At 44.7% G+C, this 235,768-nt stretch overlaps 1 protein-coding gene and 2 non-coding genes across 5 annotated transcripts; 1 reads left to right on the forward strand and 2 right to left on the reverse strand.

The window, feature by feature from the left end:
• The first annotated feature begins 720 nt into the window (after positions 1-720).
• Positions 721-226,275, forward strand: Sil1 (SIL1 nucleotide exchange factor). 3 transcript variants are annotated; one of them, XM_052155281.1, is made up of 11 exons: positions 721-839; positions 52,950-53,048; positions 56,626-56,739; positions 77,439-77,577; positions 146,371-146,491; positions 153,570-153,669; positions 167,120-167,311; positions 173,116-173,237; positions 222,782-222,878; positions 223,291-223,455; positions 225,764-226,275. In XM_052155281.1, the coding sequence occupies exons 2-11, from the start codon at positions 53,022-53,024 to the stop codon at positions 226,118-226,120; spliced, it is 1,434 nt and encodes a 477-aa protein (XP_052011241.1). In that variant the 5' UTR covers positions 721-839; positions 52,950-53,021; the 3' UTR covers positions 226,121-226,275. The 3 variants fall into 3 exon arrangements, with proteins under 3 accessions (XP_052011241.1, XP_052011242.1, XP_052011243.1); XM_052155282.1 differs by lacking the exon at positions 52,950-53,048; XM_052155283.1 differs by lacking the exons at positions 721-839; positions 52,950-53,048; positions 77,439-77,577 and having other exon boundaries at positions 56,641-56,739.
• LOC127664291 (U4 spliceosomal RNA) lies at positions 157,075-157,220 on the reverse strand. Its single transcript, XR_007973142.1, has one exon. It is a non-coding gene; the product is annotated as a U4 spliceosomal RNA (small nuclear RNA).
• Positions 182,036-182,135, reverse strand: LOC127664282 (small nucleolar RNA U13). The gene has a single exon (XR_007973138.1). It is a non-coding gene; the product is annotated as a small nucleolar RNA U13 (small nucleolar RNA).
• Positions 226,276-235,768: the final 9,493 nt, after the last annotated feature.

Consider the following 235,768-nt stretch of genomic DNA (forward strand, 5'->3'; position numbering starts at 1 on the left):
TATAACCCTTTCTCTAATTGTTTTTGGTAAGTATTTTCTCATAGCAAAATTTTCACAAAGCAAACTAGAACATCCTCTTCGAACTTTGACCTGTTTGTAAGAAAAGAGGACAGCAATTCTAATTTTGTGACATCATTGTGTCTGTGTATCACCTGGCAAACACACGGTCGGTGGTGTGGCAGGGTTAGAAATGCAGCTGCCAGATTTGTCGTTAAAATGATTTTTCATTTTAAAAACATACTCAAAACACAATTATATAAAGCTAGTGACTTACAGGTGCTCTACTTTGCTTACATTTTTCAAAGTGCTATTTATTGCTTGAGATTCAATGTGTGTCACAAACTGAGTCATAACATCGTGATTTATATTTACCTCCCACCCACTCAGGTTTCTTTCTGAAGATCCTTACACTAGAGAGAAATTACGATCTTGGGAAATTAAACAAGAAACTGAAGTTCTAGGTGGGAAACAAGAGCAGGCCCACGGGTAGCTCTTTTTAGATACAGCTCCCAGCGGAGGGAAATGAGCAAATTTCAGCGTTTTTTTTTTTTGTTTGTTTGTTTTGTTTTTTTTTGTTTTTTTTTTGAGGAAGACTCTAGGGGCGTGGCTTAACAGCGGAGGAGGAAGGCGGGGCTAACAATGCCGCGAGGGGCGAGAGATGCTGGAGGCTGTTCTGGCAGGTTACCATTGGGCAAGATTGAGAGTGACGTAATAGCCACGCGCCTTCAGATTCCGGCAGCCGCTGGCACGGCGTTTGCGCACGACGAGCTGGTTGCCGCTGCAGCCGCCTGGAATTGTGGGGATTGTGTCTGCCCCTCGGCTGCGGTGGAAAGCCGAAGGTAGGGGAGGTGGGGGGGCCCCGGGCCTGGAGCGGGACGCTGGGTGGACGGCGCCGGCCCGGCCTCCTGCCGTTAGCGGCCTCCTCCCTCCCGCGCTTTCTCACAGTGTTCGGGTCCCACCACATCCACCTCAGTGCCTCGCGGGCGAGACGTCCAACAGCACCCTGGGCTGGCAGCCCTAAAACTGTGCTCTGTCAAGTCACTTTTCTCTAAGTGACGCAGTGACCCCCTCCAACGCCAGAAGAGGGGGCAGTGGCTTTGGCCTGCTCCTCTGTTTTGATTTTCCTTCTTTATTCTCCACCTTCGGCCTCGGTTTTCCCACATCTGTCCAAAGAAGGGGTGAATTAGATGATGCTCTCTGAGACACTTCCAGGGTTGACGTTTTGGTAATTGGTCGGTACCTTCCGAGTCTCCTGACTATGGTATTGTGCCCTACCCTTACGGTATTCTACCTCCCCTTTTGCGTGTTTTCCTTTGCACTGGTAGATGTAAAACTCGCCTTTGACCGTACAGGTTATAAGGTTATGGACTTTATTGTGATTTCAAGTTAATTTTTGCTTAATCTCTAGGTCTCCCCCAGGAACTTTGGATAAAGTATTATGTAGGCATCTGCTGCTCACATAGCAGGTGTTCCCATTAAGATGGCTCCTGGATCCTTTTGGTGGGAAAGGTTTCCAGAACTGGATTCCAGAAATGCACCGCCCCCCCCCCCCAAAAAAAAAAAAAGTAGTAGCAACTTCTTTCTGCACTGTTCGGTGCCTATGATGAGGGCTGGAGATGTACCTCAATGATGAAGCCCTGGACTCAATCCCTAGCGTCATATATACCAGGTGTATACACTATAGCGTATGCCTGTAATTCCAGCACTAAGGAGTATGGCAGGAGCATCAGATTTCAGTGTCATCCTTAGCTACACAGAGCTCCAATTCAGCCCAGAAGACTTGAGACCTATTTATCTAATCTCTGTGGCCCATATGTGGGATCAGTTTCTAAAATGTATTTATAATGCTTGGTTCCTGTTCAAATCCAGCTGGCCCTCCCTCCCACCCAAACAAAACAAAACTGCAAACTGCTCTGAGGGAAGGATTAGATTAACCCACGCTAGGTAGGCAGGAAGAAAATGAATCCTCCCTGTTTGCAAAGAGAAGAAACTGATGTGTTTACAAATACTAGCAGTATTTGTTTTGAGAGTGTGAAAAATTGGGTGTATGTGTTGTGTGTGTGTGTGGCCTTTTTAGTTTTACACTCAAAAGTTTTTTGTTCTGATAAAAAATATAGACATTTAGAGATTACATAAAATTGTAGTGGAAACCATAATGTAATGTTAGGATTGCTATTTGTGTGACGTGGGTCAGTGTTTTTCACTGGGACTTGGCTCTCGAATGCTTGAGATGAGCTGCCACGTCAGATTTATCATAACCTTTCTTTCAGGTAGTAAATTCAACCTGCATATTAATACTTGTGCTGTTTTAGGGAGACTGGCAAGAAAGAACACTGCATATTTTCCTGATAATGGGCAGGGGGAGTGTGTTAGTAGGCACATGACAGCTCAGAAATAAAAATCGCATGGCATTTAATGTTGTTTTCTTCCTCTTTCCTGTTGATTTTTTTGAAGGCTGTTTCGTCTCTACTGAGGCCAACGTTGAGCCCCCAGTATGTCTCATGACAGGGAAAAGGGCCAATTAAGTGAAGCTGAAAAATAACAAAATAGATTTCAAAATAGCAAACACACTAGAAGCTCCAGTCTACTCTCTCTCAGTGGTGTGTGTAGGTGTAGCTTGGGGGCTAGAGGTGGGCAGCATCTGAGTGATATGGCTACCTTCCAGAGCAGTTTGAAAATCCACACCTAGAAATTGTTTTCAGAGATCAGTCACATTAGCATCTCACACTTTTTTCTAAAAATTAAATGGCACATGGTTATAAAACCTTGACACTAGTATGTCTTTGGATAAATTTAATCTTTTCTTTTTCTTTTTTTTTTTAAACCAAGTCTCACTGTCCTGGCCTTAATGAGTAGAGCTCTGCCTACCTCTGCCTGCAGAGTGCTGGGATTAAAGGTGTTCTCCACCACCCCTGCCTCCTATCTCTACTCAGTGTCTCTCCTAAACGAAGCTGTTATGGAGGCTATCTTCTAGTCCCTTGGGAACTTGAGGCCAACTTGGGCTACATAGATGGCAACCCAGGTTACACAGGAGAGGAACCCTCGGTGGGGCAGTAGTGCCAGGTGGTGGTGATGCGGAAAGCCAATTGAAATGTTCTTTTTTTGGTGGGAGTGGGGGTGGTGGTGCCGGGGTTGAGACAGGGTTTCTCTGTGTAGCCCTGGCTGTTCTGGAACTCACTCTGTAGACTGGTCTGGCCTTGAACCCAGAGATCTGCTTGCCTCTGCCGTCTGAGTGCTGGGATCAGAGGTGTGCATCACCACCACCTGGCACTACTGCCCCACTGAGGGTTCCTCTCCTGTGTAACCTGGGTTGCCATCTATGTAGCCCAAGTTGGCCTCAAACTTGTGACTTTTCTGCTTTCTCCTTCCCAGTGGGTGAACGGACTGTTCTTTGGAGGAGGACATAGTGGGTTTTTGAGTGTGGTAAACAGGAATTTTAATTCCATCACTTATTGGCCTTGGGCAAGTTCTTCACCTCTTAGGCTCAGTTTTCCACTGCTTAAAATGGGAGGACTGAGCTGGGCGTGGTGGTGCACGCCTGTAATCCCAGCACTTGGGAGGCAGAGGCAGGTGGATTTCTGAGTTTGAGGCTAGCCTGCAGAGTGAGTTCCAAGACAGCCAGGGCTACACAGAGAAACCCTGTCTGGGGGTGGGGGGGGGGGGAGAAGGAGGACTACTTAAGAGGATGGGCAAGAGAAACAATGAGCAGGAGAGCTCTTCAGACACAGGAGTGCAATAAAGGTTCTCACTCTAGAAGCAGTGGTGGAGTTTGGTGACGTGTCTTCTTCTCAGTACTGGCAATTAAACCCAATGGACTCATCCTTGTGGTGCTAATCTTTTCTCTTTCTGAGTGAGGATGTACTTAAACTTCAAGGTTTAGTCTTGTCATCGGTGGAGAGCTTCATATTTTAATTACATGTGGTCTGAAGAGGAGCTGTTCTGCTGTTTTTTATTCCTTTATGGGTCTCAGTGTTGATAGTCTGTTATTCAGATGATGGACCCCTCCTAGTTTATATTATCAATAATAATGGTTTCTCCTTGCTCAAGTGCATGAAAAACCTCCTGGATTCTTCAAGGGCCATTTTTGATACCTGTGCGGTCTTTTTTTGTTTGTTTGTTTGTTTGTTTTGTTTTTGCTTTTGTTTTTTGAGATGGGTTTCTCAGTGTAGCCCTGGCTTTCCTGGAACTCACTCTGTAGACCAGGCTGGCCTGGAACTCAGAACTCCTGCCTCAGCCTCCCAAGTGCTGGGATTAAAGGCCACTACTGCCCAGCTCCTGTGCAGTCTTTTAACCTGGTGTTAGACATCGGTAGGGGACCCTCCATCAGGCTAGGCTTGTAGTTCCTTCCGCTTCCATCAGCAGTATTTCTGTCACTGTGATAAACTGCCCTGGCGAGAGCAACTTTAAGGGAGAAAGGGTCCTTTTAGCTCACAATTTTGAGTTACAGCTCTTCATTTTGGGAAAGTCAAAACAAGATTGAAGTCACTAGTCATACAGAGTCAAGAGCAGAGAGAAATGCATGTGTACTTCTTAGCTCAGCTCACTCTTGACTGTTAAACAGCTTGTGTCCAGACCACGAGAAGGTGCTGTCTGCGAGGCATGAAGGGCTCTGTGCCCACAGAGGAGCACTGGGGCACCTGGAATGTTAAACACGCAGGCTTGTTCCTTCAGGGGAAGCAATGCTTAACCTGTTATCTGCTCAGAAGTCGAGGAGTTGACTTGTTTAGTTGCCTGCTGATCTTTGCTTTACCTGACTGGCTGGAGAGCTTTCCCGCACCAAATCCTTTCAACTTTATTTAGCTTACTTCATTCCTTAGAGAGATTCATATATACTCTGTTTTGAATGTGGGATTAGGTTAGTTATCCACAGAATTTAAGCTTTCACCAAATTGTGCTGTTCTTAAACATGCCTAAAATAAACTACTCAAGGTCCGACTCCAGAAGTTTGAACTAACACAGACTACTGAGTCATGTTAAACCAAACTGCCTTCTTGTCTCCTGGGGATTGTCACTCTGCTGGCTGTGGAGGTCGCAAAGACCCCTGCAGTTGTCCATATTGTGCATCGTGCCACATCAGTTAACCTAATTAAGAACATTTCTTTGAACTCCCGAGATCTGCCAGCCTCTGCCTCCAGAGTGCTGAGATTATGCTGGCATTAAAGGCATGCACTACCACCACCTAGCTTATCTCATCTATCTTAAACTAACCTTGTAAGACTGACATCATACTGTTTTATTGAAGAAGAAATTGAAGTTTAGTATTTTTGATAAGGAGAAGTGAAGGGTGGAGGCATGTATTTACTTATGCCTAGTTATGCCTGCAAGGGATGCTTGCTTTGGGTTACAGACACTTGGGCAGCATAGCAAGATCCTGTCTTTTAATAAAATGCTTAATACAGTCAGCAATTAAAACATGCTTCAGATAACTGCTTCCATTGTGGAAATCTCCTAGAAAGTAAAGACATTTAAGCTTGAGACAGTTCCCAGAGGTTAAGAATTCCTGCTGCATCAGGGACCAGGTATCTAAAGCAAGGGATTTAAAGGTAAAATAGTCAGTAGGAAGTTGGGTTTGATTGTGTTTGTGATATAAAGTCTCCATCCTTAGACCCTTTTGCTTATGGTGCTTTGTGCTGGAAGAGATCACTGTGGAAGATGTTTCTCAGTTCTCCCCTCCCTCTCCTTCCTAGTCAGTGTATAGCTTTTGATAATTATTTTATTTAGACGAGTCTCATGTAGCCCAGGATGACCTATAACTTATTTAATAGTTGAAGATGACTTTGAGGTTTTTGAAACTGCTTTTCGATTCTCTTGCCTCTACCTTTAAAGTGTGTCATGGGTTGATGTGGTGCTGGGTCCAAACCCAGGCCTTTGAGTATCTAGGCAATGCTCTGCCAGCGGAGCTGCATCCCTAGGCCCACTTGTTTTCATTTGTTTGGTTTTGGGGGTCTACAGCCAGGAGATACCTCTCTAGTTTTTTAATGCATCAGTTTTGTGATTGATGAGTTCTTTTATTGATGCTAAAAGTGAGCCCTAGGGAAATTAAGTGGGCCACATACCTCTTTAAAACTACTTATATTACTGGGATTCTGGTGATAGTGAGAGCCAGGATACAAGCCCTGGGGCTAGCAGAGGGTGACCATAGAAATTATTAGGATTGTTGAAAACACTGTAGAGAGGCAAGATTCCTTTGTGATTAAAAATATTTGGTAATAGGAAAAAAGAAACCTGTGGGGAAGGAGAAAGCCCCGCCTAGTCTACTGTCTCACATCTGAGGGCTTCCTCACACATTCCTTCATTCCTTCATTCTCAGCTCACACAGAAGTGTCCTCCTCCTTCTTCCTTCCTCAGAAGAAATAAGATTTGACTCTTTCTCTGCATCAGAAATAGTACCCTGGCCAGACTGCTTTGTTTTCTATACAGAACAGGACTGTAGACACCAGTGGACTGTATCTGGTGACCTAAGTAACCCTTGAATACATCTCTAAAAGAGAAAGAAAGGGAAAAAGAAAGAGTATATGTCAGAACAGTTTAACACAGACTAATTTGGGTGTGTGGTGTTATATATTTGCTAGCTACCAGACTTAAGTTGTTTTTTGTAAGCCTTAGTATTAGGTCTATAGAAAGGGAATAACAACACCTCCTTTTGTACCTGTGTTGAGAGAATAGATATGGAAAGAACTTCTGTGGTAGAATGTAACTGCTCTGCTGTCAGTAGTCTATAGGATGGAGATTTCCTGGGCTTAGGTTGGCTGCTTCAGAGCCTGTGTGGAGGAAGTCTCTTGCTTTCTGATCTTCAGCCAGATGTGAAGCAATGATCATATAAAGGGATTCTGGACTTCAGTCAAAGCTTTCCTCTGATTTCTCTGCTCATGTCTGGCCTTTGGTACAGGGATAGGAAGGCATACCAGCTTTGTGCTGAAGTTGACTGTTTTTCTGTCTAAGCTTTATAGCTGATGGTGGTGGTACATACCTTTAATCCCAGTACTTGGGGCAGAGGCACTTGGACCTCTGCCCTTTGAGGCCAACCTGGTCTACATAAGCTAGTTCCAGGACAGCAAGGGTTGCACAGAGAGACCTTACCTCAGTCTTCTTCCCCATAAAACATATTTATAGTTGAATTGGGTGTGATGGCAGATGCTTGTAATCCCAGCACGTGGGAGGTGCAACAGGATCAGGAGTTAAGGACATCTTTATATAGTAAATTTGAAGCTAGCTTGGGCTACATGAGATACTGTTTTATCAAACCATAACAGGTTAGCTGAGTTGTTTAGTGTGTGATTCTATTAAAACCAAAACAAACTATTTTAAGTCATTATAACTGATAGAATGGGATAAAAGGCCCCGAAGCCATTTTCATCACACTAATCTCAAACCAGTGTATTTTACTTTTTTAAATTGAGCACTGTAACTATAGTGCCTATGCCATGTTTTTTGGAATGAAGCTGGGTGAAACCTCATTATTCTGTGGGAAGCCAGTCTGACTTGGTTAAAAAAAAAAAAGGAATTAGAGAATTTTCAAGAAAATGCCATTGTTTTAAACTTCTTGGCAAGCCTCTGCGGTTCTTTCTTACCTTGTCTCATTGCACTGTTTTCTATTCCTGTGCTTCTCAGTCATTCGGAAACCACCTCCCATTAATTGCTTCTGGTTTGCTGCTTGTAGATTTCCTGTGTGCAGTGTTGTACAGAACACAGAGCTGGACACCTTCCATGGCCCCCATTGGAGTAGGTTGTCCTGGTGTTCCAGCCTGTGACCATGTATCCTGTCTAACTGCTTGGACTACACTCTGAATTGTTATTCACCTGTCCCCCCTGTCCCTGATTCACCAGTCCTCTGCTGCATTAAGCATGCCGTATGCTTGCTTGTGTCCCTGCCTGCTCTTTTTCCAGAGCATTCTGAGTGCCCTGCTTTATGCCTCAGAGCTGCCTTCTTTGGTGAGCCCCATTAACTCCTTATCGGTTTCCCATAGCAACACCTTGGTAATTGAATCCAGTGCTCCTTATTCTGGTTAGTTATTTGTCTCTTATTGTGTGAGCTGCTCAAGGATGTGGGGTATACTTTTATTTTGTGTCTCCCAGCATAATGCAGAGTATATTATTTTAGACACCATGAATGTCATTGAATTAAGTTGGAAACCTGAGGACTGAGAACTGTTAAAAATCCTTCCTTGATGCCCAGTGGCAGTGAGTTTACCATGCTCTAGTCTTAAGTCCACCATGTCCAAAAGCTGCCCAATTTCTTAGACTATGTCTTATGCTTTAACTAGATTAGAACGTCCTTTAGAGAGTGCCTTCTTAGTCCTCACTGGAACTCATTCCTCAGCAGTTTCTGGCACAGAGATGGTGTTTGATAAAAGCTTGTTAATATAGATTTCTGCTGTTTGGTCAGTTTAAGTATTTGTTCAGTGAGTAATTTCTTCTGTTTCTCACTGAATATTTAAGTCATCAACTTAAATATTTTCAGGGCCAAGTCAGTATGAAGCAACAAAGAAGGGTGAGCCTGCGTCAGATTCGAGTGTTTAAGTGGTCACTGGGGAAGCTGCTTGTTAGGCATGCCTGGCTCTCATGACCTCATTGTCTCTTATGACAAGGGAAGCTAGAAACAGGTTGTTGTTTTTTGTTGTTGTTGTTTGTTTGTTTTTGGTACAGTCTCTGGGGATTACCAAAGCCCATCTGTGGTCTGTTTTTCACCTATAGGCACTTGTTTATGATCTTTGGGTAGAGACCAGAATTTACATATTTATATTATTTGTAGAAGAATAAGAGTAGAGGATGCTTTTGAGGGAGTTTTGGTGAAAGCCTGGCTCTGGTTAGAGTGCCTATTTTTTTTTTAAAGAGAGTAACTCAGGCTCTTGGGCTGGCCTTGTAGAATATCACTTGAGTTCTCTGCCCCATTCACCCATGTTTTCTGACTTTGCTGGGTTATGAAAAGCAACTTATAATATTAAACTTTGTGTGTGTGTGTGTGTGTGTCTGTCTGTCTGTGTATGGTATGTGCACATGGGGCAGGTGCCCACGGAGGCCAGAGGTATCTGATCTGTTAGAACTTGAGTTACAGGTAGTTGTAAGTTGTCTGACATGGGTGCTAGGAACTTAACTCAGGTCCTTTGCAAAAGCAGTATGTGCTCTTTAAAAAAAAATTTAAAAAAAGATTTACTTGTTTTTATTCATGTACAATGTGTTGTTTGCATCTATGTCTGTGTGAGGATGTCAGATCCCCTGGAACTGGAGTTACAGACAGTTGTGAACTGACTTGTGGGTGCTAGGAGTTGAACCTGGGTCCCCTGGAAGAGCAGCCAGTGTTCTTAACTGGCTGAGCTATCTCTCCAGCCCATTATCTTTTGAGTCAGGGTTTCCTCTGTGTAATAGCCTTGGCTGTCCTGGAACTCATTTTGTAGACCAGATTGGCCCTAACCTCAGAGATCCTTCTGTTTCTGCCTCCCAAGTCCTGGGATTAAAGGCGTGGTCACCACGCCCATTCCATATGTGCAGTAACCAACAAGCTACCTCGCCAGCCCCCAAGGCAGGTTTTGAAAGATGGTGTCTCTGAGATGTCTGTAAATTTTGTCTTTTCGCCCAGTCTCTGCTGAGGTGCATTTGACAGTTCTTGGACTGTAGTGTTCAGGCTAGTGTAGCACAAGGTCCCAGGAACAGTCTGTGAAGAGTCCTGGGTGAGCAAACACATGAAGGAAGTGTATGAAGTGATGGCCTAAGTGTGGCCAAAGGTCAAAGCAGTGTGGTCCCCAGGGAGCTGGTACAGTGTGGAAGCTTTTGCAAGGCAAATCCTCCCTGCTGGCTCTCACTTTTCTGACAGTCCCTGTAAGTGCTTACTTGGCTTTACCTTCTAGGAAGAGGAGTGTCAACCAAGGCAGAAACTAGCCAATTGGGATATCTCGGGAACATACGAGAAACTGAAAACAAATGATGTCTCTGATGAGGAGGGATCTGGATGACTGAGAATGGGGAGGAGAAAAGACTTGGCTTTTCCTCATACACCTTTGTGTGTATTTTCAAAGTTGTAATTTTTTTTAAAGATTTATTTATTAATTATATGTAAGTACACTGTAGCAGTCTTCAGACATACCAGAAGAGGGCGTCAGATCTCATTACGGATGGTTGTGAGCCACCATGTCGTTGCTAGGGATTGAACTCAGGACCTCTGGAAGAGCAGCTAGTGCTTTTAACCACTGAGCCATCTCTCCAGCCCTCAAGTTTGTGTTACTGATACTAGGAATTGGGCCTAAGACATGCACTCTCCCTTGAGCTATATCCCTCCATGTTATTAATAATTTGTATTCATTAATTTTATTTTGTATGTGTACCAGAGTACAGTTGCATGTATGCTATGGTATACATCGGGTGGCTGGAGGGTAACTCTTTAGAGTCCATTCTCTCTTGCCATTTTGTAGGCCCTGGGGATTGAGCATAGGACGGCAGGTCTGTGTGTGAATGCCTCTACCTGCTGAGCCGTATCTCTGGCTGCTGTTGCTGTGCTGCTGCTGCTGCTGCTGCTGCTGCTGCTGCTGCTGCTGCTGCTTTTGTTGTTGTTGTTGTTGTTGTTGTTGTTGTTAGGCGCTGTTTCCTTCTGTAGCCCTGACTAGCCTAGAGAGCAGGCTGGCCATGAATTCTTGGGTAGTTCTGCCTCTGCCTTTGAAGTACTGAGCCAGCAAGCATATCCCACCATGTCTGGACTTTTTTTTTCTAAAAGGTAAGAGTCTTGTAGGCCTGGCTTCCACACTTCTGTGCAGCTGAGGACGACTTTCACCTGCTTCTGATCTTCCTGCCTCCACCTTGCAAGTGTTGGGATCACAGGTGTGCAGTGTCACATGTGATTTATGAGGTTTGGGGGATTGAACCCAGGGCTTTATGCACAATGCTGAGCAAACACTCTACAACTGATCTACGTCTCCAACCCTCATCATTGATTTTCAGAGCATACCTGCATAGACCTATATGTGAGTTTCCTTATTAGAGTTCACTCAGCTTTATTCCTGAGATGCAAATTTCTCTGCGAGTACATAGACCCAGTCACTATAGACTGTAGTTTAGAGGTGCCAGATTGGACTTGGAATTTGTTATTTAGGGGCCTTTGGGATGAGAGTCAGGCCTAAAAATATGTTCAGTATTTTCAAATTGTTTTGAAGGCCTTTCAAGCACATTATTTTAAAAATGACTTACAAATATGCTATTTTATGTGATACTTAGAGCATCTTTGTTTTATTATATTAAAAATGTGAGGCTTATAGACCTGTCAGGACCACACAGCTATAAGGAAAGTACTGTGACCGATCAGCAGCCTGACCTCGTATCTACATGCTTTGCATTTCGTTCTTGTGCACTGCTTGTCATCTTCTCTGGGTTTTCAGAGCTGTTTCAGCTGGGGCCGGAGTAAAATCCTCATGTTTCTGCTTTTGTTTTAAGCCTTCCTAACTCAGGACTCTAAATTACATTGGCATCAATAGGGGTCAGAAGTATCTTCTTTATTTAAGGGGTGAGGTGAAACTAAGGCTCTGTTGGGATAGAATCTTTTAGGGGAGTTTGACAGCCTGGTTACCTGTTCTTTGCTGAGACTTGTTGCTGCTACTGGGGAGAGGGCTTTGTTTCTAGGTTACAAATCTTTTTAGCAAAGAAGTGAGTGTGGAATAGAATTGGAAGGACTCATGTAGTCCTTGGGTATTCTGACTTGGTGCTTCACAACCCAGAGAGAGTAAACGTTGTAAGGTGTGCAGGATGGGCTTGGATTAATACCCTGACAGCATATGGCTCGGCGTGCAGGACACTCCTTGGAGACCTCCTCACTGCACAAAGCTTTCCTTTGCTGGGTGGCCTCTTCCTGTAGGTCTTTCTAGCAGCTGTTGCTTACCTTGGTCAATCATCAGCTTTCCTAAGCTTCAGAAACTCACATTTAACTGATGGAAGTCCTTCTACAGACTTCCCCTCTCAGACAGAATTTTAATCATTCTTTGTTGCCCTGGATTTGTGCAGGCTATTCACCTCCATTCGAAACACCAGTTCATCTGTATTGCTGGTCTCTTGAGCCATAACCTTATAAATCACCCTCTCTCATAACTGCCACGCCTGAGGTCAAGGGTGTGAAGGTCCCTGGAAACTCTGGGGATGCACGAGCGCAGTGGTAGGAAGGACCAAGCAGAAATCCTTGGCATGGAACCTCTGCTGTTTCTACTTGAATCAAAATTTAAAGCTTTCAAACATAACTGTGTGCATACAGCTGGGAGTTGGGGAGGTTCTTTTTCAATCTTTGAAAAAAGTGTTTGGATGTGTAGAGGTCATATTCTCTCTCTCTCTCTCTCTCTCTCTGTGTGTGTGTGTGTGTGTGTGTGTCAGTGTGTCATTCTGCCCCTGTCTTTCTATGTGTGTGTGCTTGTGTATGCTGGTGCATGTGTGTCAGGGTATGTGGCATGTGGATGCCAGCTGTCATCTGAAAGAATTCACTTTTTGTTTTGTTTTTTGGAGATGGGTTCTCTATGTAGCCTTGATTGTCCTGTATGTCCTTGCTACATAGAGCAGGCTGGCCACTCAAAGGTATGTTTGCCTCTGCCTCCCAAATGCTGGGATTAAAGCATATGGCCCCCAGCTGGGCGGTGGTGGTGCACGCCTTTAATCCCAGCACTTGGGAGGCAGAGGCAGGCAAACCCTGTCTCGAAAAACCAAAAAAAAAAAAAAAAAAAAAAAAAAAAAAAAAAGCCAACAAGAAAAAAAAAGGTATATGCCCCCTACTTCCCCACTAGCAACCTTGCTTTTTTGGGGGACAGTGTACCTCACTGGGAGCTGGGGCTTGCCAATCAAGCTGGCACTATTCTTGGCACCAACCTTTTATACCTCCTCTGGCCTCTACTAGACCTGGCTTAGTTATTTATGGCTTCTGCAGACTTAGCTGCTCACCCAGATTGTAGTTACAGGGGGCTTCCATAGACATTTGAAATTCATAAAAACTGTGAATCAATCATTCCAGTTAGCAAACTCCAGAACATGGCTACCAAGTTGATTTGGGTGAACTGGTAAGAGCATTCTCTTTATAAGAAATCAAAGCCAGCTGGCTTTGGGAGGAAATCGAGACACAGTATGGTAGAAGCTTTTTGGGTCAGTGGCTATGCTCAGGTTCAAACCAGTTACTCGCTGGGAGACTTCAAAGGCTGCTTAACCTCTTTGCTCTCCTTTCCTCATTTGCACCCCACAGAGGTTTCAAGTATACACAAGTAGGTAGGCACGTGGTCAGTGCTTTGTACCATTTGATCCCTCTTCTCTTTTACCTCTTCACTCTTCCTCAGTGTCCTTCAAGGGCCATATCTGCAATCTGACTAGAATATCTTTTCAGTCTGTTAGGACATCAGCTATGCTGATATTCACTTTTAATCTTCAGGTTCTCCTTTATTTTTTCTTTGCAAACCATGGTTCTTCTGTTACAGATTTTAGTAACAGATTCTAGTTCTTGTGAGTCACTTCCACTCAATATCCTTTACAGCTAGGGGTTAACCTATTGTTATTTGCTGAACACCCACTGTATGTCAGATTTGTTTGGCTACTGGGTGGTGTTAAAGAAGAAAGATGTGGTCTTTGTCCTCAGTAACACTTCTCTGAACTCCCTCCTTTATGGCTTACTTTTGATTAATCTTGTTCATTCTGTGTGGTTGTCTATGGAGTTCCTCCTAAGAGGGCCATCTTCTCCCTAGTCCTAGGGGATAGTGCCTCTTTGTGTTGCAGTGGCTTTGCCTACTGGCTCGCCTGCTCCCAAGGGATGAAAGCAAGTGTGCTGAAGCTAAAGGAAAAAGCCCCCAGGGCCACTACTGCCTCAGCCACACAAGTCCCACAGAGTCTGTGCTTAGCATTCCTGAATGTCCCTTTTCTCCTTGTACACAAATTATAGTGTTCACTGGTAATTTAAATTCAAATAACCTTCCACCCCCTCTCCTCCTTAAAAAACAAAATAAAGCCTGTGTATTACAGGGTAGAGGACAAAGCAGGCCAAGCCTGGTCTCCTGGTGGGATTTGTTTTTAGCTGGCTTTGCTGGGGGTGGTTTTTGCTTTAATAGGGCTGATATATAGTTCAGGTATATTGATATTCTGTAGTCCTAGAGTCATGCCTTTTCCAGACTTGTTTATCATAAATAGTGTGACAGGTAAATTCAGGGTCTTTGTCTAGCAGGTTTCCCAATTTGCCTCTTTGCTTTGGGCTCCAGACTCCATCTAGCCCCTACTGGGCTCTGCATAAAGAAGGCACTGTGGCCAGGATGCTGATTCTATGCTTCAGAATAGGAGCCTGAAGATAGCCTTCTGTTTTTCTTTCCTCTCCCTATTGCCAGTTTCACCAGCAGTTGCCAAGCAATGTGTATGGGGAAGCAGGAAGACTAGCTCTCTGGGAACCATTTATTTGCAAATGCCCAGTGGAGAAATGGATTGTCCTTTTCACCCTCTCTTGCTGTGGTGTGACATTGTGATTTGGACTGCTTGTCCCTCTGCATATGTATATGATATAGCCAGCCTTGGTGTTTTCTACAGTCAAGTGTTTTCTGGTTGGTGTTTCCCTCAGTTACTTCATCTTCCTGGGAGACTGGGCAGGTATGGGGACAATTAGGGGACCAAGCTGAGCCTCTTGTTTTTAGGGTCAAGACCTCTAAGGGCCTGGTGAGTGATCCCAGATACACCCTATTAAAATTATTGGGCTGATCATTTGCTGTATTTGGACTTAGTGTAAAAAATCAGACTAGAGGCTTGGTTGGAAAGGAGAAGGCATGACATAATTATTGCTTCTGTACCAGTTTAACCTATCAGCCAACAGATTGTCAAGTGCAGGAAAAAAGTACAATAATGTTATTAAAATGGAATAATAGTTATAATAATCTGCTGACATAGACTTTGATAAGAGGCAGATTCTGAAATAAGTACAGGGGGAGGGGCTAACCTTGAACTATAGCACAATGAGTGGGTATTATTCATTGTAGGAGATGCCTCGTAGATGACAATTGAAGTGTGAAGTTGCTGCCCTCTCTGCATAGGTGGAAGAGCTATGGAGACTTGAGATGGGGCTGTCTGTATACCCTGCAAGTGCTTTCTGAGGAAGTGAGGGAGCACAGCGGGCCTTAGTTTAAGGTGCTCTGGACTACAGGATTATCAGCTCAGCTCAACAGCAGTGGCTCCTGGGAAAGGCAGAGACTTCTTATTTGGGGGAGGGTCATTTGTTTTATTCTGGGGACATGGTGTCATTGTGTGGCCTGGCTGGCTTGAAACTTGTACATCAGGCTGGTCTTAACTCTCAGAGATCCATTTGCCTTTAATTCCTGAGGGATGTGGACCACAACAACATCTGGCTTTTAAAAAAGATTTATTTTTAAAAGTGTAAATGTGTGGGTCTGTATGTATATATGAATGCTGGTGCCTGTGGAGGCTAGAGGCATCAGATCCCTCTGGAGCCGGAGTTACAGGTAGTTGTGAGATGTCCAACATGGGTATTGGAAATTGAACTTGCTTTGAGTCATTGTAAGAGTATTGTGTATTCTAAATCACACAGTACTTTTTCTAGGACCTCATTTAGGATTTTAAGGAAATCCAGCTTGATCCAGTATTATAGAGTGGCTGCCATCTTCATTAAATCAGCTGTGCTTGATTGCGAAAGATCGTCTCAATGATCCAGTTTGTTGGTGGTTGACACTCCCTCATAACAAGAGGGAGTAGGGAGGGCCTTTGGACCCTCACTTCAGGTTTCAACCACTCCTCCCAAGGATTTGTATGTAATTCTGACTTAATTGCATGTGGGATCTTGGAAGGTGCTAGAGTATTAGGCTGGGGGATGTTAGCTGAAGGGGGCTCCATCTACATACATATGGGGAAGCTATCATGTATGCTGGGTAAAGACTCTCTAGTGTGGTTGCTTCATGGTCGTCTGTGCTTCTATAAACAGTTCCTATTGTCAGTTACTGTTGTGAACAGACACCATGACCAAGGCAAATCTTACAAAAGGACAATATTTAATTGGGCTGGGTTATGTTACAGGTTCAGTCTGTCATCATCAAGGTGGGAGCAGGGTGGCATTACAGTATTCCATAGCTTCAGATGGTGAACTATAGAAAATGCAGATGCACTGCATTTTGTCCAAGCCAAATGTGATAGTCTTGGTATAGAAGACAGGCCTTTTCTTTTGCAGAGCACTTGTCAAGAGCTGCATTCCCAGTTCTGTCTAGGAAGATGGGGGTGAAGGGGTGAGGAGACACGTGATTTATAAGGCACTGAGCTATGAAAAAGTATTTGGATGTAGGGTGATCTAGTTTGTTTTTTGGCCTTCATATTGGACTAGTTGCTTAATCTTGCAGTATATCAAAAATCCATGTATATGTTCCTGACTTGCATTAATATTCCTATATCTATAAGGAATCTTTCACTATGCCTGACACTGTGTGGTACTCAGTAAATATTTCCATCTCTCCATATCCCACTCCTGCCATCTAAATAATGGAAAAGTAGAGGAGAGGTGCTTCAGCTTCTGCAGAAGAGAATTTTGGCCTCAATTAGGGCTTTGTATGAACTTCTGAGCTGCTGCTGTTGCCTTGTGAGCCATGATCTATAGTCCTCTGAAGCTGCCTCATCAGGGGACACTTTGATAGTTAATGTTTGTACATTTATGCTTTCTGCAAGAAGTAAAAAGAGGGTTTAAAGTCCCTTTAGGGAGCAGTGTACCTGCCTTTGCAACCTTTCTTCCTTTTCCTTTTCCTTTGGGTAGGTCACTTGGGGGCACTGCCTGCCTTGGGGACCATTCATTTCTTCCAAGGGCGGCTGGTTGTTTGGCTCTGTGTCTTTACTGGGTAAAGGATTTTGTGTTTCTGCTTTGGCCTCTGCTGTGGACTTTTATTTTGGAAGACCAGATAGAGCACACAGACAAGGTGATATCTTTTTAGACTATTTTTGGCATAGGCCAGCTTGTCACTATGGCTACCGCCCTTGGAAAAATGACAGAACATAGAAAGTAACTTCTGTAAGAAATTTGGAAAAGAAGGGGGAAGGGAGAAATGATTGGGCTTAAGGTCATTTAGGGACAACAGCTTCTCTAAGTAGAATCTTTTGATTTGGAAACTTTTCATTTCCTGTCTCTGAAGTTTTGCTTTTTTAATAATAAACTTATACAGAATGTCTGTTACATTCCTCATACGTTGAGGCCCAGAGATTCATTCATGAACTTTTCAGATATAGTTCCTATTAGAGTGTATTTATGAATGTCCACATTAATCAAAACAGTGATACAGATAGAAAACTTAACAGTGTATTGAGAGAAAGGAGTGGCATGCCATCTAAATATTTGGTATTGAGCATCTGGGATGAAGACCACATCAAGGAAGGTTATCCTGAGATGATAGTTGAATAAAATTATGAAGAACAAATAACACTCTACACAGTGTGTCATGGGGTTGTGCTTTTCAGGCAAAGGTCCAGCAGAGGCCCCAGCCACTTTTTTTCTTATGACAAGTTCCTGAGAAAAATCACTTAAAGAACAATTAATTTTGACCCACAGGTTTAGGTACTGCAGTCCATAGTCTTTGGCTTCATTGAATCTGGGCCTCTGGTGAGCAGGATATGGTGATAGGACGTGTAGTTAGACGCTTCTCATCTCATGCTTGAGCAGAGTCAGACAAAGACAACAGGCGCCAGGACAAGATATGCTCCTTAGAGATTCTTCCCAGTGGCCTCCTTCCTCTACTTAGACCCCTCCTTCCAATACTTTGTTCAGATTGCTGATTTATATTTATATTTGTGGTGGGTGTATGTATTTGTATGTGTAGGTGCACGTGAGGCTAGAGGTCAGTCTTTCTGTTCAGTTCTTCAAGTACTATTCACCTGTGTTCTTGAGACAGGATCTTCATTGGCTTGGTAATCACTGATTAGCGAGGGTGGCTGGCTAGCGAACCCGAGGATCTCTGTCACTGCTTCCCCAGTTTACAAGGATGATTACCACACCTGGCCTTTGTGTGAGTTCTGGGCTCACCAGGCTTGTTTTGAGCGACAAGCACTTTTACTCACTGAGCCATCTTTTTTGTTTGTTTGTTTTTGTTTTTGTTTTTTGTTTTTTTTTTGGATTTGGTTTTTTTGAGACAGGGTTTCTCTGTATAGCCTTGGCTTTCCTGGAACTCACTCTGTAGACCAGACTGGCCTCAAACTCAGAAATCCGCCACCACTGCCCGGCTCACTGAGCCATCTTGATGGTCCTGTTTTTATTTCTGTGGTGTGTGTGTACATGCATGTCCGAGCTTGTATGTGTGCTGCAGCACTCAGGAGTTGATTATCATTCTACCTTGTGGGTTCTCGGAGTAGAACTCAGGTGATCAGGCTTGGCAGCAAGTGTCTCTAACCTGCCGAACCAACTTGTTTGTTGACTAGTTTCTGGTGCTTTGTTTTGTTTGTTTTTGTTTTGTGTTTTTTTTTTTTGTTTTTGTTTTTGTTTTTTTGAAACAAGGTCTCACTATGTAGCTCTCTCTGTCCTGGAACTCACTATGTAGACCAGGCTGGCCCCAAATTGACATAGATCTATGGGTGTATTTTTTGAACTACTTTTTTGGGTCCTTATATCTTACCACCCTTTACCCTTATTCCACCCTAATCCCTTCCAACCCCCCAACACTAGGTAGGAGAGAAAGAAGATTATAGGAGGAAGGGGGCATGGATCTCTTTAGAGTACTTTCTGCTGATTAGGGGCATTGAGTTCCTTGGATATCTATCCATTTTCTTCTCATCGCTTTGCTTTATGGTCACTTGACAAACCACAGCAACAGGGGCCAGCAGTAGGGGAGGGGGGCGGCAGAGGGGGGCAGCAGAGGGGGGCAGCAGGGGAGCGGCAGGGGAGGCAGCGGGAGGGGGGCAGCCTCCCCAGCCTCTCAGGAGTCCCTACAATCCCAAATGCAATCTATCTTCATGCCCCTCCTTGCCAAAGCATGAGACAAATCGCAGTCAGCTGCTGGACAGACAGACTGACACAGTCTCATATCCCACACCTGGGACTAAAACAAAAGCACATTCTGGTAACTTAACTGGGTTTTAAAACCAATGCTCTGGCTACAGAGATCTGCCTGCCTCTGCTGGGATTAAAAGATTGAAGGCACCACCATACCTGGCTGGTTTTTGTTCTTTTGAGTCAAGGTATTGCTGTGTAGTTGGCTAGCCTCAATTCTCCCAAATGTAAATAGCAGCGTGCTTTGCTTTTCTCCTGTGTATCATCCGATTAGTAGACAGCCCAGGTTTACCATCACAACGGGCGAGGCACTGCATGCTTACAGTACAGCATTTGGGAGAGAGGCAGGAGGATCAGGAGTTCAAGCCTCATGTTGACTACACGAAACTCTACTCCCTACACCTGAGATTATAGTTGGGATGCGGAGCTTATTGAGGAGCTGAGAGTATAGCTAGAGCGCAGAATCTGAAAGGAGGCGAGACCAGGTGATGACATAGAAGATGGTCTGCACATGGACTCTAATCCAGTGGGGCCTCTCCTCTCCTGTCTTCTCTCTTCTCTTCTCCTCTCCTTTTTTGTTTCCTTTCTTCCCTTCTCTTCCCCTTCCTCCCTCCTCCTCTTTTTTTTTTTTTTTTTTTTTTTTTTTTTTTTTGGTTTTTCAAGACAGGGTTTCTCTGTGTAGCCCTGACTGCCCTGGAACTCACTCTGTAGACCAGGCTGGCCTCGAACTCAAAAATCCGCCTGTCTTCCAAGTGCTGGGATCAAAGGCGTGCGCCACCACTGCCTGGCCCTGCCTGGCCCTGCCTCCCTCCTCCTCTCTTCTCTTCTCTTCTCTTCTCTTCTCTTCTCTTCTCTTCTCTTCTCTTCTCTTTTCTTTTCTTTTCTTTTCTTTTCTTCTTGTGTGTGTGTGTGTGTGTTTATACCACAAGTCCCTCCTACTTCCTCAATCCTCCGAGAACAACTACAGCTTATTTCTGATACTCTTCACATTGACTGCTGCCAAGAGAGAATGTGTGTACACCTAGACAGGTCAGCCTTGAAGATACCTCATCTTTAGTTGCCTGGAAGGAATGCCTTGCGAGGGCTTGTGGTTGTGGAGTGAGATGATTGGATTTGTAATACATTGGGTGGGTTTTGATGAAAAGGAGAATGAGAATCTCAACAGGAGTATTATTGGAATAGATTGCTTATTTTTCTTCAATCTGCAAATGGATTTTTGGGCTACTTGGGAGAGGGATGAAAGACCAGGTAGGGGGAGAGGTGGGAGGATGAGATGTAATGAAAGCACGATATACTCTTGTGTAAGTGTTGTAGGGAGCCGGGCAGTGGTGGCGCACACCTGTAATCCCAGCACTCTGGGAGGCAGAGGCAGGTGGATTTCTGAGTTCGAGGCCAGCCTGGTCTACAGAGTGAGTTCCAGGACAGCCAGGGCTATACAGAGAAACCCTGTCTCAAAAAAAAAAAAAAAAAAAAAATCCAAATCCAAAAAAAACCCAACCAACCAAACAAAAGTGTTATAGGGAAACCCCACTAATACTTTCAGTTAGTGGACATTAATAATTATAATAAAATAAATAGGAAAACATTTTTTCCCCTCTTGACTCAGGTTCTCTCTGTGTCATAGTGTATTGTGAGGGCTAGTTGGCTTTTCAGTAGACATAGTGGTCTAATTTGGTACCATTCCACCTGCATAGAAGACCTGGAATTTTCAGATCTGTCACTTGCTAATGTTTTACAGCTTCTGAACCATTTGTAACCTGCTATGTCACCAAATTTCTGTTAGCTGTCATTTCCGGGTAGGAGCTACTTCTTTAACCTTGAACCCCGTTAGCCATTGGCACTGGGTTTCCCTGAGATGCAGCATCAAGCTAGCACCTACAGATGGTTTATCATTTAGTTCTAGTTGGCATAAGAGTAGTGAGATTTTGGGTACTTTAAAAAAAAACCAACACAGAAATAGGAATGTGCCTTTGTTTTAATCCTAGGTGTGGGGATGTGGGGCTGCTTCAGACTGTCCACAGAAGCTGCCTATGAATTTGCCTCATGCTTTAGCAGAGGTGTGATTTTTTAATTTCCAGCTGCAGATAGTTTCTGTGATCGTGTGACATTTGAAATTCTGGGGAGTCATCAGAGGGTATATAAATGCTAGGGTCCCAAGAGGTTGGCGGGGGTTGTTGTTTGGTTGTCGGTTGCTGTCGGTTGTGGTTTGTTAAGTAGTCATGTGTAAAGAACAACAAGACAGATCACATATCCTGACAGTGAAGACCAAACTTGCCCCAAAGAACTTGATACCTCTTTATGCTACCCTTTCCCCTTTATTCCCTTTTCTCTCCTATCTAGTGTTACGGGGTTGAAAGGGTGGAAGAAAAGGGGTGGAGAATGGTGGAAAGAAAGAAGAACCCACCAAGGAGCAAAAGACCAGCTACAGGTACACACATTCTTCCTGACGACAGCTGATGTCTGGAGAGCCAGAGACAAACTGGAATTGCTCCCATCATGGCCTGGAAGATAGAGGCAGGCACAAGAGGAGCTGTAGTATAAAGTGTCCTATGCTGCCAGCAGATTATCAAGTACATGATGGGCAGTTTCAGAGCCCTGGCCTGTAGGGTCCTTCCTCAGTGATACCGTGCTTCTACCCACTGCCCTCTCACTTACATGGAAGGCTGTGCTACAACATCCTGATAAGAGTGCTCCTTGGAGTTGGGCTGACTTGAGTTAGACTTGAGACAGAAAGCTCCAACAGGGTGCAGTTTCATCCCAGGAGAGAAGCAGGCACCAGACTCTTTCTTGTGAAATCTGTGATGTGGGTTAGCCCAGCAGAGCTTTGCTGGCAGGATCACTCATCTTGGGGGCCTATTATAGCTAGAAGGCAGAAGATAGAGTCAGTGAAATTGTTCTTGAATGTTAAACTTTAATCTTTGTCCTGTTTGGGTTTGGACTATGTGATAATTGGTCTTCTTAGTTCTGGTCCAATGGTCCCACTTTTCTTAATGTATCTTTGTAGTAAGTTTTGAAATAAGGAAGGTGGCTGCTGTTCGTTTTCTTTTATTTTGCAATGGGCTCTTGTACTATATCCCAGACAGGCCTCAGCCTCAGCTTCCAGGATACTGGGCACTGATCTAACCGTATCATAGTCTGGAACACTTACTTTTGATTGACTCTGTCATCCACATCTCAGTTCTGCTCTATTTTTTCTTGATTTTTATTTTTTAATTTTTTATTCTTAATGAATTTTTGCATCATATATCCCAATCCCACGGATCTTCCTGTCATTTCCATAAAAAAACAAACCATTTTGTCACAGCAGGCGTGTCACACCTTCCCCCCCATCCCCCCAAGACCTAGGGTTTCTCTGTGTAGCCCTGGCTCTTCTGGAACTTACTCTGTAGACCAGGCTGGCCTCGAACTCAGAAATCCACCTGCCTCTGCCTCCCAAGTGCTGGGATTAAAGGCGTGTGCCACCACCACCCGGCTGTGTCACACCTTTTGTCTACACATCTTTACCTGCAAATGTTCATTGCAGTGAGTCATTGGTCTGTTTGAGGTCTCTGGCTTCTGCTGCACGATCAATACTGGGTTCTCCTGGGATTTCTTTCAGATATCATGGTGTTGCTGTGTTATGGAGATCCTGTAGCTTTGGTTCTGCAGGACCAGCTCCTTCATGTGTTCTAATAGTTCATAGTTGGGGTAGGTATTGGGGTGGGCCAAGTCAGTCCTAGATCTGAGTTGGTCAGCCTGCCAGCTCTCCGTCTTTGCCCAGGTGAGGGGTGAGACCAGTTCTTATGCACTCATGCCATGGGGGGCAGTTCTGCTCCCACAGCACCAGGGCCAGCTTGACTGTCTTGCCCAGGTGAGGTGCTGGACTACTCTCCTGAGTGCTGCAGCTGGTGAGGCCAGGGCCAGCTCTCCCATGTTCCCCAGCCGAGGGCCGGGCCAGCTCTCCTGTGGCCATACCTTCAGGAGGGAGTTTTGCTAGTATGAAATGACAAGTTAACATAATCATTTCTCTTAATCCATTTTCTATCGCTATAGCAAAATACCCCAAACTGGATAGTTTATAAAGGAAGGACAGAAGTTTATCTTAGCTTATAGTCTGAAGTCTGAGAAATCCAGAGGATGGGCCAGCATTTTCTTGACTGGTAAGGGCCTCAGGTTTCTTTACCTCATGGCAGAAGGCGTGAGGGCAAAGGGAGCTTGTGCAGGAGAAGCAAGGGGGAAAGGGAGGCAACCCACTTCATAATGACCTACTTTCTGGAGAACTAGCCAATTCCTGTAAAAGCTATATTAATTCACCATGAAGGTTGTATCCCCATGACTAATAATCTCTCACCGTTCTTCTATTTCTGAGAACTTTATTTGCTACTTTTTTTTTCTTATTTGTATGGGTATTTTGCCTACCTGTGCATCTGTGCACCGTGCACATGTGTTTGGTGCTCCTGGAGGCCAGAGAGAGTGTCAGATCTCCTGGAACTGGAGTTGCAGATGGTTGTGAGCCAGTATAAAGGTGCTGGGAATTGAACCTGGGTTCTCTGGAAAAATTGCTAGTGCTCTTAACTGCTAATCCATCTCTCTCCAGCCATAGCTACCAGATTTTAAAACGATATTTTTTTTCCCTGAAACTAGTATGTAAAACCAGAGCATCATGTGGCATTATCCTTGTCTGCTTGCTTCTCGTTGGCTGCCTGCTGCATGTGCAGTGAGCGTGCTCTGGGCCCTGTGGCTGCTGTGTGCTGTTGGAGCAGTATTGGGTATAGGGTTGATGACTGGCATTTGTTGAATGAATGGGCTTGTAAATGACAGTGTGATCCTTTGTAACACAGAACCTGGGCTTACAAGTGTTCATATTCATACTGTGTTGTTTCCTAAACAAACGAAATCAAAATGATTTTCTTTGTTGTACATTATTTATTAAGTGCTCCCACCCTTAGAGTGGGCACACTCTGAGGAGGCGCTGCTTTCTCCCCGCTTTACTGCATGTAGCTCCTCTTTTGTTTCCTGACGTTTGTTATTGGAAAGAAGAGTTTATGGTTGCAGTGCTTTGATCATTGATTTTTAGGTTTTGTGTTATAAGGAAGCAAGCTTTAATGTATTTGCTTGGAATAAAACAAACACAAAAGCACACCAGGACATGGAAAATTTATTTCACTCTTGATTTTCTATTGACACTTTCTATAACATTACTGACATTCTTAGACAAGGTCATTAGCCAAGAATTGACAGATCGACAGTGGCCAGAGAGAAGCACATTCTCAGAGTGGAGGGTGGCAGGGTGAGGCTTCTTTTCTGTGCAGTGGAATCCATGGCAGGTACTGGCTGAGAGTGAGACCCTGGGCCGGTTAACTGTTCTCTGGTGATGGTAGCCTTTGAGCTGTGGAGACTGAGGCGGCTGCGGCAGCTGCAGGAGCTGCTTAGTGATGGTGAGCCCATCCGAGAAAACCAAGCAGTGCCTTCCGTGTCTGGCTAAGGGCAGTGCAACCCTAGCCACTCTTGCAAACGTTTGAGACGTAGATGCTCTGGGCACTGAAGGACTGGTCCTTGGAGAGGCAAGCACCCACGGATGGATGAGCAGGAGAGTACCTGGGGATCAGCCAGCAGACGTTAATTTGTGAAGGTCCTGTGTGGCTTTGGGGACTTGAGCTGTGGCAGGTCTGGGTAAGTAGTCACTAAGTTCTGCTGCTGCCTGCCAAACATGCCTTCTCCTCTTCCTACTTTAAAGCACACCGTTTCCTCACCTGACTTAATTGGCTTAGTTATGTCTCAAGTGAACAACCCTCTGGTTGATTTCCTCCTCTCTTCCCTCTCCTTCCTTGAAGGCCTTGTGGCTGAGGAGGGCACTTGGCCACTGGCACCCCCACTGCAGTCAGTTTTCTCACTTAATGTTGTTACTAAACATGCTTTGTCAGGAATAACCTTTGATTTATATTTACATTTCTCCAAATGTTCATTTTTAACCATGCTTCCTCTCTTCCTTTTAATGGAAGAATGTCAACTAGAGGCCAGCAAGACAGGGTTGTGGAGGTTCTGGCGCCAGACGGTGGGTGTTAGGCAGAGAGGCTCTCACAAACAACTTTCTCCAGACTTAGAAGTCATTTTTTAGTTTCTTCTTAAGTCTTTTGCCCTCTCCTGTCTTTTCTAAGCTAAGTGGTCCCAATTCCTTTCATCCTTCCTCACTGACTCCATTTCCTGTCCTCTGTTGTTGCAGTTTTTGGTCAAAGTGTTTTTTCAGAAGTTTTCACAGTTGTCTTCTGGCAGTGTTTTAGGTAATATATTTTGTTTCATCTTTCCTACTACAGAAGTTATACTGTGTTTTATTTTGTTGTTTCTTTTAATGATTGCAGCAAGGTGCTTGGGATAGGGAGGATGCATCTCCCACCCATTTGACTAGCCAGGACTCCATGTCCTGTAAACTTGGATTAGCTGGGTCTCTAATCTGAAGGTGCTTTATACCTTTGGGGTGATGGCAGCCTAAATTTTGGTGATATCAAATCAAGCTTTCTATTTTACTCTTTTTCTGTTTTTTGTTTGTTGGTTTGTTTTTTAATTGGATCCCTGTTTTGTTGTTGTATTAGAAGGAACAGTTGTACACCTTTGTCTGGGCTGCATTGGTTCCTTGTTCTCAGATTAACTGTCAGGCGAGAACTCCACAGAGGTTGCAGCTGTGTCTTCACAAGGATTTGGTGGACAGGCTTCTGAGCTCTGCCCAGGTTCTGCACCCACAGCCCTGCTGTGTTTCCATAGCCTGCTGTGGGAACAGCTCTCAGATGTCTCATACACATGTGCTCATACATGCAGGAAAGTAACCAAGTTCTGAGGACGACCCCTGTGTAAGAGGAAGCTTATCCTCATGCAAATGCCTTCCTCTGTAGCAAAATCCAGAGGCTCTGAAAGATAGAATTAGTGACTTTTTTTTCCCCCAAGAGGCCTCAAAGCTCTTAAAATAAACCTTAAAAAAAATCTGGTACTCAGAACCTCAGCTCTGAAAGCAGACAAATTGCAAACCTGGTACAGTCAGTCTCTCCTTCTCTGATCTGCTTTTCTCTGGATGTATTTTAATATTCCCTTTCATGGTCTTAACCTTTTAGAAACTTGACTCAGGGCTTCCTTGCCAGCTGCTGGCAGGAGAAGCAGCAGGACTTCCGGTATATATATATATATATGTTTTTTTGTTTTTTTGGCCTCACATTTCTACTGTGTCCCCTTGCTTTGCTGCCCTAGTTCCTCACTGCCCAGCATCCTAGAGTTATTTTGATGGTGTAGTTCTGGTTTAGTGATCTGGGTAGAATTTAGGAGCTAGTTTAAAAAATTATTAATTTTTGAGATAAGGTCTCACTATTATAGTTAGAGTCTGCTATGGTATACCAGGCTAGCCTCAGACTCAGAGATCTTCCTGCTTCTGTTCCTGAGGGCTAAGATTAAAGGGTTGTGCTCCCACACAGTTGTTACTGAAGTGCTGCTGAATGGGGGATGGACCAACCGGTCCATCCCTGCCCGGTAGAGCAGTCTTTGTTTTTCCCCTCCTGCCTGCAGAGCGGCCTACCAGGGGAAATGGTGAATTCTTTACCTTGATTAATTTGGAGTATTAGCCTATGAAGTTACAAAATATCATTTCAGAGCAAGATGTCAGGGAGGCTCCTTGCAGTTCCCATGGAACAAGTTGACCTTTCAGTTAATTTTTTCAGCATCTTTGGGGATCCATTTGAAAAGAGCTCAAGCCATAATTAGGACTAAGCAAAGAAAATGGATGCGAAGCCAGAATGTTTAACAAGAAGCTTAGAGCCTCCTGACACACAATGAATAGAGGTGGGAACTTCATTCTCTTATTCCTGCCTTTTTAGTTTAATTTTTTTTTTTTTTTATTTTTTATTTTCTCATTTGGACTTGAGGACTATTTCCTATTTTCTTGTGGTACAACAAGAATCTGACTGGTGGGGCTGGAGAGATGGTTCAGAGGTTAAGAGCACTGACTACTCTTCTGAAGACCCTGAGTTCAAATCCCAGCAACCACATGGTATTTGTAATGAGATCTGATGCCCTCTTCTGGAGTGTATGAAGACAGTTTACTTACAAATAATAAATAAATAAATCTTTAAAAAAAAAAAAGAATTTGACTGGTAACAGTGTTCACAAAAAGAGAAATAGGTGTTGGGGAGGTATGGGGGAAGGGGGTGCCTCTGTGGGCCCATGGAGAGGCATCCCTTCCCCTTGAGGGACCACACACATGACAGTGTAGTATAGAATAGAGTTTAGGGCATGGGGAGGGGAGTTAAGAGAGTAGTAGAAGCAGAGAAAGGCAGGAGAGAGGAGAGAAGTGGAGGCTGACCATGACCACGTGGAGAGAGGGGGGGGGGGAAGGGGGAGAGAGAAGAGCCCAAGAGAGGGGGGAGAGAGAGAGAGAGAGAGAGAGAGAGAGAGAGAGAGAGAGAGAGAGAGAGAGAGAGAGAAAGAAAGAGAGAGAGAACAAGAGGCAAGAGAGAGGAGGGGCCAAACAAAGAATAGTTTGACTACATTGCAGGAGAGCAATAGGCCAGGCCGTAACTAGACCACTGCCCACCAAATCTTTGTGTTTATATTTCTGAGACAGTTTCATGTATTAGGCTGACCTCAAACTATGTATCTGAAGCTTGTTTTGAATACCTTATCCTCCTGCCTCCACATCTCAAGTGCTGGGATTATAGATGTGTGCCACCTCAGCCAAATATAGCAACCTGCCTGCCTGAGAGGTAGGGCTTATTACTCCCACATATAAAGATCTTAGAGGGACAAATCCACAGATCTTTGGTTTAAGTCTCTACAGTGTTCAAAGTCTCAGAGACTTCTAATAACTACCCAGAAAATTTCCTCCATTCTCACAAAGAATCATCTGGGAACTACTTAATCCCTGAAAACTTTGTGGGGAAACAAGTGGACCAGGCTTGGCTCCTCCCAGATGACCAGTATGCAGTCCCTAGACACAGTCTACCCCAGCATCTCCCAGCTGAGCCTCACAGGCTGTTTGTTGGTACTCTGTCTGGACTCCACCTCACAGTTACCTGGCAGTAGCCAGGTAGGTCTGGCTTACTATAAAACTTTGTCCTGACACATCGTGTTTATTAACTTGCTTGTTATTTCCAGAGTGGGTTAACTTGAGGTACCTCTGTGCCAGTCTCCTCAGTGCTGGCATTCAACCTGAAAGCTTCCAGAGAGGGGCCACCTAGTGTTCCTTAGCATCTCAAAGTGGTCAACAGCCATTGAAGGGGGCTCAAGCAAAACCCACGGTGTTTCTCATCCAAGTCATGGCACCAAATGAAGGGGCTTAAAAAGAGAGGATGGGGGTTAAGGGAGTGTGGCATGGTGGTGTGGGGGAAGGGGTGAGAGTGGGATGGAAGAGAGCAGAGAGAGCAAAGAGGGAGAGGAGGGGCAAGTAGCCCCTTTTATAGTGGGCCAGATCTATGGGGCGGGGCATACCTGGCTATTGCCAGGTAGGCGTGGGGTGGAGCTTAGACAGAATACCAACAGCCTTCTCTTTTGGGGCAGAAGGGAAGGGGGGCTGCCTGGGGCTGATCTTCCCTCCCCATCTGTGGAGAAGAACAGGCTGGGGGCTAGATGGAGTGGAAGGGCACAGCCAGGAGCTGCTGGATGTGGGTGACAGTTAAGTACCCACAGTGAGTTAGATGAGGCAGGTGCTTTCTTCTGAGGATGTTGGGTGCTCTGTATGTACCCATGAGAACATCAAGAAGTTGCCTCCATCTTTGCTAAGTGTTGACTGTGATGGTAGAAGAAAGAGGGAAGCTCCTTTGCGAGAAGAGTCAGTCCTGGCTGCTTCAGTTCTAGCAGAGACACTCACAGGTGGAGAGTCTGATTTGGGAAGCTGTTTGCAGGAAAAGAGCAACACACAGTGCCCGAGAGGGAGGCTTGGAGCCCGGCTTACTGACCACATGATCTAGATTCTGAGTCAGCTGTGACCGCCGGGATCTGGTTTCTCAGAAGAAATGGCTACTACTAGCCTGAGACCAGATGTTGTTAGGGTGTTTCCTTGGGAGCCTTGGGCCGATTCTTGTTCTCCTTTCCTCTGTCCCTGGTGGCCACCAGTGTTTCTTGGCTACTGTCCACATTGCTCTGTGTCTTCACAGGCAGCATTTTTGAATCTATTTTTGCTTTGTCTTCATTTTCACCATCTTACTAGTCTTCGTCAAGTCTTGCTCTGCTTCTTTCTTTTTCTTCTCTTTTAGAAGAAAGCAAACTTATTGTGTAAACCACAAGAGTGAAGCAGGCATGGCAGGAACGGAAGAACCACCTGCCTGAGACAGTAGGCTGGGGAGCACCCGCTAGACGGTGGAAATCCCTCACCTACTAGCGATTTCCACTATGCAAATGAGGGAAGTCCTGGCTGGCTAGTGTTTTGTTCTGGGTGGGGGTTGGGCTTGGAGAGTGGGCGGCTCTGTGATGAAGAGTGCTGTTGATTTCCTTGGCAGGGTTTCGTTAAGCTGTCCTGCTGCTTCTGGTTTGAAGGGAGCCAGGCCGCTGTTTTCTTGGTGGGTCTGCTTTTGGGAGCAGCTCATCTTGTAGGATTGTGGATAAGGACTTGTTTCTTTTCTGGACTCTCAATCATGGCTTTTAAAACATTTTTTTAAAATTTTTATTTATTTATTTATTTTTATTCAACAACATATCTTAAGCATATCGGTGTATTCCCCTCCCACTGTCTCCCTCCAGTTCTAGTTCTTAACCCAGCAATAGTCAGTTATGGCTTCTTGTCACAGATTTCTCTGACGAAGCAACAAACCCAGTCTCAGGTAGTTAATTGCAGGTTTGTTTGTTTGTTTTCAGTAGCTTTTTGAGCTGTGCAGGGATGTCGCATTAGTCCTCTCTATCACTCATTAATTTGGCCAGGACTCTGGGGTGCGATGTAAAGAAAAACATACCTGGAGTACTTTATTAGTAGGCCTGTGCTACCTGGCCAGGGGTTTTTAAGGGCATTGAGGACTTTGGGTGATAGGAGCTGAAAGTCTTTTCTGGAGATGGAACTATTGGGCTCAATCTGGTGTTTTGTGGGGCTGTGGGTCTGGCCACAGAAGAGATGAGCAAAAGAAACTGTAGATTAAGGGAGGAGCTTCTATAGGGTGTATAGATTGTGTAGCAGCTGGGAACCGTGCTTGAGCAGGCTAAGGCTGTCCCAGGCTTTCAGATCTGTGAGTAGATCCTGGTCAGAGATCCCGAGCAGCTAGGAGACGGCTTTTCCACTGCAAGGTCTGTTAAGGAGGCTGAGTCTCTCACCTCTGAGGACTGTGGGGTTGTCTTAGAGAACAGGAAAGTCTTGGATCTCACCAGAGTTGCTTCGGTCAGAAATTGCAGTTCCTAAACCACAGTGGAGTTCTCTGGGGGTCCTGAGGCAGAGATGATGCTGGGTTCCTTACCTCTCAGTATGCACAGGGACAGGGGGCCTGGACACACCCATCTCTCTCATCCCAGGCCAATGCACAATGTAGATAAGGGGGCAGTTTATGAGAATGGATTCTCTTTACCATGTGGGTTCTAGAGTGGAAATCAGGCCATCAGGCTTGACTGACAGCACCTTTACCAACTAAGCCATCTTGCTGGCCCTATTTTTTTTTCCCTGAGATCTCACTAATATAGCCTACCATACAAACTTAAATAAATACAATGAAATTAACCATATATATATTATTTATTTATTTTTATATGTATTCTACATGTATACTGCATGCCAGAAAAGGGCAACCGGTCTTATTGTAGATGATTGTGAGTTACCATGTGGTTGCTGGGAATTGAACTCAGGACCTCTGGGAGAACAACTGGTGCCCTTAACCTCTGAGCCATCTTTCAAGCCCCAAATTTACTTACATTATAAAATGAAAAATAGCTTACAAAACAATTCTGTATTACAAAACTCAAGAAAATGTATGCTAGGCTTGGTAGGACACGCCCATAATCCCTGCAATCTAGAAGATGTGCTGGTTGGTTTTGTTAGAGTGACACACTAGTTACTAGGAAGAGGGACTCTCAGCTGAGGGAATTGCCTCCATTACTTTGGTCAATAGAGCATGTTCTAGGATGAGAGAATCGGTTGAACTGTAGGCAGTATTGTCTCTAGGGAGGTGGTCTTGGGTTGTATAAGGATGCAGCCGGCACAACTAGGGAGCATACCAGGCATGTGTTCCTCTGAGGTCTCTGCTCCAGTTCCTGCATTGGCTTCTCTCCATGATAAAGCCTAGATAACATAAGCCCCTTCATCTCCCAACTTGGTTTTCATCTCCCAACTTGGTTTTGGTCATTGTTTTTCACAACAACAGAAAAGCAAACTAGGACAGAGAGTGAAGCAAGAGGATGGCTTATTTGAGATTTTGCAGCTCGCCTGGGCTGCATAGCAAACCGTTGCCTTAAGCTGGATGGTGGTGTGATCTCATCACTCAGGAGGCAGAAGCAGGTGTCAAAGTCAGGATTTCTGAGTTTGAGGCCGACCTGGTCTACAGAGTGAGTTGCAGGATAGGCAGAACTACACAGAATAACCCTGTCATGAAATACATACATACATACATACATACATACATACATACATAGAAAATATAATAAAAAATTATTGTCATTAAACTTGCTCTTGCCTTCACCTTCTGGTCACTCCCATTGCAAGCGGATGTCTCCAAGGTTACTTCTTCCCAGGCTTCCCTCTTCCCTCCTTGGAATGTGGGCTGTTCTTTCAGAGTGTGTTACAGTCTGAATATGTGTCCCTCCAAGTCATGCACTGCAAGCCTTGGCCCAGCTCTGGGTGTGTTTGCAGAAAGCACATGGCCTTGATTCCATAGGATTAGTATTCTTGTGGAGACACCAGGGAGCTTGCTTGCTTACACTCACTCTTGTTCTTGTGTTCTTTCTTTCATGTTCTCTGTGCATACATTTGGGGAAGGCCATGTTAGTGTTAGGGACTGAAAAGCCAAAACAACCCAAGCAGGCACAGGAGTCCACACACAGCAAGGTCTATATTTGAACGAGGCAGTCAGAGACAACCGCAGCACAGACTTGGGAGCTGACTGCGCCTTTGAACATACATCTAGGTAGCTATTTAAGCAGATGACAAAAATTTACTGTACATGGGCTGAAACTGATTAATCAGGGCCACAGAACACACTGGGAGCTAGACTGGGAGCTGAACTTTGACCCTGAGCCAGAATGTTAGAGCATTTCAGCTCCAAAACCACAAACATCTGTGACAAGTTATCCTACCTGTCAGGATTTAGGGATGGGGACTTCCTTAGGAGGATGCCTTTGTGGTACATTTATCTTGTTCCCATTGGTTGAGTTATTCAACTGTGACAGGTCAACTTACCCAGCATTCATGTCTTGATTTGCCAACCAGGATGTCAGTTATCCAGGAAGGTCTTGGGAAACTGAATTGTCTCTGTACTGGCTGGGTTTGTGTGTCAGCTTGACACAGGCTGGAGTTATCACAGAGAAAGGAGCTTCAGTTGGGGAAGTGCCTCCATGAGATCCAGCTGTGGGGCATTTTCTCAATTAGTGATCAAGAGGGAAGGGCCTAGCCCATTGTGAGTGGTACCATCCCTCTGGACTGGTAGTCTTGGGTTCTATAAGAGAGCAGGCTGAGCAAGTCAGGGGAAGCAAGCCAGTAAGAAACATCCCTCCATGGCCTCTGCATCAGCTTCTGCTTCCTGACCTGCTTGAGTTCCAGTCCTGACTTCCTTTGGTCATGAATAGCAGTGTGGAAGTGTAAGCTGAATAAACCCTTTCCTCCCCAACTTGCTTCTTGGTCATGATGTTTGTGCAGGAATAGAAACCCTAACTAAGACAGTCTCCAACCCATATCTTAAACTTCCAGCCTCTAGAATGTTGAGAAAATAAAATGTTATTTATAACACCAGTCATGATAGTTTCTTGTTTCAGCTGAAGCAATCTAAGATAGGAAGGTATAATCTGGCTTTTAAAAAATTATCTGCTTTTGCCTAGATATTTAAGAATAAGCAGGGATATAAAATTATTCCTAGTTATCATTCAGAATGGCTACGTGCTGCATTCCCATGGATAATCGTAACTCCATAATAAAGGAAGAATATAATTTTTTACAGTGGCATTCAGTGCCTGATAGCTATTAGCAAAAAGGTATCTGTCCCTGGTGAGTTATTGCAAACATGTTTTATCTGCTCTGTTACCTGCTGTTTCATGAATGTATCCCAAAGCATCCTATCTTGTTTTTCATACTTGTCTTCTAGTGAGAATTGTTCTGATTTGCAGCTTCAGGGGATAATTACAGTGTTCATTAATTTCTGTTCTTTTATTCCCTTCCGTTTATTTCTGGTTCCTTGAGAAATTTTTCCCTCAATCTATACTAACAGGCTGTAAGTTCCTTCATTAAGAGGGTGTTTTACAACTGGCTTCTCTCTTGGCATGGTGGTGGAAAGACTGTGTCAGCACCTCCTTATGTGAGTAAAGGTCTCTCTGGTATGGACTAAATTGATTTAAGAGGCTTGAAGCTGGAAAGGCAGGCCCTGACCTCATGCTACACTGGAGAATTTGTTGTTGTGGTATTGGAATTCCTGAACAGGAGAGGATTATTTGACTTTCTTACCATGATTCAATCATAAACATTGATCATACATGTTATGTACAGGGCATAGAGCTTGGTGTTATAGGGAATACAAGATTTGGTTCATAGAGGTTCATATTGATTAACTGAATGGGTAGCTACAGAGTAACTTTAGCATTCAGAGATCCAGGACAGGCCCAAAGGACCAATGCCTAGATGCTAGTGAATGGGTGTGTGTGTGCTAAATCTTCTGGAATGTAACAGAGCAGAGAACATCGCTTGAGGGCTATTGTTCTAGTTTTATTTCTGTTGTGTGATGGAATAGCCTGACAGAAAGCAACTGAGGAGTTTCTTTGGTTTACAGTTCCAGGTTATCTACTGTCAATCACTGAGGGGAGGTCCAGGCACGAGCTCGATGAAGCAGCTAGTCACACCATATCCATGGCCAAGAGCATACATAGAGAGATACATATACCAGTGCTGCCTGTGTCCTCCTTTAGCGTGTCCTCCTTTAGCGTGTCCTGCTTTAGCCCTCCTGCAGATGGAATGGTACGTCCACAGTGGGCTTGGTCTTATAACAGTAATCAAGACAGTCTCTCACAGACATGCTCACAGGTGAAACCGATCTAGATGATTCTTCAGTTAGAGCAATTCCCTAGTGATTCTAGGTTGCATCAAGCTGACAGTGAGAAGGAACCAAAGGAAGCAGTAGAGAGAAGGCTGTGTGGAGACTGGCTTGTTGCACTTTTAATTTTTCCTGGTATTTTTCCCCTCTCTGTGTACATTCTTTATTATAGATGGGACTGTAACTCATGTTCTGTATAAATGTAGATTTTTATTTAGAAGTCAAATCTCTCACTGAGGCTGGTCTTGAGTTGGGTATGTAGCCACTGCTAACCCTGAATTTGTAATCCTCCTTTTCCTGCTTCCTGAGTCCTGGGGTTACAGGTGTGTCACACCATACCTGATTTGTGCGCTGCTGGATATTGGACTCAGGGCTTCACACATGCTAAGCCAGCACTCTACCACCTGAGCCACATCAGCATTCTGTATAAATGCAGATTTAAAAATAAATATCAAGTGATCATCTACTAAGACTCTTGATGGGCAGGCTGGCTTAGGATAGGGAAGAAGCAGGGAGATCCTGAAGGATGCCTGAGAAAAGAGCTGAGGAGAGTAACAAGGAAGAACTAAACAGGAACCTGGGTTAATCTAGAACAAGTAGAAGCTCAGGGAAGTCATCTGGATTCAACACTGTGAGGTGTTGGGGAGACACTGGGAGGATTTCTGTCTATAAGAATGGAACAGCTTGCTTGGGGTGGACAGGAAGACTGGCTTAGTTATGGGGCACTTCTCTTGTGCCTTCTCCATCCCGTAGTCTCTCTATTATAGTCCTGCTACTATGTAGTAACTATTCTTGTAAATGTCCTTTTTGTCTTCTAAAATGCAGGAGAGGGGCCCCAGTTTCTATATTAGTTATTGAGTACTGTGTCCGTTGCTTAGCAAGTACTGAACATACTGCTGGTGGACATGTTTAAATTTAAAGTCTGGGTCTGTTGTCCATTAAAGACACTGATATGCGAGGCGTGGGTGGTGGTGGTGGTGGTGATGATGGTGGTGATGGTGATGGCAGCAGCACATACATAACTGGCTTTGGGAAGTGAATCAACACAGAATAGAGAAAGAAGGCTGGCATTTCTTTTGTGTTAATTGCCAAGGCAGTCAAGAGTGTTAGATACAGAATGAGTGTGGGTCTCCATCCTTAAGAACCTCACAGTCTACCAGGGAGAAGGCCAGTTTGAAAAAGCAGTGCACTACACTGAGGCAAAGGCAGGCGCTCTGACAGCACCAAATCTCCTCCAGAGGACAGGGTTGGAGAAGCATGGAGAAATACCTGAGCATTGAGCAGACATTTGTCAGGTGAAGGCTAGGAAGACGTGGCATTCCAAGCAGCAGAAGCAGCACATGCAAAAGCCTGGTGGTGGGAGCAGGGTGTCAGAGCATGGAGACAAGGCAGTGTAAGGGCAGGAAGACATTGCTGCAGACTTCGACTAGGGCTGGGTGGTGCTGGTGGTGACTAACATTAGAGCGTTAGTCAGCATTCTCTAGTGTAACAATTTATAGAATGAATTTCCATAATTAGAAAGGGCATTTATTAGAATGCCTTACAGGCTATAGTCCAGCTAATCTCACAATGGTTGCCTATGAATGGAAAGTCCAATAAGCCAGTAGTTGTTCCATCCATGAGGCTAGATATCTCAGTTGGTCTCCAGTATACTCCAGAATCCTGAAGAAGTAGGCTTCAATACCAGGGAAGGTGTGGCCTTGTTAGTGAGGTAAAGCAAACAGAAAAAGAACAAAATTTCCTTCTTCTAGCTGCATATATAGGTAGAAGGTGTGGCCTGGATTAGAGGCAAGTCTTCCCATTTCAAAGATCCAGATTAGAAATGAATCGTCCCACTTCAAATTAAGCAGTAAGTCACTCATTAGTTAATTCTAGATATAGTCAAATTGGCAACCAAGAATAGTCTTCACAGAATTGAACTCAGGACCTCTAGAAGAGCAGCTGTTGCTCTTAACTGTGGAACCATCTTTCCAGCCCCCATAGTCTGTATTTTGAGGGTCATAGAAAAATACAGGTTTTTAATAAGGCAAGAGATAATCAGATTTATGCAGTGGCTATTGAGTAATCAATGGAGTGTTCATTTGCTGATCTATGTACTCCAGGATCCTTTGAAAGAGTAATGAAGGCTACCTGTTTTCTCCAGATCCCCACCTGTATGTGGGAGTCTGGTTGAGGAGACTGGCCTGGCACAGGCCTGAGGGCCTGGTGTTTGATCTCAGCCTGGTCGCCCAAGGCAGTGCTGCTGAGCTGTGTCTCACGATGGAGAGCAACTGCTCAAACCTCGGCTCACTGCAGAGCGCCTGCACAGCGGCTTAATTCCTCAGCCATGCTCTCTGCAAATTGAAAAATTTTACAACACTGTCATATCAACAGAAGAAGTCTTGAAAAGTAGGACTGAGAAATAAAGACCTCTCTGCCTTTTCTCCCTTCAAGAGAGTTTGAAAAATATAGGCTTTCTAAGTTTCATGTTAAATATCCTTGGGGTTTCTTTTCCTTCTCTTTAAAAAAGTTTTTTTCTATTAACCAAAAATCCAACAGAGACGCTTGTGGGAAGATAATTCCTTTTGGCTGGAGCTTAAGCTCCACGTTGTGAGCTTTTTAATTTTCTTTCCTCAGCAGTGGGTTGAGACCCAGCTGTGCTGTCACTGGGCTCGGCACAGTCCTGTTGTTGGGCAGGTTATCGCTAGGAATCTGTTTCCTCCTTGTACCTACCTAGTGAAAGCCAAATGAAATCAGTTTTTAATCAAGGAGATGAAGGATGAGGGTTTCCTTAGAAAAAAAATCATAAGGCCCCTAAGTACTAGGTACGTTAAAAAGTGAAGGTTTTATTTGCTGTCTGCTGTTAGGCATGGTTTAATGTCAGGAAAACAGGAGGCGCTGTTAAAGAAACATCTGGAAAGCTGCCGGGCCAGGGAGACCAGCGAGAGTGCTTTTCTCTGCTCTTCTCCTCTCAGTCTGGCACACCTGCGTGCTCCCAGCACCCTGTGCAGGTTGTGTTCAGAGGCACTGGGATGCGTGAGAGGCTGTGTGGTTGGGAGCTTCGTCCTTTCCTTCCTGCTGCTCCTCCTGGTCCCTTGCCCTGCTATTCGCTCATTTTCTTCACGGATTTGTTCATTCTCCTACATTTATTCCTTCTAAGTGCTTTGAGAGTCAATTTTAAGAAATAGGGTGAAGGAAACATTTCCAGTGGGTTGAGGCTGAGAGCCTGATTGGGTCTTTCCTATATTTTGTATTTGTTTTGGAGAACTGTTCCAGCATGCTGTGGATACCATATCCTCCTGAAGATTGCCTTCTACATCTGCTTTGGCAGATGCCGCTGGTTCCACCTACTGACTCTCCTCCTGGCAGTGCGGGATGGGGATGGCGTGGGAATGGACACTCCAGCTCAGTGGCTATCCTTGTAATTTGTCTCCATGGCCAGTGAAGAGTAAATGTGTCAAGCTAAGCTTTCTTTGCTTAGGATTTGAGTTCTGTCACCATAGGACTCACTTTTAGGTTCTGGGCTCTTAAAGCAGTGACATTTCTAAAGAATCCACGCAGGCCCAGATCTTCCCTGAAGCCTCTGTTATCTGTTGCTGTTGAATGGGGCTGTGAGTGCTTTTCTTTGTGTGAAGAAAAAAGTGAATTTTATTGAGAGCTATTTAAAGAGTTCAGGAGAGTAGATGTTGATTATTCCAGCAACCCTGGGTTGAGCAAGTGAAAGCCTCGTAATTGCTGTTCGTCACTGTGGCCTGCCCGAGTCTGACCTATCAAAGCCTCCAGGAGATGCCCTCTCTTAAATCGTGAGAATGGCTTCCAGCAATTAGGGATTTGAACAGTAACATGGAGAATTGGAATGCTTGGTAAATAAACTGATAGTGATTGCTGAGTAGGGGTGGAAGAGAAGGGAATGTGGGAACACAGTGCTCATGTGTTTCTGACTTATCGGCAGCTTCAGAAGAGGGTCAGGCCTGTAGGGTGAAGGACAAGGGTTCCGTTTTGTACTTGAGTGTGAGGTGAATGGAGACTATAGTAGGATTATCCGTCAGATTGAGGCAGCATGTAGGTTATGCTGAAAATCTTGTGCTGCTTTGATGTTGAGATCACTCACTGCATTATGTCTCTGTGGATAGGTAATGCGATCCAACTCCAAATTCTGTTGGCTGAATTACAACGCTAAGGAACGAGTTGATGAGCAGAGTTCACGAACCATGCTGATCCACTTACCTACATGGGAAGCTTCATTCTCTTCCCCTTTTCTCTCTTAAGACCATTCTGAAAACAGATCCCAGAGATTTGCTAGGACAGTACAATGAGTTATGTGTTCAGAACTTAAATCTGTATGGAAAAGAAGGTCCTTGTATCTTATGACGTTCACTGCCCTTCAGCTGTTTGCAACAGTGTGCATTTGTTGAAATAAATGCATACACCTAGTTTTGGGTCTCCAAGTCTTCATGAAGCACCGTGGCCTCTGCTTGAGCTGTCCCTTCATTGCCATTTGCCTGACTTGTTTCCCACTTTAAGGCTTCCAAGCTTACCACTTCTTCCAGTAAGCCCTTTATGACCCATACAGTGTTTTCATTCTCTCCTGAAAACTATCTTTGGTAGGACTCGAACTTAGTGTGTCCTTTGTCCTTCTGGGAGCTTCGAGGGTAGAATATCTCTGTTTGTTTATATATCCTTAGCTGGGCTGGAGAGATAGCTCAGCGGGTAAGAGCACTGACTGTTCTTCCAAAGGTCCTGAGTTCAAATCCCAGCAACCACAAGGTGGCTCACAACCATCCATAATGAGATCTGACTCCCTCTTCTGGAGTTTCTGAAGACAGCTACAGTGTACTTATGTATAACAAATAAATTATACATCCTTAGCATCTGGTACATATTTAGGGTGTTGCACGCTTTAACAAATACATATGGAAGGATGTATTATCTTCCAGTTGAATGTGTTGAAGTAACACTGGATATGAATGTTCTTTTTTAACCAAATCTTTTTTTTTTTTTAAAGAGCTATTTATTTTATGCATGAGTACACTGTCACTCTTCTTCAGACACACCAGAAGAGGGCATCAGATCTCATTACAGATGGTTGTGAGCCACCATGTGGTTGCTGGGATTTGAACTCAGGACCTCTGGAAGAGCAGCCGGTGCTCTTAACCTCTGAGCCACCTCTCCAGCCCAGGATATGAATGTTCTAATTTTTAATTTTTTCATAATATATGAATTTTTATTGTTTTTGTAGTGCTATTTGGGTGGGTGAACAATTTGCAAAAATACAGTTTTAGGATTGGCCTGTTAACTTCTTACCTGGGTTGCGATAGCTTTTGTGTGGTGTAAGTCTCAGGTAGTACTCAGGCTGTCCATCTGTGCTGTGGGGGCATAGCACTTCCTTGTGGGTTGTGGATGCTTTCTACATTTCTGTGAATTACAAGCTGAACATCTGACTTCTCTGAAGCCAGGGCTTATGCCTTTATGGGTTGTTTATCGGAGTAGTTGCTTTTCATGGTGAGAGCCTGCAGTATTAACCGGGCTTCTTGAAGTTAGTATTTTCTCTAGGCATTACCAAAGGCTGCTGCTGCTGATAATTTGAGAGTCACCACAAGAAGAGTCTGAGTGGTGAGAGGCAGAATGGAATAATTGTGAAAAATTTTCTCATCTGACAAGCTCTTAGGCAAAATAGAGGAAGGCATAGGGAGAGACTGAGCAACGGGGACAAAGTAAGGTCAACCACAACTGAGTGAGTGGTTCTGTAAGGAAGCGATAATGAACTGAGGTGCTTGTTAGAATGCTGAGATGAGGAAAGGACTGGGCATTTCTCATACCCTTATTGTTCTTAAAATTATGTTATCTTGGGTCTGGAGAGATGGTTTAGTGGTTAAGAGCACTGGTTAAGACAAACTTAGTGGTTAAGAACTCTGGCAGATAAACAGGTTTGATTTCTAGCACCTACAAGGGGGGCTCAACAACCTTCTATAATTCCAGTTCTAGTGGGTCTGACTCATTTTTCCTTCCTCCACAGGCACCAAGGCACACATGTGGTACACAGCCATACATGCCATCAAAACACCTATGTACATAAAATACTAAAAAAAAAATGTCGTCTTACTTATGACCCCCTGGGGTTGGGTTATGGCACACCTAAATTATAGGCTTTAAATGATTTCTGATTTTAGCCAGATATACTCTGCCTAAAAGCCACTGGTAAAGTGGACTGCTTCTAGACTATGCCTTGAACAGCTCGGTGGCATGTTGTTCTCATTAGCTGATCTAGTTCAGGGAAAAGGCTAGCTGGTGAGCCATCCCCAAGTTTACTGTGGCAAGAGGGGCTTACAGCTCCTGCTGGCACCTCCATCACAAGCTCACTCACTGGAACCCAGAATCCCTTTGCAAATTGCTGTCTTGGATGCTGCTGTTGGCTAGCTGTACCTCTGTCAGTTGCAGGCTGATGACGCCTGGCAGGCTGGGATTTGGTTGGTGGCATCTTGCAAGGCCCCTTGACCCTACCTGCTGTCACAAACTCTTATTCACATGCATGAATGTTTCTTGATATACCATTTCTAAGAACAGATACCAGATGGGAAAAATAACTCTCTTGGGTTTATATGTGCTTTAAAAAAACTAACACTTTAAAAAAAAGTTGTATCTGCCTTTGGTTCTTTCCATGCTCAGAATGTGTTTGTTAGTCATGTTCTTTCTGTTCTGTGGAGACCAGCAAAACTGTAAAGAGAAACCACCTCATTAGGAAACTCTAGAAGAAGACCTGAGTAACTCTTGGTGCTTCCCCAGGGAAATGCATCTTTCTCCCGCTATACCTTGCCAAAGCTGGGACTTGGGAGCAGTGTGCTTCCTACTGCCATCCAATATTTAAGTAACTAACTGACCAGGGGATATTTGAAGTGAAAGTGTTACATAGTAAACAGTTATTTAACTATCAGTTTTGTTGGTGCTTTTAATACTGTTTCTTGAACTCAAGTTTGGTTCCTGTAGTTGACATAGATACTGGACACATGCAGGTTCAGTGTCATGAGGCCTGGGACATAGTTGGACATGGACTTGGAGAAATGACAATGCTCAGTATACAGCTGCTGACGTAATTCAGCTGTTTCCCACACTGATTGCGCTCCTCTGGAGTGCTGATGCAGTGAGTTGTTAATGGATAAGCTCGTGCTGTGCCAATCAGGGTTGCCATGAGGCCATTTGGAGAGTTAGAAATAAACTCTGAGACTGGGAGGACTTTAATATCATGTTCTTCTTCAGCCCGAGCATAGAACCTAAGCTTTAGGGTGTGCTTTGATTTGAGGGCTGTATTCCCATCACTTAGTAGGTAGTAGTTAAAGATCAGAAATTCAAGGTTTAAGTTCCCATTTTCAAATTGGGTTTGTCTTTCTGTTGAGTTGTATTATGTATTCTGATATTATATTCTTTTTTAAAAAATTTACTTAAAATGTTTTTAATGTATATTAGTGTTTTTCTTGCATGTATCAGTGTGAGAGTATCAAATCTTGGAGTTACAGTAATGAGCTGCCACGTGGGTGCTGGGATTTTAACTTTGGTCTAGGAAGAGCAGTCAGTTCCTCTAACTGCTGAGTTACCTCTCCAATATCCTGATATTATCTTATCAGATTCGATCTGCAAACATTTTCTCCCTAGTGCTGGGTGTCTGAGAGCCCTGGCCTTGCACATGCTAAGGAAATGCTTTACTAACTGAACCATATCCCTAAACTTGTTTTTTGTTTGTTTTATTTTTCCAATCTAGAATATTTTCTGATGCAGAAAAGTTTGTAAAGATAAAATTTAAAAGTAATTATATGTACACATATTCATCTACTTATCTTCAAAAGCTTTTCTGCATCAAAAAACATATTCTAGATTGAAATGACCTACACATATATTGTGTATATACACACACACACACACATACACACACACACAGATAAATAATATTCTTTTAAAAGTCAGTTGCGTATAGATAGTTGTATTCTGTCGTCACAGCTCATTCCCATTGGTTTATATGTTTATCCTATGTCAGGTCTTCCTTTTTTTTTTTTTTTTTAATTGACTTTGTAGTCATTTTGAAATAGGGCTTGTAAATTCTTCAACTTTGTCTCCTATTTTGTTCTTTTTTCAAGATTGTTTTGCATATCTATGCTTCTTCTACTCTATTTTGAGAAGGGTGCATAGTGACAGTTCTCACCAGGTAGCTCTAGCTGGCCTTGAATTTTCAGTGATCTTTCTACTTCTATCCCCTCAGTAATATTTTCCTTACCTGTTTTTTTTTTTTTTTTTTTTTTTTTTTTTGTTTTGTTTTGTTTTTTGGATTTGGTTTTTTGAGACAGGATTTCTCTGTGTAGCCCTGGCTGTCCTGGAACTCACTCTGTAGACCAGGCTGGCCTCGAACTCAGAAATCCACCTGCCTCTGCCTCCCAGAGTACTGGGATTACAGGCGTGCGCCACCACTGCCCGACCTCCTTACCTGTTTTTATTGATCTCAATAGATGTGTTTAGGTATTTTGCCTGCATGTATTTCTGTGTACCATGTATGTGCTGGTCCCACTGATGCCAGAAGAAAGCATCAGATCACTGTGACAGGAGTTACAGACAGTTGTGAGCTGCTATGTGGGTCTTTGGAATTGAACCCAGGTCCTCTGGAACAGTGCTCTTAACTGCTGAGCTCTCTCTCCAGTCCTCTAAACAGTCTTTTTTTTTTTTTTTTTTTTTTAGGTTTTTTGGATTTGGTTTTTTTCGAGACAGGGTTTCTCTGTATAGCCCTGGCTGTCCTGGAACTCACTCTGTAGACCAGGCTGGCCTCGAACTCAGAAATCTGCCTGCCTCTGCCTCCCAGAGTGCTGGGATTACAGGCGTGCACCTCCACTGCCCGGCTCCTCTAAACAGTCTTAAAAATGGATAATCATGGGCTGGGTGTGGTGGCGCACACCTGTAATCCCAGCACTTGGGAGGCAAGAAGCAGGTGGATTTTTGAGTTCGAGGCCAGCCTGGTCTACAGAGTGAGTTCTAGGACAGCCAGGGCTACACAGAGAAACCCTGTCTCGAAAAAAACAAATCCAACACCCCCCCCCCAAAAAAAAATTGGATAATCATTTGCTATCCCATGATTCTTTTAAATGTTTTTGCTTTTACTCAATCGACAGGGATTTTTTTGTTTGTCTTTGTTTTTGAATTCCAGACAGTGTTGGACCTTGAGGATATAAGGACTAGGTTGGACCTAGTTATTCCTAACCTTTGTGGGTTAGCTATTCAGGTGACTTTCGGCTGTGACAATCCTGTGAAGTGGAACTTGACTACTGAAGAGAGCCAAGGTTCTGGTTTCCTTTCTGTGGCCATGCTGAAACACTTTGGCTAAAAACAACTTAGGGGAGGAAAGGGTTTTTTCTTACACTTGCAGGTCACAGCCCATCATCAAGGGTAGTCAGGCCAAGAACCTTGAAAGCAAGTCTGCGTGTTAAAACACAGCATTTCCTCCAATCCAGGAACTCATCGCTGTCAAGAAAGCACAGCAGAAACGTGGAAGATGCTGCCTGATGCCCTGTTCCCTGGCTTCTTGTCTGGCTTCCTCACAGCGCCTGGGACTGCCTGCCCAGGGAGTGGGTCTGCTCATGGTGGCCTTCCCAAGTTAGCAGTCAAGACAACAACAGACAAACCAAACTGATAAAAGATGGTTAACTTAGATCTTTTCTAGGTGGTTCTAGGTTGTGCCAAGTTGACAGTGCTAACTAGGAAACCTTGGAAAGGCTTCTTTTCCTTTCCTTTGCTTTTTCTTTTTTTAAATTTATTTATTTTATTTATGTAAATACACTGTAGCTGTCTTCAGACACACCAGAAGAGGGCATCGGATCGCATTTACAGATGGTTGTGAGCTACTGTGTGGTTGTTGGGAATTGAACTCAGGACCTCTGGAAGAACAGTCAGTTCTCTTAACCACTGAGCCATCTCTCCAGCCCGCTGCTTTGCTTTTTCTTTTCTTCCCTTCTCTTCCCTTCTCCTTCCTTCCTGTCTCTCTGTGTCTCTGTCTGTGTCTCTGACTCTGTCTCTCTGTGTCTGTCTCTCTCTCTGTCTCTCTCTGTGTCTGTCTCTCTCTGTCTCTCTCTGTGTCTGTCTCTCTCTCTGTCTCTCTCTGTGTCTGTCTGTCTCTGTGCCTCTCTCTCTCTCTCTCTCTCTCTCTCTCTCTCTCTCTCTTTCAGGCCCCTGCTGTGTTTCTGAGGCTGGCCTGGAGCTTAAAGCTGACCTTCCACTTGTGTTCTCCTCTTTTTGGGATTATGAACCCCTCTCCACTTTTGTCACTTTGAATGTTTCAGACTTTACATGAGCATGTATTATACATAAATAATATTCTTAAGTCATTTTCATACATGTACATACTGTATTTTGTTCATATTCACCCCATTACCTTCCTCCCTCACCTTTTTTGGATAGTCTTGACTAGAACTCGCTATCTAGTCTGCTTTGACCTCAACCGTCCTCCTGCCCAGTCTCCTGAGTGCTATGATTACAGGCTTGTACACTGCCATCTTTGTCTTCTAAGATGCAAAGGAGACTTTGGTAGAATAGTGACAGTTCTACTGAAATGAGTATCTGAGCAAAGCCCAGGAAGGCTAGTCCTGGGGGCGTGGCAGAGGTGGTTCTGAAACAGGGCTGCCGTTTCCTAGGCAATACTCTGCTTAATATTTTTAGCATGTGGTCACGGCAGAACTAAATGTAGTTTCTGGTCCCAAATTGGTAATAAATGTAGATATATTTAGAGCCAGAAACAATGCATTTAAAATTCTCTGCTCCTTAATTGTGTGCCAAGTGCTGAGTTTAGGTTTCTTTGTTTCTTGGCTACCTACCCAGCCTCCCACCATCTTTTGGAGAAGGCGCCTGGATTTTCTCTGGGTGTTGGGTGAGATTGTGAAGCCTGTGAGTTATGGGTCTCTGAGTTATGTTAAGAGGCATCTGATTTTTTGTGTGTGTGTTTCTGCCCACGTATGTAAATGTATGTTTTAAAATTCATCTTCCTTTCAAATTTTTAAGGATGTGGTATTATAAATAGCAGTGGGTTTTCAGGCACTTAGAAATAAAATATAATGTTTCAGTTACCTGATGACATTCAAAGCCAACATGGGCAGTTGTAATTTCTATGCTTGGTGGCCTAGCCTCTCATATTGCCACAAATTGTTTTTACAGGTAAATGTTATTTTGTGTCTGTGTGTGTTCCCTGTAAGTTACGGAGCATCCTGGTTGTTACCTCTTTTCCAGTTAGAAAGTTATATTTCACGTTGGCTACAGAAGCATCTGTTTTCTCATGGTATACCCCCAGGGAACTTTATTTTAAATCATTGCACCATCTGAGCCTTAGATGTGGAAAGCCTGATTCAGAGAACCTTGTTCACAGCATCCACAGGGCAGCTAACAACTGTCTATAATTCCAGTTCCAAGTTATCTGATACCCAGTTCTGGCCTCTGAGGGTACTGTATGCAAGTGATACACTAAGCTCCTAGAATGGGGCGTGCTACCAGTCTGCACACAGCTTCACCCAATCCACCCATAAAAGTTGTTCACTTTCAACTTGCCTTTGACCATAATTGCTGGGCGCTACTATCTCCTGCCTGGAAAAGTGTGCCCTTACCAATATTCTTTTTTTTTCTTTCCCTCGATACAAGGTTTCCAGGCTGGGCTCGAGCTCAGAAATCCGCTTGCCTCTGCCTCCCAAGTGCTGGGATCAAAGGCATTCCTGCGCCACCACTGCCGGGCTCCTTATCACTATTCTTATTTCTGCACCTCCCACCTGCCCTAAACCTTCCTGGCTCAGACACATCTAATCCCTGCTAACACCACAGACCACCCGCCTATAGGAGTGGCCACAGGCCTCCCAAGACCTCACTTGGCTGCTGGTTCTTTCTCCAAAGCTTGGTGTGGGTTTCTGAGTTCGAGGCCAGCCTGGTCTACAGAGTGAGTTCCAGGACAACCAGGAGTACACAGAGAAACCCTGTCTTGAAAAACAAAAAACAAAACAATTGGGGAACAGGACAGCATCAGAACTACCCTACAGTGTACTTTAGAACATGCAGGCAAAACACCCAAACACATAAAAAATAAAGATAAAAATATAAACATTATCTGTGTGAGTATGAATACTGAGAGCTTATAACCCACACCACCACATAATAGGGGTTGGTATATTGTTTGGAACTATGAACTAAAACTTTTACCTTCCTCCAGAATCTTCTGGTCCCACTAAGAAACTCTGGTGTCCTTTGGAAGCCCAGAAGAGTCAGAAACACGGGAAAATGAATTCTGATCCCTGCTCTGTGGAGCTTGCCATGGCTGTTCCTAAAATCCCTGATACTCTGTAGAGAGCGAGCAACAGCAGGGATGTGGAGGCAGCCTGGGTCATCAGCAAGCTGGACTCTGAAGCATCTCTCTGCTTTTGATCAGCTGGTGCTGAGTCAGAGGCAGCCAGTATCACATTTCAGTGCGTGTACCCCAGGCATTGTGCATCCACATTTGTGGGTATTTTGTAGCTCAGGACTGGGCTCCAAGCAAAGGCAATTCTGGATGGTGACAGAATCTACTGCTTTGCTTTGCTCAGAATATTCTCTAATAATAGATATTTAACTACAAGCTTTTTAATTTTTATTTGTTATGAAAAGGTCACATTATGTAGTCCTAGCTGGCCTGGAACTTGCTGTGTAGGCCAGGCTGGCCTCAAACTCACAGAGATCTGCCTGGCTCTTTTTCTAGAATACTGGAATCAAGTTTTGTACCACTATGCCTGACCCGTCCAGCAGGTCCAGTTATTTCCGGGTCCTGAAGAGGCACTACCTGAGGGTCAAAAGGGGGGAGAGAAGGAAGGAGGCCAAGCCCCCTAAGAAAGACAAGTCAGTCTGGGTTGTGTCAAAGCCTCATTTAATGTCGGGGAGAAACGGGTTTTAAGGCTTACAGAGAAGGAATTGACCTTCACACAAGAGCAAAGGAGGGAAGGGCCGAGACACCCCTAGCGATGGAAGCAGGAAGCGAGGCCGTCCAAGTGGGGACACCCGGAGTTAACGCAAGCAGGAACATTCCGAGGTTAGGGCAGGAACATCTTGTGGTATTCTCGGGAATCTTCTCTGATAGCTCAAGGGGAAGGTTCTAGTTAATTGTTCTTCCTTCTCGGCAGCTGCCACCTTAGGGCTGTGAGTAAGCTTAAGTCCGAATAGCTCCAGCCGCCACCTTAGGGCTGTGAGTAAGCTTAAGTCCGAATAGCTCCTCGGAATGGTTCCCCACACTTGCCCAACTTAGCTACAAGGTTACTTGAAATTTCACTTTGTCTCAGGCACTGTTCTGCATGTTTTGTTATCTGATTTAATCTGATAACCATACAACTTAGTAGTTACTTGAAAGTCACCTTCAAAGATATTGAGACTTAACGTTTAATCATCTAGTTCAAAGTTATACAGCTAGTCAGGGAAATCTGAATCCATCCAGAGTCATCAGAGTAGATGTGAGAGGAAGCAGAGTTTCTTGTAACTTTGATTGTTACGGTCAGCACCAGCTGATCACCCTCAGGACCTCAGGCAGAGCCAAGGAACAATTATAAAGGAGAGTCTCCTTGCTCACTCTGTGCTCAGAACTTATCAAGTGGAAGGCATCGTGACCAGGCTGAGGGTCTTCCCCATAGCCTGTGTGTGTATGTGTATGTGTGTATGTGAAAGAGAGAGAGAGAGAGAGAGAGAGACAGACAGAGACAGAGACAGACTCAGTAACTTGGACACGATAGAAGCGGTCTATCCACAAGAGGGCCCCAATAGGCTCATTTAAAAATTTTCTCATGACAAAAAATTGTGAGTTTTTATTTATACCATTGCAGAACAGATAAAATGATGGACCGAGTTTCCATGGCTGATTTTACAGACCAATGGAGAGGCAGCATGACCTATGAAAAGAGCCCTGTTTCTGGGACCAAGATGACTTTCCATTCTCAATCTATTGTTCTCTGGCTGCATGAACTCTGGGTAGTTACTTAACCTCTGAATGTTGCTCCCCTCATGGGTAAAATGAGCAGGAGCTAGAACCACCTCAGAGGCTTGTAGTGGTGAGTAAGTGAGCTCAGCACATTCACAGTCTCTATAAATGTAGGTTGTAGTTATTATTTGACAGAATTGATTGTCCTCTGAGATGCTTAGATATTGCGTTGAAATATGGGGGAAGGAGTCTGGTGCAGTTCTCTTCCACACCAACTGCTACAGTTGTAGTCAGTACAACTCAACAAAGAACAAATACTTCTGCGCAGACTGGGCATGGCTAAGGGCTCAGAATCAGTAGAATTATGTCTGACTTGAGTTTCTTCTTGGAGAGTTTGCCTCCCTGCCCCATTTCTCTTATGGGATGACTGCTCTTCACTGTCCTGGGAGTGTGTGCAATGGGACATGGCTATATATTGTCATAGGAACCTGGTCCATGGCCTTGGAGAACCCCTGTGATGCTATTAGAGTATATTTTTGAACAGTGGAATGTTGAATGTTTCCAAACTCCAAAGTATACAAAGTTAAAAAGAACATGCCGCTTTGCTGTGAATGAATGGCCCCCTTGCTGCCTCATTGCCAAACTAAATGTATCAATTCCTCGTTATTCAGATTGATCTCTTGGCATTGCTGTCTATAACGTGGTTTTTCTTATAATTCTTTCTTTTAAAAATATTTATTTTTATTATTTTTAATAACGTGTAGGTGTGTGTATCTGCATGTGAGTATATGCATATCTGTTTAGGTGCTCCCAGAAGCCAGGGGACAAATGAACCCCTCAGCTGGTATTACTGGTGGTTCTGAGCTGCCTGATGTGGGCGTTAGGAACTGAACTCGTGCCCTCCGGGAGAACAAGTGTTCCTAACTGCTGAGCCGTTTTTTCTTGCTCCTTTTCTTCTCTTACTCCCTCCCTCGCCCCCCCAGACAGGGTTTCTCTGTGTAGTCCTGGCTGTCCTGGAACTCACTCTGTAGATCAGGCAGGCCTCGAACTCAGAAATCTGCCTGTCTCTGCCTCCCAAGTGCTAGGATTACAGGCATGTGCCACCATGCCTGGCTTCTTACTCTCTTTAAAAAAAAAAACATTTTTATTTATTCTTTGACAATTTTCCTAGGCACTTGGGAGGCAGAGGCAGGCAGATCTCTATGAGTTTGAGCTACAAAGTGAGTTCTAGGATACCCAGGGTTACACAGAGAAACCTGATCTCAAAAAACAGTTTTATAATGCATATAATGTATTTTGATTATACATCCCTCCTTATCCTTCATATCTTCTTTCTGTTTTCTCTGAATTCCTTTTCTTCCCAATAGGTTCTTCTCCTACTTCTCTCTCTCTCTCTCTCTCTCTCTCTCTCTCTCTCTCTCTCTCTCTCTTCTTTCTTTCATGACTCAGTTTAATTATGGTTGCTTGTGTGAGTATATAGATTTTGGGTTATTTATTAGAGCATAAGTAACTTGCCAGTGGCTATACCATTGAAGAAATATAACTCCCCCAGTAATTATTAACTGCCAGTAGCTCTTCAGCTAGGGTGGGGCCTCATGAGCCCCTCTCCCGTCCATGTTGGAGTTGATTGGCTTGGACTTATATGGATCTTATGCAGGTAACCGTACCTACTGTGAGTTCATGAGTAGAATAGCTGTATCTCATGTCCAGGGAGCACTCCTCCCCATTTTCTGGCTCTACTTCTGACCCATCTTTGGTGATATTTCCTGAGGCATAGGAGGGAGGGAGAGGGAAAGAGAAGAGAAGGAAAGAGAGGGAGGGAGGAAGGTAGGGAGAAAGAGAGGGGGAGAGAGGGAGAAGAGGGGGAAGGAAGAGAAAGGGAGGAAGAGAGGGAGAGAGACTGATTGTGATCTCAACAGTGCTCAACAGTCAGTGTTTCTTAGCACTTTGACCAGACATAAGTCTGCATTAACTGCTGCCTACTGTAGAAAGATTTTCTGATTAAGGTTGAGACCAGCACTAATCCGTGGTCATAAACATATATAAAGACTGTTTGCTAGCAAGTCCATTTTGCAGAATAACAGCAGGAGATTCTTTACTAGGGCCTATGACCTTATTGATCATGAACTTTTCAGCAGATTTACAGTACCAGTTTTGAATTTCCTCTGTGGAGTAGGCCTCAAATCTAGGCAAAAGCAGTTGATTACCTCCATATAGTCATGCCTCTATTGCTCCAGTGGTTATATCTTGCCTGGCAAGCTGGTTTTGTGCACTCAGGTTTAGCCCACTGTTGGATAAGATCATTATGATGATTCTTTCCAGTGGTATAAAAGCTAGCCAGTATGAAACCTAGCACTTCTCAGGTCAGTTCCAGCTTGATTTCCTTATGTCCTACATCTAGTAGGTGATGTCTCCAGCATGAAGGTCTTACCATTGTGCTGTGGTGTGTAGCCAAGAGCAGCGGCATTAAGCCTCTACTGTTTTGAGTAACCTGGGGCCTCCCTGACTGGGAAGGCATCCCATACTTGGCACTGAGACTTTCACTTATCACCCCTTGGCTTCTAGGAGCAGCGCTACTCTCCCCGCCCCCCTCCCCCACCGTGCAGCCTCCGCTCTCCTGCACTAATCTTACTGCTGCCCCCTGATTTCTCAGCCTGCTGCTTTTCTTTTCCTGACCTAAAGTGGTCCCTGAGGACTATTTTTGGTCTGCTCTCCTTTGCACTCTGAGGTTTCTCCATACAATAGTACTTCTGTCTCCAGTCCTCACTCCTGTTCTGGTAGCACCAAGACCCTTGTCCTACCCATTTTCCTTTCTTTTTATTCATGGATCTACTCTGTGCTCTGTGGCTGATTAAGTGGCTTGCTTGACATCTGCATTTTAGCAATACAAATGAAAACTGAGCCTTGGCTTCCAACATTCAGATTCTTTGAAGGCTGTGGCCAATCTGGAGAGGGACAGGCAAGATGTTCTTTTATTCAATCACTTTACTTGTTTCTTGGTTCTTAGTAGAGACATTATCTTTTGTCTCTGAAATTGTAATTTTCCTGTAATCTATTTAGCTACTTTCTTGAAAATGTGTACTTTATGCTCTGGAGTGGGCACAAGATAGGTCATGTCCTCCCACCTTCTGGAGGACAGAGTCAAGCCTGCATCTGCACTGCTTCCACTTCTCCGTGTTGTCTCCCTCTTCTTCCAGGGCTCAGGTTCTAGTTGGGCCATTGAGCTTTCTTGGCCTCCTGTGTTTTCTTGCAGAACCAGCATCTCTCCTGTACTGCTGTTGGAAGGGCCTCTCGCGTTGTCTCTTCAGACAGGAAACGGCTTGTGTTCACTGGAAATGTCTGTCTTCCAACAGTCTCTCTTCACTTTCATGGTGGGCTGCCTTGCATTTGAGAGAAGGCCCTACTTGCTCCATCCTAGGAATGACCTTCTCCTCGGGGCAAACCTAGTACCTGTTGTACAGATGGCCAGTTCTGAGTCAGGGTGGACTGCAGTGAGCAGGCTTGTTCCCACTGATGTTCAAACACTGTGTTCTGTTCTTTCCCGACTTCCTGCTTACTTTGTATCTTGGGGGAAAGCCGATTTGACCACTCCAAACCTAATTCTCTTGCCTTTCAAGTTGTTCTTTAACACTCCTCTTCTTTTCTTAAGCCTTAGGACATTGCTCTTCTGTGTCCGGGCTGTCCTTTCTGTCTCCTCTTCACGTTTCCTATCTGCCTGCTTAAATTAGATGGTTAGCTTCTGTTTGTGGAGAGGTGAGTGACTGTGTGTGGTTCATACAGCCCATAAATAGTAATGAATGTGTCTGTGGGAAGAACTCATCCTCTAACCGTCAGTTTGCAAAGCACGGGATGGTTCACAGCTGTTCCTGCAGCTGGCAGGTCTGTGTGCTTGGGTCTGGCTGTCTGGATGCTAGTGCGCTGAGAAAGCTCTGAGTGGATTAGGTCTGCCCTGGGATTTCGGTTCAGACCTATTCTAGTGTGGGAGTTTTGTTAACATCTATTGTCTTCACCTCCTGGGAACAGGTACTCAAAAAACCGTGGGTTAGCTAGAAGAGGTATGGGCTCTAGAATGTGATTTCCTGGTTAGTGGCCTACCCTGATTGGCTGTGGGGTCAGGGGTCCCAGTAATTACTGTAGCAGTGATGGAGGACAATTAAATGCCAGGTGCTATATAGATACTAAACACTTTTCATGCATTAATTATCTAATTCTCCTGTTCATTCTTTGACGTAGAAACTCTTACTATGCCCATTCTATAGGTGAGAAAAGTAAAGCTTAGCAAAGTTGTGTCTTTAACTTTTTATTACACTTGTTATTTTGTATGTGTGTGTGGATACATGTATGCCATAGCATGTGTGTAAAGGTTAGAGGACACCTCTGGGAATCTTTGCCTTCCACCACGTGGGTCCTTGCGCTTGAACTCTGACCATTAGGCTTGTTGGCAGGTGCCTTTACCCACTGAGCAATCCTGATGGCTTTCTAAACTTGTGTCTGAGGTCATGTAGCTAGGGGTTCCTCAACACTGATCTTCTTTCGGGCTCTAGGACTCTAGTTGTTGTGCAACACTCTCTACTCAATCTTTTCTGTCTTTATTTCCATTTTTCTCCTTATAAAATGAAATTTGAAATTCTTACCCATTCACTTCTTCTAGAAGATGGAGGAAAACAATGTTTCCATATACTGTAGGGAGGACCAAGTGTATGTATTTCCATATATTGTGCCAAGGTGGGCTGCTGATGTGACTGGCCGTGAACTGGGCATTTTCATTTCTCTCTGGTTCCTCCTGTGTACTGTTCCTGTGGCTTGGAGCAGGCACCATCTGCCTGGGTCAGCTAACCTGTCAGAAACCGCCTGGTACCTAGCAGCCTGCCCCCCCTCCCCCTTCCTGGCTTCCTTCAGTTTTCTTTCTATTCTTTTGTTTTCTCAGAAAAGACTAAAGGTACTGGAGGTTGGCGGTTGTCTTGTTTACAAAGGGCCCAGACTTCTCCACAGTCTCTGAATGGAGCAGAGGACAAAACAGCATGAGGTACCAGGGATGTGGGAACTTGGCACCCTCTCCTCATGCCTTCCCCAGTGTCTGTTCTGGGCTACAGTAAGCACCTGATCTGCCTACAGATGGCCAGTTTTGAAAGAGAAATGGACATCTCAAGTCCCTAGTATCTCCTTGTCTCAGAGCCCAAGGGTACTTAAGGAGACGGTTACTGGGGGACACTGAAACAGTTTCCCTCTTCCTGGACTGAGTGGTGCTTTAAGCTGGATGGAGGCCATGATGTAAGCTTGTAGACATGTTCTCTGAGAAGGCCAAGCATGCTGGGAGAGTTTGCTTGGCAGGCCCTGAGCTGTGAATGCAGGCTGTGGGCACAAGTGCTTTGGGAGGGCACTCTTCTCAGGCCTAGTGGGATGCTGTGACTTTGGCTTTGTGTTGAGGTGTTCTTTTGTGGTCCCAGATGCCTGGGTGCCTGCTTGTGGTTCTCAGATCATCCTAGCAAAATGCAGCTTGTGTCTGCTTCTCTGTTGCTCTTCCTCCCTCTGTCTGCTTCAGCCAAAGCTCTAGACGAGCTTTGCCTGCATTCTTTCTACCAAAACCAAATGGCATAGCTGCAGGCCAGGTCTTAAAGGACAGTCACTTAGCCCCTGCTACATGCTACAGAGTTTGCATTTGTTCTCTGGCTATTCCCCCAAAGCCTGGGAGACGTATTCCTTTGGTCTGACCCCACTTCCCCTTGGTCTCTCCTCAGTCTTCCCAATGGCCCACTCCTAACTCCACGCCTACTCTCTTTTGTGGGAAGACAAATGGAGGCAATAACTAGGGCAGCTGTGTGGTCCTCGTGGGGTTGCCCAGGGGAGAGGAGGGCTCCGTTTTCACTTGATCTCTCATCCTCTGTATTGGCAGAACATGTTGCTGCTGCATGTGTGTGTGTAGGAGCCGGAGGAGATGAGAGCCCTGTGGAGCTGCCGTTCCTCTGCCCTCTGCTACCCTTCCTACTCTAGGAGATAAGGAAGCTGTTACACGGGCATCGGCCATCCCTCGCCTACTGCTCCTCAGTCTCTTCTGGGCCTCTTGTTCATTTCTCATTTTGCCCTTGACTTCTTCCTTCTCATCTGTCTTTCTTAGTGCCAGTTCCATATTTACCCCTGGCTGTAGGAAGGGAACATGTGACTCTGTGCACATGCATGTATGCATGAGCATTGTCAAGCAAGGAAGGACATCTGTGGCTTTGGGGTTAGTGTGCTTTCTTTTTTCTTTCCTCCCCTCCCTTTTCTTTGCTGTTAAGAAAACATCTCAATCCGAGGTCCTGCAGACTGGCCTTGAGCTTGCTGTTCTCCTTCTGACTGAGCTTTCCAAGGACATAGATTGCAGAAGTGAGCCACCATGCCTAACTATTTTCTTTTGTTTAATATTCTGATAATGTTAGGTCCCTCACATTATCCTGAATCTCAAGTCAAGGTTGCAGAGATAAGAAAGATAAAAGGCATTTGGGGGATCCAGGGATGTGTCCTCTTGAGACCCAGCTCCCTGGCCTCCCTGCCTCTCTTAGTGTGGTAGCCCCTTCCCTTGATCATCCTTAGCCAGCCTGCTCCCTTTCCATCACCCTGGACATGGACAGACACCTGCTCAGAACAGTGCAGTTTCTGTGAACTCTTTCTCTGTCTCTCGGTGTGATTGGTGCCCCCAGGAAGCCAAGATGCTGGGAGGAACTTGTGTGGCACTCAGCAGTTCCATTTTGTGATTAAAAAAAAATGGAGAGGGAGACTGGCAGAAAGCAAAAGCTGTTGCTGCTGGGTGAATGTAGCAGCTATTTTTAGCCCTAAGCCTTTGCTTTTCCGTTTGGCTGTGCTTTTTTAGCACAGTGCTGGTCCAGCAGGGATGTTTTCTTTCAGGGCTGCAGATGTCCTTAGGGAAGGTTCCTGTCTGCCCCTGGGAGGACATGGGCTGGTCAAAGGGTGATAACTTCAGAGAGTGGGTCCATTTTGCTGCAGTAATGTCACAGAACCAGCAAATCAGAGCAGAGTGGAGCACGGCAGGGCAGGAGAGAAATGTAAACAGCACAGTCGCAGACACACAGAGACACTCCCCTGTAGGAGGTCCAGTCACACCGCTGCAGGAGACTGGGGGGAGTGGCCCCAGGAAGCATCTTCGAGAGTCTGGACTAACACATTCTGAATCCTTCTGAGCTTTGTGTCACTCCAACTTAGTGTTCTTTCTTTTCTGCCTCCCCTGGATTATGTGCTAGTTTGGGTAAAGTTGTCTTGATGTCCAACTTGTATTACAAATTTTATTACTACTCTACAGAGATTCTCTATTAAACATAATTCTCTGCTCTCCCTTTCCTTTACCCACTTGAAAACAGATGCACCTTCCTTTATGACTTCTAGATACTTCATGAAGGTTAAATCATATTATGTCTATTAATTTCATTCTTTTATATGACTGAATAATAGTCCATTGCATGTATGTATTGTAGATTTTAAAATTTTTGTGTGTTTCTTTTTTGACAAGATCTTACATATGCAGTCTGGTTTTGCACTCACTATATAGTTAAGCCTGGCTTTGATGTCCTGATCCTCTGATTGTACCTCCCAGCTGCTGGGGTTACAGGTATGCAGCACTGTGCCTGCTAAATCTCTTCATCTGTTGGTGAACACTTAGGTTAGCTCTGCTGTAGGTGTATTCCTGGAGTTATAGCAATTTTATCTGTAGCTGTTTGTTTTGTTTTGTTAAAGACATGGTCTCACTGTGTAGTCCAGGATGGCATTAAATTTTTGACCCTCCTACTTGACTTAAATGCAGAATTTTTGTTTATTTGTTTTGTTTTAGGTTTATTTTATTTTAACCATGTGTACTAATGTGTCAGTGTGTGTGTGTTATGTGCACAGGAGTGAAGGTGCTGCAGTGACCCAAAGATGGTGTTAGAGTCCCTGGAGGTGGAGTTAGGGGTGATTGTTAGCCACCTGATATGGGTGATGGGAGCTGCAGAAAACACTGTAGAGATTTGATAGAATTACATTGAATTTCTTTGTTGTTTTGTTTAGGATTGTCATTTAACAATATTGTCTCCAATCCATGTCTCTAATCCATATAGGACATCTTTCTGTCCATGTGTTTTAAAACTGTTAACATCTATTAATAATTATGCTATGATTTGTTTGGTCACTTAAAAAGCTGCACAGAAGATATTGTGGCTTGGAAATGTTGAGCTTTGCTACAGGATGCTGATGCTATGTGTTGTCAGCCGTGTTAATGGGTATGGTTGAAAGAGAATGCTACAGATACTGATATGGACCTGGTCCTGTATCTGTTCACATGTAGTTCAGGGGGATAATTTCCTTCTTTTCCACCATAGCCAGTTAGCACTATCTGTAAGCCCAGATACTGTCAGTGGGGAGGGAAGGTCCAGGGCTGTTGTGCACATGCATTTCTAACCAGGGCAAACCCAAGTGATGGGGGATGGCAGCTGCAGAGACTTATGTAGCAGCAGTAGAAGGCCTATTACACTTCTGTACAGGAGCTGTCTGACATTTGTGGAGTAAGTACTGTTATGGGAACCATGATGGTGGAAAGAACCAGGCCCTGACCCTCTGCTTTCTGTTTGTACCCACAGGTCCTGGTTATGACTCCCCAGCACCTGCCTTCAGCTAGGATGGCCCCTCCCGGAATGCTGCTGGGGCTGCTGTTGACTTCCTGTTTGACTCTCTGCCTCGGTTGTCAGAACTCAGTAAGTGTCTTCCTGTAGATTAACACAGGCAGGGGGAGGCCTGAGACAGCCCCCTCATTCCCAGGACCACTGTGGGATGGGCAAGGTTTAGCGTGTCTGTTTTATGGAAACATTTTCCTCATTTCCGGTTCCTTTAATCCTAGTCTAAAGGTCATGGTAGTTTGCCTTTGAAGAGACAATGGGGATAACAATGATGATAATAAAGTAATAATAAGCTCCCATGCACCAAGCACTGGACGAAATGTTTTATATGTATTCTTTTTTAAAATAATGCTTTATTTTATGTACATTGGTGTTTAGTCTGCATGTAAGTCTGGGTGAGGGTGTCCTGTCTTGGATACAGACAGCTGTGTGTGCTGGGAACTGAACCCTGGGGCTCTATCAGCTAGTACTCTCAGCTGCTGAGCCATCTCCTCTGCCCTCGTGTGTATTCTTACCAACCATTCCAGCAACCCTATAAAGTAGGCAACTACAGGGAGTCTTCATTCTGAATAGGAAGAGACTTAAGTCAGAATCACCACTGTGTGAAGAAGAGCTGGGGAGGTCAGGATTAATCCTGACAACTGGATGGCAGGTGGAGGAGAGTGCCAGCTCCCAAACAGACTACTCCTTCCTCTCCTTTGTCGGTGTGCTTTCTCTTTAGTCCAGGGATTACAGCTCCTTTTCTGGTTCTTCCCAGGCCTGTCTTGGTACACTTAGCCCTCATCGGTCAGAGCTGCAGCGATTGTCACTGGTAGATAGAGATTGCCAAAAGAAGCAGGCCTGCCTGCAGCTAGACATTAAAGGGCCCTCTCCCCTGGGTTGTCTCTGACTGCCCTGAGCAGCCACCAGTATCCCGTCCCCACAGTTTCACCTTCCATGGCCACCTTTCCCAACCCTCTAGGGCTTTTACTAAATATTAGGTAAAGCTTTGGAAGTAGAGGCCCTTGAAGTGCAAATGACAAGTGTGAGGAGTTCAATAACCACCCCAGCTCAGCTGAGGGTCCCCTCTGGCTCAAGGCAAGCTTCCACCTTCTCTGTGAAGCGATGTGTTTCTCCAACCCCACCCTCTTTGTGGAGTGGAGAATATACAGATAGAAGTCCTTTTGAGCTTTTCAAGTTCTGTCTCTAAGATCCTGTTGGTCCTGTTCTGCACCCCACCTCCTCCACACGTCCCTTTGTCTTTCCTTTCTTTCTTCCTCTTCCTCCTCTTTTTTTTCCCCTTTGGCTTTTCAAGGACAATGAGAATGGAATCCTGGGGATAGGACTAGTTACCACATGATGTCTCTGACAAAGCTTAGTAATAAAAATTACCCAGCAAGGCACCCAAGAATCTTGAGGGATCAGAAATGTGTCCGCTTCTCAGCTTGGAGCTCAGGAGGGTCCCTCTGTTCCCTGCTGAGAGCTATAGCAGACACACAGTCAACAAAGCCTGCTGATGGATTGACTTAAGGACAGTGTGTTAGCAAGGCCTTTGGATAATAGTCTAACCAAATAGAGAGCTTTCAGAACCACAATTATTATGGCCCATTTCTATTAGCTCTATTGAGTCTAGTCTCAGAAAAGTGTTAATACTGACTCTCAAGAGAAGCTGCTTTTATCCTTGTCTATTCCTAAGCTGTGTCTGTTTGTCATAATCTCTCATCGTGTGCTAAGAGCAGTAGGAGTTAAAGCATCTTTTCTCACATACCATAGAAGTGCTGCCTGCCCTGATGGCATAAGATCCAAATGTAGCCAGTCACCTTGCTGGTATTCCAAATGAAACCAGTGCCTGGAGTCCAAGCACTGTTCTTGCTGAACTGGAATTGTCCTGCTTGGAGGCATTTGTGTTGGTTGATAACTACCAATGGCAGGATATCTGTGTGTATCTGTGTGATATGGGGATGACTTCTCTACCCAGCACCTGATGCTCCCTTGTGGGAGTATTTAATATTCGAGGTCATCTTGACAGGCTTGAGGGTCGCCCAGGAAACAAACATCTGGGCCTGTCCGTGAAGGAGTTTGTAGATGGGTTAATTAGGTGAGAAGGTCCGCTCTAGCTGCTGGTGACACCATTCTGTGAGTTGAGATCATGGACTACATGGAGAGAAGGCAAGCTGGACCAGTATTCCTACCTGCCTGCTCCCTGACTGAGGATGCCAGGAAGTACTTCCCTTAAGCTCCTGCACGCCTTTCCCCACGATGGACACCCCTCCCTCTTTAATGTGCATTGGTATTTGGCCTTCATGTATATCTGTGTGAGGGTTTAGGATCCACTGGAATTTGAGTTATAGACACTTGTGAGCTGGTCCTCTGGAAGAGCAGTCACTGTGCTTAGCCACTGAGCCATCTCTCCAGCCCCTGCTGTATCCCTTTTTAAGACACTAGCCAAAATTAACCCTTCCTTCCTAAAGTGGCTTTTATCAGGCATTTTGTTACAGCAACCAGAAGTGTTAAATTGGATGCTACTTTATAAGAGGAGGATACAGGCTGAAGGGCTGTGGCTGTGAGGCTCCTGTCTGCTAAGATGCTGTGAGTTGGTGGGGGGCGACTGTGGAGCTTAGTGAGAACACAGCCCTTATGTTCTCTTTTGTGACTATGTCTGAGGTTTGTTTCCTCATCTGAGAGACTTGTTGCCATCTTCTTTTTAAATTTTTATTGAGATTAAATATGATTATATAGATAAATACCAGCACTAGTACAATATGGCAAATAAATACCAGATGTTATTTTTAGTATGGGAGTACTGATTCCAGTGGTTAATTTTTCAAAGGGGGGTTGTAATATATTACCCTAGAAGTCTCCATGTCATGGTGTTGTTGACACAAAACCCACAGCTGTCATCTTAAAGAGAACAAGAGAGAGTTTATTTGGGAGGCATTTTGAGTGATCATGACCTGGTAACACAGATTTTGCTTACCCAAAATATTCCATGTTCCAACATACCAGCAGTTTAAAGTTTTTACAAATCATAAATAAAGGCAAGTTTAAAATACATTGGTGAGTCTATCACAGATGAAGTTACATTGAGATGGGTGAAGTTTTCTTATCAGCTCAAGATGCTATCTGAGGATATTACCAAGAGTATCCTCAAATTGATAGAAGCTAGTTGTCTATTGGGTCAATAGATTCTAAAAGGTTTTTATCTATTGTCACAGGATGCTCTGATTTTGTGTGTGTGTGTGTGTGTATGTGTGTGTGTGTGTGTGTATTGTGGGGAGCATGGCTGTTCTGGAGGGGCAGAACTTAGCCCAAAGAGTAATTAGGCTCTGGACCTGTGACATTCCAGTCATTCCAGTCTCTCCACAGTACTGAAATTCTAATCAGCCAATTAGTTTCTGCAGACACAGATTCCTTCTGGGAATTTTTGTTCACAGCCAGATGCATCTTCAGGACTTTCCTTTCACAGTGTCTACACAATCTATGATTGGAATTTATTCATTCTCTTTGATCTTAAAGGTTTGATTTAGCTTTTAAAACTGTCCTACTCATCTACAGGCACCAGAAAGTGTGTATGGTGGGTTAATCCATTTGTCAGCTAACACCTCTGTTGGGAGTTCTTGCTAGTCAGATGAGAGGACATTGATATTTGGAATGATGTGATGAGGAGGAGAGAGTGTTAGTTCTGGCATAGAAAGGAGCCATGAGAAGCCAGCTGCGAGTGCTGGAACACGAGATTTGCTTTAGAGTTGACCGAGAGCAGCCCGCCCATCTCTTCTCTTAGTTTCTCTGTTAGTCAGGACAGTTTTGCTCTCCTCACCCCCTGGAGCTGTGGTTTCTCTCACCTGGCCTGTGAGCAGCTGCTGGGATGTGCACCTGGGAAGACCGGACGTGCTGGGACATGCATCAGAGTGTCTCATTGTCCCAGCTGTGCTTTCTCAGCATACCCCGACTAAGACAGTTAACTAAGAAATAGAAAAGTGAGTCTGATTTCACACATGGGCTTCAGAGTCATGCTGTCTAGACCTTAGATCCTTGCTCTTCTGAGCAGTGTGATTGTGATTGTGAATAGGCTTTATCCTTCACCTCGTCTGTACAGTGGGGATAGTCTATCTCTCACAAGTGAGGCTCTGATGAAATGAATCCTGGGAAGCAATTTAACCTGGGCATGGACTCTGGTCAAGGCCTAATAAATGGTACCTGCCATGATTATTGTAAACCCATTCTTATGATGCTGTTTCTCCACAAACTCTCTTCTGGAATTCCCTTTTGAATTTACTATCCAGTCTGGGATGTTGATGCCACTGACTTTCTGTGATTCCTGGGAAGTGTCTAGTCACTGATCTGGGGAACATAGAGAACAGAGTGAACACAAGAGCACCGATTTTATATCATTTTCCACTAAGTCTGAGGTTTCTTAAAATCTTATTCAAGGATGATACTAAGAAATGATATTTTTTAAAAAAATGTTGAGCGAAAAGGATTGTTAAAAATGTTAGGCCTTGGGGCTGGTGAGATGGCTCAGTGGTTAAGAGCACCGACTGCTCTTCTGAAGGTCCTGAGTTCAAATCCAAGCAACCACATCGTGGCTCACAACCATCCATAAATGAGATCTGACACCCTCTTCTGGTGTGTCTGAAGTATACTTACATATAATTATAAATAAATCTTTTTAAAAAAGTTAGGCCTCCTTAGGACTTAAAGGCTGTTGCTTCTTTCTGTGGATGCATTTTCTTCTTAATCAATGCAGTTCTCATACACATTCATGAGGTATAGTACATGTGTAAAATGTATAATGTCAAGGCTAAGTGATTGCCTGATTTCTAACCTTAGATGTTTATATTTCTTTAGTTCAGGAACGTTCAAACTCTTCTCTATTAGCTATTTTGAAATACCCAGTTGACTGTTGTCAAACATGGTTGTATTTCTGTTATAGGACTTCCATCTAACAGCACCTGTATTCACTAAACATCTCTCTATCCCAAGTGCCTTTCTTTGTTCCCTATTATGAAAGTAGTGTCTAGCCTCAATGTGTTTAAGAACGTGTGGTCTTTCTGTATGGTCTAGGGATGTAGTTTGGTAGTTCAGCACCTGCCTAGCCTTGGGTTTGTTTCCTGGTACCACATGAAAATAGGAAACAATCCTTCTGTGTTTGGGTAATGTCACTTAACAAAGTGCCCTCCAGCCAGTCCCATCAAGCTGTTGAAGAATGTCTATCATATAGGTGTCATTTATTTATTTATTTTCACTGCCAATCCAATCCACTGTTGGGCACCTGAGTTGATTTTCATCTTAGTGGTTGTGAATAGTGCTGTACCAAATGTAAGTGCAGTAATTTCTTTGTCATACTGATTTCAGTTCTGTGTATATGGTCAGTAGTATGACTGATAGATCCTGTGTCAGTAAACCCTTAACTGCTTTTGATAATGACTACACTAATATATATATAGCTACCAACAGTGTGTAAAAATTCTCCCTTTCTACATCCCCACCAGCATTTTTGTGTGTGTTTTCTTCATAATGGCTATTCTAACTCAGTAGAATGATAACTTGTTTTTATTTGTATTTTGCTAATGGTATTGCTGTTACCTTAGGCATCTTAGGGAAGAGTCTGTTGGGAGTTTTCACTTTCAGAGGGTTAGAGTCCATGACCATCATGGCAGGAAGTATGGCACTGTGCAGGCAGGCATGGTGCTGGAGCAGTAGCTGAAAGCTTATATCTTGATCTACAAGCATGAGAGAGAGAGAGAGAGACAGAGAGACAGAGAGAGACAGAGAGAGACACTTAGTCACTGTTTTATTGCTGTGAAGAAACACTATGACCATGGCAACTCTTATTAAAGAAATTTTTTTTTTTTTTTTTTTTTGAGACAGGGTCTCTCTGTATAGCTCCAGCTGTCCTGGAAGTCACTCTGTAGACCAGGCTGGCCTCGAACTCAGAAATCCACCTGCCTCTGCCTCCCAAGTGCTGGGATTACAGGAGTGCGCCACCACCGCCTGGCTTAAAGAAAATATTTAATTGGGGGCATACATACCGTTTCAGAGGGTCAGTCTGTTATCATCATGGTGGGCGCATGGTGGCACATAGGGTGCTGGAACAGTAGCTGAGAGCTCCTAACCAAAAGGCAGAGGGAGATAGCTGAGAGACATGGGGCTTTGAGGCTTCAAAAGTGCACTCCCAGTGGCACATTCCTCTAATAAAGCTATACCTCCTTAGCCTGATGACTGGTCATTTAAATATATGGGCCTGGGGGGGCAGGTATTCTTATTCACAACTCCTAAAGACTGGGAATGGATTGAGAAAACTTAAAGTCCAATGCCCTCAATGACATACCTCCTTCAACAAGACCACACTTCGTAATGCTTCCCAAACAGTTCCACCAACTGGGGACCAAGCATTCAAACATAAGAGTCTGTGGACTTCTATTCTTAGCGGCACAATGGTACCAAATATTTTTCATATACTTGTTAGCTATGCCCAAACTGTGTCTATCCAGGTCTTCATGCACAGCAGGTGGTGCCCCGTGAGTGCACAGTGCTGGAGAGGAACTCCAGGGTCCTCATGTGTGTTAGCTAGGCAGTCCACTATGGAGCTGCACCCAGTTCCATTATCCATTGAAGTTTTTCACGTTGGTTTGTCTTGTCTCCTTACATATTTCAGTTAGTAATCTCTTGGTGGCTAAGAATCTTGCAAATGTTTTTCTCCAGTTCTTTAATTTTTTAATTATTATTGTATTTATGATGTTGTCTGTGGGGACACATCTATAGAGAGCGTGTACACTCAGTACAACTTAGTTGATCCTTTGTATGGGTCCTAGGGGTGCTACAAGTATTTTAACAACGGGGTTATCTTTATGGCTCCATTTGTCTCCTTGAAATTGTCTGTTCTGAGGTTACGCTGTGTAGGAAATGTAGTACCAGTGTTTGAGTTTTGTGTTTGGGGATCATGTAAAATAAAAAAGTCTTTTGCTGGGTCCAATGTCATGTACTTCCCCTATGATTTTGTTTATAGTTTATTTTTTCTCTCCCTCTCCCTTCCCGCTTCTTTTCTCTTCTCTTTTCTTTTCAATGAGGTTTCTGGTACCCTGACTGTTTTACAACTCCTTATGTAGCCGAGGATGATCTTGAACTTCTGATCCTCCTGCTGGGATTGCAGATGTGTGCTACCATGTTCAGTTTATGTGGTGATGGGGACTGAGCCCAGGCCATCATGCCTTTGGCCGGGCACTGTGCCCGCAGAGGCGCACCCGGCAGCCCTCACCGCTTTCTTCTCTTTGCTCAGGATTGTGTTCACAGGGTGTTTGGACTTCCACACGATTTTGTTATTATTGTTTTGGGTTGGTTTTTGAGACCCAAGTTTCTCTGTTTAGCTCTGGTGATCCTGGAGCTTGCTTTGTAGTAGGCCAGGATGGCCTTGAACTCACAGAGATTCTGGTTGCTTCTACTTTCCAAGTACTGGGATAAAGTCATATGCCACTATGGCTGACTGAGCTCCGCCCAAAGTTTTGCAGTTAATTTCCCCCTATTTGTCTGAGTGTGCATATGTGTTGGAGACATGAGAGTTTCATGACATGTGGAAGTCAGGAAAAGTTTCAGGGGTCAGTTCTCTCTCTTCATGATGTACGACTTGGCTCTAAGCATGCTGAGCCATCTAGCCAGCACACATTTTAGCAGTTTTTTTAAAAACGAATTCTGGCAGGTGAATTTCTGAGTTTGAGGCCAGCCTGGTTTACACAGTGAGTCCCAGGACTGCCAGGGTTACACAGAGAAACCCTGTCTCAAAAAAACCAAACCAAACCAAGCCAAACCAAACCAAAAACAAAAAACAAACAAATTCGGTAAAATTACATCAGCTCTATAGATCAGTTTCGGTAGTTCATTTTGCTGTTGATAAGTCTGACCTATGAATGTAAGATGACTTTCCATTTTCCTGGGAGGGGAGATTCAGGTTATTGGTGTTTTATAATTTTCTACTGTAGAAACCCTTCAGTTCCTTGGCTAAATTCCTCCTCCCCACTCTGCATGTGCATGCAAAAGAGAGGTGGGGAGGGAGGAGAGGGAGAGGGAGAGGGAGAGAGGGAGAGAGAGAGAGAGAGAGAGAGAGAGAGAGAGAGAGAGAGAGAGAGAGAGAGAGAGAGAGAGAGAGGCTGTTAAGTTTCTTATATAGAAAATAACATCATTTGCAAACATGTAATTTGACCTTTTTCATTTTTTTTTTTTTTTTTTTTTTTTTTTTTTTTGGGTTTGATGTCCTTTATTTCTTGCTTTGTTCCAGATTTGTGAACAAACAATTCCAGCTTTCTGCTGCAGCATGCCGTTAACTGTGGATTTACTGTGTGGAAGTCTGCTCCTTCTAGGACCTAATTGTTTTAGATTTTTGATATATTATATCAGTTAATAATATTCAGCACCACTGAATACTATTAACTGTGTTTTTTTGTATCTGTTGAACCTGCTCGTGTGGTTTTTGTCCTCAGTTTCGACGATGTGATTAATTATGTTTGTGTCTGTGTGTTGAGCCATGCCTGCACCTGTGGGATAAATCTTATTTGATAACCCCCTAGGAAGTAACTTCTCTTTATCCACCATGGAATCTGAGAATCTGACTCAGATCATCTGGCTTGTGGGCAAGTACTTTTATTCACTGAACAATATCAATAGCCCTGCAGGTTTTTTTGTTTTTAATTGTTATTGTCTTTTGTTTTTGATACACTGTTGGGTTTGATTTGCCATTATTTTGTAAGAATTTTCACATTTATGCCATCATGTATATTGGTCTCTAGTTTCAATGGATTGCTGTGTTCTTATCTAGTTTTAATATTTAAAATAATGCTGACCTAATAGAATGAATTTGGGAGGATCCTGAACCAGACAATTCTTTGGAATAGTTTGGTGATTGGTTATAGTTTGTTAAAGGTTAGGAGCCTTCTGATCCTATGTGAAAATGTAACTTTTATTCTCCAGAAATAATTGTCCTCTCCAAGGCTTACTGCCTCCATCTGCAAACCTAGGCCTAGTTCTAGAAGCTTCTATCCTCCAGGCAATCAATTTTATCTAGAATGTTTTCAGCCTCTGAGACTTACTGCTGAATAAACTCACCCTTTCCTGTTCTTTCTGAACTCTAACTGGCTGGGTCAACCCAGCTGTTCTGGCTCATACTTCTCTTCCAGCCGACTGGTTCAGTCGGCTCCTCTCTGCCTCTTCTGGATTGCTCTTCTTGGCCTCAAACTACCTCTGGCAGTCTGTTCTAATCTCCTGGCTCCTTCTGTCTTCACCTGTGTCTAACTTGTCTTCATCCTGTTTCTGTAAAATTCTCCTGGTGAAACTGCTTCTTTCCTTTCCCCCTCTGTGCTGCTCTCTTAAGTAGCTTCCCTTTCTTCTCTCTTCTTGTTAGAGTTGGGCATACTCTATTCTGACAAATCTTCCTCTGACTCATCACTTTGTCTGTTATCCAAAACTAGACATCATTTTCAAACATGGCTACTTTCTTCAACATACTAATTTTACCTTCATTATTTTAGATTAAAGCTGTGTACTAAGGGTGTGTCTGTATTCCAGCCAGAGGAATTAAAGGTATGTGCTAAGGACTGAGCTACACCACAACTAGAAATGTGTTTTTGTTATTGTTGTTTTATTTTGTTTTGGTTTTTGTTTTTTAATTAAATAACAATCTGGTGGTCTGGTCTTGTTTTTCCTTACCTTCTACCACCTATGGTTTCTACTAGTTCTTGAGTTATACTATTACATTGTTTATAGTCTTTTTTTTTTAAGGTTGCTGTAAAACCCTCTCTTATTATCACAAAGGTTTTGATATATCATGGTTTGATTTTCATTTGTTTCAAGAAGTGTTGTTGTTTATGTAGTTTTTTGAGATAGGTTCTGGAGTAGCCTTGAAATCCCTGGGTAGTTGAGGAAGATCTTTTTTTTTTTTTTAAAGCTTTTTCTTAAATAATTTTTTAAAGATTTATTTATTGTTATATGTAAATATGATGTAGCTGTCTTCAGACACACCAGAAGAGGGCATCAGATCCCTTTACAGATGGTTGTGAGCCACCACGTGGTTGCTGGGATTTGAACTCAGGACCTCTGGAAGAACAGTCAGTGCTCTTAACTGCTGAGCCATCTCTCCAGCCCGAGGAAGATCTTGATGTGCGGATTCTCCTGACTCTATCATCATCTTCTTCTTCTTCTTCTTCTTCTTCTTCTTCTTCTTCTTCTTCTTCTTCTTCTTCTTCTTCTTCTTCTTCTTCTTCTTCTTTTATTTTATTTTATTTACTTTTTTTTTTTTTTTTTTTTTTTTTTTTTTTTTTGAGTCAGGGTTTCTCTGTGTAGCCCTGGCTGGCCTGGGCTCACTCTGTAGACCAGGCTGGCCTCGAACTCAGAAATCCGCCTGCCTCTGCCTCCCAAGTGCCGGGATTAAAGGCATATGCTACTAAGCCTACTCCTGACTCTAACTTCTAAGTGCTGGTTTGCAGGTGTTTATTGTTACACTTGGCTCAAGAAAATTTGATTTAAAAAATCATCATTGACCCGCTGTTCATTTAAAATAATATTAATTTCCTCCCATGAATTTGTATAAGTTCTTCTAATTTTTTTATCATATTTATTTATTGTATGTAGGTGTGTGTGTGTGTGTGTGTGCGTGCACTTACCATGGCATAAGCCTACAGTGACTTGTAGGAGTCATTTCTTTCATTCCACCATTCAAGTCCCAGGGATTGAATATAAAGTAGTTAGGCTTGGTGGCAAGTGCCTTTGCCTGCTGAGCTATCTTGGTGGCCCCTTTTATACAATTTCTAAAGTCCCTCTATAGAATTACTCAATTGTGAGCAGAAAAAATACAGGTCTTTTTAGGTTGTAGTTCTTATAATCTTTTTTTTAAAGACTTGTCATCTAACATATAATCTATGCAGAATAAAATTCCGTGTTCTGAGAAGAAAAGTGTATATACTGAAACTGTTAGATGAAGTGTCCTGTAATTATCTGTTAAATTGGCCTATAGTATAATTCAACTCCAGTGTTTTTTTCATTGGTTGCCTATTATCTTTCCTTTGATGAAAGTGGGTGTTAAGGGCCCCATGATTATGTATGAGAGCCTGCTTTGTACAATTGGATATTCTAGCATTGGGTCTATCTACATTTATAAATACTATTTCATTTTGCTGAATTGGTCCATTTATTATTATATGATGACCTTATTTGTGTTTTACAGTATTTGCTTTATTTTATCTAATACCTGTGTAGCTACTCTTGCTCCTTTTTTTCCCCTGCTTGCATGATATTTTATTTCCATCTCTTCACTTTAAGTCTATGTCCATGTTACTGGTGGAATGAGTTTCTTCTTGTGGGCAGCAGTCTCATTTTTAACTACGTTCAACCTACTGGTATATTTTAACTGAGGAATTTAATCCAACAGGATAGGTTGCTTTGGCTTTGGTTCTAGATGAGTACTTTAGAGCATGTAACTTCTTTAGCTAGAATCCATGTAGATGCTGTCTGTGGCATGCTCATAGCCTCAGCTGCAGGAGTTGTTGGATTGCACCTAAGTTCTCTTAGGTGGATTTGCTAGCAGCTCTGGGTGTAGTGCATTTGGTTGTGGTTGTGGGTGTGGGACCCCTGTAGTTTGTACAGGTCATATGGGTCATTGGCTCCTCGAGAGGGCCTGCACATGTAGAGCATGGCAGCAAAGCCATGACTCCTATCCTTGTGCAAGGGCCATACGCCTGAGCACTGCACAGGAGCTAGGTAGCACTTGTGGGACCAGAGGGGTATTTGTGGCCAAAAGTTGTATTACTGGCAGTGTTTCAAAGGAGCATCTGCTTAAGGTAGGGTCTATGTGCTTCTCAGGGCCTGCAGTAGGCAGAGATTCCGAGAATGCTCAGCCTGGCTGCTTCTTGGGGCTACAGGAAGGTGATAGGACCCCTGATCTGTTTCTGTAGGAGCTTCACTAGCTACCTTGCTCCATGCTGGTTGTCATTCTGCCCCCAGGGCTGAGTTGGCTAAATTGCTGGGGTGGCTGTCCAGCTGCTTCTCAGGATCCGAACTGGGGAAAGCCTGGGTCTTTCTTAGTGCTAACTCAGTGATAACTCCTGAGAATGGGCTCAGGACCTGTGAGAGCTGTAGGCTTTTCCAGCAATAAATGCTTCTGGTGTCAGTGGCCTGTGGGAGAACTGTTGGGGCCTCCTGCTGGCTCTTTCCCCTCCAAGTAGTTCAAGTTGATTTTAAGTAAATTGTGTATACTTTGTTCCCTTCTTGTTAAGACCATGTGTCTTGGTTAGGGTTTTAGTGCTGTGAGTAGACACCAGAACCAAGGCCGCTTTTATAAGGAAAACATTTAATTGGGGCTGGCTTACAGGTTTGGAGCTTCAGTTCATTATCAAGGTAGGAGCCTAGCAGCATCCAGGCAGGCATGGTGCAGTAGTAGCTGAGAATTCTACGTCTTTATCAGAAGGCTGCTAGGAGAAGACTGGCTTCCAGGCAGCTAGGAAGAGGGTCTTAAAGCCCATGTCCACAGTGACACACTTCCTCCAACAAGACCACACCTCCTAATAGTGCCACTCCCTGGGCCATGCATATTCAAGCTACCACACCCTGAGTGATCTTTATTCATTATGATGTCTCTACCACATCCCTAGCACACCCAAGTGCTGTGCTTCAGATACTATTGCAGAAGCTATTGTTGTCTGTGTTCTGGTCCTTTATTATGGGGAAACCATGGTCAGGACCTGCAGCAGCTGTGTTGTTAGATGAACCCAATCTGTTACCTTTGTTAATGAAATCCAGAAAAAAGTTTTTCCTATCTCCAGAGTCATCAGCATGAACACTACTAGCCCTGTCTGGATTTTGAAAAGCATTAAATGGCATGTTCTTCCAAATTACACTATTCCCTCCAAGTTGCAGCATTTGCTTGTGGAGGGGAAGGTGTGGTAGGCTGGAGGCAACAAAAGATCACACATCCAGGAAGTACAAAACCTTGGAATGTTCTTGGGGGTCTTTGCAAGTGTACAAGGGAGTAAGCACTGCAGGGATGGTGCATGTAGATAGACAAGAACCAGCCACACTGCAGGAAGACCCAGGGACTGTGGAGCTGCATCCAGGCTATGGAAAAAATGCCAGGGTTGTCAGTGTGGGCTTTCTGGTGATGCAGCTGCTTTTGAATTATCCCTGCTCCTTGTAAGTAATTTCTCCTTTATTTCTGGTAATAACCTTATTAACATTTTTATTGGGTCACCTAATTGGACTTTGGTACTGTCATTACTTTGGTCTTGTCCTGGGTTCCTTTTCTGGAACTAGTAGAACTTTGTGTTGCATCTCCCCAAGAAAAATCTGTCATACAGCAAAGGATTTGTTACTTCTCCAGGTGTGATGGTTTGTATATGCTTGGCCCAGGGAGTGGCACTATTAGGAGGTGTAGCCTTGTTGGAGTAGGTGTGTTACTGTGGGCATGGGCTTGAAGACCCTCATCTCAGCTGCCTGGAGCCCAGTCTTCTCCTAGCTGTCTTCTGATAAAGACGTAGAACTCTCAGCTCCTCCTGCACCATGCTTGCCTGGATGCAGTTAAGAGACCCCAACTCAATGTTTTTAGACCCCTAAACAACTAGCCCTGCACAGAGTAACTTGTTTTTCTGCTTTCAGCTTGAGAAAGATAGCCCACCCTGTTCTAGTTCCTATGTTTAACTATACAATGTGCCAAGGACGTTCCAGATAATCTCTAACCTTCCTTAAGGCATAAACTATTGCCTGACTTCCTCATTCTGTATTTCCCCATTCCATGCATAATTTGTCCTCCAACCCTTGCCTTGTGAATTGTGTCCTCCACCCCTTGTCCTGTGATTTTCCTCCTTTAAATACCCCTGACTTCAGTTGCACGGGGTCCCACAGCCCTCTACCCCTGTGCGGTGTATGGCTGTGGACCCCAGAGCTCTGGAATAAAAGAAATCCTCATGTTATTGCATTGAGACCATTTCTCGCAAGTGATATGGGTGTCGCCTTCCGAGGCGTGGGGCACTGGGGCGCCCTCGGTTTTTGGGGGTCTTACACAGCCATGCCCCTACCTCGATAATAATGGACTGAATCTCTGAACCTGTAAGCCAGCCCCAATTAAATGTTGTCCTTATAAGAGTTGCTTTGGTCATGGTGTCTCTTACAGCAGTAAAACCCTAAAACTAAGATAGCTGTTGGTACCAGGAACTGGGGTGCCGTGACCTTGCTTGTGTTGGGAAGAATGTGGATTTTGGGACTTCCTGATTTGGAAAGCAATGGAATGCTTTAAGTGGGGCTTAATGGGCCATCCTAGTAGGAATATGGAAGGCTTTGTTGCTGAGAGTGATTTAAATTGTGCAAGAACATTTTAAATCACCTGGCTCAGAAGAATTTCAGTATGTGGCCTAGAGACTGTTTTTGTGGTACTTAGGTGAAAACGTGGCTGCTTTTTTGCCCTTGTCCAAAGAGTCTGCCTGAGGCTAAGGTGAGGAGATTTAGATTAATTGCTTTGAAAAAGGAAGTCTCAAAACAGCCTGCTGGTTATTAAAGTTTTACTCTTATAAAGAGCATTTTAATGAAAACAAGCACAATGAGAAAGGAAAAATATAAAATATATGGTTTAAGTATTAACAGGGCAACAGGAAATAGAATGAAGCTGAACCCAGTGTTTTAGAAGTTAACAGATTAAAGGAGTGGGATTTTGGGGCAAGATTTCACCCAGCTAAATTTAGGACCAGGCATGATGGTACACATCTTTAATCCCGGGAGACAAAGCCAAGCAGATCTCTTGAGTTCAAGGTCAATCTATACAGCAAGTTCCAGCCAATTCTTCTCCATCAACTGCAACTGAGGTTGTACCTTCATCATGGCCTTCCCTTGGCCTCTCACAGTGCCGAGCCTCAGCTGCTCTCCATGACCCCTTCATACCTTTAAAACCAATACCACCTGGGTGATTCTTACACATTACCAAGTTCAGCTGCAGCATGAGCTACAGACAATGTAGGCAGTAAGGGAGTTGGAGAACAGGAAAGCTGGTGATGATGTAATAGAACAAGGGGGCTTTGTTCCAGCTCAGCAAGCAGCAGAGCTCGGCAGTGTTGGCCATGTGGCTCTGGCTTTAGAGTCAAGAACAGAAGGGACTACTGGGACAATTGATGCCTGTTAGCTGGAGCTAAGAAATTAGCAGTGATTAAGAAAAGACCAGCATCACTGAGGTGAAATCTTCTGGGAAGTGTTTTCTGAGAGCACAAAGACACTATGTTCCAGAGGTAGCCAAGGTTGTACTGGAGGAGTCATGCAAAGAACTTGAGGCTTGGCACCATGAAGTGAGCTTATGAGAGTCTATTGGTGAAGCCTAGTTGCAGCAGAAGACCCCACCCAGTGTATTGTAGATGTCAGTACCATGGGATGACCATCAAGAACAGCAGCAGTGGAGTGGAATCAACCAGAGCCTAGAATGCTACAGAGGGCAGAGCTGGAGAAATGACCCAAGCCCTTCGGAGGAGTCCAGGAGATCATGTGTGGATCCCAGACATTGGAACAAAGAGCTGTGAATCTGAAGTTGACTTGGAGACCCCAAGATATTAGAGAAGAGAGAGCCAAGGGCTATCTGCTGAGGAAAGCTAACAGGGAGTGGAACCAGCCCAGGAGAAAGAAGTTTGTTGTAGTCAACAAAGATGCAAAGGGAGCTGGAGATCTGAAAACCACTTGATATCAGACATGGAGATGCAGAGTTTGGAGTTTATCCAGCTGGTTTCCTGTCTTGCTTTGGGGATTACAGTTAAGTCATTGAATGAATCTTAGAAGAGACTTTTAACTTTAGACTTTTAACGTTGTTGAGACTGCTATAGGCTATGGGAGGACTTTGGAAGTTGGACTAAATGTATTTTGCATTATGTTATATTTAGGTATGGCCCCCATAGGATTATGAGTTTGAAAAGCATATGGGAGCCTGGGAATGGAATGTGATGGTTTGCTTATGTTTAGACCAGGGAGTGCTACTGGCACTATTAGGAGGTGTGGCCTTATCAGAGGAAGTGTGTTGCTGTGGGCATGGGGTTTAAGACCCTCATCTCAGCTGCCTGGAAGCCAGTCTTCTTCTCTCACAGCCTTTAGATGAAGATGTAGAACTCTCAGCTCCTCCTGTACCATGCCTGCCTGAATGTTGTCATGCTCCTGCCTTGATGATAATCAACTGAACATCTGAATCTGTAAGCTAGCCCCAATTAAATGCTTATAAGAGTTGCTTTGGTCATGGTATCTGTTCATAGCAGTAAAACCCTAATTAAGACACTAGGTTTTGAGACTTATTCTCCTGCTGACTGTCACACATTCTGGAATTACCTCTTGGTACACTAAAGCAAAGTTGCAATTTAAAGCTTAGGTGTTTGGTTTGGTCTTAGCAGTCTAAAACTGAGAACAGTTCACATAACCCAGATTTCTGTTTGTGTTCAAGTTGTGTAGCAGGCATGTACAGGAGAATAGCAGTTTCCTTAGCAAATTATGGGTCTCCCTGCTCTCAAGGATCAGCTGATTCGGTCCACAAGGGTAGTGGGAGACATCAAACGGGATTCAGAAGCCCTGTAAGTTCAATGATCACATGGGGGCTGCTTGTCAGTAGGCGGATCAGCTTTACTTAGGGTGATTGAAAGCGTATAAAGCTAGGGGGACTGAGGGTAGGGACTTCGAGGATAGGCAAAGGTCACTGACTGAGGTCTTAGGGTTCCTGGCATACCTTACTAGCATGGGGAAGGATTTCAGGAATCTCAGGTGCTGCTGAACAGGTTTTGACAGAAGAAAGGAAATTGATCCTATAAACCAATTCAGGCTATGTGCCATTCCTCAGGGAGAGACAAGTGTGGAAGCTTAGAAAACCCCAGACAAGGTCAGAGAAGGAGAAACTGTTAACAAGGGAGTTCCCCATTATTCCCCAGAGTCCCAGAAGGCTATCCAGACTTTGACCTTAATTAGCAGTTTTCCTACCTCAAAGGTGGGAGGGTGGGAGGGTTACGCCCACAGGCCCAGTGCTCCCTGTTGTGTGCACCCAGCCCACTTCACTCATCTTCACCTATTTCTGCCTGGCTCCTAGAGGCATTTGATCTATACAGCTCTGAGAAATGTTTATTAATATTGTTCTAATCCTGTGGTCTAGTGCTTTTGGCCAGGGGCTGGCCAGTGTGGCTTGGTCCTAGCGTGCATCATAGTTTCTGGATACTTAGTAGATAAAGTAGTCTTTATTCTTTGTGTGTGTGTGTGTGTGAAAATATTGTGTATTTCAATGTCTAATATATTTTTTATTGAATATATTCTTCATTTACATTTCAAATGTTATTCCCTTTCCCTGTTCCCCAACTCCCAGAAAACCCCCAGCCCATCCTCCCTCCCCCTGCCTACATGAGGATGCCCCTCCACTCAACCCACTCCCACCTACCCCCACCCCTTGATTTCCCCATGCTGGTGCATCTGTGGAGCCTTCATAGGACCAACGGCCTCTCTTCCCACAAATGCAGCTGGAACCATGTATACTCTTTGGTTGATGGCTTAGTCTCTGGGAGCCCAGGGGAGTCTGGTTGGCCGACATCATTGTTCTTTCCATGAGGCTACAAACTCCTTCACCTCCTCCAGTCCTCCCTCCAACTCCTCCATTGGGGGACCCCACACTCAGTCCAATGGTTGGCTGCTAGCATCTGCCTCTGTATCTGTAAGGCTCTGGCAGGGCCCCTCAGTTTCCTTCAGTCTCTGCCCCACACTTTGTCTCCATAATTACTCCTGTGAGTATTTTGTTCCCTTTCTCAGAAAAACTGAAGCACCCACACTTTGGTCTTCCTTCTTCTTGAGCTTCATGTGGTCTGTGAATTGTATCTTGTTTGCTCTCAAAAAGTTAGACTCCAGAGAGTCAAATAACCCTATTAAAAAATGGCTGTGAAACACCTAAAGAAATGTTTAACATCCTTAGTTGTCAGGATTTTGTGAATCAAAACAACCCTGAGATTCCACCTCATACCAGTCAGAATGACTAAATTCAAAAACTAAGGTGACAGCAGATGCTGGCGAGCATGTGGAGAAAGAGGAACACTTCTCCATTGCTGGTGGAATTGCAAGCTGGTACAACCATTCTGGAAATCAGTTTGGCAGTTCCTCAGAAAATTGTACATAGTACTACCTGATGACCCAGATATACCACTCCTGGGCATATACCTAGAAGATGCCCCCACATGTAATAAAGACACACGCTCCACTATGTTCATAGCAGCCTTATTTATAATAGCCAGAAGCTGGAAGGAACCCATATGTCCTTCAGCAGAGGAATGGATACAGAAAATGTGGTATATTTACACAATGGAATACTACTCGGCTATTAAAAACAATGAATTCATGAAATTCTGAGGCAAATGGATGGAACTAGAAAGTATTATCCTGAGTGAGGTAACCCAATCACAAAAGGACACACATGGTATGCACTCACTGATAAGTGGATATTAGTCTTTATTCTTAAATATGATACTGCTACCTGTCTGCAGAAGACTCGGGGATTAGGGGTTGTCTAAAGTCCCAAAGTCACACCTGCCTATGAAGTAAGATTCATTCATTTATTCACTCACTCACTCACACACTCACTCACTCACACACTCACTCACTCACACACTCACTCACTCACTCACACACTCAGCCGTTAAGAGCTAAGTCTTGGGCATACAGTTATAAAGGATGGATGGAACCCAGTACCTGCCTCAGGAGACTTGGTAGTTGGAAATCCTGGATGGTCACATCCTCCTGACAAGTTCTCTTCTGTAGTCTCACAGATACATCTGCTATTCTGTTCTTAATTCATATTCTCTCTCTCTCTCTTCTTTTGTCTCTTATTTCTCCTCTTTATTCCTCTTTCTCTCTCCTTACTATTCTTCCTTTCCCATTGGCAGGCTCTTACAGTGTAGACTGACCTTGCACTCGCTGACATAGCTAAGGCTAGACTTGAGCTCTCCTGACCCTCTTGCTGTCACTTCAGCGCTCAAGCGCTATGCTTAAAGATGTGCACTGTGGGTCACACTCATCACTCACACTGTCCATTTTCCTTTTCTTTAAAAACATTATTTTTATTAATTTTATGTACATGAATGCGTTGCCTGCATGTATTTTTATGCACAATGTGTTTGCAGTGCCCATGGAAGCCAGAAGCAGGCTCTGTGTCCCTGGAATTACAGGTGGGAGGTGCCCTGTGGGTGCTGGGGATTGAACCAGGGTCTTCTGGAAGAGTAGCCAGTGCTTTTCACCACTGAGCCATCTCTTCAGCCCCCATCCCCACCTTTTGTATTAATTTTTATGCAGACTTAAAATTGAATGGCTAAGAGGGATTTGAGCTAGGCTGAACTCCTGGGGCACAGAGTGACTTCCCCTCAACCTGTTCTGAGTGAAACTGTACTGTGTAGTTGTTACTCTTAAGTTGTCATAGCACAGACTACTCTGACCTAGAAGCTTAGACTTTTATAAGTAAGGTGGTTGTGGTGATGACAGGTGCCATGTTCTCAAAGCTAGTGGCATACTGTATATGAACTAAATACCTATCCTTCTAAAGTTAAATAACTTGCCCAGAGTCACACAGACAATGGGATTTGAACTTGTGCCATGTGACAGAGAGCCCAGTTCTTTACCACTGTGCTGTAGTCAGTGTTCTCATCAATTCTTGAAATGATTTAAGAGCGTCCCTTTGCCTAAGATATTTTCCTTTCCGGCTCTTAACAAGGTGTGAAATTCTGCCACCTAAATTTCATGCTTTTATTTCTTGTTAAATGTGAGAATTCTTGGAGAGGCTCTGTATTGTCATCAGCAACACCTTAACACCTTAACCCTTCCTCTGGCAGCTAATTAAAGATCAGGCACTAAGGGAGCCAGGCAGGCTGGAGTTCCTTTCTAGTGCTGGGATACCTCTTGAGGAAGTACTTGCAGGTAACACACCAGGCAGGGTTAGAATTGTTGAGAAATCAAAATGAGGTTTATGTAAAGTACTGAGCACAGAGGTGGCTCAAAGAAAGACTGAGATATACTACTGGGGTAGGAGCTGGGAAGCGGATGCAGAGTAATGAAGGGGAAGGGGTCTGGCTGGGGTGGCCTCCAGTGCGCCTGTGTGAGGGTGGCTCCTCCTCCTATCCCAAAGGCAACTTCCCCAGGCTCTGAATACACATAAAATGAAAACAAACATTAAACAACTGGGGGAAAAAATGAACAACACTTGGTGTTCATGTTCCCAGCCTCCTAAGCTCAGAGTGCTTCATGGGCTCCAGCCTCCTGTCTTCGACGTCCACAGTGTTGGGAGAAGCAAGTCTGGTGAGAAGTTTCCAACTGGGATATGTTCTTGCCTTAGCCCAGTTGGAATCCCACATAACTTGTAATTTTTACTCCATGGTTCGGAATGTTTCAGAACACTTATGCCCTATTGATCTCTGGGGAATTTGCCAGACTACTTGGGAATCAATTAGAACTCAGCCACCAGCCTGTTTACTTCAGGCAGTTAAGTAGAAAGTAAAAACAGTGCCAATTCTCTTCCTGGTATTTGCTTTAATTCCTTCAAGAGAATATGGAATCTTCTGGAGGTAATCCTGTACATATACAAAAATACCGTATATACCCGAAAATATGCTGTGTTCATTTAACCATTTTTACCCCACGTGCTGGTTCTGAGGCTGATCTTGTGAGAGGAACTGCAGATGTTGAAACGTGGCTGTAGATGAGGAGGGGCATACAGGGAGAGCGTATCACCTCAAGCTGGTTCCTCCTTCCTGCCTTCTTGTAGTGGTGGGTCATGCACTATTTTCTTTTCACAGAATAATTTTGCACTCACCAACCCAGAGAAGAGCATCCACAAGGAATCAGATACAAAGGAAACCAGGGGAGAGGAGGAGCTAGACACGGAGGTCCTAGAGGTGTTCCACCCAACCCAAGAGTGGCAGACTCTCCAACCAGGTACTGGACTTGCTCTGCTCCTTAGAAACTCTGAATTAAATCTACAAATGCCCTTTGCTCTTGAAGATTGGGAGCAGGCATTCTCATGGTGACCATCACAGTGGTAGCTACAGTGCCATGGGATTTAGGGACCTCCATTCTCCAGCAGAGCAGTGTGTGGTGTATGAGAGGGAGGTCTGTGGTGGGTGGCCGTGCTTTCTGAGTAAGTGATGGAGAACTTTGTGAAGCACAGGAGATTCAGTGACATGTGCCTTGCTCTGCAAATGCTATTTTGGGCTCTGCTCCTTGGCTCAATGCTGCTGAAATAGTGTTCATGGGAGAGTCCTGAGCACTGGTGCTGGGCCCAAAAGTTCTGTTCAAGGAAACTGTGCCAAGATAAAAAAGGGCTGGTCCTTGCCTGATCATAACTGAGGCATCTTTAGAGGCAACAACTTTCTAAATCACTTATGACCCTGAGTCCAAGGTTTCAAGTAGTAATGACAATGGTCTGTAGTTGTGAAATGTTTACTATATTCAAGCCCACTGCGAAGTTCCTCATGTATACCATGTTGTTCAGTTTCCACAGGAATAGAATTATTACTGTCTTTATCTTCCAGTGGAAATGCTGAGACTCAAAAGGTTAGATGACTTGTGTTATTCACCTGATGCCAAATGTCATGGGCCTCAGAGCCTTGATCCACTCGCTGTCTTCTCACTCCTCCTTCCCAGCTACAGCTGTCCTTGACTGGAGCCTGCTCTGCCAACGCCGAGACTATTCTCAGGTGCAGGCAGCTTGTGTTCTGTGTTGTGGCAAAGTGGAAGGCAAGTTCTGGCAGCAGCCACGGTACAGCTCCTCAGGTCCTTGCTGATATTCATCACCATGTCCTCACAGCCCCCGTTGCTGCGGTGCTGCCAGGGATAGCACTGCTGTGCCAGCAGCAATCGCACTCCTGCGAGGCTTGCATGTGGGTAGGCGCTGCTGCACAAGACTGAAGCCCTGAAGAAGCCAAGCGAGAGCTCGTGGCTTCAGCAGAGGGAAGTTCAAGAACAGAGATGTAACGAGGGACTGGATTCAGCAGGTCGGATTCTGCCTGTCTTCTCTCAGCTTCCCTGAGAACAGAATCGGTCTTTGAGGAATAGCTTGGAGAGACTCTTGGGAGTTTGGAGGTAGAAGTTGTGGCTATGGTCCTCTGGCTTTATGTAGGGTTGCTGGTAGTCTTGTAAACTGGCAAGCTGTGGAGTCAATGGAGGCTGAAGTTCTGGGCTCCTACTTCTACTTCTGCCCCTCTGGCTAGGTCAGTAGTTCCATCAAGCCCTTGGTCTGCACTGCAAGCAGAACAGTGCTCGTATTTTAGACCTTGAGCTGTTGTAGCCCTCTGGCAGGGGCACTGCTGCTAGTGGCTCAAGAGCCCCATGTGTATTCTTTGGAATGAAGAGCCGGAGACTAAGTGAGGAGCAGGCTCTGCAAGAGCTGGGAGCCAGAGAGAAGCACTCATCTCACATGGAACTGATGCTCCTTTGACAACACCCTCTAGCTTGTAGTTTCTCAAGAGCTCCTTGTAGACTCTTCTGTACACAATTCTCTTATAGCTGCTGTAAAATCTGTTGCCACCAAAGCACATTGTAGATTCAAAGTCCTCTACCCAGTGTATCATCACTTGGTTTAGATATTGTGGTTTTCAGAGGTAAATTCCCCACTTGTACACATCTTTAGTCCACTTGTGGAATTGGACACTATTGAAGGTGCAAGAACATGCCACCTTCTTTTCCTGGTGATCTTACCTGAGGAAGGGGACTTAGGATGTGATGGAAAGAATTCTATGGTTATCCGATGCTCTCCCTTCCTCTTTCAATAGCAGTTTTGATGAGGGAGCAGGGACGAGCACAAACAGAATGTTCAGTACAGTGTTTCCTGAGTGAGAGCCAGAGGCAGACAGGGGAACATGGTGGGCACTGTTTGGGGGTGTTGAAGACAAGGGGAAGTTGATATAGATAGTTGTTGACCCTATCTCAGCTAACCAGTTCTGCCCTTCTGTTGAAAGGACTTTTGGTCTTTGATGGGAAGGCTGTACCTCTGATTTCCTTTTGCCTCAAAGGGAAGATTACTAGGGAATATGGGCTGTTTGGGTTATGGGATAGGCTTATTGGAAGGCAGATTGCCAGACTGCCTGCTGCATCCTGGCACATGTGACTTTTTAGGTCTTCCCACTGGGCCAGGTGGGAACTTGGATTCAGCCACACATCACTGAGACCGCTACAGGTCTCACCTCTAGAGTCTGCCTGCCACTGTTACTACTGTCAGTATCGTCACTGGGAGTTGCTCGTTCCTGGAAGAGATTTTCCTGTCTCCCTTTCTTTGGTTTATTTTGGGATCTGCCTCACCTAACAGAGCCACAGCAAGCATTTGTGGGTGGCTTCAGCATCAGTGTTCATAAGCGAGCAGGGGAAGCTGTGCTGGCAGTGCCTCTTAAGAGGTTCTGGGCAGGGAACTGAGACATTTGTCCTGGAGCTGAGTACTCCTGGATTCCAGAATCTTGTGCCCATGCACTTGTTATTATGGGACACTGATTACAGCCAGACTCTCTGGCTTTATCTTCCCTGAGCATTTTCTGAGATCCTACCTTGTGCCAGAGATAAATAGCTCACATTTACTACGCATTGACTCTGCCAGGCACTCTTTGAGGGTAGTTGCTATAGCTATCCTAACTTTTACAGACAAAACTCATTTGCGGCATGAGGAGATTACTCAGACAAACAGCCAATAAGTAGTAGTGTCAAAATTCAGATACCTTAAGCCAAGCTTAAATACTGTGCCACGATGTCTTCCTAAGGAACAAACTGGACATGAACTCTTTGTGCCTTGTAGCTTATAGGTTCACAGAAAATACAGAAACAACAAAAGGCCATTGGTGTGGCAAGACCAGGCCTTCTTTTGTGCTGAGGAGTCCGTAAGGACGTTAGCTGGGGCAGTTTTATGATGCTGGACCTGACTGTGGCTCTCTTTGAGCTGTGGGCACTCAGGTTGCTTAGAATCTCAAAAAATCTCATCTGAAAATAGAAATGGAAATAAGAACGACACAGAAATGGTATTGCAAAGTGTATATGTGTGTGTGTGTGTGTGTAAGAGAGAGAGTGTGAGTGTGTGAATGTAAAGTATGAGTTTGTGTTTGTGTAAGAATGAGTGTGAATGTGCGTGTATGGATATGAGTGTGTGTATGTGTGTGTGTGTGTGTAAGCTGTTTCTTAAGGGGCCTGACATACAGAACATATTCAATATGTTGTCATTTAAAAACATGTACCACCGGGCGGTGGTGGTGCACGCCCGTAATCCCAGCACTTTGGGAGGCAGAGGCAGATGGATTTCTGAGCCTGGTCTACAAAGTGAGTTCCAGGATAGCCAGGGCTATACAGAGAAACCCTGTCTCAAAAAAACCCAAATCCAAAACACCAAAAAAAAAAAAAAAAAAAAAAAAAAAAAGCACCTTTGCTCCCTTTGGTGACTTGAAGAAGTAGAGGTGAGGACACTGGACAATGGCCACCCTGTCCTTCCTCTTTGTCAGTGATGCCCATAAGCCACTCTGGGCTCAAGAGAGCACAGTCACTCTCAATCCCAGGCTTCTTATTGACCCAATCTGACGTCAAGGCAGCTGTGAGAATCCCTGAATTATTGGCCTTTGAGCCCAGTCGATGAGGGCATGCAGGAAGTCTTCGCAAGAACACGCTCCTGCAAGGGGTGGAAAAGGAAAAAAATGTAAACCATCAACTGAGGAGAGCGGTGGAAGAGTTCCAGAGTGCCGCCATCTGGTCAGATTGTCTCAGACCTGCGCGAACAAGAACAGGATTGCATTTTAAAATCTTCATTTATAGACCAACTACTCTGGTTTCAAGTATTTAAGAGAGGAGCCTGATTTCCTGCAGGCTCTGAACGTCTGTCTCAAGAAGCTCCTGGCCCTAGTCTGGGTGACAAGGCTGTTCCTCTGGAGCTTCTGATCCTTTGCAGCTTCAGTGGGGCTTGTGTGGTTTGGTATTTCTGTGACACCACTGGTATGTCCAAGAAATCAGTTCAATTCTAATACTGTTTGCTAAGGATTGGTATCAGATCCCACAGTTAAAGCTCAGTTTCCCCTATCACTGCCCCCGTTTCAGATGCCACTTCCAAATCTTGGGCTACCGTACCTCTCACTACCCAAGATTCTCACACCCTTTTCATAGGTTTGGTAATTTTGATAATTAAATAAACTCAGAACTCAGAACACGCTACTTAGGTATATCTTTCTGGTGTCAATAATGCAGCTGAGGAGCAGCTAAGAGGAAGAGGGGCAGACCTGGAGGTCAACCTTCCCAGCTCCCTCGTCCTGCAATTCAAGTGGCATCAGGAATTGCCCTGCTGCCTTTTGTTCAGGACCCTTAATGGGTAGGCACGATTGATGCCAATGCTTGGCCACAAGTGATCAACCTCCAGTACCCCTGCACTCCGCAGAGACAGAGGATGGGTCTTAAAATCCCAACTCGGTAATCATGAAGCAGTCTTTCTGCTGCCATGCTCAGTGCTGATCCCCATGAAAATCCCCGCCAACAGTCACATATTAGCATACATTCTGGTGTGGTTGAAAGGCACGGTTGTGAATAATAAAGTCTCTGTCACTTAGGGGCATTCCATACATTTTAGAAGCACTGTGCTGAGGGGTGCAGCGCAAAGGAGGATCTTTTTTTTATGCATACCACAGGATGTGATTGAGGTGAGACTGAGGTTCGAAGCTTCTGGTACTTCTGCAACCCGAGAGGCAGAAGACCATCCTCTCCTAGGACAGGATCACCTTTTCCCTAGTCTTCAGGGTGCCCCCAAAAGCTTCAGCTTTCCTGTTGAATTTGCCCCACACCAGAACTGTGTATGCCCCAGGGCACGGGGCATTTGTGGGTGGGAGCCTAGCAGAAGCCTAAAGGCAGTCCATACCTAAATATGTGGCTTAGCAGGGTGCAGACCTGGGACTTCTTGATTGCCAGCAAGAAGTAATGGCACACGCACACAGGGTCTCAGCATGTAGCCTTGGCTGGTCCAGAACTTGCTATGTAGAACAAGCTGGCCTGTAACTCAGAGCTCTACCTGCCTCTGCCTCACAAGTGCTGGAATTAATACCTGGGAGGGAGCGAGGGAGTGAGGGAGGGAGGGAAGGGGGAAAGAGAGACGGGGGGGGGGGGGGGGAAGAAAGCAGAAGTCTGAAAACTTAAAGGAATTTTGTTTTGTTTTTGTTTTTTGGATTTGGTTTTTTCGAGACAGGGTTTCTCTGAGTAGCCCTGGATGTCCTGGAACTCACTCTGTAGACCAGACTGCCCTCGAACTCAGAAATCCACCTGCCTCTGCCTCCCAGAGTACTGGGATTACAGGTGTGCACCACCACCACCCAGCAAAGGGAATTTTTATATTTGGAGCTTTCCTCTCAGGAACAGGCAATAGGCAGGGGAGCTTAGACTGTTGATTGACAGGAGTACTTATCTGGAGCCTGTTTGACCTGTGAGAGGTGGATCTAAGTTTTAATGACTTTCTTGATTCCCAGGAGCTTACCATTACCATTGTTTGTAAGCTGTACTGAAATCCATATTGTATAAAAAGCAGCTAACAGCCATTGTAAAACAGTTGGAATAAACTCATGCCTTCAAGTCATAGCAAAAGCTATGGCTTTGGGTCAAAAAGCACGAACTTTTTCTTTTTCTTTTTCTTCCGCCCGCCCCCCCTCCTCCCCCCAGACAGGGTTTCTCTGTGTAGCCCTGGCTGTCCTGGAACTCACTCTGTAGACCAGGCTGGCCTCGAACTCAGAAATCCACCTGCCTCTGCCTCCCAGAGTGCCGGGATTACAGGCATTACCACTGCCCTTTTTCTTTTTTTCTGTCCAGAAGGCTAGGATTGTAGATTGGACAGAGGTGCTCCTAGCATGATGAAAAGCATCTTTAACTCTGTACTTAGAAAACAACTAGAGGAATTTAGCATCTTGAGCTTGTTACTCGTAATAGTAGTCAGTGCTTTATGAGCTTCTCAGGCCGTCATTGATTACTGATAACACTTAGAACTTTTGAAATCTTAGAACAATAACATACAGGGGGAAAGAAATCTGAAATATCTCTCATTTTTAAAATCATTTTTACATCTTTATAATTTGTGTTTATCTATCTTAAATTATTTTCTTAGATCTTCATAACTTTAGGCTTTTATAGATTAATACATTTATAACGTATTTTTAGACTTATAGTTTATTACATTTTAATTCTTGTATCCAGCTAGTTTTCATTAGACACATTTAAGCGCTTGGTTATTGAGAATAGTGTTTGGAGAGCAAGTTACTTTAAATAAAGGAATAGTAAAAGTTATATTGAAACCTATTTTGTGAGTTTATCTTTTGGTGTGAAGTAAACAGTGCCTGCCTTTCTCATCGGGAGACCTAGGAGCTCTGGAAAAGACAGAGCTACAGTTAGCCTTCAGTCCCATCAGAGATCTGAGAAGATAAATTATAGCAGCAAGTGTAATCCAAATGGCCTCTGTACTAATTGTGTACTAAAGTGACAGACGTACCAGCTATCTGGACAGTTACCCTAGGCTCCCGTGGTAGTCTTCATTGGGGGTGGAGGTCATAGGTCCTTGTCCTCATACAGGACAGCATTACATCTTTAACTGCTGCACAGGATGGCATTGGCCTTCGGGTGCCAGAACCAAAGTCTGAGAGACTTAACTGTGGAGGAAGGACTTGGGAAAACTGGCCCGCTCTGTGAGGGAGACTAGAGCAGTCAACCCAACAGTGCCCACAGTGTGGGCAGGCCCTGGGAGCTGGCATGCCATGTGGCAGCTTTGCCCAGTGGTCTGCTGGTGAGCTCTGTGCCCTGTCCTCCTCCTTGAAGACCTTGAGGTCATGAAGAGGAGCTGGTGTCTCTGTCCATCATTGAAAGCTTTTTCATTAAACATTTTTTGTTTGTTTTTTGTATTTTGAGACCCAGTTTTTCTGTGTAACCCTGGCTGTCCTGAAACTTAATTTGTAGACCAGACTGCCCTCAAACTCAGAAATCCTCTTGCCTCTTGTCTCCCAAGTACTAAGATTAAAGGTTTTCACAACCATCATCACCACCTGGCAATTTTATAGATTTTAGCCATACTTGATAAACTTACAAATCTCAAGGTACAGAAAATTCATATTATAATCTTGAAATCTCGAGATAAAGTTTATATACTAGCAAAAATTTAGGCAGTTAAATGAAACCAATAGTCTAATTGGTTTTAGTTGTTCTGCCTCCCCTCCCCCCCAACCAGCTGCAAAGTCAGAAACTTTACAACCCCAGAGCCAGCTTTTTAATACAAAAGAATAACATAAGATAATATTTCAACATTATCAATACCCCAAAGGACATTTGGATTCTTGTTAAACTAATTTCAGTGACCAGAAAGCTCAGAGGTAAGAAATTCTGAAACCTGGCTATCAAAGTAGCCATGATGCGTGGTGGCAGCCATGGCGCATGGTAGCAGTGGATGTGGGAGTACGCAGAGTTGCCCTGGTTTATCAGGATGTCTTGAGGAAGACAGGATGCCAGGCTCCTGGAGGCTGACAAATGACCCTACAGTAGGAGAAGAGCATGGCGGGCGGACACATATGCAGGTCGCAGAAGACTCTCTGAGGGCATTTTAGATTTCTTCATTTCAGAGAGGTATCATTTCTCTTGATGGTAAGGTTCTTCTCCAGCCTGCCTGAATGGCTATCCTGCCCCTCAGCAACCAGATAGAGCCCCACCCTGAACTGAACAGGCCGAGGCCCAGACAACAAGACTTGCTACCTCCATTGCAGGTACTGCCAAGGCCGAGGGCACTCTGTACTGCTGGCTGAGCTCTGCAGTGCCAACACAACATGTTTGTCCAGGATTTGGCTTTATTACCTAGTTAGGACAGGCTGGAGTCCAGGATGCAGTCTGTGGGCTGGAGTGTGATAGACAGCAGCTGCTGGCCAGCCTCTGTTTAACAAGTATTTGTATGCTTACTGCTAATGTCATGGCCCTTCCCATCCCCTTCCTCCGCTGTCATCCACCTGCTCTCCCCAAGGTTTAATCAAGAGTATTCATGAGAATGGCACAGCCTTAGCTTTCAAAGGTCAACTCCCAAAATGGGTGAGATGAAAACCTTAGACTGAGCAGGGACTCCCAAGAACTAGCTGTCAATACCAGAGTCAGCCTTCATGCCAAGAACTCTGCTTCAGTTCAGAAAGTCTGTGTAGCTCCTCCAACTGCCCTCTCTCTGGAGTTGGCCTCACCGTTCTGGTGAGATAGCTTGAACCATCTCCAAGGTATGCAGGGCTTAGAATAGCTCTCAGGTCTGGCCTGCAGGTAGAATGAGAGACCCTTTCCTAGAACTTCTTACATGTTTAATTTTTACAGAATACATGTAGGAACTCTGTGGAAGGAATAGCAGAGGCTTGCCTCTATGAACTTATGCTGTAGGGAGGCCTGACCCCTAGACAAGGATGCGGCTCTGTGGTAACAGTCCTTGAAGGGAAGACTTCCCAAAGGCATTGGGAATATTGATGCATATTGAAGAGAGATTTTGGTATATGTTGGGAAAGATTTAATACAGATAGATTTAAAATTCAGGCTGGGTGGCGCAGTGGTGACAACACCTTTAATTCCAGCACTTAGGAGGCAGAGGCAGGCTGGAGAGCTCTAAGACCTTCTGTGAGCTAGTGCTAACCATCCCTTTTCTGAAGACAGGAGGTATCCTGGGATACTGTGGGAACCTTGACAGTGGCTTGTCAGAGTGGCATCTATACCCTGCTCGCCACTGCTTTTCCAGTATGCCTAGAAAGAGTGACAGTGGAGCAGGACAGTCCGTGCTGCAGCTGTCTGTGAGCCTGCTGTTACCTCGGACTATAGCTGCACCGATTGTGCCTCTCGTATGTCAAGACTTTCACTGTTGTTGCTCATAAACTCACTTCTGCCGACATTCTTTTATTTCCCATACTATGTTAATTTGGGCAAACCAAAAATTGAACTTTATTTAATATTTTTAAATTCCCAGAAAAGTATGTTTATATTTTGTGTAATAGTGTTGTTTAGAAGACGGGAACTATTTCTTTGGATTAAAAAAGTTGAAATTTGATTATCTGTGGCCGTAATTAGTTTATTGGGGCAGAGGTGAGCGTTTATGGAATAGTAATAGGGTATATTTATAACAGTCTGTCCCTACCCCAGGAGCGTGGAAAGACAGACATCTCCTGGGCCTGGCAGCAGCCTCCACGTTCATTTGCCTTCTCTGGTTCTCATCTGCTTTGGCCAGCTCTGCTTTCCACAGGAGCGGAGGTTGTTTACTCTCTTTCAGGGCTGAGAGTTAAGAAGATACAAGAATTTTAGTCTAGTAATTGGGTAGAGAAGAAAACTTTCTTTTGCTTTTTTTCTTGATTTCCCCCTTATGTTAAGCTCTGTTCTGTCCATTGTTCACTCTCAGCTGTGTGTAGTGAGCTGGAGCCCACGGCCAGCCTGGACTGTATGAGACTGCCTCAACACAACAAGCAAGTAAACAAACAAAGGCAGTGGAGAGATAACCTAAAACAGTATCTGCTGAGGACCTCGCGAGGACTTTGGAATGTGACATTTGGAGGCTGTGGGTGTGACGGGGAGCAGCTACTCAGGTAGCCTCGACTCAGTGATGGCTCTTCAGGCTGGCTGTCCTCCTTTGTTTCCTAGATTAGATCTTGGGGTTAGATCCAGATGACCCCAGACACAGTGGGGTAAGTGGCTCTCGCTGCAGGGCGATTAGAGTTGTTTGGCTTCAAATCTAGGACTTTGCCCGCCTATTTATTTTAAAACTTCATCTGACTGTGATTAAGCCAGTGAGTGTTTTGGTTTCATAGCTACCGGACAAAATGTTCCTTTTTTTTCCTCTCTATTTTTTTTTTTTTTTTTTTTTGGTGCATATGGTATGTGTGTCTGCACAGGTTTAGGAATGTGTGACCTTCTTAGTTGCTGCCTTCATTATTTGTGTGTGTGTGTGTGTGTGTGTGTGTGTGTTTGGTGTGTATGTGGAGGCCGGAGGATGTCTGGTGTCCTGCTCTGCCACTCTGGACCTTACTCTCTTGAGACAGGGTCTCAGGCTCTCAGGGTCTCAGAGTTAGGCTGGTGGCCAGCAAACCCAGCAACATTCTTGTATGTGCCTCCACAGTTCTGGAGCTGAAGGCTTACACATGGCTATGCCCGCGGCTGCCGGCCATCGAGCTCAGATCCTCATGCTTGTGCTCTCGCCCTCAGCTCTCTTGAGCCTTTGAGACAGGGCCTCTCCTACACATGACGTTCACTAATGGCTAGGCCGCCAGTGGGCTCTAGGAATCTGCCTGTCTTTGGTACTCTAGCACTGGGATTATAGACATTGTTATTCATTATTTTTTTCTGAGGGGTCAGGGGGTCTGAACTCAGACCTCACACTTGTGCAACAAGAACTTTACCCAGTGAGCCGTCTCCCAACCCCCTCTGGTTTTCATGCTCTCAGCTGTCTTCCTTTCCCTCATGGCCTGCCTTTGTTGTCTCCTTTCCTGCCTTACTGCAATGGCCTCTGCTTACAGCTGAGTGGCAGGTGGCAGGGATGGATAGATGGAATGTATGTAGCTGAGGGAATATTTTTCTCAATTCTGTTAGCATCAAAGAAATGACTTCCAAGCCAGTCCTTCCAGCCATGCATTTCACCGATCAGTCAGAATGAGAGGAAAAACACATTAGCATTGCCAGAGAGGGGATTTGGGGAAAATCAAGTCTGTGGAACTGAGTGATCTAAAGTCATAGCATTAAAGACAAATCTTGAAGTGCAGCTGGAGTATTTTCTAGTCTGTCTCCTGTGGCCAGGTCCCTTGATGTATATCTGCCATGCTGTATGAATGGTATGCGCTCATCCTGGAAGAGCCCCAGGCTGAAGAGGGCACACGAGCCTGGTTGCCTGTCATTAGATATTCTGGGCCTGACACAGGGAACCAGCGATCCCAGGGGGTTAGCTTCTTTTAAAACAGAGTCATGTTTTAGTTACATGTGTACAAGTATATGCCCAACTATATGTATGTGCAGCGTGTGCATACAAAGTGCCTGGGGAGGTTAGAAATAGGTGTCAGATCTCCTGACACAGGTCAGGAGGTTATGTGCTGCCCAGTGTGGATACTGGGAATGGAACCATGGTTCCCTGAAGAGCCCTAAGAGCCTTTTAAGTGTATTTCAGTTTTAAACCCTGAGACTTCCCAGCTCTACATATTTGCAAAGGTCTTATAAAATATAAGAGTTCTCTTGAATTAAGCATGCCTTCATGATCATTATATTTCTTCTGACTTAAGCCAGTCCAGAGTGAGGTCCCTGGAGAACAGCCTTTTTGTCTTAGACTATCAATCCCCTTCTTATTAAGAAAAAGAAGCCTTCTGGTTGTGAAGACTAAACTAAATGAATTTTGTCTCCTTTGGAAAAGAAAAACAAGGCTAACAGTGACCCCCCTTCAGTTAGTTCTTCAAGCTCTTTAGAGAAGGGGTGAGCAGAGGCGGAGCCTGGGAGATCTGACACTTGGTATTTGTTGCAGTCCCTGAATGTCACAGCTGCCTAGGTCCATACTTTCACCTGAGTCTTTTATAGCTGTATAGCCTTGGGCAAGTTACTTAATTCACTAAAATTTAATCAAATATATAATGAAATATTTTCTCATTAAAAAAGAATTTGGTGGTAGAAGAGGAGAGATTGCTCAGCAGTTAAGAGCACTTACTGATCTTGCAGAAAACCCAAGTTCAGTTCCCAGCACCCACATCAGGTAGCTCAGAACCTCCTGTAAGTCCATTTTGAGGGTATCCTACACCCTTTTCTTGCTTCTGTGGTCACCTGTATGTGTGTGGTGCATACAAACTCATTTACCCCACACATACATACACAGAAAAATAAATCTATACTTTTAATAGAAAAATGCCCATCTATAAAATACAGTTAAAAATCAACTAACATTTATTAAGAAAATAAAATGAATATGGCATTACAGTAAGTACTTAATCGCCGGGCAGTGGTGGCGCACGCCTGTAATCCCAGCACTTGGGAGGCAGAGGCAGGCGGATTTCTGAGTTTGAGGCCAGCCTGGTCTACAGAGTGAGTTCCAGGACAGCCAGGGCTACACAGAGAAACCCTGTCTCGAAAAACCAAAAAAAAACAAACAAACAAACAAAAAAAAACAAAAACAAAAAAAAGTAAGTACTTAATCTTTCCAAAATAAATACTAATTTCTCTTGCTTCTATTATACTAAAATTGGGTAGATATTAGACAAATCAGAATTGAGGCAAGAGCTGAAATGGCAGCTCAGTGGTACAGTGCTTGCCTGGTTCAACCCTGCGTAGGAACAGATTCCAGGGCATAATCTGAAAACAGCGGACCACTCTTCAAGTCAAGCATGACAGACACTGAGGTGTGTAGGTAAAGAATATCAAATGTGAGGAGGAGGCAGTTTGAGGTCAGCCAGGTCTACATACTGAGTTCCTGGACAACCAGGGCTACATAGTGAGATCCTATCTCAGAAACAAAATAATGGGGGGGGGGGAGGAGAGGTGTGAAGATGGGGCTGAAGAGATGGCCCAGCGTTAGGAAACATGCTGAGCCATCATGAGGACTTGAGTTCAGATCCCATCACCCGAGTGACAAGTCAGGCATCCCACAGATGTCTGTAACTCCAGTTCTAAGGGATCCAGTACTGTCTTCTGATAAATGTGCATGTATAGGCATGTCCAGCTGCACACATGGAGAGGCATACATTCACAAGTCACATATACATGTGGATAAATAGAAATTTTACAAAGTGGCAGACACTGAGAACTGTTAGAGGCTGGAGGATGCTAAGAAGACAAGAAAATCAAATACAGTGTCATATCTTAAATTACATTCTGGGACAGAAAAAATGTGGACAGTTGGTGAACTCATAGCTTTGTACTGCTTTATCAGTGTTAATTTCTTATTTTTGGTAATTGATTTATAGCTTTATAACCTATAACTATCAGGGGAATCAGATGAAGGGTATGTGATAACTCTGTACCTTTTTTTCTGCTACTTTTCTGGAAGTCTGAAATTACTTCAGCATAAAAAGGTAAACTACAGTAATAGGGTCCATTTGATAAAGAAGGAGCTGACCACAGCGTAGCCCTGTCCCTAGCATAGCAAAGGACATCTGATTCCATCTCATTCCCTGTGGCAGAGGCAGGGCTCTTAGTAAAAGGCCATTACTAGCCTCCTTTGTGCCTGTGTATCTCCAGTATCCTTAGGAGATGGCTACCCTATGCCCGTGATTGGTCAGATATCAGGCATGCACCTCCGTCTGACCTGGTAGCAGTGCCATATATCAGCTGGTGAGGAGGGCGTTCATTTAGTATTAGAACTCTGCAAATCAGAGTGATCAGGGCACTGGCCTCAGTTCCTTGATATAATTGAAATTCTGCCTGTTTCATCCTTCTGTCTGAGCACCCAGTCACCATGGCAATGTGTTTGCAGATTGCAGCTCCAACCCCACGCTCACTGTTTGATCATCCAGAAGAAAGAACCATAAGTTCAAACCCAGCTTTGCAGTAATTTATCATTTTCTTTCCTGTTTTAAGTCCCTTGCTCTTGCACAAAGCAGGTGTTTTGTTGCTTTTCTTGTGTGCAGAAGCTACATGTGCTCTTCTTAAGACTGATGTGGCCATCTCTGTCACACTAATCGCAGGGTGTGTAGAAGAACGCCATTATTCTCATTGGGAGAATGTGAGTCTTTTACCTTTTATTTTTCTTTGAAGTTAGCTGTCAGGGGGGTATGGAATATATATTTCTGTTCTAGTCTGCAACTCCCTTACAAGTATTTACCAACAGCAGCTCATATTTTCTAAGTTAAAAAAAAATCAATGCTAAAAATTGTTCTTTGTATTTTAGCTGAGTAGCTGAGGTGTTCTGCTTTCTGCTATTGATTTTCAGATTTTATAGTCAGACCCTTGGGATGCATGTGGATTACTCAGTACTATGACAAATGACTGGGCTCTGAATTATGTATTGTATTATGGGGGAGTTTATAAACTCTATTCCTGTGTTGGTTATTTTAGGCATAAGACTACTGAGCTGTTATTTCTCTTTTCGTTACATGTGACTAAAAGGAAGATAAAGATATTGAAAGATACTGGTGAGAGAGAAGGGTCTAGCTCAAGCTGTACTTTCCCTCCCCCTCAAACTGAATTCAGAGCTTTAGGATGGGCAGGGTGGGGTAGGGGCTGGGGAGTTTACAGTGCCCGTGTAGAAGAGAAGATCTACTGAAAACCAGCCCTTTTGTTGTGTTTTTGCTCAAGTTGGAGCCCAGTGGAAGAAGGCTGACTGACCCTGCTCCCTCCCAGGCTTCTGAGGCCTGGGCCCCGAGATGGTTGTCTTTGCTGTCACCTCTCCCTCTGCCCACAGACACTTGTGCTGAAGGATGTGCAGACCCTTTACAGGCGGTTTGGCACTGCCTGGCCTGCAGAGATTATCTGTCTCTCTTGAATGAGCAACTTTATGTTTGCAGCTCCTTTTCTTAGCACAGAGAAAAATTGCCTCTGCTGGCTTCTGCCTTCTGATGGAAATGTTTACTTTTCCCAGGGAGAGGCACTGTTCTTTGGTGTTAATGTCTACTAGCACTCCCTGGTCCTTGTGGGAGTGGAGCCTGAGCTCAAGGGTGGACAGGAAGAGGTGGCCATTGGAGCATGCACAATTGCCACTGGGGCAGCCATCTGCTAATGCTGCGACTTGTAGCCTGCCTCAGAGCAGGCTGTCGGGAGGGAAAGTCCACACTCCAGGGCCTGCATGCAGTATGCACAACCCATTCCCTAAATGAGCTTCTTGAGTGTATATAACTCCTGTCTACCCTGTTCTTGTATGACCTGCCTCAGGGCACCCTTTAGAATCTCCCCTAATTATACTTCTAGTGCTGAACATTAGAATTTCTGGTAATAGCTGATGGGGGGGGGTTGGGGAGGGAATATATTTCTAAAATTGCAGTGAGGGATTGATTTATAGTTATGGGAAGATTTGCTTCTTAGAGGGAAATTATCACATTGCAATGATACAGTCTCACAGCAGTGGTATTTTTCCTCCTTCCAAAGCCACAGCTGCCCTACCCCCACCTATCCAGTTCCTTTCCGAATGGGTTCCCTGTCTTTTGTGGAGGCCCTTCTAACAGGATGAATGTGTTCTTCCCCTGCAGACCACCACTTTGTTCTCTTCACGGTCTCCCCCCAACCTCCTCCTCCTCCTCCTGCAATGGAGGAATCTTTCCAGTGTTGTTTAGAGAGAGGAAGCTCTTACGGTGACTGAGTCCTCGCCCACACGGTGGTGATGGCTACCATGCATGCATGCATGCATGCATGCTGTGTGTGCAGGAAGGGCAAGTCGTGCCTTTTGTCTCCATGCAGCTCCCTTTATCGCATATGCCCCTGGGGTGGAGTCTGGGGTGCAGCTGTTTGTTTCCTTCGGTCCCCTTCCTTCAAGCAGGCTCTCTACTCAGGATTGACTTCTGGTACTTAGACAGCTTCCTTTATCTTTGGGACTTCTTGGGTGGACTCACGTTAACAGCTGAAGTCTGGAGGTATTTGTGTGATTGTCACAAGTTGTAGTAAGTGCAGTGCCAGTGTAGCAGAATGCTTTGGCCCACTTGGGAACCTGTTCAAACAAAATGTGACAGTCTTACCACCAGCCACTCCCAGGGTCTGCTTTCCAGTGTCCTTGTTCTTCTCAGGGTGTTGGCATGGCAAGGTCATTAGGGCCCTGTGCTGGGTGTGAGTGAGTTGCTGCTGGGATTGGGTTCTCCCTGAATGTGAGTTCCTTTGCTGCAGGACCAGGTGTGGTATTTTTCAGCAGAGCCACTGGCAAGTACCTGTTGCAGCCACATGAGTGTGGTTCGGTCTGCACAGCGGACATTCCAAACTGAATTTTTCTCCTCCACACTGGCTTCTGTAGGATTTCTTCCCATTTCTGGCCTCAGCTAACTGACTCACTCCAGGTTCTGGAGCCTTCCTAGCCCTGCAGTAAGTCTCATTTGGTAATGATACTATCTGTTGTAGGGATGCAATTATTAAATGTCCTTTGAAATTAACTTTCCAGATATTCATAAGAGACTCCTCCCTTCCCTGATACAGTACCTGTGCTCCTATCCATATGAATGACTGTGTTTTTCATTCTAAATATGGTTGACAGTCACTTGGGGGATGAGAGTGGGAATTTGCTTTCCTCTGCACAGGAGTGAAGTATGTCTAATTTCATTTTCACACTCTGTCTATGAGTGGAACACAGTCCTCTGTGTCCATGTTTAGTACTGCTGTGTTGCTGGACTCTCCTAACAAAAATTAGGCTAATGTCTCCAACGGCTGCATTAGGCAGCAAAATGAGGTTCTAAATTGTAGTGCTATACCAAGGCTCTCTCCAAGGTATTGCCTTGTTCTGGTTTTTATTATTCAGATTCATTCTCTCAATGATTCTCTGCAGACTGACTGGCACATTGGTTCAGTGCAGTGCATTATACTAGCTGAAAGGCAAGATCACCTTTTTAGAAGAGGGAGAAAGAAAAAGAAAAAGGCAAAAGATGAATCCTGGGGTACAGAGTCAACATTAATCTAGTCTAAGCTTCTAGTGGGTCTTTGTGATGCCTAGGAGGCAGGAAAAATGTGCCCAATCCTAGGTGGTGGGCAGAGACGTTGAGTGGGCCACACCATTGTGCCTGTGATACCTGCTGTCCGTTTGGGGCACCTTCTTTCCATCCCTGTGTATTTGCCACTAGGGTATATGATTAGCTGGGTGCTAGCTATCAGAATTCAAAGCCACAGGTCTGAGGATCTTGCCCATTAGGAGCTATAGTCCTGGAGACTCACCAGTTGCTTCTGTCTTGGCTGTAGGGGTATGTGGGGAGGGCAGAGGGGTAAGGGGGGAGCTGTGAGAGGGGGCTGTGGTGGGGCCAAGTCTTAGGATTCTTGCATTTTATATGTGAAGTGGGAGCCTCTTGGCAGTTGGATACCTAGAGCCTTGAAAACTTGGCTCTTATATGTTTGTTTCTTAAAATGACTCTCTTCCACCCCCAGTGAGGAAAAAGTAGTAAGTATTCAAAGCAGAAAACTTAGAAAACAGAAAAACACAAAGAGAAACTTAACAAAACAACAGTGAAATTGCCCAAGTCCTACTATCCAGCTGTAAAATGAGCGTTCTGGCACTGTTTACCAGCGTGCTCCCATTCTGAGCTCACTGTTGTGAGGCTGCTGCCTTCCTCTCATGGATGAAGAGCAGGTTAAGCCAAGCTTGATGACATCCATCTGTTCTTGGTACCTGGGAGGCTGCCAGAGGGTCATTCATGAGCTTGAGAGCAGCCTGGGCTATGGGAGCAACCTGGGCTATGGGAGCAGCCTGGGCTAGCTACATAGTAAGCTCCTAGCCATCCTGGGCTATAAAGCAAGATCCTGTTTTACAAAGAAATAAAGAAAGGAAAAGAAAGGAAAAAGAATAGAAAGGAAGGAAGGAAGGAAGACTAGAAAGAAAAGTAAAGGGAAAAGAATAGAAAGAAAGAAAGAAGGAAGGAAGGAAGGAAGGAAAGAAAGAAAGAAAGAAAGAAAGAAAGAAAGAAAGAAAGAAAGAAAGAAAGAAAGAAAGAAAGAAAGAAAGAAATGAAGGAAATGAAAGGAAGCAAAGAAGAAAGAAAAGAGGAAGGAAGCAGGAGGCTAGGGCCAGAACTCAGCTGAGTGCTTACCTCATATGCACAGCCCTGGATTTAATCCTTAGCACCACATAAACTCGGCATGGTGATGTATGCCTATCATCTCAGCACCAGCAAGGATTAGCAGTTCAAGACCATCCTCAGCTATATAATAAGTAATAAGTTCCAGGCCAGTCTGGGTTACATGAGATTCTATTTCTAAATGAATGAATAAATAACAAAACAGAGGCTGGCTAGAATGCTTAGTAGGTTAATGCTCTTGGTGGCAAGCCTGACAGTGAACATTCTTGTATATATTTTCATATATCCTCTAAGTTCTTAGAAAGGGTATACAAAAGTAGAAGCACTTGTATTTTCCGATTTTGGGGGGGAGGTGGCCAGGGGAACAGGGTGACATCTTTTCAGAGCTGCGCATGTGTCAGGCACTCATGAGGTTTTGAGTATTTCTCAGCCTGCTTTGCTGAGAAATCATACATAGACTCCTTGGGATACAGTCTCTTTATAGTCCCTGGATTGTTCTGGTTTGAATAGGAAACAGCTAGCTTCTGATGAGTCAGGACAGCAAGTGCAAAATACATATCCTTACTGTCTTGTGCCCAGACTGTAATGTCCCCAGGGACAGAGACATTGTCATCAACCTATTTGTGTGTAAACAGTTATTGAATGACTGTACAGACAGAGGGGCGATACAAACAAGGCCCCTGCCACATACACCTTTTGATGTCTGGATAACAGAGCTGACATGAAGCCTCCCCATTCGTGAGCACTCACTTGTGGCAAGAACTAACCAAGGTTGTGGTTGAGGGGAGGGAGGATGATGGCGCAGAGAAAGCTGCTTTCTTCTTCCTCCTCCTCTCCTTCCTTCTTCTCTCCCCTCCCTTTCCCTCTCTTCCTTCTCTCTCTTAGTTTTAGGTAAAGTTCACTAGCCATATAGGGTATTAAGCAACATATAGACATAAATGCTATAGGGTTGGTTATAGGCATTGTAGCACTAAGGCTGTTTTGGAAAGGAAGAGTCATTATACTAGATAAATTTCAGAGAGAAGATAGGACAATAGTTGTGGCCTAAAAATAGCTAGGATTTGATGAAGTGGAGTGGAGAGGGTTTCCATGTGGTGATGGCTGTAGTGATTGTGTAATAATGGCCGCCAGCTGTAGAGCGGTATGGGAGCAGAGTGAGGGTGCAGCGTTATAAGGGACCCGAGAAAGATGAGCTGCACATCAGCAGCACTCAGACTTACGGAATCCAGAGCTATAGTAGATATATAGTGAGAAGAACGCTCCTACTTTGCCTTTGATCGAAGCTTCAGTTTCTCATAGAACCACAGTGCCGCCTTGGACTCTCTCTACCTTTATCTGTTTATCCCGTGTCCTTGGTGAGCTCTGCTAGCCTAATGGCTTTATGCCTGTGTGCTGATGGCTATTTATTTATTTATCTTCCAGTCTCTAAGCATGACTTCTCTGAACTCGAGATCTGCCTACTAGACAATTTCTACTCGAGTAATTAAAATGTATTGTTTCTATGGCTGAATTCCTGTAACTTTCCTCACTTCAGTTAGTGACAACTCTCTATTCTGTCAGATATTCACATCGGAAGTTTTGCAGCCATTCTCTGTCTTTCTCTAACTTCTGACAGCAAATCCTGAAAACTACCTTCAAAATACATCCCAAATTTGACTGATTCTCATCACTCTAAATAGCTACCACCATCTCTTACCTGCTTATTATGGTAGACTCCAATCTGGCCCTCCTCCTTCCCTTATTGACAACAGTCAATTTTCAGTACAGTAGCCAGTGGTCCTGTTGTTCTGTTTTCCTGTGCTGAAAAATACCCTTTGATGCTCCTTCTTACATAAAGAATCAGCCCTTCCCTGGCCTACCACATCCACTGATATGGGCTCTACCTCACCATTACCTCTGTAATTTAATTTGGTGATACCCTTCCATTCCCTATCCTCTAGTTACCTTGGCTTCCTTATATCTCTGGAGTATACCCAGCCCACCAGCCTTGAGATATACAGCAATTCTTCCCTATATATCCCTGTGCCTGGCTCCCTCATATCCTTTAGGTCTTCACCCAGAAAAGACTTCTTGTAGCAGAAACTGGATTGAGTTTCAGAACAAAGTAACCAAGGTAGTTATATCAGTCTGTTTTCTGTTACTATGGCAAAACACCTAATACTTGGACTGGCAAGATGGCGCCCTGGGTAAAGAAAGAAGCGTGCCACCATGCTGATGACTTGAGTTTGATTTCCAGGACCCACACAATAGAAAGAGAGAATTGATTCCTACAGGTTGTCTTGTGACCTCCACATATATACTGCAGCACGCACACACCTCCTTCATAAGATAAAACGTAATAGAGGGGAAATCCTTTAAAGGAAGCTTATTTTTTAGAAAGAGATTTAACCAGGCTTGGTTTTACATGCCTATAATCATAGCACACTATTGGTGGAGGTAGGAGATGGGGAGTTTAAAGTAGTCTTTCCTTGTTCTACAATGAAAATTTGAGGCCACTCTTAGCTACATGAGACCCTGTATTAAGACATGAAAACTGGTGGTGAGATGGCTCAGTGGTTAAGAGCACTGACTGCTCTTCAGAAGGTCCTGAGTTCAAATCCTAGCAACCACATGGTGACTCACAACCATTCATAATGAGATCTGATGCCCTCTTTTGGTGTGTCTGAAGATAGCTACAGTGTACTTACATATAATAATAAATCTTTTTTTAAAAAAAGACATGAAAACTAAAAAATAAAAAAAAAATTAAAAACCAAAAACAATTTAGGCTTGTAGTTTTGGAAATTCAGGGTCATTGCTTTGACATTGGCTCTGTTCTGGCAAAGACCTCATGAAGGATTAAAGCAGCCAAGAGTGGGTGAGGCCCTCTGGCAAGATAGGAGATCAGGGAACAGAAAGGGGCAATCCTGGACTTTTATAGCAACCATCTAACTAGGGTCTCAAGAGAACAGTATTAACTTCCTCCTCAGTCAGCCCTCCAAATTATAATAGCCACCCTGCCTCTTAGAGATCCCACTATCTCTTAGCACTCCTACTGGGGTCCAGGCTGACAACTTACCCCCAGCTTTTGGGGGAGCTTTTTTTTTTTTTAAATAAAGTCTTGCTATGTAGCTGAGTATGGCCTGAAACTTACTATGTAGTCTAGGCTGGTTTCAGACTTGTGATCCTCCTGGAACTGAGGTGGGATGTCAAGAATTAGGTTTTTGTTGAGTCTAAGAAATGTAATGCCCCCATATAATGTTTCTTGTGTGCCTTAAAGCAGCAGGGAGCTGTGGCAACACTGGACTTGGGGCAATTGGTGAATGGGAGATGAGGTCATTTGATGAGGTTGTGGGAGGGGCTGTAGGAACAGGTGTGAGTTAGTCCCAGGATGAACACAAAGTGATCAGGCTGGGTGACATCAAGAAGCTGGTAGGCTGAGATCGGAGTCTGAGGGAGAAGATGAAGTGATAGGTTTGTGTTATTTAGGAGAGGGGATGTTAAAGAGGTTACAGCCTTGGAGGAAATGTCTATGCCCAATGAAGTAGAGTCAAGTACAGTTGCCAGGGTGAAGCCTCAATCTTCTGGAACTGGGAGCAAGGTGACTGATGTCAGTGTTCTCTGAGATCTGTAGGAAAGGAAGTTGTCTTGAGGCAGAGGAGTGAAGGTGGGATAGGTGGGTCCATTGAGGGAGGCCCTTAAGCTTATCAGCTGTGGGGGTTACAAGAATTATCTTAAAGGGGCCCTGCCATTTAAGGGAAAGGGATGAAGGGTGGTGGTCTGAAGGGGAGAGAAGGTCCTGATCACCAGGGGATAGACAGAAGTTGGCATATGGTTGGGTTGGCAGTGGAGGAGCAGAGATGACCAAGTAAGAGGGTGAATAGGTGATCTGCGAGAGGAGGAAAGACCAGGGTCAGAACTGATCATCCATACTTGAGTTCAAATGGCAAGATGAGAGGAGGTCGCTTGCTGAGAGCCTATAGCCTGAGAAGGAAGGGCCAGTGGTAGGAGTTTTACCCAGCTGAGGTGAAATTCATGTGAGAGTTTGACAAGAGTGTTTTTAAGGAGCGGTTAGTTTGTTCTATCTTGTCTGAGGACTAGGGATGGTATGGAATATGGAAATGCCAAAGGATGTTGAGGGTTTTGGATAGGGTTTGGGAAATATGGGAGATGAATTCAGGGCCATTGTCAGTTGAAGGGAGGTGGGTTATGATTTCTCGGGAGAGGAGATCAGAGACTATCTGAGCCTTTTTGTTGATCATGGGGAATGCTTCTATCCACCCTGAGAAGGTATCATCCAAGACCAGGAAGAACCTAGAGTGTGTGATTGTGAGCATGTGGACAAGGTCAAGTTGCTATAAGTTCTGAGAGAGGGCCTCTGACCTGGTGAGTATGAAAACAGGTGGTGTGATAACTGAAGCTGGGGGTCTAACATTTGACAGATTTTATAAGAGAGAGTGGTAACTGCCCTTAAGAAATGCAAATCCTCGGGGTGGGCTGCAGATGGGCCTTAAAGAAGTGAGAGAGCCTTGGCTAGTAGGGCAAAAGGGCTGGGGTAGATAGGACAGAAAATGTTGAGTGTCAAGGTGATAATGGAGATGTGGGTTATAACATAAGGATGTCCTTGGTGGGTGAAATGCAGGCCTCCAGGGGCTGCAGCTCTAGCCACCTCGTTGCCTCAGTTATTTCCCTTAGAGAGATGGAATTCTCAGTCCTGTGGGACTGGTGGAGCACAATTTCTATAGCCTTGGGGAGATGGGAGGCCATGATTTGGTCTGAGTTTGTTACTGATCTTCCTTTTGTTGAAAGTAGTCTGTGCTCTTTCTAGATGGCAGTGTGGGACAGGAGGATGTGAAAGGCACATCTAGAGTCTGTGTAGATGTTTAGGGATTGTCCATGTGCCATTTGGAAGGCACGGGTGAGAGCTATGAGTTCATCCTGTTGATAAGTGGTGTGGGCAGGAGGGCTGTACCTCAGGTCAGCCACCTCAGCCTCTGGCACTATGGCATAGCCTGCTTTTCTCGCCCCACTGTGTAAAACGGAGTGGCCATCTGTACTCTAGGTAGAGACGGCATGAGGCAACGTGCCCTTCTGTGTGTTCTGGGATGGGGCAGTAGTTCCTGTAAGATTTCAGTGCAAGAATGAGATGGAGAATTGTCTGTTTTTGATCAGGGAAGAATAATTTAGATATTGAGGGGTGGGCATCATTGGAAAGTAAGTGCAGCATTTTCTTCTAGTGCCAGCTGGAGAGAGAACCCAAGAGAGAAGTGGAGTTTGTAGGCCTTTATACGTTAGGAGGTGAGTCAGGTTGTGAGAGAAGATAGTGGGAGGTGACCCATTTGGATTCACAAATAAGGAGCTCAGCAGTTGTTAGTTAAAGTGCATATACAGGATGCCCAACCCTGGGTGGTAAGGTCTAATTCTTTTTGACAGGTGTACCATGGGTGCAAAGGAACATTCCAGCTGGTGGTCTAGGACCCTGCCTTACTATTTTATTGCCTGTGAAGAGATGCCATGACCAAGACAACTCTCATAAAGGACAGTGTTTGGCTTATAGAGTGTCTGGCTTACAGTTTCAGAGGTTCAGTCTATTATCATCATCGTGGGAAGCATGGTAGCATCCAGGTAGACATGGTACTAGCCAAGAGTTCTACGTCTTGATCCAAAAGCAGCCAGAAGACCTGAATCACACTCACTGGCTAGCATGTATATGAGACCTCAAAGCCCCACCTCCACAGTGACACACTTCCTCTAACAAGGCTACACTTCCTCCACAAAGGCCATACTTCTAATAATGCCACTTCTTATAGGCCAAGTATATTCAAACTACCACAGACCCTGAAGGTATATCCCTCTTTTTCTGTTATATAAAGGGAGAAAGGATGGGTTAGGTTGTGGGTAGTGTAGTGTCAGGAGTAGACTAGGACCTCTTGGAGTTTCTGAAATGATTGGAAATGAGTGGTAGAAGAGGCTGCCTTATATAGAAGGCAGGCAAGGAGTGAGAAGGAGAGGATCCAGGAATATTAGAATGACACAATCTCCTTTTTGGTAGAGGGGACTGCCAGGGACTGGATTGGGTGTTTTCTATAGCTTTGTGGGTTGTGGTAATGGTTACTCTATCCCTGAGGGGTTAGTGAAAAGAGTGTGTATGAATTAGCTATGACCAGATAGACAGACGATAGGGACCACTGCAGAACTGATGAGCCAAAGCTCTTGAGCCAGGTGGTAGGTCCCACTGAGCTTTTTAACTGCAAGAATAGGGGTCCTAAAGGGAGAGGATGTTGTCAAAGTCATTTTTTTCTTAGGGAATTAGAGATAATAGGCTTAAGTTCCCTGAGGCTCTGGAGGAAGAGTGGGTATGGGCTTAGGTGATGGGTCAGGAAGATTCCTATAATTTGGTGACAGGGGAACGGCATTTGTCATCAGAGGGGTTTTGGTTATCTAAGACTTGGGGAATCTACCTGGGAGACTGGCAAAGAAAATGATGTGTGGGAATTGGTATGTTAGGTGGCTAGGAGGGAGGAAAAGGGCAGCTGGTGAGCTTGGGGGTCAGGCTAGTGCGGGGAGCAAAGGAAATAGAGGTTCCCACTTTGGCTAGAAGATCCCTTCTCAGTAAGGGATGGGACACATTGGCACACCAGAAAAGAACAGGTGAGAGGAATACCCCTAAAAATGGAACTGAGTGGTGGGATCTGGTGAGGTTGGTAAGGCTTTCCCCTACCCCAGTGATAGGGAAATGAGGAGAGGTGGGTCCTCAAAACTCTGTCAGTACGGAGTAAGTGGCCCCATGTCCAAAAGGAAGGATGGGTCGCCTTGATACTGTAATGACTACCTGGGCTCCCTGTTAGAGATGATGGTGGTTGGGCCACGGGATCCTGGGTCTCATCAATCAATTGTTGATGGCCAGGTCTAAGAGGTTGGCTGGAGGATGATCTGGTCCTGATGTTTCCCTCACCAGGAGGGTAGTGGTAGTGGTGGTGGCAGTCAGCAGTCTACCATCCCTCTTGTTGGCACTTTGGACATGGCTGGGATTAGGGCAGGCCTGGGCCCTGTACCTCAGGATCACATTTAAAGCAGGAACCTAATGGTCCTTAAGCTTTAGGTGGCAAGAGAGTCCAGGCCGTCCCTAAAGTTGGCTGACTGGCCTTAGCCAGCATTTGGTCAGTCTTGTTTATAGCTTCCTCATCTCTCCACTGGCACACACACCTTGAAGGCCAGCACCAAGACTGGTGCCTGTGGAGTTAGGGTCCCTTCTCCAACGGCTTACACTTGACCCTAATGTTGGGGAAACTGTGAAAAGAAATAGGCCATGAGTTGTTTACCCTCTGGGTTTTGGGGGGGATAGATTGGTGTACTGTAAAGAGGGCATTTGTGAGGCATTCTAGGAGTTGAGACAGGTTTTCATGTTTGTCCTGGATGACCTTTTGCAGTTTCTCATAGTTTACTGGTTTAAGAGCAGCTTTATGAGACTGGCCAGGAGGCAGATTATAAACTGATCTCTAGATAGAATGTTTGTTTTCTTCAAGATAAGAGTTTTTCTGTCTGAGATAGAGTAGTCTTGTCTGTCCTGGAACTCATTCTGTAGACCAAGCTGTCTTGAGTGCTGGGATTAAATGCTTGGTGTATACCTTCATTGCCCAGTGGGTCAGAATGCTTTATCACAACAAGGGGAATGAAACTACATCAAGAGTCATGCTACAGAACAGCCCTTATCCCTCAAGCCTGGCCATAACCAACGAGCAAAGGCTGAGAAGCTGTCATGTACTAGGAAAGCTGTAGCATCCAAGTACGCTGAGCATTCTGAGCTGGGAAAGAGCAAGGCTAAAAGGTTAGTTAATAGTTAGTAGTGGTGTGCTGGCGCTGCTGGCTCGGTTCTGACCCGTAGGCCTTAAGAAGGTGAGGTGGGAGCAGTGGGTTGGGTCTCATGCCATGGACAGGTTTCCCTCAGTACCTGTGGCTCCTCTCAGTACATCCCCTGCCTTAACCTTCTCCAGCCTGAGAGCTTTGCTCCCCTCCCCTAGCTTCTCACCCATGTAAACATGCTGTCTCTCCATGGGCTTTCTGGGCGCCTCTTGGCCCCTTGGCCCAGGCCACCTCTCCTGGCAATGGCTCCTTTCTCCCTCTCCCTCACTCCTCTTCTGGTTCGATCTAGTCTGTGGGCCTTGTTCAGCTTGAACTCTCCCCTCTGCCTGCTTTCTCCCTCATATCTAATATCTACAATAACAATCTTCTTTCTACTCTATCCGGTAGGGCATGCCTACCTTTTATTTCATGAGTAGTACTTCTGAGCTATGTTGCTGTGTTCTTATCCTCATCCCCTGTGTGTGTGTGTGTGTGTGTGTGTGTGTGTGTGTGAGAGTATGTGAGAGAGAGAGAGACACAGAGACAGAGACAGAGAGACAGAGAGACAGACAGGCAGACAGAGAGACAGACAGACAGACAGAGAGAGACAGAGAGACAGAGACCAGCGACAGAATGAGAATGTTTTGCTTTGGAGACAAGAGAGTCTGTGTGTAGCCCCGATTGACCTGAAGTCTGACATGCTCACAAGGCTGGTCTTGAGCTTGTCTCCTCCTCCTCTGCTTCCCACGTGTTTGGATTACAGGCATGTGTCACGATGCCCAGCTCTCCAGCCCACTCTTTTTAAGAAAAATGTTTCTGTTTTTGCTTTTAGAGATTGGGTTTCAAAGCTCAAACAGATCTTGGATTTGAGAACCCTAGCGGCTGGGGTCATAGGCTTGTCTTTATCTCTTCTTGACATCTGTGCCTCCTGTTGCATTGCTTCCTTCCTTAGCACTGAAGATTTAACACTGTATATTTTGCTTTAGCTATCTATCATCTGTTCCCACATTAGAGTGTCAGCTCTTAGGGGACATTTCATCGTTCTTGTTCAGGAATCGGGACTGTACTTGGCTTTTAGCATATATTCAATAAATACGTGTTCACCAGTGAAAGAGTGGTGTCTTCTGCGTCATTCTTTCATCCTAAGCAGGCTCAGCGTTGCTTGTGTCCCTGTCTTCCTTTTTCTGTTGAGGCTTCCAGCTGTTTTCTCTGTCAGTATTGTGGGATGACCCTGGTTTCCCTTTTATCTACTAAGCATAGAAATGCAGGTCCTACTGGAGGTAGGTCAGAAACGCTTTCAACACACTCGCCCCCGCTGGTGGAAGAGCGCATGAGTAGGTTCATTTCCTAATATCCTGGCGGCAAGTGTCTCCTGATTTATGAGGCGTACCTCCTCCCTCCAGCGATGGTTTAAACTGATGATCCAGGACTGGCTTTTTGATTACAGTTCAGCCATGACCAGATGTAGGGCTATATGTGGATGTGACAAAACCACTTGATCTCAAGGGGACTAAATGTAGGGCAACCTAGAGAAAATATCTCACATAGTAATGAATATGTAACTGAAGGCATGGACTTAAAAGTCCCTTGAAACAGTGAGAGGGAGAGGGAGGAGAGGTGTGTGTTATGAGTAAGCAACAGAAAGGGAAGCCCCGGGAAAAGAGCTGTGTCTGCTGTCCTGATGCCATGCCAGAGCAACCTGTGCTGTCCAGAACAGTTATGTGGGATGGTGGTCAGTTTTCAGGTGTTCAGAAAAAGGAAGTGCAAGAGAAAGATAAGTAAGTTCTGGACTATGGGCTTTGTCTGTTCATAGCGCTTGCTTTTTCCTGTGCTGGGACATAATTCATCTCATAATATATTTGAAGTGATCACCAACAGCACTATGAAGGGTAAAGCCATTTCCCTTGCACAGCACTGCTAGCTCCTGTTGTTTTCTTCCTGTCTTGGGCTCAGGAACGCAGCTGGCTTGCCGCCTGGTTTTGGGGCTATGCCTGCCACACCTGGGTTTCTCACTAAACAAAGGCCTACTCCCTGCAGGGCACAGGAACTGCACTAGGCCTGGGTTTGATTCCTTTTGGAGAGAAATAAGCAGGGTATCTTGCAAGCCCTTCCATTTTGCCTATCTTACAGAAGAGGCCAAGGGTTCTCATCCTTTGCAAGTAAAATAGAATGTACTTTCCTCAAACTATTCAAATATCACAGTTGGATTCAATTATCTGCAGAAATAGACTTATATAAAAGGAAAACTTAAAAAGAAAGTTGTACCAAATAAGGGCTACCTTTTTGTTAAGGTTGTTTTCTTTTTTTCTTTTTTCTTTTTCTTTTCCCTTTTCAAGGCTGTCCAGTTTGAAGTCTGAGTGGCAGAAAAGAAGGCAGGAAAGGGAGGGAGATAGAAAAAAATAAACAAAAAGCCGCAGAAGGCCTTAGAAATGCTTGAGGGTGAAGCAGAAGTCACAGTGAGGATGTGCTCTGAATCCACCTATAGAGCTGTGCCAGGGCTCCTCCACTGCGACCCTCTTCCCCTTCTTTCTACTCCCACATCTCCAGTGAACAGTCAGCAAGGAAAGCATCACACAGCAATGCGGCCCCTCAGATGCTGCAGCAGACCAGTGGCTGCAGGTTACACACAGCCATTACTCTCAGCCCCGTGCTTTCTGCAGGCAGTTACAGTGCTAATTACAGCCTGGAAACCAATTGCCACAAGCACATGGCTTCAACCCTACCCCGTGTGTGTGTGTGTGTGTGTGTGTGTGTGTGTGTTATCTCAGTTTATGTAGGTCAGAAGTCCAGGTACTGGTGAGCTGAGGACCTCAGATTCTGAAACCAAGGCCTCTTAGCCAGGCTCTGGGGAATCTGCTTCCAAGTATTATTCAGGTTGTTGCTGGTTTGTCTTTGCACCTGATTCCTAGAAGTCAGATCCAGGGTTAAAAGGTAAACACAGAGTTTCATCACCTGTCCTTGAATTCCCCACTGTGAGGTATAACCCTTTGTATCCCAGGTACTTGTGTATGCAGGTAGTCACTTCTGAAGTATTACCTGTACAGCAGATCGAGGTAAGAAGGGCTTATCCCATTGCAGCCTCATTTTACCATCCGTTCTTAAAGGGCTGTGTTAGTGGTTGTCTCGCTGCTCTAACAGAGCATCTGACAGAAGCAGCTGAGGGAGAGAGGAGATGGTTATTTCGGCCAATGGTCCCAGCTGCTGTACTTTCCCACCAAGCCAGCAGGAGCTGGAGGCAGCTAGTTGCATGGTGCCCACACTCCGGAAGCTGAGGAGAGGAAGGAATGCTTGTGTTCAGCTCACTTCCTCCCGTGTTAGGATTGCCTCCCATGGAAAGGCGCCATCTGCAGCTGGCAGGTCTTCCCGCCTCGCTAGGCTCATGATCTCCCTTGCAGGCACACCCAGAGGCTTGCCTCTGCAATTCTAGATCCTATCAAGGTCATAATCAATAGTAACAATCACAAAGACTGACTATTTCTCTTTCTGTAAAATGCCTATTCATATCCAGTTATTTATAATAAAGGTGCTTTAAGTTCCTTATGTCAGCTATTAATTTTATCTATGTTATTAAATACTTAACCCAGTTTGTCATTTGTCTGTTTTTGCTTATGATATTTTCCCAAAGATCTTTGCTTTTTTAAATTTTGTGTAAGCAAATTTATTTTTAATTGCTTTTGGATTTCAGATCATAATTAGTAAAGCTAAGCATATTCCCAGGTAGTAGAGCAGTTCACCTGTGGTTTTTCCTGGTTTTATTATTCATACTTAAAAACCTGATTTGTCTTAGCTTTCTTTTGCTATACAAACATAAAGAGTGAAATAAAGGTTGCCTTTTTCAGTATAACAATGAAGCTATTTCAACACTGCTTATTAAAAATTTGATCAGTGCAGCTGCATGGCAGTGGTAGTGGCATACATTTTTAATCCTAGCAGAGGCAGAGGCAGTTAGGCTCTGAGTTAGAGGCTAGCCTGGTCTACAGAGTGAGTTCTAGGACAGTCAGGGCTCCACAGAGAAACCCTGTCTTAAACAAACAAACAAACATCAAGAAGAAAGATGGCGGGAGGGAGAAGAAGGGAGGGAGGGAGGTGGGGACGGGATGAGACTAACCAGCACTGGAGACGCGGCTCTGGGCTCTGAATACCTGCAAGCAATCATGAGGATGGGAATTCAGAGCCCAGCGCCATCTAATTGACAGCAGACATCCTTAAGATGCCCGTGAGCCAGCTTTGTAGTCACAATTGGTGAGGCTTATTGACTTCCAGCATAGCTGAGAAAACACAAATCCCTGTTCAGCATGGTTCTTACCTCAGAGGAATCAGGGGAGTAAGGGCACCCTTATTGCTTCTGTTCATGTGCATATACTTACACACACACACACACACACACACACACACACACACTCATGAATAAATAAATCGCTTTTAAAAGTTCTTTCTCACACAGATTCTATTTTATTTATTCATTTTGTTATTGTGTGTATGGGTGGCTTGCCTACATGTATGTATGTTCACCATATGTGTACCTGGTGTCCAAGGATTCCCTGGGACTGGATTACAGACACCTCTGACCCATCAAATGGCTGCTGGGAATTGAAGCAGGGTTCTTTGGAAGGACAGCCCCCTCCCACAAGTTTTAGATATTATCATTGTTTTATACTAAATTTCCATATTCAATTGAATCTGTTTTTAAATCTCCTTTTCTGCTTCATTGGTCCATTCTATCTACTCTGCTACTAAACCAAACTGTTTTTGAACAGAGTCTTTGCAATATATTTCTTAGCTTGTAAATTTTTCTAGTTTTATTGCTGTGCTGTGTGTGTGTGTGTATGTGTGTGTGTGTGTGTGTGTGTGTGTGTAGATGGGATGTGTGGATTAAAATTTGATTAGCATCAATGAGAGGCAAGTATGACTTTTAAGACATCTCAGCTCTCAAAGGCAAGGTAGAAAAGGATACACTGGCAGTGGGGCCTGGCCAGGAACAGGTGTCGCAAGTATGTGCTGTGCTGCTCTGAGGTGTGCAGTGCAGAAGCCAGGGCAGGCCCCTTTTGGACTAAGATTCTGCTGTCCATGTTAGGGGCCCTCTGAAGTCTCCTGAGGTGACTGTGAGAAGCCTGTGGCTGTCCTGGGTGTTAAATAGAGTGGCCTGGGTCTGCGTGAGTGGCAGGTATAAGAGAAATGAAGGAAAGAAAGAAAAGGTGCTGTTTAGAAGGGTCCAGGGAAGCTTTTCCTTGTCTTCTTTTTTTTTCTTAAATTGAGATGGAGTACTTATAACAAAACCAAATGTTTTGATGGCATTGAGTATGCAAACATAGTGGCCTATTGCCTCTAATATTCATTCTCCTTATCACAAAGGAAAATTCCATAGCTGTTGTGGAGTTACTCGCGCATTCTAACCAGCTCACCCTTGTACATCACCAAGTGTCTTTCTGTATTTATGACTTATTGGTTGGTTATTTCATATACTATTTGGAGTCACATTTGACTTTCTGATATTTGGCTTATTTCATTTATATTTTTAAAACTCATCCATGATATAGCATATATCAATATTTTGTTCATTTTATGCTTAACAATATTCTATTATATGGATATATCATTATAAAAAGAAACTTATGTGTCCATTCACCTGCTAATGAATTCTGCATAACCTTTTGTTTTAATAGCAAGAAGAACTGGAGACCACATATAAATGCTGATAGAAACTCTAGTATTTAAAGCCAGGGCAAGACTGAGGAGAGGATAGATAGGAGCAAAGGTTCTTAGAAACGTAGACTGCATACATTTGAAAGCAGAAAGCTAAGAAGATGCTCCTACTTCCTATCAGCGCTGGTATAGAAGGCCAGGCCTCTGCTCGGCGCCTCTCAGTGTACTGTAGAGTCGGAGGCTCTACAGAAAGGCAAAGCTATGAGTCAGTGAGTGAGTAAGAGTGTGCTAATGGAGGACATGGCCGTAACTGGAAGGTGGTACCTGATGCTGTTAATGTCTTGGCCCACTGTTTGTTTCAGTTTTCAAAGGGTGTTTTAGTCCTGCTCATATTGCATAGACAGGAAGGGATGTTTATTGTGGCTTCTTCCTTCTTCCATGATGTTCCAGTCCTACCAGAGCTTAGAGATCTTCATTAATCAGAGTTACAGCATATACCTGGTTCTCAAGTTTAAATAGTGTTCGGTATTTGGGGGTTGAGGTCTCCAAAGCAGATGGTGGATTACCATGGAATTACTAAGGATTAACCCCTATAAGAAAAACGGGGAAGAGCAGGATTGAACAAAGTCAAACTTGGTGTAAATCTGAATTCCTGCCCATCCCACTGAGATATTCTGGAGTACATATTGTCTTTCAGATTACCTATACTTTACCCAAATGGTCTTAGGTTTTTATACCCATTCCTGGCTTAGTTACCAATTTTTAGTTTGCTCAGAAGATCAAGACCCTGTGCAAAGCAGCTTTCTGTAGTTGAGGCAGAGAAAGTAACTGGTAACAAATCTTCCCTTGAAAGGGGGCCTGGCTACATCGCTATGGAGGCAGCAGTGTAGTTGGGAGCCCAGCTGGAGAGCCGGGGGTTGGGACCCATGGGAAGTAGATTTCAGAAGGGTTCTTCCCTTCAGTACCTCTGAAGTTGCTCTTAGAAAATGAGCTAATAAGAGCGAGCTGTGCTGGTGCAGAAGTTACACTGTTTCTCAGGTAGAATGAGTTGAACCGTTGCATGTGAGGACAGGGGCATGCGTTCCCATGGGGAATGAAATCTCCCTTATTAGAAAGGCTTTATTCTTAGCCAATCAACTGTTCAGGTTTGAAGTTTGAAATGTTTCATGATGTTTTTGATTTCACTGTTCTTTGTCAGATACATGGTAGAAAGGAAAGGGCACCTAGTCAGCAGTCAGCAAATATTTGCTGAATGAGTCAATGCAAGGACCATTGTGGGAAGAGCAGCAGCAGGAAGCAGGGTCAGGTTCTGTGTCAGCTTTTCAGAGCAGCCTGCTCTTTAGCAGTAGCAGCTCAACAGGAATTTTAATAATTGCTCAACACAGGAAAGGGAGGATGATTGACAGCACATGGCAGAGACAGCATTCCAGGGTGTGGTGGAGCTACTCTGGTTACAGCAGCCATGGGTGCCAAGCCCCAGCTGGCTTGGTGGAGGAGAGAGTGGGTGTTGGGCAGTGGATGGTAATGGCACTCCTGTCACTGTAGCTGGGCAGTGGAGGGTGTGGACTGTTAACATTCCCCTTGTGTATGCTCCCTCTCGATTATTTGCGATTTCTCTCTTTTGTCTACTTCCCGATGTCCTGAGAACCATCAGAGACCTGGTTGGTTCTTGTGCTTTGCCCTTGTCAGCTTTCTTACAAACCTCAGGACCCTACCTCTGTTCCCTCTCTCAGTAGGCCTTGAAACAGTGTAACTGATTTCTCACTCTGGTGCATTGATTGTTACTCCCTACTCCCCCCGCCCCCCAACACCTCTGCCAGTACCTAGTGCTTGTTTTTCCTACCTGTTAGGTGTGTAACCATCAGCTACTGTCTTGGTTCTTATTTTGTGTCAATGTCTTTGTGGTCTTCCGCACACAGCAGAGGCCTCACGGTACCTTTCATTCCCAAGGCATATTGCCAGCCTCCTCCTTTTCCTCAACTTGTTGAACTATGGAGAAAGTATCAGGACCAAGGGATAGTGTTGACCTAGGAAGGAAAAAGGCTATTGGATGGGAGTTTGAGGTTTAGATGGTATTGATATCTAATCACTCCAGTTATTAAGGCTGGAAGATTAGAGAAAGAAGAAATAGTATAGGGTTTTTTTGTGACTTTTATTTATGAACTTGGAGTATGTGTAGGTGTCTTTATGTATATGTATCGAGACATGTCCTTCCTCTATAGCCCTGTGAGGGCCTGGAATTCAATATGGAGCCTAGGCTGGTCTTCAACAACTATTCCTGCTTTAGCCTCTGGGATTACAGGCATGAGCCAGGGTGCCCAGCCAGTATGTAGTGGCATCTTCTTGATACTTCACAGACATACATTTTTATCTCTTTTCTGATACCTTTCCTCTCCCTTCTTTTTAGGTGTAGTCATATATCAAGGTTGTTGTGAATATTGTCTCTTCTCTATTTACTTTCTGCCCTGGTATCTTGTATCTTCTGCCACCAGTCCTCTTTGCCATGTAGACTACTCCAACTTGTGTTTCCTACCCTTGGACTCCAGCCCATATTTTTATCATTACACACACACACACACACACACACACACACACACACACACATATATATATATATTCATGCATGCATGTATTCATGCATACTGTTTCCCTCTAGAGCTGCTCCTGTTTGTGCGGTCACCATTTTCCCAGGTACCTCACTTTGAATCTTTGGTGTGTTCCTCCTCCTCTCCCCCAGGTTCTCAGCAGTTACCTTGTTCTGCCATGCCCCATGTCTTCCTTCCCCTGTACTGTCTTCTCTTGTCCTGTGACTCCTTTCTCAGCTGTGGCAATGGCTCTTAAGCACACATGTCTCTGCTAATGGTTGCAGCTCACACACTTGCCATTGAGCCAGTTGTTCTGAGTCCTATGTTTTCCCACTTCCAGAGAGCTAAGCTATGGCTTCTCAGCACCACATCCTTTGTCGCTCCCTTTCCTATAATCCTACCTGCTCACCTATTCTCATTTTATCTATTGCTATGATGAACACTATGACCAAAGGCAACTTAGGGGAGGAGAGAGTGTTTATTCAGCTTACACTCCAGGTTACAATCCGTTACTGAGGGAGGTTAGGGCAGGAACCTGGAGGCAGCAGTCGTGGAGAAATTCTGCTTACTGCTTCCCTCTCTTATAGCTAGCTTTATTACACAGCCCAGAACTGCCCGCCTGCCAGAGAAATAGTCCCAACAGTGGTCCTTCCACCTCAATCAGTAATCCAGACTATTCCCCACAGACATGGCCACAGTCCTGTCTGGTCTAGGCAACCCCCCATTTCAGGTTAACTCTTCGCAGCATGTGTTGTCTTGATGATAAAAACTAGCTAGCACACCATGTCATTCAGGTTTGAGGAGTTCCAGGCCTGTTTCTGTTTCCCCTGATTATGTCCTGGACTATCCTATAGTTGCCTCTCCACTTCTCTCTTAGGCCCTGAGTTTATATAGTTCCTTCCTGATAAACACATGTGGATGCAGAATGAGTGCTGTGGCAGTGAGCAAGGAAGGCAGAGGGCTGTGCGCTGCCGAAGGACGCTCAGGCATTTACAGTGAAAAAGCACATTGCCCATAGTGTGTAATTTCATTCTTGTGGAACTTGTTAGTACTAATAAATGTAGATGAATGTATAAAGATAAAATTTTTAGAAAACTATGTTCTGTTAATGATTATCCTTGAAGAAAGGTAGTAATTAAGAGACTTTAGGGTGATATTTAATACTTAAAAATATAATGACTGTCTAATTCTATAGTAACCAGGAAGATAATGCAAGTTAAACAAGCAGGGTTCTCTTTCCTAGGTCCTCGCCATGGCAGGCGTTCTCGCTCGGACCCTCCCACCGTACGCCCCTCATATGATGCTCTTCTGCTGTGCTGGTTCATTTTCATCACTCTTACCAAATAACCAGAGAGGAGAAGTTTTTAAAAGGCGACAGCCAGTTCTTGGATCACAGTCCCTTAAGGGTTCTATTGTCCCCTTTCCTTGCTTCTGAATCAGGAGCAGTTTCTTCCATTTGGCTTCCTATGCCCCTGCCTGGACCCAGCCTGGTGTGTGTGGTCAGCAGGCCACTAGAAGAGTTTGTTGAGCATTCTGCTATGCCTAGGATATTCAGGCATTGTGGGACCTGCAGGCTCACATAGTTGAGAAGGGTTAAAGACTCTACTCTTTGTATAGCCAGAGAGCTAGTTGATTGATGGGGATGATTGATGAGCCTTTAGTTCTTACTAGCTTCCCTCGTAGGATCACATTGATTATGATTGATGAGGATATAGTTTGAAACCTCTTGTGTGTTTCTACTGATCTTGAGGAGAATCTTCATCTATATAGCAACCTAGATGCTGACCTAGTACTAGATTAATTTGATTCAACAGTCCCTCAAGACGAAGCACTCCTTGTATGGCTCAGGACCTGCAGGGTTACCAGGAGGAAGAAGCTCCTGGCGGCGCTGGTTCCTTTTCATCACTGTATTAGTTTGGGTTCTCTAGAGTCACAGAATGTATGGATAGTCTTTATATAGTTAGGGAATTTGTCGACGACTTACAGTCTATAGTCCAACTCCCCAACAATGGTCAGCAGCAGCTGTGGATGGGAGTCCAAGGATCTAGCAGTTTCTCAGTGCCACAAGGCAAGCAGGCAAGGAAGAGTGAGAGAACATCTTCCTTCTTCCAATGTCCTTATATATCTCCAGCAGAGGGTGTAGCCCAGATTAAAGGCTGTAGGTTTCCAACAGAGGGTGTGGCCCAGATTATTGGCGTGTGGGTCTCCTGCAGAGGGTGTGGCCCAGATTAAAGGTGTGTGCATCCATGCCTTTAATCCCAAATGATCTTGAGATCCAAAAGATCTCCTTGTCTTAGCCACTATGCTTAGAGATCTCCATACCAAGATCCAGGTCAGAAACTTATCCCTCTGAGCCTCCAAATTAGGATCATAGGTGAGCCTTCCAATTCTAGACTGTAGTTCATTCCAAATATAGTCAAGTTGACAACCAGGAATAGCCACTACAATCACTTTTGCCAAATAACCAGAGAGGAGCAACTTTAAAAAGGAAGAATTTATTTTGGCTTATGGTTTCAGCCAAACATGGTAGGAATAGAATTACTGTTGGCCCAGATCTTTATGCTAGGCCAGGGAGAGAGAAGGAGAGGAAGAGGATGAATATGAATGAGTGAATGAATATGAATATCTGAACTAGCTGGTGATCTTTGTCTCCTTTTATTTTTATTCCATCCAGGCCCCTGGCTAATGGGATCATTCTGCCCACATTCTGAATTGGTCTTCCTTTTAGTTGTTCCTCTCAGAAAACACTCACACAGATATACCACAAGGCAGGGCTCTTGTAAAATAGGAAAATGAACATGGACTTTACTAATATTCTAAATATTCTAATGTTTTTCCATGCAATAAAGTTGACAGTCAAGGTTCCCCACCAAAAGTCTACCCCTTGCCAACTGTGCACATATATGCACCTCCTTGTATCATAATTTTACATTTTTGTCTCTCAAAAGGTTCTTGTCCATCTCAATGAAAAGTGTATTTAGTTCGTACCCGAGTCCCATAGTCTTAACAGTTCTCATATTGTTTACAAATTCTCTGAGACTCAAGGCAGACTTAACTATTAGCCTCATAAGGTAAAAATAAAACAAGTGCATACTCTAAAGACCCAGTGACAAGGAGATAAGACATTCCTGTTTGGAAGGGGAAGAGCAGGGCTTTAGAAGACTGAAAGCTGACAGGGAAACATCAAACACTGTGTCTGCGTATAAGGTTCATGGCAGATGATGTGAGCTCTCAAGTCTTAGGCAGGCCAACTTTGCTGTTTTGGACCAAATGATCTTTCTCTTGTGCTGGTTTTGCTTATTTCCCACATCTTTCCTTGGAAAAAGTTTTCTCTCAGTGCAGTTTTCTGGGTCTTGTGATTGTATTTTCAGTTTCCCTCTTATGGATTCACACAACAGTCTCTCCAGGAATTCTGCAGGGATTCTAGTAATTCTAGTAATGTCACACATTACTTGGTAACCCAGATCTTTCTTTGAAATATGGGTGGAGGTGTCCATGATCTTAAAATTCTTACATTTTGCATGCTTGTAAAACCAGCATCACATAGTTGATGTTAAGGTCTGCCATCAGCTCAAGTAGTGGCAGGGCCCCCTTTGATGGCAACTACAGTGGCTTCTGAGGCTCAAAATGGTTGGATGTGAGGAAACACTTCTCTTCATGGGCTTCTGTGGACAGTGTACCCTGGAGCTTTCCTCTTGAAACAGCCTTCTTCCCTCCTTCTCCCTTCTTTCTTATGTGTGTTATGTGTAGTATGTGTGTGGTATGTGTCATGTCTGTCTGTGTGCACACATGTGAGTAGGTGAGTATGGAGACCAGAGATAGACTTGAGATGTCTTCCACTATCACTTTCCACTTCATCTTTTGAGACAGAGTCTCTCACTGAACCTGGTACTCATTGACTGGTTCATTGATAACCACTGATCCCCAGGAATCTGGCAGTCTGTCTTCCAGCTCTAGGGTTACAGATTATCCAGCCTGTTACTGTGTATACTAGAGATCTAAACTCAAGTTTCCATGTGTACATGACATATTTACCAGTTGAGCTCTCCCCCAACCCTATTAAGCTCTGCTTATAGCCGTCTAGAGTATCTCTAATCTAATCAAATTTTCCTAATTTGTCTTGCAAACCAGTTCCAGACTTTTGTACCACTGCATCTGTAACCATAGCAATGCCTTGTATCTCTTGTTCCAGTTTTCAGTCTTAGTCATTCATTGTTGTGATCAAAACCCAAGAGAAACAATGTATTAAGAACAGAATATATTTTGGCTCATTTGCTTTAGACACTTCAGTCATATCAGGGAGGCCATGATGGAGCAGAATGTTACCTTATAGCTCTAAGGAAGTGGGTGTGTGTTGGAGAATGAATTTGAATGAGAATGAGACTGTGGTAGCTGACTTTCTCCTTTTAGACCATCCAAGCAATATTCAGGGTAAGTCTCTCCATCAGTTAATCTCCTCTATAAACTCCTTTATAGACAACAGCCATTTTACTGTTATCCTAAGCACTTGTCCATCCAGTCAAGATGATAATCACAATCAGCTATCACACAGCATGGTGGTATATACTTTTAATCCTTTTACTCAGGAGGCAGGGATGGGTGGATCTCTCTGAGTTTAGGCCATCTTAGTCAACATAGAGAGTTGCAGGTATATCAGGGCTACATTTTGAGATCTAGTCTGAGCCAACCAACCATGCAAACAAACAAACAAACAAACAAACAAAAATATCTATCACATGTCAAAAGTGCTGACACAGTGGTTGGGCCCCAGTGGTGTTTCTGCTGAAATTCACTGGTTGAACCTTTGTTGAACCTTTAGGACCATTACTGGAGCATTGACTTCACTTTGTGTGAAGGAGTTGTAGCACACAATGTAACTTTCCTGTTTGGACATGGTCAACTTTCTTGGGGCAGAAGGTGGAGAGTATCAGTATTACTAACTGGGCTTTCATTGTTCTTGAGGGGCTGTTAGTACCAGCATGTCCTTGCCAGGCTCAGACAGAGAGAAAGCAGAAGCAGGCGATGGAAAACTGTTTTGAAGTCAGATCTAGTCAGACAGATCTAGATAGAGACTCGACTCTACTAGCCTATTCTAGGCAGTCACTACTGTGGGTTGCAAGACATAAAAGGCCTGCTAATTTGGTGTTGGTTTTGTGTATTTTATAATTAATTGTATAACTAAAGAATTCTCATCTGTAAAATGAGAATAGTGTTCCATAAAATTTCTGTGAAAAATAGCTTATAATGTATATGTGTATATATGCATTTCTTAGCATGTGGGACCTCTGTCCCATCTAGAGTTTTAAAATCTTTGTAGCCACTTACCAGGTCTGTGAGAGCTCCATTTTACAGCATTTTAACAGCAGCACGCCATGTTGTGGGAAAGAATAGACACGGGCAGTTATTGAGTATATCATCACCTCCCTTCCTCCTTTATTGCTTTCTGATTTGTGTGGTTGTCTGATTTGTGTTATGTTTTGTCAGCATGTATGTATGTATACCATGTACTTGTCTAGTACCCATGTCAGAAAGAGATTTTGGAATCTTGGAACTTGGTGGTGGTGAGCTGCTGTGTGGGTGCTAGAATTGAACTAAGGTCTCTACAAAAGCAGCCAGTGCTCTTAGTTGCCTCAGCCATCTCTCCAGATACCCCACCCCCCATCTTAACTACAGAAAAGTAACATTGGTCCTGTCCAGAATTTCTGTTCAGTCCAAATTTGCTCTATTGAAAGAATGGACTTGCGCATCCCTTTACTCTCACTGCTCTGAGTTACTCTATGCAGGCAGCTTTCAGATAACTGATTCCTGAGGTAATGTTTGCAGGTTTGCTTGGGGTCCTAATTTCAGAGGTTCTAGTCTGTGATGGTTGGCTCAGTTGGCGTGTACTGAGCACATGGTGATAGAAACACATGTGGAATGAAGGTGGAATAAGAACCCACTCATTTCATGACTGAGAAATAAGAGAGTCAGTTGGGCCTGGTGTTTGTCAGACATTTCAGGGCCATCTCTTGTCTTGATGAGACATTGGTTTTCGCTGTTTGTTTTGCTCAGTGTGCAAAACAATGCTGATGTGTGTCCTAGAACACACACAGGTGCACATGGAGTCCGGAGCCCTCCTTGGGTGGTGTTCCCTAAATGTCCTTCTCTCTACCCCAACCCTCTTTTATTGAGTTGTCTCACAATGGTCTGCAATTTTCCAATTAGTCTAGGCCTATGAGCCACCAATCTCCAGGGATTGCCTGTCTCTCTGCCTTTCTTGTAATGCTAGGATTCCAAGCTTGAGTGTCAGTGCCTGCTTTTGTATGTGGGTTCTGGGTTATTGAACCCAGATCCTCATGCTTGAGTAGAGGTATTTTCCCAGCCCCCTGGTTTCTTGAGATATCGTCTCACTCTCTAGTCCAGGCATGCCTGGAATTCACTGTATTTCTCAGACTAGCCTTAGCCTCACGGCACTCCGGCACATCCTTCAGAGTATCTTGATTATGGGTATGAGCCACTGTGCCTGACGTCCTTCATCCTAAAGGTTCCCCTGCCTCCCGTATCATTACCATGAGTCTAAGCGTTCAATCCTCAGCCTTTCTGGGAACACTGAAGATTTAAACTATAGCAGCCATTCTTCCCACCAGCCTGCCTCAGTTCATTTAACTTTTTTTGGATATGTCTAGTGTCCCAATCTAGTGAGTCATTATTAGCCCCATAATGTAAAAACATTGGTTAGTACTATACTGTACTTCTCTGTGAGGCTGCCTTATAATGAAAAGGACTCTAAGTCACTCTTAATGATTAGAACATACATAGAGGACTTCTTAAATATGTACTTAGGTAGTTTAAAAATGTAAATGTGACAAAATACCTGATGTAATATGAAGAAGGAAAGGATTTATTTTGGCGCATGAGGTTAGAGGATATAGTCAATAATCTTTGACTGTTGATTCTGGGAAGGACAGAATATCTGGACAGAGGGGCATGTAGCAGAAGCTACTCATGTCCTGGCAGACAGGAAGAAGAGAGATGGAAAGGGGTCAGGGACATGATACTATGGCCCTAAGAACGTACCTTTCCCCTGCACCCTGACCTACCTCTTTAACTTAAGCCCCACTTCCTACAGTTCCCAGAACCTCCCTAAACAGCTAGGGACCAAGTTTTCAACATGTAAGAGGAATGCTTCATAATCAAACCATAAGAATGGAATTGGAAAAAACATACCTAGTGTTTTGGATATATTCTGAGTATCCTCATAACTAGGAGAAAAAGGGAAATAAGGTGATAAATTACACAATTATCACCCAATAAGCAGTCATTAGTTATATTGATTGATGAGAAGAAGCTTTTTGTGGTTATACTAATAACTGATCTAAGAACATTTTTATAACAGACATGAGTTTTGGACAATGCCTTTAACATCAGAAATGTTTCAGAAAATGCAGGGATTTATTTTATTTTATTTTTGTAATCTGATGCTTTTATAGACCCCTAATAAAATCTCAGAGCATATAAGAAAGAATTTTAAGGATTTATTTCTTAGGGTCACAAATCTACCATTCCTCTTTTTAAAATTAGAAGTATAGTATCAAATTGCCCTTAGCTGATAGTATAATATAGAATTGTCTTAGCTGATAGTACAGTATAGAATTGCTTTAGCAGATAGTATAATATAGGATTGCCTTAGCTGATAGAATAATATAAAATTGTCTCAGCTGATTTGCTTTAGCTGATAGTATAATATAGAATTGTCTTAACTGATAGTATAATATAGAATTGCCTTAGCAGATAGTATAATATAGAATTGCCTTAGCAGATAGTATAATATAGAATTGCCTTAGCATATAGAATAAGATAGAATTGCCTTAGCTGATAGTATAATATAGAATTGTCTTAGCTGATAGTATAACATAGAATTGCCTTAGCAGATAGTGTAATATAGAATTGCCTTAGCAGATAGTATAACATAGAATTGCCTTAGCAGATAGTGTAATATAGAATTGCCTTAGAAGAATGGATGTAGAGACCTGTCCTTTTGACTATAGTCACTTTGTCCGGTTGTTTGTTTGTTTGTTTGTTTATTTATTTATTTATTTATTTATTTATTTATTTATTTATTGAGGTGGGGACAGAGACTGAATTAAGAATAAAAGCATGCTGGGTGCCTGCCTCAATTTCAGCACTCGGGAGGCAGATCCAGGCAGATCTCTCTAAATTCATGGCCAGCCTGGTCTATGCGTTCTAGGACAGTCAAGGCTACACAGTTAAACCTTGTCTTGAGTAACCAAGAAAGGGGCTGGAGAGATGGGTCAGCAGTTAAGAGCACTGACTGCTCTTCCAGAGGTCCTGAGTTCAGTTCCCAGCAAGTACATAGTGGCTCACAACCATCTGTAATGAGATCTGATGCCCTCTTATGGTGTGTCTGAAGACAGCTGCAGTGTACTCATATATAATTAATAAATAAACTTAAAAAAAAGAAGAACCAAGAAAAATTTCAAGATAACTTTATCGCTACTCCACAGCTCCTTATACACAATGGTCAATTTGTCTTCATAATGTATGGAATATGGCAGTGTGAAAAGGAACTCATGTGGATTTTAAAATAAATTCTGAGGAAGAAATTAAGAACCAGAGGATGAAGGAGAGTGCTGTGAAATGCTGTCTTCTGAATGTGTCAGTGCACTCATGAGCTCATAGCAGCCATGGTCACCTACACAAGATCAAGCCAGTCACAGCTGGGCAAGGATAGGGGAGGTCCTGAGCCCCACCTCTAGCTGAAGAACAATTGGTAGCTAATGGTTGCTGGGGAAGGGAGAGTCAATTTCTACTGGGCACTGGTGTGGCCTTTGGTGGCCACAGCCTATGCTTAATGGATGGCCTTACATCCATGTGCATGTGGGTGGCACTAACTGGACTCAGGAAGTTAGATATTTTTTAAAAAATGACCTGAAGCCAGGAGGTGAAGAAATGAAAGTGAGTTAGAGAATAAAGGAGAAGTGGGTGGTGGATACAATCAAGACACATTGTACACATGCATACATTTATCAGAATAAAGTTTTCATTGGATTATCCAATGTGTAGTATAGTATCTAGCAATTTTTATGTTTATACATGGTTTATACATACAAATATATGTTTATACATATATTTGGAGCAAAAATAAATCATTCATAGCGTCTTGCCAATACAACATTGTGGTATCTTCTCTCTCCTGTCACCTAATAGCTTTACCTTTAAACATATTCATTCAGCCTTCAGTTACACATACCATTTTGTTTTGAGATTGTAACTCTGTACAGATACAGAGTTTGGAGATAGTATACTAAGAAATTTTGCTCGTGGCTATATGAAAAAGAGTAGAAACCCCCAAGTTTTCCAATTCCTTTAGTTTCCTTTTCTTGGGATTATAAAGTAGGAGATGATGCTGAGCAGCATGTAGGGCCAGAAAGGTGGATCAGGGGTTGAGACCACTTAGTGTTCTTTCCGAGGACCTGGGTTCAGTCCCAACACCCACATCAGGCAGAGGCAGCTCAGAACCACTTGTAATTCCAGTTTCAGGGCATTTGTCATCCTCTTCTGGCATCCAAGGACACTGCATGCACTCAGGTACACACTTATAAAATAAACTTTTTTATTTAAAAAAAAATTTATTGGGGCTGGAGAGATGGCTCAACAGTTAAGAACACTGACTGCTCTTCCAGAGGTCCTGAGTTCAAATCGCAGCAACCACATGGTGGCTCAGAAGCTCTTGAGTTGGAGCTCACAGGAGGAGGCACTTGCTCACTGCTGTAAACCAGTCTCTTAGAGATCTGCTGATCTACTGCAGGCCACTCCCACCCAGGATGCTGGCTTGTGCTGTGCCTCCCAAGAGATCTTTTTTTTTTTTTTTTCTTTTTTGGATTTTTGGTTTTTTCGAGACAGGGTTTCTCTGTATAGCCCTGCCTGTCCTGGAACTCACTCTGTAGACCAGGCTGGCCTTGAACTCAGAAATCTGCCTGTCTCTTGCCCCCCAGAGTGCTGGGATTACAGGCGTGCACCACCACTGCCTGGCGAGATCTTTTTCTTATAGCCTCTTTTTATCCCATGTTTCACTGGGGCCTTAGTGTTTCACTTCTGCAGCATGTATGAAATGAAGATTTGTTACACTCTCATACAGTAGTCATCAGTCATGTATGATTATTTTGATTGAAATTAATTGCCATGAAAAAAATCACAATGTAGTCTTTTAATATTGCTAATCAAATTTCAAATAGCTACATGAGGCCAAGGACTACTGTACTAGACAGTGTGCCTATAGAGCACTGCTGTGGTTTTAGTTCTCTTGAACAGTGCTGGCTTAGAAATTGGATGCCTGAAGTTGACCTGCCCACATTGATGGCCAGTGTGGAACACAACCTCCTCTCTCTGCACGGAATCTCTTTAAAGTTGCTTGATAATAATCATTTTGCTGCTTGGTTTAAAGTCACCAAATGTCCTATAATCTCTGCTACTCAGGAGGCTGAGACAGGAGGATTGCTTGAGCAACAGCTTAGCAACAAAGTGAGAGCTCACTCTAAAACAATTTTTAAAAAAGAGCTGGGAGTGTTGGTTCATGCCTAGTGCCATCACTCAAGAGGATGAGGCAGGAGGACTGCTGTGAGTTTATCTGTGCAGAGTGAGTGTGGCTCTATATAAAAAACAAACAGGCAAAACCAAATAAATAATGAAGTTGTAAGTGGAAACTGCTGAATGCTTCTGACTAAAGTAGCTGACCCATGGCAGCTTTGCTGCCTGGATTCCCTGTGTGTCGCCCGTGTGGCTGTGCACTGTGTGGTGATAGCTGCCATGCAGCTTGTGAAGCTGCTCAGAAACTGAGTCACAGCGAGTCACGTGGCTGCTGTCGGCTGGCCTTGCCTGCTCCTCTAGCTCGCTCTACAGAGGTGTGGGGAGTAGTCTGGGGAAATCTAGAGGTTCATTTGGGAAGATGCATGGCTTTCAGGCCATATCTTATAAAAACCAAGTTCACACTCTTTCTAGGATGATTAAGATGACTGACTTTCTTTCTTTTTCTTTCTTTTCTTTTCTTTTTTTTTTTTTTAAGATTTTATTTATTGTTATATCTAAGCACACTGTAGCTGTCTTCAGACACACCAGAAGGGCATCAGATCTTATTACTGATGTTTGTGAGCCACCATGTGGTTGCTGGGATTTGAACTCAGGACCTTCAGAAGAGTAGTCAGTGCTCTTAACCGCTGAGCCATCTCTCCACCCCCCTAAGATGACCTTCATAATTCAATTTTTATTATAGATTTCAGAAATGTCAGACAAATATTGGGAAGTTTTTTCTTGTCAGTTACAACTTGGTCTCTTAAAAACTTTCATAACTTTTTCCAGGCATGGTGAATTAGCTGAGTATTAGAAACACAAGAATATATAGTAACCCATAGTAACACAAGAACACTTATATACACATAAATGCAAGTATGGGGTGATGTGGAAAAACACATTCGCATTGTTCAAGTGGCACTGGGTCATGTACTGAATATCCCCATCTCCAAGGTGTCCCTTGCCCTGTGTTTAGTTTGTGTAGAGTGAATCAGAAAGAAGGAAGACATTTATAGTCGCCACTTCTTACTCTGCCTTCATGTCCTCTCGAGGTGGACCGCGTACTTTTCAGTACTAGTACCTAAGAATCGACTGAGATGATTCTAATAGGGTGTGTTTAGTAGGACCAGAGGGGCACCGGGCTAAAAAACCAACTGCTTTCTCATATTCCAGTGCATCTGTGGCTGGCTTGTTACCTCTGAACAGGACAGTAACCACTATTTGGCCTTTGCAGGTCAGGTGCTGGTTCATTCATTCTTTGGGAAAATGTCTCCCGCTATGTGGTAAGATGTCAGCTTCTGAGCTCAGGTGGCATGATGGTCGCATGCTAAGAAAGGCTAAGGATTAAGTAGTAAGTTCCTAGAGAGAATGTTTGCTAGATAGGAATCAGGATCTACACAAGAACAGTTCAGGAGCAAGAAATCTGTTAGAGACAGGGACATAGAAAGTATCTAAAAGTAAAAGTCTTAGGGATTGTATAATAGAACATTTCAAAGAAAGGAATTGACATATGTGACAATTATGTTTTTATCATTTTGAAGCTATTTAGAACTAATGAAGGACTTTTGTACATAAAGGTATTGTATATTAAGCAACATAAAATCCCAGAAAAATGTAGGAAAGACCTTAGGGTATGCAGAAGGAGATGAAGAAGAAGTAGAGTTAGCCTGGAGGGAAGAATAGCTTTCCTGTCTTCTTTCTGGTGGCTCTTGCATTGCTCATGGTGGGTCACAGCAGTCTTTGAGTAACTGTGACCATTAGCCATATCAATTGAAAGGAAATCGGTTTCTTAGTCCACTGTGCTGCTGAAATGATGGGTTGGTTATAAATCTGACTCTTCAACATCATGTTTCCCGTTTTTTACTGTCCACCCACCTGTCACAAACCCTAAAAACAATCCTTTGCGCTTGTAAATGGAGGTGCTTTGAGGTAGTGTGGCACAGGGATTGAAGAGATTGATTGTGGGACAGGACAATATATAAATGACTATCAGTATCAAGTTTTGCTGTTCCCAAGGTCTATATATTCATCTGTTTTAGTGGCTTTCCATGTAATGCATTTGACTTTTAGCTTCTGTTGCTGAAGTAATGGTAACACATTCTGTTTCCCATTTGTTTATTTATGGTCTTGTTTTCTATCCTTGCAGAACTTGATATAGGTACAAAGCTTCAGAAATGTATACATACCAGAGTAATAGATAACTCTGATTTTGTTACAAGGCAATAATTTAAGTTGGCAGGTTTAGCTGATAACATAAAACAGGAGAGAAATAGGATCCGTTTATAAATGTCAGCAGAGCCCCTGAGAGTGAGCTGCTGTCTTGGCGCTGACTCCAGGACTGCTGTTCTGTCTGATATAAAGTGAAGAAAGCCTATGTCTTTGCAGATCTGGCTGGTCGGAATAAAGTAATAGGACTGTAAATTAGCTGCTCCCTTTATGTCACTTTAAGCAACTTGCAGAAATGAATAACTGAAAATTGGGGTTCATAGAAGGACTTGGAATCTAGATTTTTCTGGTAGGTCATGAGGTTAAGAGAATGGCTTCTAGTGAGTTCTATTGGAAACTTTAGTTCTCCAGCTCTCCATGTGCTGCTGTGTCTGTTCTGGAAAAGTACAGCCTTGGAATGGGAGAGCTCGTGAAGTCCAGATGCCTGGAAGCGAGGCCCGTGCAAGGTCCTGTGGCCTCTGTCACTTCGATGGCCATAGTCACGGACAGTGATGAACATGGAAATTTTTTAGGCACTTGCTAAAACTAAAACCAGTTCAGCATAGTGGGGCATTGACCCACAGACCACCCCCTCCCACACAGTCAATAAACATTCCTGCCTTACCTTGACATTTATTCCCCATAAACACTCTAGAGTTTATGTGGCATTATCTTACGAGTGTGTTTTATTTTCTGAAACATGCTGTAACTGATGTCTGAAGAGCTAGGGAAGTGGAGGGGACTGCTTAGGGCATTCAAGAGCAGGTTGGTTTTAGGGAACCAGTTTCAATATTGCAGTTAGGACAAATATAAAAACCAAGTACACTGTGGTTCCGTGCATCTTGGGGCGGCTGCACACTTGGAAACATTTGGGGTTATTGCTTTCCCTCCATAGGGCACTTTGGACTTAAAATCCTTTGTTTCCCTCAGATATCTCATGTTATAGATGAAAAAGAAAGTTCTTGGGGCTGGAAATGATTAGGAGGACATGCTTACATCCATCTTTCTTAAGACAAAAGTATGCAGGACTGCTAGATTGGTCAGAACACCCTACTGTCAAGAAGTTTTATGGACAATTCTCATAGACACTCATTGATGATTTTTTTATTGTCATTGTTTACTAGGAATGGGTGCTTAGCATTGTATTTAGGTCAAAGATGCTTGGCTTTGAAGGCAAGAGAGGATGAAGGGAAGAAGTTTCTATTTTTAAAATGCCTATCAGGTCAACTTAGTCTCTGTCTCAAGAACCAGAAACCCTGGCTGGCGACATGCAGACACACTCACTGGTTAAGAGCAATGCACAAAAATGATGTGCATTGGTGTTTTATCTGCACCAATACCTGTGTGAGAATGTTGGATCCTCTAGAACTAGAGTTACAGACAGTTGTGAACTGCCATGTGGGTATTAGGAATTGAACCCAGGTCCTCTGGAAGAGCAGCCAGTGCTCCCAACCACACAGCCATCTCCAGCCCCTGTAATAGTTTCTTTTAAGAAGCCCCAATTAATCTTTCCTAGTAAGAGAGATTAATTGGTTGGTTGGTTGGTTCTTTACAGCTACTTCCTTTATTTTTTCTTTTTAAAATATGTCACATTCTATACTTTTGCATTTTTGAAATAATTCATTTATGTTTTATTCATAAGGATATAAATGTAACATTATAAAATTCTTTCAAAATTAAAGAGAAAGTTTCTAATAATTATAGTAATAGATGGTTACTATCAAAGCTATGACAATAGAACCATGATTTTGGAAGCAGAAGTCCTTGTAAGTCCAGTTTTTTCCAGCAGAGACATGTTTATGCATATCCTGTTAAAACACTATCTTATTTGTTTGTGCGTATTACTAGGATTGAACCTATGTCCTCATATATGCTGTGCTATTCTACTACTCAATTACTCAGTTAATTATTATAAAACTATTAAAAATATAAAAAATTAGAAGATGTTCAGCTTAGTGAGTTATAAATCTTCCTTTTATAATAAGTTCTTACTGTAAAACTTGTTTTATACAAGCGTGTTTTAATCATACGTTTTACCCACTGTTCTTTCCTGGGTATGCACCACCACTGGCCAGCTACTTGTTGCTCCTATGGAGGACTTGGGCTCAACTTCCAGCATCTGCATAGCTACTCACAAACATCTGAAACCCTGCTTCTAGGGGATCCAATAGGCACAAAACTGGTACACATGTGCATGCATATAAAACACTCATATACATAAAGTAAAATCATCTAAAAACAAAATACGCAAAAACAGGTGTAATGACACATGCCTTTCATACCAACGCTGTGGTTATGTAGGCAGGTGTGTATCAGTTCAAGGACAGCTCTAACACAAAAGTAAAACCACATCACTACAAGTGTGGGAACAAATCTACTTCACACTGGCTTCCCTGCTGAAGATTTAAGGGACAGAGAGTGACAGAGTGGCCATCTCCTCACAGATCCTCCCCATCCCAATTTCATGTTCTTTTTTCGTATGTCAAAAACAAAACAAATTTAAAAATCCCCCAAAACAAAAAACAAAACAGATAAACAATTTTTTTTAAAAAAAGGAAAAAACACTAAGCCAAAGAATATGAAACAAACCAAAAACTTCCCCAAAATCCATGAAGTCTGTTTTGTATTGGCCAAGTGGTCTTGAATATAGGGCCTGCCTGAGTGGTTGGTATACCCACTCCTTTGGAGAAAACTGAGTCTCCCTTTCCCTGCAGGTGTCAATTGCAAATAGCTTCTTGGTTTGGAGTAGGACCTTGTGTTTACTTACCTCCCTTAGTGCTGGATTTTTGTCTGGTTTGAACTTGCATAAATCTCCTGTGTGCTGTCAGAACCTCTGTGAGTTCCTGTGTGTCAGCTCCGTTGTGTCTAGAATATGCTGTCTCCTTGGAGTCACCTCTGGCTCTTACAACCGAGCTTTCTGCCTCTTCTCCTTCATAGAACCCTGAGCCTTGAGGAGGGGGTTGATGAGGAGATCTCCTTCAGCTTGAGTGTTCAGTCTTTTACTCTCTGCATTGCCCATCTGTGAGTCCCTGTTGATCACCACCTATTGCAAGAAGCTTCTCTGGCGAGGGCTAAACAATATACTGATCTGAGTAGTAGTAGGCCATGAGGAGGCCTTTTTGTTTGGGGTTGTCTGTTTGGGGGGATTATTTTGAGACAGAGTTTCTTTGTAAGGCTCTGTTGGCCAGACTGGCCTTGAGCACATAGAGATCTACCTGCTTCTGACTCCTGCTAGGATTAAAGGCATGTACTGCCACTGCCTGACAAGAGTCGGTTTATTGCTATATTCCTTTAGCTGCAAAGTAGTAATAGGTTTCCCCTGGTGCAGAGTTTATCTAGTTTCAGGTTCTTGGCTATTTCTGCAGTGTCATTTATGAGTTCCACCTCATGAGGTGGGCCTTTAATCCAGTTTTTAAAAGTGGTTGTTTATTCCTGTAACCTTTGTGCCACTGTTGCTTGCCACAGCGTGTACCCTGCAGGTCTCTAATGTAGGTGGCAGTGTTTGTGGCTGAGGTAGTGATGGTTACTTTTTGCCTCCAATACCATGTGAAGTCCATTCTAGCACCATGACTATTAGTCAGTAGGAGTGAAGCTTGCTGGTTAGGCAAAAACTCCTTATTTTATTACATGAGTAAGCATATTTTCAGCAGTCAGCAGTCGGGGTGTACCCATCATGTTGTGGAGAGTAACCAGTAACCTTGGCTCTAGCCTGTGATATTTGCAGGGGAATCCATGGGATGCCGTTGACTAATGAGTCAGTACGATGTGACACATTCCTGGCCCTGGAGTTTGGTAACATAAGATGTCTAATAAGGGGCATTGTCTTCCCCATTATATGGTGATGCCATATAAATTCCTTTCATAAATGTGTATGTTTTGGGAAACTTCCATAGCCCTGGCTGTCCTGGAGCTCACTCTGTAGACCAGGCTGGCCTTGAACTCAGAATTCTGCCTGCCTCTGCCTCCCAGAGTGCTGGGATTACAGGCATGTGCTACCACCACCCAGCTAGTAGTGTGTTTTCATGTGGCTTTTCAAAGGGCCTTTAGTGTTAGATGCCCCTTGCCATCCATATTTCCTCCTTTATTCTGAGAAAAAAAAAATTAAATCTTTCCTAAGGAAGGAAATAGAACTTTGGGAGCTGAGGCTGTAGCTCAGAGATGTATCATATTCTTGGCATTTGTGAGTCCATGGGTTACATCAGTGAGTGAGGGAAAGAGAAGAAAAAGGAAGAGAGGAAGAGAAAGAACATTGCTAAGGCCTCCTGCGTGCCCTCCATGACCATATGGACTCTCCTCCCTCCACGCTCAGACAATCTCCTAGTCTTATTATTAGGTTTTTTTTTTTTTTGACAGTAACTGCTTCTTTGCATTTTCGAGTAGTTTATCACTCACATGTGTGCTCTCGGCTGTAATTTAGTGTTGTATCTAAAACGTTGTCATAGCTCTTTAGTCTCTGATTCTCCCGGATGGCCTGCTGCTTCATATTCATGATGCACATCGGTATGGTCTTTGGATCTCAGCATCCCTTGTAGATTGTTATCTATCTGAAGCTCCTTCTGGTTCAAGCTTCATGCCTCTGATAAGAATATGTGTAGCTTTAGGTCCTTGCCAAAATATCACAATAATGGTCTCTAGGCCACTTTCTAATATTCTTCCCCTCTGAAGCCTCCTGACTTGCCCCTACATTTCAAACCACCCACAGTACTAGTCTCCATGTTCCTGCTAGGATTGCCCATTAATCACTGCTTACTGCATCCAACTGGTTTGGTAGTCCAAAGTCCCAAAGTCTGCCACATCCTCCAACAAATAGCATGGTCAGAGCTGTCACAGTAATATCCAAATCCCCAGTATCAACTTCTGTCTTAGTCACAGTTTTTTTTCTGAGAAGAGACACCATGACCAAGCCATCTCTTATGAAAGAAAGCATTTAACTGGGAGCTTGATTATAGTTTCAGAGGTTTATTCTGTTGTCATCATGGAAGGGATCATCACAGCATGCAGGCAGACACTGGAGTAGTTAACCTGAGAGCTCCAGCCTGGTCCTTAGGTAGAGCAAGAACCTCAGCCTGGCATGGTCTTCTGAAACCTCCAGCCCACCTGCAGTCCTCCAACAAGACCATGCCTCCTGATCCTTCTCATCCTTTGACACAGTGCCACTCCCTGGTGACTAGGCGTTCAAATCGATGGCCTCTGAGGGCCACTCTCACTCCAACCATCACCACACATTATTTACCAATTTTTAAGGTAATGAGTCATGGTCCCTATTCATCCCCTGAAGAGAAGACTCCATTAAGCGTTTTCCTCTCGTGAACCCAAAGATTTAAGCATATCATTTTATTTCACCAGTCATTTTGAAGTTATTATTAGTTTGTTTAGCTACATGCACATGCATGATGGAAATTGCACCCAGGCTTTCATACATGCTAATGAGTACCCTACTATTAACGTTCAGACTGCCCCATCTTTTGTTCAGTAAAGGTTTTCAGGTAAGCTCTGTTGATGTCACCCTCCTGCTCTGGTCACTTACTTGCTATCAAGGGTGGGTTGATATTCTAGGGCCACCTTGTCTATTTCTTTCCTTTTTTCTATTAAGCCTTGATATCCTAATAGGAAATGATACTTTAAGTAAACGTTGCTGTTAGGATAGCTCTTTAAAACCATGTTGACCATGATTTCTAAGCCTTTTTCTTTGCCAGGTACTAGTGAAATCCTGAGACATATTTGGTTCATTTAAAGGGACTTCCTACTTATATTCAGAACTGTAGGGCCTTCATTTAATCTCTTTGATGTTAATTTCTTTTCTAACACATTAAGTCTTGATTATGAACATAGGAATTATACAATTAGAATATCTAATAATTACTCATCTGCTCTCTTTTATTCTGTGTAAGAGTTTTGGAATGGCAATACTACCTCCTCTGATAGGATTATTGAAAACAGTTTGAAGCCTGTGTGTGTGTCTATGCATTCACATTGTTCTTAAGCAGCTGTACTGAATTGAAATTGTCAGTGTGTGTTTATGTACTTTCTTTTTAACCCCCATTTAATCTCATTTCTACAAATAAGTATAAGTAATGCTCACCAGCAGCCCGAGTCTGGCTGACAGCATTATGTTCCCTGACAAATTCCTTAGGCAGGGCTCGTTGAAACAATGGTACCCGTGTTCTCGTGTATAACTGTGGTGTTTATACTCAAAAGCGGCTGGCCTCTCATTTGCTTTCTTTAAATACTCCCTCTCCTGCTGGCAGAAGGCTTTGCTGTTCAAACAAAAAAGGAAACAGAAATTACTCATGACAACCTAGTTTTCCTTAGAAGTAACTGTTTTTCTTCTTAATACCCCAATTGTTTTCTTTAAAGTCCAGTGATTTCCAGAATATGTCTTGTTGGGCATTATTCTCAAATAAGCATTGTGACGTTTTAAATATTTTTCTTGTTTTTTTTTGGGGGGGGGGGGTTGAGACAGGGTTTCTCTGTGTAGCCCTGGCTGTCCTGGACTCATTCTGTAGACCAGGCTGGCCTCGAACTCAGAAATCCACCTGCCTCTACCTCCCAAGTGCTGGGATTACAGGCGTGTGCCACCACCGCCCAGCTTAAATATTTTTCTTAGTTTGAAAATTCTTTGAACTAGAGGAAAGTTTCATTGCTCTCTCATGTGAAATGAGTGTTCTTAAGAAGTATGGCTTGGGGAATCCTCGTCTCCTGTCTGGATTGTCTTCTTCCTGTCGGATATCGTTTGCCTGTCTTCACTGTTCTTTATTTTCTAACAGATCTTAGAACATTTTCTGTTATGACTCTTATTTCTGGTACCTTTTTGACTTGTATCTCATTTCTAGGTTTTGTTTTTTAAGTATTGCTTGTGATTTTAAAATATCTTTGTGAACTTCTATCGATGTTTGCATTTGATGAACTATAAGTGGCACCCTGTAAGTCAAATGGACAAAGAGTCAGATTTAGTATTGCCAGATGCCCAAAAGCATTTTATTAATTTTTATCCTTTCTGACAAGGTGTTGTAAAGAGGCCCTATCAATATTGCCAAAGCCTAAAGTATGCGTGCTTATGTATGTACTTAGAGAGTAACTTACATTCCTCTTTAAGAATGAGTGAAAGATATGGACCGTCTTCCTGCTTACTGACATCTTCTTGAACATTAGCAAAGGTATTGGGTACTTGAGAGAATAGCAAAGAGAATAGAAGAAGGGTGGGGGAGGCTTCTGGCAAGGATGTCACATGACTGCAGTACCTGGAGGTTTTAGTACAAGGAGAAAACATATGTTAGTAAGGATTAGGTGTCATGATTGTCTTGGGTTTGTTTCCCAGGATGTTGGGGTCACTGCAGAGATTTGACATCTCTTTAGCAGATTTTAAGTGGAAGGGTGAAGGAAGGTACCATGGAGATGATACCTTGTGACGTGTGTACTGTATGGATCCTCATAGGGACGTAAAAGTACACAACAGGTAGGGTGTACATCATCAAACAACAGTTGCAAAGTTCATGTTGGATGCGGAGGATGGGAGGGGGGTGTAGATACCTGAGCAGCTGCTCTGTCGTGTGGAGCAGGTGGCTTGTCAGAAGTGTGTACACCAGCAGGCTTGCTAGACTGCTGTCTCTGTGCCCATTGGACTAGAATATCCCAGCCTCCTTGCCCAGGCTTGGGTGGCCCCCTGCCAGCACTACCCAGTGAGGAGCAGAAAGCTAAAGTGGGGCAGCTGTTTTCTAATCTCTTTGGTTCATTGTTACAAAACTCTCCTGAGCCTGTGGTTGAGCTGAACTTCCTGGAATCATGGAACGTCTCCTATCATGTAAGAAAGCTCGCTCGCATTTAAACTTGCCCGCACTATGTAAGCTGGGCTGCGGGATGTGACCTTCTCTGTTCTTCCATAGGTGTGCTGGCCCGCAGGAGCTGGAGGACTTCTCAGGGTGGCTCGGCTTGGCTTGTTGAGCTTGCTTGTTGCCCTCTCAGCTCAGATATCCTGTAGCTTTCACTGGTATTGATTTTTTCCATAGCCTTATTAAGGCAGTTTGGCATGAAAATACTACAAAAACCATGTGTTCACGTCTACTCTATTGAATTTAAGCAGGTGTTTGTTGGGAACTGTTAACAGTTTGAGCATCTATCATGGCACTACTCTCTGCCTCAGAGCTGGGAAATCTGACAAATCAAGCAAAAACAAGGTAAATGCCATATTGAGAGCTCTTGACGTCAGCTAGACCCATCTCCTGCACATAGTCCTTACTCCTCATGGTGGACTTCATTAACCCTGTCAAACTGATACCATGATGCCCGCTCTGTAGATGGGTCACAGATCATTAGTCCAAGGTGTTAGACTAACAGAGCTGTTAAGTGGCAGAGCGGCGTCTTCATGAGCCGTTCCCTTTGCCGCCTCGGGTGAGCAGTTGCTCAAGTCATCTATGTGGCTCCGTGCTGCAGCTCTGCCTGGGGAAACAAGCAGTGCAGATGGGAAGAAAGCATTACACTGTTTAGCTCTCAATACCCATGGTCCAAACTGTTAATAAAAAGCAGCAAACTAGGATTATCCCCCCAACACACACCTACACCCACCCCCACACATACACACACCCACATACACACACACACACACACACACACACACACACACACACACACACTCACTCTTTCTCTCTCATAGGTGAAGGAAGGCTGTTTATTGGCTTCATTTTGTTGTTCAAGGTTCCTACAATGGGAAGGCGTAGAAATTGGAGACCAGCTTTTTGCGGCTGTCTTTTCTACACTGTACCTGTTGTTCCACCTTCCTTCCTCTTACTCTGGTTTGTACCCCAGGAAGCTGGGAGCGGGGATACTATCTTTTGTGGATAATCTAAGGAAAAATTCTCCTCTAGGAACTATGCCCCTCCAGCCCCCCTATGGGTCGCCTTATTTTGCACTGCTGAGAACATACAAGCAGAGGGCCTGGGGAGACTCTTGTGGTAGAGGAATTGCAGAGGTCAGGGGCACTTGGTACTATTTTGAGATAATTCCTAGAACCATGTTTGCGCATGGAAGTAACAAGTGCTATAAAGAGAACAAACCGTGTTAATTATGAAGGCATGATCTCTGGGGATTGATGTAGTGGGGGGAAGAAAGAGATTCAGAATTAAATCTCCATACCTTGGCACTTTGGTCTTTTAACCTTCTTATTAAATTATGATTTCTCCTTTAGGAAAACAAATGAGGACAAAACACATGTTTAGAATGCAGCCTTTGTGTTTCGCATTTGATGATAAGCAGGTTTAGTACTATTTGGTTTGAAGTCAACCTGTGTTTAAAGTGTCAATTAACCAATAAATATTATGAGAAACAAGAGTCAGAAATGGTTGTGTCACTTCTGCTAATGAGCTGCTAATGAAATTGTGCCTGGGTGGGAAAGGCATGCACTGTGGAGTCCTCAGAGTCTCCTCGGAAAATGAGCAACTGCAAGACCCAGACCCCACCCGAGAGACAGACACACTTGACTCCTTCACTCCCAGGTTGTCAGGTTTTCAACTCATGATGAAGCAAAGCTTGTTGCTCCAGTTCAGTTGTGGTAGGAATTTTTAAATGGTCTTTATTTTACTGGATAGGTTAGAAGCAGGCTTAGAGGGCAGAAAGAGCTGTACTTGTATAGCTGAGTCCCCATGCCTGGGTCCATGGGCAATTCTTCTCCTTTTCTTCTAATTTTCTCTTTAACTCTGACACTCCATGTCTCCCCCTCCCCCTCACTCCCTCTTTCCATTCTCCTCTCCAGTGAAGTCTGAGTAAGTTCAGGATACTGTAAAAATGAGGCAACAAGGGGTGGATGGGGCATGTACCTTACAAAGAGATATAGCAGTAAATGATAAACACTACCAGGAAACTAGGTACCCACCATGAGTATAAAAGCCCATGTGCCCAGCTTACGGGCTCTGAGGCACATGCTAGTCTTGCTTGCCTGGTCTGGTGAGGTAAGAAAGGGAAGAGATGAAAGCTCAGGCAGTGAACTGGCTAGGAACTAAGTACAGGTGCATTATGAGTGACTTTGCCTTTTTCATCTCCTTCTCCTTTGTTTTACCCCTGAAATTATTAAATGTGGGGCTGACGCAGAGCATTGTTGTGTGTACTTAAGAGTCCTTGTGTGGCAATGCACTGGAACAGTGGTGGAACTCCTTGCTTTTCTGGGCCTTATTGCTGCTCAGTCTTCTCATTCCACATCCATTCCCCATGTTGAGGCTCTGTTGTGTCTGAGCGGACAGTGAAAATAGGTAGATGACCTTTTGCTCCTTGAGATCTCCCAGCTTACATGCTGAGAACTCTAGGTACATCAGCATGTTCAGACATTGCCTTCAGGAAATCATTCTTTAGATCTGGGATTTTAGGTGTCCTTATCTCTCTCTCCCATGTATTTACTAGATCTCAGTAGCCTAGATTGGTCTTGTTTATGGGTATGTTCTTTCTGGTAGGTACCAATACAAATGCCCTGGAGCATAACAGAAGGAATGCTCAGAAAACATTAGGGTCTTGCTTAGGCTTTGGTTCACTGGCTAGCTAGTGGTAGAGAGATGATCTTGCTATGTTCAGTTATACTTAGTAGAGCCCTTGACATGAAGCCTATTTCAGGCACTTGTGTCCTACCGGGAATCTTGTCATTGTTGCTGCCACTGCCACCGTATGTGTAGTGTACTGGTGTGTTTGTGGCTGGGTGTGCCATTTGTACCCATAAGGAGACCAATTCTGTTTCTTCCTCTATTGGTTTTCACCTCGTTTTTTTGAGACAAAGTCTCTCACTGAACCTAGAGTTAACGCTTTGGTTAGATTGGCTGGCCCGTGGTCCTCCAGAATCCTCCTCTCTCTCCCCCTGCCAATGCTGGGGTCACAGCAACCATCACCACTCCCAGCTTTTTATGTAAGTGCTAGAGTCCAAACTCAGGGAATCATATGTGCACAGCAAGCCCTTTACCCATGAAGCCATTTCCCAGCCCCAACAGGAAATGTTCTAAGTAACTTATATAGTATTTGTCCTTAGAGATTGTATTAGTGAGAGTTACAGAACTGTTAGAATGAACGTCCCGTTATATGGATTGCCAGGAAAAGGTGTGACCCCCATTTAGGGAAGATCTACTGACCTCGAATGATCCCAGATTTAAGGCGGGTCTCCCAACCCTAAATAATCCAGTTGACTAAACTGTGTGCCCAGCAACTTGGATTTCAGGTTAGTTCCAGATGTAGTCAAGTTAACAAGCAAGCAAAGTATCCTAAGAGCTGCTTGCCTTTGTGAATTCTGTGATTGTTGAGCCTGGAGACTCCCTGCCACCTGCCTGCTGTGCTCCTGGATAGGAGACATTAATTTGGGCACAGCAGTAAGGTTTTGGAGATTTTTTTCTAGGAAAATCATGAGTGTTGGTGGGAAAGCTCTTTCAGGGGCTTTACTGCAACCCAGAGAGCTCTGCTAACACCGAAGCCACCTCAGAGAGCCCTTGTAAGGCCTCATGCAGAGTCTAGATTCTATGACTCGGATTACAGAAAAAATATCAGTTTGGTGATATTTTTTATTTTACTTGGTTTGTCATTGTTTAGTCCTTAAAAAAAAATGTGTCAGTATAATCACAACCCAGACTATCTCATTAAGTGTTTGTTGTTTCAAAAAAAAAAGTTTGCAATTCATTTTAAAAACAACAGCACAAAGAACAGTTCAGGGTTCAGTGCCCAAGAGATCTGTGCAGTCTTCAGTAACTTGTTCAGCGTGTTCCTTGGAGTCAGAGATGCTCATCTGTGTGCAGCCAGAGACCTTGCCAGGGCTTGTGCGGAGTTTGAATAAAAAGGCAAAGCAAGAGGAGAGGTTGTGGTAGTCATGGCAACCAGGCCTGGGCTGTCTCAGGGCTGACCAGCCCTTGTTAGAGAGTTGGTGGCAGGGGAAGCATGCAGTGTTACTTCCCATGACATATTCTTTCTATTCCTTTCTGTCTGGTGTGGCAGAAGGCCTACTGTGTGCCCTAGAGCTGAGCCAGAGCTGTGGGCCCACCTAATTGGTCCCTGCTCTTCAGAAATTCAGTTATTTAATGAGACGATTTTACTCTTAATATATACTTGCAGAACAAAGTCTGTGTTTCATCTGGATTGACATTTATCTTTTGGGGACTTTGGGTTACTTTCCTGAAGTACATTTTATTTCTTCTGAACACGGACTAGTTCTTTCTCATTTATCCTCTACAAAGAGACAAACATTAGAGGAAGCAGTTTCTTTTTATTTGATAGCTGAAGATGCAAAGACTCAGAAAGATTTTACTAATTTCACTGGCTGCCAAAGATGTACACGCCTGGGTAGCAGAGTACCAGGCCCGTGGTAGCATGTGTCTTGTCACAGGTGGTCAGTTGTCTTTTTACAATGCATGGCTTATTGTTCACACACCAATGAAATGGAAACAACACGCAGCAAGTGAATTTAACAACTGAACAGTCTCACACTAAGAGACATACTCCGCTACCAACACTGAAGGCAGGATTCTCTTGTGGTAGGTCAAAAGCCCAATTTTCAGCTGCTTAGTGGGTCACCTTGTCTATATGTACTGGTGTGTGTGTGTAGGGAGGGGTCCTTGCAATCAAGTTCCTTGAGCAAGAAGGAAGCTATCTGATCAAAGCCTCAATTGTGCTCAGCCAGGTCAACTAGAGTCCCAGGCACGCAAAAGTCACAAGGTCAGAGCCTGGCCAATGGTGGGCTGGTATGAGATAGACTTACTGGAATGACCCCTTGTGCCCTTTTGTTGCTAAAGTGTGTGCCTGTGTGCCCTGAGTTATAGCGGGGACCAGCATGTGGGAGCTTCCTGGAGTCTGGGTCGTCAGGGCCAGTAGAGGCATGTCTTGTGGTGGTGGTTTTGGTCCCTGCTTCTGACTGGGGCAGGCAGTGGCTCCCAGGCATGGCTCTTCCTTGATGTCAGCATGTTCTGACATCAGGATAATGAGCTCGGGACCTCCATCTTCTCTCCTCATCCTTTCCTCCTCTTCCTTTGTTGTTGTAAGTGTTCCTGATATGCAGCCCGTGGGGCCACCCTTATAGCTTTATGCCTCTGTATCCAGGTTTAACTAGAAGTCCCTGCAGTGGAGAATCTCTTAGCAGGAGACCACAGATGATACATACCTCTTCCCTCATGAAGCCACAAACAGCAAAGTGTCTGCTGGCAGGCAAGCAGGCACGAGAACATCCACTTTAGCTGGTACTGTGTCTGTGGAGGCTGGGCAGCCAGGTGACGCCACAGCCTTATAGTCTGAGGAAGTCCCTGCAGTTGTGAGTCCATGAGGGACAAATTTAAATCACTGGGTCCTAGGAAGGGCTAGGACAAATACTGTGTCAGACAACATTTGTTAATGGGTGAAATGTATCTTTTCCAGCAGTGACAAATTGGCACCTGTGGACTGAATTCTATTTATAGTTATGTTTTGTTTAGCTTTCAGATGTGCAAATTTGATCCATGTGGAAGGGGTGCTTTTCACAGGCCCCACCAGTCCTTGTGTTGACAGACGACCCTTCTTGTCTCTTTGCCAGCCCTCTCTCCCCTGTGGACAGTTGTCTCCTTCCCCTGGCCTCACCTTTTCCTCTTTGCTCTTCTGCCAGATTCCTCTGTGAAGGTGGGCAGAATACGGGGCAGTTTCTAGTCTATGGTGCTCCCTAGGAAGGCGGGCAAAGTACAGAGGCAGTTTCTAGTCTGTGGTACTCCATGGAGCAGAAGAATTTCCAAAGAAAATTCTGTGGACCAAACTCTACCTTTTATTTTGCTGAGTTAAAAACTTTAGTTTAGAAACAACCAACTACCATCTGTCTTCATCATTATCACATTTTGCAAAAGGACATTTTAATACTAAAACGAATTATTATTAGTTGTTCTTACTTTCCATGTTTCCAAACCATTGGGGTGAGTTGCTGCTGTAAACAAAATCCTTCAAAGCTTGGTGGCTTAAAGCAACAGTAAGTTCTTTTATGTAGCTCTGACTCCGAACTAGCCGTACCTCACATACCCTTCATATACCCACAGAGAAGCAGGTAAAGGAGCCAGGGTAGAGAGGGACGGAACCACAATAGGAATGTAGATACCAACAATGAGCTGCCTGTTATAGATGTAATGATATAACCATGCCATCAAGGCTCAGGAAGAAATGACAACCTGACTGCATAAAGCCAAAGATGAAAGTGCCGCTGTACCTCAGTGCTAGGATCTAGTCTGGTGAATGTGCTTCTCATAAAGATAGCGGTTGACACTAAGATTTTGTTCATAGTATTTTATTGTGCGTATGTGTTAAATGTATTATAAATGTATCACAGATAATGAGAGCCAGGTTTCTGATGGCCAGAGAAATAGTCATAAGACAGAGGGTTTTGTTATGTTAGATTGGAGTCTGTGGTATCAGTAAAAAATGTAAGTTTTGAAATATGTACAGATAAGAGCTGGTGGAATGCTTGTCTATCATGAAACACTGTGTTCAGTCCCTAGCACAACATAAAAGACATCTATGACCTCAGCCCTCAGAAGGAGGGGCAGGAGGACCAGGAGCTCAAGTCATCCTTAGCCCAGGCTACATGAGACCCTATCTCAAAAGTGTGTATACACAGACAGACGGAACTAGAGATGTGTTTGTGTGTGAATTACGTTATATACTGATGAGGGGTCTGTATCCCTTAGAGGTGCAGGAGCAATGGCTCCCTAGAACAAATGAACATTTCTGCCATCAATCTTGGTTTCTAAACACTGTTCCCCAATAAGAAATGAAACTATAAGGTAAACGTGGAACTTCTGGTACCAGGAAGTAAAGAAATATTTAGAAAAAGAAAATGGTGTTGAGGGTGCAGCTGCTTATTAAAATAATGTGAGAGCTGACTAAAGAAGTCCTAATTGTTAAAGCTGAACCAATTGGAGCAGCGGCAACATAATTACTGCTCTTGAGCTGGAGAGATGGCTCTGCAGGCCAGAGGACCAGAGCTCTGATCGCCAGGACCCACAGAAATGGGGGTGAGCATGGTGGCTCTCCTGCAATTGCAGCCTTGGACCTGGAGTAACCCGTCCAGCGGGTCAGTTATTCCAAGGTTCCGAAGGGGTGCTACCTGAGGGTCAAAAGGGGGGAGAGAAGGAAGGAGGCCAAGCACCAAGAAAGACAGTCAGTCTGGGTTATGTCAAAGCCTCGTTTAATGTTCTGGGGTACACAGGTTTTAAGGCTTTCAGGAGGGGCGTACCCCAAGGCAAGGACAAAGAAAGGAAAGGCAATCCTAGCAGTTTCAGCAGGAAGAGATAAGGGTCCTCCGGTGGAGACAACAGGTGTTTGCACAGGCTGGAGCTTGCGGCAGTTATCTCAGGACTTCCTTCCTCCGCAATTACTGGAGTCAGGGGTGTTGACGCCGGCAGGACCATTCTGCAGTTATCTCGAGACAATGGCTAAACCAATGCCCGTGGGAGAGGCTCTTGTTTGCTTATCTCAGGGCCTTTGCCCTGTCAGCCAAAGTGAGGGTCTCTAATGGCTTCCCACACTGGAGGACTGTGTGGGTGGAAGTTTGCATAAGACATCCTCTATACCTTGTTCCTGATTTGTGCTCGTTTGGGGAGGATTAGGAAGTGTGACTTTGCTAAAGAAAGTATATCACCTGGGCTTTGAAGTTTCAAAGGGCCATTTTGAGTTCGCTCTCTCAGGTTTCTGTTTTGTGGTTCCAATTGTGAGGAGTTGGTAGCTTTTTCTGCTGCCACAGTTTCCTTCTGGGAGGGACTCTTCACTTGATCTTAGCCAAAAGGCCGGGAAGCGATGGGAGGGACTCTTATCCCTTTGGAATCATGGACCCCAAATAAATTCTTCTTTTGATAAGTTGCCCTGGACATTGTGTTTTATCATAGCAATAGGAAAGTCACTAATACACAGGGGATTCCCAGTAACTTAGCAAAAGGCAATCCTTGTTTTCGAACTCCGGTTTGAGAGCACCTGGCTTAAGGAATAAGATGGGAGGCAGATTCTGATTATATATATGAGAAGAAGGAAAAAGAATAAAACAAAACTCAGTAACTTCTAGAACTGGCTAGTGGTAACACTGGGGGGGGGGGTTGAAAGTGATCTTTAATTACTTAACACTATTATTTATTTTTCTGTGACTATATAAGATTAACTTTGGGAAAGGGCATTTGGAACATGTAGGAACTGTGCTGTCCTTTTAACCTTATGAACAAATTTTTAAAAAATCTCAAAGTAAATTTCTTCAGTTCAGCGGGTCAATCTTGCTATGGCTAGACGTGGTGTGCCCTCCCTCTAGTCTGTAGTTTGCATCCATGTTGGCTCTGTGGTCCCTGCTCTGTTTCTAGCAGTGACAGGTTTTCTTGGGGTAATGATAGAAACCCAAGGGATAAAAGCCCATTCCAAATGGTACATTTGTTGGTCTCTTGTTAGCCAAGGCATGTCCTAAGCCAAGTCCACTGGAAAGTATACTCTTCCCTGAGTTACTGAGTTAGGAAGCAGTGCAGGGTTACATGGGGTAGCAAAGGGCAGACACTGTTGGTGTTGCAGTCTGTACTGTACCTGGGTCCTGGCCTGTGACAGAAAACAGAGACAGTCTTAGGGGAGGTAAAGCGTGAAGCAGCTATCTTTAGAAATGAAGTCTGTGTGGCCTGGGACCCTAGGTTTGGAATCTGGTTGCAGAGTCAGTGGTGGGTCAGGAGCCCCTGGAGGATTTGGGCTTTATAGGTTTGGGACCCCAGTCTTTTCCCCTGACTCAGCTTCCATCCCAAGCCGCCTCCTTCTCAGGCTGTCTGCTGAGTCTCTGCTCTTTCCCAGTGTGTGCTTGATTTGTTTGCTATTTCTTCTTCCTTTACATAAGCTAAGAGATGCAGGTCAGATCACACTCCAACTTGGCCTGTTTCCCAGCAGGGTGGAACCATTTGAAATGCTGTATTTTCTGTTGCCCTGCAGCTGCTGCCACAACTGGTTTCACAGATTAAGTAAACTGAACCTGTATTTTGAGTCAGTGCTACTGTGCTTCCTCTTGCCCCCTGCGGTGGCTCATGTGAAAAGAGCAATTTTGGAATTTTCTCCAAATAAAATAATTATTCACCTAAGATCCTATTTTCTTCCAGGACTATCATAGCGCAGTCTAGCTGATGTCTGGAACTTATATGTTTATGCTTTCTTTGCCATTTCTGTCTGAGACCAAGATCAGAAAAATTTAAGATCGCAATTGTTAGTATAAGCATTAGTTCTTTACTACCAAGAATAACTCTTAATGTGACTAATTATTATGAATCTAATTGTTCTAGTAAAAATTTGTCAACCAATAAAGTTTTCCCTTTCTTGAGCATTCACTGTATACTGAGCCATGAGGCGTGCCCTAGGAAGAGAGTGATAAACATATAACCGATAAACTTTTAAAACTTATAAATCTGGATCGATCATGGTACATGCCGTAAACCGTGATTGGTAGTGCTATGGAACCATTTGGACAGACAGATCAGGTCTGAGCAATCAGCCGCACAGAGCAGCGAGTGGCCCCTTAGCTAGGCTGAGAGGGTGAGATGGAGGCTGACACCAGACAGAACATTCCAGGCAAGAGAACAACTGGTGATATGGGCCTCTAATGGAGGGACCCTGTTCTCCATGGACGGGGTGCAGGAAAAGGGGACAAGGCTGAAGGGGCTGTCACTGGAGGACCTTACTGACTAGGGTAAGGACTCTCTCTCTCTCTCTCTCTCTCTCTCTCTCTCTCTCTCTCTCTCTCTCTCTCTCCCTCCCTCCCTCCCTCCCTCCTTCCCTCCCTCTCCTTCCCTTGGGGGACGCTGTTGGTAAGTTAAGATAATGTCCAAATGAAAAATGGTAATAGTCTGGACAAAAGCAACTGTGGAAAGTTGGGGAAAATAATTTGTTTTTATTCTTGAGTTTTTTATTTTCCTTTCCCTTTAAATAATTTTTATTAGACAGACAATGGTGGCTCATGCCTTTAATCCCTGCATTTGGGAGGCATAGGCAGGTGGATCTATGCATTTGAAGCCAGCCTGGTCTACAGAGTGAATTCCAGGACAGTTAGGGCTACACAGAGAAACTTGTCTTTAAAAACATAAATAACGTCAGGCGTGGTGGTGCACGCCTGTAGTCTCAGCACTTGGGAGGCAGAGGCAGGCAGATTTCTGAGTTCGAGGCCAGCCTGGTCTACAGAGTGAGTTCCAGGACAGCCAGGGCTACACAGAGAAACCTTGTCTCAAAAAAAAAAAAAAAAAAAACAACCCATAAATAAACACATGCATGCATGCATGCATGCATACATACATACATACATACGTTATTAGACTTATCAGCCAGGCATGAGGTTGCATGCCTTTAGCCCCAGTACTCAAGGCAGAAGCAGGCAAATCTCTGTGAGTTTGAGGTCAGTTACTGTAACTATTCAGTTACAGTTAGTTCCAAATATCCAGAGCTGCATAGTGAGACCTATCTCATAAACTGAGAAAGAGAGAGAGAAAGAGGCAGGGGTTGGAGATGGCAAAGCAGGAGTGCCAGTCCAGGGTGGTCTGGGTTGTTGTACAGCTGTGAATAAACTGTGCTGCTTGTGAGTTTCCAATCTCTGTAGCATACATCTAGAAGGGGTTGTGTTGTTTGTTTTGTTAGTCTGAGATCTCTTTGGGTGACATAGCCTCTCTATGTTCAGAGATGGATGTTAATGAATTACCTGTGAGGAATGGAAGTTGCTACTTCTCTGTTTTTGCCAGAATTTAGCCTCTCTCCTCTTTGGAACCATCTTAGGTCATTAGGATTTTTGTTTGTTTTATTTTTCTTGTGACAGTTTTACTTGGCAACCTATACTGGCTTGGAACTCACCATGAAGCCTGGGCTAGCCTGGGACTTGTGGCAATCCTCCTGCCTCTGCCTCACAAGTGCTGGGATTACAGGTATGTGCCATCGTACTTAACTCATTAGTTTTAATTCTCTGCCCCAGGAAAAGAAATCAGACTTCATGAGAGCAGCAGCACAGGAGCCCCAGTCCTATGGGTCCAGCCTTCCCCGGGCCACGCCCATGCACAGTTTCTGTGAGGAAGCCGCAGCACGTGGGGCCCCTTCCTTGAGGATTCCTTTTCTCCAGTGTGGATCCCAGCCAAAGTTTGTTAGAAAGCTCCTTCAGAGAAGGGTTTCTTGCTCTGACGTGAGCATGCTTTTGTTAGGAGATCATTAGACGGACTGTCAGGTCTGTGTTTTTGCCAGAGTTGCAGTCACTTCTTCCTGCAGCAGAGCGGCAGGCAGGGACAGCATGTCCTAGGGTGGTGTTTCCCTGGCGCCTTGGCTGGAGGCAGAGTGGCCAGAGTAACTCAGAGCCTGCTGCAGCTGCCCTGGTGCTGAGAAAGCTTCACGCTTGCTAGGACAGTCCTCTTTTAGACTCCCGGTGCATGTGGTCATCCCGAGAGAGCTTGTACTATGCTTTTTTCTTATAAGGGATTTTTTTTTTCAGATTGTCACTTCTTATTTAAAGGTCTCACTATGTAGCTCAGGATGTCCTCATATTCACTGCATAGCCAGGCTGTCCTCAAACTCCAAATCCTCCTGCCTTGGGTTCTGAGTATTGGCATTACTACCATTTTGTGTTACTGAATCAAACTCAGTGCCAACATGCAGGCTCTCCTCTGGCAGAGAAAACAGAGGCAAAGTCCAAGTGTCTGGACTGACTTCATCCCTCCCCTCCTTTCCCCTCCCCTCCCCTCTTTCCCTCCCTACCCCCCCTCTCTCCTTCCAGAAAAGTTCTCATTTGTCTACCTCCTGAATTCCAGAATTAGAGATGTGTGTCTACTCCCAGTTTTAGAAGCATCCTCCCCACCCCCAAACAATGGTAACTCAATCGCTGGAAGCAACAACTAGAATCCTAATTTTGTAAACCATATTAAATCTAAATCCTCAGATGGAGGATATGAGCAGGGAGACACTAGCGGCTACATCTTGCCTTCTCTCGCTATCCTTGCCCCTAACTCTCTCCTGCTTTCTCTCTTCCTCTGTTCAACCCAGAAGTCCCACCCACTCACCTAGTGATTGGTCCTTTTATTCATTTGGGGGGTTCTCAAGAAATCTCATGAGTACATGACCTCTTCCTTATTCCTTGTCCAGACAGCCCCTCCCAGGAAAGCAGAATTGATATCCAAATACAGTCATCACCAGGGACATCCACAACACTTCCCCCTTTCTGTTCTAATAAAAATCAAAATTTTTCTCTCAAATATAAATTGAGCACAACTATTACCATTTTGTAATTTATAAAGTACAAGATAGACCTAACACCCAGCCCATCATTTTTGTCAATAAAATAGAACACTGTCATGTAGCCTAACTTAAAAGACTTATAATTCTGCATCTGACTTAAGGCCTGGCTTTAGATACCATTTGAAAGACATCCTCTCAAATGTGTTCTCTCAGTGTTAAATAGCCTGGGTTGGCTATGAGACTGTAAGTAGTCTTTCAATCCCGTCAGAAATCCAAGAATGACCAACATTCTCTGAAGATACAGGAAGCCTAACACAGCTTCCAGAACTGAAACAAGTGTAGAAACGGCTGCCTGCCCACACAGCCCCAGTAAGTCAGGAGTTGGAGCGTCAGTCTTCAGCCTCCTGGCCAGGGTCATCTGGCAGACCTTTGAAAAACAGGAATCATTAAGGGCTAGCCTATGCTGTCTCAGCAAGAACTGATCTGACCTAACCTGTAAACTGTGTCCTTTCAGGAATAGTACAGGTCAAGAAGCATCATCTTTGCTTCAAAAATTTCCAATTTCTAAAAAGCTCCTTCTATGAAATGTTCAATCCTGCAGCCATTGATATTCATCTTTGTGTGGGATGTTATGGTACAGGACTGTAATCCCGTGACTTAGGAACTCCAGGCAAGAGGATCGAGAGTTCAAGGCCAGCCTGGGATACATAGTTAGTTAGTTCTAGTACCTGGCTTACATGGTGAGACTATATATAGTTTAAAAATCATTTTCTTATGCCTGGAAAATATTATTTTTTTAGAAGATTTATTTATTTTATTTATGTGAGTACACTGTCTTCAGACACACCAGAAGAGGGCATCAGATCTTACTACAGATGGTTGTGAGCCACCATGTGGTTGCTGGGAATTGTACTCAGGACCTCTGGAAAACCAGTCAGTGCTCTTAATTGCTGAGCCACCTCTCCAGCCCGAAATATTATTTTTGTATTCCTATAAGCTGCCATGCATGTCTGTTGTGTAGTAGTTGCCTGGTAAATGCATTTTCTGTGAATGATTGAATAGTGAATATAACATCCCATTTGTACTATGTGATATTGCATAGCTGCTTGTAAACTATCCCTGAGTACTTTTGTGCATTCATACACATAGCCCATCCATTCACAACCCGTGTTTCCCCAGCTAATGGATCTGTTTGTTCCTCTGAGATAAGTGGGTGTAGTTTTTTCAGTTTCTCTTAGCTCTGCTACCTGCTTCCTTGGCTTTTTGTGTCTTGCTGCCTTCCAGTAGCTAGCTAGCTATTTATTTATTTATTTATTTATTTATTTTCATTTACTTTTACTCTTTCTTTCTTTCTTTCTTTCTTTCTTTCTTTCTTTCTTTCTTTCTTTCTTTCTATTAATTAATTAATTTTTTGAAACAGGGTTTCTCTGTGTAGCCCTAGAACTAACCAAGCCGGTCTTAAACTCAGAGGTCTCCCTTTGTCTACCTCCCAAGTTCTGGGACTAAAGGCATGCACCACCATGCCCCCTGGAATTCTTTTTCTTATTCATAATTGTTATTGGCCACATATTTTATATACCTTACAGGCTGTAGAAATCCAAAAAGAAGACAAACAGTTCCTGTGATCAGGGAAATGAGATGCAAAAGAGCCGGGTTTTAAAATGAGGATGATGAGCTCCAAAGCTTGCTAGCATGCTGGGACATCTTGGATGCTGTGGGACTGCCTAGGGAGAGGCAGGAAGGGTGTGGCAGAAAGAGACAATAAAGTCTCAATGTCTGGATGGTGAGTTGAGGAGTTAAGCACCTTTTAACTCATTAGCCAGAGCCACAGAAGACACAAAGAAGACATGATCATCACATTCTAATAAGCAGATGTTGATCTTTAGATTATGACTACCCTGCCTTGGGTCTTACAGATTCTGTTATAACAGTAAACGGAATCAGTGTGAACAGTGTGGGAGTCAGAGGGAGAGCGTTGGGTTAAGACGGTAAACTGGACACGGTGCTCTGATGTTCAGGAAGTGCTCAGTCCTGAGGGTGTCAGCCAGCTATTCCACCCGTGTCCTACCCCGTGCAACTGCTCTCTTCTTGACTTTCAGGTCAGGCTGTTCCTGCAGGATCCCATGTGCGCATGAACCTACAGACCGGAGTAAACGAGGTGAAGCTCCAACGAGAAGACAAATTCCAAAATAATTTGAAAGGATTTAAAAGAGGCAGAAGGTAGTGTATTGCTCTGAGCACTGAGAGGCTGAGTGACTGCACTGATTTGGAAATGCTGGCAGTGCCACCCAAATTCATGAGTGGCGAGCTTGGGTTTGCTTGTTTTTTGTTTTTTTTGTTTTTTGTTTTTGTTTTTGTTTTGTTTTGTTTTTTGAGACAGGATTTTTTCTGTGTAGCCCTGGTTATCCTGGGACTCACTCTATAGATCAGGCTGGTCTCAACCTCAAAGATATGCCTTTGTCTACCAAGTGCTGGGAATAAAGGCATATGTTACCATGACTAGCTATGTGCATTATAATTTTTACTTAAGATTTAACAGTATAGAATTTGTGATAAAATTATCAGGGTTTTGTGGACGTTTACCTCCACAATCTTTGAAAAGAAATGTCTTGCAAAGAAAATAGATCCTTTAAAAAAGGCTCTAGGAGGAATGCTTAACCTTCTTTAAAAGAGAAGCTGTTTCCCCAGTCCTTTAAAAGCACCCATTTGAATCCCAACAATTAATGTGCTGATTACAGATGAGTCATCTATTCATTAAAACAGGCCTGTTAGGCCTTCTGCTTTGCACTGATACTTCCTTGGTGAACAATAAAATTGCCTTTAAAGTCTTTAATTCAGACTAACTTTTCCTCTTGTTAGTCAGTGTTAAAATAGGCTTTCTCATGGCGTGTGAGTAGAAGCCAACATTCCCCATGGTTATAGGTTTCCTAACTTTTTAATAACCAGTTTGAGGGATTTGATTTTAGACAATTAACAGTTTCTATTTTTCCTCTTAATTGCCTTGAATTAACAAGGCTTTTTTGCTTGGTGTTTCCTAAATGAGAGGAAAGGATTTCTAGACCCTTTTTCTTGATGCACCTGACCAAAGGTCATGTGTTTGTTTAGTCAAGTGGCACTCACCCCACAGAGCAGCATGACAAATTTGGGCAGTTTTTACAGTTAGAAAATTCTAATTTATGTTACGATGGAGTCATTTGTTGTCATCCCTAACTGGGCAAGTTCTTTCTTCTTCCTCATCTCTGTATTTGGCCTGTACTTGCAGTTGTCCAAATCATACAGTTGTTCCTGTCTCACAGTCATATAAGAATAATCAGATATAATTCCACAGCCATGCTAACCTTTTCCTATCTCCAGAAGGCATCATGCACATAAGCGTCAGTGAGTCAAGGTACTTTGAACTCTTCTCTCACATGCAGTCCAATTCTTATTTTTTAATGAAAAAGCCAACCTCCAATGTCTTAAGACTACTGACCTAAGAACTTGAATAATTTAGAGCTGTTGGTTTGTTGCTTTGTACATGCTCTCCACCCTGCCAACTGCAGGTCTACAGTAGGAGCACTCATTGGGTTGCCCTTGCTCCTTGAGAGCAAAAGCCTTCCATGTAGGGTGTAGAGACACCACAAGGAGACACACTTGTTCCTACTTTTCCTCTTTCCTTTTCTCTTTTGGACTGTTTCTGAGAGCGATAGCATTGCCCTAGGATGGCCTCTAGGATATGCCGGACATTTCCTCTTCTCTCTCAGCTGTTACAGCTTTTCTGTCAGAGCCTCCCCATACCCTCCTCCAGTTCTACTTCACAGTATCTTCCTGGCTGTTCAGCAGTGGCCTGGGAACAGAGGCTTAAGAGCCAGCATCCAGAGAGCAGCACAGTTATTTGGTTATCTGATGGTTTGGTTATCTGGTGTGCTTTGGAAGACAAGGCTTGCAGCTTTCTATCAGATCTCAGGTGAGTCAGTAAACCACTGTGCTGGAGAGAAATGCGGAGCCAAGGCTGTCCACTAGTCCCGCTGGCTAGGTTGCTACTTAGAGCTACGATGCTGTGGGCTCTAGGCCTGTGCAGAGAGAGACCCTGCCTTGGGGTTGTCTCAGAGAGTGCTCTTGGCACTGCCTGGCTTCAAGCATATTTTTAGGCATAAAAAATGGAAAAGTTTTATTTTATATCCTGTCAGAGTCTTCATAGAACAAACATCTCTTTGCTTTGGAATCTTCTTTGAAACCTCCTTCTACATTAGAGGAAGGAAAGACAATCTTTACTGCATCTGAGTTGTACCATCTTGGGTTGGCTATTTGCCATGCTGTGTATGGTGCAGTGGTGTAGAGAGGTGCCGGTGGCAAACTGTTTCCTGCTGCACTGATTGATTTCACAAGACTGTGGAGTGCCTGTGCGGCAGGCACTGGGAGGCAGTAAGAAGCAGGTGCGGTAGTCGCCTCCATAAGGTGAGTGGAGGCCTTGTGCAGGTTGGCAGGCAGACAACCACGAACATAAACATATGAGTAAGATCATTATAAATTATAATAAGTTCTAGGGAAGAGATGAGCCAAGGTAATGAGTCTCTGCAGGAGACCATGTTAGATAGGGTGATCTGGGAAGGAAAGAGAATTTAAATCCTACAAAGAATTAGGTCTGTAAGTCTAGGAATTATAGCATTTCAGACAGGTGGCACAAAAGGGACCCGAGATTTGTCAGGTTTTTGAAACAGGGAAATGATTCGAGACACAGGAGATGAGAATGGAGAGGGGATGCACGTGAAGTAGTTTAGTGTGGAACATTAGGGAGCATTCCGGAGGGTCTCAGTTCACCTGTAATTGTAGTAGAATGGACCAGAGCATTTAGGCTAGCTTAAGAAAGAACTGGAGTATCTGGATAAGATACTACAAATAGGGAAAGAAGAAGCAAAGCCCAGCAGCCTGCCATTTCAGTAGATCAGACAAGACAGTGGTGACTAGTCCAGGGTTTCCTACTGGAGAGTCCTGGGTGAATTTAGACAGTTTAGAAGTGCAGCGGAAAGAACTTGCTGAAGAGTTGGGTGTAGAGATGGAAGAATGTGAAGACGATTCAGAAAGGCCTAATTTGGGGTTGAGCCCCTGGGTGCTCAGAGATGTTATTTTTTTGAAATAGAAATGTAACAGTTGGGCCAATTTTTTTTAGAGATAAGTATCATGAATGATGCCTTTATTAAATAAATAAGGTTGAGGTATTTGAGACTCACTTGATGGGCTAGCTGGCAGGCTCAGAGGTAAAGGCACTTCCAGCCAAGTCTGAAAACCTGAGTTTTACCCTCAGGGATAGCCAGCACGGTGGAAGGACAGAACCAGAGAACCCTGAGGAGTGTCCTCTGACGGCCACATGCATGACACACACCAAACCTGCACCAGAAGTCACAACGGCAGAGCCAGAGAAGGAGGTGAATAACTCGCCAGTTCACCCCAGTGTGAGCAAGCACTGAGAGAAATAAGGAATTTCTTGTTTGGGCTCCAAGTTTCAGAAGTGTCACACCACCATGGCAGGAAGAAGCAGCCCCCAGGACATGCCTCTCTCACAGTGGCCCTCTTTCTTGAACTAGGACCTACCTTCTATTCCATCACCTCTTCCCGAATGCCATTGTATTATTAATCCATCAGGAATTTAAGCCCTCCCTCCTGATCTAATTGCCACTAAAAATTCCTTTTCTGATACACTCAAGAGTTATGCTTTATAAATCCCCTAGGTATTTCTTCATGAAATCAAGTTTAAAATTAATCATGAAAATCAAGATTAGCCGGGCAGTGGTAGCGCACGCCTGTAATCCCAGCACTCTGGGAGGCAGAGGCAGGTGGATTTCCGAGTTCGAGACGAGTATGGTCTACAGAGTGAGTTCCAGGACAGCCAGGGCTGTACAGAGAAACCCTGTCTCAAAAAACCCAAATCCAAAAAAAACAAAAAAAAAAAAAAGAAAAAAAGAAAATCAAGATTAATCCTAGCATGTCATTGCATAAGATTCTGCTGTTTTAAGGGAGGGGATTGAGTTAAAGCGTGGGCATCACTGTCAGAAATATTTTAATGCCTCTAGAGATAGCAAAAAGAAGGTTCTTCAGGACCTGACTATGAGGCATTCCAGCGTGTAGGGTTTAGGTAGGATATGAGGAGGAGTGGAGAGTCTGAGGAGCATAGGAAATAGCCAGGAGCGTTAGGAGAGGGAGGGGCAGACTGTGCGCATGCCACTGGGTGTTGGAGGAACATAAAGATTTATCAGTCATTGGTAATTAACTATAATGAGCAACACTGGACAACTGTGGGGCAGGGGGATGTAGCTTAGTTGTTAGAGTGCTTGCCTATATGCATGAAAGTTGTGGGACCCTCGATAGCACAACATAAAACCAGGATTAGAAGTTCAGGACCACACTCAGGGCTTCATGGCATGTTTGAGCCTGGCTTGGGATATGAGACCTTGTCCCCCTACCCCAAAATAACAACAAAAACAGAACAGTATTAGCAGCACAATAAGAACAGAATCGACATTAGAGCAAATAATAATGTAAAAAGGAAAAAATAATGAAAAAGAAGACAGCCTTCAGGAGGTAAAGATACAAGATAACTTCAAGTCTAGCTTAGAGGCCAGCCTTGTCTAAGTTTCATAGTGAGGCTCCTTGACTTTTGTTTTGTTTTGGCTGTTCTGGAACTTGCAATGTAGACCAGGTTGACCTCTGCCTCTCATGTGCTGGGCAAGAATTTGATGCAAGGCAAAATGGGATTTTTTTTTTTTTTGACAAGTAGAAAAGGAGGACGAGGAAGAGGAGGAGGAGGAGGAAGAGGAGGAAGAGGAAGAGGAGGAAGAAGAAGAAAAGAAGAAGAAGAAGAAGAAGAAGAAGAAGAAGAAGAAGAAGAAGAAGAAGAAGAAGAAGAAGAAGAAGAAGAAGAAGAAGAAGAAGAAGAATCTGTTCCTCCTACAATCTTCCTGAATCCTTAGCTCCCCCATCCCATGGATGGGGACAGGGCAGTGTTACCTTCATGCACTTGGCAGTGGAGAGAGAACCTAATCTCTTACTTTGAGTGATTATGCTAATCACTTGAATGAAATACACCTTTAAAGGAGTAGCCCACTGTTGACACAAGAATGAGTTAGTGCTCAGGAAATGGGAGTGGTTGGCTATAATTAGTTGGAGTTAAGATTTAGAGAAAAACAAGCATTAACCTTGGAACCCTAAAGATTCTATGATGAACCGAGTTGGAATGAGGAGAGCCCTGAGCACACATCTGTGTGATGGAGGGTGAGACCTGATGGGGCCTGCGATAGAGCCTCGCAGCAGCCAGTCCTTTGGCATGTCTGCTCAGTCCTGTTGGCCCAGCTCCTAAGCAGTCCATGTGGTGGAGGCTAGGCTGTGCGCATGCGCGGCAGCTGGGCAGTGTGGCTCTGTGATCAGTCCTGCACGCACCACCCACCCTGCTCCACCACAGTGCCCAAGAAGATGGTTAGCGTGCATGAGTGGCAAAGGGGTAGCCCAATGCCACTCCACAAGGCTGTTGGCCAAGCTTGCCCTTGCTGAAGTGGACGTGAAGTAGGGGGAAAACTGTAGGAAGGGATAAATCATCGGACTAAAAAAGTACAAATGAGGGAATTGGGGAGCAAACACCAAACAAGCTGAAGTGGCTGAGCAGCAAACTACATATCTGCCTGCCGAAGAAATCCAGAGGAAAGTGAAAACCAGAGTCTGCCTCCAAAGTAGAAGAGAGACAAGCCATGCCCAACTGGCTGTGCATCATGTCTCTCAGTGGTCCCTGCTCTATTCCTGTGCAATCCAGAGGATGTTTTATCAACTAGTTTGCAAATGAGAGTTTTTTAGTAGCTTTGAAAACACTTTTAAAAGGTGAGGGGAAATCCTACCTCATCCTATTTTTTAAGTGTAAATGATTTTCTAAGAGATTAAATCATTTGCTGCTTGATGATAGTGATGGTGATTGATGGATGATGATGATGATACAACCAGAAAACACCAGGATACTGAGTCAGGAGAGGCTATGATTGTCTGGGGGGGTCACTAACGTTACATAGAGGGGGTATCCTACAATACATAGCATACCAAACATTAATTTGGAATCTTAGTCATGCATTTGTGTCTGGAATATTTTAAGATTTGTTAATGGTCTTGTGTTTCTAGTAGAACCATGTACTAAAAATCACTCCTTTCTTGCTCCTCACTCTCTCATAGACTGTAATGTCTCTAGCCTGAGAAGTTCAAATTTTATTACAGTTGTGATAATGTGCTATGAATGATGGAAAATTTGAATGTACTGTATGTGGCACGAAATTGTGAGCCTGTGAAACTGGGGATTATGAGTGTTTGGTTGTTATGTGAGGTCTTAGGGGAAAACCTGCCAAGTTTGCTGCTGGAATATTACTGGACTAAGTTAAAAGAGAACCAGGCAGAGGCAGAGGCAGGAGAATCTCTATGAGTTCAAGGCCAGCCTGGTCTTCAAAGCGAGTTCAGGACAGCCAGGACTGGTTATACTGAGAAACCCTGTCTTCTTGTGTGTGTGTGTGTGTGTGTGTGTGTGTGTGTGTGAAAAATTGGAATGTCTGTGCACCCTGCCTCTCAACCAATACAATCTCAGTTGTGAATGAACAAAAAGTCAACTGTCTTTAACTTGATGACAGCTGCAATCTGGCTGTGTCAGTGCACTCCCATTTGTCTGCCCAGCTCCTGCTCTTGCCTCTCTGTTCACTTGAATGAACTGAGTCTTCATCCTACTCCGAGGTCCTACTCCGAGGTCCTACTCCAGACCTACTCCGAGGTCCTACTCCAGACCTACTCCGAGGTCTCTCAAATCTGTTCCTTGTCAGATTGGCATACACTTCTGTGCTCAAACATTGGCTTGATTAATGTGTGAATCTACCCATTTCATTAAGACAAGTTGGTTTGTTAAATCAAGTCTGGAACATTTTGGAAGTCGCAGGTCCCTGTTGCTCTGCTTCCCTGAAGATTATAGATGAGAATGCCTCTTACTCCCGTGTCTTAATTCTTTGCTTCCCAGGGCACTGCTAAGACATGTGCTTCTGCCCAGAGTAGGCCAGAAGCCTTTCCAGGGTCAGCCTCTTTTTGCACATGCTTTTTCCTCCTGTCTCATGGAAATATCAACAACATACTCATTGGGCTTCAATTACAGTTAACCTGTTGGATCCTTGCTGCTCTGAGGCAGAGGCTTGACAGTATAGTAAGAGTTAGAACTGGCCTGGCCACTCTCTCTGGGTGCCAGTCACCCATAACTACTGTCTGACTTGGAGAAGTGCACCCTTCTGACTCTCAGCTTCTCTGTGGACAGGCTGGACATCAACACCAACACATACACATCTCAGGACCTCAAGAGTGCACTGGCCAAATTCAAGGAGGGGACGGAGATGGACAATTCAAAGGATGAACTGGTATGTGACGTTCTTTCTAGATAGGTTTTGCCAGGAGAGAATGGTTGTACCTAGAAGTCACTTATGACAAATTGAAACCCTTTATATGCTATTTTTAAAAACTTCACAGAGCATTTCTGGTTTTGTTTTTGGGTGTTTGCTTTGGGTTAGGATCCAGTGTTCTGCTTGTTTGGAGGAATTGTGGAACACAGGAGATTATTACCTAGAGCCCACTTAACAATGAGATACAATACAAATCTCTGCTTTTGTTTTTGTTTTCTAAATAGGGATCAGTGGAGAGATGGCTCAGTAGTTAAAAGCACCATGTTGCTCTTGCAGATGGCCTGGGTTCAGTTTTCAACATGACATGACTGCTAACAACTGTTTTTAACTCCAGTTCTGTGAGGTCTGATGCCACCTTCTGGCCTCTGTTAGGCAGTGCACACATGTGATACATAGACATGCTTGCAGATAAAACTCTCATGCACATAAAATACAAACAAACCTTAATATTTTTTTTCAAATAAGAAGGCAGATGAGAGATGAAGAAGCCTGGATCTTGGTCTTTTTTAAAGGTAGCAAATGTATTCTTTTGGGGGCCTCTGGTTTTTTTTTTTTTTAATCATTGAATCTGGATAGATCAAGAGGATGACTGCAGTTTCCCTAGCCTGAAATTTTCACACAGGCTAATGTATAAGAGGGAGAGCAGGAGGATTTGTGCCCTAACTTCTGGGAGAGCTCACTGATACTTCTGGGAGAGCTTATATGAGGACGAAGTACTACTCCGAGGTGAACCTTGAGTTCACAGAATACCCAGGGAGTGTTACAAAGCACTTCTGTGTATTCCCAGCAGAGTCCTGATGGTCCTGAAAGAATCTTTGACAGCTGCTCCGTAATTCAGGTTCTCCCTTCCTCTGTCTTCTCCCTGTCCCTCTGCCCTGCCCTGCCCTGCCCTGCCCTGCCCTGCCCTGCCCTGCCCTGCCTCCTGGCTCTTTCCCTTGAACTCTGGGAGAATCTTAAAAGGGCAGCATTAGGCTCATGGCAGTTTGTATGTTAGTTCAAAATGTTCCTTCAGACTTAAACATGTTTTAAACTACATTTATATATTTATGATGTGGGGTTATAGGTGGTACATGCTACAGTGCACAGATCGAGAACACTTTAGGAGGACTGTTTTCTCTTTCTACCATGTGAGTCCTAGGAATCATTTAGATTTCTATTTAGAAGAGTTTCTGAGGCTAATGAATCTTTAGAGTGGAGCTAGTGTTGACCTTTTTAAGACATATTAGAGCCAGATGTAATGACACACACCTGTAATCTCAATACTCAGGAGGCTGAGGCAAAAGATTATGTTGCTATGTTACCTAATAATATTTATCCTTGGGATTCAGTGAGGCTGCCAGCTGTTACCCTTTCAATACATCTAACAAAACTGACCACAAACTAATTCAGAATGTCCATCTTCTCAGATGTCAAAAAGTCAATATATTGATCAGTAGAACTTGACATAGAAGTCAGCAAGGGCCTCATGTATCTGAAAACACTTCAGGATTCATAGGACCAACAGCAGTCAAGACGGAGATATTTACAAATGAAATATGAGGTACCCAAGCAAGCTGACTACACAAGTAACCCTAGTGCTATAATCTCAGCAGTCTAGAGGCTAAAGCAGGAAGATTGGAGCTCTAGGCTCTCCAGGACTACATAACAAATTTTCAGGTCTACTTGGGCTGTATAGAGACTGTGGCAAGTAACCAAGCCACACCAATACAAACCCCCAGAACCTTCCAGTTTTCAATTATCAAAGTCACGTGTCCATCATAGTGAGAATGCATGTTAGAAGGGAGGGTGGGGTTGGCCCAGTGGTGAGGAGTGCTTGTCGCTCTTGCAGAGGACCCTGCTTTGATCCCCAGCATCCACATGGTTGGTTGCCCATAGCCTTTTGTAACTGCAGACCCAAGGGATTCAGGGGCCTCTTCTGCGCTCTGTGGGCACCAGGCACACATATGGTGCACATGCACACATACAGCAGAGACTCACATACATGAAACAATAAAATGTATGAGTCTAAAAGTAAAGAAGGAAGGGGCAGGATGACAGCTGCAGCCCGTGAAAGGTTGTGCTGCACGGGAGTCACCTTAGGGATGTGCAGGGGGCTGGAGACGGCCGGAAGAGCAAGTGTGCCAGCAGCAGAGGGGGGCCAGGAGAAGGCGTGTGTCTGGGGTCCTAGGGTCTGATTGGCGCCTGCGGGCAGGGATTTAGACCTCCCCGCTATCACCTTCAGTCTGGGTCAGTAAGCAACTTAGACATTGTTCCAGGTTCCTTATCCTCTGTGGATGGAGACCCACTTGACCTTGCTTCTCTGTTTTCTATGGGAAGTACAGTTGAATTTTCCTTCTCAGACAACAACATTTTCTTTTCTTAATTTAAACAGCATAGAAAAGCATGAGTAATTTTTAAAGGATTTGAAAAATGGATAGGCAAAAATTATAAGTTTCCCATTGCTGTTTTTAAAAAATCTGTTTCCTCTAGAAAGGGATCCACAGAATGCACAAAAACAAGACCTTAGTACCTGCTGGATTGAGCCACCTGCCCTCTCTTCCTTGCTGTTTGCAGTCTCAGCACGCAGGAGTCTGGAATCAGAGTCAGGTTGTTAGTTTTGCCCTGGGCCCCGGGGCTTCCTCTGCCTTCCCTTGGAACTCCTAGACAGACTCGCTCACTGACAGCACATTAACTCGAGATACGTTTGTGGCTTTTTGTTTGTTTGTTTTTTAAGCATGTCTCCTGCTCTTGGCTACAGATCCTTACATACTTTTAACTAATTAATTTTTAAGTCCATCTTATGTAATGCCTTGTAAATACACAATGATGCTTTTGCTCTGAGCACAAAAAACCAATCCTGTCAGATATTGACCATATCTCTGTGTTTCTTGGATTTGACATGAAATTTGCAGGAGAAAGGGCATCAGTTCTCTTGAACTGGTCATTAGTTTAATTAAGTTAGATAAAGTTTCTTGCTTCTCAAAAAAAAATTGTCTCAGGGCTGGTCAAAGCCTCATTGTAGAAAAGTGCTTGCCATTGAGCCTGCTTCCCTGAGTTCAGCCTGCAAGTCTGTCTTCTGATCTGCATACCTGCTGTCTCAGTCAGGGGTTCTATTCCTGCACAAACATCATGACCAAGAAGCAAACTGGGGAGGGAACGGTTTATTCAGCTTACACTTCCACATTGCTGTTCATCACCAAAGGAAGTCAGGACTGGATCTCTAGCAGGTCAGGAAGCAGGAGCTGATGCAGAGGCCATGGAGGGATGTTCCTTACTGGCTTGCTTCCCCTGCTTGCTCAGCTTTCTTTCTTTTCTTTTTCTTTCTTTTTTTTTTTTTAAGACATAAAACGTATCAGCTTTATTCTTTGGCCTGAGATTATTCAGTCTGACTGAATAATCAGAGACTGTCAAAAATTGCCAGTGCCGACTATATTGCAAGTTGTCAGGCAGGGTATTGGGAAAAGTTTTCAATTAGCAATAATCGCACCTCGGGTAAACCTCATTGGCTGATACTGCCACTGTGCAAAGCTCAGCTTGCTCTTTTATAAAACCCAGGACTACCAGCCAGGGATGACACCACCCACAATGGGCTGGGCCCTCCCACCATGATCACTAATTGAGAACATGCCTTACAGCTGGATCTCATGGAGGCATTTCCAAAAGGGAGGCTCCTTTCTCTGTGATAACTCCAGCTTGTGTCAAGGTGACACATAAAACCAGCCAGTATACATGTACACATACATATACATATGCCATGACATACATGAATATATACATATATATACACACTAAGTAAATAAATGCAAAAAATTTATGACTTAAAAATGTCATGACTTTTTTAAACTTTTGACTCTGTGACAAGCCCATGTTTTCTATTGTTCCCACTAAAGATAACTAAAACCCAGATATAACCATAGCTGCAATATGGAAATTTCTAAAAGGTAGTAAAGCAGTTACAGATTGAACAGGGATTTGGGGCCTTAGGAAGGGCATGTCAGTGTCTTTCTTGGGTCTTCGTTTAGCCCTACATAGTCAGCCTGGACGTTGGAGAATCTCACGTGCTGAAATGCCGGCCAGGTCTGTCTCAGTGCATGGCTTAGGGTGACCTGGAATGCATTGTATCCCAGGCTGGACTCAAACATGTGGCTCCCCTGCTTCAGACTGCCAAGTATACTGGCATGTGCTGCCAAGCCTGACTTAAGTAGCAGATTCTAAAACACTAAAAGAAGCTTTTTCTTTCTAGCTAGAGAAGGAGTAGTCTACAGAGATAAAGCTTTTGACATCACCTGTCCTACTTCTGCCAAAGCCCATGGGACCCTGACTGCCATCCCATAATGCACGCTCATTTTCAGAAGATGAGCAAGGGAGTCTAGAATTCTACCTCCCTCTTGGTGGTGGCAGCAACTCTGTATTCTGATTCCTGTTCCAGGGTCAGCACAAATTGACTGGGGAGCCTGAACTTGCACCTAATGGCAATGGCAGGACTCTGCTTCACCTGAATGGAGTCAGTGAGAGCAGGGCCTACCCTTCCCCTGGGTGTAGACACTGGTTGTAGTGCTGGGGTGGTGTGGGTGAATGGGGAACCTGTCTCCCTCTTCCTGGCACCCCAGGTGGCCTTTCACTACACTCAGGGAGGCTGCACAGGCAATCTGCCCATCAGTTCCCACCCTGCTGGTGACAGACAGCTGCCCTGTGGTAGAGCAAACAGCAAGAACTATTGACTTGAAAATGAGCATAACAATTGCCCTACAAGTGTGGTGTCAGTAGAGGCCAATAGGGGGAGCTGTTCTTCCTTTTGCAAGGTCCTGCATCCAGTGATGACAGCCAAATGTTCTTTACCCTCCCAGCCTAGGGCAAAGGGCAGGCATTGGTTTGGACAGAATAGATCTGAAAAATTGCATACACGTCCTGGACATAATCATTTATCTCTAGAAAAAACTGACCAGCATCCACACTGTTATAAAATATAATCCAGTGGCAGGCAGGGGGACCTGGTGGGGCCATGCCAAGGTGTCCATGCGACAGACCTGGAATAATGGAGGTTTATTTGAGAGAAGGGAAGGGAGTGAGGACCTGGAGATGGGGTAGAGGCAGACAGACAGGAGCAGAGCCACCAGGGCAGGGGCAGAGAAGTGGGGGACAGAGAAGAGCAGAAAGAGGGACATAAAGAGAAGCCTTTAGGAACACATGGGGACACAAGTGTGTGTGTGTGGGGGGGGTGCTGGGGTAGCAAGTGGTCAGTCCTCTTATATACTGCCAGGCCCCCTGAATCTGGTAGTGGTGACATAATCTATTGGTAGGTTCCTGGGAGGAGTCTAACCGAATTGCCTGTAAACCTACACACACACACACACACACACACACACACACACACACACACACATCAACACTGAAAACTGACCTGTCGTCCAGTCATAGCACACAAAGTAGGCTGGAACCAGCACAAACACACTATCCGGCAACTGACTGCTTACTAAAAGAGAAGGCTAAACAGAATGTTTCTTAAGTTAATGCCTCAGATATCCAGCATATTCTTAAAAATCACTTATCTAATAAAGAACCTGCAAAAATCACAGCTTGAATTAACTAATGGTGTTGTGAATTGAATGTTTGTTCTCCCCAAAAGGGTTTGTTTAAGGTCTAACCGCCAGTATGACCTTATTTGGAAGTGTAAGCTTGGGCGGTAACTAAGCGTAGGCTGTGAGTGTGGGTAGAGGAGGAGAGGAGACCAGTGCTCTTTCTGTTGTGACTTCTGCTCCCTTGGAAGGTCCTTCAGCTAGGAACTGAACTGACCAACAACAGGCTTATATTTCTCAGTCTCTAGAACCATGAGGAATAAAGGTTTATTATTTAAGTTACTTAATTCAAGGTACTTTATTAGAATAGCCTGAGTAGACTAAGGTAAGCACCAAGATGACTCAAAAGTTGGAAACCTAGTAACAATTTTTAAAGCAGCTATCATAGAATTGCCTAACTAGTAATTATTAACACTCTTGAAATAAATCAAGCAAATCAACAGCATCATCAAAGATGTGAAACACACACACACATATACACACACTCACTCACTCACAGAGTCTTAGTCAATTTTCTATTGCTGTAAAAAGACACCAAGGCAACTCTTCTAAAAGCGAATGTTTCATTGGGCTGGTTTACAGTTTCAGAGGTTCAGTCTGTTGTCATGGTGAGAAGCATGGCAGCATGCAGGCAGACATGGTGCTGGAGGAACTGAGAGTTCTACATACTGATCTTGAAATAGCAGGATGGTGAAAGCAAGTCACTGGGCCTGGCTTGGGCTTCTAGAATCCCAAAGCCCACCCCCAGTGACACACTTCCTCCAGTAAGGCCACACCTCCTAATTCTTTCAAATACTGTTACTTCTTTGAGCCTCTTTACAGTAGTAAACCTCTTACCAAGGGGAATATGTTTAAGACTTTTTGTGGATAATGTTGAACTGTATATGCTATGCTATTTCCTTAAATTGTGTTATAAATTAGTAAGAAATTAAAGAAAACTGTGGTAAAACAGAACAGTTCCTGTATACTGTAATAAAACTTTCCTGGTGTGCAGGCAGAATGTGTAGTATGGATGCACTGGACAAAGGGTGTTCATGTCTGCGGTAAATAATAGCAAGATGGCGTCAGAGTTTGCCATTCAAAACAGTGTGCAAATTATAGCCTGAGGACGTTCTGCTTCTTTGCTTGTTTGTTTGCTTGTTTTTGATAAAAGGACTGGAAAGAAGGGTCAGAGGATAAGAAAAAAGGCTGCTTTTGCAGAGGAATCTAAGCTTGGTTCCCAGCACCCATATTATGCAGCTCTAACCACCTATATAACTCTAGCTCCAGAGGGATCTGATTCCTCTGCTGTCCATGGACACCTGTGTGTGTGTGTGTGTGTGTGTGTGTGTAATGTGTGCATATATATCCCATAATACACATAATTAAAATATTAATATTTTTAAAGAAGGAATTGTATTGAATTTCCTATTTAATTTGTTTGTGCCATAGTTACTATGAATAACCAAAGTCATAGGAAGTTAGATAAGAAGTGCTGACTAGAATTGAAAAATACAATAAATAAAATTTTAAAATTCATTGGATTAGATCAGTAACAGATTAATAGGTATCAGGGAAAAGAATTGGTGAATAGAAAGATAATAAAATTATAAAGTTTGAGTAGATTTAAAATAGATTGAGGAAAAAATGGAGAGAGTGTTCAGGACCTGAGGGACAACGACAAAGATCTCACATTTATGTCATGGGAAATCTAAACAGAGGAGAACGAATACTGGGCTGAGAGACAAGCTAAAAAACAGTGAGAACAGATTCTGACTAAGAAATCACCATACTTGATGAGAGACATAAAAACCACAGATCTGTGGTGATAAAATGGATTCCTTGCAATAAACTGAGGAACCTGGGATCCAGATATAGCCCAGAAAAACTCCTGAAAACTGAAAAGAAAAATAAAATCTCAAGGCAACTGGAGAGACACAGTACATGAGGGACCCATGATTGAGGAAGGGTGATTTTTCCTCTAGAGCCATAGGGGCTGTAGCCAAATATGTGATGCTTTTTTCACGGGTGAAAAGACACAGAACTATTCTTTGAAATAGCTCATACTATGTCTTTAAGGAATGAAAGGGAAATCATCATATTCTCAAACAAAGGAAAATTAAGGCATTTATTACCAGTGTATCTACTCTGACAGAATCACTGAAAGTGCTGTACAGGCAGGAAGGAATCACAGAAGGAAACAGGACATCAGGAAGGGAGAAAGAACAATGACTATGAACAAGAAAAATAGATTATTCTTCTTTTTGAACATTAAAATGTTTTATTCTATTTTGGGGTTTTTTTTTTGTTTTTTTGCTTTTTGGATTTGGTTTTTTCGAGACAGGGTTTCTCTGTATAGCCCTGGCTGTCCTGGAACTCACTTTGTAGACCAGGTTGACCTCGAACTCAGAAATCTGCCTGCCTCTGCCTCCCAGAGTGCTGGGATTACAGGCGTGCACCACCACCGCCCAGCTAAAATTTTTATTCCAAAAGGAAACATTTTTTGACATCCATTTCCTAATGCCCACTGAGAATATCTTAAAACAATTATGGAAGGAGGAGACAGAATTGGAGGCAAAGTTTCAATAATTTACTCAGTTTAAGATCTGAATGCCTGTAGCTTATAGTTACTTAGGTATATTGTAGTACTTAGAAAATCAGTATTAAAATGAAACTAAAGACAGATCTACTCAAAAAAATAGATAAACCAAATGGAGTTCTATTTTTAAAATGCTGCCGTAGGAAGACAAAGGGTAAACAAAAATCAAAGAACAAAGATGGGAACTGGGGAAGGAAGACACAGGAAGTCAGCCTGGACTACAGGCTGCCAGTCCAGAACACCAAAACCCAAACAAACTACCACCAGCAAAAGACACCCAGAACGAATAGAAATGGCAGACTTGAGCCCTAATGTTTCAGTAATTACGTTAAATGTGAATAGTCTATACCAATTATTTTTGTGTGTTTCTTATTCTTTTTGTTGTTTGTTTACTAAATGGAATTTTATCCCAAATATATGGATCCTACAAAAAAAAAAAAAACCAAAAAAACAAAAAACCACTCAAATGTAGTAATTGAGGAGGTGGGTCGAATGAGGGTGTATTCCACAGATGTGATTGGAGCATATGTTGCACAAACATTGTCTTTGAAAGGTGATGAATGGCCAGTGATAAAGAGGAATGTTGCATCATGGTAAAAGGTTATGTCACTAACACACATGGCAATCTCAGTAGTTTTCACTTTTGTGTCAAAATACTTGAGGCAGCTTGGGGGTAGTTGTGGCACACGCCTTTAATCCCAGCATTTGGGAGACAGAGGCAGGCAGATCTCTAATTAAGGCTATACAGAGAAACCCTGTCACAGGAAAAACAACAATAACAACAATAACAACAAATACTTGAAGCAAAACCTGACAGAATTAAAAGGAAGAAACAAATAAATCTACAGTTACATTTAGGGACTTCAACATTCCTTTCTCAGAATTTCTAAAAAAGCAAATGAAAAAGAACATGAGAGGGGTTAGAGAGATGGCTCAGCGGTTAAGAGCACTGACTGCTCTTCCAGAGGTTCTGAGTTCAATTCCCAGCACCCACATGGTGGCTCACAACATATATAATAGAATCTGCTTGCCTTCTTCTGGTGTGTCTGAAGACAGTGACAGTATACTCATATACATAAAATAAATAAATAAATCTTTTTTAAAAAATTAAAAAAGAAAAAAGAAATGAGAAAGCTGAGTACCAGAAACATTTGTCAAGTTAGAGTGTACCTAGAGTTAATAACACATCTTAACCAAATTAAAGAAATTGAATTTCTTTGCTCATAAAGGGATCAGAGTAGAACACCTGTAAACATCTGTATTACAGTGAAGGTCTTCAGGGAAGTTGAGAGGCACATCGACCTGAACACAGCCAGGAGTGCAGGTAGTTAGGCCCTTGAGAGGCAGAGGCTGGTTCTGCACGTGTGCTCTCCACGTGTGAGCCTTGAGCCACAGAGAGAAGCGAATGCCAGGAATGAAGGCGGAGCTGGGCAGCAGGACAGTAGATTGGCCGCTCGCCACTCCCAGTCCAGGCCACAGAACTGCAAGGCATCAAAGGTGTGCTCCCTACACAGAGACACTGGGAAGAGGCCTGTAGCTAGCAAGGACATTTGATTTGTATAGTCAGCATGATTTATAAAAGAATTCCTGGGGTTTAAATAGTTTTCCTGGCACTATCTATCAAACATTGAAAAGTAGTTACCATCAACTCTACACAGTCTCTTGTGGAAAACAGAAGTAGAAGTGATATTTCCTCACCTATTTTATGAGACCAGTATTATACTTCTACCTATTCCAGATAAATATATTTAAAAACAAAAAAGAAACTTCAGAATAACATTCCTCATGAATATAGATGCAGAAATCTCCAATAAGATAGAGACAAATCAAGCCCAGCGATTTAGAAAAGGAATAAAACACTAGGAGTGAACGGGGTTTATTACAGAAAGGGGAAGCTTCTCAAGGGGGTGGTGGGCAGCACCCTGCAGTATTCTCAGCACTCAGGAGGCAGACACACAGACACAGGAAGCTCCATGAGTTCAAGGCCAACTTGATCTATGTAGACTTCCAGAACGGGCTGTATAGAGAGACACTACCTCAAAAATAATTTTTTCCTATGTAACAAAAACTAGTCAGACTGGGTATGATAGTACATACCTATAGCCTAGCACAGAGGGATGTGAATTTGAGGCCAGCTGGGCTATGTAACAAGATTCTGTCCCCAAAAAATCAGAAACAAGCAAACAAAAACATAAAATCCAATAGGTGTAACCAGCAGTCAGCAACTAAAGAAGAAACATTACCTTATCATATATCAATTCAGATATTAAGAATGTGACAGAAATTCAATACCAGTTTATGATGGAAACTCAAAAAATCCAGGAATAGAGCTTTCCTTGACTTGCTAAAGAGATTGATGGGGGAAAAAAAACTATATCGAATATACTTTATAGCAAGAGGCTTACTGTGCTAGTGAACTCGGCAAGAATATTTACTCACCACTGGGGGTGACACTTCTGTTTTTTGTTTGTTTGGTTGTTTGGTTGGTTGGTTTTTGTTTTTTTTTTTTCCTTCGAGACAGGGTTTCTCTGTGTAGCCCTGGCTGTCCTGGAACTCGCTCTGTAGACCAGGCTGGCCTCGAACTCAGAAATCCACCTGCCTCTGCCTCCCAGAGTGCTGGGATTACAGACGTGCGCCACCACCGCCTGGCGTCCACTTTTGGTTGTCAACTTGACTATATCTGGAATTAACTAAACCCCAAATGCCAGGAACACCTGTAAGGGACTTTTTTCTTAAATTATTTGAAGTGGGAGACCCATTTGTAATCTAGATCTTTGAGCTGGGAAGATCCACCTTTAACCTGGGCCACACCTTCTGCTGGGAGAAGGAAGCTGGCTCTCTCAAGAGCACCTGTTTGCTCTCACTCTTGCTGTCAGGTCCGTCCCTTCTCTGGCATTAGAGCCCACTTCTTCCAGATTCCTGTGTATACTGAAGAGCACTTGAGCTATCCAGCCTTGTTGACTGAACTACTAGATTCTTGAACCTTTTTTGTTTGTTTTTGTTTTTGTTTTTCAAGACAGGATTTCTCTGTATTGCCCTGGCTGTCCTGGAACTCACTCTGTAGACTAGGCTGGCCTCGAACTCAGAAATCCATTGCCTCTGCTTCCCAAGTGCTGGGATTACAGGCGTGCACCACCACTGCTCAGCTTGGACTTTCTGTTCATAGCCAAACTCAGGGTGTCCAGTGCATGCACTAAGTTCTTTACCAGCTAAACCATCTCTCCAGCTGAGCAGGCTTATCTAACAGCCAAAGCCTAGAAACAGCTTGGATGTTCTTAAACAGGTAAATGATTACTGTACAGATGTGATGAAATACTCACCAGCAACGAGAACGGAACACTTGATGTCTGCAGTGACTGGGTTAGCTCTCAAGGGCATTGTGCTTAGTGAAGAAAATGCCAATCTTAAAAAAGCCAATCTGTGTGGTTCCATTTATATAACATTCCCCAAATGTCAGAATTATAGAGCTAAGGGAAAAAAAAAAAAGCCCAGCGTTGATCAGGGCTTCAGGATGGAACTCAGTGGGCGCATGCACAAGATATAGCTCTAAAGAGCTTGAGCAGGGCTTCCTCAGTAGGAATAGAACAGCTCTATAATTTGATTGCACAGGTAGCCACATAAATCCATAACCTGGATAAAGCTGTATAGAATAATACAAGTATACATGCAAATTTTATATCGTATTGTAAGATACATTGAATCTGTGTCCTTTCTTGCTGTTGATGGTATGTTATTATTATGTAAGATGTAACTATTGGGGGAAGCTGGGTAAAGAGTATATGATACTCTTACTCTATTTTCATAAATTCCCGTGAGCTTGTAGTTATTTCAGACTCCATTTTCTTCCTTTTTTTGTTGTTTTTGCTTTTTCTTTTCCTTTAACAGGCCTTCTTGAGAGCCAGGAATCATCTTTGTGAGGCAGAAGTCACTTCTTTTCTTTTCTTTTCTTTTCTTTTCTTTTCTTTTCTTTTCTTTTCTTTTCTTTTCTCTTCTCTTCTTTTCTTTTCCTTTCTTTTCCTTTTTTCCTTTTTCTTTCTTTCTTTCTTTCTTTCTCTCTTTCTCTCTTTCTCTCTTTCTCTCTCTCTTTCTCTCTTTCTTTCTTTCTTTCTTTTTTTCCCAAGACAAAGTCTTACTATGTAGCTCTGGCTGTCCTGAAACTCACTATGTAGACCAGGCTGGCCTTGAACTTGCAGAGACCCTCCTGAGAGGTCACATGATTGTTGTTTCTATTGTCCCCTGGCTCTGAGAAGTGACTAAGCCTTCCCAGACGTCTTTGTTGCCCTTGATCACCATCCAGACTCCTGCCTGAGACTTGAAGAGCATTTCACAGGGTTTTAGCCCAAGAAGTAGTGTGGTGCCTCCTAAGTGTGGTAACTTTGCTGGAGCATCTTTTTTAAGAGAGGGTGATTCATAGCTTTGGTTGGTGTTTGTATAGAATACTTATACTGGAGAGAGAAACCATAGGTAATAGATGAATAATTTGGAGCTGACAACTGCTCATCATCCTGCTTTTTATAAATACCCATACCTTTTAATTTTTCTTGCAAGATATAAAGCACTGCAACCTTTCAGACTCTCTTTATAAGCACTATCCACTAAAATTGGGAAGAAACTGGAGTGCCACATGTATAAAATACCCAATTAAAGTCTTTTATTCATCTCCAACATAACTTCATTTTAAAGATTTTTATATGTGTGTGGGGTAGGGAGGACTGAGAGAAAATTGTTTGAGATTTGAGTATAGTACATACAGTAATTTAGCCATTTCAAACAGTTGAACAGATTGTACACCTGTGGTTGGAGTGACAGTAATGACAGTGATTTAATTTTCATCGCAAATTGCTCTTGTTCTGACAGCTCTTCCTTCATCCGGGTTTCCCATCCAGGCAGTGCAAGGCCAGGGTTTTCTGGTTGGGGAAGACAGAGAGCCATGGTGTGGATCCTCTTACCTTCCACTCCAGCTGTCCTGTGAGGCTAGAGGTTGAAAGTGAACTTGTCTTGCTTTCCCTGAGCTCAGTGGTTGCACCCAGAAAACTCGATTCTCCCAGACTTGAATAAGCATGCTGGAGAAAGTCCTGTGGTTTTTTGGAGCAGAGCCCTATATGGGTCTACTCTGGTGACTTTTTCTGAGTCTCTTGGAAAGGATCAGCGTTTCTGTTCCAACAGAGTAGAGCCCTGGTCTTCTGTAAGGATGGGCATCCATGGCACACTATATGGCTCTTAGGGAGATGTCTCTAGCCCCTTGGATTAATCATGTCTTTGCTGTTCTCTTTAGGCAAGACAGGCCACAGTAAAGCAGCTCTTCCGCCCCATCGAGGAGCTGAAGAGGGAATTTGATGAACTGAATGTTGTTCTGGAGACTGACATGCAGATTATGGTTCGGCTGATAAACAAGTTCAACAGCTCCAACACTAGCCTAGAAGAGAAGGTTGCTGCACTCTTTGATCTTGAGTACTATGTCCATCAGGTATTGTATTTCCTTGCTTGCCTATAAACCCAACTTTTTAATCAGTAGCTCCTCACATAAACCCCTGTTCTAAACCCACAGGAGACAACAGCAATGGTGTTGCCACTTTGCCAGGGCACAGACACAACGTAGCCATAGACGGGGCAGTTAGAGCTGTTCTTAGGGAGCACATCGACCCACTTTTTTGCTTGAATCTGTTCTGTTTTAACATTAAGACAAAATTACCATAATCTGTGTCACTTACAGTCTGGAAGGGTACGCAAACATGAATGACTGAGCAAATCAGCAAACACTGAGCTACTTTAAAACCATAACAGGGGCTTCGAAGGGTGATGTGTCTTATCACAGGGTGACTTAGAATGAGCTGACTAGTTAGAGTCACTAAAGATAGATGCTTCCCATAGGATGCGCTCCTCCGCAGAGTATTCAGGAAGAAGTAGGCGTTGGTTAGATGGAGACGAGAAACTCTTAAGGAGGCGATGGTAGTGTTGCCCAAGGGCAATATCTGGTGTGATGTCTACATTAGTACCTAAGGGCATATTGTGATAGTTACACCCATTTTTTGATGTATTTATGGTTATTTTCATGCTATAGAGATACATTTAAATAGTTAAGATAGTATGTTTACAAAATCAGAAGTATTTACTGCTTAAGTTTTCCTTCCATTTCCCCTTCATATCACTTGTGTTCCACTCACCTTCCCCAAAGCGGCCAGGGAACATTGTGGAAGAGAGGACAAAAATACCATGAGAGCCAGAAGACAGTAACAGAGTACAGGAGTGACAGTGTCCTCTGCACATACCATGATTCTGTTCTCACTCATGAGCCTACAGGGGCTGTGGTTACAAGACAGGCCTGAAATCAAGCCAGTGAACAGTCAGGTATGGAGGGAGAGGAGCTCACAAGGTCCACCCCAGCTGAGAAGCTACTGAGAGAGATGGATGCTGAGGCAGGGAGAGGAAGTTGTCTTTATAGGTGTGCTCCCTGGCGGGCTAACCATGATGCAGTGGATGGCCCCACACCCATGGGCATGTGGGCAGCACAAATTAGACTTAGTCCTTGTTTAAGGACATGGAATTAGGAGGGGTTGGGGATAAATTTCAGAGTAGTTAGGGGAAGAAGAAGGGGGTAGTATGATTCAGAGTATGTTATATATGTGAGATTCTAAAAACCTAATAAAATTGTTGTATTTATTTGTTTACTTTAATTTGAGGCTGGGCATGGTAGTATATGCCTTTAAACCCTGTTCTTGGAAAGCAGGCAGATCTCTATAAATTTGAGGCCACACTGGTTTACACAGTGAGCTCCCGAAAAACTAGGGATATACAGGGAGACCCTGTCTCAGAAACAAACAAACAAAAAAAAAAAAAAAAAAAAAAAACAAAGAAAAAAGAAAGAAACTCGGAGAACGTTTAGTTATTCTTAGGAACTTTAGAAAAATTTACCAGTCCTTGTATTAGAACCTTCCATGCAGAGTAAGTTATGTACATGCAGACTCTGGGGCAGAGGTGAGGTGGTAAGATTGAAGGCCTTACCAAGATTGGAGCGACTGGAACTCAGACAAGGAGAGAGAGGGGAGCTCTTTGTGATTGTCCCCTTAGTCCTGAGGCTGACGTGGGAAGGTGACCATTCAGACATCTAGTACTAATAATGAGCACTCCAGACCGTCTGCTGCCCCAGGTGCTTTATGTGTAGATTCCATAGGTGCCCTGAGTAGGTACCATTGTTAGTCTGTTTTTTCTTTTTGTTTGTTTTTCTGTTTTTGAGTTAGAGTCTCATTATTTTATCCAGGATGGTCTCACATCCCTGGGCTCCAGTGGGTCAGAGGGGAATTGCAAGCTCCCACTTTTTTTTTGGTTTTTTGAATTTGGTTTTTTTGAGACAGGGTTTCTCTGTATAGCCCTGGCTGTCCTGGAACTCACTCTGTAGACCAGGCTGGCTTCGAACTCAGAAATCTGCCTGCCTCTGCCTCCCAGAGTGCTGGGATTACAGGTGAGTGCCACCACCGCCCGGCCTAAGCTCCCACTTTTTAATTGAGGACAGTGGAGTTCAAGGAGAAGGTGTGATCATTGAGGACCAACCAGCTGCTGAGTGAGAGCTGGATTTGTAAAAAGTTCAGTCAATCCTAAATTCTAAGCTTTTAGACTATGACCAGTGTACGTCTCATAGAACACTGCATGAAGATCAAAGCTAGAGGTAAAGAAGAAGAACTAAGGCAAGGTATTCATTTGCTCAACATTCTTTCAGCAGGTGACTCTCTGGAGAGTCTGCTGAGCCCCAGACACTATTCAGCCCCTTGAGGTGCATTTATGAACAGAACTGGACCTTATTTTCTAGCAGAGGCAGAGAGACAGATTTAACAAATAATTATAAAAAATTATAATTTTTATAAAGGTAATAAAATTATGAAAAAGTACAAAGAAGAGCCATATAGAAAGTGGCGGGCAGGAGGTAGGAGTGTTTCGAGACTGACTGGATCTGAGAGAAAAGGAAGAGCGCATGAAACCTCACAGGCCATGGGAAAGAGTAGGACTGGAGCCTGGTGGCAGAGGCAAGGTGGAAACAGCCCCTCCATGGAGCTGTAGCACTGAGGATCTGACTACCGTGGGGAGCTTGGGTGGCCACAGAGCCCAGGTAGGAAGCTGTGGGAATGATGGCCCAAGGTGCTGTATGGTCCTAACCAAGCGTGTGCTGAGGTTCAGAGCCCCAGTGCCCCCACCCCGACCCATCACAGTGTCCACAGTCTCTGTAAATGATACTATTTTTTTCATTCAGACTTTGTGTGAATGCATCTGTGCTGTCTGCAGGGGTTGCAGGGTGGCTCTGCATCCTCTTCCTCTGTTCAGACCCCAAAGAGCAAGACTGTGACCCTCTTACGAAGTGAAAAGAAAATGAGCATGAGTTTTCTTTCCCCTTCCTAGTCCCTTTGTGGGTTAAAAGACCCCCTCTAGCTTTTCCATTAGAGATAATTAAGGATCAAGGCTTCTAGGGGTTATTGACCAGCTCAGTCTTGTTCTGGTGTTGACAGCTTTTATGTTTTTCATTTTCAATGTACTTGGATGGATCTTTGGTTCTCAGCTTTCTGAGGTCTTGCTTTAGTTCACATGAAAGGCTGAAATCACTAGCTTATCATGCCTATAAGGGAATGAGTTACACAAGGCTAATATAACCAATAACTCAACAACAGAATTTCCGCCTGCAGTCCCATCTGGCAGCAGTATCCTCGGGGTGGCATCCCATCCCACTTGTACAGTTCCTTGGGTATCACCATACTCAGCCAGAGGTCACCATAGAACCATTCCATTGGTCAAGGACAAATCCCCTCCGTTGGCAAAAGTGCCCTCCTCAAGTGTTCTGGGCCATTGACTTGGACAAGTGTACTAATGTGCTCTGGTAAGTTGTGATTTCTCAGGGAGATTCCAGAATACACATACATAGCTCATCCTGCTTTCCAGCTGTGAAGGAGAATTGGGTGATGTAATGCTAACTTTGAGGCAAATAGAACTTTTCCAGCCAGGAGCTTCAGTCGATTCCCACACTTCAACTCACTGAATAGGGGCCTAAGAGCCAGGGCTACAAGGACCTGAACTGGGTCTGCCAAAGGATTCCTTGCAGCCATATTTTAATTATTAACACAGGATATGTGAAAAGCAAAAGCCTTGTGTGTAGGAAAGAGTTTGTGAGTTATTTATGAGGAAGGCCTCTGCGTTCCCGCCTGCCCTGGGCAGGGTCTACCTCTCCTCTGGCCACTCCTCCATTATTTCCCCAGCTCCCACCGGGGAGTGCTTTAAATTTTCCCAGTGCTAGTCTGGTTGCCACCATCCCTTCCTGATGATTTATCTTCCTATACTCCTGGCCCATCCTGAATGCAGCCTGAGGAAAGTTCTGGGTCTAAGCCTGTCAGCTTCTGTGTGGCTCTGGGGAGAACCCAGGTTTGGTGTGTGAGTGGGCCAGAATGAACCGTTCCTTGCTCACTAGCAGTCAGATAATGAGAGAGCACCTTCAAACTGTTTACAGGGACACTAGCAATTCGTGTCCCATGGGATTGTCATGCAGACACACAGAATCTAGGACAGACCCAGGCCCTCCCTGGTGTGCTCTGAGGTCAGCAAAGAGCAAGCTGCCCTTCCAGTCTTGGTAAGTGACCATCCCAAATGTGGAGTGATGGGATTTTGAGAAATGAGTGGTATCTTGGAAACCTGGAACAAAGGAGAGAGGAATTGAATTTAAATTTTTATTCCTCAATTCAAGGGTTTTAAAGCCATATGTATGAGGAAGAAAGTCATTTCAACAAGTGCCCCATTCTAAGTCTCCCTTATCATCCGGGCTTTGGCTCTGTCATCATCCTTGCATAGGGGCAGGTTGGGACAGAAGAATCCTAGCTGTGACCTCGGGCATCCATGGCAGCTAGACTTTATACTGGGATGGTCCTTTCTCAGGCCCGTGTGTTGGCACCGACACTATAGGTTGTTTTTTATTCAGTGGGAGTTTATTTTGGGAATAGTTTAAATTTTTATTCCTCAATTCAAGAGTTAATCATTGAACACCTAACTCTCTCTCTCTCTTCTAAAGTCACTGGAACTGTGGCTGGGAAAACCTGCTTTTGTAGACGTCCTATCAGAGTATATGACAGTGATCATCCAAGTGCTAACATAGGCCAGGCCACCCAGGAGCCCGGAAGGGTCAGACCCTGTGCTCTGTCCTTGCCTTGTCTAGTTAGGAGATAGGAGTGAGGGCACAGTCGGATGGGAACCAGCTCTAAGTTGTAGGAGAAGGTCGGCACCAATTACATCACTGCTGGGCCCTTGCTTCTGAGGTCTCCTGAAATGCCGTACAGTGCATCAGAGGGGAAACCTTTGGAGGCAGTGATAGTAAGACTCTGACTTTCCATGTATATATGCAAATACAGGGGTTAGTGACTTAACTAGTAATCTCAAACTTGGATATATGATAAGACATCAGTGTGATTATTTAGTGTTGATTTTATTGTAATGAGAACTTTTTACAGTCACTTGCGCTCATTGTTTTAAGTCACTCAGCTTATCGGTTATATAATGATAAAAATATTCAGCACTGCTAGCATGTAGCCATGGTTAGTAAAATAGTCCTAGGCCAAAGCCTTTGGGAAACTGACTTTTGTACAGATTTTAAAATAAATGTCTTCAGGTTCAGTCAACGTTACCAAATATAGGATAATATTGTTACTTCTCTTCTAGTACTCTCGTAGCACACCCCACCCCAACACCCCCTTCTTCTACACACACACACACACACACACACACACACACACACACACACACCACGCCACACCACACTACAGGAGCCCCATGAGCAGGGATCCTTCTCTAGTCCCTGGTTTCTAATTAAAAGTCAGGTTTTTTCCTCCACTGCTCACTGCTTCCATTGTGTTTGGACATTTGCAGGATGTGCGGCACTGTTTAGTGGTGCTGTGGTGCCAGATTCTTTGTGTTAACAGCTTGCATGTTTGGAGTAAGCTTTGTGACTCATTGCTGCATTAGAATTTTTGGAGACATGTTTGGCATGAGCAAGAGCTAGGTGCCGTTTCTGCGGGTTCCCACGCAGGTGCTGATAAATGGTGTTACATGAATGAGAAGTTCTCAAATGTAAGATTCCTTTAAAACTTGGGCAGTTTTAATACACCTTTCTAGTTACTCAGAAGGCCACTGCTGCTCTTGTCTTTTACATTTATTTTTGCTAGTCATTAAAGAACAGCTATCAGAAGAGTGCTCCCCCACTCTCCCCCCTCAAAGGCTGTCCTGTACTAAGCAATGCCTTTGTTGCAGATGGATAACGCACAAGACCTGCTGTCCTTTGGTGGCCTTCAAGTGGTGATTAATGGGCTCAACAGCACAGAACCCCTGGTGAAGGAGTATGCTGCTTTTGTGCTGGGAGCTGCCTTTTCCAGGTGAGCAGCATGGGCGGATTGCCACTGGCTGGAATCTTTTGCCTTAATTGGCTTAAGGAACGACTATACTTGCCCTTCTAGTCACTCGTCAACATGGCCGTGGTGAAGCTAAAGCTGAGTCAGTTTCTATTCCAAATAGATGGTTTCAGCCATGTGTTCCTGTTCTGTGATTTCTATTCTCTTCATCATATATATGTATACATAAATAGTAGACCTTAGGTCATATTTTCTATTTTAGTAAAATTAATAAATGTACCAGCCACATGTGGTAAGTAGTGAGAAATGGGAATAAGCTACAGGAGTGAAGCCACATCTGATGACCAAGTGATGAATCTGACCAGAAAGGGCCTGTGAGGGGGATGAGGCTTCCCCTGGTTGCTGAAATCAGTCATGCAGTGAGATGCATTCTCTGTGTGGAGTCTTTAGCATTTCATTTAGTCTGTTTTATACTGGAAAACTTACCACGCAAGATGAACAATAGACAGCTTCTTGAAAGAATAGATGTGGAGAAATATGTAGGTATCAAGTAATTTTACTCATTTGAAAAGGTCAGGATTTCTTTATACTGTCACTATGTCCATTTAAAAGTATCTGCTCCTAAGACCATCTCATCTGTATTTCTAAAATAGAAACAGTTACTTTGATTTTTGCTTCCAGGGTTGTGACAATTAGTGTTGCCTTGCCTAGATAGTTTGTGCTGTGGTTGGAGAAAGGCTAGTCTAAACTAGAGTTTGTTTGACAAGACTTTGTTTGTTTATTCATTCTTATGTTTATTTAATTAGAACTTTAATCTGATCCTTTTCTTTTCATAGCAAAATGAAGGATAGTTGCCCTAAGGAGGAGGCTGCAAGCAAGCAAGCCCTGCTCCCTTTTCACGCCTACCTTCACTCACTGTCCCATGCTGGTGCTGTGGACAGACCAGGCCCCGGCCTCTAGGGCAACTCTGTGTCCCTTGGCTTCATTTTCCAAAGCCAGACTTTGTCAGAAAGCCCAGTTCCTCCTGCCCAGCTGCTGGACACAGCTATGGCTTCAGTCCAGGGTCTCCCCTCATAAGGTTGTAGAGACTTGAGAACTTACTCAGGTTCACTGTTGCTTCTCAAGCTGGAAGGGAACTAACTCAAACTCTAACCCTTCATCTAGACTCATTTTTGAAATCTTCATTTTATTCCAAACTACTTCCAGTATGAATGTGATATCCTGCATATCTCTTGCCATTGCTTCTGGAAATAGATTTTGGAGAAACAGTAGCATCTTCATACCACTTCCTTGTTAAAGGGGACTCTGACTTGAGAAGCATGCATTTAGACATTCTTAGCAACCAAAACCTAGATACTGTGTCAGTGCGTGGTATTATGATGACCTCTCCATGACTGGACTATGTTAGTATAAGACCATGTTAGCATTCATACAGCATCACTAAATTTAATAGAGATAAATATAAAATATTTCAACTTAGTGTTTTGATGGCAAGCACACTACTGTAGTCAAATGTTCTAGCTGGGTTTTTGATAGCTCACTGAAGGGCTGTTACAGCGACAGCATGGTATGGCGCCAGAGCTTTTGGAAGCCAGCAGCAGGCTTCCCAACACCAGGAAAATGTCAATGTTTTATTCAAAGAGAAGCTTGACACAGACTATTTCTGTGCAGAGAGGCTGGCTTCAGTGCTGTTGTCTGATATGCATTACTTTCTTTTGATGTCCTAAGTATCAGCTCTGCACCTCCCTAACTGCTTCAAGCATCAGATGTGTAGTCACAGTGATTAGATAAGCTAGCTCTTTGCCAAAGGGCATTCAAGAAATAGCATCCTGGAGTCTTGGGCTTGTGGGCAATCTTTTGAACTAGGAACAATAATAGGTGCCCAGTGCATTTCATGAAGGTGAATAGAAATAAAAACATATAATGAGCACTTGCCCATAATAATGTGGCATCAGCACCATTGTCACCTCATCATAAGGACTCCACGTCAACATCATCATTACTTTGTTGTAATAGCTCCTTTGTTACTACCAGTTTTCCCTATACGGAAGTTCTTGCATTATTTCTTTCTACAGTACAAACTCTGTCATCCTGTTTATGTTACACCGTGTCTCTTGCTGCTAATGTTGCTGCTTCATGAGAGTCTTTATTTGTCTACCTGGGTTAATTGCTTAATAAGTCCTTCCACACACATTTCTGAGGATGAAGGGATCTCTTCCCCAGTGTTAAACACCAATTATTCCAAGATAAGAAAAAGAATGACAGAAATATAATTGGCATGGCTACTGAAATGTAATTTATTCCTTTACTTAAACACGATAACCACACAATTGAGGGTCACACATACTCATTTTCTGCTGTTTATTGCCTGAGTAGAGTAAGGTAGGTGAAGTTCTGTGTAACATATGCACAAGTTGGTATGGTGATCATTACCAGATTTGTATTTTCATTGCTACTTTCTTTTAAAAGTCCCTTTCCTCTTCAGGTTATTTTTATTGGCCTCTTTGTCACCTGATTCCATCCAATGGTGGCACATATAAGGGTCTGTCTACAGTCAGAACTACTGGGAGTCTTAGAAGAGTCCTTTTTGCTTCCATAGAAAGAAGTTTTAGAAAGCCTTGTAAATTTCAGAAGCCACAACAGCTTTTCTGCTTCTCTGCAAACTGGCCAGCTGTTTTTCTTTCCTCTCCTTCCTGTACAAAGTCTTTACATTGAACTGACAAGAGTTAAACTATCCAGAGCTATGGCGTGCATGCTCCAGTGAGCACTGGTTTTGCTGTTCTTGCATTCCCTTCTCACGCACCTTTGTTGTTTTGTACCTGTCTTTAATGACCTGTATTTATACTTACATGTGTATGAATTTTATGCACTTAAGTGTCGTGCTTTTATTTGAACTGTTCACAGTGTGTATGATGTGACGGAACTTAATCTAGTACGTAAAGGGATATACATGTCTCATCAGCCACAGAGAAGGTGTGTTCTATAACTGCTTTCCCTGGCGTCTACCTCAAAAGGTCCGCAGCAGATGTGGGGTTTTATACATTTCTTCAGTGAATAAATGTGTGCCTTAGCTCTGCATATGTCTGCCCTGTGCAAAAAGGACTCTTCTAAGACTCCCAGTAGTTCTGACTGCAGACAGACCCTCATATGTGCCACCATTGGGTGAAATTAGGTCACAAAGAGGCCAATAAAAATAACCTGAAGAGGAAAGGGACTTTTAAAAGAAAGTAGCAATGAAAATACAAATCTGGTAATGATCGACATACCAGCTTCTGCAACTTCTGCCTGTGCTGTCCTGCACATGTCCGCCCTGTGCGCTGTTGCCTGTGCTGTCCTTGCCTGTGCTCCTCCTAAGGTTTTACCAATCAATCTTTTAAAACTTTTTAGATTACTTTATGTATGTGATTATTTTGCTTGCATGTATGTATGTATGTATGCTACATGTGTGCCTGGGGCCCAAGGAGGTCGGAAGAGGGCATCCAATGCCCCAGAACTGGAGTAATGAATGGGTGTGAGCTGTCGTGTGGGTGCTGGGAACTAAACCTGGGTCGTCTGGAAGAGCACCCAGTACCCTTAACCGTTGATCCAGCATTCCAGCTCTATTTACAATTAATTTTTAACTATTTGGGCAGTGCCTTATTATGATGACCCATCTCTGTCTTTAGCCTTTAATTCCCAGGTTTCTTTGCTTACATCCCTCAATGGATTTCTCTGACAAGCTGCATCTTCTCTTCTTGCTTCCTGGTGGTTTTGTTTTCTTTTTTTTTTTTTTCAGTATTTCAATATCTTCTACTGTTTGGCCACTGCCAACTCTGTCTGTCTGTCTCTGTTCTTGTTTGTTTGTCTGTTTGTCTGTTTTTGGCAGGATTTCTCTGTGTAGCACTGTGTTTCCTGGAACTCACTTTGTAGACTAGATTAGCTTCAGACTCTCAGAGCTCCACCTGCCTGCACCTCCCGAGCTGGGAGTGTCCCCAGCTGTGCCCCCACGATGCCCAGCCTGCCTCTCTTGTCTCCATCTTAGCTCCCAATGATTGCTGTTGCTCGCCCTGTCCCTGCTGGGCCTGTGCCCTCTGTGTGTTTTCCCATCAGCCTCCATGCCCCTCACTCTGTGCCCTGAGGCACATACCTTCTAGTCCACCAAGATATGCAGAGTACACGGACTCTGTTCTGCCTCCAGTATGACTCACCAACCTTTATTTTCCTTCTCTTTATTTCCAAACTTGAAAGAATAAAAAAGGTTGCATTATGTTAACGCACTCATCTCCACTATATTTACAACCTGATTTCTGTCTCTCCATCCATGAATATTAGCAACAGTACTTTGCCATCATCAGTGCCTCTATAGCAGTCAACAGTATTAGCTGTGATATTCCCTGGAAACTGTACTTCTTGGCAGTTATGTCGTTATACACTCCTGTCTGTGATTATTTTGCCTCCCTTTTTTTCTGTGCTAGAGATCCAACCCAGGACTTCACACAGGCCAGCATGTGCTCTGCTCCTGAGCAGCATCTCCAGCCCACCTTTTCTTCTGCGGCAACACCATCCTCTACAGTCTTACAATTGTAGCTACTGGCCGAGATTCTTCCAGCCGTGTCCTCTCTGCTTACCCCCAATGACTTTCTTTTCTATGGTTTCATATAGTGAGTCACTCAAAAGTCTGCACTCAAGAGTCCAGTACTTGCCCTGAGATTTCCTCATGCTGGATTCCACTAGACTGTTTGAATCTCCCACTCTATGAGGAAAAAGTTGAATTCATTATTGTTTCTTTGACAAATTCGATTTTTCTTCCCACATTTTCTTTTCAGTTATTCCTATCACAGTTATTGTAGTTATTCCAGGTTGAAACTTCAATGGTGTTTGAGTCTCTCCCTTCCCTCTCTAGTGCTGAATGGTTCTTGTGGATTTTTATCTCCTTTATTGTTTTCTACTCAACCAGTTTCTCTTTTTCATTGACTTTAAAGAACCTTGATAAACTATTCCTCCGTTTTCATTGGTTTTAAAGAACCTTGACATTTTAAGTTCCATATCTTGTGCAGAGTGAGGCCCCTCCCCTGAGCTGGGGAGTGAGCCGTGAATAATCTAAACCAGGCATGGTAATCCCATTCTCTACGGCTGTGGGCTGATTTAGAGATGGGCGTTTGATCCAGTTCTGACTGGTGCAACATGGAGAGGTATTGGTGGACAGCGTTCTGTTAGGGTCTTGCTCCTGTGAGTAGAGAGCTCGGGACTCCTCTCCTCTGCTTGTTGCCCCGAGTGCCTCTGTTTTGGAACCACGCAGCTGCCTTGTACCAGTGAGGCTAGAAGGGAAAGGAGGAGCCGGCGAGCTGACAGAGCCTGTGTCCTTTCTGACACGGCAGAGACACTGTAGTGCTGTTTGGAAACATTCATTTTCAGCTTTTCTTGTAAAAACTAATTAGATGTTTTATTTAAATCACAGCTAATCATCATACTTATCCCTGTAACTGAACTTACTTTCATATTGAGGAATTTCCAAAATCTCTCTCAGATCTTTTTTTGGTTGGTTGGTTTTGTTGTTATTTGCTTGCTTGTTTGTTTGTTTGTTTTTCCAAGACACAGTTTCTCTGTAGCACTGGCTGTCTTGGAACTCTGTAGAATAGGCTGGCCTCAGACTCGCAGAGATCTACTTGCTCCTGCTTGCCTCTGGCTCCTACGTGCTGGGATTAAAGGCGTGCGCCGCCACCACCACCAGGCCCCTCAGTCCTTTTAAAATGTGTTATAGTCCTCTTGCTTCTTCAGAGTGCTTGTCTCAATGTGCAGTTGTGTACTTGTTTGATTACTTATTTATATCCCTACTGGGTAGTGCTTGGGAGGCTAGGACCCTTACATTTTTACTGTGCATTCATTATATATACAGGGCCTGGCATTAAATGAACGATCAGGAAGTAATTATGGTGAGGGAGAGTAAATGAAGAAACAAGTGACTGGTAGTGAGTCCTAGGAACTGAACCATTCACTCATCTCAGAGGACAACCACCTCTGCGGGCTGCGTGGAGAGTGCTGCTTTTATTATTAATGATGTAATAGTGGATGATTCAGACACCACACCTTGACCCTTTAAAACATAAGGCCATGAAAAGGAGTATGTTACCCCACTGGCTGAAGGCCCAGAAAACAGGAAGATAGAGATTGGGATGAGGTCAGACATGGGAGTTGCCAGCATTTAAATAAAAGTTTAAATGTGACCTGTAGGACCAATGTGACATCTTGCCTTAAGTTCTTAATTCTCTATACTCCTCCAGTGACAAGGGAGGTGCTCAAATCATGTTTCTAATAAATTGATTAGTGTAATAACCAAACTAGCTCAGGCAATTGAATAGCCATATTGCCTAAGCTGCATTCAAAAGCTGATTAGTGTTTTTCAGATGACAGTTAATGACAAATAGAAAATGAACTGTAAGCCTCCCTGTCTGCTTGAGTCTTGGGGAGGGAGGGAGGCACTATTTGCTAATGGACTTGCCCTCTGTGATGTGCCCCTGCCTCCCCAGACTTTTCACTACTGAATGCTCCTTTTATTTTCTTTCCTTGCTTAGCCCCAGCCCTCAACATTCTTTATCTTCAGTTTTATTAGCGTTTGTTGCCTAGACACCTAAACTGACTCTTTAATACTCTGGCGGCTTTGGAACTCACCAATTCCTCCATTTCTTCTCCAACAAACGTGAATGCTTTGGGGAGTGAGAATGGATACCCAAGTCCACAGCACTTTACAGAATATGAGTCTATACGACCGCTTCAAGCATAAATGGTCTAAAATAAAAATGAAAACCACTAAAAATCAGAGGAGAAGGGAGTAGCCAAGAGCAGGAACTTGTCATTTTCTGTATTTCGTTTCATTTTATTTTTCTTCTATTGAGTATGTATTATTTTTGTAATTAAAATTTAAAACAGTAACAAAACAAAGCAGAGTGGACCTGGGAGATTTCTATATCTAATAAATGTTTCAAGAGCCAAAATACCTGGAAACGCTAGATTAAATAAACTTTTCTATACACACTCAATTCAGCAGTCAGGAAATTGTAGGACAGTATCCGTGTATAACTTTAGGGGAAATGAGTAACACCAAACCTTTATGTGATAGCTCTGAAAGAAAGTACAGAAATTCTAAATTCAAATAAAATTTAAATCCTCATAGGCACAGGACACTGGAGCAGACAGCTGCCTGAGGGACCGTGCCGCCCTTGAGTGGCTGTGAGCTTCCAGCGTCAGCTCAAAAGTTACAGAAGAAAAAAAATTAAGACTTCTGAATGAGAGAACAGAAAAAAACTGAAATCTTCTAGTCAAAAGGAGTTGTTCACATGGTCTTGAATACAAAAAGAAATAGTCCTACTGAAGTTCTTCACCCAGGACAGCTCTGGAATATACTTGTTTTGAAAACCACATTCCTTTTTTTATATTCTGAAAAACCCAAACCAGTACACTATGGTTATTTCTATTTCTTCCTGTAATTACACATCGTTTGACTGTATTTTGAGCTGTTATTAAGTGTATGTATACTAGGAATGTATGGTTCTAGTGACCTCAGGTCTGTACTTGTGTCCTTAGAAGTATCTTTGCTCCTATGGTAGTTACTTTTGTCTTAAAGTTTGTTTGATATTAATACATCTACTAACCTTGTATTTTCTTGGGTGCATCTTTTCCATCTCTTTTCTTTGGGTCTTCATTGACACTATGTTTTCTATATGTCTTTTATTATGCAGCATATAGTTATATTTTGTATGTGTGGATATGTACATGTAGTATGTCTTAGTTACCTTTCTATTGCTATGAAGAGACACCGTAACCAAGTCAACTTATTAAAAAAAGGCATTCAACTGGGGACTTGCTCACAGTTTTAGAGGGTGAGTCCATGACCATCATAGCAGGTAGGCAGGCCGGCATGGCACTAGAGCAGTCACTAAAAGCTTTCATCCTGATTTGCAAGTTGAAAGTGGAGAAACAGTGACTGGGCCTGGCATGGGCTTCTGAAACCCTGAGTTCATCCTAGTGGCATACCTCTTCCAAGAAGGCCACACCTCATAATCTTCTAAGCACAGTTACAGCAGGTGTGAGGACCAAGGAGTCGATACAGGAACCTAAGGGCCATTCTCACTCAAATGACCACATGGTACATATGTGCTTGTGTGCATGTGTGTGCTCATTCTTATGCCTGCAGAGGCTGGGGTTTTATCAGTGGCTTCCTCAGGAGTTCTATACCTTATTTTTATTTTAAAATCAATTTATTTTGTCTGTATGCACGTTTTGCCTGCACATATATGTGTGTGTCACATGCATGCCTTGTGCTTGTTGCAGTCAGGAGAGGGCATTGGATCCCCTAGAAGTGGAGTGACACAGTTGTGATGCTGGGAACTGAACCTGACAAGTGCTCTTCACTGCTGAGCCATCTTCCAGCCCTCCGCTTTATTGAGACAGTGTCTCATGTAGGCCAGGCTATTTAAAACTCCCTCTGTAGCTAAGGCTGGCCTCCAGAGTGCTGGCTTACAGACACCATGATGAGCATATTGCTAGCTTTGTAATGTTGCCTTCTAGGGGCAGTTAGTTTTACCATTTTTTTCTAGAATGTTTTTATTCCTATCTAATTATCAGCAAATTTCATCATTATATGTCCAAGTATGATGTATTTTAATTTGTCCTCTTTGGCTCTTGGTGTGCTATTTTAAACTACAGACTTGAGCTATGGAAATTTTCTGGTTTATTACCAGTACTATGTGGTTCATTGGCTCTCCCCCATATTCTCTATTTGCGGATGATATTAGGCCATCTGTTTCTAACATCTCTCAAGTATTCTTTTTTTTCTCTTTTTCCCGTGTCAGATGGATTATGTGCTGACATCATGACAAAATTTGAGGCGACACATTTCACAGTAGCTGAAAACCTGCTCATTAGACTTAGAAAACACGAGAGGGTCTCTTCCTAAGTGCCGTTCATTGTCTTTGTCTTCCTGGACGATTCCTTTCACTTAACAGGGTTTTTTTCTTACGTGTGTTTTATGTGTTTATCACATCCATGAAGTTCTTTTTAGTATTGGATGACTGTATTCTTTACTTCTAGGAGTTTCCTGCTAATTATTGCTTTAATTGAATTAAAAATTCAATATGTAGCATTTTGATTATTGTTCAATTGAAATGATTTAAATTTTAATTGTGGTTTCTTTGGTTCATATGAAATTATATTTCTCAATTTCCAAATATAGGAGAAAGTTTGTAGTCATTGTTTTTGTTATGAATATTGAGGCTGTAGCCAGATAAATGCCCTTAATTACTAGACATTTGAAAGAAGTGGAGATTTTTGATAGGCTTGGTTTTCTGTTGTGGTTTGGATCAATGTCCCCTAAAGGTCTGTGTATTAGAAAGGCTTGGACTGCAGGACAGCACTCTTCGGAGATAACCCCTAGGAAAGGGGCACTAATAGGCAATACCACTGAGATAATCCCTGGAAGTGGACTGTGGGACACAGGTAGTCTCTGCCTGCATCCCAGCTCATGAATTTAGTGGTTTGCTCCAGTACAAGTGAGTTGTGCTCACCAGGGACTGACAGCAATGGGCTGATTGTGGGCTGAGACCTCTAGAATTATGAATCAAAATATTCCTTTTCTCTTTATAAATTGACACCCTCAGGTATTTCATTGTAGTAATGTGAAGCTGACTTATACAGTAAATATTCTTCTTTTGTAAATGTTCCGAATATATATGCATAAAAAGAATGTGCATTCAGTTCTCCAAGAACACAGTATCTCTCATGTAACCCCTTCCTTCCACTATGTTAAGACTTGGTGATAGTGCAGAAACAATATGTATTTATGTAAACCATGGTTTGTATTGCGAAGTATAATCTTTCTTACCCTAGCTAACAGAATTGGTACAGCAGCAAGCCCACTTCCCAGTCACAAGGCAGACACAGGTAATCAATAGTTGCTTACACTCTGACTTAGCCATTTGTTCAGTAGAATAGGGTAACATACATTTTTAAGTTTAAGGGGATTGTTGAAATGGAAGCCCATCATAAGTCAATACATATATGAATCTATGTAGATATGTGTTCACATATTTATTATGTACATACTGTGCATCTAGATGCACATATTATGTGAGGTGTCAAACTTCATTTTTGTTTGTCTAAAAATGTCACAACTCCCCCTCCATCTAATTTTGAGTTCCTCCAGAAGTTTCTATTATTTTGCATGATTATATGTGTAGTTGTGACTAAGACCTATTTTCTTCTTGAAATTTGTTAAACTTACTCAGTCTGAATTTGTTTCTTTCATCTTTCTAGACTATTCTTAGCAGTCTCTCAAATACAGTTTCTGCTGTCTCTTATTTCTGGGGCTCCAACCAACTGTACACTGGGCCTTCTTACTCAGTGTCCTGGGTTCTAATCTGTTGATTAGTTTCTTTCTATGTTACATCCCTGCTAAAGTCTAGATAATATTTTTTGTAGATCATTTTTTGATTTATTTAAATTTCCTCTGCTGTATCAAATTTACTATGGAATCTGTTCATTAAATATTTAGCTATGGGCTTATAATTCTATAATTCTAATTTTAGAAGTTTGTGTGTGTGTGTGTGTGTGTGTGTGTGTGTGTTTCACTGATTCATGTGCACTATGCGCACATGAAAGGCTGCCTGTGTGGAGGACAGTTTCTGTGCCTACACTGTGGCTGGAGTCCTTGTGGTGTCTTCCCTCTTGTGTTTATTTCTTCCTTTCTTCTCAGTTTTTGTTTGTTTGCCTGCTTTTGTCCTTTTGGTGTTTTGAGACCATCTGAATCTATAGTTCAGGCTGTCGTTGAACCCTTGAACTCACTATATAGCCCAAGGTGGCCTCAAATGTGCAGCCATTCCTTAGTGTTGGAGCATAGGCCTGTGCCGCCACGCATGGCCTACTCATTGTTTTTTAAAAAATCATTTGACTCCAACAAGGAAATTTCCTCCTTTTAGAAAAGATTGATATTATCTTCTGGCACATGCCCAGAGTTAATTAATAATCCATCTCACACAAAGCTCACAACTCAACACTTCAGGCACTCAGGGATGTAAGTCAACATGGTGGCTCAAGCTCCTGCCTTGTTCTGAGCTTTTCACCCGTTCTCAGTGCCACTGCTGCACAGTTCTCGTTCACACGGGTGCTGACTCACTGTTAACTGGGACCCACGGCCTTAAACTCCTAACGGGGAGAGGATTCTCATGTTGGGAGGCAGCTCTTGACTTTGGCATAGTTAGTAGCTTTTCTGTACACAGGAGCAAGCCCAAAGTCAGTGTCTGTGACTTGACTCCCGGGCCTGAGTGGCTCCACTGCTGTCCTCCTCAGGTCCTCTCTTCCTCAGCTTTGCTCTGATAACCTTCCTGCTTTTCCTTTTTGAGACAGGATCTTGTTTATGTAGCTAACCTCAGATGTTCAGTCGGCTCTGTGTTAGCATGTGTATAATGAGGAATTTTGTTGCTTTTTTATGCTATTGACATTTTTTTGAAGGGGCTATATAACAAGACTTTATTCGGAGGGCATAAAAAGAAAATCTTTAAGTTTTTTGAAGTTAAAACTTCAAAATTATAGTTATAATAACTTTTCAAAAGATAGGTGTGTCTGAATGTTATTGTAAATATCTTCTGACTGTTGATAGAAACAGACAAAACCAAAATAAGCAAAAATCAAACCCTTACTAAAGTCTTAAATGCATACAAACAAAGTTAGGCCTTCCCTCTTCCTACTATAGTGGTTCTAACAACACCACATTCTTCCATTTGTATCTGTGAATTTAATGATGAAGCATGATGCTGGCATTTAATTGAATTGTATGTGATTTATTTATGTATATGTATGTATATTTGCTTAGTAGGTATGATAAAAATGTGTGTGTGTGTGTGTATCAATTTCATTAAGGGCTGTATTAGGAATTTATAGTGAATTTTATTTTTTTTCCTATCTATTCAGATGGTCATGGCGACTTTTTCTGGGTCATTGTGTTATATATCACTATTTAACAAATTTCTATAAACTAATTGATTGTGAACAATGAACAGGTATTACATCACAGTCTCTATGGGTTAGGAGTCCACATATGATTTAACATATATGTCTAGATGTGTCCTCTGAGCTTCTGTAGCACACACAGTGTGTTACCTGGGACTGACTTGAGTCTTATGTGATACTTGACTGGGAAATATCTTCCTCTGAGCATGTGTGATTGTGAGCAGAATTTAGTACTTTATAGATCATCAGACAGAAGGTCCTTCAGCTCCTTGTTACATGGCCACTGCAGTAAACTGCTCAGGCCATGGTAGTCAGTGTCTTCCGACAGAGAGTGAAAGTATTTGCTGGGGAAACCCGATGGCCTGGGTTTGACCTCAGCACCCATGGTGGCAGGAAGAGCCAACTCCTAAAAGCATATGCTTAGATACTTACTTAGGTACCTACCTTCACACACTCTTAAAACTTTGAATTAGATGACACTTAAAAAAAAAAAAAAAACACTAAGGGGAATAGAGAGATAGCTCAGCAGTTAAGAGCTCTGACTGCTCTTCCAGAGGTCCTGAGTTCAATTCCCAACAACCATATGGTGGCTCACAACCATCTGCAATGGGATCCAATGCCCCCATCTGGTGTGTCTGAAGAGAGCAACACTGTGCTTACATACATAAAATGAATAAATCTTTAAAAAAAAAAAACACTAAGGAAAATAGTTCTCAGCAAAACATATGTTTTATGTTTGTGTATGTATATGGTGTGTGTGTGTGTGTGTGTGTGTGTGTATGATGGTGCATGTATGTGTGTCCAGTGTACATGTGCCTGTGGAGACCACTGGTGAGCCTGGAGTGTTATTGCTTAAATGCTGTCCACCTTGGTTTTTTAGACAGTCTCTCACTAGGAACTCTGGGACTCAGGTAGCCTCCTGTCCCCACCTCTCCAGCACTAGGATCACAAGTGTGAACCACCAGGGCAATAATGTTGCTAAGTGTCAAATTGGGGTCCTCCTGCTTGTGTGACAATAACTAGATGTTAATCCTGCAGTGTAGTCACATACACAGCCACATACATCTTGCCACTTTACTATGTTCTGTTTGGTAGAGGAAGTCAAATATTGACACTCTAGATCGGGGTGTATAGTTTCAGTCTACACATTATAAGTTTGGCTGCAAGTGACATAAAATGGCACAAACATAATAGATGTAAAGTTTCAGGTCAGATCCTAGGGCTAGGTGGCAGCTTTGTTTCAGGGAGACCCTGGGGTTTTCAGTTCCTTTCAGCCATACTGTGGCACCATGTCTAAGAAGTTATCTTTTCGCCAGGCAGTAGTGGCGCACACCTGTAATCCCAGCACTCTGGGAGGCAGAGGCAGGCGGATTTCTGAGTTCGAGGCCAGCCTGGTCTACAGAGTGAGTTCCAGGACAGCCAGGGCTATACAGAGAAACCCTGTCTCAAAAAAAAACCAAATCCAAAAAAAAAAAAAAAAGAAGTTATCTTTTCCTCCGAAGGTCAGGGAAGAAAGGAGCTCTAGAAGAGGAGACAGCAATGCTCCCTGGGAGGATGACAGACAGTCAGATAGCATCCTGCCTGTATCACACTGGCCAGCCCCACTGCCAGGGAGGTTGAGGAATGCTGTCTTTATTTGCTCAGCAAAATTCCTGTTACTGTGGAGGAATGCAAAACAGCCATGGGCACCACTGAGAGTGTCTACCCCACGTGGCTTTAAGTCAGATAAGGTTTATTTCCTCTGTGATTTGAAAAAATATTTCAGAATGTTACCTGGATTTTGAAATTTGAAAAGATAATTCAAGACATCATCCACTCAGCTGCTACTACTGCTGCTTTTTTCTTTTTTTCTTTTCCTTTTCCCTTTCCTATTTGATGCTAGGATACTTTAGTTTTATAGTGCTGAAAATTGACAAAGTCTAGAACTTTCTCTAGCCAATTACATATTCCACTATTTAAAGGTTCATTTTCCTTGTCAACCCTCACTGAGTTTGGAATCTCCCCAAAGGTACACTTCTGGGGGTATCTGAGAGTATCTGCGGACAGCTTTAGCCTAGGGATGCCCCATACAGACTGTGGGTGGTAACGCGCATGCCTGGGAGAGGTAAGCTGAGCATCCATAGCTGTTGCTCTGCTTCCTGACTGCAGACACGGCACAGCCGGCCTCTCCACACTCTGCAGCCATGCCCACCCTCTGCCGTGGGGCTGGGCCCCGTCCTAGTTGTAAGCCACGTGCACTCTCCTGCCCACAGGCTGTCTCTGCAATGTGTTTTGTCACAGCACCTAGGAGACTGACTAATGCCATCATGGAGGCACAGACTTGGCCCTGGGTTTGTGATTTTTATAAGATTAATATGGGTATGGTGGTACATGTGTAAATCTGATTATAAGCCCTATGCTTGAGAAATTGAGGCAGGAGGATTACTATGGATTAGAAGCCAGCCTGGGCTACATAATGAGTTAAGGCCAATATGGGCTATATAGCAAGACTATATATTAAAAAGAAAATCAGCAGGACATAGTGGCACATGCCTCCTGTAGTCCCAGCATTTAGGAGTCAGAGGCAGTAGAGTTTGAGGCCTGGTCTATAGGGAGAGTTTCAGGCCATCCAGAGGAAACACTGTCTTTTAAAAGGAAGGAAGGAAGGAAAGGAAGGAAGGAAGGAAAGAAAAGAAAGAAGGAAGGAAGAGAAAGAAAGAAAGAAAGAAAGAAAGAAAGAAAGAAAGAAAGAAAGAAAGAAAAGAAAAGAAAGAAAGAAGAGAGACTAAAAGAAACAAAGAAAATTATGCACGTGTTTTACTCTGTGTGTGTGTGTGTGTGTGTGTGTGTGTGTGTGTGTGTGTGTGTGTGTTTTACCTGTTCTGGAAGTTAAACCCAGGGCAAATTTGTTACTATGTGATTTTTTAATTCTTATTATGTATTTGTTTATTTCTTATTTTAGCTGCTCATGCCAGGCGAATACTCTACCACTGAACTACGTGTGGCCAAAGGGCCCATGCAGTCATGTCACTTGATGTCAATGGAACGGGCAAGTTTGAAAAGCACTGGACAAGGAGGGCAGAACTAACCTAGGCCAGATGTGCAGGACATGAGAGCAGGAAGCTTGGGAGGGCCCAGGGCTTCTATATAATACAACATTTAATTACTGTAACAACCTGTACACTGGCTTTACACAGGAAGGATAGATACTGAAGGCCCACAGATGATTTATGGAAGAATTTAAATCCCCATGACCAAACCTGTGTTCTCTGTAGTGTGAGGCTCTGACAGATTCTCACAGAGAGCCACATGTTTTGAATGTGTGCTTATTCTACAACACTATACAACATTTGAATCTGATATTGGAGGGTTATGGAGAATGATGTGGAAAGAGAAGGGTTGGGTTTTATGGGAGTCTCCTTATTCAGGCTGGTTTCCATATCCAGAATAGTGGTCAAGATGCAGCTTTGTGGGTGCATGAGATGTGCCCCAGGAGGTGTCTTAGTCTGTGTTCAATTGCTGTGGTGAAACACCATGACCAAAGCAACTTGGGGAAGAAAGGGTTCGTTCAGCATCTGCTTCTGCATCACAGATGATCATCAGAGGATGTCGGGACAGGAACTCAGGCAGGCTGGGAACCTGGAGGCAGGAGCTGAAACCATGGAGGGATGCTGCGTATTGGCTCCCTCCTCTCTGATGACCCTGGCTTGTGTCAAGTTGACACAGGAGGTGGCTGTGAGACAGTCTAAGATTAAGCCTCAATAACAGCTCGATAATTGCAGGCTCTCCCATTGGGAGTGTGGCCTAAGACCAGCTCCGACCCACTTGAGAAGTGGGAAAGGGAGGAAGCTCAGTTGGTAGCGTGCACCAGCAAAAGGACCTGGGTTCAGATCCTCAGCATCCATGCAAAAGTGCGGCATGTGTGTCTGTAACCCAGAGCTGGGGAGGCAGAGACAGGAGGAGCCTGGGCCTTGCTACCCACATAGACAGTTTAGCTGAACTGGTGGGCTCCAGATTCCATAAGAGACCTTGTGGAGTGGGGAGTGGGAGAGGGAGGGAAAGAGAGAGAAGGGGAAAGGAGGGGGGAGGGGAGGGAGGGAGAGAGGGGGGAGGGAGAGAGAGGGAGAGAGAGAGAGAAGATGTATGGAGTGGTTGAGAAAAACTGTCTTATACATGTATGCACAGGCAGACACACACACACCACACACACACACACACACACACACACACACACACATACACACAACACACCATGTGGGGGAAAAAGGAATAACCGTGATTTGACTAGAACAAGCATGTTTTAATTTAAAAAACTATCAGCAAGGCAGTGGCAGCACATGCATTAGTCCCAGCACTAGGGAGGCAGAGGCAAGAGGGTCCCTGTGAGTTCAAGAACAGCCAGGGCTTTTTCTCAGAAAAACTCTGTCTTGAAGAAAACAAAACAAACAAAATAAATAAACTATTCCTTCTGAGAGGTTTTTCTCTGAGGTCATGAGGTCTAGGATGGGACTCTTCCTACACTGAATTTATAAGCCTCCTGTCAAGTACTTTTCAAAAACATTTTATAGCCGGGCAGTGGTGGTGCACACCTTTAATCCAAGCACTTGGGAGGCATTTTGATCAGCTAAAACTTTCTTTCCCAACTCCATTTCTGTTGGTAACAGTATCCATTACTTAGTGAGGAGAATTGTGAAGGCCAGGGAGAGGCAGTAATTGAGAGATGGCAGGAGATAGTGACCCTGTGCCCTCTGACTCCCTTCCTTTTCAGCCCTACACTGGCGTCTTAGTGGGGGAGTTTCAGTTTCAGGAAGCGGGCTTTATCTTATCTCAGAAGCATGCAGTGTGTCTAGTGAGCAGCACTGAGTAAAGACACTATTATGTGCCTGCAGAACAGAAGGATTTCCTTGTATTGGACCATCCATAGTCCCTTTGTTTCTGGGAACTCTCCAAGGGTGGCTTCCCAGGCTGTTCCCCCCATTGCATTCACTTGCACATACAACCTAGAGGTTTAAGGCTAGTTTATTTCTATCCTATGTTCTCCCCCACCTTTACTCAGCAATTTAATCAGGTGGTCCATTGCCACACAGCCACGCTGCTGGAAAGGATCAGACCCTAGTGCCCGAGCCTCCATCCAGGGCATCTGGTCCCCAGAAAGCACATCGCCTTGAGCCTGCCTATGATGACAAGATGACTTAGACTATAGACTTCTGACCCATAGTCTGCTCTGTACCGAACCAACAAAATGAGAATATAGAAGACTGTAGGCTTAAAAGAATAAAACAAAGCAAAATAAAGGAGGGAAACAGCTGGCAGACATCAGAACTGAAGTGAAAGCGTCTGCCAAGTCCCCTGTTACCTCTGTGAGCTAGTCCTCCAGGTTCACACCACAGCAGTTGAGACCAGAGCCTGCTGAAGTGGGGCATAAGAGGGGAGCTCTGGGGGTCCTAGAGGAATGCCATCCTAGTGGTTACGCTGCAGCCATACTCTGAGCACACCCAACTTAGAGTGGAGCTGAGAGTCAAAGAAAGCGAAGGCTGAAGAGGAGACGGACCTGGAGCACTCGGTGGACAAGAGTAGGTAAGCTTTGGAGCATGTGTGTCACTTAATATGGAGTCCTTGCTGCTTACTTGCTTTGCCAAGGAACTGAGAACAGCTGATTAGTGGCTGGATGAAGGGCCTCACTTCCCACTCAGTGCCTCTGCAGAAGAGATTTGTTCAAAACCACCCAGCCAGCTGGAAGCAGAGTGAGAAGATGAGTCAGAGGCTCAGGTTCCAGGCTAGGATGCAGCATTTCTTGCCCAGTTAGAGAACTCCAGGGATCCTGCAAGGATCACACAAAGCCCCCTTCCCAGCCCTGTGACTCATGTGAATTGTTACTTTGTAAAGGTATTACTGGAGGCTGATCAAGCGAGAGGGTGCCCCAAACAGCAACTGGGCGTGCTACAGGAAGTCCAGCCTTTATTCCATTCTTCCTTTTGTCTCCATATTCCTCCTCGCTGCTGCAGCCTGTCCACAGATAGGTCTGTAATCGCCCAGAGGTCTCTTTCTCTTGCTATGGCTGCTCTTTTTGGTTTTTCAAGACTAGGGTTTCTCTGTGTAGCCCTGGCTGTCCTGGAACTCACTCAGTAAACCAGGCTGGCCTTGAACTCAGAAATCCGCCTGCCTCTACCTCCCAAGTGCTGGGATTAAAGGCGTGTGCCACCACCCCCAGGCCTTTTAACAAATGGTTGTTGAGCCACCATGTGGTTGCTGGGAATTGAACTAAGGACCTCTGGAAGAGCAGTCAGTGCTCTTAACCACTGAGCATCTCTCCAGCCCTGCTATAGCTGCTCTTGGTTCTGTGTTCTTGAAGTCTGTACACGAAGGCTCCCTAAACCCATGCAGCTAAGAGATGTGAAAGACTTCTTTTCCCATGGAATATGGGAATATTGATTACTGTCTGAGTTAATTTACTTAAATGTTGTATCTTTAACTCTGATTGGTAACATAGTCACATGGCACAAAAGGGCACAAAGGGGCGTGGTGACTCCCAAGCCTCCCTGTGCCAGGTACCCTCCCCTGAAGGCAGCCTCTGTGGGTGTTTCTGCCAGAGACTTTTATTCATGTTTGACTCATTTTTACATAAAAGGCAAATACATGATTCTTCTTTGTTATTAAGTGCCTTTTATTTAATTAACTTTTTAGTTGGTGTGCAAAAAATATGTTTCGTTTTAATGTTTTTATATATATACAGTCCTGTACTTTGCTCATTTGTAGACATGATTCTATAACACATCTTTTCTCATCCAGCAATATACTTTAAACATCATGCTTTATCAATCCATGAAGATGTTCTTAGGAGGTAATTTTTTTTTTTTTTGTAATTATAAAATGGCTTAGCTGGAAGTTTTTGAGAAAATGCTTACCTTGACACATTTTAAAATGACAGTGCTCTAATTAATTAGACTTATTACTAGGCAAAATTTATTGTTCGAATGGAGGAGGTATTTGATTGTTGTGTCTATGAAATGATTACTGGTGGCTTTTTAAAGCCAGTATGACTCACAAAGCATGTTTGATGTTAAGTTTGGAACGACTGTCATTAGTCCTGATTGGGAGTTTGTGTAATTCAAATCTTATTTTGAAAGCTGCTAAGGCACAAAGCAGCCACACGCATCTCCTTGGCTGCAGTGCTTCCCTATGGGTCCATTTTAAGAAAGCCAGTGCAGAGCCCACTCTGGGTAGACCCCAGCCACTGGGAGCTGAGCTGTAGACTCACAACAGGCCACGAGCTGTGACTTCATAGCTGCAAAAAGTAAGAGCAAGAAGCCTGCCTGTAGTGCGCATTGCCTTGTTGAACCCACTGATGAGTCGGCCTGCCCTCCAGACCAGGAGGTCAGCTGGCTAAGCCCTGGCCACCTCTCTGCTCATGCTCCATGTAAAGAGACTGTCTTCAGGATACAGGAAGTGATTGAGCAGACCCTGAGTACTTGTCAGGAGAGCTAATAGTGCTTTTGGGAGAACCAGGCTGCTTGTATATAAGACAAAAGCTATATTTCTTATCTTGTAGAGAAGTGGGGCAGCTTAGACTCCTCGGGGATAGCTGGAGACCTTCAGAGGTCCTGAATGCCAAAACCATGTGGTCTTCTCCTTCCCCTCCTGGATAGATTACTTAGAATAAAATAACTCTAAACTTTAAGTTAATTAAGTCCACGAGTCCCAAAATGGATGACTAATTATATTTCTTAAAATAATATTTAAAATATCAAATCAGCTCCATTTATTTCCACAGTTTTTAGGATATCCATGCTTTTTCCAAGGATTCCGTGACTCTCTTTGTTATATCATTAACTCTAGGAGTGGCTGTTTCTCCAAGGGACCACCTTCTTATGGTTTTATTGTGGGGCGGGGGGGATTAGAATTATGATGTCAAAAATGAAGTTACTAAAAAATGTTCTTTTACTTAAAAGTATCTTTATGCGAACAAAAAATTTAAATACCTCTGAAGATTTTTTTCAAGAAATATATCTTGTTTTTTAGTACACTGATGAAATCAGCCCTAATTTCAGTTCAACTAGTGTGTAAAAACACACAGTGAGTGATTATTAGTCCCTGAAGGAGGCAAGACAGATGGAGCCCAGAATGGAATTGGCTTTATGATTAATTGAATCCTTAAAGAGTTGAATAGAGTTAGAGTTGATCTGGCCCAATCAGCGCCCTGAGATGTCAGGTGCTGTCCTGAGCATAGGAGAGAAAAGGACACAATGGCCTAGATTTATTCTCTACTAAAACGGACTGGGTATATGCAGCACACAGTCCGGGTTTAAACCGTTGATGCAGGGTAATTGGAATAGAAACAAACAATCTTAGAACCAGACCACAGGTGCTGTGCAAGTTGCCTCTTAAATCAATCACGATTTGTTTTGAGGGTTCTTTAGGAGTGAATCACTGAAACTCAGACACATCTGGAGCTGTCCAGCTAGGAGCGGAGAGGGAGGAGGGCTGAGAGCGGCTTGCAGTTGGGAACTAGGTGTAATTCCAGATTGTCTTTCTGTCTTTGAGGGCAGAAGTCTGCCAGAGAGGATTGTAATGTAATTTTGTTCTCTCTCTCTTTCTTTCTTTCTTTCTTTCTTTCTTTCTTTCTTTCTTTCTTTCTTTCTTTCTTTCTTTCTTTCTTTCTTTCTTTCTTTCTTTCTTTCTTTCTTTCTTTCTTTCCAGCAGAGTTGCATAATATATAGGTTCAAAATAACTCCATAGCGAATAGATGGGTGTGTTCTTTTTTAATGTTTGGAGCAAACAGATACCTAGGGTAGCTCCTACTACGGGGGCCTTGCAAAGCAGGGAGAGGGGAAAAAGCCACCCTGATGCCATTGGATCACCAAGTCTGTCAAGACCAAGGGCTCTATGGAGTCATGCTAGGAGGGCTTGTTAGCCAAACACTGTCTGGTAGGCTAGATGGCCTGGGATTTGCCCTCAAAACCAGGCTGAGTTGAGGGAGGAAGGAAGCCACAGTTCCTCCCAACACCATCTGACCAGTCTTTAGCCACAGTGTGGTGAGACATCACACCCAGACCCCAGGGTGACTCTGAGATGAGCTGGGAAACTGACAGATGAAACAGACTCGTCTATAGAAAGCTGATGATAGCATCTCATTTTATTTCTCTAGGATTTTAATTTCCTTTGTGTAAAAACAAGAGTAACAGACAGCTAAGGCACTCGCTGGTGAGTTAAGTGTCTTTCACGTGCCGACACCCATGCCAAGTCCCTGGCAGATGGTAGGTGTAAGGATAAAGCCTCACTGCATAGCAAGGCCCACCTTTACCTTTGAACTAGACTGTTTTCCTCTCTGTGTATTTTCCATTTTGAGCTCCTGTGAGTCAGGCTGCAGGCAGCTCATTTACATAAGAGTCAGCCAGAAGAAAAGCAGTTGAAGTCTGCTTTCATTTTGTGGTGGGATGTGTTTTCCTGTTGAGTTGCTAACCAGGCAGGTCAGTGGGAATCAAGGGCTCTCACACATCCCTAGATTGAAACCAGCACAGCAAACAGGAGGGTAAGGAGAAGGGAGAAAGGGAGGAGGAGATGCATCCGTGCTGACAGTTCTCAGCTGAACACACTTAAAGGCGCTATTCCCAGGGGAAGGAGAGGAGGCTCCTTACTCTCACATTAGCAAAGTTAAAATCAAGACCCAGATCTAACCCTTGTGTTAGGAGGTATCTACCAGGGAAGACTACTTAGACACGGGTTCAAGCCAACAGAAAGTCTTGATTAGCTGGCTGGTGACTATACTGTGTGTTTGGGACCTGAGTGCAGCCCAGTGCACTCATGGTGAGCTTTTAAGCACAAGAACTTCATCCTGGGTTGACACACCTTGGTTACCACAAACAGTTAGCCAGAAGTGGAACTGGAGAAGCCAAAAAGCAAGGTTAGTACATGTGGAGACTTTCCCAGCACTGTGCCGTTCCTGGATCAGGTCGTCGCTCTCTGTTGGGCTGGTAGTGCTGACTTAGGGTTAGGGTTAGGGTTCCGAGGCCTGCATGTGCCTTCCCTTACGAACTAGCTGTGCCTACAGTCCGGGATCTGTTACACAGGAAGGCTCCACTTCCATACTGCCATGCTGTGCATTATGGTGATCTCACCGGCTACTCTGATTCTCACGTCCATGGAGTTTAATTTGCCTGTCCTGCTGAGGTCCCCTTTGTGGACCCCGAGCCCCAGACAGCCTGCAGTCGGATGAGGGGTGTGTCCTCCTCCACAAGCTGCCTCACATCCCCACTTAGGCCCTAGGAATAAGCAACACTTGGGCTTTTCTCTCTGCTTTTGTCTGGGTCTGAGCCGTGACAGGAGCATGGCAATATCATTCCTCATTGCCTGAAACTCCGAGGCCTCACGCGCGGGGAGAGGGAAGCTCTGCTGGTACAGTATCAGTCTTCCCTTAGAAACACGCAACCCTTGCCTGCCATCCAGGGTCTAGGGAGCATCCTCACGTACTGGAGCCTGCTTCTCAGCTGCCATCTGCCTGCCTTGAGCACTGTTTCTCCTGGGGTTCTGTTAATGTTTCTGCTCTGCTTAGTGACCAGAGGACCACTTAGCTTCCTTATTCTGTTGGTTATATAAAACGGAAGAGGAATATTTTTTTAATGTTTTCTTATCCTTTAACTTCTTAGGCTTTCATTGGAACCTAACCAGGAAAGCATTCTAGCCAGCCACCTTCCCAATCCTCCAGCAGAGCTCATGGTGATTAAAAGCCTTTATTTTGGTGTCCAGGGTGACACAGCTCATAGCCATCCTGTTCCATCTGTCTATGGGCAAGGGATGTACCAGGACAGCTGGGCTCTTTCCAACAGAGGCCGTTCACATAGGGATGGATAGTTAGGGCCTGGCAGGAGGCTTGTGTGTGAGAGACTCCCTCTGCTTGGCAGTGTCAGCTTTGGCAGTCACAGTTCCTGCCGGACCTCCCTGCCCTCCTCTCCACCTTGTCCCCTGGACTCTGTCGTACCCAGGTGGATGAGTGGCTGCCTGCAGCAAGGGTTGGTGCACGGGGTACTCATCACAGTAGAACGGGCTTGCGGGACAGGCATCCCCAATATGTCTCCCAGAGGGAGAAAGTCTGGTCCTTGCCTTGCGCCCTTTCTGCATGGCACGATGGCCTCTGGACAGCTTCATGAATGTGACTCAGGAAGGGGAGGTGTAAGCCAGGCTGCAGCCATGACTGAGAGCTTCTCGCTGAGGAAGATGCTTTGGAGAATTGTGCCTGGTGCCATTTACTAGCACAGGTGTCGTGTTAACAGTTCAGTTCCCTGAAGAACCATACTGGGAAGAAGGGCAGCAGATAATGCATAGCTAAAGATGCAGGGACCCAAGGGCTAAATACCAGGGTCTCACTGACAGTACAGTAACCCTGGCCACGCCCCTGGGTCTCACACTCTTATTTGACAACAGGGAAATTCTGCTGAGGGGACAGAGAGATAGATGAGATGCCACTATAAGATGTTGCGATTGTCTTGAAAGAAGAGCAGTCTGGCTCTGCCAGTTGTTTTAATAATGACACTTGGAAATCAATAGGGCAGCACTCTGGGGCCCGTGTACTGCCCACGCATTTGTTTTCCTGTTGACTCTCACCTTTCCTCATGCCTGCAGAGACAGGCTGCCTTCAGCGCGTGGAATATCTTGCTTGTGGGCAGGAAGGAGTGTTGAGGGAGTGAGCATCCATGGGCTGTGGACAGGAGAGATGCCTTTGGCCACTGTGATGGAGGCACACAGGAAGCCAGCTCATCTGACAAATGTTTACTCAATTGTGTCTCTGTTACGCTCTCAGGAGACAGAAAGATGCATTTGGCACAGCTACTGTTTCAAAATGTTTAGTCAGGGGAAGAAATGAAGAATGCCTAGCTATACAAGCACCTATATAGCAGGCATCAAAGCAACACATCTGCCATATATACTCATTGGATCTTGGCAAGTAAATGCTCTTATGAAAGAAATACAATTATCATTTTCAGTTTATGCATTAAGAAAATGAGGCTTACAAGAAGCACCTAAAGAAATGTTCAACATCCTTAGTTATCAGGGAAATGCAAATCAAAACAACCCTGAGATCCCACCTCATACCAGTCGGAATGACTAAAATAAACAACTAAGGTGACAGCAGATGCTGGAGAGGAACACTCCTCTGTTGCTGGTGGGATTGCAAGCTGGTACAACCACTCTAGAAAATAATTTGGTGGCTCCTCAGAAAACTGAACATAGTATCTGAGGACCCAGCTATACCACTCCTGGGCATATACCGAGATGATGCCCCAACATGTAATAAGGACACATGCTCCACTATGTTTGTAGCAGCCCTATTTATAATAGCCAGAAGCTGGAAGGAACCCAGATGTCCCTCAAAAGAGGAATGGATACAGAAAATTGGTTCATTTACACAATGGAGTACTACTCAGCTATTAAAAATGACAAATTCGCTGGGTGGTGGTGACGCACGCCTGTAATCTCAGCACTCTGGGAGACAGAGGCAGGCAGATTTTAGAGTTCGAGGCCAGCCTGGTCTACAGAGTGAGTTCCAGGACAGCCAAAACCAAAAATCCAAAAAAAATCCAAAAAAAAAAAAAAAAGACGAATTCATGAAATTCTTAGGCAAATGGTTGGAACTAAAAACTATCATCCTGTGAGGTAACCTAATCACAAAAGAACACACATGGTATGCACTCACTGATAAGTGGATATTAGCCCTGAAGCTCGGAATATACAAGACACAATTCACAGACCACATGAAGCTCAAGAAGAAGGAAGTCCAAAGTGTTGGTGCTTTGGTTCTTCTGAGAAGGGGAACAAAGCACTCACAGGAGCAAATATGGAGACAAAGTGTAGAGAAGAGACTGAAGGAAAGGCCATCAGAGACTGTCCCACCCGGGGATTCATCCCTTATACAGTCACCAAACCCCAACACTATTGTGGATGCCAAGAAAGGCTTGCCGAAGGAGCCTGATATGGCTGTCTCCTGAGAGGCCCTGCCAGAGCCTTACAAATATAGAGGTGGATGCTCTCAGCCAGTCATTGGACTGAGCGCGGGGTCCCCAATGAAGGAGTTAGAGAAAGGACTGAAGCAGCTGAAGGAGTTTGCAACCTCTTAGGAAGAACAACAAAACAATATCAACCAACCAGACCCCACCACCACCACCAGAGTTCCCAGGGACTAAGCCGTCAGCCAAAGAATACACAAGACTCCAGCTGCATATGCAGTAGAGGAATGCTTTGTCAAGCATCAATGGGAGGTGAAGTCCTCAGTCCTATGAAGGCTTGATAGATGCCCCAGTGTAGGGGTATCGAGGGCAGTGAGGTGAGAATGGGGTGGGTGCAGGAACACCCTCATAGAAGCAAGGGGAGAGAGGATGGGATAGGAGCTATCCAGGAGGGGAGGAAACTGGGAAAGAGGATAACATTTGAAATGTAAATAAGGAAAATATCCATTTTTTTAAAAAAAGAAAAGACTAAACAAAAAAGAAACTGAAGCTTTGGGAGATCTTGGCTAGGGCGCATGGATGGCCCGCGCTTCCACGGAGATGAGGCAGGCAGTGGGACTTAAAGCCAAACTCTTACACTGTGTACCATGTACTGAGTGCTGAGGAGGGCACCACCCACAGCCTGAACTTCACGGTAGTTCCGTGTGTGTGTGTGTGTGTGTGTGTGTGTGTGTGTGTGTGTGTGTGTGTGTGTGATGCAGCCACAGTACCCTGTGTACCGCTAGCCCACGGTAACTTGTGCTCCTATTGTTCTGACTCTCTCTGGATGAGAGTCTTAAACAGCACACCCCTGCTATAAGTCACATCCCTCTCAGAATGAAAATCCCAGGCTCCCCAAAGCCCATGAAATGACCCCTGTCAGGTACCCACCCCTGTTGTGAATCTTGTTGGATTGTTCCTTGTGGATGGTTGTTGGGGGTTGTCCTGTACCTTTTTGTGTTTTGGTTAGTTTTTGTTTCTCTGTTAAATTTTTTTTTTTATTGGATAGTTTCTTTACATTTCAGATGTTTTCCCCTTTCCTGGTTTCCCCCACTCCTGGAAATTCTTTCCTCCCTCCCCCTGCTTCTATGAGAGTGTTTCTCCACCCACTCTCCTGCATTTTATTTGTGGTCCCGCGAAATCCTGGAGGCCCCCATTCTCTCTGTGGCTTCCTCGCTGAGGCCCCTCTGGAACTGATGACCTGTTCTCTGAAGCACAAATGCCCAGCTCAGTTTCAGACTCAGAGTCTCTGGTGCTTTTCACAAGAGACATCCTTACAGGTAACAGGGTGAACCCCAGAAGCAAGCTCAAGGCTGCTGTGGTCTGCTCCCCAGCCAACACTGGGTGGGGAAGGTAGCACATGGAAGTCATGGGAGCCAAGGGGGATGGGCGGGCACATGCCCTGTCTCTGAGTCTCTTTGATCTGTTGTGGACAGGCTCCCGTCTTCTGCCTGTTACCCTCCCCTTACTTGAGGGCTTGGGGCAAATTAGTTGTCTAAACTGTCTGCCAGATGCAGGACTCAGTCACCCTGAGTTCGTTCCCTGCCTCCCATCTCTGCCTGGCTGATGAGATGCCTCCTTGGCCAGCCGAGGCCAGGACCCTGAGATGCTTTAATTAGCAGCCCTAGCTTGAATGTTTGGCTTTTCACCTAGTGTTTGCTGCTGTTCTTGGTAAGATTAGGTGAGGCCAGCTTTTGCCTTCCCCTTCACCTCAGAAAAGCCAGCCGGTGTCAGCTGCATGACACCAGCCCTAACAGTTTTGAAGAATGTGTGCCTATAGCCTACCGTGGGAATGTCGTACCGAGCTAAGGATTCTGCAGAGAACTCTCCTCTCGTGGCTGAGTCATTCCCAACTTGTGAGCCATTCGTTTTGTTCACCCTGGAGAGTAGCTGCAAAGAAGGGGGGTGGTACCCGAGCACTGAAAGAAGTGTGTTGTAGGGTCGCATCACGTCACGCCATCACATCACCCCTGTGCTCTCCCATGTACCACATCTCTTCTTCCTCCTAGAGTCTCTGGACCAGGAACCATCCTAGATACCACCAGACTCACCCCTGCCCATCTGGCACTTCCCTCGTTTGCCCTTAAAACTCTATTAATTCAAGAACCATGCGCTGAGGAGCTGGAGAGATCGAGTGGTTCTTGAATTAATAGAGTTTTAGGGAGGTGGTGCAAGCCTTTAGTCCCGGCACTGGAGAGGACAGGCAGGGCTTCTCTGTGAGTTCCAACATTATATAAAGAAACCGTGTGTGGGGTGGGAGGGGGTGGGGGGAGGCAGGGAGAGGAACTGAACCCTGCCCCCAGCATTCACCAAGGCTGTCACATCCACCTTTGGTAACTTCCTATTAACTTCTAGTTCCGTGATGCTGCCTTCTTGTGAGCATGCATATGTTCACAGACCCACATGCAGGCACATACATACATAATTTAAAAATAAAATCTGTAGAAGAGAAACTATGTCCTGAATATCTACCATGTGCTAGGCACTTTTGTTGACAGAGATAGAGCGGTGAGTGAAGAAGGTGGCCTTTCCTCCTCTGAGGCTTGTCCTTTCACCAGAGAGCCATTCTTAAAAGTCTGCTGTCAGCAAAACCAAATGTGTCCATGTATGTATGCATGCATGCATGCATCTATGTATGTGAGAAACCATGTGTCTGATAAGGGATTTCTAGCTAACATATAGAGTGCTTGCAAATTAACAACAAATGGCTTTATGGGTCAATAATGAAAAAAACCCATTTTTTAAAGCAGAGGATCTGAATAAACAACTGTTCAAGCAAAGTGTGAGATAATATTCTCTACTCAGTAACACGACTGTTATCAAACAGGCAGCTGATAACAAGTGGGTAAATTTTATATATGAATCTTATCTCAATAAAGCTGTTTTCAAAAGCCAGTAGTAATATTTATGAAGAAAGTAGAACATATAGGGGTTCCCTAGTTATGGAGACTTCTCTGAAGAGATGCCATTTTGGACCCAGTGTACATGATAACACTAAAACTTTTTCAGGCAGAGGGGACAGGCAGAAGAGGGGTCTGAGGAAGAGCAAACTGAGCCAGCCAATGGAGCAATCAGAGACCCATGTGGCAGGATTGTGAGCCAGAGAAACTAACAGGGTTCATTTTCAGTGTTGGTAGTACATCTCCAGACCAGGGATGCACAACCCAAGGGCAGTGATACTGTCTGCTTCTTAAATTTTTTTTAATTTATTTATTATGTAAGTACACCATAGCTGACTTCAGACACCCCAGAAGAAGGCATCAGATTTCATTACGGATGGTTGTGAGCCACCTGTGGTTGCTGGGATTTGAACTCAGGACCTTTGGAAGAGCAGCCAGTGCTCTTAACCACTGAGCCATCTCTCCAGCCCGCTGTCTGCTTCTTAATGGCTCCTTGGTAACTCTTGAGAGGCCCATGTGAAAGGATATGTAAAATATAAAGCAAGGGCTGTACGGCCAGAATTTGCATGTGAACTTACCACTCAGCTCAGTAACCCCGGGAAAACTTAAATCTTGCAGGCGAGCAGTCTCCGGCCTCTGTAAGATGAGGGCAGTGCTCTGACTGGGGTTGGTGTCTGGAGAGCTGAGGATGTCGGAAGCTGGAGCTGCGGCAGAGGGATGTGGGTCAGTCTCAGGGAAGCACTGCCTGGTACTCAGTCCTTGCTCGTGTAACAGTGCTCACTTAGTGTTTACTGTGAGACTCTCTGAGGGTTACTGTGACGGAACAGGGAGATGACAGACACATCCAGCGTGTATTGGGCGGTCAGCCTGCTCGGTAGCTTCTGTTATTATCAGCACCCTTGCTAGATACAGGGGAATGTGTATCATGTGTCATAGGAGCTTTCTCTTGACTAGACTGCAGGAATAGCTGGGCCGTAAAGGTTGTCGTTCTCGTGTATGGACCTTGGGGCTTAGTCAGGGCTTTAACAGCCTCTGGCTCTGATGCCAGACCTATCTCTGCCATTGCTGTATCATTCGTTGGAAACATTTCTTTCTCTCCTGTCCACTTTATTGCTGTTTGTTGCCCTGTAACAAATTATTCTCAGAGTTAATGTTAAAATAGCACTGTATGGTTTCTCATAGTGTTTGTAGAACAGGCATTTCAGTGTCTCCTAAGATGTAGACTGAGGTGGGAAGTGCGGCTTCAGGTCTCAGGCCTACCGTGCTGGTGCTGACTGCTGGCAAGAGCCTCCGTTTCTGTTCATGGGCCTCTAATAGAACTGCCACATATCAGGTGCTGCACAGCATTGCATCAAAGGAGACAGATTTTAATTCTCCAAGTCTGGGTGTTTTGGAAAGACCTTCTTACAAAGTGGAAATGGTGAGTTGGGTAGGAAAAGAGCACCTTGGGTAAGGCCTGCGTCTGGACAGACAGTTTACTATGCTATGTCCCCAGAGGAGATATTTCAGCTGCCTGGGTCTCAGCATCCATAGCTCAGAACTGGAGAGGACAGTGCGCATCATACCCTCCCCGTGAGATTAAGTAAGCTGTGCTGTACAGAGAGCGCATTAGCTCAGAGTCCAGGGCACAGCACGTGGAGGCACAGAAAGAGCTGTTCCCACACCAGGGTCACCATCATCTCAGCCATTGGCTGAGAGAGGGCAGCAACTTAACATGGCTGTAAGGAAACCTGGGCCCAGGAGCGGGATCTCCTCCACAGTCTCCCCGTCAGACTGCCATCTTCAGCGGCCTTCCATGTGATGCCCGAGCCTCTAACAGAGGTTTGGGTAATTCCCAATTATCCCTTGTGTGAATAAATCACTCTGAGATAATCTGTGTGACTGGCTGGCCTCCCATATCATCCGGTGGATTATTCTCTTTCAATTATTCAGCAGTACAAGCAATTGGGAGCTGGCACTGAAACACGAAGGCTATGAGGTCATCTCCTGTTCTTGGTCTGCTCAGTGATGCTTCTCAGAGGCACTTGGAGGTCACAGTGCAGAGCCCTGGGGAGGACACTAGGGTGACAACTATTCAGTAAAGAATGAGAGATACAGGAAAGGACTGTTTGCAACCACTCCCTCACTCTTGTCTAGGCCAGCAGAAGAGATCCCACTGACTCTGAGTTCACACTGTCTAGGGGAACATTTTGGTTTTGGTTCTAGAATGTCAGATCTCCTGGAGTCTTTTACAATATGGTTCCATTTCGTTTCCTGCTCATTTGGCATAAGGAGCTGTTCTGGGGAGTCTGAGGAGCCTCTCCAGGACTGTAGGGTCTCCATGTTGGCCATTGCATGAGAACTAGTGACTCATATCAAAGGGACTGGGCAAAAATTTTGGCATAATTTCATATTGTATTTATTTTTAGTTGAGGGGAGATTTTTTTTTCCTTTCTATTTTATTCCCTTATATGGCATGAACCTATCTTGTTTTCTAATTAAAAGATAGAAGATGCTGTTGGATTTTCTAGTGTGAGTCCTTTGAACTCGCATGCCAGTTTTCATGGTCTCTGTGCCACTTCAGCCTTCACAGCCTTGCATGTGGGGCACACTCTGGTTGCCTAGATCCCTCAGTTTGGTGGCCATAGGTAGGACGGCCAGACATGCTGCAGAGCCATGTCATCCTCACTAGGGCTGAGCAAGAGGTTCTCCCTCGGGGGCCTGCTGCTCCCATGTCACCGTCCTTCCTTCTTTAACTCCTGCACCTCAGCTTCCTTCCTGGACTAAGGACCTGGGAAGACCTCCATCACAGGTCTGCTGGGTCTAGCCTAGCTCAGGGTTCGCTGCAGAATCCACTCCCCAGCTCTGTTGGAAAGGATTAGTAAAGTTTTAATTCGGTCTTTTTGCACTTTTTTTTGCTTAAGCTCTGTGGTTTTGAAGAAAAAAGGTTAGTTACCGTTTAAACTGTTTCTCCAGGTCTGACAAGAAAAAAAAGAAAAAAAGCTTAGCTCAAGAAGAACTTCTTGAACTCAGTCTGGGGTTCACAGCAGCTAAGATTCACTCCAGACATTGGCTAGTGATTCATTCTGCACTGAGGACAGCCAGGGCAGAGTGGGAGGTGCGAATGTGCTTGTCTCTGGGGAGAGCTTAACCTGCAGGAAAGCACTGTCAGTGGGAGCAGGAGCAGAGCCAGCCTGGAGCTCCCAGCCAGAGGGCTGTCCCTGCACAAGCTGCCCTGCAGCCTGGCCCCTGGCTTTTACATCTGGGCTCAGGATGGCGGCTCTGAATCAGACCTCTGGTGTGGCTCCAAGTTCCAGGCATAGCCAGACCAATTGATTGTTCCAGGCTGGCACTTAGCCTCATATCCTTACATTCCTAGGGAACGCCTCCGAGGATAATTAATGGTAGGAGGAAGAGCTTGATTGCACTCAGGAGACACTAGATTCATGGTGATGTTGGGGGTAAATCGCTTAGGAATATGCAGAGCTGGAAGCTGGGGCCCAGTGATGTCCTGCTGGGACCCTTGCTCTCACTGCTCCCTGGACCTCTCGAGAGCCTGTAAGTTTATTCTGAGCTGCTGAAAGAAGGGTGTCTTCTGTGGTGTGTGATGTTAGGCCTAAGTCCCTGAAGACCTTTAAAAGGGAAGGTCTCTGTTAAAAGACAGTTGGCAGGCTGTTGACTCAAATCTGATGGAGAGTCAGAGTGTGTGTGATGTGCTAAACTGAGGTAGGAAGACCTACATCATTTCTCTCTTGAAGCTGTATGGCAGGAAGAGCCCCACTGTGAGCCCTTGGAGCAAATGGTACTTTTTAAGTTGTGTGTGGTGACACATACTATCATCATAGCACTCTGAGGCTAATGCCAAAAGATTGTGAGTTTAGGACTAGCCTTGGTTACATAGCAAGTTCCAGGCCATTCAGGGTTACTGTAATGATCCCTGTCTCATAGAAGAGAAGCAGGGAGCCAGGCAGTGGTGGCACACACCTGTAATCCCAGCACTTGGGAGACAGAGGCAGGCGGATTTCAGAGTTCGAGGACAGCCTGGTCTACAAAGTGAGTTCAGGACAGCCAGGGCTACACAGAGAAACCCTATCTCAAAAAAAAAGAAGAAGAAGAAGAAGAAAGAAGAAGAAAGAAGAAAAAAGAAGAAGAAAGAAGAAGAAAGAAGAAAAAAGAAGAAGAAAGAAGAAGAAAGAAGAAGAAAGAAGAAGAAAGAAGAAGAAGAGGAGGAGAAGAAACAGGGTCAGGCAGGATGGCTCAGTGAGTGGAGGTGCTTCCATCCGTCTCATCCGTCTTACAGACCTGCATTCGATCCCAGGTCCCACATAGTAGGAGAGATGTCTTCTGATCTCCGCTTGAAAACTTATACACACACACACACACACACACACCTAATTGATTAAAGTTTTAAAGAAACTAAAGAAAGGGGCAACTTTTTTGGATTGGGAATATGCTAGGGCTTTTTCCTTCCAAAGAGGCAGAATAACCATGGATCCGTTGATGTGAACGGGAGTAACTCACCCTCATTGTTGGCTTTCTATCAAAGGTGCTGATGTCCACAGGCTGGGAAGCACTTAATTCACAGTCAGTGCTCTGTGAGAAGATTCAGTGAGCACTGAAGTCCTGCAAGGAACCGGCGACCTGAGATCCCTCTTAGTGTTTTAATACTATAGGAGTTCCCTAAGTGTTTCCTACATTTCCTAAGACCTTTTCAGTGTTCCCAAGCACTAGGGTCAAACTGGATCTCCACAACCAGAGTCCTGACCTGGCCATGAACAACCCGACCTGCCTCCTAATTTACCCTCAGATAGCCATTTATTGCCTAGGTGTTGGTTTGAAGGGTATAAAACAATACAAACTCTGAAGGGTCTTCATTCATACAGGTTTGGGTCTGTACACATTCCTTTAGGAAACAATACTTTTCTTCTTTTGACAATACCCCCACTAGTATAGTATGGTCAGGTGTTAAATTCACCTGTTCACCTGCCAGATAAGACAGGCCGCTTGCCTGAGACTAGCTTCTCACTCCCATTCATTTTGGCCCTGGGTAGGCACACAGTAAAAACAGGTGCTTCTCTTGGTAAGGAAGAGTTCACACTTTATATTGGGATCAGTATATGCAGCAGCACCAGTGGCCACCAGACTCGTCCCTGCCTGGAGAGGGAAGCCACACCTAGAGAGGCAGCCCGAGAGAGGATCCTCTGGTTTCCCATAGGCTGTTTACTTCTGTGTTTACTTCTGTCACCCTGCCTTTTGATGGAACCTAACAAACTTTATTCTCCTTAGATGAGTTTGAATTTAGTTTCATCACCACTTGTGATGGCACACACCTTTAGCCCCAGCACTTGGGAGGCAGAGGCAGGCAGCTCTCTGAGTTTGAGGCCAGCCTGGTCTACAGAGTGAGTTCCAGGACAGCCATGGCTACACAGTGAAACCCTGTCTCAAAAAAAACAAAACAACAAAACCAAAATCAAAGACAAATATACCCCAAGCCCTTGTATAAAACAGATTCCAGATGATCTGTCCAGGGGATCTGTTTTCATGGTACAGCAGCAGACCTAATCTGTGCCTTGCCCACAGTGGGTACTTGCATCGTGTTCCTTGGCTGTTTACTGAGCTCCATCTGCTACCAGGTTTTGGGAGAAAAGCAAACATCCTGACGCCATCGTTTGCTCTGTGTCTCCCTCAAACCGATGGATACAGTTGTCAGTCTCACTGGGCAGAGAGCCTTGCCAGCCACACTGCTGGGGACGTTATTGGTTTCCTTTAGGCTCTGGTCTTGAAGATGTAGATAAGAGACCATCTTCCCATGGTGTAACACTGCTTGTGGCCAGAGGACTGATTATCTCTCTGAAACCAGGCCATCCCCTGGGCCCATCTTGAGCGGGTGCTTAGTTTATTGCACCTTAACATGAGGGAAATGTGAGAGATTCTTGCCCCACTGCCTCTCTCCGGGCTGCCTGTGCCAGCTGCAAGGCCCTCGTCAGGCTGTTAGGTGTCTCTCTGTGGCAGATTCATTGTTCCATATTTTTATTTAATTACTTACTTTTACAGCTCTCGGAATAAATCTAATTATCCATCTGTTATGCTCCATCATGACGCTGCAGTTCGTGCAGCCCTCTCTTCGTGTGACGTCTGTCAGCTTGACCTTCTTCCTCCAAAGCTCCTGCCCTTTGTGTGGCTCAGCGCCAGCTGCTCCGTGGGCCCCTGCACCAGTCAGCCTGTTCGGACCCAGACAAAGCTGACTTCAGGTTGCTCTAAGGACTGAGATTGGCAGAGGACTGGAGGGAGAGGGGAGGGTCAAGGGGCCCTCCCTGAGGTCTCGCTGACCCGAGAGAGGCCGGAGACTGTGATGGAGTGCAGAAGAAAGCAGAAGTTCTTGCCATGGCCCCAGTCCCTCCCCAGAGGGTAGCCAGATGAAGTCCGGCTTCAGCCTCCCTTCAGGGAGGTGAAAAGGGCCACCTGTGGGCATATGTGTGACTGCCTAGCCGTAGGGCTGAGTCAGCTGGCATGATAGATGGCAGAGGCAGACATTTAATTTATTGGAAATGATTTCAGGAGCCATGTGGAGGTGCCTAGCCTCCCAGTCTTTGTTTCTCTTTCTCCTGTCTAAAATTATATTAATATGATTAAAAATTAATTTGTTGGTAGGGGATTGTAGGCATTCCCAGAAGTGCTCTGGTGGTGGTTGGACAGGTCCACCATCTCCCTTTTCTCGAGTAGCCAGGGGTTCAGGGATGGCAGGGGCACGTGAGGGGCCTGGCCAGAGGAATCAAACAGAAGGGGAAGGAGAGGGGGAAGAGAGGGTAAAATTCAGGGTGTCGGTTGGGGTGGTCTACGTGAGCTCCTAGAGTGGTAGGCATTCAGCCCCGCCCACCCAGCCACATGGCCTCCTCAGCCAAGCTTCGCCTATCCTCAGAGCCTTTGGTGATTTTCTCTAAATTCCCCTCATTCCAACAAGCAAGATTCAGTGACTAATTGCTGGTATTTTTTCCCTCAAGACTCTATTTATATAGGCTGTCCTGTTGAGGGTGGGGGAGGGGATGCAGCCTCTGCGAGGGCGAGTGGTGCTGTTCTCCGCTACTGCCACCTTTAGACTGCAGCCCAGTGCCAACAATAGATGGCCGCACACCGGCTTTATTCTGGCTTTTTTTTTTTTTTTTTTTTTTTTTTGTCATTTCAACATGTGGCTCTTTGAATGTCTAGCGTCCTTTTATGCCCCCTCTCCACAGAAGGGTGTTGTATTTTGTCCCCATTGAAGCTGCATTTTCCTTTTGTCAGATTTTTCGCTTTCTTCTTTATTGTATTTTGATCAGTGTGGCCGTTTGGGCCTGGGTTTTATTGGGAGCGGTTCTTCTTCTTGGCAGTGGACCCCACAGCCTAAGGTCCACTGCAAAAGCCAGGCTCCGCTGCCTGCCCAGAGGCCAGCCTTTCCTGACCATGGCAGGAGAGAGACTAGCTTGCTGTAAGTCGGGGGAGGCTCTACCCACTGCTGCTCAGCCCGTGGCTCACATCAGAAGCACCCAGAAGGGGTTAAATGCAGATGGCCGCTCACCTTCTCCAGTCACTGGTCTCGAGCTGTTGGACTCGAGCCTGGCATCCAGCACAGAACTAGATTAGCAGGGCATGCGTAGGCTTTCTTCTCCCCATCCTGCATCAAGCTCTGAAATTAAGCAATTGGTGATGTTGGCAGTGTGGTCATGATGTGCTCTAAGCCCACTGTCTTGTGTGACACCCACAGTCCTCCTTTGGGTCTTGGCATCTTGACAGAAAAAGCAGGCAAGAAAGACACTGTCTTGGCCTTCCAGCTAGTGGCTCACTATGAATGCCTACTAGAATCCTTTGAACCCCCACACTGGAGCTTCCAGGACTCTGCTCCGAATGTGACATTGGAGAAATTAGCTTTCTGTGATTCAGTTTGTGCACCTGCCTCACTGGGTTGTCACAGAGGACATGAGATGACATTTGAGAGGTACTTGAGAGCTGTTGGAGGAAAGGCGACCCAGAAGCTGTTCTCCTCAGAACCGGCACTTGCCTTCATTCACTCTTGCATTCTGTCATCAGAGGCCTGAGAACCTCAAGAGGGTATAGAGGGTATGCACTGCCCACCAGCCAGGGCCCAGGGCCCAGAGCCCTAGAAATGACGTCTGCTCACTGGAAACCTCTTTTTTGTTGTCTACCTGATGAAATGGTGCAGGAGCTGAAGGTGGTACAGTGGTGGGTGGGCAAGGCCAGTGTGCGCAGCCTGAGGCCAGGAGGGGCGGACTGGAGGGTCACTCTGAGTGGGATGAGCTGGAGCTGCCTTGCCAGGGTTTGTGCTTCCCGCCTTTCCTCCAGCTGCCAACTCTGGCATGGCAGTAGTTGAATCTTAGGTAGAAGGCCAATGCTGAGGATGCTAATAACATTGGCATGTTGAAAAGTAGTGTCAGATGTCTTATCATCAGTTTCTTATTTAGTATTCATGAGGACTCTGGGAAACAAGCTTCATCTTACAGATGTAGGAGCCTTGGCAAAGATAGGCTAATTAACTTGTCTCAAGGTCATGCAAGAAAGGAATCTGGATTCAAATTCAGGTCTGTGTGGCATTTCCTTCTGCAGGATTATTTATCCCTCTGTGTCTGGCTTAAACCTGTTCCCAAGAACCTTTGCACCTCAACTCAGCATCCGGGTTCTATGAAAAGTACTTGATGTCTTCCCTAGAGCCTAACACAAAACCTTACACAGACAGCGGCTGGACACGCTCTCTTCATGCCTCTTGTTCCGGTGCAGTGATGACCAGAACCATCCTTCACTCTTCTTGTCCTGCTTGAGTCAGTAAATTATATGATCACCCTACTTAGGTGTGACTGTCCTTCCAATCTAGGGGCAGTGGCACTTTAATAGGGTACCCTGAAAGACCCAACTGTCTTTAAGATTCAAAGAAATAAGTCCTGGATAGTAAAATTTGAAGCACTTTTATGACCTAGTGGGCAAGAGCACTGTCCCATAATCCTGTCATAGGGGTCAAAATTGAAGGCTATCATGGCTCAGTGTGTCTGCACTTAGATTACTTGGGACTGCTGTGCTTCGTGCAAGTATCTGAGGATACAAAGGGCAAAGCTCTGCCTAGCGTTCCCCCCCCACACACACACACTTCTGTAAGCCAGGCTTGGCCTCATCCACAGTACCACCTGCAGCTCCTGGTGGAACCCTGACCCCAGTTCCCAGGGGCTTCAGGTGTCTGCTTATTTCAGGCCCTGCCCTGTGTCCTGCATGTGGGCCGCTCACATCCAGGCAGGCTGTCCCGGTCCCATGCGCCCATGTGCAGGCAGCTCAGAGCTGTCTGCTCATGCCAGTCCACATTTGAACTGCTTCAATGTTTTCTCTTTTCAAGTTGTGATCTAAAATTCAGTCTGTAAGGAACACTAAAGCATCTCAAGCCTTTGTTCCCCCTTGCTATTTGGGCCATAGAGACTGTGTTTGATTCTGTGACAATTGCTGAATCTTAAATAAACTATTCACATTATGACATTAACTATTTTATGAGTATAACTTTTTCTTTGACGTTGGAATGATCCTGGCAGAAGGCCTTTTAATGATTTATCAGAGCCAGAGTTAAAGGGTTTATGGAAAGTAATTTTTAACATTTTCTTAAAAGGAAAAATAGCTTCCTCCTGCTCCTCTTCTTCTTCCTCCTTTCTCTCTCTCTCTCTCTCTCTCTCTCTCTCTCTCCCTCTCTTTCTTTCTTTCTTTCTTTCTTTCTTTCTTTCTTTCTTTCTTTCTTTCTTTCTTTCTTTCTTTCTTTCTTTCTTTCTTTCTTTCTTTCTTTTTGGACAGGGTTTCTCTGTGTAACCCTGGCAATCCTGGAACTCGATATGTAAACTAGGTACCTCAAACTCACAGAGATACCCCTGCCTCTCTGCCTCTGCCTCTGCCTCTTGAATGCTGGGATTAAAAGCAGAACCCATACTCAGCAAAAACTGGATATTTATCTGACTTCAGGTGGACAGTGTTAAGAGAGCTTTAGTCTTCTCCTCTGCTCTTAATGACTGGTTTTTGCCAAAACCGTCCTTCCTAGAGGACTCCTTAGCAGGCAACTACCTGCCTCTGCACATCCCTTTTGACTATTAATTAATTTGCTTAATAGAGGCAGGAACTATTCCCATTCTTCGAGCTGGACCTTTGATGCTTAACTGAATGCTAAGTACAGTCGGTATTTGTAGAACAACTTACTGGCCCAGGAATCCCAGACAAATAGCATGTTCACAAACCAAACCATCCATTATTCTGTCTCTAGAAGCTGTAAGTAACTAGGATTCTCCCTCAGTTCTTAAGGATTTCTACAGGGTGAGAAGCCCTCCCTTTCCTTCTAGGCCCTCACTCTCAAATCTAATGAATGAGGTAAAGGGCGCGTGGCGAGGCCAGGCCGCCCCCTGCACCTAAGGGTGCTGTGGGGCTGGGAGTATGACATGATTGGCGTGTTTATCTAGCTGCCCAAGGCTTTAGTTCCATCCTCATCACTAACAAAAACAAGAAGGAAGCTCTTCATTCTTCCGTTTTAAAATTTTATTTCGGTATATGTATGTGTAGCTGCTTGTATGTGTACTGTGTGTGTGTACAGGTGCCCGTGGAGGCCAGAAGAGAGTGTCAGATCCCCTAGAGCTGGGGTTACAAGTGAGCCTCATGTGGGTGCTGGGAAACAAACTCAGGTCCTCTGTGAGAGCAGCGAGTGCTCTTAGCCCCCTTTGTAAACCAGAGTAAGTCCCTCTCGACCTCTGAGCCAGACTTGGGAGGCCACAGACTCCAGGCCCGTGTAACCCAGTGCTCTCCTCTGTTACGTGAACAAAGCTGCGTGGGAAACTCTCTTGAGTGGGGCCTGCGAGAGCAGCCTCCCAGCTGGCAGTTGGCAACCAGGGCATGGTCACCCACCCCATAGAAACCGGGAGCCGGGCTGCATGTGCCTTTTAGAACCTGGACTAAGTGTTTATGAAGAGCCTTCCAAATACCAATGATGTAAAATATTTGGATGGTTCACCATACTGTTCACCATATTTAAACTGTCAGAAACCTTAAATATCTGAGCAAAACCTCAGCAAACAAAGGATATTTTGAGGCTTGTTATGTATGTTGCACAGCAGAGACATTTGTAGACTATTCGACTTCCAAATCTTGTAAATGAAGCTCTCCTGTGTTGTCATCCTCAGCTGTAGACCATCCCACGGCTGCTGCCTTTCTCTTGCTATTAAGAGATTGCTCATTCATAAACATTTCTACAGTTGTGTAGCAAAAGCAACTCCAATTGAGATGAATTTCCTCCTGTGAGATATGCTGTGTTTATCAAGTTTATTAGAGCACAGAGATGGGGGTGGGCATGAAAGGAAAGGGTATTTGGTTTTGCAGAACACATCTCAGGACTCTTGAGAGCCAAGTCTGGCTGAGTGGAGAATCTGTCCTGAGCCACATAGGATCTGCTTATGGGGTTTTCTCTGCTTAGAGCAGGGGTTGACTGCATAGTTTCCTTGGAAGATGCTCTTGCTATACAAGATGTAGCCTCTTCTCTTTCCCTCCAGCGCTAGCACCTGTGGGATGGCAGACCTATTTATGGTCTAAATAACCTAGACACATATCTTCTCAGCACTCTCTAGTAAACTTGATAAATCTCAGTGTGGAAAAATCAAACAAACAAACAAACAAAAAAACCTCCCCAATGCTTTAGCCTAAACATCCTTCTGCTTAGCGGTGTTATTCCTGCCTCAGCTCCCTCCCCGCCAAAGACAATTGCAGAGACTTCTTGGAATAATTAGAGGCCACAGATGATTCTCTTTAGCTCTCTTTCTTCCTGTTCCCTACCCAGTGGTCTCCCTATCGCCTGTTCTAATTAGCTTCTTTGATCCTTCCTCCTAGTCTTTCCCTCTAGCTTGTTAATTACATTTTCCCTCTTGGATTCTCTTAGTACCGCCTTTGTCTATCCAGCTATAGGAGCTGAGAATGAGACTCTCAGGCCATTGCTTGGAAGCTGGTACTTCTTCCTTAGTCCCTGCCACAGATGGACCCTCCCACTTCTGAGACAGCTGAAAACCCAAACATAAAAGCAGTGCACAGTGACAGATGACTTGTTCTGGGATATCTTAGAGGTTATTATATCCTTTCATCTCCTATAATTCTGTGACACATTATTGCTTACCCCACTTTATAAGTGACGTAAGAGAGATGTCTTCCCCTATCTGAGGCACACAGCCTGGAAATGCCAGATTCGAGACTTGAACCCAGGTTTCTCTAAGTCTACATCAGGGCACGCCTTCAGTCACTTTTCCCACTGAAGTTGGGATCTGAGTTGAAAAAAAAAAAAGTCTAGCTGGGCAGTGGTGGCGCATGCCTTTAATCCCAGCACTTGCAAGGCAGAGGCAGGAGGATTTCTGAGTTCAAGGCCAGTGTGGCCTACAGAGTGAATTTCAGGACAGCTAGGGCTATACAGAGAAACCCTGTCTCGAAAAACCAAAAAAGAAAAACAAGTTTAGATCATTGGCTTTTAGCTGTCAAAGGACCTTAGCCCTCAGTCTTCTGCTGGGATCACTGTCCCCTGTGGCTCACCACAGGGGCAACTCGATGAGGCTCTACACACTTAGGAATCTGTTTCTGCAGAAAACAGGTTTTGATCAATCATTGGCTTGCCTGGTTTTGGGTTTGGTTTGGTTGGTTTGGTTTGGTGTGGTTTAATCTGGTCTGGTCTGGTTGATTTGGGTTGGGTTGGTTTAGTTGGTCAGGCTGGCATCACACTCACTCTAAAGCCAAGGATGGCCTGGAGCATCTGACCCTCCTGCATCTGCCTCTCTCTCTGCCCCTCTCTCTGCCTCTCTCTCTGCCCCTCTCTCTGCCCCTCTCTCTGCCCCTCTGCCTCTGTGGTTGAGTTTGCGGTTCTGAGGACTGAGGCCAGGGCTTTGTGTCTACTAGGTAAGTTGTCTGTCATCCCAGCTCCATCTTCAGCTAACTGCTCACAGTTTTAACTCACTTCTCTGACAGTTTTATCTCTCAGAAGATTAAGAAAACAACAAAGAAAAAATCCCCACTGAAATTGTACTGTGATCAATAAGAAGAATTCATTTGGTGCTGTGAGAGATTGGAGAACCTTTTCAGAAACTGACTATGTCTGGAGAAGCCAAGGGGAATGTAGAAAGTCTCTGACTCTAGGTTTTACAGGAAAGCAGATTTCAGAAGATCTCAGAAAAAAAAAGTAGATCTGATGTCTGAGCCAGATCTTTGAAAAGAAGGATGGCTCAGTCTGAAAGCTAAATGCCGATTAAAGTCTGAGGGATTGCTGCGGGCGTGGAGGGGCCTGTCTGAAGAGCCCACCAGCTTCGTGGGGACCAGCTGGAATTTATATAAAAAGTTTAAAAAAAAACCAAAAAGGATCAGAAAAATAGAGAAGGGGCAAGCCTCAGAACTGTCAGGGTTGGGGGTAACAGGAGGGGTAAGAATAGCAAAAAGACCTGAGCAGCTGATGTTGAGAGGGAGAGCGAGAGGTGTAGACCGCCTGTTTGCTGCCTGTGACTGTGCCGGGCAGCCACGGTTCTTCTGTTTTGCCTCTGCCTTCTCTTCCAAGGTCACTGGGCTCCCACTGGAAAGAGTCAACACACAGATAAGAGGAGCTTGAGGTCAAGGGTGTGGTTCTGAGTTCTGGAGCTTCTTCACATTACGATCCAAACAGTCAGATGCCACAGGAAAACTTAGGAACATCTTCATGAGGTCTGGGTGTGTGCGAGAACCCTTGTGGTGTGCTGGGGAGGGAAACGGACAGGGAGACCAAACCTTGCAGAATTATTTAATGTTTGAGTCCTTCCCCACTTCCCTCCTCTCTCTTTTATGAGAGAACAAATACCAATGTCAATGATCTCCGTCAACACAACACAGGATTACCGACCTGACGCTAATGGGAGTCCAGAGCCTTCCATTATGAGTGTCAGGAGGAGCCCGCATGGGCCTTCTGCTTTTAATTTCCTTTTTCAGAAAAATTGCCAGCTACAAGATTGGTCTAATGATAGATGCTCAGAGGAAGTCTGCATTTCTGAAAACTTATGCTAGATTCACAGTGTAATCTAATGCACACAGCAAAGAGAGTAAAGGTGTGGAGTTGCAGCAAGGGTCTCCACTGTGGGAGTGTTCCCAAAAACAAATGTCACGCCGTCCAGTCCTTGTTTTGAATGTTTTTTCTCCCTCCTTCCCTTCCTTCTTTCCTCCCTCCTTCTGTTTTCTTTCTTTCATATCTTGGTACTTTTTTTAAGCCATGGCAACAAATGACACAGAAAGGAACTAGTAATTAGGATGTTGGGTCCATGACAGAATGAAGACCAAAAAAAAAAAAAAAGGAACATGACAGGACCATGACAGGAACATGACAGAACCATGACAGGACCATGACAGGAACATGATAGGAACATGACAGGACCATGACAGGAACATGACAGGACCATGACAGGACCATGACAGGAACATGACAGGACCATGACAGGACCATGACAGGAACATGACAGGAACATGACAGGAACATGACAGGAACATGACAGGCTAGGATGAAAGACACAAATGGCAAGGGGGGCTTTAAATTTTTTATTAAAATGTGAGTTTAGGCAGCTGGGGAGCTGGCTAGGGAGTGAGAGCAGTTGCAGCTCTTCCGGAGGACCCAAGGGTCAGTTCCAAGCAGCTCACAACCACTGCAACCACGGGCCCTTCGATTCCAGGGGCTCTACCGCCCCCTTCTGGTATCCGAAGGTCCTGCATGCAAATGGCACACAGACAAAAACCTCATACCTAAAATTTAAAATGAATACTTTTAGGTATTTTTAAATTATTTCTTTTATTTTTTGAGATTATAATATAATATAATTACATCATCTCACCCTTCTCTTTTCTCCTCTCATATACCCCTCTGTGCCCTTTTTCAAATTTATGGACTCTATTTTTTAATTAATTGCTGATGTGTATGTGTTCCTGAACACATCTGTATAACCTGTTCAATCTGTATAATTATAATGTTGCTTATTTTTGTTTTCAGGGCTGACCAATTGGTATTGGATTGTCAATTAATGTGCTCTTCCCTAGGGAAGACCCTTAGCCTCTCAGTATCCCTTTATTGCCAATACTTTTGTTCTGTTTTTGCATTGAGGCTTCCTGAGCTCCATCCACGTGTGTCTGGTGTTCCCCTGTGCCATCCGCTGTTGGTGGCCATCTTCTGCTCGTGTTCAGGCAGTCATTCATGTGAGACTTTACAGGTGTATGTGGCTTCAGATAATTCCTAGGTGACAGTCTCGCAGCAAACGCCATTCCCCTGAATGTCACAGTCTGTCCGCCCCCTCTTCCTCAGTGCTCCCCAAGCCTTAGGTGTGGGTGTATTCTGGATGCATCCATTGGAACTGGGCTCTGTATTTTTGATTGATTATGGTTTTCTGTACTGGTCTCCATATGTTATAAAGAGAAGTTTTCTTGATGAGAGGTGAAATTTACACATTTTTAGGACACATTTTTAGATTGTAGTTAGGGATTATTCTGGTTTAATAAATAGAAGTTGTCAGTTCTCCAAGTTCTGAGACTTAAGTGATGGCGTTTCCAGTACCAGCCATATCTCCTCACTCGTTGAGTGTTTTGTTTTGTTTCCAGGCAGGGTCTCTCTGTGTAGCCCTGGTTATCCTGGAACTCACTTTGTAGACCAGGGGCGGCAGCCTCCTCTGGGCATTTGGAGCTCTAAGCTTCAGAAGGGCTGAGACCTGGTGTGGCAGAGTCAGGCTCCTCCCACCTAGAGAGGGCAGAAGTGTCAGGCAGGTAGCTTGCAAGTCAGTATCAGAAGGCTGTTTTTCAGCAGTGAGACATCAGGGCTAGTTATCACAAATGTTGGATCTCAGGATACAGATATGTGCAACGTTCAGGAAAAGCGGAGTTTGGTACCAATACCTACTAAGTTATAATTTAGTATATGAAGGTAGGGTTAGATTTTGTATTTTTGAGACCTGCCTTGCCCTCCAAAAGTGTTCCTTAGTGAAATCACTGCACCGTATCTGTTGCAAAAGAGGCACATAAAAGTGTCTTGTCCCAGAAAGCGAGCTACTCACAAAGGCCGAGAGCAGCACATCGGAGCTGGGTGGGACACACCTTCAGTCCAGCACTCGGGGGCAGGGGCAGGTGGCCCTCTGAGCTCAGTGCCAGCCTAGTCCACAAAGTGAGTTCTAGGACAGTCAGGGCTACACAGAGAAACCTTGTTGTAAAAACAAACAGAAAAACGAAGGTGTCAGAAAGACATTAGCCATGGTGTAAGGGGTGCTAGTGATCGGTTCAAGGGTACTTTGAGCATCAAAATATTAACAAAGGTGAATTATATCCCATAGGATAAGTGAGAATCTGTGAATCCTACTGATATGTAGATGAACGAATGAAGGAAGACAGAGCTGCTGTTCAGGTACAGTGCCAACATACAGAGATGGACGCCATGGTGGAGTATAGTCGTATCATTAACAATACAGAGATAATTAGGCAGGAATTACCAGTGAATCCCAGAGCCAGTGGGCAAAAGCCTGACGAGGAACAGTTTGTCTAACTATCTCACAGTGTCCGTGCAATAGTTAGTAATTTCTAAGGGGTAAACAGTATCATAGTGGAGAAATGTGACAAGCAGCACTCCATAATCCAATATTCAAAGTGAATATGACTAGATGAGTTGATTGACATCTCATGTCCCCTGGTATGATGGACTGAGAAATAAACAACGTGTTTTTGTGATATTCCTGCCAACATGAATAACTTCAATCTAATCATGAGATAAATCTGAACTGAGGGACATTGTACAAATGGTCTGCACTCTTAAATGTCAGTGTCTTGCAAAACAGGCCTTCCAGAGCACAGGAGACAAACAAAATATGCTACTACTGAGGGCTTGAACTGGACCTGGGATGAAAAATATTTTTCTAAAACAGAAGAAGAAGATATTATTGGGATGGCTAGCAAAATCTGGACATCTTGTAAACCACTGTGCAGTGTTGGTTTCCTGACCTGTGCTGTCTGTGTTCTTAGGAAATGTATTCTGATTTGTTTAGGGGTAAATGGGTATCATATCTGCAACCTATTCAGAAAGTTTCCCAGAAGTTCTGTGTAAATATTTATGTAGAGAGGGGTTAGGATCCAGGTCAGTGGCAAAGGATTAGTTGTGTGTATGCAAGGCCCTGGGTTTAATCCCCAGCACTGAAGACAAATAGGAAAGATGGGAGGAGGGAAGGAGAGAAACACTTGGTAACACTGGTGCGGGAGTGTTAATGCTGGAGAATCCTGATGGGAGGTTTCTCTGTAAACTACTTTTCTGTTTGTTGTTACTGTTGCTGTTGTTTTGAAATGGAATCTTGAGTCTATGAATTCAAATTTTCCTTTTGCCTTAATCCCCATGTACTGGGATCAAGAAACAAGCCTCTGTGTCTAGCTTCTTTTTCTGTAATTTGCATAGCCTCATTTGAAATGACTTACAAAAAAGTAATGTTCCAGGGAGTGTATGTTATATGATGGATTACATACCTGCTTGTCCCCAAATGGCCTGTATGGCTCCTTCCTGCTCCACACAGTTACAGGGCTGCACATCTTGCAAGCTGGTGCTTTGTAGCCGCTCAGGCCACACACTGAGCCTAGGCCGGGGAGGACATTGGAGAAAGAATCGTACTGTCTTTGAGGAAACAAATGCACAGCGCTCTCAGGCAGAACCGTGCAGGGTCAAGGCTGGGACAACCACCCAGAGGTGTGCCTGCGTCCTGTGACATGGCATCTTCTCAAGACTTTCTAGAACACAATGAAAAAAAAGTTTGCCTTACTTCAAAATGGTCTGAGGCCCCACAAGAAAGCATACAACTTTCAGGTGTGTCCCAGAGCCCGTGGGCGTCTGGGATATGGTAGGTACAGGCGGCTCCAGGCTTTTACCTCAGCGTTTTCTCCCACTTGCTGTTGTCCTCCATTCCTCCTCGCAGACTTCCGCCTCCTCTGTTTCTCCTCCCTTTTCACACATTCACACTCCACTTTAAATTCATTTCAGATTATTCTAGGCTGGGCAGTGGTGGCACATGCCTTTAATCCCAGCACTTGGGAGGCAGAGTCAGGCAAATATCTGAGTTCAAGACCAGCCTGGTCTACAGAGTGAGTTCCAGGACAGCCAGGGCTACACAGAGAAACCCTGTCTCAGAAAAAAAAAAAAAAAAAGAAGAAGAAAAAAGAAAAAAAAGAGTCAGATTAGCCCAAGTGGAGTTTCTTTGTATCCCTACACTGTGCACAGTCCAACCTAGAGACAACACCAACAGGCCCACGGCTGATACAATGTTCTCCCCAAATGACCTTAAAATTGCTAATTGTTGAAAGAGCCCACCTTTTTGTGTTATACTTGGGCCTGAAAATTATGCACTAGTCCTGAAGGCCAAGGCTGGCAAGTTCAGGCATTGGACCTGGGTCTGACAGCATTGTCACGTGTTCTCTGGCCCTGCCTGGCTGCTCTTGATGTCTGTAGCCAGATACCCGCTCAGCTCGGCTAAAACATGACCGATGGCCCTTGGCAGATTGACATATTGCTGTCACCTGACCCAAGGTGTTTGATTTCAGCAAATGCAATCACTTCCAGTCCTGAGATCCACCCTTCTCCTCGCCTGTCCCACTTAAGATTTACAAAGCGGCAGCTGCGCCTGGCCCTCTACACACAGACTGCTAGCTGACTGCCTGATTGTGAGATCCCAACAATCCAAGCGCTACAGTCTTTATTCAGTGCAGCCAGCTTAGCCCTGGTGAACGTTTGTTGTCACTTATCACCTGCAGACGAGCGCCGTCCTTAGTGCCCACTGCTGACTTCGAGTGTTGCTGGTGTGTAGAGGGAAGGGCAGGCTTCTGACTTCTTAGGATCTCAGATCCCTTTGTAGAATGCCACCTTCTAGCCACCAGGACTGGCCCTGTGTAGGATCAGGCAGAACTCTGGTCCAGAGCCCACAGGCTAGCATGGATACAGTGGTGCTGTCAAAGAATTGGTGTGGCCTCCTTGTGGGGCAAGTCCACTATGATTATAGACTTGGGACAGCACATTGTTTAGCATTTTGCTATTCATTAGACATTCTGTCTCTAGTAAGAAGTGGCCGGGCTCTGATCCCAGGTGAAGAAACCATTCCAGGACATTTGCCAGTCTTGACAGATTTCTTCTCAGACCATCCTCCAGGCCTTGGCCTGTGCACTCCTTAGAGCTTAGTCTTGCTACTTGGGCACCCCACCCCCACCCCTGCACACCCCGAGGAGCACACAGTGCTGTGAACGTTGAGGCCCTGTAGCTGGGCTGCCTGGAGAGAAGTGCTCTCTCTGGGAACAGCACAGTGCCTGCCCGGGGCTGACTGCAGAAAGCCTCCCTCCTGTTGTCTGCCTGCCTCAGAGTCCAAAGCACCCGAACTCTCCAGACGACCTTCCCTCTTCTCCTTTCTTCATTAATCCTTTTCCTGGATTAATTAAGCACCAACAGCCCACTCTAGAGGATGTTTTGTGGCGCTCCGAGGTCATGAGATCCCAGGGCTAGGGCTCAGAGTGTGGACCCATGGAAAGGCAGCGTACAGGCCCCAGCTGCTAACGCCCATGTCTTGCCGCAGGCCGGCGTGTCCTGGACTGAGATGAGAAAGCACACTTAGTACCTGGGAAAGTTGTTTCAGAAATTCTTGAAGTCCTCCAGTTGTCTTTTTTTGTTTGTTTGTCTGTTTGTTTTTCAAGACAGGGTTTCTCTGTATAGCCCTGGCTGTCCTGGAACTCACTCTGTAGACCAGGCTGGCCTTGAACTCAGAAATCTGCCTGCCTCTGCCTCCCAAGTCCTGGGATTAAAGCCTGCGCCACCACTGCCCAGCTCCATTGTCTTCTTTCCTCTCTGATTTCCATCTGTGTTGGGAACCCATTCTCCACCACTCTAACTGGCTCTGCTCCCTAGGAAGGCTGGGCTGTGGTGGCGTTCTGTACATAGCTCCTGGTCTCTGACAGCCTGCCGGAGAAGAGAGCCCTTTGTCCTGTGTCCAGTGTGACACAACCTGCTTGCTGTACCAAGGCCCTGTAGTTGGTGCTGTGCTGCAATAGCTTTGCTTGCTGGCCTCAGAGGGCCGTCCTGGGGCTCACAGAGTATCAGCCTCGCGGCCCCCCTTCTTTGGGAGGAAGCTTTGGTGTCAGTGAATTTCCCAGCATGGCAGTCTTCCCTTCCTAGACCCTGTCTGTTGAGGGTGAAAGTTCCTTAGCAGCATGATGACAGACACAGCCCTAATTAACTCACACAGATGAAGCAGTCTCAAGTAGGGGATGGAGGCAGAGAAGCAGCTCCACCCAGCCCTGCACAGACCGCCTGCCATCTCCTGGGACACCTCCATCCCCTCACTGCTCCCTGGGCTCAGGGGTGGAGTGCCCAGCACCCCCTACATTCTTTCTGATGGGAGGGATGAAGGAAACTCGTCTGCTAGGTCTGCTCTCAGCCTTGAAGCCGGTTCTGGCAGGAGGGGAGGGGGCAGGCCATTGGTCAGCTTTGGGGGTTCCCAGCTGTGTGCTGGACTTCTGAGGGCAGCCGTGTGGTGCGCCATCTTTCCTGTTACTGGTCTTGGACTTGGACCAGGACAGCTTACAGTCTCCAGCTTGTCTGTGCTTCCCAGGACCCCGCCGCACTGCTGGGGACACGGTGCAGCTTCCTGGCTAGGAACTTGGAGTAGGAATAGGAAGGGCAGATGCTTTGGAGGCCAGAGACCCATGGAGATTTCGGTGCCCGTTACTGGCTGCCTGGGTGTGTGTGACTGTTTGTTCCTGGCCTGACTCTTCCGTTATCTAGGAACTCTTGTGTAGGCCTTTGAGTGGGAGAACCTTGAGTTTGCCTAAGAACATAGCCACACAGGCCTCTGTGCTGGGCCATGGTGTATGTGTGCAATCCCTGCATTCAAGAGCCTAAGACAGAAGTTGAGGTTGGCATGGGTTTCCTAGCAAGACACTGCCCCAAAACAAAAACATAAATAAAAGAAAGCAAGGAACGCACCAGGCATAGTGCCGTACACCTATGATCACACCTAGCACTTGGGAGGTAGGGCCAAGTGCATGAGTTCAAGACTAGCCTGGACTACAGAGTGAGTCTGTGCAGAGAGACCCTGTCTTGACAGGAAGGAAAGAATGTGAAAGGAGCTTTGTCTGGGCTTCCCAGCATGCCCTCTGCCTGGCACCCTCCTTATGTCCAGGAGGGCTGGGATTGAAATATTTTTTAAGGATTTTTTTTATGTGTATGCGTATTTATGTATGTATTTTATATATATGTCCATATATGTGTGAATATGCACAAATATGTACATGTGTAAATATGATCTACTATCTATGTCTGTATATGGGTGTGCGACATGCACAAGTGCTGAATGGGCTCCCGGTCCAGCTCTGTGTCTAGAGAGCACAGAGCGTTGGTCTCCCTGGGGTATGGCTGCCTAGATCATGGACGATGGAGCTCCCAGCAGTGGCTTTGCACGGAGGGGAGACCGCAGCAGTGCCTCTGGGCGTGCTTTCAATTTCAGCATGGCCGATGGTGGTAGGAATGATTTCTCTCCTGGAGCTCCTCAGTCTGTTGACTTCTAGGGAGCAGCAGGCTGGCACGTGGCTGTGGTCTCTGCCATGGCCTCTGTACCCAGGGGGTCTGCACACATTTCTCTTTTCCCTGTGCTGGTTGGTGTGCCGTAGCTCCCTCGCTCCTGGGCTCTGCAGATGTCACCCTTTCTTTTGTTTCTCCCCACAGCAATCCAAAGGTCCAGGTGGAAGCCATCGAAGGGGGGGCTCTGCAGAAGCTGCTGGTCATCCTGGCCACAGACCAGCCCCTCCCCGCCAAGAAGAAGGCAAGTCTGCTCCTTGCCCCTGCCTCGTGTCCAGCACACCCGCAGGGGAAAGGTTCCCTCCAACTCACGCCATACACAGGGTCCCGAGCACAGTCCACGGCCACTGAGGAGAGCTTGCACCAGCTAGCAGGTGGCCGTGTCATCCAGAGGCCCGAGAGCAGCTCCCTGGCCTTGTACCCCGAGTCTCCTGAGCCATGCTGTTTGTTGCCCATTCGCCTGCTTAGTTTTGTTGAAATTATCTGAAGTGCCCTGGCTTTTGTCATCCTGAGTCCTGGGCACACACAACCAAGGGAATAAAGGAACCAGGAAGAATGGGGCTGGGCTGCATCCCTGGGGTCTTGGCTGCTTGTTCTGTGTCTTACAGTTGGTACAGATCTGTGTGGCCCTCACTTACCCATGGCTGTGCCCCCAGGTCCTGTTTGCACTGTGCTCCCTGCTGCGCCACTTCCCCTACGCCCAGCAGCAGTTCCTGAAGCTCGGGGGCCTGCAGGTCCTCAGGAGCCTGGTGCAGGAGAAGAGCGCGAAGGTGCTGGCCGTGCGCGTGGTCACCCTGCTCTACGACCTGGTCACCGAGAAGGTGAGCGAGCGAGCAAGCGAGCGCGGGCCACGCCGCACCGCTTTCACTCTGTCCAGCTGAGCGGATGGACAGATGAGTAGACAGACAGAGGAGACATGTATCAAAGAGATTGTCCTGTAAGACGCGTCGCCTCAGCTAGAAGCTGAGGCTGCTGAGGAGGGCGCGCGAGGGACAGCAGTGGAGCTTGGGAGCTTTGCAGCAGCGGGGACCCCAGAGCTAGGCTGGGCTGGACCAGTTCTAGGATTCTAGAAACCTGGGCACACTTGCTTTGGGAACTCTGGCTCTGAGCAGGGGCTGGGAATGGACCCCAATGGTTTGTTATCCGGGAAGACTTGGTCTCTGGTCCACTTTGGTCTTTGCCAGCCCAAAAAGCATCTTGAGATGAGAGAAGCAGGCCTGGTTTCTTGGCCTCTGTAGAGGCCTGTCTTAGCTCTGTGTGGATTGTGAACTGCTGGGACAAGGCCGGCTGACCTGAGTTTGCGGTGCACCACTGGATGCCGCCCTCCCCCTCGCCCAGCTCCCTCTAGGCGGTGGGTCTCCGTCTCTGCCTCTCTCTCCTCTGCTTAATTCTTCTCACACTGTCTGCGTGTCTTTGTCCATCAGAGACGCCAGGGTCTAGGTTCTTAGCTGTGCTGCTCAGAGTCAGGTAGTAAGGCGTCATGAGAGGACGGACAGCAGGCCGCAGGCCCAGGACAGCTCGCCCTCTGTCCTTGCCAGCCAAGAACAGACCTGTCTCTTCTGGAGTCTCCTCTGTAAAAGCTTTGGGCTCAGCTGTCCTCAGGGAGCCTTTGGACCAGAGAGCCTTAGGATTTCATGTGGTCCCTTTCCATGCTTTTTGGCACAGGCTCTCCTGTGACCCAGGTTGACCTCCAAGTCTCTATAGCCAGGTTAACCTATAACTGTAACTTTTATTCTCCTGTAGTAATTGTTGTCTCTGAGGTTTACTGTCTCCCCGTCTGCTAACCTAGGCCTAGTTCTGGAAGCTTCTAGCCTCCATACAATCACCGTTATCTACATCTAGGGTGTTTTTAGTCTCTGAGCTGAGCAAGCGCATCTCTTCTGTTCTCCCCCCCCTTTTTTTTTATTTTTTTCTATATTCTTTGTTTACACTCCATATGATTTTCCCTTTCCCTGTTCCCCCTCCCCATAAGTCCCATAAAGCCTCTTCCCTTCGCCTGTTCCCCAATCAACCCCCTCCCACTTCTCTGTCCTGTCAGTCCTCTTCTGTTCTTTCTAAACTCTGGCTGGCTACTTCAACTCAGCTGTTTTGGCTCAAACTCCTCTCCAAGCTGACTGATTCAGTCTGGCTTCTCTCGTGGTTTCTGACTAGTTGCTGTTTGGCCCCATACTAACTTTGGCAGTCTGTTCTAATCTTCTGGCTCCTTCTCATTCACTGGTTTGTTCTGGTTTTGCCTTCTAGTTTGTTCTCTCTTTGCAACCTGTCTCTCTTTCTCTCTCCTCCTGAGAGTTGGGCATATCCTATTCTGTCAGTTCTTTCTCTGACTTTGCCACTCAATTAGACATCATTTTCCAACATGGCTGCTTCCTTCTACAGCCTAACTTTACCTGTATTGTTTTGCTTTAAGGATGTGTACTAAGGGTGTGTCTGTATTCTATGCAGAGGGATTAAAGGTCTGTGCTAAGGCTGAGCCACACCATTACTAGAAATAGGCCTTATCAGTAAATAACACAATCTTAGGGTTCACAGTGTGACCAAATCTCCTGCATCAGTAACCTCTTGATCTTCCAGCTCCCAAGTGTGAGGACCACAGGCCTGAGCCACATGCCAAGCCTGAAGCAGGACTCTGAACCCAGGCTGTCTGGCTCCATGCTGTACAAACTGCCATGCTATCTAGGAACTTTTAAAATAGTGTAGTGGCATGGATAGGTAGGTGTGTGTATAATATGTACATGAAGTGCCGACAGTAAGACAAGTGTGTGTACGGTTCTGGGGACCAAACTTGAGTTGCCAGGCATATGGAGCCTAGTGCCTTTACCCAGTATCTCATCAGCCATAGGTAGAAATCCTTGCTTACCTGCTAGATCCTGGGACAGGGACTGGGTCCCCATTTTGGTTTTTCCGGCATCCAGCTCTGTGTGTGCTGGTGTTTTGATGAGTGGAGAATGGGCGGGCACACGGATGGATGTTGGGAGCTTGGAAGAAGCCAGGCTCCAGCTGGCTGCCTCCCAGGAGGTCCCTGGTGTCCAGAGTCATCTAGAAAGCACTGTGCATCTCCTAATGGGAAGAGCTAGCCCAGCGCAAGCTGACTGCTGTCCATCTTCTCCCCACCCTACCCTGGCTGTGTAGATGTTTGCCGAGGAGGAGGCAGAGCTGACCCAGGATTCATCCCCAGAGAAGCTGCAGCAGTATCGGCAGGTGCACCTCTTGCCAGGCCTGCGGGAGCAGGGGTGGTGTGAGATTACCGCCCGGCTCCTGGCTCTCCCGGAGCACGACGCGCGGGAGAAGGTGCTGCAGACGCTGGGCGCCCTCCTCACCACCTGCCGGGACCACTACCGTCAAGACCTCCAGCTGAGCAGGACGCTAGGCAGTCTCCAAGCAGAGTACCAAGCCCTGGCCTCCCTGGAACTCCAAGAAGGCGAAGATGATGGCTACTTCCGGGAACTACTGGCCTCCATCGACAGCTTGATGAAGGAACTAAGATGAGGCTGCCCCGTGAGACCAGGACTGGACGGGTGCTGCTAGTGAGAGCTTCGGTGGGCTCTTCAGGGGACATCAACCAGGAGGAGGACTTCCCTACTGGGCTGTGAGCTTTATCTGGGCAGAGCTGGCTAGGTCATTAAACAGAGACATGAAGACTATGGTCTGTCTCTTGTGTCTGTCAGATGGGGCTGAGCCCTGTGAGTGGGCACCGTGCCCGGGAAGTCTGAGGTGAGCCGCTGGCGATGGGTCTCTAGTGACATGCTGGTCAAGAAAGGCCTGGGGTAAGAGTTGGCAACCTCTGGCTATTTCACTTTGAAAGCCAATTAACCTCTCAGATAAAAAGAATACTATTAGTAAAGACCCAGGACACAGTGCCCAGCTCCCGCCTTTAATCCCCGCCCCTCAGCTCTGAGGATCCGCTCATTGACCATCTCCCTGGGCCACAGGCCACTGGCCCACTGGCGGGGCCTGTGAGCGTCTCCACGTGGAACGGCTCGGTCTACCACGCAGCAAGTGGGCCCGTGTTGCTGGAGCCCGCACGGGGGCTGGGGACATGCAGTGGTCCATACCACAGGGTATTGATTTGGGAGAGAAGTAATCTTGTTTCAGCTGGCAGTGCATGGATGCCCAGACCAGCCAGACCTGCTTAGATACTAAACAGAGCAGAGGTGCTCCATCTTGTGCCCTGCCCCCTCCCGTGTCCAGGGTTAGCCTAAGGAAGGGCTGACCCAGCCTGGCAAGTCTGGACCCCCATTCCAGGGACACGAGTGCCAGGCTGAGAGCCTGCAGCAAGTTGCCATGGCAACCCCAGCTCTGGGCTTTCCTGATTTGGATTCTGGTGAGTGTGTTTTTCAGTCTTTCCCAGTGCACCAAGGGCTGGCTCCTGCTGGCTCCTCACAGCCCTTCCCGCCCAGGAAGGCAAGTTGGGAAGGTTGCTGTTGAGCAGCCTGGGTTTTAGAAATCTCAGCTTCACAGACCCAGAGAAACAAAGAGTAAGTGGGTGGTCCTTTCCTAGGTCCCCCTCCCCGCAGTCCTCTGCCCACATCAGCCGTAAAGGAGCGGCGAGCTGTGACTGTGTGGCCACAGCCGGTGGAAGCTTTGGGAAGGCTGTTTCCATTATGGGCATCAGAATTCAAGCTGCCAACCACTGGGCACCACTGCCTTTTGACCCCACAGCTGTTGTGGTGCATTTTTCAGAGGGATGAGGACTGATCACTCAGCCTATGCGCTGCCCGAGCTGACATGCTGCGACCATACTGTGGAAGGCGTGCACGTGGTCATGGGAAACAGGCGCAGGAGCAATGCCCCGGAAGGGCTTTGCTGAATCCTGGCCACTGCCAAGTCACGAGCCGCCTTAGAGATGTGGTCAGCAGTGTCCGGGTGGGTTTTAGGAGCAAGCGAGGGGCTGGAGCAGGGCTGGCCGGGATGGGGAGGAACACGGGAGGCAGACCTGGCCTCTGCGGTAGCGTGTACACTGAGCCCCGGAGGACCCTGCAAGCTTGGGGTGGGACTGGGGCACGGAAAGGGTTGCCATGAAAGTGGTGCTGCCACTAGAGGCTTGATTAGGTCCCCACTGTCCCGCTGCCCTCACCTGTGATGCGGGGATTAGCACATCCCGAGTCCAAAGCAGTGGGTTTGTGATCCCCGGGGCTGCGGTCAGGGAGCTGGACCCGAGCACAGGCCTGGTGGGCACCTCGCTACATCCCGCCCGGTTATCTTCTTAAAGCATCCTGGAAAGTGAGGTTAACGTGCTCCTGCTTAGCACGGTCAGCTTTGTCTCCTGGACTGGAGCTGAGGAGCAGCGTTCCAGCCCAGGCTCCTCGGGTGTTACCCCGCTCTGCCCGGCGGGGACTTCAGGGTTACCGGAAAGTCCTTCTTGCCTTGCCTTTCAGTGCTGTCCTGGAGTCGTCGGCAGGAAGCATGGCCAGGTCACCCCTGCCCCAGGGTGGGACTCCTAGAGCTGTGAGCGTCCAGCACCGATACAGCCCTGCCCTTGCAGCCCTGCCCTTGGGTTGAACCTTCCTGTGAGGACCAAGGGCTGCAGAGTGCGGTGGTGGCCAACCCCACCCCACCCACCGGCGAGCTTGGTTCTCATTCACGCTCTCAGCTCTTCTCAAACTGTACTGACTGCCCTGAGAAGAATCAGCCACGGCCTCCTGCTTCCGGTTGAGGCAGGAGGCTGTGCGTGGACGGTGACAGAGCTGAGCAGGTCAGGGAAAGTCTCTGAGAGATGGATGATGTCCGGGCTGAGACTTGAAGAATAGCCCAGGTAAGGTTGAGGGGCAGGAGCACCTTCTTGAGAAGCCCACGCTTAGAATTGTGGGAGGAAGCAGAGGGAGGGGCCGGAGGCCTAAGGGGCAGCCCTGGACATTAAGAACCAGGTGATCCAGGCCAGCCTGGGCTTGGAGCGAGTCGTCGTGGTGACACAGTCCTCTTAGTGCGCAGTGCGGAGCCGCATGGCCGAGGCCCCTCCCTCCTTCGTTCATTTCTTCCACGCAGGCTCTGGCTCGCTGCTGTGGGCGGAGGAGACAGGAAGTGCAGCCAGCGAGTTCTGTAGCGGAAGGGAGCAGAGCCGGCAGAAGTTAACGGGGACCACGGGAGTCGCAAACATGCTGGGGGGGGGGGGTAAAACTGCCCCTGTTACAAAGGACGGGTTAGAATCTGCGGTTCAGCAGTAGATTACAAAGTCAACACTCACTTTATAAATTAATAAAAAAAACCAAACAAAACACCCAAAGAAAACAAAAAGAATAAAACTGAAATCAAGTTTGGGGGCTGGAGAGACAGCTCAGTGGTTTAAAACACCGATTGCTCTTCCAGAGGTCCTGAGTTCAATTCTGAGCAACCACATGGTGGCTCACAACCATCTGTGACGGGATCTGATGCCCTCTTCGGGTGTGTCTGAAGACAGCTACAGTGTGCTCACAATAAATACACATAAATATTTTTTTTAAAGCATAGAGACAGATGGATGAGACTAAATGGCTCTGTGAGAGACAAGTCACAAATAACCAGCGTCAGAGACGAAGAGGCCATCACCTCGGATCCGCAGCACTAAAAGATAAGTGGACAAACCACCACCAACTCTAAAGAAGTGCACCGTAAAGTCCGTTTACAGCCCGGAGCGGCCACTTCGGAAAGCACGTTCCCGTGCTGGTTCTGTCACCCTGTAACAAATCTTCAAGCTCAGAGCTGTAAATGTCACATTTATTGCTTTGCAAATCTGTAGGGTGTCAGTGTGACACAGTTCTCACGGAGCTGAAATCAAGGTGTCCTGGGATGTGGACTTTGGAGGAAATCCCTGGGCACAGTCACCTCTGGAGCTACAGAAAGCAAGGCAGGCTTCCACGTGGCACCACTCCGAAAGCTGCTGTCCCCGGCTGCCATTGTGGGTGTTTGCTGGTGTGTTGGGTGTCAACCCAGGGCCTAGGAGAGCAAGGTTGGTTCAGCTCAAGTGATCATACACAACTGAAGGGACACGAGACCATCTCTGAGATGCAGAACACCGGTTGGTTTTAAGGTCAGGAACAAGATGCTCCCGCCCCAAATGTGGGCGGAACCTTCTGGCAGCAGCCCAATAAAAAGAGGCGGGGCAGAACAGGCCTGGCCTTAGCTTGCTCAACCTTTCCACCCTCCAAGTTCTTGCCTGGTGGTGGTGGTGGTGATTCCTTCGCTGATAACCAGAACCAGCGTTCTGCGCTTCTGTCATTGACCGAGCGAGGAGGAGCGACTCTCCAGGGTTTTGGCACCAGATTAGGACTATAGAGGTATCCAGCAGCAACCAGGTTCCCGGCCTCTGGAGCACTGCAGAGGCTATTTGCAAATGAGCTGGTTTAGTAAAGTGTGTGTGTGTGTGTGTGTGTGTGTGTGTGTGTGTGTGTGTGTACACACGTGTTCACATGCATCATCCCGCCCGTTCATTCCATTCCTCTGGAGAGCCCAAATGCACCACCCATAACCAAAAACTTCCACAGACCAGGAACGGAAGGCTTGTCCCTGACCTCACAAGGGTCTCCGTATAACTTGCCAGCCTCAAACATGGTGAAAGATGAAATCACCCCTCTAAGACCAACACCTAGGACCAAGGGCTGGCTGCCTTCACAGCTCGTCAGGTCCTGGGCGGGCCGTAGCAGCAGCATGCAGTAAGAGGCAGACAGGTGACAGATGGTCAGTGGACGAAACCCACAGACCTACAGAAGGTGTCTTGGAGTGTTGGTAAAGGACAGGTTGCAAAAATCTGTGCGCCGAATAAATGTTTCTATCTACTCGGCATAAATCATTAGATATTAGAATCTGGAAGTGGTACTTCACAGCAGGAGTAGAAAATGATGTGTCGCTTATGCTGGCAAAAGTACATGAAGCTGTGTTGGCAACGACAAAATGCCAAGGGAGAGCCCAATAAATGGGAGACGTGCTGAGCTGGGCTGGGAAGCTCGGTGCTGTGGTCCGTCCACTTCAGCACAGTTAATCTTATCTGCAGATCCTGTGAGTCTTGTTTGACATCACAAGTGGAATCACAAAGGCAGTAGAATAGCTGAAATAATTTTGAAGAATGAGGGCTCACACTAGCCAATAAAACTTGAAGCCCATAGGAGTTTGGACTGGCGGCTTGGTCGAAGAGGCAGAGCAGACCTTTGATCTCAACACTTGGGAAGTTGAGGCAGGCAGATCTCTGAGTTTGAGGCTAGCCTGGTCTACACAGTGAGTCCCAGGACGGCTGGGGGTTATATGGAAAGATTTTGTCTGCTAATAAATAGGTAGGTAGTAGATAGGTAGGTAGGTAGACAGACAGACAGACAGACAGACAGAACTAGAGAACAATGGATCAGAGACCCACACAGATAACCCCCTGTGGTCAGGGCTGATTGTCCAGACTCCAGAGTGGGCCTGAAACACAGACCCTGCCCACCTCTAAAACTGCCTGATTGTTTTTCTTTTCTAACTAGTGCTTCCCTATGTAGACCAGGCTGGCCTTGAACTCAGAGATGTGTCTGTCTCGTGTCTCAGCTGTATTTAAAACCTTGAGACATAACAACAGAATGAGAACAACTTTTATTTTCCTCTACTTTTCTTGGGAAGAGGATTCATTGCTACTGCAGATGACAACACATTCAGCATTGGTTTTTCCTTTTCCTTCCGTTGAGAATGACTTCTTGTGAGAGGCTGGCAGGGCTCTGCAGGGCTTCCCTACCGCCCACTCTTGCACTTTGGAGCCATTATTAAGTAAAAATAAGTGTTACTTGAATATAAGCGCTGCACTGCCTTGCCTGGGTCTCTCTGATAGCCAAGATGACAAGTACATCACTCGTGGGCAGTGGCGGACGCAGTGTGGGTCACTGGGTCACTCGTGGGCAGTGGCGGACGCAGTGTGGGTCACTGGGTCACTCGTGGGCAGTGGCGGACGCAGTGTGGGTCACTGGGTCACTCGTGGGCAGTGGCGGACGCAGTGTGGGTCACTGGGTCACTCGTGGGCAGTGGCGGACACAGTGAGGGTCACTGCTGATGCCCATTGCAGCAGAATTGAGCTTTACGATGAGGCTCTATTGCCCTAGACAGGCAACTTGAAGCTTATGAAATGTTAATTTCTATAATTTTCCATTTAATATTGGACCACGGGTTGGCCAAGGAAAACTAAAGCAAAGAAGAAGCAATGCTAACCAAGGAGTGGTTTACTTAGGTGATTTTATTGAGACAGGCTCTCTTACAATACCCTGGCTGTCCTTGAATTCAGAGATCTGCCTGCCTCTACCTCCCCAGTGCTGGGATTAAAGGTGAGTGCCACCCTACCCAGCTGATTTTTTGATAAAGGTGCAATGTGGAGGAAAGATGATCTCTTGATAAATGGTGCTGTAGCAGCTGGACCTCTGTGTACCCCTGTTCCTCACAACTAATACACAATTCAGCTTTAGATCAACACAGACTTAAATCTGAACCTTTTATAAGAAAATAGGAGGTAAATCTTTGTGATCTAGAGTCAGGCAGAGTTCTCAGATATAACACTGGACTTACCATCCAGAAATGTAAAAACCTCACAAATTGGACTGAAAAACTTCTGCTAAGAAATTTAGAAAATAAAAAGCTACAAACAAAATCCTTTGCAAATCTCATATTTGACAAAGGGTTTGAATTCATAATATTTAAGGAATTCTCAAAGCCCATCTGTAGAGTCAACCCAATAAAAGACAAGATTTGGAATGGCATGTCACCAAAGACACAGACGGCCGAGGAGGGCGCAGGTATGCTCACATCCTAGTTAGAGAAGTGACATCAAGCCTGTAGCCACCCAGCAGCCAGGAGGAACTGGGTTACCTGAACAGGAGTCTGGAAATGAAAAAGGACGGGGTGGGGATGAGGGGATGAAGCCAAGACAAAAGTTTCTGATCACGGCTCAAAGTTTAATGATTAGCACTGTGTTTATGTAGGGAGAGCCGACAGGCCCATCCTTCCTTTTAGCTGGATTATGTTGCAAAGCAAGCTCAGTGCAGTCTGCTCCTGTAGGAAACTGCAGGTGCAGCAAGGCAGAAGACTCAACCTAGGTGGTTGAGGTCCGACTGTGGCAAACCTTAAGGTCTATTTAACCTATTCATGGCTGGGGGAAGGGCACAAAACCCACAAGACACTGCTGCACACCTATACCCAAACACAGCCTGGGGATGCCCTGAGACATCCAGAGATGCCCAGAGACAAAATGCAAAATGGCAAGGCTGGTCACGAGCAGTTTGCAAGTCTCTTACAGTGGCTCATTACTTAGAACACAACCTTCTTCCTAGGTGTTTATTTGAGATACGCAAAAATCTGTTGACACAAAAATCTGTATTCAAATGCTCCTATAAAAATGTGTTTTCAAAACAAAATTAGGAACAGTTCCAGTGTCCCGCATGGGAGGACTGAGGGACTGTGTACCCTCTAATGGAATACTACTCACTACTGAAAACAGCAAGGATGCCCATGAGAGTGCATGTATCCCAAAGTCCCTGTGCTCCCTGAGATGCACTGTGCAAATGTCCCAGACAAGGGACTTCATTTCTATAGAGGCAGCACTAGAGGGGAAGTGTATGTTTGCACTATCTTGGGATACCACAATGGAGTCTACAACTTTCCTGTGTCATCAGAAAGAGTATATTTTATTACATGTAAGTTCCAACCTAATTTATATTTTAGTTCTATTTTAAAATTTTATTTTATGTATGTAGATGTTTTGCCTGCATGCGTGTCTGTGAATAATGTGTGTGCCTGGTGCTGAGGTAAAAAACGGATGTTGAATCCCTGAATCTAGAATTACACGTTTGTGAGCCACCATGTGGGTACTGGGAACTGGACCCCAAGAAGTGCTCATAACCACTGTGCGGCTTCTCCAGCCCCACCCTAACCTAAAGGACGAGCCTCTGCCCTCTGCGGGGTTTCCTGTGCTGTGCTCTGGAGGCTGCTCACACCCATTGTCTCAGGGTGACAGACAACGTGGAGATCCTATGCCGTTCTCCCCAGCTCTGGCTCAGGACTGCGGTCAATGTGGGACAGTCATCTGACGTGGTAGCCGTGGAACCGAGACACCCATAGATGGAAGCTAGACTTCTAGGTAAGCGAACATGCCAGACACAGGGCTCGGTGGTTCAGTGAAAGTTTAAGGTCAGCCTGGTTTACATAGTGAGTGCCAGGCCATCTTGGGCCACAGAGTGAGAGCATCTCAAAATGTCATAAAAATAGGCCAGAAAATGTTAATGCCATTAAAAGTATGTGTGAGCACCGAGGTGACAGTCAGTAGCACAGGAACTGGAGGAACCATTCTATAGCACTTGACATGGTCTGATCCGCAACACCAACCAATAGGTCGGGCGCTAACATTTAACTCCCTAAGGTGAGCAGAAGTGTCAGAAGACATTCATGTCATCTGATGGTGGCTGTGGGGCAGGAGTGCAGCAGAAGCTGGTGGAGGCTCCCGTGAGTCACCTCAGTGGCAGTGACGGAGGGCATGCTTTACTGCTTGTAAAGGATGCAGAGTAAAGAGATGTGGCCTCTCCTGGTCCCAGCCTGGAAAGCCTGTTGCTGAACATTTCAGCAGCAAGCACTGCTTGGGTGTCACAGGCCTGGAGGCTGCCATGTTGGGACAGCTAGGAAGAGCAGAACTCAGAGCTGAGAGCGCTGCACCATGGCAATACCACAGCTATCCAGAGTAAACTGAGAAAGAAAGCGGGAATCAGAAGGATATGCGACCATCAAAGTCTGGAGAAGGCATCCTGGACACCTAAAACTCATGGCACTATTGGAACCTGGGGGATGCTGGAGGAACTGGACCTTGACGTTGGTGTTGCAGTGAAGTCACTTGGTGCCAGGTGCCAAGGCTTTGCCTCTTTGCATCTTCTTTCTAGAGATAAAAGATCACTGCAGAGATATGGGTGTGGTGATTATAGCACCTCCTTCCTGGAGAGGTGGCCCTAGCTCATGTAGAAGGCTCATTTTAGGCTTGGAAGTTCTGAGCGGTATGGGTTACAGAGGTTGAGGTGGGCACCAGTGCAAAAACGTCGGAGGGTGATTAAGAAGGCCAGAGCCAGCCCGTGGAATGCACAGACCCTGTCAATAAGAGGACCTGGTGTTCTGTAATCACTGTGTGTGGTAGTTGTGGGGGCAGGACAGGCTAGGGAGGGGACACACACTGTGAAACTTGTCCTTTGCTCAACAGGCTGAGAGGAGCAGTCTGTCCTGGTCCAGCTCAGGAGAAGGCAGTGTGGTGGGGCGCAGTATCCTGAGGGATGTCAAGGGACTGGCACCTCCTCGGGCTCTTCACAGAGTACCCCTCAGTGAGTGTCAGCTTGCATGCTCTGTGTGGAATTACAAGAGCTATAGGACACACAGTGTTTCAAGATTTTGGTCTGGGTTTCTTCTGTTGCTAGCTTTTTACTAAAACTTCCAATATTCTCAGAGGACACAGGCAAGAGCCTTCCTAGGACAGGAAGCGACAGCAGCATGTGGATGCAGATGGAATGGCCCGTCTGACAGAGGCTGCAAGTGCACAGGCCGACATTATGTGGTGGCAGGATGTGCAGCTCTGGCAGGGATGCAGGTGCTGAGGCCTTGGCCTCTGCAGTGGCAGAGCGGGGAAGCAGAATGAACATGTAGAGACCAGGTACTGACCTCCTGGGATGTGGGCAGGAGAGAGCAGACGGAATGTGTGAGGGCAGAGGTTCCCTGAGCCTGGGAACATTTACTGAGGAGCTGATGGCAGCACAGGGGGAAGCAAGGGCCCTTCCTCTCCCAGTCCCAGGCACTTAATGAACTACTGGTCAGTGCTGACCTGGCCAAGCCCAAGAACCAGACACGCGCAACCTGAGAAGGGACAGAAAAGGCACAGGGAACCCCAGTCACAAAGGCAAATCTTTTATAGGGTCAACCCCCAATTTCCTGAAGAGTTTATGTTTTGTTAAAAAGCACAAGGGCCTGAAGAAGGCGCAGGTAATGTGATGTGAAGACCTTAGAAGCCCTCGTGAACTTAATGTGGTCACGCCTGGGAAGCAATTTTGTTGCTACTTGGCCAAAGGTCACAGGTGCTGCCAATCAACCAACACGCAGGGCCCAAACCAGGACAGAGGTCCAGCACAGGCACAACGACACCATACTTCATCACCAAGATGAAGATGGACGAATTAGTGTGGTGTG

The sequence above is a fragment of the Apodemus sylvaticus genome, chromosome 13, assembly GCF_947179515.1.
Source record: "Apodemus sylvaticus chromosome 13, mApoSyl1.1, whole genome shotgun sequence".
NCBI lineage: Eukaryota > Metazoa > Chordata > Mammalia > Rodentia > Muridae > Apodemus > Apodemus sylvaticus.

Excerpts from the sequence above, each read along its gene's own strand:
- Sil1 (XM_052155281.1), top strand. The coding sequence starts at position 53,022 with ATGGAGCAGAGGACAAAACAGCATGAG. Across the intron at positions 77,578-146,370 it reads GTGGCAGACTCTCCAACCAG|GTCAGGCTGTTCCTGCAGGA; the intron begins GTACTGGACTTG and ends CTTGACTTTCAG. Across the intron at positions 223,456-225,763 it reads ACGACCTGGTCACCGAGAAG|ATGTTTGCCGAGGAGGAGGC; the intron begins GTGAGCGAGCGA and ends CTGGCTGTGTAG.